Source organism: Spea bombifrons, chromosome 2 (genome assembly GCF_027358695.1).
Source record: "Spea bombifrons isolate aSpeBom1 chromosome 2, aSpeBom1.2.pri, whole genome shotgun sequence".
NCBI lineage: Eukaryota > Metazoa > Chordata > Amphibia > Anura > Pelobatidae > Spea > Spea bombifrons.
Genome location: NC_071088.1, coordinates 9,923,467 through 10,203,527, shown reverse-complemented (window position 1 = coordinate 10,203,527; position 280,061 = coordinate 9,923,467). Strand labels below are relative to the sequence as shown.

The window sequence follows — 280,061 nt, the reverse complement described above, 5'->3', positions numbered from 1 at the left end:
GGTTCTTTGCTCAGACCTGGAGAGATCAAAAGCATGAGGACTCTCCTAAGTGTTGGAATTGAGGTGGAAGCCTTGCTTGCCCCTTCCTAAGGGTCGCCCTGCCCACTTGCATTCCAAGCAACCTGTAGGGTCTCCAAGTGGGCCATCCTATTTCAAGGAAGGGTTGGCTCCATTAAGCTTGGAGGACAAATCCAGCCTCGTGGCCCATGTGTCAGAACACAACTGGCAGATAAATCACTCAATATGTTCAGTACAATTCTGTCCAAAAAAAATTACATAAATTGAACCTGACTGAACAAATAGAACCTCCCCAAAAAGGATCTGATCAGGTTATAAAGTACTCGTTACTGTAGACACCCTGGTGGCTATTTGTAGAATTGCAGGTAAAATGCACACAAAAAATCTTTAGTAGTGGGCCAATATCTTTAAATCACAGCAACCCGGGGGGCACTTCTCTATCTTCCTTCAAGCCCTCCCCTGTCCTGTTTTAAATATGTGCCAATGTTTGTGGAAGGTGTTGAAGGTGTTAGTTCTTGAAAAAAACCATTCATCTCTTCCTCAGCAACATCGGGAGAAAGCGCAGTTCCATATATTTTTCAGAATGTTTAAATACATTCCTGTGGAACATTTTTCTGTTATCATGTGTGGAGAAATTGGTACCGTCATCTGGTCTGCATTTTGAAAACGATATTGTTACTTTCACCACAAATTTCCTGTAGATGTTCGGACTACTAAAATGATGATGAATCAATATTTGTATAATTTGGCCTAAATCGGATATGTTTGTGTATAATACCAAGGTATCAAAATTCAAGCGAGTCTAAACTTCCAACGTGTCATATGAGCTGACGTTTCACCGATATAAAGTATCTCAAAGGCTCACCATCAGCGTGTCGTAATGTGGGGAGTAGGCGGGGGAGTTTATACGTACGCTCGATAAACCTTCTCGCAAGAAAATACCTCGATATTCCAACTCCAATAATCAATGCTCACCTATAATAATAATTTCAGGGAAAGGAAGGAAAGGTCATTTTAGTCAGGGGGAATTGGAACCTGAGATGTCTCACCTGGAGTGCCCTACAAGCTGTCTTAATTGTGACATTTTGTCTCTCTGTCTTGACTTAACTCACATAAACACAATCTTTTGTTCTGTGGCACCCCCACCACTAATGCAAGTCCGCCATGGCCCTGTAACTGGTTGCCTATGTCAACTTGGACGGCATCTTCTCTGGCACATAGAAAGTTGAGATTCTACAATACGTCCATTATTAGAAGTTCTGTTCTCCTTCAGTAGAGTCATGGTTATTGCGTAAGAACAAAAGAGAAAAATTAAATTTATTCTAAATAATTTCTAACAAGAAACATTTAATTGAACTCATGTAGAAGTAACCAGATGTAAGGAAAATGAAATAATTAACTATGACCATTACATACAGTGTTATATACAGCACTGTATAACAATAAGGATAAGTAGGTTACATTTATCTTTATTTAAGTAAAACATGTAGGCCGCCATTGTTGTCAGGCATGTGATAGTTGGGTGACATTTGCAGTTTAAGCACCACCCCGGGATCATAAATTATGGCAATGCTAAAAAAATTCTGTTTATCTAATTAATAGACTTTCATCAATTACAGAGTCCCTCTGCGTGATTAAGACTGAGCTATTCTATTGTTTACCAGAAGGCAGTGTGTTTGTCTAAGTAGATTGGGCTACCATTAGAGATCTAGAACACACACATTACAGAGATACATCTGTCAAAAAAAACCCATTACATTATATGTTAACAAGAACTATTTTAGAACCCAAAGCTCTTAAGAAATCTTTTCAATGTGGTACTTTTCAGTATACAATTTACGCAGGGGCCTGAAATGCCAGTCTGAGCTCTTTGTTGGATAATAGTGAGGTCTGATAACCTTGCCTGTCCAAATTGGCTATGTCAACCCTCGCTGATTGGAGCTACAGACATTTCTGCTGACTGAAGTCAGTCTATCTTTGCCAGCTAGCTGGAATAGACACAGACACTGATTGGGCCACGCTGTAAACATTCCTGCCCCGTGAAGTAAGACTGTTTGTATTTTAGGTTTGCCAGGACTAATGAATTAAAAGCCTTGAACTCTGACAGTTTGTCACTTTTTTTAAACCCTTTCGACGAGAGGGTGTTTTTTTTTTTACTCCCCTTGAGGCATGACAACACACTGAACGTCCAGTCCAAAGGAATGAAAAGTGCAATCGAGAAGCGAGGAAGCCAGCTCTTCTGAAAAGGCGAAAGCCATTGACCAATTCAGGTAGCCCCATGCTACAATAACAGCTGCCCGAGTCTTTCAATGCCTGTCAGTGTGTTAGTATGCAGCAGGTGCACACTTCACTCCAACGTTTTACTCCATAAAGGCAAAGACCGGCCAAGACAGTGACTGACCCAGGATTACTCAAGTGCAGACACACTTAACCGAGTGAGGTAAGACAACAGGTGTGAAACTACAACTTGTCCGATGAAGTTGTAGCATCACTTCATCTGCGTTCTGATTTTGCAGATAAACAACTGTTAGCACCGGGAACAGTTGTTTTAGTAATGGAACTGCATGCTAAGGTCCTGCCAGACTATTACCCCAGATGTCCCCCCCCCCCCGCTCTTCCTCGCCATATGGGATAGAGGGATAAGATTTTTTTGGCAGCCGTTGCTTGAGTTTTGGTAGACGGGAGATAAAGCCAATTTGTTGTAATGAGCATATGTATTTTCTATTCCGTTCCCCCGGCCGGCGCATACAAATAAGGGTCAATTTCATTCAGGATGAAAACCTTGCAGAGAGTGAAATTGCATCCACAGACTGCTAAGTGGACAGCAGAATGAATTGGATATCTCTATTGGAATAATGAATTAGAATGCCTGGGATAATATTCTTTATTGGCTTTAAACAATGAGCGAGAAAGTATTTCTGAACATATATGAGATACATTACACATCTGTCATGTAGTTTGATTGATTTTATTGAAAGGATACTGAGAAGATGTGAATGATGGCTCAGGTGGGGGGATAAAACCGTGCATCCTTAATTACTATATCACGATATTGTCAGTGTAATCGTGAAATGAATCAATGATTGCTGACACGGCAGTTAACTATCATCCTGGGTATTCACTAAAGTGACATGGCTACTACATCTCACCTGGTTTTGGCAGCTGATCTTACCAGGTTCTTGTGGGATGCTGGACCCTGTTGAGCACAGTACATAGTAACATAATAATAATAATAATAATAATAATATAAGCTGGACACGAGTCCATCAAGGAGGGAAATTATTTCCTTTATTCATCCCTCCTGTTTTCTAACTGTCCTGATCTGAAACAGAGAAGCCCTGCTTTTACAGATGAATGTGAAGGCTTTCTTTGTGGAAACAATGGTCAGTCTGGGAGCAATCAGCAGTTTTCCTTAGGATAAAAAAAGTAAACGTAAGATCAGTCCATGGAACAGGAAGCCTAATGTGGCTTCTTGTTACCATGATAACCTATGTAACCTGGTGGATCTATTGTCAAAGATAAACTAGTTGTACTTAGCACTTTACTGTTCTAATAAAAGGGAGGTAGAATAAATGCAGTAATGCTATAAGCAAGAGCATAGGTTCCGCAGGGCAAGAAGGACATCTGCCCCAGACAGAACAAGGTGAGGCACGTGGCAGCAATGACCCCGCACCTCCTTGTGTTTCCCTTCACTTTTGGAAGTGGATGTGACATCAGCGCGGGGCATGACCTCAGACCATAATGGCTTTGATCATAAGTACAGTAGCCGTACAGACGTTATGATCGTGTTACAATACCTATTAATGCATTCGGAATGGAAGTCTGTTATAGTAAACTTTTTTATTCACTCGTCCTTGACAGTCATTGTGAGTTATTGTGGCAATTATCTACTTATAGTATATCATATATATATGTAAAGAACATTGATGGTTAAACAGCTGTGCTAAAGCATCTTCTCTTTAGGCTTTACATTACGTGGGATTAGGTGTAACCATCCAGATACGATGATCCCCCTTATGCCAGGTACCATCAGATGAGCCAGTGGGGGGGGGTGTGTGGGTACAAGCAAGCTTTGTGCATTAAAATACCATGAAATGGATCAGAAATCCAGCGCAGACGGGGTTAATATTGTAAATGACTATTGTAGCTGGAGTTTTAATGGAATATCTTCATAGGCGTACAGAGGCCCTTTATCACTCCCATCACTCTTTTGTTCCACGTTTGTTCAATCCAAGTGTAAGTTTAAAAAGCTAATTGATGGTTAGAAACCCCTTTGCAATTATGTCACAGTCAGAAATGTCCATGTTTTCCATGAAAACAGCCAAGTGACCCCAAACCTTTGAATGGTAGCATCTATTAAAGTGCTTTAATATGCATTCCTTCAAAACAAAAGCTTGCACGGAAAGCTCTCCTCCTTGTCCAAAAATCAATGGGAGAGCTTTCTGTGCATGCGCAGAGGGGTCTCCGTACACGCACGCCTGCAGCATTCACCAAGCCTGCACTGGAGCTGATCAGAGGCAAGTATATCATATGCACTGAAAATAGTGGAAGGGGCGGACAAAGGGGCAAAAATATCTGGGGGGAATCCTACAGAATGCCACCAGCCATTTCCAAGGGAGACACCACAGAATTTGGATGGCTGGAGCGTCCCTTTCGTTGTTATGTTGTGCTGCATGGTAACATCATATAGGTAATGCTAACCTTTTTTTTGTTGATAAGTTAACCTTTTATCTTTTGATCTATGCATTAGCTTTGAATTCAGTACAAACTATACAGATTGTTTTCTATGCTCTGCATTCAGACTATGAGCACTTCAATTGCGTTTTTGTGTTTTTTCATTATTGTTAATCGTGACCTGAGAAGGCAGATGCTTCTTATCATTTGCGCGTTTCTTCCAGATTCTGGTATTTTTTTTTTTAATACTTTATAGGAATATTTGTTGCTGAGAAAATTGCGGTAGAAGAGCTGAAGTCAAAGCATCCTCATGATCACCACAGCCAGGATACCTGCTGACAAACCCGTCCGGATTTCCTTCAGCCTTAAAGACTCTTCAGGTACAAACTAAATTGACCAGTATCGCTCTCTCAGTAGATAGATACAGAGATGGATCCAGCTCGGGAAGGGGAGGCAATAAGTGTGACAAAATCCCTACCATAAATTTATAAAACGTTCAAGCTTGTAGAGAGAAAGGACCGTCCTCCAGAACCCTGTGACAAAGCAACGATAAACACACAACTCCTTGCACACTCATACAACCTTACAACCTTCCAGCGCCCATAATTTGCCACAGAACAAAATAAAGGCCTGTCCCCTCTAATGAGCACTTCAGCCATATTTGTATAGACTCCATTGTATTTTGGATGCCCTCATACTTTAGCTATTGGAGTAAGCTTCCTCAACTGTCTGGAGTCAATGATTTCCTTAGGAGCCCAGCTCCCGTTAACTTGGGAGTGCTACTGAGCATGCGCAGGAAGTGTACATACACACACTTCCTGCTTTCAATAGAGGCAGCTGGGGGAGGAGTTAAATGTCTCATTGTCTGACTACAATAAATAAAGAATGCCTGCTTCAATTTACCTGCAATAAAATATATTGGGGTCAATGCAAAATGTACTCCCACACGCATTAAAACATGAAAATCTCATGAAAATTAAAAAAAAACCCATCCAATTACTTAGTTTAATAAATATTTTTTACTTCAGCTGTGAATATTATAAATGTGGCCACAATGCACTGTGACCCTGACATTTTAGTATGAATGAAAAGTAACAAATCCTTCATAATACAATTTTAAAATATACAGACATTAACCTGCAAATAATAAAACCAGCAAAGATATTAATTTACAACATCAAATACGTAAATAACCACTTGGCTGGCACGGGCGTAAAAGGCTCAATCCCTAGGGCCCTGGCGTTCCATGCCCAGTAGCCCAATGGGTTCACCAAAGGCCTAAGCGCTTAAGCCCTCAGGCTTGGGCACCACAGGCCACCATACCACGAGATGGCTAGCTCATGCACCATACCCACCGGATATATAAAACCATAAACATAACCGTCCAATAAATGACCAGCCATAGAATGAACACAACTAACCCAAAATTACAAAACTGGGGAGGGAGGACTTTCTTTCTCTTTTCTCCTTGTAGAAAAAAGACCCTGATACCTGCGTTAGAAACTCGTTTTATATATATATATATCCAAGTCTATTTTTAGCACTCCGACCCTTATCGCTAAGCTAGGGAGCCAATCAGACACGAACCTGGGAAAAAAAGATAAGGTTCAGGGCCTTTTCACCTCAGTCATGGACGTCCTTCTGTCCGATTTCTCCCCCCCCCCCAGGCCTTTTCTAGACAGTTCCTCTAAGACACTGTATTAGGAATTGCAGATGTTTATTAAATGCTCGGCCATATTCATTATTCCAGTCAGGAATATTTTTGTAGCCATTAACTTCCTTTCTGCCTATAATGTTCTTTTTATGCTTATTCACAAGACTAATTACATAACAAATGGTCTTCATGCAGCTAACATTGAAGCACACAACATATAGAACATATAACCCTGAGCTTTATACATTTCATATACCATAACGTCTAATTATAGATACTTTAGAAAGTAGAAAGATAATAGAACATAGAAAGGTGGAAGCTCTGAAAAAAAGCAGTATTTCTCGGAAAAAAATTATATTGTTAAATTTTAGGTCACTTCTCTTTTCTCCATTTACTGGATTCTCATGTATTTAAAGTAATGGAAAACGCACAGAAGAATATTTGCGTGAATACACAATTTATTTAATTTACATTTTCTGAAATTTTATTCAAATACAATATAGATTAAATATAGAAACATTATATTTTGTTTAATATTCTCATCGGGATAACACATTTTGTTTTTCAATCGCATAATTTCCGCCTAAAACTTTGGTCTAAAAATGTGTTCAGATCAAACATTTTCACTCAACAATTTATACTCGCCTATGCTCTGTCTACAAAGTATTTTGGTCAATCTTATGTTTTTTGAAGGCCCAATCAGTGTTTGGGTGGAAGAAATTTATGTAACGTAAGGAGGGTGGTAGATAAAAGGGAACAACCACCCAACAGAAGTGGTAGAGGCTAATACAGTTTTAAACGTGCATTGGATAGGCCTATGGGTATCTCTGTACCTAAGATGAGACCAACAACTGACTGAGGTCCGAGTCTTTACATCAAGAAAAATGGTATGACTAGAAGGGGCTAATTACTCATTAGCAGTGCTTGGAATATACTGTAGCTCCAGGCTTGGAATCTGATGAGGAACATGAGTTTAAGATCAGCTCCTGGCTCTTCATGAGGAGAGGAACCCAAGCTGGGGCCCAGTCTTGTCTTTAGGTCCTTCTGCATGCAAAAGTCCTGATCAGGTTTGGATCCGATGGTGTGGCTCTGCCCCGGTTCAGCTTGTGCTCGACCCCAATCGGTTCACTAATTTCTATAATATTTATCCCAAGGCAATCTTTTTTATATTGGAACGGAAAACATTTTGGATCCTAGAACTGACAGTGAACTTAATCATATTAAGTCTTGATTGGTGTTCTCGGTGAGCTTTGTATGATCTTGATTGCAAAGTCTGTAAGACAAAAGGACAGAGTAAGGTCTGCGTGTTTACATCAGGATAAATGCACAGACTAGATGGGCTGAATGGTTCTGCTGTCTTAGATTTAGAATATCTCTATGCCTATCGAATGCATGTTATCATTCCCTCACTGTATCAGTCTATATCACTTTTGCTGGGAGGCTGTTCCCGTTATCTACCACACTCTTAGTAAAAGTAAAACTTCCTTAAATTGCATTCATTTCTTGCCCCCAAATACCTTTCCTAATACTATGCATGCTCCTATAGATAGTTAAATATATGAAGACTCATGAAAACGTGATTCATCATTTCCTATTTAAAACAGTTACGCAAAATATGCATTTGTCAGCAATCCAACAACCTAACAACCAAATAACACTGTGCGGGTTTTCACTTATATATTAGTAAAAGGCAGCCTCTGTATTTTTTACTGTTGGCAACTGCAAATCAAACACATATTCTATGTAGATAGGTTAAGGGTGTTGGGAGTTATAGCATGCCACTTGGGCACTAAATTCCTATATTTAGGTGTAGACATCAGCTGCTACCTGGGTTTTTTAGAAGTGGCTGGGGAACTGGTTGCAGAAGAGTTTGGGGTTTTGCCCAATATCCTCATACGTAAACTATCCAGAAGCATAGGAATCCAGAAGCGCAGCTTTCAAATCAGAGGCCAAAAAATAGTTGCTGTTATTACCCAATGAATGGCACTTACTTATCAACCTTGGAAGGATAAAGGGCTGAAGTTGCTCCTACCGGGATTTGAACCTGTGACCCTGCAGCTGTCAGAGGTATTTACCAACTGGGCTATCTCACCAGCTCGTATGTGTCTCTCTTGCACCAGTGACCCATGGTCTAGATGCACCATAGGCATGAATCTCATTACCCTCTTCTAATAGGCCATTGAGGAAATGAAGCCCATCTGCCGAGGTCCTTCTCTTCTTTAGTATTAGAGTCCTGCCATCAGCTGAACCCATTAGTAACTCCTTTACATGTATCAATAACGACTACGTTACAAACCACCTCTTCTGGTTCTGAAACAGTTACACATGGACCTTTTGTGTCAAAGTGATTACTATATGGATAGATGACTCCATCTGAAATGATGCAACATCTACTTTCAAAGGGTCATCAGACACTGGACGGAGAAAGCATCTCAAGCTGCTTCAGAGTTGGCTGACAAAATGTATTGGAAGCAGCTGGAGCAGTGAGATTGAGTCATACTCGGCACTCATTGGCTCTGAAGCATGATTCACCCCTCTGCTTTTAGATCTTTCGCCTATTTTTAAAGGAGGCAATTATCATCCTAAAAGTAAACACTCTGGAAATCTGGATTGACAGCATGCGTTGAAGAGAGTTAAATTTATCATAGCGATAAAATAGCAGGGAGCCATAACTCTCATAACTGATATTTATAGCCAAGAAATTGAAAGCTAATACCCTTTTATCATCTTGTTTAGTCTTGTTCCTTAATGTTGCTGCTAATCCTATCGGAGTTGTGCCGGAGCTGGTCTTTCGCCTGTAAAATAACATTATCACATTTTATTCCAATAACATGAGATGCTGGTGGGAGCCTCGAGCGTGGGTCGTGTTAGCAGCCAATCACTCATTTAAAAATGAGATATTTTTTATTGGCTCTTCGTCTTAAATTAATTGGGGTCCAGACATTTATAGGAAATACTTGCATCCCTTTGAACGCTGGGGGTCGGGGCACATTTTTCCTCTTGGGGCACCTAGCCAAACGTCCTTAGTTTTGCTATACATAGATTTAGGTGACAACCGCATAAATAATTTACACGTTACCTAGAGAAACCTATATATTTTTATATTCAGGACATGTTACGCTGTTCACAGATACCTAGTTTATGGCGACATTATTATTATTATTATCTTTTATTTATATAGCGCCAACAATTCTGCAGCGCTTAATACAATACATATATTCAAGGGGTATGACAAGAAGAAAATTGACAGACTAAGACAAATGATACATTAGGTGGAGAGAGCCCGGCTTGCAAGCTTACAATCTTGAGACATGTGCATTTAATCACATTACAAAGGGTTAAATGTACGCAAAAAATCCCAAAATCTTTTTTTTCCCCTTATTATTCCTCCAATATAATTTTCTTAAAAGCCCCCACCCCTCCCTGGTAAATATATCCAATAAACGTGGTTGTACATACATGTAGGTTGCACACGCGGTACACAATATAATGCAGTTTAGGCGCACGTTGGAAAGGGTTAAATTACATAATCATGCTAAGCACACAAAATAAGTAAAATTTTAAATCCAATCTTTTTTGCACCCCTCATGCACCTTTTTTTGATGACTGGGTATCACGTAATAGTATGGAATACAGTAAAGCTTGCACTTGATACTGAAACACAACATCTCCTAATTTAAAAATCATCTATATTAAGATGAAGTTGAATTTTTGTAACCAAGTTTCGAAATTCTTCACTTTCCTTAGATGAATCATCTGCAGAGAATGTTTTCCCTCTGGCTTTTCCTGATCTAGACCAGCAACTCCAGGTAAGAGACTAATGAGCAAAAACACGGCGATCTATGACCTGGCCAGTGTGCAATCTACGTAAATTCTTAGGGTACCACATTTATGGGGGCATCACAGCTCCAGAGCTCCAAATTATAGAGGTGAAAAATGTGTTTTTCAGTTATATGGGCAGGAATAGTGAAATATAAAAGATATAAATATAAATCTGGAACTGGATAAAATGCTAATGATGACTTAATGGCCAGAAAGGATCATATGCATTCTGATTCAATAGAAGTATTAATACTTTATTCAGATTTTTTTTACACCATCCACCAATTATTTGTATATTTCTTACTAATCTTAAGAAAATAAATAACGGCCACCTAAGAAACTTAATATTGCTTATCAGGACAAAAAAAAAAAAAAAATATATATAGATATATATATATATATATATATGCAAACCAGTACGCTAGATCTCACTGATAAAAAGTATAATGGCTTGTTTCTTTGTCCCAATGTACAACATATACGCACTATATGTACGCGATGTGTGCGTGTTAATATTTCCCTATTCCATGTTCCAGGGCTTTAATTTGTCCTGCTATTTTGTTGCAGCCTGTGCCACCATGTAACACATCCAAAGAATCCATGCAGGTGTTTAAACAGCACTGCAAGATTGCGGAGGAATACCATGAAGTGAAGAAAGAAATCGCTCTTCTGGAAGAGAGAAAGTAAGTGTTTAACCCCTTAAGGGCAAAAGGTTGTCCTTAAACTCATTAAAAACTGCATTGTGAGCCCGTACCTATACAGGCTTTGTCATGAAGGGGTTACAGATAGACAGGTAGGTAGGGCATAGGAATATTCTATTTATATATATATTTTTTTCATTTAATCATGGGTAGAGGGGTTGCCCTAGCGGTCCTCGGGAGTGGGCATCAGAGTACAGTTGTTATATATTCACAAAGCAATGTACGTGGCCTTTGAATGTGTTCTGAAGGAGATTGTTCCTTTTGTATATTTTTATTATTATGTTATTATGTGGGGTTCCTTAATAAATGGGCTTGTGATCCACTTATGTTAATTATATCATATAATTCATACATTCTGATAGCAAAATTGCTAGTTTAGATTCACTTAATTTATACTTGACAGTGAATAATTTGCACACTTCTAAGAGCACCCACAATGCGTTCTACACTCTGTTTTGGTTTCTACTATGCCTTTAGAAGCCACATCTCCTCCCCTGGCTTCCCCTTGTGTGAAAGTAAGCAAACACTTAAACTTGCTATTTCCAACAAGGAAAAAAATGGCAATATCAAAAACTTTAATTTAGTATTTTTTTTAAATTCTCAGTTGATCCTTGCTGTCATAGACGCTCATCGGCCATCATAGTGCTAGTTTTTTTTTCTTATTATTCTCTTTATATATATATATTTTTAGGAGAGAACTCATGGCCAGATTAGATCAAGTCGAAAAAGAAAACTCTGATGCAGCTCACATGGCTCTGGAGTATGAAGACCTCACGAAAGAAAATCAAAGCCTTAACCTGGCACACTCTCGATGTAAAGAACAACTCGAAAAGTTACGGATCCAATATCAAAAAAGACAGGGCTCTTCTTAACTCTGTGGGGAAGACGCCACACAGTGAACCCAACACCAAGGTCTCTGATGGGATGAATAATACATCTGCACTTTCTTTTAAAAAAAATGTTCTTATTACACACATGACTTACTGTACGCTTTCAGTTTGAATGTAATGGAGGTAATCCATGGTGTCCTGAATATGATTCCTGGAAGTTTATGTAGATCAAACAATTCTAGCTGATAAAAGTGGTGCAGTCGTAATAGTCATCTATGGAATGGTCCTACCGATAGCTTTTCCACTTTGCACTACAATTGTTTTCTACACATAACTAGAGGTGGGAGAAAAGTAACATTTTAGTTCCCGGGGTAAATTCACAAATACGTTGTGATGGTACCTGGCCTACCGGACCCTTTTTTGGGTCCATGAATCGTCACTGTTCTCTCCCCCAGCTGGCTGGAGCCCGGGTGCTCTGGAGGTCCTGAAGCAGAGCTGTCAGTTTAGCTCTTTTGCAAAGAGTGACGACCAACTCGAAAACTAACTGAGACTTGGGTATGGGGGGGATTCCACTAGGAGAACTGGCTTATTGTAGGAAAGTGCAGAACAATGTAGTCTACAAAACAAACAAGATAAGCAAAGTTGGTTTCCAAATTCGAGGTAGAAACATTTTTTTCCCCCGAAAACTTTTCCATGGGGGCAGAAAATGGCATTTCTTGCAATCTTTAGTATACCGGCAAACATTTCGTTTTTGCCCACCTCTACCCTTAACCTCAATTAGTTGTTCATTCTTTTTAAGCCCAATAGTCTAGAAGAGTAACACATATCATTTTAAGGATGAAAGACTTATTTCTATATTTCTATATAAAGACGTTACTGTTGAGGGGCCTTGGATAATGCTGAAGAAATACATTTGCTGAATAACTTTTTTCAGCTTAGGCATATATATTTATTAATTACTATATCATAACGGCAGGTCTCCAGAAAAATATATTTATATGAGCAGTTGTTGAGTTGGTTGATGCTTTCGCAAACTGAACAGTGACGAGCGCACTAGATGTATGCAAATTGATTTGACCCATTCATACTAGCAAAGAATGATCCAGAGGGAAGACTTAAAGAAGTTTTATTGTTCCGTGAACCACAAGACGAGATCTTTTGTTATTATGTAATGCAAAGATCCATCTAATATAAGAACGTTAAGTAGATCCACCACAGAACTGAGAGCACTTTGATCTTGAATCTGTATGGAACGCCATTATTTCGTTTAAAGTGCACTGGTGTTTATATCAATACATTCTGCGTGGAAATATATATATATATATATATATATATATATCATATTCCATGTATACTACACGCCTCTTGTATGTAGAGGATAATATACCATGACACACCTGATCTATACTTCCTGACTGGTAATTGTTAATATTTTTATCTAGTGTTGTTACTGGCGCCCATTACATGTCACTAGAGAGCAGATCTGTGCTTATCCCAAAGCCTTTGTGTACAGTTTAGTTAATGCTGATTATAAGAATCGATATACTGTATGTATAAGAAACCTACGTTATATGAATATTACGGGAGCAGCCAGCTGAAATTCCTGTTCTTGGGATCTGCATGATGATTCCTCCCCGTTATTGCATCTCCTCAATGGTTCACTTACCTTTGGTGAAAACCGACCGGTTCTGGCAACCTTTGTAAAGATAGGGTAAGGAAACAGGAGATCTCTGGTTTGCTGTGGTAAAAAAATACCTTATTTTTTATAGCAAATATTTCAAAAACAATTAGAAGGATTGATAAAATGTTTGTTGGAAGACCACTTGGTTAGGTGCTACTTACCAAATGTATTTTCCAGACATCACTTTGTTACAGTTTCATGATTATCCGGTGTACGTCTTTGTGTGTGTCTTTTTTTTTCAAATAAACATTTAAGCACAAAATATTGTATTTTTTTTATATATTACTACTAACATCTCAATCTGTTGATAAATTCGATTTCCAATGCATACAAGTAACATTCCAAATTAAAAACTAATCGTTCTAGCGTTTGGGAAGAATAATGGCTTAATAGTGTCTTTTAAAAATCGGTGAAATTGCTCATGCTGATTTATTTGATCTTTAAAACATGAGTTTTTAGAGTACGGGAAGGCGTTATTAAAGCACAAGCTTTAAGAACAATTTAGGTTAAGTGGTCTTGAGGCGTAAAAATGGCAAATAACACAAATACTTTTTTTACTTGTCCCATTTATAAGGAAAAATAGAATTTGAAAGCTGTTATAAAATTTGATTTAATTGTAGTGTTCCCTCTTATGGAGAATAGGAGATCGTCAAATAGGCCAGCATCCCAACTGGCTTGAAAAATCTACAGACTAATATTATATGATTGTCTTTAATATCATAATTACAACGTACAGCTCTGCGTTCTAACACCCATGACTGTGAAGTCTTTAGTTAAAGAGACCTCTGAGGTGCTGCAACTAAAGGCCCCTTTTACTTCTGGGCTAGTTCGAATAGCTGCCATTTGGATGATCGATCATTGGCGTATTCTAAGCCTAGGCCGACTTGGCCCAGGCATAAGGTGGCAGGTCAAGTGGGGTGGAAGCCCCTATGCTGCATGACAGACTCCCTGTAACCCTAATAGACAATGGACCAGACAATGGAGATCACTGATCTCCCCAGCCAGCCCATTAACACTATGGCACAGCTCTCCATAGTCTCCTTCCAAGCCAATCTTCCTTCAAAATTGGAGTGATGGAATATGAAATCATAGCCATATCCGGGGCCACCTGGAGCCATTCCTTGTGGGATACGGGCTGGAAGTCCCTCTCATGTCAATGGGCATTCCTGGTGACGTCGAGGGACACACAGTTGTTTAACTGGGATATGAGTGGGACGCCGCTCCCGCGACCTGGAGTTTTCTGGTGACGACGCGGAGAGTTCCCAGGTATGGTCACTAGAAAGGACATCAGGTGCTTTATCAGATCATGAATGAGCCCACAGGAATTCAACATGATATTTGAGATTATATATAGTAGGATATCAAAAAGAAGCACATTTCTAGTTGTGGATACATTACAGTAAATGTATTTATATAGGACAACAGAATCTGTAACGATGTTACAGCAGAATCAGCAAAATAATTTAAAATCACACACAATAACAAACTGGTACAAAAGGAGAAGAGAGCCCTGCTCTTACATACAATCTAATCTCTATATGCAAATATTGTGATGGGTTCCCTTCAAATTAGTCATAAACAAATTATTATATGCAAAGTCCCTTCCATGTAGGTCAGAGGGTCCTGGTTCATGACAAACATGACTTTCTCTCTTACAGCGTTTTCCCTAATATTTTCTTGTAATATTATCCTATTATCTAACTCATTAAATGCATTATATTGGCCTATGTTCCTTCCTTGAAAATTGGCCTTGAATCAGGACAACTGTGCATGTTTATGTGGTAAATAGATTATTTATATCATATAGCACATGTAATAATTTAGTTATTAATAATATAATGTAGCTATCGCATTTCATTGCATTGCGTTTATATTGTGAAATAGGAAATGAGCCAACAGAGGTTTACAAGTAGCAGAGAGAACAGATAAAAACTCTGGAAATGGGTTCACAGCCTTGGAATTCAGACTTGATTTAATAGATCATGGAAGGCATCATGTGATGAATGTAAAGCAAGCCAAAGCATTAAAAGTGCTCAAAACAGTAATATAGAGTCCTCCTGATGGAAGACTTAAAGGAACACTCCAGATCTACTTTTAAGTAAGATGTATAGTGAAGCCCATTTTGCATTGACTCCAATGTATTTCACTGCAAGCAAATTAGTGCATGCATTTTCTTTTATGAGATAGAAAATGAGACTTCTGATTTATTTATCTTTCCCAATGAATTTTCAGAAATCAGTGGTCAAGCCCCCCACTGAAATCATCATATTGTATGCCCCAACAATTCAGGCACCTTCAGTGGGGAAGGGGTAGATAGAAACAAAGCTGGAGCATGGCTAGAAGCAGGATCAGGACCGGATGACCCACACAGCTTATCTGTCAGGCCAGTTTTACGTGCCTTATTGCAACGTATTTTCTAGCCACGAGCAACCGTATCTAAAAATGAAGGCAATGTTTAAATTCATTGTCTGTATAACAAAGCTGATATACTGTAACTGTATTGGCAAAAGAGAAGTCTGTAATCAAAGGCGATACTTTGTATAGGCCGAAAAAATAAAAGATGTCGAATCACGTAAGCTTACAGGACTTTGGAGGTATCTGCTTTCAATCAATGCCAGTCCTTTCCCAATTCAGCCTTCGTACAAGAATACTTAAAGATGATCTGCTATAAGGCGTTCCAAGACTGTCTATGCGATAAATGAATAATGTATAACACTGTCCCATTAATATTAATATCGAACAGCTCATGCACAAACATACATTAGGTAAATATAAGCTTCATACCTCTAGAACCATAAGAGTAACGTATTCCTCACATTCGATACTTATTTGTTAAATGTTACATAAGTCTGATGTTTGCTTCTTCCTTATTTAAGTTGATAGGTCTAACATACGAAGAATTCATACCTACATTCATCTACTGAATGTTTAGACGCAAACCATGCTTTGCGAAGGCAACACAAATTACTGGGATGCTAAAACCCATTTATAGAACGGCTTGAGAGACGCTGAGATGGTGAACATACTAGACATACAATACTTTGGTGATGAATTCCAGATATCCACAATTATCCTACGCTAATGCTACGCAACCTCTGTCCCACATGCCATTTGCGGGTTTTAAGTACATTTCTGGCCAAGGATGAAATGGGACGGTTTTCAGTCCAACGAAGCCGGGCTGCCAGAGGTTGTCCATCCCTGCCCTAAGTCAAGTTGCGGACACCATTTTAATTTCAGAGAGACAGCTGACAGATACAAGGGATTGCTTCATTAGGTGAGTGCTATTTGCAGAGAGCTGACTGTTTCTTGATACTTAAAATGGAAAGCGTTCAATTAAGTTGTGTGAGTTTCAGTTTAGCAACACACATGCTCACAGAATTTGAGTCATTTCACAAGGGGTATTTTTGAAGTACGGAAGATATGAAGATATCATTAGCGGAAAGTCTACGAAAAACATTTTGGCAAAAATACAGAGATGAAATAGGATTTATGTACTTTGCACAAAAAAAAAGATATTTGTGATTATTTTGTTTTAGGATTATAAGAAGAACATAAAGTAGGCTATGTTGAACATGGTAAACATGAGAAACTCCCCCTCCTCCAGCATGTGCCACGGGTATATGTTTCCGAGAAGAGAACTGACAAATCCACCTATAGCATAGAGTTATCATTTTTTATCATTACTAATGAGGATGGAATTGGTCGTAGCCGGTGAGTAGTAAATTTTAACTAAATGAATACTCATATTAGCAAGTTAGCACGGGTGTACCTTGTTTGGGTATACTGCATAGTCTTTATGCTTTTGGCTCAGATTACATAAAAAATGGGTAAATTGCTTTGTTACCTTTAATATTTATGAGCTAGAACCCAAGGCTTGAGTGGAATGTCTCAAGAGACATTGCCCACCAGAAGAACTTGAACTGGCTTTGTGCATAAGGAACACTCATAAAAGTTCCCCATTCTGGGCCAGAAGTACATCCAAAGCACCCCTAGGCAGAAAGACCCCTTACCCTTAGCAAAAAGTACATACCTGAAAACTTCCATAACTTCCCTCTTGGCACTTTTTCCTCTGTGCTTCCTTAAAGTAGTAGGTAAGGAGAAATGGTCACATATAGACCACATAAAACATTGGTAATGGGAAGGGATAGCTACATATAGGGATGTGCTATCTCCAAAAAGTAGAGGGTGCAACATGGGTGGGAGCAGTTGTGTGTCCAAAGGTCAACACACTGGCCCAAAGGCCCAGTAATCAGCTTTCATTGTTTGAGTCTCTGGGTGTAGGACTACCCTGAAGCTTCTTGTCTCTTGACACCTGTCCATGATAACACTGGACATATTAACCCCATTTCTTAAATGTATGCCAGATAAACAAGCAGAGATTTTAGCTATATACCACTGATAATTACAGTTAATTTTCCTATAAAATATAATTAAATTATTATACAACTCCTTTGTCAAATGAGAAGTCCAGATATTACTCAAAAAGATTAATATACATTTTTTTCCGATACAGTATGTAAGCAGCATTTAATATGCAATAGTAAAATAAGGGAAGTCCTTGCTTCTCTATTGAAGATAATTCCCTATTTTTAACTACATTAAACTGAAAAGCGGAAATGAAAATGGATAGGACTTTGATACGGCCTAAGATCTTTCAAGACGGCATCTTTCGCTGCATTGCAATGTCAGAGCCTGTAAAGAGAAGTGGAAATAAAGGAAGTGGGACAAGGAATAAAGAAAATAGACTAAAATGACTCACATCCAGACACAATAAGCCACAAAAGACAAAATAACCTTAAAGAGGAGAACGAACATAGCCATATTGGCCCAATAGAGGAGGGAGATGATAGCTTTTATTGGGCTAACACAGAAAACCAAATCAGAGTCATATAAACTTTTTGGACCTCAGCAGTCTCATCTTCAGGTTTGATTGCTGAACTAGCCTAAACTTGGCATATTAGACAAGGTACCCTAGCCCACCACATTACACCCACCAATTAATTTGGCATATTGTTTGGAACTGCATTGTGGCATCATGCTCACAAATGTTACTTTATTAGCTGCATTGTATCCAGTCTGATGACGGAGGGGAGGCTGCCGGTTCCTTGTACTCCTGTGAGCTGTTACATTGTGTCTGATAGTGAGGAGCCAGCTATGCCGGCTTCTACTGTCAGAGGCGAGACCAGACTGTCACGCGTCTCCCCTGCTTTATAGTCAAGATATTTAAATTGAAACTGGCTTGACCTAAAAATTAGTCGATCCAGACAAATACCAGGCATTTCGAAACCCTAGTGACTTCTGTTTTGGCCTAATAGAAGGTCTCACCTTCACATAAAAACTTAAAAATTTATAAAATTAATAAGAAATGGAAAAGCATATATAAAATTAAACATGATGTGCTCAGGATCATCTCTTGAGCACATCAGGGTCAGATCTAGACTAAATAGTAGCTAGGACACAAGGTGCCTTCGCTTGGGCCACTTGGGGGATGCGGGCTAAATAAAGGAATGACAAATACATCCTCCATCACACATACATACATATACGTAGACGTACTTTCCACAGCATATATGGAGAAATGGTTATTATTTTTGGCTGACAGGTCAAAGAACAGCCCTCTTTTGTCCTTTCCAAGCAAACTGTTATCCTCAATCGCACTTATAAAATACGCCCGTTTACTACTGACCAGGATAGGCCTTAACCCACTGGCATCGCTGGGTTACTACATTTCCAAGAGCAGAACAAGTAACATAAATAATCATAATAATAATAATAATAATAATAATAATAAAAGCAGCAATATGCTAGGCACGTATAGATGTTTTAATTCTACCCATTCACACCCCACAAAATACCACATATTATCCATACGTTAAAACCCAAATCAGGTTAAATAAAAATACTTTTCTAATTAAATAAGCAATTTGGGTTTTGGGGGTTAGAAGTCATATGAGAGAAATAAAACAGGAAGTTGGCTGGAGCAGCCATCCTAACTTCCTGTTCTTGGGGTCTACACAATTGATTCTCCCCATTGTGATGGGGAGATGGTTTCTAACAATAAATTCAGTTATGCCCAAAACAGTGAAAGTCGTTTCCTTTTAAAATATATGATATCAAACGTAGGTTATAGGTAACATCATTGGTAAGTTTCAGATATGAATGACTACTCTCCATTATTTTTGTCAGTAGCGACCCCTGCTGGACATCTTAGAATACTGCAATGAGCCAACACACCTCACTACACTTATTATTATTTATTGTTTTATATAGCGCCATCAAATTCTGTAGCGCTGTACAATGGGTAGACAGAACATAAGTAGTATGTAACATAAACTGACTAACAGAGACAACAGGTGAGGAGGGCCCTGCTTATATTTTACTTATATTTTAAAACATATTATTAAACTGATCAGTCTAAATTCAGACTAAGGAAAGGCTATTTTAAGGAGATCAGAGACAGATGGATTTGTGCACAAAGTCCTGAATTTTTCATCAATATATCAACCTAATAATACATAATAAAAAAAAAAAAAAATAGTAATATTGTATTAGATACATGTAAAAAAAATGTCCCGTTGCAGGGACTTTTGATTTTTTTTCCTGGATAAATAAGCCAAACCTGGCTTGACTACTATATGTAGCATTTTTATACTTTATTAAGTGCCAGCAGATTTTATAGCATATCCGGCCATGGGTCACCCTTATGTGATCTGGCGGCCAGTGGCCTTTAAGTGATTTCAAATGACTTGATTTTTTTATTTGAACAAAAATATATATATTTAACAGAAAATATAGGCTTTTGGCAATTTTTTGGATGGCCAGTCCAGCCCTGTGTGAGGCTGATAATATATTTTTTTGGTACTCTAGTTTTAAAACAAATAATCAATCATCATCATGATAACAATAATAAATGGCTAACTTGGGGCAATGTCCTGAACTGGAGTTCTGAGCTGAGCCGACTTTGATATCGATATGAATTCATGCCCAATCAGGAAAACTGAGACATAATGGGATTAGTTAATTTTACCAAAAAAATAGTTCTGCTCCACAAACACTAAATGCACTCTCTAGTATGCTCAGCAAATAAACCTTAGGAGATTCCTTTTTTTATTTTTTAAAGAACACAAACGTTTCAGAAGCTTTTTTATGTTTGTATGACAGTAGTCTATGGGTGCCTGCTCTTGTGTCACATGACAAATAAGTGTTCCCAGGAAAAATCATGAATGAGATAACATTTCCCATGATTAAAGTCGTACAATACTTGGGACAGTGTTTTTTTGTTGTTGTTGTTATAGTTAGTGAAAAAGGAGTTAATTTCAGTAGTGTAGGTGGAGCAGCCCGTTCACCATTATATCCGCCAAATGTTTTGTACTTTACATACAATACAAGGCTTTTCGGCCTTTTGGCTAAATTAAGTGTTTTACCTGTTAGAGGTAACAGGTTTTTCATTATTGCCCTCTTTTGTTCAACGTGCACATGTCCTTATTTTATTTTATTTCAACACAGTTTTTCAACACTGAAAATGATAACAGTGGAGCCAGATCCCCAGAAGATTAGGTTTTTTGGTATAGGAGGTAGGTTACTCTTTTGGGCTCCTGCCCTCCGCTTGCAGCCTACAGTGGTTCTCCTTTTTGGAGACGAACCAAGAAGATCCGGCTTTTGGACGAGGACCGACGGAAGGGGTTACATATCCCTCCAGGGAGTGTAGCCCCAGAAGACGAGGATTTGGGGAGCCGATGATCCACTGTTGAGCTAGTGGGCACTTTTTTGTTTCACCAGTTCACTTCTACACTTCATAATGAATAATATACGAAAAACATGTAATACTGGTAAATGTAAATGAATACATCAGAATGTACATAATGTGCTTCCTGGACATGTTGCACAACACCATTACAGATGTGCAACACAAGTAGGAGTAGGAAATGCAGTGGTTATTATTTCTGGGAACTTTCTCAATACCTTCCTTACAAATGTCTCACATCAGCATAATGTCTACAAAATAAAAACACCATTGAAATGCAAAGGGTAGACGGCAGCTACTGTAACTAAGAGGAAAGGACATTTTACGGAGCAGATAGTTAATGGGATAAAGTCTCATGTTTTCCTTGTATCTGACTTTACTCCCAGTACCTACAATGATTACGCAATAAAGCAAATCCCCAGTGGCACAGTCATATACTCGTTTTAGTTTCCAGGCGCCCGCACCTATTTAAATGAATATATGCATCAATCTATATAGTATGTTGTATTTGTCTATTAATTTCATGTCTTTATACAGTATCATTATATTATGAGAATAGTATAAACTAGTGGATAATACACAAAATCAGCAGGATTCACATGATTCAAGGGGAGAAATAGAACAATAGGTTTACAATGCAGGGACAGCAAGGCAGAAGGTCCTCAATTCTTCCTGGTCTCCCTACAGCCCCAAACAACACACCGAGCAACTCTATATAGGAGCCAACATCGAGACTCCTCAAACTAAGCAATGTATAATTTGTCAGCAGATAAGAACTATCCATCTAGTCTGCCCATGTTTTCCTGCCATGAAGACTTAAACCCTAATCAATCCATGGTCTTGATACAGGATAACCATGCCAAGTAGTCACCCTGTAGGAACTCGGTTATGGTGGCAACGACTGGTCCTAATAACAACCAATACTTGTTAGGAGAAAATACTTTTTTTGTATTGTTGCGTGTATTTCAAGCCGGGATTTCATTGAATAGAGTTAATATGGGGTTAACACTATTTTCAAAGAATGGTGGCACCTGTTGATATTTTAGTGGATTTTGAGATGCATATACTTGGAACGCTGCCTGCTTTTGGCTTCCACAAATCCCAAGTCAACAACTAACTATGTGAATGGGAAGATTTATTTTGTTTTCTGTGATTCATTACTATTACTGTCTTCACAGAGGTTTTGAGTTCAAGCAAAAGCAGCCCTTTCATGGCTTTTGCCCATAATATCATAATTGTGACTCATAAATAAAATGGTCACTTTTCCTTTATACCAATTAAAAGTAATAAAAATTATTAACAGCCCTTGGAGAGGAAATGAAAACAAATGCTGATGGGGATCACATAAATAAAGGAGATTGATCTTTTAAGCACATCATAAATTTGACCTTAATATACTAACAAGTCTACTCCATTATGGCATAACTCATCCTCGGAAGCCTCACACATATATGGTACAATGTATTTATTGACTTTATTAAACATTCTACTGGCTAATTATCACATAATGTTAAATGCAAGCTTTTTCTTAAAAAAGTCTCCTGTATAATTTTATCCATATTGCTGGACCCTCAAGCCAACTACACTAGATGTCTACAATGTGATAGAGAAAGAAATAACCTGATACATAAAATGACTACATATAAAGTGTTGTATATCTTGTGTCAGTGGTGCCATCATGGCAATGGATAGTGAATGTTGCAGGGAACAGTCACAATTTTCAGGAACTGTCACACTATCCCACCGAGCTGCACCCATGTTCCACTTTAGCGGTCATTGGGGGATCAAGGGTCATTAAGGGAAATCAGAGGATCACCCCAGACTAGCCCCCTGAGCTGAGAAATGGATTGTAGCTCCCACCTGACCACTTTCTCTGCTTCAGTGTATCGTAAATTGGTAAGGTAAGTGAATGGTCTTCCCTGGCACCACTAACTCTGCCCACCTCACCTCCAATCCTCTCACCTCTACCAAAGGTGTCACTGCTTTGGACCCCTGAAGTGTTGGGGGGGGGTATGTTTTAACAAATCTATTTTCATATATTACTAAATGTAGATTTTTCAGGCAGGCTGGAGATTTCAGCTTTAAAGGGACAGACAAGTTTTACACCCCACTGATGAATGGCACATGAGGCAGACAACCCCCCACCCAAGTACGGTACTGTCTACCTTTCTATGGCCAGAGTGACAACAGGAGGCTTGGATCTTCCCTGTGGACCTCACTAAAGCGTTGTAACCATAGAGCTTAACTGGTGTTTACAAGGCCCACCGACCTCACCAAGCGTGACCTCTGGGGCTCACACCCACTGTGACATTTCCAATGACAAAAAAAAAAACATAAAAAACAATGACCCACAAAATGTGTCATTGTGCATGTGTCAATGTAAAAAGCCATCTATAATAATGCACTGTGCATGGTTATTGCCCCCCCACGGATGAAGGAAAGCCTGTGGGAGGGGAACACCAGGTTCATGGCCAGCATGGTTATGAAATGTGTTGGAAGGGCCTTTATTTTATTAGAAAACAGTGAAACATCCACAATGTGCGTTTCTCATATGGTAGATTTAGAACAACCTTAAAATGTCTTTGATTATTGTTTCGGTGTTCTATTCATTAAGTACCTTGAGTAGTGTAGACGTTCTGTGTTTAGACCTGCCAGCTTGTGTCATTTTAGTAAATGGCAATCTGATCTGAGTTAATGAATTTATAATCTGAGGATAAGATGACATTTACGCTAAAGATATATTTTTTGATAATGCAACTCATCTGTGTATCCAAGCTAAAAGATTCTGGAACAGTAGAATGCGTCTATGGAACGTTCCGTTAGTTGCTATGATAAGACTTTGATAAGTTTTTCATACTTTGCTTACAGAACATATTTCTCTTAGGTTTAACAACTTAAAGATGTTATTTTTTTGTGTGTGAAAAAACCCATATGTTACATATGCTACCATATGTTTGTTAAACCATGATTCCTCTTTTCCCATATTTGATGTACCCACACAAATGATACATTGTTTTGCAATTGGCTTAGGATTTCTCCTTCATAGTAGGTGGCACTGCAGAACAATGACCCGATTTTTGTTCGGCAAAATTACCTGATTACAGTAATACCCCACATCAGGGGTGTACCTAGAGTATTTGGCACCCAGGGCGGATCCTGTATGTGGCACCCCCACTTTAAAATGTAAAGAAACCCACACAAAAAATTAATGTTGGCAATATATTTTTTTTCCACCAATTTGTAAATCATATGTCAACAGAAAAAAAAAACTTAAATTAAATAAATTTAAATAAATAACATTTACTGAACAGATATGGTATAGCATAACTCCTATCACTATACACTAAGCCAGACATTGACTGTAGTGCAGCATAACCCTCATCACTATATATTAAGCCAGACATGTACGTGGTAGGCCTCTGCCTCTGAAACAGCCTGCCTGTGCCACCTCTGCCCCTAAAGCAGCCTGCGTGTCACATTTCTGCCCCTAAACACTCATTCATTCATTCATTCATTCACTTATTCATTAATTTCTGATTACAATGTGTGCAACAGAGTAGCCATCAGCAATCCCAGGAGCCTCTGTTCTCCTCCTGTGATGCTCCAGTGGGTGTAAGGATTGGCATCTATTATTGCTCCGTTACACACAATCAGTACCATTATCCAAAACTAGCCCGCAGGCTGGAGTTACTGAAACTTTTTTATGGCCCTCAGAATGTTTGAAAAACCCACAGAGTTTCTTCTGCATATTTCCCAATATTTGATGTTATTACACATTACACTCCAGCCATATTATGCACTTTAAAGAATAGCTGAGTTCCCACCCTGCAAATGCATGGAGGGATTCTGTAGAATCTCCTTGACTCGTCTGCTTCTATATCTGCCCCAACCCCTAGGCTTACAGGAGGTGCGTTTAATCAAACACATCTCATGCTTGTCACTTTGCACGTGTGGTGTGCTCATCACCAGCCAGCTTCAGCTCTGGCTCGTAAAAGCCCCTCTTTGTGCATGTGCAGAAAGTGCTCTATTTGAACCTTCTTGGCCGTTATCAGCTGCTTCAATTAGCCAAGACTGACATGGAAATTCAGACTTCGGAGGGGCGGAGCGCTGCAGCTTCTCCTTAAGGTCGTTACTTTTCATCTCTAATAAATGCATATAAAAATACTTAAAAGTACTCCAATATGCATTTTTATTGGTGGAGCTATTAGGGAACCAAGACCGTCCCTTTAAAAATGTAACTAATGATACATACACACCAGAAATGCATGCTTACAGCATATTGCAAAAACAAACTTGTATTTTTGGAAGAAAAAAAAAATATTGGATGGATTCCAGATTATGAGACATCCTGGGAGAGGTGGGTCCGGAGTCAGCTGATGCACACTGCTGCGTCGTGGGAGATTAAAACAGTCAATGTAACTTTTTTCTTGTCACTCTGTTATCTCTGTTTTCCATTTTGACCAAGCCTCGCTTTTAGGCATGAAAAGACACTCTAATATTCAGAAATGCAGTTGTAGGAATGGTGGTACAGAGACAGAGACGGAATAGATATTTTGTTAGGAGGCACAGTCTAAAGGAGACGGAGGAGTTTGGAAGGTAAGCCGGCTGATACTGAATGCACTGACTTGTGTGTGTGGCGGAGGGGATTTGGTGGTCTCTTTGCTGGTGGGTCAGAAGAAGCTCTTTCATTGAAGATATGAGTTGTGTGTTTAAAAAAAAAAAAAAAAAGTGTTATGTCATCTGTCACAGCAGCCTCTATGGAAGGAGATAACGGGAGAGATGAACTAAGTTATTAACGATCGGAAAAAGGGGCATTTTATTAGCCATATAGTATATATATATATATTACTGGACTATCTTAGATTATATAATACCTTTTGTGTGCGATGGACTCACACGAGACCTTCCTAGACTAGGGACCACTAATTATTCACACAGTAGCTGTGTTTTATGCAGTGGTGATCGCACAGCTATGTAATAGAAGTTGGGGGTATATGCAGTTTAAATGCTGTATTATTTTACAGTGTGGAGTCAATGGGAAGAAATTAGAAGCATCCATAAATAAGGTGGATCCTGTTCTAGCAAAGTATACAAGGTTAGAGGGTACAGCTAAGCACACGTGAGGGTGGTCTAGGGAAATTAGGATATTAGTGAGTGGACCTGTAGCCGTGGCTGGATTTAGATGAAAAGCAGCCTTGTGGTCACGTTTCATACTTTCTCACCATGCGGCCATGTGTATACAGTCGGCGGCTGCATACTGCAGGTCCCAATCTGCCACATGAGTTGCAGTAACGGTAAGCATCAGGCTCTATCGGCCACCGGACCACCAGACATATTCCCTGTGCGCAGAGGCCCAGTTTGGTTTGGCCCTGCTTTTCTCCCACAAATGTGTGGACTTTATATATACACACTGTGTGGTGAAGTCTAACGTAAAATAACCAGCTAATGTATATATACTACGAATACGTATTCTATGAAAATACATTTCTGTCACTTAATGAAAGAATAACAAAAATGGTGAGCTTGTGTTCTATTCCTAATGGGAAAAAAAATGGTCAAATTTGACTGTAATTAGCATAAATATAAAAATGCCATACAGATTTAACATTATCTAAGTCAGATTGGCCCTTTGTAAACACATTTGGAATGCTTGGGGAGGCAGGAACACAGCAGGGTCAAGTTATGTGACCCAACGGTCAAAAGTGAGTGCAAACTGAGAGGTAAGGGGTGAGTGAGAGAATAAGAGAGGAAGTTTGTAAGTATGAATGCATGTATGAGCGTGTGTTAGCGTGAATGTGTAAGTTATGTGAGCATGAATGTATATGTGTTTGTGCGTTAGAATGAGTGTGTGTTAGCATGAATGTGTATGTGTAAGAGGACTATGTGAATGAGTGAAGTGTATGTTAGTATGTGTAGGTGTGTGTTAGTGTAAGTATGTGTATGTCAGACTTCAATGGATAGGGAATAGGTGGGAAGTGGGTGGAACCTGGGGGAGTGCACATGACCAAACACCACGCCACACTTGTAACAGCCTGTGTTATTTTCCCCCATCTTCTTTCTAATAGTCCCCTCAGAAACCCAAGAATTCCTAGATTTAATCTAGTTACCTATAATGCCCATCATAGTGCACCACAAAGATTGAACCTTAACAGGTGCATCCTCAAGGTGGAATGATTGGTACCTTTTGCCAAAACCAACCCTGTATTTTTTATAATGTAATTAATATTGTCAAAACTATATAGTCAGTATTAATTTTGCAAAGTATGTGCAGCTGAGAATTAAACAATGAAAAATAGTTTCTTATGCCCTGTGAGCTGCTGCTCTACCCCTGGGGGGGGTCCTACAACTGGATGTTGTGTGACCCCACTTCCTCCTCCTGTCCCAAAGGAAGCGATTTCCCCATTTCCCCCCTCACCGGATCCACCAATGCATGTCACATGCCGGCATTGGCAGAATTGCAAAGGAGAAATGAGGGCCGGTTGCAGGGAGATCCATGAACGCCCCAACCGGCCCTGCTCTTCCAATATATGTGAGTGGGGGGCGCCTCCAATGCATAAGAAACGCCCCTACGTAGATCTGCACCCTAGGCCAGCGCCAACCTTGCCTATAGGTAGCGCCCTGGATCTTAAAACGACTAATACTGTGGCTTCAGCAGCCGATCAGCATACCTGGGAACTCTCAGAGTTTGCCCCTGAGCCTCAGGATTCCCAAATCTCAGGGTGAAGGGGCAGATTCTGAGGGTCACATAGTCTGGAAGACTCTTTCCTATTCTACGCTGCTGTGACCATACCCGAGACAGATACGTGGTTCCATAGTACGTCATAATATTAATAACAGGCATAATATTTAGAGGGTCCCAGGGTCCGCCTAAAGATTCCAGGTATGCCAGGTTTAGCACATATGTCACTAAGTCACTCCCAGTCGGGCCCTGGTGTGAAAGTACAATAAAACCTAACCACTGAATAGCACGTCGTGCTTTCATCACAATATGCGACTGACGTATCTCCTCTACATTCCATATGGAGCTATGAATTAAACCGCTTAACCCACGTGGCTTCCTTCACATGCTGACACGTCAATAAAGGTTATTATTCAACGCCGTTCAGTTGCCAGATATAAAACTGATATTCTGCATCGGTTTTCAATGTATTAAGGGAGCACTGCATTGCTTGACCTCAAACAGCTGGCCTAGTACCCTCCAACCATATCGGTCATTTTTTGTGAGGGGCACTTATACATTTTACTGCCCCCTGCAGTATGTGCGGTGTATAACCTCGCACAAGGGAATCGGTTATTCATTCATACACTCCACACACGGCAGGGCAGTTTACACTCCACACACGGCAGGGCAGTATTTTGTATGTGTCCCTCAAAAATAGCTGATAGGTCAACCCTACTCTTGGATCCAAAATCTGTATAGATCAAATAAACAGAAAAAAACGTTATGACTTGTATTGTGTATTCCTACGACTTCCGTAACATATTAGTATATATTAGAATCAGAAATACAGAAACACAGGGTAAAGAATAAGTAAAAATGTACATATAAAGGTTAGAAACTTATTTATTTTCACATGTAAATAAAGGATCTACCCTTCCCAAAAAATGTTATCAGCAAAAAGCTGTAAGTAAATAATTTTACATTCCACCTGTTGTTTTTCCTAATAATATTTGTACTTATTGATCTATTAGAGTCTGAGCCTAATTTCCTATTTGACAACTTCCAAGGACCGCAAAGATACAGGCCGTGGGTGGAATTTGGGGGTCCAGCTGGTTGGGAATATATGTGACCCCCCAGAACAAACACACTATATACTGATTTAGATGGGAGAGCTTTGTTTCAACTGACTGGCTGCTTTAAGCATTCGGGCACAGGGGCAACGGGAAGCTGCAGCTGTGGAGGTGCAGCTTCTCCCTAAGGTAAATGCATTTTAGGTTTGCTGAATGCCTATGAATGTGCTTACAAAGGAAGCATTCATTATTCAGGGGGCTCCCTCACATACTGGACTGTCCATTTTAAAAAAAAGCAGAGCAAGTAAATCTATTTTTTCTCTATATTTTTACATTTTATAATGTAACTACGTGTCATTTTAGGTTGAAAAACACGCTTTTACTTTAGGTGATTTTTATGTGATGACATGCCGTTTTGCAATATTCTAAATTTGTTTTAAAGACTTGCAGCAGATGCTGAGTCACCCGCTGTCAGCACACGGCAGTGAATCAGCGTTGTGGTGTCTGTTTCACTAAGCGGCTTGGATTGTTCGCATGCCAAAGCTTCCAAATCAAAAGTTTCACCCCCCCTCCCCCCCGAGTCCCACAAATATACCTAAAGACAATGGGGGACACAAAAAACGCTGTCGGAGGCAGTCGGAGGTACAGATATTGCATTTTTTTCTGACTGCTTTTACCTTTAGGGTATTTTATTTACAGGGGCAATTTCATGACCCCGACACCCCCACTTTATAAAAATACACATTACGGAACTCTATGAGTAACAATAAATCACTTATCTGACTCAGAAGATGCATCCCTGCTGCAGCAGCTGCACTGCTCCTCCGTTGGTCCAACCATTCCTGCCACTGACTGGTTGCTTGAAACAGCCTATCAGTGGCAGGACAGCACTCACATGGGAATGCCCCCCTCCGGCGTTCCACGAGCCAGCGCCGGAGCTGACTGTAGGCGAGTATATGACCTGCGGGGCATTTGGCTGGCTGGTTGGAGGGCATTTAGCTGGGTGGTCTGCAGAATCCCTCCATGAATTTGCTAAATGTTGAAATTTAAAGGGACCGTTTTAAAAAATTGGATTTACAGAACCAAAGGCTAAAAAAAGCTTATCATTATTTACGGCTTTCAATGGCGCCATCATATTCCGTAGCGCTGTACAATCTGGAAACAGTAAAATACTTTTTTTGACGTAATTGTCGATACATTGGGTTTTTCCCCAGTTTTTCCTGTCCTGCAGTGTTTCTATATTACCGCGCGCATAAATCCGTGATACGGAATGTTAGCGTGTCAAGCAGGTTGCTGCTGAATGCAATCCCACACCCCACCACTAGGGGACATTGCTTTAGAAGTATGTGAATGCATGTTCTCTATATATTAAATAATTATATCTCTTCGCTAAACCACTTGGGGAAAAAAAAAAATCAGTGAAACTTATTTAAACTCTGTGCTATATATAGAGGCGTATATAATTTTAAAACAGATTTCAGACGTGTACAAAAAATGTCTATTACACATACAGGGAAGGGAATCTGTAGATAAGTTCGCCTGTCTGTAAAGGCTGCCTTAGACTGAAGAGAGTTGCAGCAGAGCTGTTATTACGACTACCTGCCAGGTCTCATAAACCTAACCCAGCAGCAGAACACGGTCAGGCAGCTCGCAGGACGTTTGGCCCCGGCGTGTCCCCGTAGCTGATGACATCACGCGGTAGGAGGTCAGGGACCCTGGAAGCTCAGGAAGCAGTTCGTACACAAGGAAGGAGAAGAGACTTAGTGCCTGACATGAGATTCCCTCCTGAGCTGTAAGTGACCTTCTTCATAATCACTCGATGCAGCCTGTTAAACATTTAAAGGGACGCAAAGCTATGGTGGCCCCGTGCAACCAAATTCCGTATTACCCTAATGCTCCAGCTCGAGCCTTTCCAGTAGTGCAGACAGGGAAGGGGTGCCTGGTGTGGGAGGCTTTATTTTGGTAGTGAAATCTCATTACTAAATGTGCTAACCAAACGCTATTTGCTCCGTGATGTTTGTTTACTTGTTGTTGGCGGGATGTTATTATTGTTTACTGATTATCTTGCTGTCGCGGTAACTTTTTGTAAGATATGCTGTCATGTTTATTACATAGAAGACTCATTAGGGCATTATTATCTTTGGCACATCTAGACTGCCCGATCCTGCTGCAAAGACTCAGACCTTAGTCTCTGGTCTCATCTTGTTTCAGGATACCTTTATGCCTATCCCATGCATGTTTAAATTCCCTCTACCACCTCTGCAGGGAGGCTGTTCCACTTATCATCTACCCTTTCAGTAAAGTAAAACTTCCTTACACTGCACCTAAGTTTCTGACCCTTTAAATTAAGATGCATGGTAAGGGATTGATTCCTGCGCCATCAGCTGTCACGCAGCCGTTGCATTATTTCGCTGCTTTGGGTATATCTGTTTATAGCGCAATGGCTGTGTCTGAGCCTCGAATATAATTCTGATCTCTTCCTCCACAATGACCGTGGAGTGTTGTGATTTGTTTTGTTGCTGATGTAGATTCCTCTCCACCTAATGTATCTGTATTATATTATTAATATGTATTATTATATATATATATATATATATATATATATATATATATGTGTGTGTGTATTGTCGAGAAGGGGTTAATCCTTTCGGTATTTCACATATTCCCATGTTTGCAAAAGAAAAAAAAATATTTATTTATTTTATATAGCGCCATCATATTCCGTAGCGCTGTACAACGGGTGAACAGGACATAATGAGTAGTGTTTGACATAGCAGTTTGACTTACAGAAACAAGGGGTAAAGAGCGCCCTGCTCGCAGGAGCTTACAATCTAGAGTCTTATATTGTGATGTCATGTTTTTTTGCATTGGTTGGTTTACTGCAATATTCTGGCACAGCTGGAAATAAATATTTGCTGAGAAATGAATAATTCTATAAATATAGTTAGAATTTCATTTGTTTCATTGTAACTTTTTTATTTTTTTTCCTCTGCTTTGGTGGTTTGTAATGTTTGTTGTGGAGACGGTTTTAATGGCTGCTGATCACACCTATGACTGGTTAATGACTTTCCTGGAATACATGTTGGGACGTTTCCCGTCGCTTGCTCATCAGATGTGATTGGAATATGGAACTATGATACAATCTTACAAGTATTTATCAGTCGGCTTCCTTGTGTAATAGCTTCAGGACACCCATCCCGCTGTTATAATTTATGTTATAGGTAATCGCCGGGTACACAGCTTTTATTTCTTTCCCAGTGCGAAAATTGCCCCCGCACCCCCCAACTTCACCAAGCAACATGTCCCACATTGCCACCTGTGCCATCTTTGCCCCCAGCATGTCAGTTCCCCCAAGCAGCTTATCTGTGTCATCGTTGCCCCCAAAAAGCACCCCCCTGCTGTGTACACTCTGGTATACATATGCAAACACACAAGCACTTACATTCATGCTCACACATACAGATGCCTGCATATACACCATCATGTTCACACACATACATACATACATACATACATACATACATACATTATTAAACACTCATCTACAGACAACAGACAAGCCAGAAGACTTGTTTTTCCCTCGGAAATCTCATGGTGCTGCCACAACCGCAAGGGATTCTGGGTAGGCACGCAAATAAGGTCAACAATTCACCTTTGCCTCTATATCCACTTTATACATGGATCCCTTGAAAGTAATTGCCAGCTGTACAAGACGGCCTTTAGACAAAACTCGGGAAGAGGTGCAATAGCCAGATCCCCGCTCATGAGGTTGTGATACTGGCTTAATAGTTGACCCCATACCGGTTCAAAAGGGTTCTAAACTGGACTAGCACCGGGAGACGCGACCAATCGGTCGCAGGGGTTGTCTAGGTCCCTTAGTGAGATGGGCGACCGCTGTACATCTGTGATCAGCCTTTCATTATCTGTGTCGTTTGTGGAATTCACAGACGCAGAGACAAACTGCGTGATTTCTTCCAGTACATTTACAGCCTCTTTAAGTAGGGGATGGTTGTAGCTGTAAATGGAGGATGGAGTCTGTAGTCATAGCTGATACATTTTATTGGTCCAACATAGAAAAAAAACCGCTGAGTCACTTAAGGCTTAGGGACCTCAGAGGTCTCTTTTTCAAGGAAACCAAACCACTGGATTTCAAGGAGGTTCTGCTTTGTAGCAACTCCTGCAGAAATCTGAGGAAGACATCTGTATCAGATATCTGTAGGCCGATCTAGCTGAGAACTTGGTCTTGGTAACCCTCTGCCGGCCGCCAGACGTGTAGTCACGTTAGCAGTGGCATTAGATGTCGTGTCCCGGGGCTCCGTGTGTTAAAGGCACAGAGAGCCTTTTAATGCAGAGAAGGCGCCTACCGCGGAGGGGGCGGCTGAGGGCGCTGCTTTAGGTCAGGCATAGGGCAACGCGGAAGGTAAATATATCATCGCCATGCTTTAGACCAGCTGGACAAACTTATGAAGAATTTGGGAGCCAGACGGATATCTGGAGCGTGTTTCATATTCTTTTAGAGGTCAGAAGATCATTATAAAATGGCAAGCCCTGCCTTAGACATGCTCCTCCTTCGCTACTGTGGCAATGTTGTCCCTGCTTGACTGGTTTACCCTAACTTTTGGTATATGGGTGATTTCCAACGTGTGTCCTCCAGGGCCACCGGCGCTGAACACATTGCAACATATCAGTAACAAGTTAATTAGCATACATAGCGGGAAAAACGCGGAAACCTGCGGATCCCGCCTGCCGGTACACACTAAAACACGCAACCGGTGTCCAAAGGAGATATCCCGGCTGACGTTTAATAGGTAAAAAGTGTCCTCCTGCAAACGGCAAGGCTATATCTATGCATCGTTTTGATAACACCATTGGAATTCCTGCTGTCAGCTAGAATTCTGACACAGTGCGGGAAAATACCCTGGAATGTGTAATGTAACGTGATATGACCGTGGCAAAAAAAAATGCCGTTGCAACACAGATATAACATAATAGCCAAAACAGAAATATGACATCATTGAAATGTCTCAGTCAGCACATTTTTCCCCAAAGGCGTGCTAGAATGTGCTGTCCTGTTCTGGCACCGTCTGATGTGAAAATGCATTCATATACCTGATCTCCAGACATTTGTCTTTTTTAGGAACTGTGAGCATGGGCGGGGGGGGGGGGCTGTACGTAGAATTTTCTTTCTGAATACCTAAATATTTTTTTATTTTATTTAAAATGTATTTAAATGGTTTTCTTTATAAACACACCCTGTGCTGCTGTTATAATGCGTTCTGAATATTGTGAAGTCTAAGCTTGTAGATACTGTGATGTATTCGTAACCTGCAAATTATTGAGCTCCTGTAAAAAGGGGGGCAGCGGATTTGGGTCACCCCCCCAAAAAAGGACTGTCCCTCCTAAACAGGGATACTTGTTAGATGTTTTGTGCATAAAGCAGAAATGCACAAGGAGTTAATGATTAGCGTTCAAAATGTAGACAAAATTGGTCTAATCAGTAGAATTGAAGGATAACATGTTTGCACCTTTATTGCTAAGACAGCGGTGTATTGGGGCATTTTTGTATTCAGAACTAGGCATTTTATATACATTTATTTATATATATATATATATATATATATATATATATATATATATAATTTAAATGCACAAAAGCATAAATATAAGATCATGTGTTTGTTCATGGTAAATAATCCTTAGCTTATCTGTATTTATCCATACATCTGTATTTAATATGTATTATAATACATTTGTGTTTTCTATACTGAGTTGAAGAACCAGTAGGACCTTCCAGTACATATTACGTAGTCAGAGCTGTCAGACCCCGGCTGGGGACGTCGAGCGATTTGGCGTGTAAGGGGTTTGTGTGTGAGACTGGGGATCGCCTCGGTTTCATCTGTCGCTTTGTTTTCACATCTAGTGTCAGAATCCGGCATGCGTTACGGATATCGCCTGTAGCGCCCCGGGTGCGGAGGGGGTCCGATTCCTTCATCTAATACCTGTATCCATCAAAACAGAGAGAGAAACGCACATTGCGATAAAAATATTTCTCCTGTAGCTGTTGTGTAATGAGGCTGGAGAGTTTATATGCTCCATTGACCGTGCCGTTATCTGACTATATTGATATTGATTTTGGTTCCTTGTATCGGAGGCACTGGGTGTAAGAGCCAAGTAACAGGACTCCTGGGTGGCCTTTTTAACACGATGAGTTATGAGATTGGGGTACGTTAAAGGAACCCTCCGGTGTAAAATACGTATCGGCGTTCGTATTCCGTTCTGTAGGGGTCGGCTTGCAGGAGGAACGAGCCGCGGTGGCTCCTTCAAGTCTTAAATTGACTTCAGTTGAAATTTTTGCGAACTTATGATTTAGTGGGTAAATCCTGTAGCGGTACCAAAAGTGTTGTCAGCCTCGGGGTAAATGCCTGTCTGTCTAAAAATATAATTAAATCTAATAATAATAATATAAGTCATCGTGAGATGTTGAAGTCCCCTGAAAACGTTCCATTTAGGGAAGACCTTCTTCGGGTTAATGGATCACTACCGGAGCGTATGGAACATCCCTGAGCCATTAGAACAGGCAATATCCGGATATTCGACAACGTCGCGTGTTGTGGACTTATGAATACATCTTGTGGAGTTATTAACCGGCCAAGAATATATGAAAACTTTCATATAACTAAATCACAGGGGGTTTGTCGAGAGTTCGCAGTCATTTTCTTGACTTCACTATACATTATAAAGGACCATCCTAAATAAGCTGGAGAAAGAGCTGGGCTGGCCCTGTATAATGCATAGTAAAATTAGCGAGATCGCCTCATCAGTTAAATGCATTAGACAGGCTCTGCTAAGCCCTTCTATTGGCCAGTGTTGGCCCTTCATAATAAACTGAAAGAGTTGCAGATTCCCCCTTTAGTGAATAGACCCCACGCAGCTGCTGCTGATTTCCCAGAGAACGTCACACACGCGAGGGGAAACGCTTGTGCAAGCTGCAGCACAGAAGCGTGTTGGGAAGTAATAACATTCATCATCCGGATCTGCGGTCAGGAGGACTGACTCAGCTCACCTGCAGCCTGCCAAGTGCTTTATTAAAATCATCTCGCTGACTCCCAACACGGAACAAACCGATCTTTAAGGTAGCCGGGGCTCTTGTTTTGCTTCATTTTGTATAATATTTTTCAGTGTAACCATATGAGAATTTCTAGCAGCAAATATATATCTATAAATACAGTGTGTGTATAATATATATATATATTTACATACATGTGACCTGCAGATATTGCATACATTCTAACTTCTACAGAGCTGAGGAGGTAGAGTCGCTCAAACTGGCAGTGCTACGGCGCATGCGCACAATTCTGCGCAATATGTCCCAAACACCAGAAAATTAAATCGGGAACGATAGATGGCGGTCCTGAATCCCGCTGTCCCGAAAAGCAGATGGGACAGCGAGATAAAGTCCCAGTTGTCATGTGGTGCACTATTTGTTGTGCCCTGTTTGTACAGCGCTGCGGAATATGATGGCGCTATGTAATAATAATTGCCATGATTTGAGTTGAATTGATTTGAATTGGTACACAAATGTTGAATATAAAAGGTCTGCTTAGATGTGCCAGCGATCTCCCTGATTTATTATGTAAGCTTTTTGTTTTAGTTGTACATCACTGATGAACGATAGAGTGACATCATTATACAAAACATTACAAGCAGCAAAACATATTTTAATTTGTCAGGATAAGAGCATTTTAATCGACTGAAATCAAAGCCAATTAGGGTAACTCATAGTAGGGAGAAGATCCGGAGACTTTTGGTTTCGTAGAGACAGAGGATGAAGAAATACAGCTCCTGGGGTACATACGGCGCTCCACCTCGTGCCAGTAATCTAGTAGCTCATAATTGTTAGGTTACGGCGAGGGTTAAATCCCACACTGCCCATATTGTATAATTGTGTTTATGGAATTTTCACAAAGAAACCCAAACTGAACAAACCGTTCTCGCGTTCTCCGGATCTTCAATGTGACTCATTAAGAACATACTCTTCATGCTCCTTATGCCAGCCCCGGGCAGAGAACGTATGGCCCCAGTCCCAATTACCCACTTAGACATTCTGACTAATGAAAGTCTATGGAAGAACAGACTTCATTAGCATTGCCATAAAGTATCAGCCCAGTGTGGTGTCCGACAAGGGAAAGTTACCATATCACATGACTGACAACAATGGCCGCCTCCTGGTCTGCAGATAAAGGGAGTTTAAAGGAGCAAAATGTTTTTTTTTTTTTTCTGTAGGGCTTCTCCTTTACAGCTGTAGTAGACATTCTGGGGGGAAGGAAGCTGACTTCTGTACCATGGGATAGAACTTTTACTAACAAATTTATTTTACAAAATGTGTCAATTACATTAAACGTGCAGGAGTGATAAAAAGGTGTTTAGGGGCAGTTCCTCTACTACCCAATTGACTCATCAGAAGAACCACGAGGGCTACACTTACCATTGGCATTTAAGAAACATCTGCCCCCAAACACCTGGATTATGCGCATAGCTCATGTGACGTATCAAAGACCCCTTAGTACCAGCGAGTGTTAAATTCCATATTTTACAATCTATAAAAAATATTTATAGTTACAAATAGAACTTTACGGGAACTGTTTAAAAAAAAAAAAGCTAAAACTGCAAGATATAATGACCTCCTCCTACTCAACTACGGATCGGTGTGTTTGTTATTCTGCTGATTGTCATTGAATAAGAACCCCCCCCCCAAATATTCCACCGCTTGTGTAGTGAATGTCCAGTGAATAATTTATCTGTAATATTTCACACGTTGTACGTGAACAGCTTGTTAATTTTCCACAACCTGTTTGCGGATAACCGTACAGGTGAGTAAAGTTTGATTGCGTTCTGTTAATTGTCCGAACGGGGAAAATAATCGTTGGAACTCTTATTATTCTTATTATTGTTATTGTTGAGGCGGTGGAGATCGCGGCGCGGTTCCCCAGTGGGGAGGTTTGGTTATGGGCAGGCTAGAGGATCCAGATGGCGATTCTCTGCCATGTAATTCTTATTCTTATTGTGGTTGAACAGCTTGTGGAGTCATAGACGGTAATTATACAATCATACTCTGCCTATTAGAAACAATTGCCATGCCTCTGTAGTACATGAGGGATTCTTCTCAGAGCCAACCTGCTGCGCGTACCATCTCTGCTGGGTTTCTCCTGCGCAAAGGACAGAGCTCATACTGCAAAATGAATGGTTAAATAGGATATATGGCTATATATGATAAATGCATTGCGCAGGGCAGCTCAACCCTTCTTGTGAACCTCTTAATAATGCAGACTGAAATCAGGGAGTTGGAGTGTTTCACCTGCAACTTCTGTTTTAGGTGCTTATTCTCTGGATGCTCTTTATAAATTTGCTATCTTTCGGCAAACCTTTCTCCCATTTAGTAAGACTTGCCCTGATCACACCAATCAGCTCTCTGACTGCATGACGGGGGGTTATAAGGCAGGGGTTGACATATTTTTTTTAAATTTAGTAGCCAGCCCTAAAATGTAGGCAATTTTTTTTTGCAAGCCTACATGCTAACATTACATTAATATACTTACACATACAGTCACGTATGTATATACACACGCACTAACATACAGTAATATACTTACACACACACACACTACCGGACAGTAATATACTTACACACACACACACACTACCGGACAGTAATATACTTACACATACAGTCACGTACGTACATACACACGCACTAACATACAGTAATATACTTACACACACACACACTACCGGACAGTAATATACTTACACATACAGTCACGTACGTACATACACACGCAGTAACATACAGTAATATACTTACACACACACACACACTACCGGACAGTAAAATACTTACACATACAGTCACGTACGTACATACACACGCACTAACATACAGTAATATACTTACACACACACTACCGGACAGTAATATACTTACACATACAGTCACGTACGTACATACACACGCACTAACATACAGTAATATACTTACACACACACACACTACCGGACAGTAATATACTTACACATACAGTCACGTACGTACATACACACGCAGTAACATACAGTAATATACTTACACACACACACACACTACCGGACAGTAAAATACTTACACATACAGTCACGTACGTACATACACACGCACTAACATACAGTAATATACTTACACACACACTACCGGACAGTAATATACTTACACATACAGTCACGTACGTACATACACACGCACTAACATACAGTAATATACTTACACACACACACACTACCGGACAGTAATATACTTACACATACAGTCACGCACGTACATACACACGCACTAACATACAGTAATATACTTACACACACACACACACACTACCGGACAGTAATATACTTACACATATTGTAACACACTGGGTAAAATACTTACACATGCACTACCGGACAGTAATATACTTATATAGACATATTTACACACACACTCGGTTATATATTTAGACACGCGTACTAACACACAACGCCATACATACTTACCCACACATGCACACTTACCTCTTTCTACCTCCATCTTTGTTAAGGAGGATTTGTTGCATCCAAGCTCTGGGGAAAAGACGTCATAATCCCCGCACTCACACTCCGCATGCTGGACATCTGTGCTGGCATCGGGGGCTCCCCTGGCAAAGCCTTGGCGCCAGGACGCAATTTTGTGTTGCTATGGTCACCTGGAATTTGTCGTACCCTGGTATAAAGTATTTATTAACCAGCCAAATTATTAATGTAATCTAATAGAGTGTAGTAAGCTTGCAAGGGCAGGACACGCTTCTCCTTCTGTACCTTAAAGGGACCGTATACTGTCCCTGATGCCCCCACTAAAGAATAATGCTTATAAAAGTACTCTGTGAACTGGGGTCTGTAGGTGAGATGTGGAAAGGGGCAAATGCTTGTGGGGGATTTCAGTGGAAAAGGGAGACACCACTAAAATTTAAAGGGACTACGCAGAAATCATATGCATTAAAGCGCGCATGATGGAGCGGAGTGGGAAATGTGCTGTACAGGTGCAGTCGGCAGCCATTGCCTTCCTCTACAGATGAAATGTTTGCGAGATGTTCACATTGTATACGTTGCCGGTGTTTGGTAATGTGTATAAGATGTATCGATCTGTCACTGTGATGTTGCGAGTTTTAGGCTTGATGCGCGTTTGGATGTTTAATAGGCTGCATGTACTTGCGCTATATTAATACATGTGTCTGATTGCCGGCTGCCCGATGAATGATATTTTAACTTAACATGTCACATTCCGGGTCTGTTAACCATTTATTTCCTGTTTTTGTTTTTTAATCCCAGCTGTAGCGTTAAGTGGAAGCATGCTTTCTGAGTACACCGTGCAGGATGACTTGTAATGAGAAGAAGGACGCGGCGTTTGCTTATGAATCTTCTGTGCACTCCAAGAACCTTCTACTTCGTCTTAACGCCCAGCGAGAGCAAGGCCTCCTCTGCGATGTGACCGTAGTGGTGGAAGACCAGAGGTTCCAGGCTCACCGGGCCGTGCTGGCCGCTTGCAGTGAATACTTCCTATCCCGCGTAGTGCCGCCGTGCGACGGCGATTCCATAGTCACCTTACCTGAAGAGGTGAGAACGACCGTCTGTCAGTCTGTACAGCACTTGGTATAATGCACAGCTGTTCCAAAGGACACGCTTGCCTAATGCCACGCTTGTTCAATGCCACATTGTTCTTCAGGGGTATTCATTTTAAACCCTATCGTATAGAGACAAACGCTGACCCATTCGGCCCCTCTAGTCCCTGTTCTTGTCTTAGATTCAGGATAGCCATTTCACATGCACACTTGCCAGATGCCCTAAGGATAAGGACCGTTGCCCATTGTCCTTTTTTTACTATTAACCACCATAATCAGCCTTTTTTGAGGCAGAATTACCCCTTACACCTTAAAGAGAAGACTGTGTGGACTTTCTATGTAAAATAGGGCTGAAACAACTAATTGATAAAATCGATAATAATCGATAATGAAAATCGTTGTCAACGAATTTCATCATCGATTAATCTGATCGATTTTTATCGATTATAGAAAGAGGTGTTTTTCAGAGCAAATGCTCTGAAAAACTCCTCTCCTTATATAATCCGACCTCAAACAGAGATCGGATTATAACACCGGAATCCAGATCCCCCGCAACGCTGCAGGGGACCTGGATTCCCCTCACTGTCGGCCGGTCTCTCACTTCCGTCTCTCTCCCCCTTCCATCTGACTCCTCTCCCCTCCCATACATCACTCTGCCTCTCTACCCGGCACCGTTACCGACAGGCACTTTCCCTGCAGCTTCATAGAAGCCTCAGTGTAAGTGAAGGTGAGTAACGGAGTCTGTCTGTGCGATGCAGACCCCCACCGGCTGACAGAGAATCATCCTCTATGTCTGCATCGCACAGAAAGACTCCGTTACTGCCCTTCACTTACACTGTGGCTTCTATGAAGCTGCAGTGAAAGTGCCTTCAGTAACGGAGCCGGGTAGAGAGGCAGAGCGGTGTATGGGAGGGGGGAGGAGTCAGAGGGGTGTATGGGAGCCACCCTCCAATACACCACTCTGGCTCCTCCCCCTCTCATACGTCACTCTGCCTCTCTACCCGGCTCCCTGGTGTCTTGTCAGAAACGGAGGTTCACAGGAGGCAGAGTGGAGTATGGGAGGGGGGAGGAGCCAACGTGATGTATGGGAGGAGGCAGAGTGGAGTATGGGAGGGGGAGGAGCCAAAGTGATGTATGGGAGGGGAGGAGGCAGAGTGGTATATGGGAGGGGGGAGGAGGCAGAGTGGTGTTTGGGAGGGGGAGGAGCCAGAGTGGTGTATGGGAGGGGGAGGAGCCAGAGTGGTGTATGGGTGAGTTATAGTGGTGTATGGGGGGTATTATGAATTTTTAGGGCATATAGGGGGTATAAGGCATATGGATATTAGGCATATCAGGGGGGCATAAACATATCTGGGGGTAAAAGGTATATCAGGGGGCTCAGTGGCATATAGGGGGTATAAGACATCGATATTAGGCATATCAGGGGGGCATAAAACAAATCTGGGGGTAAAAGGTATATCAGGGGGCTTAGTTGCATATCCCTGGCATATAAGGAGTATAAGGCATATTGGGGGCACAGTGGCATATCAGGGGGCACAGTGGAATCTGGCATATAAGAGGTATAAGGCATATATGGGGCAGAGTGGCAAGCTGGGGGTCAGATGTGCATAACTGGGGGCAGTTTGGTAAATAAAAAAATTTAAACAAGGCTTTTTTCTCAGTTTTTATTAAATATGAAAAATAGTTAACATATTAATTAATATTTACTAATACCTTTGTATTAAAACCTAGTTTGAGAAGCACTGTGTTTGGGTTCTTGTAGCTTTTATTATGTCAGTAAAATAAGAAGGTGAATAGAGAGAGGCCATTGCAATAAAGAGATGAAAGTGTAAATTGTACGTTTTTTATTGCAATTTTTCTTCAATTTAAAATAATGTATTTTTTTATCCGATTAATCAACAAAATAATCGGCCAACTAATCGATTATTAAAATAATCGTTAGTTGCAGCCCTAATGTAAAACCTTTAAAACAATTTGCTGGGTTATTTATATGACGGGGTGAATTGGGGGTAGAGGGGTACACATGCAACGTATTTGTCAACAGGTATGCTGATCCCGTTACGTGTAAATGTGCTATTAATGTGGCTAGGACAATGTATGGATAACATGATGTACTTCTGCCAATGTCCAATGCCAATCATAAGTATGTAACCTGACCTTGACAAATTGCCCTGACGTTAATAATGAAGGACTTGGCTTTCCTTAAATTCAGTGAAGATTTGCCCCGGGCAAAGAAAAGAGTTCTTTCTTCTCTGTGTTACGGAAAAGATAAAAGGATTAGACCTTAATTAATTTCCAGCTAATGGTCTGTGAATTAGAGAGGTGGCAGCCTGCTGGTGCAGCGAGGGATTATCCCTTCATAATATATCGATTTAACCAAACTGTTAAAACTTTTACCTTTCTTCTAACCTGCTGTTGATTTCTTAGTAGAGTCGCATGATTAATAATATAAATAATTTTTTAACATCAATTTAATCCATGAAATCTCCTTCCTAGATTTTACTCCCAACTGTTTTACATGTCTGTGTTCATAGTAAACCTGAGGATATGATGCCTACAATGAGATAGAGGGTGTGGAGAGCTTGTTGAATTTTGCATTAAATACAGCCCGGTGTTATAGAGGAATAAACTGTTTTATAAAGCCTTTCTTCTCTTTTGCGAAGACATTAATGGCACGGTCCAGCCATCATAGGTACAAAGGCAAAAGAAAAAACACAGTTTGTGACTCTTTCCAATTTTTGCAAGAAACTAGGGAAAAAAACTTCCTTCTTGACCACAGAGTGCCAGTCAGATCTCTCCTTGGATCAAAAAAAAAATATCCCTGAAAAAAAAAAAATTATATTTTTGCAAGTATTCATATGGATGAATCAATCATATGCACTTAAATTATTGTTTTTGCCCCTTAATGATGCACAGAGGGATTCAGCAGAGCCCCCCTATGCATTTGCCCTGTTTCTCCATTAGCTCGTTGGCGTGGAGTTATTTGGCCGAGCGCATCTTCTGCTGGCCAACGCGCGCTAGACACTCTGCGCAGGAGTTCTATGGGATCTAAAAGTAATCCGTCGCATGCACAAGCATTGATTTTTAATGGGATTGCTTTCCTGGCACTTGTTGGCTTCTTCAAGAGGACAAAAGTGGTGTGAAAACTGAATGATGGAGCGGGTGATGCGCTGCAGCTTCTCCTAAAGATAAGTGGATAGGGGCACTGGAATGTCCCTTTAAGTAGCACAAGGGTCGGTATTATAGGAAGGATGGCATAAGCGCTCATGTAAAATTAAAGCTTGTAGCCTATAGTTAGGTGCAGATAATGTCTAAGAAAAAAAAAAATCCACCGATGCGTACATAATTGATGTCTGATTCTGTATAAATGCATAGTAACAATTGTCTCTCTTTCTCTGCCCCTCTCTACAGGTAACCGTGAAAGGCTTCGCCCCGCTCCTTGAGTTTGCATACACGTCTAGACTCCTTGTCAACAAGGATAATTTATCGGAAGTCAGAAAATGTGCTACCATCTTGGAGATTCATGACATAGAGGAAACATGCTTCCATTTTCTCAAACTGAAATACCTGGATAATAAACCGGAGACTCAAGATTGCCCTAGAAAAAAATGCTGCAAGTCATTTTGTCCAAAAGCGAACGTTCAGTGCGAACAGGATTATGTAGTCGGCCTGGAAATCGATGAGGTGGAAGAGCTTTGGAAGGAAGAGTTTCCCCAAAGTCTGAAATGTACAACCGAGATCGAAAATTTATCTCGGGCTACTGAGAGTCCTAAAAGGCCATGCGAAACCTCATGCTTTGCCAAGGATAATTCCCAAGGGTTCTCTTCCCTATGCCCAAAATATAGAAAGTTTCAGAAAGCCTGTAGAGTCGGGCGCGTTCGATCTGTGAGCACATGTTCCGGGAGTCAAGAAGCTCAGAGTCCCTCTTCTAGTGTTTCAACGGAGATATCTGAAAATGTAACTTTGCCGAAACCTCAGGAGAACGCGAGTGATCAGCTAGACAATAAAAACGAGAGTCCGCTTGTAGATATGGAAAGGTACGAGATAAACCCACCAGACAGCAATATAACGTACCATAACCTTACATATGCCGAAGAGAAAACCAGTGCCAAGTTGGTGTTTCCTCCTTGCTTTTCTCTGGAACCTCGCAATTTTAACTCTGTGCCTTTCCAATGTACCTACGAGCCGTTACGCAACTTGAACTACATTGATATGCATAATGACTCCAATACACCGCTTCCTCCGGAGAACGTCGGCACAGAAGAAAGTGCTAATCGGATCGGAGAATTCTCTGGCCCAAAGCAGGTGAGCGAGCCGGATGTGTGTGTCCCTGGGGAGTCTCTCCTGACCAGAGAACGTAGCATCGAGGAGAGAGAAGTTGCAGAGCACCTTGCGAAAGGCTTTTGGCCTGACATTTATGGGACTGAACTAACATGTCCACCGGGGATAGAACTGATGCCTGCCAAAGAACCTGCTGTGCAACCCAACGCGGAGAAAAGGTCGGAATGTCCGTGGCTTGGAATATCCATCAGCGAAAGCCCGGAAAGAACGTTTACAACGCTCAGTTCCGTGGCGTGTCCGTTCATCAGTACGCTTTCCAGCGAAGGGAGTGCCAACAATCTCGAAACAAACAATGAAGAATGCCTCCAAGGGAAGCAGCCAGAAAAATGTCCGTACGCGTGTTCTGTTAGCGTGGAAGGAGATTCTGAAACAGACAGCGAGGGCGATAGCGGGGAATCTCTTTCGGCCAGAGAGCGGGAATGTGAGGTGGGTAGACAATCCCTCCGCCAGCGACCAAGTGATGGTTGGCATGTATAGCCTAGACCTGAACTACAACACAAGTGGTAGCTTTATATTTCACAGGGTGAAACGGTGGGCACGGGGGGCGGTTAATATTGGGCTTAAAAATTGTGATTTTCATGAACGATGTTATGGTGCTTAATCCACTTAATCCACAAAATTGTGAATTCCGTTGCAGAAGAAACTGCCTTTCAGCGCACAAAAGATCATTTCGCTTTCCCGGTATGACTTCCAGTCGCTGGTGAAAATGCACAACCTCACTGCCGAGCAGTTAGACTTCATCCACGACATCCGCAGACGCAGCAAGAATAGGATCGCTGCCCAGCGCTGTCGCAAGAGAAAACTGGACTGCATCCAGAATCTGGAAACCGAGATTCAAAAACTGGTATGTTCTGTTTTGAACAATGCGCGCCACCCAACCTGTTCCTGGTCAATCAGAAAAAGTTTTTGCTTTAATATCAAAGATCGGGAGGACTTTGAAAGTTATGCACCACTTAGGGACTTTAAGGGAGCCCCGTATCAGCGTAATATTGTAGCTTGGGCCAAAACAATGGGGAAACCTCAAACCACACATTTATTCAATGATTTTTTTTAAAAAAAGTTTTTTTCTGGAAAATGCACCAATTCAGCTTCCAAAGAGAAGCTACCAAAAAAAAAAAGATTAATCTTTAAGAAATTTGCTTCAGTTGTGATTCTTTTTCATATATTTTTTGTTAATTAAATTTCATGTACAGTTAGGTTGGAAATATTTGACACACTGACACAAGTTTTGTTATTTCACTTGTTTACCAAATATTCAAGTTTCCGTGGGCTTAAAGTGCAGTCTCTCAGCGTTAATTTGAGGGGTTTGGAATTACAGCTCTTTAATATGTAGCCCACTCTTTTTTTCAAGGGGCCAAAAGTAATTGGACAATGGACTCAAAGGCTGTTTTAATGGACAGGTGTGGGCTATTCCCGCATTATTTCTGTATTATTATTATTTTGTTATTTCTAATTCATCAATTAAGACAAACGTTAAGGCAGAAAGACCCACAAACCAAAACTGAAGACAGGTGCAGTAAAGGCCTGGCACATCTCAAAGGAGCAATCCCAGCTTTTGGTGATGTCCGTGCGTTCCAGACTTCAAGCACTCATTGCCTGCAAATTAACATTTTATTTTCGATTGTGTTGATTTGTCCAAAAACATTTGAGCCCCTGAAATTCCTAAACGTTTCATACAATATATTTGTTCAACCGTTCGATTTAAAGCTGGAAGTCTTCCCCGGTTTTGGTTCTGCCCCCAGGTTGCAGCTACCCAGTATTTTTTCAATAAGGGACTTAATAAATATTTTAGGACCTATAGAAAGTTTTGGGAGTTTTTTGTATTAACTATTTACATTTTTACACAATTTACATTTTTTTGCAGTAGAATGTGTACTTTATCTTGTGTAACGATTCATAGTTACAATATGTTGCAAGTCATGCCGTGTCATTCTAGAGTATTATCTCGCGTGTAAACATTGTCCTTTTGGCCTCATCAATGGCGCTCATCTGGTCGCTTGTAATTGTGATGGAGATCAGCAGTTTGATCGTTATGTTGCTCCGTCTTGTTACATGTCATTGTGAATCAGTGACATATAGAAAATGAGAAAAGCAGGCCAGGGTTCCTTTTGTGTCTCATAACTGGAGGCGGCTTGGAGAAGTCATAATATTAGAAGTCATAATATCTCGTGAGGATGAGCTGGACAGATCAGCGAGGAACAGAGTACCCTCTGGACTTGGTCTTGGTTACCTCCTTAGCGGCCAATCTGACGCCGATTTCATCTACATTGAGGGTGAAGACCGAGTTGGGTGATATAGGTGTGGGTGCTCCTGAGAATACCAGTTTGTGTTTTTGGAATTAAAAACCCAATTGACCCTAAGACATGAAGAATTGTCTGAATGGGGATTAAACTGTACTTCATTCAGGGGGTGCCATTATAGTCTATATATTTACCAAGTCATGTGGTCAGTAAATCTTTTATGTGTTTTAGGGACATCCTCAAGACCAGTTTCTGTGTGTCCCATCAATTCCAACCAACAGTTTCCTATTTTATTTTAAGTACTTGCTGTAACATAGAATCGGATGGCAGAGAAGAACCATTCAGCCCATCTAGTGTACTCGTTATTTATTTTTCTGTTTATTTTTTTTGCAGGAAGATGAAAAAGAACATTTGCTGAAGGAAAGAGACCAACTTTTGTCCACCCTTGGGGAAACCAAGCAGAATCTCAGCGGCCTGTGCCAGCAGGTGTGCCTGGAAGCTGCGCTCAGCCGCGAGCAAATCCAGATCCTGGCAAAGTATTCCAGCTCCGAATGCCCTCTTTCCTTTCTGACGTCGGAGAAAGACAAGCTGCTCCTGCAGTGCCCGTCCATGCTGCAAACATGCCAGCAATTCACCGAAGGTTCACCGGGGGTAGCCAGCCAGCATGATAGAGGTGGAAGTAACAAGATTTTACCGAGCATGGGTCCAATGCAGAACGTAAGCCCCCAAGAAGAATTACTGGAGAAACCAAGGAGTCAAAGTGGGATAACCGATTTCTGTCAGCAGATGACTGATAAATGCACTACTGATGAGCTACATTAGGACCTTTTGCCGTGGCCCCTTATCGGGCTCCATATTGGGAAGAAATTCCTTAATTTTCTACATTTATACGCCTCGGAGAGAAATCCTTAAATGTTTTTTTTAAGGGGGGGGGGAAACATCTGAACGCAAAGTTCAAAACAGAAGCAAGACTTCTGAATACGAAATATAACTTCTCATTTTATCTAATGGTGCAATTTAATACGCAAGCATGCTCTACACAATGGATGCATTTCCAACCACGGGAACAAATGAGTTGTAATGATGTAATCAACCCTTCAGTCCACAGCGCGCTTTGTACATCGCTACACTTTGTGGATCTGAGGCAGCATCTCCCCGAATTCAATGAATGAAATTGCCACTCGTGGGTGTAGGAACCACGTTGACGCGGGAAACCAACCTGTCCAAGGTTACTCCAAACCAAAGCCACACTACCAGCATGAAATTAAGGGTCGGGACAATATTTATTGTAGAATTTCTACTATTTTTTTTTCCCCATTGTACAGTTTCAGAGCCCATTAGGAAAGAACAATACCCCCCCCCCAAAAAAAACAGAGGCTTAAATTAGGACTATATATATATATATATATATATATATATATATATATATATATATATATATATAATGTTATATTATATTGACAGGTCTTCCACACGCTTATACTATACAATAACTAGGGCTCAAAATACCAAGGGTGCTACATATACTCCTTTAAGCCAATCACTCCTTCTAGGCAAATAATATTGTTGGATTTTTTTTTAATTCCATCTATTTGTTATGTAAATCTTAAGCTGATCGTGTGCGAGATCAGAAGGCTAAGCAATAACCCAATACTCCTTGAACGGGAATTGTTTCCACCACAACTTTTAGCAACTAAATGTATTAATTTTAAGTCTAGCAACCGGTGTCATTGCCTTGTATATAAGTAAAATGTAAAAGATTCCCGCATAGAGGCTGAGATCTGTCTGATCAGGGTCAGCATTATCTTATTCCTGACCTCTCCCACCCTTACAAAGACTGCCATAACCAACTATTAGCAATCAGCAACCTAACAAGAGGGGAGATGACCTAATGAGGAGTAATCAATCCTGTCCTAAGAAGATATACCTTTCCCCATAGTAAACATATCACATGGGATTTTAATACATATATGTTGTTTGTTTTTACCTCTAAACACACGTCTATAAAATGTTAGATTTGGGGAAAAGTATCCAATCTTCGCTCCTCTTGAAAGTTGCATAGATTCTGTTCAGCGCTGATGTTGGATCAAACAAGGTTGACATCCCAGGTAGAACCTGGCAAGGGTTGTATTTGAGGGACGTCAATATCTGTCTCTGCAGTCTGGCTAGAGGTAGGTCTCCTTGCTTTAGCATGAGACCTTCGTATGCATGGAACACGGGTGTGCACACGTGGGATCTAAGGCTGTGTGGTGTGGGGTGATGGGCCAATTTCAGATGGCCTGGTGTCTTTTGTTCTGGTAAATTACCTCTGTAAATAATTTCACTGTTTTATTAAATCGCTTCCAGTCTGGGCTTCTTAATGTGGCGCCAGGCTTTGGAAAGTTTAGAAACACTGTAAGACTGATATAAGGTTCACCCTTTCAGCTGTCCAGCTTGGTCCATGCAAATTGCGGACAGTTTAGCCTTGGAGCCATCTGAAAACCCAACATACTATCTGTATCAGGCCTGGAACATGTCAGGAAGGATTACCGTATTTGCTCGATTATAAGACGAGGTTTTTTTCAGAGCAAATGCTCTGAAAAATACCCCTCGTCTTCTAATCGGGGTCATCTTCTAATCAGACCTCAAATAGAGGTCTGATTAGGAGACTAAGATCCAGATCCCCCGCACCGCTGCAGGGGACCTGGATCCTCCTGTCTCACCCGACCCCCCCCATCATACACACTTACCGGTGCTTCCTGATGTGTTGCCGGGGCAGCGGGTTGACGTCTACGCGATCCGCGTAGACAACGTCCGCTGCAGCCGGAAGGAGGTGTGGCTAGCAGCGGGGGTTGTCTGCGTCCGTCGCATACACCTTCCCCGACTGTCAGAGATCAGACTTCCCCGCACCGGTGCGGCACCGGTGCGGGGAAGTCTGATCTCTGACAGCCGGGGAAAGTATACGCGACGGACGCATACAAACCCCCGCTGCTAGCCACACCTCCTTCCGGCTGCAGCAGAAGGCGACGTCAACCCGCTGCCCCGGCTCGAAGCACCGGTAAGAGAGGGGGGAGAGCGGGGGAAGGGGGGTGAGAGAGGGGGGGAGAGAGAGAGAGAGAGTGTGTGTGTGTGTGTGTGTGTGTGTGTTAGTTAGTTAAATGGGGGTATAGGGTGTGTGTGTGTGTGTGTTAAATGGGCATAGGGCATTTCTGGAGTGGCGTTAAGGGGGCATTTAATAGAGCACTCTGCCTCCTGAAATGCCTTATACCTCCCTATATGCCACTCTGCCCCATAATATGCCTTTTAACCCCCTAATTGGCAGAGTGGCATATAGGGGTATAAGGCATTTCTGGAGGCAGAGTGCTCTATACAATGCCTTTTAACTCCCTTAATGCCACTCTGCCTCCTGAAATGCCTTATACCTCCCTATATGCCACTCTGCCCCATAATATGCATTTTAACCCCCTAAATGCCAGAATGGGATATAGGGGTATAAGGCATTTCTGGAGGCAGAGTGGAACATAGGGGGGTCAAAAGGCATACCATGGGGCACAGTGGCATATAGAGGGTTAAAAGGCATATCATGGGCCACAGTGCCATATTGGAGTGGCAAGCCTGGGGGCAGATGTGCGTAACTGGGGGACAGGTTGGAAAATACAAGAAATAAAAACAAAAAAAATCTTTTTCTCAATCATAGCTTTTATTTAAAAAAATAGTTTACATGAATTAACATTTACTGGTAAAACTTTTTTCCTTTGGGGTCGTCTTATATTCAGGCTTTTTCTTTTTTTCCTAAGTTAATATTCAGATTTTGGGGGGTCGTCTTATAATCAGGGTCGTCTTATAATCGAGCAAATACGGTACTAGCCAGCAGCGACCATTACTAGCGTCCAAGGCAGAAAGGGCTAACCATAGGCAGCTATTTATCCCGCCGGTACACTACTTGTGCCTAAACATGGTGATATGGCATTAAAAACAGGCATTAACGTTCACATGCTTTTTGCTCTTGCAGTTGCAGATATTTAGTGCATGAAAGAAAGTTGTTGTTTTTGGTACATTTGCCTCTCAGTCATCCTCCTTTTTAGAGGCTTTTTTAAGAAAAAAAAAAAGATTTAGTACCCTTCGCTCTCTAGTGGTTTTTGTTTAATTTCTGGATATTATCTGCATATTTTAATGGCATATCCAACTTTCTTTCAACACCTTACACAGCCCTTCAGATTATAAGATATAATGTGTATATATATATATACCTATATATATCTACATATATATACCTATATATATATATATCTATCCTAATTCAAATTGTGTATAAGTAACAAATATATCAACTTGCTTATTTTTTGTATACATTTTGCTTAAACTTCTATGTGTATAGTAATGAAATGCTAAGCTACTTGTAAATATAAGGGTTAATCGTTTGCGTAAAACATAATCCTACCTCATAGATGAATATATATGAAGGGGTCCGTACACTGAGTTACACAACTAAATCTCGCGTCTCGCACATCTGAATACAAAAAATACAATTATTGAAATGTTTGATTTTGGATATGGGTTTTAAGCCAAACGGTCGAAAAAACTCTTATTTAACACTATATTTCCTGCGGAGTGTTTTTGGCATCTGAGCTGCCAAGTGAAATCTGATGATTTAAAGCAACAGCTCCAGATTTTTAATTCCTCAAAACGCGTTGGGGGGGTGAGTGGGTGTGGCTTACTCTGCATTTTGTTCATGTTCTGTGGCTCTGCCCACTTGTGCCCCGCCCATTTTTAAAAAATCTTTATTTTTTGCCGATTATTATTAAGGTTGAGGAAATCAGGGTTTGCTCCGTAGAAACCCTCCTGCCAGTATAATGAGGATAAAACCCATCTCAGACGCTGTAAATAATGTATGTCGCCACCTTAAATACCCTATAGCCGGGGGTACTAAACTAATGCAAATTATGGGGGGGGGGAAACACTTTTTACACCCAATTTTTTATATTGTACGATTTTGGAAGTTTGTGCTTTAGCTTTGCCTTTACCAATCATTGTTTAGAAGAGTTTCTTGATTAACAAAATCTAATCTTGTTAGTAAAATGACGCCATAATGGTTCAGTGTAATACAGGCGGATAGAGAGCACATGTAGCATATATATTATATACATTCCTCTCTCATTTTACGTGCTTTGTCAGAGCTTTACTATGGGTTGTCCGACTGTCCGTTCGTCTTTTTCTGTTCATCTCTAATGCCCCTGACTCCCCCTCTAAAGAAGAATGAATATTAATATGCTCTGCAGGTGCTTTAATATGCATTCTTCCAAAATGAGAACATAAAAGCACTTAGTTGATGCAGTTACTGAAGCCTTGCTGCAGCAGCTGCCCTCTCGTCTGATGATTCTTGCCACTGATTGGCTGCTTGAAACCGCTAATCAGTGGCAGGGATATGCTCCCACTGAAATCAATGGGAGAACACTTCACACATGCGCACAGGGGTTCTGAACCCAGGCGTATCGTTCACCCAGCCGCTGCTGGCGAGGAGTATATCCCGTGCTGGGAGATACGCATGTCTGGCACGCGGAATAGCATGTGGACGGGGGGAAGGGGCAAATGGGGGACCACGAAAATGTAAAGGGGCCGCCCGTACATTAAAGTACATTTGATGGCTGCAATGTCCCTTCAACAAACACCTCAGAAGCTTTACCACCTTTTTTGGTAACACAAGCACAATAAAAGCCTTCTCATGCTACTATCTACGTCATTGCAAAAATAATGTACGATGTCACCCTGAGACAGAATTTTTCCAATAATATCCACGGCATGCAATTAACCTTCATTTTCATTTTTTTTTTCTCATTTAAAATTAGAAAATATGTCCCGGGTGAAACTATTTGTCTATTTGTTGGATTAGTCATTTTATTGAACCCTCAATGTTTGAGAAGTCCCTTTTTTTTTTTTTTTTTAAACCTGGAATATTGCAAATAAAATGTAAAAACTAAATTAATTTAAAAAAAAAATTCTAAAAGAGAGTACAGTACGAAACTCACTACCTCATTTCAGACGACTTCAGGGTGCATAACTGGCTTTCATTTTAATGATAAAATAAACTTTATACAAACAGAACTCCTTTCCGCGGCTCTCTGCCTTTCTACCCGACATTATGCAATTCTATATATTAATGTACATTTTTTTTAATAATCTGATGTTAACGTCGTGGGGTCATAACCACAAATAACATGTTTTTGGGAGATTTTATATTGTATTATTATTATTTTTGCATCAAGTATAATGTGTTTGGAATTGTTCTATTTACTTATCTTGCTTTGTCCTGTAAAATACTGCCGTGGTAGTACGACGACCGTTTTATTACGCTGGGCACAAATCAATTTGGGATGCAGAAGTCTTATAAAGGAACACATTTTGTGTTAATTGTTCTCAGTGTGTATTGTGTATATTACGGTATATATATTGACAAGCCATACTTTGTGTGTGCGTGGTACAATACTCCATTTGCTATAAGGGGTTAAAGGATAGTTAACATAGGTACATAAGATATTTACGGGGTGTAATATTAAGTCATTCGGGCCCGCTTCTGTTTTAATTCTAATCCATTTACTTTTAGGAAATATGATTATTACGGCTGGAATTGCCTTCAGTGGAATCCTATTCAAAATATAACTTCTAACGCATTAATTATCACTTTATTGGGGGGAAAATGCCGCAAACAAATGTTTCATTCTGGTGAAGCCAAATCTGTGCTTCATTCTTTCGCTATCTACTAATCACATTTTGTTGATGAATAGCATATGAGGGGATGGGGATATAGCGCTGCTTCAAAGCTGTTTAAGTACGACTTATTAACGTTCCTCGTTTTTAGACAATTTTATGTGTTTTCTGCCCAAAAATCACAAACTGCGAGTATAGGCAGCCTTATGCACTGTGACTGCCGTGGACTACGTATCGGAAGATGCCCTTCGCTGGGCATCATGGAACTCCTGATCAGCATAGAATATATAATTTGATACCAGCTTGTCGGTGATGTTCATTCAAAGTTACTCATTAAAATTGTTAAAGGAATCGGGCCAGATCTTTGTTTTTTAAGAAAATATTAATCGGACAATAAATATCGAAATATTATTCTTTTTAATAATAATAACCCATTTATATCACCCAAATCTATTCGATTATCTGGGCAAATGACATGGGCAATATTTTATTTAAAGATATTAAAAAGGTATATTAAATATAATATAAACATACTAATAAATTATCTCAAAAGTATACGTTTTTGAAAATGAAATTTAGGAGCTTATATCTGTTTTTGTTGCCTTTTTGTTTGCTTTAGCAACAACTTCATTATAGGTCAGATTCAGCTTCAGGGGGTAACTAACGCTACTCCCCATGCCAGGAGCACAGAAGCCAGGTTAATAACAAATTATTACATAGAATAAATCATTAATAAGAAATAAATTGGTGAGGCTCGTTAAAGTGACAGAAGACATTTGCTGGATTTGCCCAAATAATTTGATCCATAACCAGCCGCATTTCTTGAATACGCCGTGGACAATACGATCCTGATGTACCCTAATAAAGCTAATATATTACGTGACATCCGACCGTTCCTCTCCGGGATATTTCATTCTTCTCTTCTAAATTTGTACATTTTATACTTGTGGTTTGAATGAATATTTGATACAGAAATGAATATTGTAAAGCAAAACAAAGCCCGCCGTGTAATTTTAATGCTAATGGGATCGGGACAGATTTTCAGTATTGTTATCGGAAAATGCCAAATTTCTCGTTTTTTGCTGTATACTTTTTATTCTGAATGCACAGATTAATGCAATAAAGGTTGTAAGAGAACGGTTTTCGTGTTGTGATGACCTCTTCTCCATTTTACCCTTTAAGTGCCACCATGCATTGTGCATTTGCAATTAAAGACAAAATATGGATAAAATGCGACGTCTTTTTCAATATAGCAAATACCAATCTTCTCACCCGGTAGGGGACCGGTCCGCTTAATGGCCCTAATAATGGCTTTCGTTACCGTTTTTTTTTTTTTATGGGGAGGGATAAGTGCCTTTATGTGAAGATAAATTATTTTTAATGAAGTGCGTAACTGTATATTCTTTATCGGTTTATCAGTCTCTTCACACGCTGGGTCGACATTGAGTGGTTTCTACAGTGCAATGGCTACCTTTTAATATTGTTAATTTTGCAATTAGCTTCCAAAGGCTATTGTTCATTCCCTGGAATTCTGACATCATCTATAAATTCTGGGGGGAAAAAAACAGAAAAAAAAACACCCATTAACACCTCAGATAAAGAACATAATAGCGCCACTAAGAAGTAGTGAAAATAAGAGGGGGGGCTCGCTCCTCCGATTTATGATCTAGTCGGTGGTTGAGGGGGGGGAGGGGAGTGAGACAGCCGGAGAGAACTGCTTGGACGGGGATGAGTGTATACGTAGAGGCTGTTGATCTTCCAAGCGGCTTGGTTAGGATGCTGGCTGAGTGTTATGAGGAAATGTATGCTTTTCAGATGGTGGATGTATGCAGAGTATTTGTCAGAGAGCAAGGGAGAAAGTCTGGCAGAATAGGGTAGGGGATTTCAGAGAAGGGATGGAGCGCGGGCGAAAAACCTGAATGGGGTACTGGGAAGAGGTAATAATGATAGAAGAGATGCACGCCATGGGAGGGACACAGAAGGTGGATAAGGGGAGCCAGAGGAGCGATTGGCAAAGTGGAGGAGCAGACGAAGAATAGTGACAGAAGATTAATATAGCTGCAATGTTGAGGGCGGAATGGAGCGGTGAAAGGCAGGAGAGTGGGAGACCGGTTAGTAGGGAGTTGCTGTAATCCAGACAGGGATATCATAAGGGAGTGGAAGAGTAGCTTTGGTTGTTTCTTGTGGCAGGAATGGAAGGATTTGGGAGATGGTTTTCAGGTGAATGCGGCAGGGTTTGGTGAATGACTCTAAAACAAGAATTGTGGACAATGGGGATGGCGGAATAACCATGAGCTCGGTCTTGGAGACGTTGAGTTCAGGTGAGGAGACACCATCCAGGATGCAATTACAGACACAGTCAGTGAGGCGAGTCAGAAGAGAGGGTATAAGTGGTACTGGAAGCCAAAGTAAGATAACAGATGCCCAAGAGAAGAGCTATAGCTGGAGAAGGAGAGAGGCCCAATCACTGAGCCCTGAGGACCAGGTTTCAGTGAAGGAGATGCTAAAGATACAGTCGGAGAGGTACATCCTTTTTTGAGTGGCATCAACTTTTTCTCTGGAATATCTTATAAAAATCAATATTCATCTTGCAGTGACATGTACTTCACTACTTAAAGACCAACCAACCTTCTAGAAATTCCATCCAAAACCTATGATTTTAAAGAGGCATGGAGGAATAAAATATACGATTGAGCTCTATCAGGCATGACATTTCTGTCTTGTTTTCTGTCCACTCCATTCATTGCATGCTTAAAGAACCAGAAAGCTTGGGTTCGCTCTCTCCCTCCCTCTCTCTCCATCCATCCATACATACCGTATATAGATATTATATATATATATATATTTGTTAAGGGTGGGGTTGCAGGTACTTACCCACAAAAAAAAGGCAAGGGGTAAAAGTGGTCTATCCCCAAGAAGGTGCCCTGGCTATGAGACCCTAATTGCTGAGCTATTACTTTTATAGTAATATATAATTAAACCACACCGCATTCATCCATATTCACATAAATAATGCTTTATTTGGCTGCTGCCCAGTCACGTAATTATGCTGAAATCCCCAAGGCATTATGCAGCTGCTTTTCCATTTGTTTGGCTGTAGAATGTTTTTTTCGGATTTGGTTTATTTCTGTTGTTTTGTCAGAAATCCTGCAGAGGGCAGCACAGAGCTGTCTGGGTAAAAAAAGCAGATTTTCAAATACAAAAATCACAGCTTTTAAATCTATATCACTAACACTATAGCCATGGATACAGGAGAAAACAACAACAAAAAAGAGCATTATATATCACCATAACCGAAACAAGATTAACCCCTTGCCAGCCATCTTTATTGTGGTTTCTTGTGAACAATATTCCTTACAAGGCAATTACATTTAGATTAATTTATGGCATGGAACATTTATATTATGTATTATGCACCATTTTAGAGCTATCTTAACCCCTTAATGACAAAGTGCATTGTTTTCAATGGGTTTAGGGACCGCCCATTGTCCTTAAGGGGTTAAGTTATGTCGTAGGCAGACTTGGCCTTTGATTGTATAGCTTTTTGATCACCAAGAATACTACCTAAGGTTCATTTCCACTTCAATATCAGATGTGCTAATATAGCTAAGGATCTGTAAAATATATATTATTGTCGCAGGTAGATGATGGAAGCCTCAGAAGATGAATCAGTAGAGATCTCCTGTGTATAGCCACATGTAAAAGTTGAAAATGGGATCCTAAGTCACAAGCGTAACCCATTTATATCCTCTGTTTCTGTGTAAAATCAAGACTTGGCTTCCATATTGTTAAATCAAATGACCTTTTCCTGGAATCTGGCCTGATATTCACAATAACTCCACATCCCGCAAGCTTACCCACAAACGTCAGCGCTCTTAATCGGCCGAGACATGATTTGGAGCCTTGCTATGGTTTTTACATCGGAGAGCGCGTACCTTCCTGAAGATCATTCTGCTTCGTGTAGTTCCTGGAACCAAGGCTGCCGTGCGCCGTGTACTTGTGTGGGATTCATCATCACCGTCGTCATCATCATCCATCATCGTCATCATCATCATCCATCATCGTCATCATCATCATCATCCATCATCGTCGTCATCATCATCCATCATATTTACTAAATATGCTCAACAGTTGAGATTTTGTTCTGTATAGAAAAATACCATCGTACATATGCTGATGATATATTTTTTATAGCATTTGTATTATTATTTTAGTATGACACTATACAATTAGTGAGAAATTTTATCCCAAACCAGTTTAAATAAATGTTCCATGAATAAAAGCCCCCCTGGAAATTTTCTGACTTAAATTTCACTCATCGACCCAAGAGAGACTGGGGCATTTTGGATAATAATTGTCTATCCTACTGAGCAGGGATGTTTTGGACAACTTGACTTTATCTCAAGCACCTCTACCTCCAATGACCACACTGGCAGAATGTCGGCGGAATATGTCACGTGACGTACTGCATCACCACACACGTCCCTCTCCAGGGGCCACCCCTATGGCAGGTCTAGTACCCCCCACAGAAAAATGTCTGTGGATGCCCATGTTTAAAAAGATATGGCAAGAACCGGCTCAGAGTCATGGGGGTTACAGCCAGCAACAGCTGGAGCGCCAGGCACTCTTAATCTCGCATCCTTCCCTTTTCTTTGGCTTCCACCTCTAGCTCCTGATTATGAGATTTGGGACTCTGGGGTATCCGATGGGTGTTCATTAGACCTTGATATTAATTAGTGTACTTATTACTTACATCGTTTACGCCGCGTAACCTCAACCCCTGCCCCGTGTTTCTGCAGTGCTATGCAGCGAGATCGTATCCCTGCTCTGCTTGACAATACAGCGATGGGGCAGCTGTGTCTCGGACTGGGGCGAGAATCCAACGTGCGATTAATCTAGGTAGATAAACAGAATACGGAGAGCATAACGCGATCGCTATCGAATAATGAAAAGGGGGAAAAACGCCCCTAGGAACCAAGTAAGAGCTTATGGTGCAAGAACCGAAAAGAAAGGTGATTAAAAGTAAACACCCAAGAGCAATGTCAAAATGTTAAGTGTGTCTGAGAAATATTAAAAGGCATTAGGAGTGAAAGGAGAGAAAAAGCCTACGAATGAGACGGGCATGGGGGAAAAAAGTGATAAATTAATACATTAAAATGAAGTATTCGTTAGCAGGGGCACTAGGAAAGTGAAAACAAATTCACCTTAATAGTAAGGGTTGGCAGCTTTACGGATCTCTGTTTCCCTGCGTTACGGATAGCGTTTTACACTAATGCTTACTTTAAAACGCTTGAAATAAAACAAATCTTGTGTGACTTGTGTGTATCTTAGCTCCAGATCAAGAGATGGCAGCCCTGTTGGAGTGCTGTGGGGTTATTCCGCCTTCAAGTATCTTCCAGCTGTCACTGCAAGTTTTTCGTTCTATACACGTGTTTCGCCCTGGATTGGCTTTTTTTCAAAATGAAGGGGGAGCACATCACCTGAAGCTCCACCATTTTGAGCTATGATAACCTTGTGTGAACTTCCACCACAATGGTGGAGCTTCTGGTGACGTCCTCTCCCCTCTTCTTCTATACCAGTAGGTCTTATATATCTTTATGTTAATTTTAACATTCTATACTGTTAATTTTAATATGATTGTTAAACTTGTATTATACCCTAACTGTAACAACACAGTCAGCAGCTTGGCAGCAGATCCTCTGAACAGGAAGTTAAGATGGCTGTTGCCAGGACATGCGCGTAAGTGGGGTTTCTAATATATATATTACTTATTTTAACCTATCAATACAGTCACAATTTTTTAATGTATAGAGCAGTAATGAAATGCAGGCTTTAAGTAGAAAGTTCAGAGTACTTTCCTTGATGTTTCAAAATGATATTACAAAGCTATATTCCAAGGCTCACGTGTTTAACCTTTCCTTTGGAATTTCCATGCGAGTGATCACTGCACGCTCAAACAATTGCTCGTCCTTAGAGCAATGTTAATGGATTTGCAATGCATGTTCACATTTCTCTTGGACCAAAAGATATAGGGACTTTAACGATTGAATAGACTCTCTGGTATATTTTGGGTCATTTCCAGTAACAGGTGAGGCCATGTAGTGTGAATGCTTTATACACTCCATTACATGCGCACAGAACCATTATGTTGATCCATTGAGATGTATTGACGTATGATGAACCCTTAGAGTATGTGCGAGCGCTTAAAGCGAGTGCTCAATGTGTGTAAATGTCTATGACCTAAATTCAGTTCCCCATCAGCCTTTTCTTCGGGGTGAACAATATTCCATACTTAAATGACCAATCCATTAATCTTGACGGCCCTGTTGTTTAGGTTTTATATCATGGGGATGTTGAATTAAAGCGCACTGCCAGTTCCTCTGTCCTTGTCTTTGCTGAAGGGATGCATTGTTTTGTTACATATAATCTATAAAATATAATATATAATCCTGTGGATTCATAAATGATCAGACCTTGTAACTGCTCACGGCCCTCTGCGACCGTTTCTGCATTTTTTTCCATACCAGTGCTGTAAACGAATTCTTTTTTTACTGTTTGATTGACCACCCCTGACCTTCCAGTTGCGTTAGAGTATTCACACATACACATCTAATTATCATTCATGTGTCTGTTGGCTTACATATGCCTCTATTCAAACCCACCGATTAAATATTAAAAGTATTTGTTAGTTTGTTGAGATTTTACGTTCATGTATTATTCTCTCACATGTCATTACTTGAAAATTGTTGTTGGGCTATATATATATTTGTGATATATATATATATAGTAGAAGCATCATTAAACACTTATCTACAGACACCAGGCAGCTTGTTTTTCCCTCAGAAATCTCATGGTGCTGCCACAACCACAAGGGATTCTGGGTAGGCGCATGCAAATAAGTTCAACAATTATAACCTTTTGCCTCTATATCTTTATACATGGATCCCTTGAGAATAATTGCCTGCTGTACAGGACAGCCTTTAGACAAAACTCGGGAAGAGGTGCAATAGCCAGATCACCGCTCATGGACAGCTGTTTCATCCTTAATGGGACTGTCTCATCTACAGACACCAGACCAGCCAGAAGGCTTGTTTTTCCCTCAGAAATCCCTTGGTTCTGCCACAACCACTTTATACATGGATCCCTCGAAAGTAATTCAAATTCATGAAAAAAAAGCCCTGTCTCTCGATTGTTTTATATGTATTTATTATAAAAACTATATTACATTATATTGTTTTTATTGCACCAATTTGCCAAAACCGAATTCTATAAATTACAATTAGCCGTGCAACGAATGTAGCACCATTAGCACTTCATACTATTTTCATTGCTTTCTAATGCATACTTTTTTGGATGTTATTCACTCGATGAGCACCAACAAGGGAGTGTTTTAAACTTTATGACTTTTTTAAGTTGTCTTTGTAAACTGCAGTTTTATGATAATTTCTATTACATTTCTAATGAATACCTTTAGTGATTACCTGATGAAAGCACCTAACCTACAGTATACATCAAATCTTACCGTAAACTAGTTTAGAGCGAGATTAAAATGTGATATATAGACATTGCTGGCGAATACATAGCTCAGAAGATATCTTGATCTGCATATTTGTCCCCATAAATGGATGTTTCTAGTGATGCATTGTGGGAACATGCAATGATGACCCATTCACCAGCGCTTTGTGATTTAGGTTGACATTTAAAAGATGGAATATAGATACAAATGTATCTAATACTGATTTAACTAAACATTACACAGGACATGCCAAGCACTGGGCTTGGACCTTCATACCGTATAGTGAAGTCAAGATGTTGGCAACAAAGCTCTCCCGCAAACTCTCCCATCAGCTCTCTCTTTTTAGTGAATAGACTCCAATTGAATGTTTAATCATGTTTATTTGTTCTAAAAAGGGATTTTTTTTTAGCATTTTAGTGGCTTAGCATAACATAATAGTGAAGAAAAGAGAAACTGACCTGGAGACCCAGGGAAGCTGAGCTTCTCACGGAGAGTTCCCAAGTATGCTGCGGAGGAAAAATGCACATGGCGCTAAATACTTGAGACAAAGGGAGATGGAATACATTCTCTTCAGTTTCATCAAAATGTACCCCTTTATTGTCTATCTCTAAATACACACTGAGGCACAAGGGTCTTCCAGGTCCAAGGGGTCCTTAGAGCTGCTTTGGGCCTTGGGCAGCTGCCCCTTTCTTATATCAGGTCATTCTACATACATGTGTGCAATAAGAGGGTATGGGTTCCCTAATTTGGAATAAAACTTAAATTGCATAGAATAATATTGTAATAAGGGAAACCACAAGCAGCTGTGAACTGGAAATACATCAGCAGCTTCTAATCTTGTCTTATGCCTACAAGATTAAAGATCTGCTTTGAAGTCTGATTAAGAATGCAAAGTTAAAAGATAAATACCAGCTAGTGAAATTAAAGAGGTTTTAAATCCAATCTCAGGATTCATCAATGTAGTAAATTTTTAAGCTGTCATTACAACTCAGGATTATTGGGAAGCTTCTCTGATGACCAGTTTTGTGAAATGTCCCATGTTCTGCATTTAAGGACCTTCACGGCTTTCAGCGCAACCAAATCAATTTATTAAAACTACACATAGCTTGTGCTTTTTTTTGCTATCCAAAACCTTACTTTCATTATTACCAAGTAATTAAACTGGTCTGATCAAAGCAATTAGTGATATATTTCCAAGGACAATAGTGGTTCTTCTGAACGTTTGTTTCAGAATACTGCCTGCACAGTTATCATAATATATGATAATTTTTAAAGTGTTTTTATTTCTTTTATAAATAAGGAGACAATACAGCCCTGCCCAGGGCCGGACCAAGTTTTGCCCTACTTCTCTGGGTCACTAAGAGGAAACTCTGGGTCACGGTGCCGCGGCACGCCCCACTTCCCCAATTAAAATAGCGTTTGTCCCGTCACGATGGTGTGACCACCTACTGACTTCGCTAAAGATGATAAGACACAACTTGCTTGCTTAAGATATCATAAAGAAACGTGTCTTTCATTTTGCTGACCAGAGCATCGACTTTAGTGGGTGGGGAAAATAGAGATCTCCTTTCGGTGACGTCCTCTCCCCCGATTGTAGGATCAGACGAGAGGACATCACTAGAAGCTCAAAGTTTGTGCCAGGTTATGTCCAAGGAGATGCGTACAAAGCTAGAACATAAAAGAGAGAAGATGTAAGAGAGAAGATGAAGAACAAGAAGATGTGGAAGCGGAAGTGGTGGAGACAGCATGAGATAGACAATGAACAAGAATGAGAGGTGAGAGAATGAGTGAGAGTGAATGTGGGTACCGGGCAAAGAATTTCAATCCCGAATTAAAAATGCTCCCCCCATTTTCCTTCCATTTGAATGGGCAGGGAATGTAGTTATTATTATTATTATTATTGTTATTTTTGTTCTAGAGTTCATTTGAATTTTTCCAAGGTTCATATGATGAATTTTTCCTTTTTTTTTTGTAAATCCTTTTTAGGGCCAAGAAAAGTGTTGGCATAAATTCATCCCTTCAAAACACTACTCTAGGCAGACATAGAGAGCCACGTTAGTTGTCTGCGGAAAACTGGCCGGTTTTTGAATCTTCATTTGCTATTATGGCACAAATTATAATTTCAGACTTGATTTAATTTTTTTTTTCTCTAAATAATCACATTTAGAAAATGTTTTGCAAGCAAAGTAGATTTAAAAGGTCAATACATTTGAGATATAGTTATGCAATCAATTACATAATGAACATTTAGACAAATGTTGTAATTTTGCATAAAAATGTACTCTTTTTTTACTTTATTATAGCCCATAACTGATTATCAGACATTAATGGTTACAGTTCATTAATTGAATTGACTGAGAAAAATGCTGATTACATCTGGACCAAAGTCTGGAACTGCCTTAATGTCATTATTCTTTTCAGTAAATTATGTATAGTGCTACTTGCAATGTTCAATTTCTTAAATTACGCTCTTTTAACTATTTATTTTTTTTACTGTAACTTTGCGTTAAGTCTTTGTGACAGATAATTACAGTGGTAATTTAAAGGGTAACTTCCACTATTTTTTTTAAAATAAATTAAAAATACTATTTCAACAAAATGTTGCTGTTTTTTATTATTTTTATTTCTTTTTATTATTTTATTTTATATTTTAACTGTTCTATTTTCAGCATTATCTTAGCCCAATCAAACACCCGACTCTTTATCATACTGCCTGTGGTAAACAATAGAATGTCTCAGTCTTACTCACCCAGCTGGACACTCTGACTATGGTATATAGAGGAAGTGACTTCATTTATATCATCGCCATAAAGAATCAGCTCAGTGTGGTGTCTGAGCAGGGGAAGTCACCCAAAATATCACATGACTGACAACAATGGCCGCCTCCAGGTCTGCAGATAAAGGAAGTTTAATGGAACAAAATACGATAAAACCAGGTTTTTGTCATTTCCAACCTATATTACTGTACACAGCACTGGATTTTTTTCCACAGAATTTCTCCTTTAATTTCAAAATAAGTATTTTTTTTTAGTTATTCTAAATTACACATTCTGGCCTAATCCTAAGAACTTCTTAATACTAATAAAAAGAAACATATAATAGTATCTATTGATAAATGATTACACCTAGCTACATCAAACCGAGATAAACCAAATGTTTATTGTGTGATGTCAGCGCCGATACAGCATAGCCAAATCATTTTCCATCGGATAAAGTGGAAATTGTTCGTAAAAACAGATGCGGTTGCTATAGCAACTTCAACTATAAAATCCCTTAGCTTTCTCATAGCTATAGCAGACTATTTTTAAGTGCTAAATAATGGCTGTGCTGGAGCATTCCCAAGACACAGCACAGTCTTAAGAGACCAAGAAGGGCGATAAAGACCACTTAATAATTGCACATCTTTCTTTTTTGACAGCATTTCTCAAGCTTTCATTTACATATATTTATATCTACAGAAATATCCGTTCTTATCCTTCCCCAGCTGGCGTCTCTGCTCTGTCCACCTCTCCCATGGAACTCCTCACCTTGTTTGCTCTATCTCTCTCTCTCTCCCCAAATATATTTGGCAGAAAATACTAGCTAAAATTAACCTTTCATCTTGCATTTTCCACTACCAGGATTCTCTAACCATCTACTTCTCCAGTTTTTCTCTCTGCTACAATCTTATCGTTCTTCTCTGTGACCCCCAACTGTCTAACTAATAACTTGTAAGCATGTGAGGGCAGAGCCTCCTACAGCCTCTGTATTAGTCTTGTCTTTATGTTAATTCACATTTTCCCTTCGTCCTCACAGAGCTACGCAATTCACTGATATTCTGTAAATAAGTAAGAACACTTACAAATTTCAAGGAACTGCCAGCAAGGAGGCCACCACTTGGAAGTGTAGTTGGGTCAAACATTGGATTATGGTTGATTTGGCTTGGCATCTCTATTTAAGAATGATCATTTTAACCAAAAACGCATATTGTCAAATTAGTTCCATATATATTTGAGCCTCATATGAGTTTCTCAGTGGGGAAAAAAAACTTGATTCTGCTAATGAGCTGATATGGTGTGAAACTCCGAGTATGGTGTGATATCATCTAACAAAGTAGCTAGTGTGGAAGCCGGTGAAAAACTATGTTTTTATTTAATGCTAGTGATCATATGAAGCCATGTATTATCTCATAGTTGTTTGACTCCTTTTTAAATCATAATGATATAACAGATATCACCCAAATGGCCCTGATCAAAAGTTTACATACCCTTGAACGTTTGGCCGTGTTACAGAGACACAAGGTGACGCACACAGGTTAAAATGACAATTAAAGGTTCATTTCCCACACCCGCGGCTTTTTAAATGGCAATTAGTGTCTGGGTATAAATAGTCAATGAGTTTGTTGGCTCTCACGTGGATGAACTGAGCTGGCTAGATACTGATGATTTTATTTAGATCTCCAGATACAACTCCCTACGGGCAAAGTGCTCTTTGGTTTATTCCGTACAAAACGGGCACCTTGAGTTCCTTTCCTAATAGAAACATAAATGTTATATTTCACACACAGTTTCCAAAACTGGATACATTCAAACGCAAGGGCCCTCAACACAACTCGCTGGGGGACACAACATTCTGTGCTACCCCACTGCATATAACGTTAGTGTTTTGCGTTAGAGGGCAGATTTGATCCGCTGTTGTAAGATCTAACATTGAGATGAGTTACCTTCAATTATATCATTTTTTCCTCCTATAGTGTGTAATTATTAATGTCCATCTGTACAGCATAGAAAATGCAAGAGCTCTATGAATAAATGATAACATCTGATTGATCTAATGGGCTAGGAGACTTTTACTAACCTATATTTAGCCTCCAGTTTTTTGCTATTACACTCATTACTGAATTTGAAGCCTTTACCAGGAGACCCATAAATAACAAACGCACGCCGGAGCTCTCACCTTTTTTCTAGCACTACTAATTTTCACCTTGAAAGCCGCGAGAAAATTGTTAGTTTGGAATAGTGTGAACACAGAACCGCAAGGATCCGGTCATTAATATTAACGGTAAGTTTAATTTCTCTTTTTATAGAAATATTGAAGTACTGCGTAAGATACATTTTAAAATACTTACATATAAAAATAAAAATAAAACAAGGTTTTTGTATATATATATATATATATATATATATATATATATATATATATATATATATATATAGTTATGTTGATGCTTATGTACATCTTTATGCACAATAGAATATGTATTTTTATTATTCTTATCTTGTTGTTTTTATTATCATTTCTTTATTATCTTTTATCTATATATATTTCTTTATGGTAATTCATGTGTTCACTATTTCTATGTTTGTTATTATTGTTATTAACCCCCGGTGTGGCGAAACACGCAGAGGGCATTAAACGATTTTGCACGTTATTTATTTATTAAATATGTATCTTTATTTATATATTTTTTTTGCTCTAAGTATCCTACTAAAGCATCCTTGACTTTAATGAAGACCTTCATTGAAGGACTTCCGAGTGGATTGTTTACCGCGTTATTTGCACATATTTTCCTTGTGCAACTACTTTTGTAAGTGTTCTGAAAATATATTTATCATTTATTTGCGCTGCGCCATTGGTCTTTTCTTCTCTTATGTTTTTAGTAATTATGGAATTAAAGGCTTTTTACAGAGGAACTCGTTTGTACAGGTCCATGTACATATTCATTTAATGGTTATTTTAATAATTGCAATATTTACTACAGCTTTACCTTCAGCAGAAGGTTCCATCAAACAAAAGATCCTAATTGGGGCGCAATTCACTAAATAGGGAGTGTCCAGGCAGTGACATATTCTGGCCTAGGCCGGCTTGGCCTTGGCATAAACGGCACGCCCAGGGGGAAAGCAGCCCCTCTGTCGCATAACAGAAAGCCTCAGGCAGCACCACTACTGATTGGTCTGGTTAAAACCTAATGTCAGAGACAGGGGAACTGTAGCGAGACAGGGGAACTCCGCAGCCTGAATGAAGCCTGACACCTAATCTCGCCAACCAGCACCTAACACTAGAGGGCTGTGCCAAATCGTCACGGCCCTCTAAAGTTTCCTTCCGCTCTACATTCTCTACAAGTGGGGTGCTGGGATATGGCATAATATCCCTACACCCACAAGTACAGAGAGCGGCACAGAGTTGGCAGCAGACCGTGCTGCCCTCAATAAATACATTACTGGATCTGAGGAGGTCAATGTTTCAGCTCCCTGATATCACTTTGAAGGACAAATTCCAAGGTTGCCCTTCATAAAATATAGTTACATCAAGTAGTTGGAATAAGACAAACTGAAAAATCCTCACTAAAGATGTAACAACTAGAATGTGTACTAGAAAAATATCAACATGCTTTTATTTATAATAAATAAATAATTCCTGCAAATAAACAAGACAACTATTGAAGGTTAAATTAATTACTTAATTAACCTAATGTGAAAAGCCATATGGGTACATCAACCGAAGCCATGACAGATATATGTTAAAAAAAAAATGAAAATGTAGCAAATGTGACCTTGGCAGGACAGTTTATAGACCAGGAATTGCCCAGCTGCGGCCACATATTAAGAAACATATATATAGTTTGTAACTAAAATGTAGCTTTACTAATGTCAAGGGAAAAAAAAAAGATCTAATATGTATTTCATATAATGAATGTACGCAGAAATAATTGGGTCATTCAATCAGTCGTTTCACGGAAAGCAGTTGCGTGGAGAAAAGTATTAAAACTGCAGAACTTATTGATAATTAGAAGGCATTAGTCTCATTTTAAGGATTTAATAATCTGCTCATTAGCCGGGGTCCTTAGATTTGTTTATAATTCATTTACTACGGTATGATGTCATTAATCTCCAATCCACTGCCCAGATGGGGATTTCATTTGGCTTGGGTCAGGAATTAAAAGATTTGGTTCATTAAAGTGCAGTTTCTTAAGCAGAAAATCATCACTAGTTAACAGTACGATTGTAACGGATCTTTGAATCATAAAAATAATTTTTAATTTGCATCAATATAAAGAATAAAAATGTATCAATGGGGTAATTATTATCTCATCACAGATTAATAAACCGAACCTCATTATAGATGCATGGGATAGGCATATGGCTACCTGACTCTATTACGAGACCAACGATTTTTAGTCTTTACATCAGGAAAAACAGGCAGACTAGATGGGCTCTGAATGAATGGTTCTTATCCGTTGCCGAGTTCTATGTCTGTGTGACTTAAATAAATCCCACAAGCATCATTTTTGACTGCCGTAGTCAGCTAGAAAAAGATTATATAATAAAAGCTTTAGGGAAAAGTTATTTTTATTTTTTATTGCATCATAAGGAGTTAGATAGCATCAGGCTTATGTAATGTTTAGGAAAGGGGGGACATTAGTAAGATATTATTTATCTGTTTACTTTGGAGAACGTTCCTCTTGGTGAATTTTAATGCCAGTTTGAAATATGTCAGAAGCAAGTAATAGTGTTTTTTACCTATTGAAGCATTTTGGTCAGGGTGCAGCTATGAAACCTGTCACTCTTACTGAGATCTTGTTTATATCATTACTGGGTTAAACATTAGCAAACAGACAAATACTGAATATAAGTGGGACACAAAATGCACGCTTATTCTAGTTATTCCTGTAATATTCCTTGGAATGAATGAGTCTCATAGATTGGAACCTCTAGGATCAGGTATACCTAATAGGTACATAGACAGGGGCAGGACTGGATGGCTAAGCTGACTCTTTATATGTGAAAGCCGCTTTTTCCAAGAGGATGAGCCCCTGGGTACTCTGCAGCCACAATGATGAACTTTTTTCCAAAAGCAAAAAAGCCCAAGGTACTCCATGGTCTTCGAGTCTCAAAATGGGGAAATATCCAACTCATAAACCTCATAAACCTGAGCAAAGCCAAAAGGTCGGGGGAAGCAAAGTTCACTCTGTGGTCCATACAAGCTAACGATCCAGTACATAGCGGGCAAACTATGAATAGGCATACCCAAGTCCAGAGATCTTGCTTATAGAACGGGTAACAGCAAACCAAAGGTATAGGGACATTAATACACAACCCAAAACACACTTGGAACTAAGGATGTACAAAAGGCACAACCTGCAAGGTTCTTTATTACTTAAAGTTTACACAGGTGCTTCAATAATGGTTTCCAGAAAGTTGCTTGAGAGTGACTTTTGGGTTAAAAACACAAAGCAGTCCTGGTGATTCAGCTACTTGGTAAGCAAGTACTGCCGAAAGCGCCTACAATGGGCATGTGAGCATAAGAACTGGGCCACAGAGCATTGGAAGAAGGTAAACTAGTCTGATTTTGCCGCCAAAACAGCCCTGAGCCGTCGAGGCATGGACTCCACTAGACCTCTGATTCACGTTTACTTTTACATCACGTAGATGGCCGGGTGCGTCGATTACCTGGAGAACACACGGCACCCGAATACATCCATGGAGGTCCCACCTCACAACTTACAGGACTTAAAGGATCTGCTGCTAACATCTTGGTGCCGGAAAACACAGCGCACCTTCAGAGTCAGAGTTTAATGGACTTGATGGGTCAGGGCTGTTTTGGCGGCAAAAGAGGGACCTATACAATATTAGGCAGGTGGTCATAATGTTATGGCTGATATGGACATATAGTGTGCCAGAATCCCCAAATTCCTTACATTGGTGGGTTTTTTATAGTATTCGCTGGGTATGAGCAGAATTCTTGCTTTGTTTTATGCATTTATTGGTCCTTTTTATTCTAGCAGCAACCTGGGAATCTGAATATGCATTAAACTTATGTATTCGTACTATTCATACAAGTCTTTCGAAAACTAGGCCAGAGACCCACGAAACGGACAAAAAATCTGAACTTTTTCAGTATTCACACTGTCCAAAAACGTGGATTATTTTTCTGCAAAAATCTTTTACCAGAAAGGGAGGTTAATTGGAAGTATGTAAATAAGATTTCATTAGGTTTCAATCTAATAGTAAATCGATACATTTGCATAATAAATGCATCTTTAAAATTAGTTTCTGTAATGGGATACTTAGAAGATATTGGCTTTCCATGTTCTTAATTCTTCAATTAAATGATACGTATACAGTTTCCAGCGCATTTCAAACATTAGTTGAAACAATATGTAAGGGAGCAATTAGCTAATTGTTATATCGCATTTTTACAATTGGTTGACCCCTTTTTAAATGGAGGAAACAGAGAAAAATGCTTATGTTGCCAGAGGCAACACTCGTTTAACTATTGCGGCCTTTTTGCTTTTACTCAGGCTTCTCAAGGAAATGTCATCGTTCTTCATTTCTTTCTTGCTTTCAGACATTTTGCAAAGCAGGGGCAAAAAATTATTAAAAACCAATTCAAAGTTATAACTTCATGATAATGTGGCCCAAAGAGCACATTTACAGTGGATATAAAAAGTCTACACACCCCTGTTAAAATGCCAGGTTCTTGTGATGTTAAAGAATGAGACAAAGATAAATCATGTCAGAACATTTTCCACCTTTTATGTGACCTATAACGTGAACAATTCAATTGCAAAACAAACTGAAATCTTTGAGGGGGGAAAGAAATAAAAACAACTCACAATTACCTGGTTGCATAAATGTGCACACCCTCTTATAACTGGGGCTGGGGCTGTGTTCAGAATTAACCAATCACATTCAAACTCATGTTAAATAGAAGTCATTACACACCTGCCGTAATTTAAAGTGACTCTGATTAATCACAAATAAAGTTCAGCTGGTCTATTAGGATTTACTGACATTTGCTTAGTTGCATCTCAGAGCAGAAGCCATGGTCCACAGAGAGCATTAGAGGGATCTCGTTGTTGAGAGATATCAGTCAGGAGAAGGGTACAAAATAATTTCCAAAGCATTAGACTACCATGGAACAGAGTGAAGACAGTCATCATCAAGTGGAGACAATATGGTACAACAGAGACATTACCAAGAACTGGACGTCCCTCCATAATTGATGAAAAGACGAGAAGAAAACTGGTCAGGGAGGCTTACAAGAGGCCTACTGCAACATTAAAGGAACTGCAGGAGATTCTGGCCAGTACTGGCTGTGTGCTACATGTGACAACAATCTCCCGTATTCTTCATATGAATGGTCTATGGGGTAGGGTGGCAAGACGGAAGCCTTTTCTTACAAAGAAAAAAATCCAAGCCCGGCTGAAGTTTGCAAAAACAAACATCAAGTACCCCCCAAAGCACTTTCGAAAATATGTTATGGTCTGATGAAACCAAGGTTGAACTTTTTGGCCATAATTCCAAAAAGTATGTTTGGCGCAAAAACAACACTGCATATCACCCATAGAATGCCATTCAGCAGGACAACGACCCAAAGCACACATCCATATTAACAAAAGCATGGCTTCACCAGAAGAAGATTAACGTTTTGGAATGGCCCAGCCAGAGCCCAGACCTGAATCCAATTGAACATCTGTGGGGTGATCTGAAGAGGGCTGTGCACAGGAGATGTCCTCACAATCTGACAGATTTGGAGCGCTTTTGCAAAGAAGAGTGGGCATATATTGCCACGTCAAGATGAGCCATGCTAATAGACTCCTACCCGAAAAGACTGATTGCTGGAAAAAAATCAAAAGGTGCTTCAACAAAGTATTAGTTTAAGGGTGTGCACACTTATGCAACCAGGTTATTGTGAGTTTTGTTTTTTCTCCCCTCAAAGGTTTCAGTTTGTTTTTCAATTGAATTGTTCATGTTATCGGTCACATTAAAGGTGGAAAAAGTTCTCATATGATTTACCTTTGTCTCATTCTTTAAAATCACAAGAACCTGGCATTTTAATAGGTGTGTGTAGACTTTTTATATCCACCTCACATTTATAGAGGTAAATACGTTATTAACAGGGTGATTCCATTGGGAAAATATACTGATGTATACGGTAACTTAAAAAGGATGGGCTTTATTTAACATTATTTCATTAAAATGTATCTACTGGTGGTCACCATTCAGAGAGCAATGGGTGCCTTTTCCTGATCAAAAAACACTTGAATTTATGTCTAAAGAAGATGCCTTTCTATAAAAACTATGGATGTCTGGGTCTTATCGAGTGATTAAATAGATGAACTACTTTTAAGTATTTTTATGTTTGCTATAAAACCCTTTTCTGTCAGATTTCTCGTTGTAATTTTCTTTTCATTGTTATGTGTACCGTCCAACAGTAACGTGATGCTTGATTGTGCCAAAAAAGATGAAAGGCAAGATCACAGGTACTATAAAAATATCTGTGAAGAACATAATAATCACATAATGTGTGTGTTGTGAGAATATGCATTCTATTCATGTTCCTTTGCTACCAATGGTGAGCTTTTGGCCAGCAGTTCTAGTTCTAGTCTAGTTCTAGACCTAAGGGGGCAGTTTTGGGGGGTGGGCAGCAGCCCCCCCTGCCGCATTAACCAGGGGCAGATCACCTCATTAGGCTGTCCACACAGCTTCAAGGACTGGTTTGGGAGATGCCCATCCTCCATAATGAACTTGTAGAGCAATTATACGGTGAGCTTTTTGTAACTATTTTGAATATTTTTAGTTTAAAGGTTAACCTCATGGAAGTCCTGATCAATGATAGGGCCAGCATTATCTAATCATTTTGTTGTCCTGAAGTTCTTAACCGTAGTGGGGAGGAATAACCAGGCAGATCTTGAGAGGAGGAAGGATGGCTGCTCCTATAGTGTACGCATATATACATGTTGCTTAGGGATGGTGACTGTGATTTAGATGACTCCTTGGAACTTAGTTAAACGAGGAACCTTCATTCCTGTATTTTCGGCATAAACTTCCTGGCAAGATCTGACTATGCAATCTGTGTCCATCATGGAGAGACTTGTTTTTTTGGTGGTGTACTGTTTATTTCTTTATAAATTTTATGAATTTTACTATATACAGCGTAATATTTATCATTATATTTATTTTCTGAGCATCACTCGCTGAGATTTATTATTAGGTTTTTTTAGTCTTTGAATAAGGTATGAATGTGTGTTTCCATTGGTAACCTCTTTCAGAGTACATAGTATTCGTGAAGCATTCACTGTCTTCATTTCCATCATTTTGATATATTTTTGATAAGTGCCCCTTGCAGTTCTTTAATATACATTCCTCAACCTATATAAATAAAAAAAAAAAGTAACCACTTTAGGAGAAGCTGCAGCTCCAGGCTACTGCCTACTACATGGTCCTGTTTTTTGCACCGCTGCCTGCACTGGGTTCTTCGTAGATCCCATGGACCCTTCACAGCCAAATTCATCCCCTGGAAGTTTAGACATGCATTATATAGAATATGATGATTGCGGCGTCCCTTCTTTCCTTTATATCGGATTAAACATGTGCAGTGGCGCACTCATTTTCTCTCTGTTCAATCCGCTAACCCTTTATGTGCCATATTTGAATATATCTAACTTGTGTATTTCTACCAGGTATTCAATTTAGCTCGTGGAAGAACCATTGACTACAACGGATCGTGTTTTCTCTGCTTGTTCCCAGTCCGCGTGTTAATTAGGAAGCTACGGCAGAAAGAATTAGCATATTGAAGCAAAGTTCCCATAATTCAAAGAAATGCTTACCTAACATTTTATACGGGGCTGCTGAGTGGAGTGCACGTACTCACAATGCTCTTTTATTTATCATAGCTACTACTAAACCAGCAACGGCCGGCAGACACGGCAGACGCACTCGGAAACACATATTCTCTCTTTCTTATGCCTTAAAGAGATTTTTTTGAGGATTTTGCAGATTCTTGTGAAGGCTGTCATTAATGCAGTGCATGTCTGCAAGCGCCTACATCTTATACTCAGGATTTCAGTGTGTTATTGTGAGTAGATGTGACACGAGGCACTTTTCTACCCGCTTTTTTCTCCAATAACTAACAAAAAAGTATGTGCTACAGAACTAGCAAGGGCGCCAAAAGCCGATGGGAAGAACCAAAGCTGCCGTTGCTTGGTGCCAGATTAAGACCTTGTGTGGCCCCCAGACATAAGCACACACACACATATATACAGGTGTACATGTGGCTGGCCTACTGCTTCCATGTGGGGGTAGCTATGCTAGTACTGGGGGTCACATTATGTTATGCTGAGCACCTGGTTATAGTAGCCTACGCTGTGGAGGCTACTACCCACTGCTTTTCCACTGGTGGAAACTTCATGGCCAGATTATTCATCAGAACACTAGTGGATCCCCAGACTTAGGGACAAGCCCGGTGTATCTTATGGATAACGCAGCACGTCATGTATCCCTTTAATTATAGAGCTTCAACTAATGCGCCTATTCATAATAACCATACATCAAAATCAGAATGTATATTTCAAGTCTTGTTTCCACCCAAAGTGCACATTGTTGTTTAGATGCATTCTAAGGGTAACAACTAAAATGATCATATTCATGTTTCCCCCGCACAGCTACAAATCAGGATTTAAAATCGCCTTCCTCTTCTCCTGTTCTGCGGAACGGCACAGCCGCACAAATTGTGTCTAAACGCTTCAGCACTGCATACGATTACAGGAGACAGACTTATTCCGCAGCGATGCACATAATTCCTTCTTTGTGATTAGATTTTATCTCGGGGTTTGTAATACACCAAAAGTTCTTTATTCCATCTTTTACTTTCCTTTTTTTAAAATAAAAAAAAAAAACTTGCACACAAGTCCTGCATACATAAAATTCAGGTCATCGAGTCCCAGCTAAGAGCATCCCACAGAGCAAAGGAGATGAGGCTTTTTAGGTGGAAATTGACTTGTTTACTGAATGTCGGACATCTACACCAAGCGTTACAAAGGATCCACAAGGAAGCTGTTGCCTGACTCTATGTTTCTCTCTCTCTCTCTGCTTCTTCCAGTCTCAGTCTAGGTCCACTCTCATGCTGTGAGGGCCCACTGCTGTCCACAGAGGAGGGCTGGTACCTTCTGCACCAGAGGACAAGCAAAGCCAAGTGGTCCCATCAGCACCTTGATCCCCCCCCCACCCCCGATAACTCACATACGCACACAAACCTACACGCTAACACACATACTTACGCTAACACACAGTCATGCTGACACATAGTCCATTTCACACATCCATGTTCACGCACTTACAGATACATATTTTTTCAGCGTATTCATGGGTTCTGTGCTCCGCATTACAGAATATTGATCGCAACTATGGATAGTAGAACTCCAAAGTTCTTATCCCTTATGAGTCCTTTGGACTTTAGTTGAGGAGACACAGTGGGGTTCTACCACCAACTTCACCAAGCAATATATTTTCTCCTTATTATCTTTTATTTGGGACAAAAAATATGTTTGAAATTATTTTTTTTCTTCAAAAACTGTAAGAAGGGCCAAACTTTGGTATACCGGGCAGCTCTGATGGCTGGGTGCTGATGGCTTGGTTCACAACTGAGTCCATTGCAATTGTTTATGTTGAGAATAGGATTGTGATATCATGATTGTGTGCTCGCCAATCTACCGCATAGCCATATGTGTCATTTTTTTGTAGCAAAGGAGGAAAATTACCAACATACAAATGGCTCCTATATGATTAGTTTTTTTAGCTCTATAAAAACTGATTAAACTAAAGCCTAAAACCTATAGTTAGTGTAACATTGTACCCATACTTTTGCTTGTAAATGTGCTTCACACAAAGTATAGATAAAATTGCCCAATCTAGGCCGTTCAATTGATATTTTAGTGAGAATGACAAAATTAAGATATCAACGCACCATTAGAATATAAAGGAGTCACTGAAGGATATGAAAGGGTCAGCAGTCCATTTACCCTCAGACTTGAGACTCACAAGAGTGACCGGTGTTTTAATGTATTTTGTATAAAATGGGTCTAATCTGCACCATTTAAACTCCAGGTTTATCCTATTTGATATATTATATTCCATAAAACCCCCTGAAATATAAACACCCCAAGGTTTATGAGTAAGAGAAACATTACAGTAACACATATAACAATCTCTCTCTCCCTCTCCCTCTCTCCCTCTCTCCCCCTCTCTATGAGTATGCATCCTTTCTCAGATCATTTGCATATAAAACGTGGCTATTCTTTTCAATTGCACAGTCAGGAACAAATTGTATTGCTCCGACAGGGACCTGAAGTCATTGGGGTATGGCTAAATCACCCATCTACATGGAAACATCATTGTTGAACTTGGGAGCAATTAAAAGTAAGAACAACTGGGGAAAAAAATGTTAAAGGTACAGTAACTGCAGAAAGCGACAATGAATGAAAGAACTTTGTAAGTAATTTAAAAAGCGTTTATTAGAACTATAAAAATATATTACTTATGTTTCATGTCACTGATTGACTTGAAGCAGTTAATTAATGGCAAAATAACTTAAAGAGACTTCTCAGCTATTATATTTATTAATGTATATGTGGCCTGTTCCTTTAAAATTCTTAACGGGTTTGGTTGTATAAGCCGGGGAAGAGCACTGCAGGCGATGCACACTGACTCCCATCACACATAGTTGCCAAGTTTAACGGCACTTTTAGAAAGAATCCATAGTATTAAAGGCTCAGTCTGTTAAAATAATGGAGGAAAGCGTGTTACAAATTCCCGCTTGTGTCGACTGTAGGATTTCAGTATTATATTCACTTAAGTGATTGTGGGGAATTAAATAAAGATAATTATAACACATGTTTCAATGTTATTTTATATACCCACTGGCTCCATGTAGTTTTGAGTCTTGTAGAAGTTGGTTACTGATCTTGACATCTGGTAACATCTGGTTGTATTTATTTTTTCCTTTTACTTAAAAAAAATAAATAAATCAAAGTTGACTTCTGATGGACGTTGGACCTAGTACTATGGGAACGTTTCAGAGACGCTTGGGATTGGCCAAATGTATGCATTAAAACTACCCAGTTAAGGTGAGTTTTTTGTCATTTGTATTTATTTGGAGTGATTTAGCTGACAAACTGATCTTTGTTTGTTCCGGAGTGACAGGGCCAGCAAGATATTGCTGTCCTAAAGTTCTCTGTTTCTTCTCCCTTTACCCTGAACTTAACTCAAAGAAGAGAGATACCGGTAATTAAGAAGTTAGGGTGGCTGCTCCCACGGTAGACACAAGTTTAAGCTTCAACAAAGAGGGCAATTAAAACGAGTGACAATAGCAGTACTCAAAGGGTTAAAGGTTAAGCTGGTGGTAAAAACGGAAATGTATCTTTGTAGAGAAACACAAGGAACGCACAGGTGTCACCTGTATCTCTGGCGGTTCTGTAACCGGACCCCGCATTACTTCTTCTTCATGAATTAACTTCTATTGAACCAAAAAATGACAATCCGTCGAGGGATAATTGGCCATCTGATGCGGTTGGGACTCATTTCTCACATACAAACTGATTTTGTTAACTGACCTCATGGCTCCTTCTCAGTTTTAGTGCAGCGTTTGCAGTTTGTGCTGATCTGCTATTCAAGCGATACAGATGTTGATCTGCTATGTTTTTGCAATTTTGGTATTTTTTCTGCAGAACATCTATTTTAAATTTTCATTAGGCTGAGAAAACGAAATTCAGTTCCTGCTTCGCTCGGCTATTATGAATTTCAACTAAACGGCCTTTCTCCCAGGTTAATTAGGAATAAATAGTTACCAGCAGAATTAGGGGTTTGGTTAGAGGTTTATGTGACTTTGTGAGCCATTGTTAGACATTTATGTGAGTAAATAAGACATTTGAAGAAGGATATTAACACAGAAACAAAGTAGTTTACAGTGAAAAAAGACACAAGTCCATAAAGTTCAACCTTGGACCACCTCCTGAAGCCATGATCAAAAAAGCAGCTTCAGGCTTCTGGTCGCCCCTGTATGAGGACAACAGCAGTTACTCCACGTATGGGTCAACACGTGTTTAGCTTCTACAAGTCTTGGTACCTCAGGACCTCTCTCCCAAATAATGTATTTATTTGCATATTTTATTTTATGAAACCTCTTTCTACTCAGGGATCGGCAAAGTGTCCACACAAGAACATCAGTGTGCATGACAAGGTTTATGAAGGTCCATAGAACGTCATTAAATTGTCCACCATTGGCATGAGCAATGATGGTGTCTGTCTCTGTTTCTACTGCTTATGCGCACATTATTGTGACTTTAAGGGCTGTGGAACCAGGTGTCACATTCCCACACCCAACATTCCGAGCTTCTAGAAAAGATGGACATCTGGGGAGGAACCGCGGGCAGAGAGGGGTTTTGGGTCTCAACTAAAAAAGGGGGGACATATAATAACTATTTGTTTCTCTTAAAAGTCTAGATCTTTTGCAACAACAAATAAATATTGTTCTACGTGTCATGCCAGCAAACACTACGCACACAAGCCTTCTAACAAACGGTATTTTATTTTAGAAATCACACAGATAAATTTGTTGGGGAAAGTATGGAATGATACAGAAAATGGGTCATATAAATTCATTTTTGGAGGTGAGTCCTGCAAACCGATCAGCGGCACGTCTCACTTTGTTTCTGCCATATGTGTCTTTATAAAAAAATCATGTAAATAAGTTAAAAAAGCAGATGCCATCCTTTAAAAAATCCCTCTGCTCATTTCTTAAAATCAGTATGGTTCCCAGTCAGTAGGTTTTGTTTTTTTTTGTCTTCCGGAATATCATTAAATTGAAATTCTGGTTCTATGCCATTGTCTCTTTCCTGATTATCCGCCTCTGGTGGCACGTTAACATACTTGTGAATGTTGATCTGCCCTTGGCTTTTGTCTTCTTCTTTAATCTTTTCGGATGCTTGAGAGATATTCCAAGTTCCTCCATTATTGCATTGAAGGAAAGACACTGCGGGATGAGGGACAGAATAAAACACCGCATTAAGAACACTGAAAATGACAGGTCAGGATTTCTTACCTCTGGTCCTCGATTATCCCCTAAAATTCCAGTTTAGTGGGTCTCCTAACGTTAATGAGCAGTGTGAGAAAGAAATACTAAGTGATGCAGCTGTTCTCACCGGAGGCCACCATGGAACTACGTTTCCTTAAACACTTGGAAACCGACATTAAGAAACTTTGTATCCAAGGTAAATCATCAAACCATGTTAGCTGCGGAATAATAAAAAAAACACTTGGTAAAGATGAGTACCTTTACTAGCCAACCGAATTGCATTAGGTTGCACGTTTTCAAGACTACTTAGGTCTCTTCTTCAGACATACTATACCCTACATATTATACCATACAATATACCCAATAAAATACCTGAATGGGATCTCGTAATCTATTTCAGTTAGATTCACTTAGCCAGTAAATGTCTCATCTTTACCAAATCTTGTATTAAGTCATTAAGAAGACACCATGGTCATCATCAACTTGCAACCGGGATTTCCAAAGCTGCATATCTGTCACCATGGATGGATATTGGATGTGGGTGTTGTGTCATAATAACTTAAATCAAATATCACATTGGAATATCAATATCAAATAGTTTTTAGTTATTCTCCAGGAATAACCCTAAAGGTAATTATTTAAATGCATGATAATCTGGCGTTTGTGTGATCTTCTGGATTTCCCTGGGTTGAGATGAAAAGACATATCGTAAGTTTACTGTAGAAAATAAAATCAGTACAAGACTGCTACATGATAAGTTATCTCTGCTATATACGTATTCTGCAGGGCAAATAGCTGAGGGGTGCAGAGAAGGGCAAATGCCCATTGGGGGGTTCCGCAGAATCCCCCCATGCGTTTCCAATGGGGACAACAGACAATTATAAAGGAAAACTCAGCTATTATATGCATTAAAGAGCATTTGATGGCTGGCGCTCCTTTAAGGCAGACTGGGCTACTGTAGGCTTGTACCAGACCTTTAACCTCTACCTTTCCACGCTATGGAAACTCCAGGGGTGATGTTGTGAGTTTTGCTTGTACCCCAGTCTGGCCTGTTTGCGGGGAAAGTTTATAAGTTTTCATTAATGCTCTGACAGCAGTATGGAGGGATTTGTATCCTGATAAAGAAATGAGCGTCCCCGCTCTGCAGTGAGGCGCGCGTATAACGAAGTCTATATGCCATCCATCTAAATATCACAGTGAATTAGAATAAATGGGACTGCTCTTGGAGCAGTTCAGGTGTGGAATAATTAACGACCCCGAGCTGAAAAACACCAGCTCTGGCGGCTGATGAATGGATTATTGTGTGTGTTTTTGCAATTTAAGCTGGCAAGAAGTCAGCAGTTTTATACCTCTTAGAACGCGGGAAGAATGAGCTACACTTCATTCCTTCTCAATGCACTGCACACCGTTCCGGGACAGGTTTAAAGTTCTCTCAGCGGAATGATTAACGAAAGTGTTAAGTCAGATGTCACTAACACAATTACACATCTGATATGCCTACCTGAATTGTCCTGCTGGCTTGACTGCGCATGCATGCACACGTCCGACATCCTCTTCATTCTCATCACCGTACCCAATATGCACACTGGGCTCTGTGACGCGACCGCTCGGGCTGCGCATGCACGTGTACACGCAGACCGCTGGATATTGCTAGCAGTATCACCGTACTGACACATTTATTGTATACCAGATCAAAATAAGAATAAAAGATCTATTATAATGCTTTATCTATAGGCTCCCCAACATTATATGTAATCAGACTCCCCTACCACCGTCATGTTACCTGTCATGGAGAATCACAAAACCTCCTAAGTACTTGCCTAATGTAAACTCTATTCATCTAAACCAGAGATCAAGATGGCACCTCAAATTCCGGGTAATCAGATTCCATACCTGGAGACTCAAGGGTCCAAAGCAGGTATGGACACCACTCTCTCTCTCACATTTCAGGATATATGAATTAGAAATTGCTAACTTGAATGCAGCAGGAAGGCCAAGAGACTCCGGATAATCTCTCCGAAACAATTGGCTTTAATAAATCTCTAACTATAATCACCCTGCAAGACCCGCTTTGCAAATGTATTATTCAGTGTTAATTGCTCCTGTAGTTTTCTGAAAGTAATCACTTTGTCGTCGTATAAATTGCCGCTTGCAAACTCTCTGCGATGTACCTTTATTATGCAGAAAATGTTCCTCGCAGTCAATCGTTCGACCTTTGGATCCAACATTTTCGCAGACGTTAACCTAACTTTTATTTTTAATAGCAACGCATTTATTAAAACAGTAACACCAAGCTGTTTTTTCTCATTGCGTGCTAAATGTGTTATTTCATATGCTAATCGTGATTATAATTGCTTGAAACAGAGTTGATGGATAAAACTGGGCACACAAAAAAAAACATTAAATATTCAGGGAAATAAAAAATATATATTTTAAAATCATCCAGGACAACGGTAGAGAAGGAAGTATAATATAGGGGATGGAATTGGTGAGGGGGGGGATCAAAAGTCAAAAGTAAAGCTTTTACTAGTTACAATTAATATTTGCTGATTCCCTAGCGGCTGGAAAGTTCCTAAATATATCACCAACAAAATAAAATTGGTTTACCATAGGTCAGCCGGAGGAAATGATTTAATTTCTAGATATTGATCACCGCACATATTATTAATTGTGGTCTCTGGATCTATAAGATTTATGTAAAAGTTTATTCTCCGCTGTGCATGCTGGCATCGCCCTGGAGTGAACGAGCCCGCTAATTTTCTACGGTTAGCAAACAGTTTGAGGTCTGGCACATTCTGCTAGAGTAGTGTCGTCCAGCGACTGAGCCCGTCTTGGCAGCTTCACTGTTAAAACACGCTTTTGGATGAGAAATTAGATGACGGTTCCCTGTTAGTTCTAGAATTCCTGGATGTCTTGTGCTTATACCTGCCTAAAAATATCTAAATGCACAGAAAACGCTGTACCTGGTACAGTCAACAACCCCGAGCCACGGTTCTCTATAAAGAATTGTTGGCGGAGTATTGATTCTGTTGCCTTTCATTGATTAGCTGGTTCATGGTGCGTTGGGAACTTCTTCGAAGTAATAAAATCCAATTTTAATATTTACCTCATAACCACGTCTTTACCCCATACTCTTTCCAGTCGTCTAGAAAGAAGGATCGGAGAAATTCTTACCCAAACGATAGTTAATTTGTCTGCTCCTTTTCCAATCCCTAGCACAATGACCGCAAGCATCGGAAATATTATTGACATTGTTACAAGAATGTCTCTTTGGCTTCATGACCATACCCCGGAGCGTTCTAAATAACCTGACCCTAAGCCCCCAATACTAACCCATTAATGGTCCATATGTCTCAATTAAGCCATCTGAATTCAAGCAGATTTCTGATGTTACTTAACAATGAGAAACTGGCACAGAGTAGAATAATCAGCCCGGATTGCGTTACTCTAAGAAGCGGCTCGATCACCCTGAGATCAGAGTAAATACCCCGAGGGTCCCAGATACGCTTTTGGTAGATGAACAGAGGGGTTGCTTCTTAGTACATGTATAAAATATTTTTCCTTGTGTTAAAATGCATTGATGCTTCCCTGTAATTGATTTTGAATTTAATAGCTCCAAGCTAATAGGCTTCAAAGGGCTAGTAATTGCTTTCTAAAAATGGTTCCCTTGTCTTAAAACAAGACATCAGTGAAGCTTCTATGAGGCTCGTCGTGTGTTCCTGTGATCGCAGTCGGGGAGCAGTTGGGGGTTGTGTTAATGTCATCTCCAATTAACTGGTTTAAGGAAGAGTTGAGATATAAACAATTAAAAGTAAGGCAATTATATATTACACATGCCTTTAGAAATGATGGGCAAAAACTATCATTATTAATAGGGTCTGACGTATTTCAAACGCACCTGTTTAATTTATACATTTACATTTATAAAAAGCAACATAAAGTGATACTCTATGGGTGTTATGTAGACGAAAAATAATTGGGGTGCAACATGGTCTTATCACCATAGCAACTAATGCTGATTGGAGCATTCCCTTGGTTGCTACATTGATAAGAAGAAGACAATTTTGCATACATAACCCCATATGTGTTTCCTGCGGTATGGTTTGTCTTAATTCAATAAATCCCATTATAACCACATGTATTAGAGCCAACCATGGATTGGAGAAAATGGACATAATACCATACTCCCAACATATCAGGTGCCCAGACTGGACACAGTCTGTCGGAGGACATGGTTACAGTGCAGCAGGTTTATGGCTAAAGGTAGGGCAAGACCCATACCTAGGGCAAGACCCATACCTAGGGCAAGACTCATACCTGCTCCCCCGGTTCTCCAGGTCAAGACACGCCCCACGCCAGCGGGAACGCCCATTAACGTCAGTGGGACCGCCCACCAACGTCAGCGGGACTGCCCGCTGAAGCCAGCATGCAGTTCTGGCTGTGTCCCGCAAGGGAAGGCTCCGGGTACTTAACTTACCACCTCACAACACATTGCAGGAAATCGCTGGAATATGATGTCATAGCCCAACGCACAGCGTTGTGGACCAGCCTGGATATCTGCCCACAAGCTCCCCATCTGGCCTATGATGCCCACTTCCTGCAAAACGGTGACCAAGAATGGGAAAATTGGGAGCGGCAGCTGATTTGTAGGCCTTTGCTCAGTTTTCTGGGACTATTACCAGTAGGGCTGGAATTAAGCTATAACATTATATAAAAAAATAAACATTAATATAAAATTTGCACAAAAACTACAGTCTATATAGATGGGTTTGATAGACAGGTAGATGTTATATTTTTGGAACTCACAGAGGCTGCAGAGCTTCTCTTTCTTTGACACCAAAGCTTGAAAAAGTCTACAGAGCCTTAAAACTGTCAGGCTGTTTTGACAACCTCTCCAAAGAAGTGACACAAAGATAAGAACTGAGATCTGCTGCAGCTCCGTAGAAGGAGGTCTTCACGCGGTTCTTCCTTAGCCTTTAAGCCTGAAGCAAAGTTTGGCGCAGAAACCCTAGACTAAAATAGGAACCAAATAAAACAGACTAAGTTTTTTATTTCTTCTGAACGCTCATACCCACAGAACGGTATGGGGTGATCAAAGCTTTGCAAAACAGAGAGTGTCCTAATTGGGGCAAATTATATGTTTTCTAATTTTACACTTAGACCATTAGTATTACATACAGAGAATCCAATAACACATGCAGAAGCAGAGAACGAGCGAGAGGAGAGAAATAAGGCAAAAAAGCTTATTTTTTGGTCTTTGTGGTGTCTGTCTTAAGGTCTTGTCTAATGATTATTTTTATTATTTTTTTATCTAAAAAAAATACTGTGCTTTTTGAAAAGTGGACCTTGAAGCCAGGAATGGCCAAGTCTGCGGGGAAATTGCATTTGTTGCTGTATTTTTTTTCTTTAAACTAGATTTTTTTGCTATTTACCTATTTTTTTGAAGAAAGCACATGGTTAGGGATAAAAAGAGCTTGCTGGCTCGCGGATTCATGTAAGAATAAGTATTACAAGATAACACCACGGTGACTATTTTTTGGCCCGCACAGATACTAATTAGCTCGATAGGCCTTCAGGGTTCACCAAAAAAAGTTAAAATCTTTTTAAAAAAAAAAATAAAAGCTAATGCAATGTATAGCCAGCTTCCAGTGGGTCTGTTGTTGTGACACTGATCTAACGTACCTCCGAAATGCGAGAGATCAAAGCATGCCCTGGGCTTTACTTTGAGAGATCATTATGCGCATAACTGTACATCCGACTATAAAGGAACATTGGAGTAAAAAAATATTTTCTTCCACTAATGGAACGAAGGTGTCTTAGGGTTCCGCTTTTTGTCCTGGCTTTTTATGCTTTACGTCTCTCTCTCTCAAGGAGTTTGCTTACTAATCATATGATCTGCTGCGCCAGCTAAAACCTATGTATTTATTTAATATTAACCTTATGTTGGCATTTAAGCCAAGCATTCTTGTATATTTCTCACCGAGCAAAGACCACCTAGGTGTTGTGTTCCCTAGTTAATAGAGTATATATAGTTTCTTAGCAGAGATGAATTATCTAGGGGCAAACCAATAACACTAACAATATTTTGGAGCCCATGTTCTAGGAATCCAGGACCAGGTCCTCCTAAATGTAGTTATATACAAACATATGGTCTTTATGGTATAGGTATGAATTATACAATTTGCAGGAATAGTTTGATATTAAATGACAATTTCATTTATTTGGGCTTGGCATAATATGGCCTGGCATGTAAACAGATCTGTATATGTGAAAGTATATGCAGGGCATCATTCTTATGCCGCTAGGGTTGAACCAGGGATCTGAGCACCTGGCGCAAGGTCCAGAGTGGGCATCACATCCACCTCCAGAAGTGGGGGGCACAAGGAGGCGCAGGGGCATTGCCCAGGGCAGCTCAGATGCACCCTTCACCTTGTGGTACCTGGAGCAGCTGCCCCTCTTCTTCAATAAGTGGAACAATAAATATTCCAGGGGCTATTCCGCATATTTAAATATTATATATTATATTATCGGTTTAAAGATTATGGAGATTTATATGGAGTGTGAACAATGTATCTCCATCTTTACTTTACTTAACCAATAGATCTTCATATGTAGAAGCAAAACAATACGTTTATTAATAAATATGAAAATGATTTATCTATAAGAATAAGTTAGTTATTACTTCATTAGGACCGCCATACACTTTCACCCCTATTATTACGCTGACCCAGGTGTAGGATTAGGATCTTCCGATTAAATTGTCCATTTGTGTAGATCTGCTAAAAATACAAATCTTCTACATGGAACATACAATTTGTCAGACCACTATTATTGGTGAATGCTGTAATTTGCCAGAGAACGGGGACAGAATTAATGTGGGTCATTTTACCATTAATACATCTTGATAAATAAAAGACATTAGTGGCGGAGAGGAGAGCAAATTTAAACATTTAATTCAGGAAATAATCACACGCTTTATTCTCATTTAGGTCGCTGAATTTTTAAATTACAGCTCTGGTAGTAAATTCGTTATTGGGAATATTTTTTTTTTTTTTTTTTTTTTTTAATGGAACCAAATAAACAGCCTGAATGATTTAGTGGCCTATTTTGGAAAGACATTTCCCTCATTAAATGACATATCCTTTACCTTTAATTAATACTATTGTAAAAAAGAAAAGAAAAACCAGTGCATGTAAATGTTGGGTAGCATGGAGAGCAGTGGTGTCGCAACCTGGGTGCGGGGGGTGCGGACCGCTGCCGTCACTGGAAACACCCCCGACCTCAGCGGGAACTCCCCCGATGTCAGCGGGAACTCCCCCGTCAGTGGGACCGCCCACCGTCAGTGACACCATGTGTCATCGCACCGGGTGACACCAACCCTAGTGACGCCACTTATGGAGAGTATGTAAATTATTGATAAATATTCTCTTTTTCTAGCATAAAAATATTATTTTTCTGAACTTTAAAATCTTTGCTTCCCCTCATAAAAATTCTGTAAGTTTGGGTCACTTAGAATGTAACTCATCAGACACAAGTCAAGAAATTCCTTTTTTTATGCTGCTGAACTAACCCTAACATTAATGTGACCCTTACAGCTCATCACATACATACAAGTCAAGCTTGCTGGACCTACATATAGACTGAATGGGGAGCAGCACCAAAATACGCTTGTAAGACCCTCAATTTATAGATACCCTTTAATAAAATTTGAATATTCCATGCACTAGATCGTCTTTTTTTCTGCTAGCTCATGTTTCGGTTAGAAGAGACCCTGCGAGTCTTTATAAAATGCATTTTCTGTTTGCTCTTTGAGTCGTTCACAGCGATGGTGGTGGCCAATTTTCCCAACGGGGACATTTTATCCTTTAATACCACTATAAATTGAGCTCGGGTCATGGCGGATGGCGCATGGTCAGACTGGGAACAAATACCATAAAGAATGGAGTGAAAGGTCATTGGGGAACAGGATCATCTTTGATGTTTGATAAAGGTAATAAGATGGAATCTTTATCTTTGACAAATCTCCTACTTACAAAATTACACTATAGGAGTTCAGACATAACTTTAACAATTAACCCCTTAAGGACAATGGGCCGTCCCTAAACCCATTGAAAACAATGCATTTTGAGCCCGTACATGTACGGGCTTTGTCATTAAGGGGTTAATTCTGTAAAACACCAAATATTCTTTATTTTAGCCTGAAATATATCATGCAAGGCCAGTAATGGGTTTATGCGGATATGATACAAACTCTTCTCTATACAGAAGAAGATACAGAAAATGATTAATGTGTTGGACTTTCTTACAACGTTATTACCTTAATATATCCAGACCTTTACACTCAGTACAGTAATTACATGTGACCTTTAACAAATCAATGAAAACTGTTCAGCTGGTTTCAAAAAAATATCCCACAACAAAAAATAATATAAGCCTACCCTGAACCTCCATGACCTTTAGTTGGTAAAAAAAAATGTATGAGTATGAGTCCTGCAGGAAAAGCAGGCTAAGAAGAAACATATTTATAAAAATAAGAATTTTAGTAAAAAAATGAGAGCAACAGAGAGAGAGAGATAAAAAATAAATGACCTACTAAAATTATTAGAAACCACAGAAATATTAAAGATCAGAGGTTACATCTTTTTTTCCAGAATTGTGAAGAGAAAGTTTAATTTAACTCTTTAGTTATCTCTATGATTAAGAAAGTGGGACTGAGGAATACGCCCATGTAAATAAAAGAAGCTGAGCCGAATGCCGTGGCTCATAAACCAGTACTCGTTGATGACCAGTCCTGTTGAATTGAAGGTTGACTTAATCTTGCTCGACCAGCAATGAATATAGTTTTTGGCCGTTAAGGGTTCTTGACAAATGTCTCAGAGCAGACGGGCCAGGACACCGCTCTGTTTGACTGCCATGATTTATTGCGTCTCTGAACAAGAGGACAGAATCACACGCAGCGGACCCTGTCCAGGTGCAAACTGCTTCGTCTGCCGTCACTAAAATATTAAGGGAAAATATGTGGTTTGCGGTATATTTTGTTGAAACCTAACTTTTATACTTATCATTGAACCTGTTTGAGATTTTATATATATATATATATATATATATATATATTTACACATGTATATATATATATATATATAAAACACAACCTATTTTATGTTTATTTTAACTAGTCAATTTAGTTATTTTATATCTTTCACACAAAAAAAAATCAAATATGAAGGCTATTTTTTACTGCAGGAAAAACAAGCAGACTAGATAACTCTCCTTATTCTCATCTGCTGTCATTTTGTCCCCCCCCCCCCATGTTCTGGTCACAGGCATCGTTTTGGCTATTTTGCTTTGTGGATAAGAATGCGGTTTTATTAAAGAACAACCCATTTACAAGGAGGCACGGCAGTGAGAGCTTCATAATTCAGGTGAGAAATGCGCTAACGGTGCAGACGGCAGTTACAATTTTGTCATAGATATCGAAAACAACCCTTGCCTCATCCTTGAGTGTGGGAAGAGTAACTGCTAATGACACATTTTCTTATCTCTCTCTTTTAGACAATAACAACGGTAATAAAAGATTATCATGCCACGCTCATGTCCATGCTAAAGCTATACAACCTTTGGTAGGTGTCTAAAAATCTAAAATCTGATCTAAAAGTCAAGTGCTTCATCACCAGCTCCATGCGGGTTAAAGTCTATCATGACGTCTTATTACCTTCTATGGTAGACTGAGAAGTAGATCATTATTATGGAATGCTCAGCAGAAAGAAACAAATGTAGACACAAGTAAAATTATGTTCTTAGCCCACATCTGTCTGAGAATAGTCAGCCGTATTGCATTTAAGTGTTAAGACATTTAGTTCCCGATCTAGAAAAGAAGCCATTCGACGTGTCATCATGTTTTCAGTTACTCTGTTACATTGTGTCAGTATAATGAGGAGCAGGCAACTGGGCTAGTAGAGGTTTCACTCACTCAGCAGTGCAGTCATGTAGTTTTCGTCGGTGACAGAAAAAGGTATAATTGTCTACTTTTAAAAACACACCTCTTAGAACCCTTTAACACTTCAGTATTGGTTAATCATTAACTAATTGACTAATTAATATGTGATTATTAAGGTGTAAGCTTAAATGGTAGTCTAGTACATGTCCACTGAGGACTCAAAAAGCATTTACACAAAATATGACTAACTTTGAATAACTTATCTATATTTGTTGTTTAGGGGACTGGATTGCATAAAATAGTTACAGAATGCTTAGTTTTCTCACAAGACCAAATACTTATTTTCTGTAGATCTGAAGACAGGAACACATAGCCTTTAAGAGCTCAAAAGTACCGGCAGAAAGGCTTCAAATATTCTAATAATCTTTCTTGGTGGGCAAAAAGACATCTCTGAAGGCACAACTAGACCTTGAATCTGATGGGCTCTGGAAGAGGAAGACCCTGGGACTAGATGACCTAACAAAATAGCCTGTTAGTTAACCTATACTCTAGCCATTATTTTATTGGGGTTTTACATTTTATTTTCACGCCCCTTCATACATGTTGGAAACATTACCTTGGAACTCTCAGGGTTTGACCCGGAGTCTCTGTGTGAAGGCCTGCTTACCAGGGTCTCTGGGTCAGTGGAGCTAACCCTACCCTACCTCCATGTGTGGTTCTGTCTCTTCTGTACCACCTAATAGTTTGCTTCTTTAACACCCAGTGTAAGGTAATGAGTATAAGGAAGTAGCTAATTAGATACAAAATGTAATAAATACTGAAAATGCTTTTTTTATTCTGTTTTTATTTTATTTTCCCTCTGAAGTGACGGCCCACAGACATTTCCGCTTGAATGCTGCATAAATTGTTACATTGCAAACGTGTGTCTGCCCAGCTAATGCACACATACTGTTACACAGAACATATTTCAAGAGGTGAGACACATTACACATAACAGGGTTTAAATGATGTCCTCCTAATACGAAAGGTTATTGTTCCATCTCTTTCTACCATTATCGTGTGACAATTTAAGTCTGTCACGTGCCCCACTTTCCTCTCTTTCTTTGTGTGTGAAATCCCCTGGTCTATTCTTAGTCTCAGTGTGAGTCTCTGTCTTTCATTTGCAATACTGAGTAACCTTTGCGAGTTCCAGTTCCAGAATGTGTCTTTCCAGCTCTTGGGCGAGTGTCTTCCTTTTAATCTTCAGTGTCTCCAATCTTCATATCGGACTAGTCTAGTGTACAATACTATTCTCCAACTCAAAAAACCTATCATTTTTCCATCCTCACCATTCACTTCACCTCTCATCCATCTGTCCTCTTTCTTCTTTTCCGACCTACCTTTCCTTCAGCTCCGTAACCATGATCCTGATTACCAAACCCAACAATCATACATGTTCGGTGAAAACTAAACTTGGACTTGAAACCTTCACCAACCATATATTCATATTAATCTGTGGGACTGAGTTTTTGCCTACGCTTGAGAACAATCATGATTGTTAAGGTTCTGACAATATGAATCCTCTATATTTTTAAACCGTTAACTACAACAAACTAAACTCTTTTATGGCATCTTCTCAGTCCAATCAGTTTCCCAATGTTTCATACTTAACACTTGTACTTATGCAGAGGTAGGATATGTTTGTATAGCTCTTGACACGTACATACAGAGCAATACCAATGATTCCAATAATCTGAACGGATCCCAATTTGTTTGAACACACCTTTTATTCAGTGACTATACAGTGTGGATAGAGGGCTGTGCTCGGATCCCTCTTTCCTCTCGCATTAATTTGCCACAGTCTAATTCCGTAGATAATGTGGTTCCCGAGGTGGAGTTGGAGGGATGCGTTTGCTTACACTGCAGTCCATAAAAGAAACAAAAGGCCTTGCATGCAAAAAAGAAATAAAAAACAAAAACATGCATGATTAAATATAAAATAAAAATGCTTTCATGAACACAAGCTTAGTGAACCAAGTGAAATGTAAAAAGCAAATAATGCAGAATTCATACATATGGAGAGGAGAGAACATAAGTGATTTTATGTGGGTTTAAAAGCAAATAATAACATGCACATTTAGTAGAGATAATTTGACTTAGACGGCACTCCCAATTCATTCCATGCCAAATGCAGATTCTTCCTAATGAGAATTCCTTCCAGGTAATTTTTCAAAGTGCCAGAGAACTCGTATGCACTTTAGATAATGCTAATGCAATGCGCTCCTTCACTTTCATGGCTTGAGATTATAACTGATTAAACACTTATAAAAAAATACATATAAAAGAGCTGTTTAAACGGCTGCAATGAAATGTGCTTTAATACCTCCAGTTCGGTTTTTAGGGACAAGATACATAAAACCTGCATATGATTCCAGATAGGATTTTCTGGATAGGATTTGTTGTTTTGAATCACCCACTTGCAAAGAGATATGCACTGGAATGGCTAAAGTATTATTATTATCTTTTATTTATATCGTGCCAACAAAAGTATGGTTTAAATATATCTTTATTGATAAATTAATCTGGTAATTTGATCTCTGCTTTCAGTATTTCATCAGGTTTCTGAAAGTTTTTCCTCCTGGGGATATTCTATCCTAATAAAAGCATGGTGGATAAAGGGGTTTATTCACTTTGGAAAAGTGGACAGGAGAGTTGTTGCTTCAACCAACTATTTATAATGAAGGTCAAGTATTAGCAAGTTTCTCCAACTAGCCCTGTATTGTCCATACCTATGGATCTCATTGAGCTAACTATACATCATACAGGGCCAGCCAAGCTCTTCCACAGCAGAAGCTCACTGGGATTGGTCCTTCATAATGTGAAGTCAAGAAACTGAAATCGCAACTCTCCGTTTAGCGAACAGACCCTTATGTCATAGCAGTCATATAGAAAACTAAACTAGAATGAATGATATGCCATCTCCCTACCAGGCTGTGAAGAACTTTCTTATTGTAGAAATACCTGGATTAATGTCATAGAAAGAGTGCAGCCCAATTAGCAGAGCTTGGTTCTTCTCTATGCAAGCAAACCACATACTTTTCCAGATATACCATCTGCTGTCTTACAATCATTGCACCGACAAAGCTAAAGCGTCCAGCAGCCATTCTTGGCAGGTAAACGCATGCTTCATACAACGCAGCTCTGTGGTGTTTAGTTAAAAAAAGTCAACGCACTTTTGAGTGGCAGAAGAATAAAAATCTTGTGTAGCTAAAGTTTCATTTAACACGAGTTTGGTGGGGGACAGAAAGCTAAACACATACATGTAAACATGCACTAATCATGTGTCTATAATCGAGTTTATAAAATAGAATTAATACAGCTTGTGAGATTTTATCACAACTCTCCTATTTCGAGAAGCCTGTTACATAGTTACACAAGCATCAGATACCAAAAAAATAAGAACACCCAGTTGACCTATTGCTATTATCCGATTAACGTTAAACAGATAATGTTAACAAACTGTTAACAAAAAATTATTAGAAAAAAACTATCAAAAAACGAATCATAAACCAATGAATTGTGTATAAATAGATTAACAACAGTTCCTGGTGTACCGGGGATTACAAGTACCCTTTTTTCATTGCAAATATTTTAAGGTTTTTTGGTATAAAGACAAACCAAAATAAAATGACCTCACTGCATTACCAGCCAGTGCCTCACCTCTCCATGGATTTAGTGTTGTTTTTTCTTAGTGAAGTGTGCTAAATTACTCCCCGTCCTCTACGATTATTGGAATCATAGCTGGATTGAGGTTCTATTTTATGTTGGATACATTAAAGGCAATGTTACCAATTTCTCACCTCAGAGGCGACAGTGTGAGAAACGCCATCTCAAATGTATCAAGCAAAGTAGGGCGGCTCATTACGTAATTATGCCCCTCCATCCCTTGCTGATAACGCATCACTGAAGTAAATTACACCACAACAAGCCTAAATAGCAGTAAGCCGGGTGCTGCTGGGGATAAATTAAAAGACATTGCCCTAAAGGGATAGCGAAGCTTAGTTACCCCAAAATAGTTTTAAATGTATTTTGAAACAAGAGGAAATATTTATTCTCTGATTAAGTGAATTTTAAGGTAAATGCTCTTTCAATGGTTGACGCAACTTGATGATGACTATTTTGATTGGAAATGTTTTCTGTGCAGTGATGGGGCCTTATGTAACCATCCTGAATATCCCATAAATGAAAGATTTTGGTTAAATGCTTGGATTTGTACAAATCAGGAAAGTTTAATTAATTTGTAGCAAAGTCAACACGGTCCATCCTCATCGTAATACACTGTGTTCCCCAATGAACAAATCATGAGTGCACGAACGGCATCTGTTTGCCAGGCTAAAGACGTTCGCGGTATAGATATTTGGAAAGACCGATGTACTCACCTGTTCTATATCACTGTTTTTTCTGGATTTATAGATGAATTCTCCTATTGCTACAAACACGGATAGGACAAGCCCCGCAGCAAGTACTATGAAGATGCCGCCTATGTTTTCCACCCCTAGAGCACTGGCTTCTTTACTGTCCTCTTCTGGACAGCCATTCCCTCTCCACCACTTCTCCTTCATCATATGTAGCTTCCCTTCTTCTTGCAGCTGCAGTATCGCAATGGTAATTTTGTCTCGGTATGGAGATCCTGCAAAAGAAATGGCAAGAACAAACCGATAGCAAATGGTAGCAAAACCAGATAGTGTTACAGTAACAGACATGTAGGCAGGGCTTTAAACTCAATGCAGATTGTAAAAATCATTAAAAAGACAATCGTCTCGATGTTCTTTTTCATGTAATGATATGATGTAGGTGAAATGACTAAAACATGATAACTGAAGACGTCCATTTTGTTTCTTCCATTTTGTGTTTGTAATTGTATTGCTTACACACATGGGGGGTTATGGTTCTTGTAGTTAAATGGGGGAAGGGGTATTATAATTTTTCTCCAATACATGTCCTAGTTAACTGCCTAGTGCAAGGTATAGGTGAAAAGTTATGGTCTACCTAGTGACACTGTCGTTTTTCAATGACAGTCCACGTTAAGATAAGATATGTAGAAAACAGGAGACAGATGCATAAAAATTATGCACAGAGCTACATTCATGCCAATTATTCTTAATGTAGAGTACATAACATGTTGCACAAAGCATATTTTTCAGTTTCGAGAAGCATATCGTTCATAAATTACCAGAACCCTTAGAAATCATTTGGTTTGCTATAATTTCAATAAACTGCGAGTGCATGCGAGTTGGCAGAAAACATGAGTTTGTAACCGTAAACTAAGCAGAATTTGACTTAAGTCCAACTTACTTCTTCACTACTGTCTACCTGCATTTGCTCTACATTAACACTTATACTTTCTGAACATAAGCAAGCAACTTGCAGATTCATTAACCCTTAAGCTGTGTCTGACTCGTAAATGAGAGTTTATCTGCAGAAATGTTATATAAAGGTATGCACCATGCGTACATGCACAACGCATTCAACGAACGGGAGGAAGAGCAAAAAGTGGTAGATTCTTCCAAAATACATCAGGGATAGACTGTATTCAGAAGCAAAAAAAACATTAAGAATCAGGTTTTTTGGGGAAGATAACGTACCGATTGGGGTCCCAACTCCGTAACCTTTGGAGTCGATAAGTCCTCCAATCTGAGTCAGGTTGCAGTTTCTTTGAGTGACGTACTCAATACTGGTTGACTCCATTAGAAGAGCATAGTCAGTGGTGAGTACTCTCTGAATTCCTTCATCGTTGTTCTTAACGAGTGCTGTCTGCTGTCTACTGCTCATAAAGGCCCACATCTTCTCATACGTGGATATTTTAGATTTCTGTAGAAAGAGAAACAGGAGATCAGAAAACAAAACCCTACAGACCTTTTGCTAATTGAGAATTAGCCTCCCCATCACTAAATGTTCAGTACATGAAACAGATGTGACATTTGAATAGGAGTTAGAAAAGGATTTACAAAGTGTGTGTGTTTTTTATGACCTGTATAGTTTAAACAGCAGGCGTACAGGCTTATCTGGACATTATTTAGCCAGAGTTGCCCTCTAGGACTTGTACAAACATATAAAGAACTTGGAACAGGATAACGTGCGCTCAGTGGGGAGGGAAACCACATTGACAAGCTGCAGCTGGTGTTGGGTGCAGGCGATGGGATTATAAGATTTAGTGATTTTGACAGCTTTGGTATAATTCTAGGTGTTCGCATGGGCTCTATATTTTAAACGCAACTCAGTACTGGTAAACTTTTTATGTTTTATGCATATTGCATCTTCATCGTGCTTGTGGAAGGTTTTTACACATTTTGGCTCGTGTTGTTCTACTAGCTATGTTGAAGACCAAATTGTGTGCAAATAAGACTTAACTAAGAGGGACCTCCAGTTAGATTACGACAAAGAGGAGAGACAAACGGCGACCAGGGATCTATATAATGTCTAGCAAGTGTTTGTAATCTCAGAGCCAGGTGAGGGAGATCATAGGATCTACTTTCACTGCTCCACTGGCACAACAGGGGGCTCTTGTATTATGGGGGGGCTAGGACGAGAACCAGGAGAACCAACAGAGGTAGGGGTGTGTGTAAAGAATGTTAGTGTCTCTGTGTGGAAGTATGTTAATATGTGTGTGCGTGAGAGAAAGTATGTTGGTGTGTGTATGATTGTGTAAATATGTCAGTGTGGGGAAGTATGTGTGTGAGAAAGTATGTTGGTGTGTTTGTGTATGTGTGTGTAAATATGTTAGTATGTGTGGGGAAGTATGTTGGTGTATAAAATAAGATAAGTGTATAAAAATAGTTATCGCATGTATATAAATAAATTGAAACTTCCATGTGAACTGGACTAAAGATGTGTTTCTTATACATGTGTACATGTATGTAAATGTGAATATTACATAGGCGCGATGTAATGGGGGGTGTAAAACATGGGCGAGGAGTAATGATGAGGTGTAAAATATTGGGGAGATGTGAAGGTGAGGGTTAAACCAAGATAAGAGAGAGGTAGTTTAATTAAAAAATGATGGGTGGGGAGACAAACTGAAGTAGAAAAAAATGAGTTAAATAAAAAAAAAAGAAAAGAGGGAAAAGAGTTAATACAAAAAAATACATCGGGAAACATCAAGCAGAGTTCATAAACACATTTGGGGGAAAGAGTATTAGAAGGGGAACGATGCTATTTTAGCCTCAATTTTGCACATTCCTTGAAATTCTCACCAATTCTTTGCTTAGTGAATAGACCCCACAATGTTTTATGTTTTTCAAGTTTATGACTGTAAAAATATAATTAAAAATCCTTTTATTTACTTAAATGACATTATATATTTTTAAGCCCAGCACTGACACAAAATGCGCACACGCTAAAGGCCTCTACCATTCTTTTAAAGTTTGTTTCCTTCGAGACACCCTGAAGACGGGAGATGTTTTGTAGAATTTCCGAAATTAAAGAAAATCAGAAGATCAAAAAAAAAATCACGGTTTTTCCATGTGTATATCCTCTTAATTATCTAGCCGAGGATTCTTTAATTAAGCGTAATTCATCACCCATTGAAATACCCACTCATATGCGGCGGTTTCCTAGAAACCACACTTTAAGAACAATGACATTTTGCAACCTGAATTTCTGTAGCTGCAACATCATTAAAAGCGATTTCCAGGAGGGGAAAAAAAATAAAAGAAATTAGAAGCGTGACGATAAAACAAAGTATATCCGGTATTAAAGAGACGGCCAACCTGTTTTTTTTCTCCAGGTAAAAAAAAGAAAGCAAATGCTGATTTTGTATTATGTAAAATCCCTCAAAAGTAACCCAATCATAGCACCTTATACCAACAGGTTTATCATTAAAAAAGTAACAAGAAAATCCTAGTTAATTATCCTTACCTTGAAAAAAGTCATCGTTGATCCATCTCTTACGGCTCCATATTCTATCTTTGTCTGTTTCGCCAAATCATCTGCGGAATCTATAGGCGACTCCATCCTCTCCACGGTTAAGAAGGCCGCCAGATTTGCAGTGTAGGAGGATATGATGATCAGGGTGAAAAACCACCATATGCCACCCACTATTCTGGTGGAAAGGGCTTTGGGCATAAGCTCTGATCCTGTCGTGAGACATAGTCATGCGTAAATCAAAGCGGCACACAATGCATTCACGATTGGCACTGGTTTGGGACAGGACGCCACGGACTTAAGTCTACAATTAAGGGATGTTTAGTGACAAAGGTTATGAAAAATATAAGCCTGTGACATGTGTCCCATATTGATAAAAAATTAAATGTTTCCATTTTTTGAGCAAAAAACAGCTTTTTCCCTACTGGCAAAAAAAGTCCATACGATACACGGAACTCTTTTAAACTCCTAGATTCCTATTGGCTGGTTAGTAAGGGATCCAACAGCCAATAGGAATTTAATGCAAAATTATATATAAATTTATATTGTAAAGTTGAAAATTTGTATTCTACACACTTTTGGAATTTTTTTTTAATTTTTTGGGTTTTTGGGCTGGTGAGATAAATGAGGGACCCAGCAGCCGATAGGAATCTACAGCAAAATTATATTTTCCAAAATGTATATTCGTTGGAATATTTATGATGTAAATTTTAGAATCTGTTTTGCAGACATGTCTAGGATTTGATGAAAACGAGAGAAGTAACGTTTTGTTCAAAAATGAAAACCTTTTCCAAACGTTTCAATGTTTATTCATTAACGTTCCTTTATGTTTAATCACATCGGTGCAATGCATCAGTCAGGATAAGTGATTCCATTCCAGATCTTTTAATAAACTAGGTTCTTCAGCTTCTGTAAGTGAAATATAGCTTTCTTTTAGCAGAAGAATATTTGACTGCTCTGCTAACAAGTTACTTTTTTTTTTTCTTGTCGATCAGGTTGCTCTACACCTTGTCAGACACAATGAAGATACTCAACGTCAAGCCTGGCACGAGATGCAAAATGTTTACACGGAATGCACGTTTCAATTAAATGGCAAGCAGCTGAGGTCCCCTGAGTGCCTTAGTATCCCATTAACAATGAAACCATACCGATTTCCAGGTACCAAACATGTGTGTGACTCACAAGAGCACTTGACACCAAGTTCCAACGGCACCTTGCTGTGTTTATCTAACCGTTATTACCTGCCTTATTGTGTTGGCAGTATTTGTTCTACGCTTTTTCTTTTACAATGTGATGTGTTCTTATACACACACACACAACAGAGAGCGCTTAGGTTCTTCTTTTAAGCCAAAAACTGGTGATTATGTGTTTCTGCGCTGATCTCACCACCTTAACGGGAACACTTCTGTAAAATCTTGATTCAATGGAGATATACAATTGGGTTTTTAAGTCATTCATCAACATCGAGTCCCATGAACCTCATCTAACCTGAAACCAGACAATGATAGGAGAGGATTGTGAGAGTTCTAATTCAGCAATCATTGTTGGAACCCTCAGGGTTTTTTGGGTCTGGGGGAAGCAGGTTTAGCGATGGCACCAGATTTGAATGTACTTGATGGATTACTTGCGGTTGAAAGGAGGAGATGGGGCAGTCTGGTAGAGAATGGAGTTTCAAACAGACGGGACAGAATAACTGCGTTAAATGTAGTTTAGGTTTGCAGATTATAACGAAAACTTAAGGAATCTAAACATTTGCATTTCTTTGGCATCATGGAAGCTCATGAACAAGTATATTTTAAGTTTTTACCTATAGACTTGATGGCAGATGCTTGGTGTTCCTGCTATATAAGTGATCCATTAGTCTTTTTTCTTACTGATAATTTAACCCAATTTACGACCCAATGTACTTTATTATGGGTAGATTATGTTTCCCAGAAACCATCAATAAAATAATTAAATCTGATAGATCAGTGAAATGGAATTAGTCGTATCATATTGCTTATTGCAGCACACGTCACTTTTTATGACTACAAATAGTCGAAAGGTTGTTGGTCGAAACTAAAATCTTTTTGGGGAACATTCATATAATGCATTTTTTTCATGTTTGGTTTTTCTGTGAGTTTTAAATAAATGGGATGGCTAAGAACATACCAAGACCAAGAACAATGATTGAAATGTGAACCTAGTACTTCTTGTAGGACTAGAATTCTAGAATTCCAGCTCACATGGACTAGAACTCTTACAGTGGTCCATAGGGTTATTGCTAATTTATTTATTTATTATAGGTAATTTATGGATTGAAACTTACAGGAATCTACTCACTAGCTCAGTATTGGTCAAAATTCAACTTGCCATTGTTGGGTGAATTTCCCTGCTTAATCACCTCACTGGGCTGATGCTTTATGGCAATGCTAATGAAGTCCGATGAAATACTGGACATTAGTTAGATCAACGACAAAAAAAACATGCAACTGTTTCTAGCAGAAATCTGGGTCAGAGACAATACTTGCTGTAGTCTCTTTAGTGCCTTTTTACGGCAGACATGACAGCCAATCCTGATCCAGACTTTGCTCACGCTCTGCAGAAAAGAGAAAGTCTGATCATCACATTTAAGAATTTAAACAAAAATGGCTTCCAGTCAAGCACAGACATCAAGCACTTCGGCAACAAGAAAAAAAAACATAACAGGGGAGAGACTGATTATTTTTTTGTTTAAACTCCATATGTCGAGACCCTTCAGCTCTGGAGGGATATGCCTGTGGGTGCAGTCCAGGCCCTTCCAGTGATGAACGGGTCAGCGAAGGACCGCTGGCGATCACACGTACCACACGTTTTGTGCATGGAAACATTTAGCCTCAAATGACTTTTTTTTTGTTTCTACATCCTGAAAGACAGAAAGCAGAGTCTGGTTGGGGCTGACTGTCATGTACCCAAGGTAGTGGTAACGAACAGACTGCATCCCACAGTTTGCTGTGGATGATGGTAAACTCCAAAGGCAGGATCAGAGACACAACCTCGGGTACCCCGGCCACTGCGGGCTTGGACTCCCATGACGTCCAACCATCAACCGATGGCCAGAGGTTCGGCATCTTTGAAAGTATGCTGGCAGTCGAGCATCATGGAAGTTCTAGAGTCGGCAGTACCCAGGTTGTCCATATCTTAAGAGGACATTACACATGGATAGAGGAAAGGAGGCATTCGAGAGGAGGCAACGACAGCTACAAAACCTGCCTGATACTGTAAAACCTCATACCGCTTACTCAAAATTTATATTATATTATAACATTATTCGCTATATGATCTGATTGAATGGACTAATGTTGCTTGTGCAATTTAAAAACAATCTGGATGAAATCTGAGTTGTGTTTCTAGCTTTATTTGGCACATTCTATTTTATCTTTAGTAATCTACTTGGAGATCAGTGAGCCATCTCCCAAAAATACATGCACATAAAGGCTAATGTTATCGGGATCACCCACAACGTTTTTCTGTCCTGCTATTTCTCCTCTTAAGTAGGCAGACAAAAAAAAAAAACAAATGTTGAGAAGAAAGAGAAAAATGTTTTAAAGTGGGATCTTTGAATTTGCTGATCACTTCTTCCAGAAAAAAAAACAACACATGCTACAAAAATAACTGGTTTAAGTCCTAAAACACAAATTATCACTGAGATGGGAAATACCGCAATCCTTTACATATGCCATTCATTAGTGACCCCTCCTTTGAAATTTGTAGTTTCTATATGGACTCATGTTATAATGTTTGAGTTGAAATCAAGTAATAAGTGCATCAATCGTTTAAATGCTCATTTCTCACAACACGGAGCTATTTTTGAGCATTTGATATGCTGTATGATGTGTTACTAATCCCTCCTTTCCTACTCTTGGAGATTGTTTGCTGGTTTCTGCAATGACCTGAATACAAACAAAAGATCTAGATGTTTCTGCTCGTCTTCTAGTATCTCTACAAGTCAGAAACATGCTGAAGGTGAGTTTATGAAGGTGGCTAATGCACTGATTTGTGACAAATACCCAGAAGAATGAGGCAGACCGGTCAACATTCCAAACGTCTTGCCATATTGACGTTATCCCCAAGGTCTTTTTCAGTGCTCTAAAGCCAATAGGGACCAAAAATCTAAGTGAACACATCGAGATCTCATGACTGCCCATAGAAATGTGCACTTAAAACAAAAAACCTAGATCCGAAGCTTAAAGGACCCCAAAACCAAGCAAATAAATACATTATGCGTCGCTTCACACTTCCCATTGTGCTCTTTGGTCTTTGAGTCCATCAGACTTGCCTCAGGTACCAAGATTGGTTAAAATTTCTTTATCTGGTTTCCTACGTTTTTTCCTGTTACAAATCTTTACATTACGTTATTCATGCCCCCATGAAAAATGTAATTTTCTTTTTTAGGGGAATCTCTTTGTACGTAGTTCAGGTTTATGCCTTTTATTATGAGGAACATATATTTTATTGTATCGACGTCAGCCAGCCATTCCTGTAACCGGCTTTATCACAGACGTCTTTATTTAAACTGCCGATACGGCACAAAAAAAAAGATCAGTTAATGGCGCATTTACAAACTGGACAGCGCCGTAATCCACTCCTACACAAGCGGAATCTGTGTCTGGAATTACGAAGGAATGTGTTGCATTCATTCACACAAATTACAGTGAAGTATAGCAGATTAAAGAAATACAATTATTCATGATTGATGGCTGAGCAGAAAAAAGCCAGAATTTCTATAATGCGAAAATACTCGTATTCTATTTATATGTCTAAGTTTATGCGTACACACCTGTTTGCAATAATTAAGGTGCCTGTTCATTCATTTCAATGAATTACGTGTTTGGTTTTCAGTCGTGATTAATAATCAAGCTAATCATGGTATTAAATGCCAAAGGAGAAAAGACGTTAGGTGTGTTTTTTTTTTTTTTTTCTAATTTAAAAAGTTTATGTAGTTATGTGTTACCTTTAAGTGCCAGGGTTCAATCAACTTCCCTCTGACACTTAAAGGCTTAAACGTTATTCATTATTAGAGTGAAAGCCTTGCGTCTAACTCAAGCTCACTGCGCTATCTTTATAAAGAAAATAACTTCCAGGACAAAGTGATAAATATCAGCGCTATGGAATTTGATGGTGCCATATAAAACAATAACTAATAATAATAATAAATATGGTGCGATGGCAGAGAAACCCAATAGAATCTTGGTGCAACCTCCCTACATCTTGCAAAGTTGTTCTGTTATTATGACCCCGATATTTGTGCTGCTATCTGTCTCTTAAAGGGGTTTTGGGGTCTCTATATTCTATAAAATGTGTGGGGGGTTTTGCCAAGCTAATATCAGGGTTTACAGTATATAAAGAAGGGTCACATGGTGGAGTTTACCAACACAGAAGCCCCGAAGCAGACTGTGGGATGTGTGTGAGAAGGGTTTGTGACCTGTATACCTTGCTGCATGAGAGCTCCAACGCCAAACCAGAAACTATTAAGCAAAGTGAAATTATTTTCCACCACGTCTGAGTCTGGGTTGCACGGGTGTGGGTTATACCACTCGTACGGCGTGAACCTGTGGTTGTTAACAGAAACAGTCTGTAAACATCAGGAAAGCAAAGAGAACGTCAGAGAACCTGCTAATGCAGAAAGAACAGAGAGAGAGAGAGAAAGTGAGATCAACGCAAATGTAAAGCATAGACATAAAAACTGTTTCATTTTACATTCTATCGGTGCAGGCAAACATAAGTTTTATTTACAGTCGTATAAGTAGTAGTGCAAGTTATGTGAGGACATAAGCATTTCATGGCCTAAGGATGACAAATGTATTGGGTATAGGCAAAAAAGAGCAAGTCTGGTTCAAAAATGCTGTAAGAGGATCGCTTAAGAAGAAGTCCATTGGCTGCTATGGTAAGTCCGCCATTATTATGACTTTTGCACCATGATTGCTCTTTATACATAACCCCTAGTGTTTTGCGATGAGCTGCTTGCATCCATCTATTTTTTTGGTTTACGTAGCAACAATACGTATGTAGCACTTGGATATGTGCATGGGGCATCACAAACTTCCCAGATATCTTCTAGGTCCCATTATTTCCCATTTTAGCACTACAAAAACACACTGTTTGTGCCTCCAAGCCACTGTGGGAGTCTAAAATGTAGGATGATGTAAGAAAGTATACAGCATCCTAGGAGCCACTGTTGATCCCCTGTGTCAGGATGGACATGTTATGTGATCCCATGGAAAAAGTGAGGCTAAGTGCAAACAACCAGAAAGAAAATCACTGAGGGGGTGAGTGAGAGGGTAAGTATAATGTATGTGTGAATCTATGTCTGAGTGAGAGTGAATGCATAAGTGTGTGTGTTTGTGTGTGAGCATGAATTTGTATGTGTGTGAGCATGAATGTGTATATGTAAGTGTGAGAGAGGGACTATGCGTTAGCATGAGTGTGTAAGTGCGTATGTGAGTTACTGGGGGAGGAAAAGGGACCTGGCTTTACCCAATTCCCAGTCTGTGACCCAAGGATGGTCCTAGTGCCATGTCCATGACATAGGTCATGTATGCCTCTTAGTAAGATCCTTGTTGTCTAACTGGGACCCATCTTGTGGAAAACCCCCATAGGTTCTATGTTATGCTGAATTATACTATTAAATTAATTGTGGCCCAAACCTTTATTTATTATTATATTATAATGTGGACAACATCAAGTTCAACAAGTATATTGTAGCCCTATTTGAGTAGAGATTAACCATCTATTTTTGAAAATATACTTTTTTACAGTTCTGTTGAGAATATAAATGAATCACTATCAAAACAGAGAATCCAAAATTGTCTCTTTATATTAATATTTATTCATCTTGAAGCCACTGTCTTCTGAAGAAGCTGACTGAACAGGAAGATAAAGGTAATCGGTGTGAGATTTGCTTTCAGGGAAAGTATTTAATCCCAGATTGCTGTGGACATGTATTATGAAGTAGGGAAGACTCTTTGAAATGACTAATATGCTCTAATATGCTCTTTTAGTAAAGTGTGAGTAATTTTCATGTCACACAAACAAAAATATTTATTTGCCAAGGCAAAAGAGGTCTACAGAACTCCGGTGAAGCTCCTACAAACAATCAGGTTTATATTAACAATAAAAGCTGTTAATAGCAAGTTCTTCAATAGTACACAAAAACTGGTTACTGAAGAACAATCTGCCAAATATATAAACTGTCTCAGAAATAATAAATGGTGTCAACTGGCATTTTTAATTTATTCTTATTTTTCTTCTTTCCCTGCTATCCCTCGGTCCATCATTTTTACGATTTTGCAATATCACCTAAAAAAAACCTTCATATGACTCACTAAGCTCGGTTTATTGCAGCCCGATGTTTTCCATTTCTACACTTTTTTTGTCCATTTCCCTCAACTTCTCTCCTACATCTCTCATATAGAATTCATGTAGCCTTTGGGCCTAGGAACAAAACAATGACTAAAACTTATCATTTAATGCTTTCCAGTAAAATTAATACATTTATGGGCATTTTTCAATTTGTTTGTGTATAAAGAAAATACCTTTTTTTCTTTTGACAAGGCAGTCCGCTTTTCTTTTACTTTTAAAAAGACGTAGTTGACCATATGGTGTATATATAGTATATATATATATATATATATATATATATAGTATATATACACTGAATATTCAAATAGCATGTGAACTTAGGTATCTACTCAATATGTAAAACTTCTATGATGATCATGCCCAGTGGGATAAAAGTTTTTAGAGTTTTTTTAGAGTTCCTCACAGAAGCCAGAAGACCCACGGTTCTTCCTGTCCTCAGGGTCCCAGCGGGGCATTTTTAGTACCCCAGCCAACAGGTCAACTTATATAATGTCAACTAGGCCCCGAAGCAGCATTGTCCCACCAAGGATTTGCCTTGTCCTATGGCAAGACCAGGCCGGCCCGTCTTGTTTGAAGGAGGAACTGTTGCCTTCCTTGTTTCCAGGCTCCTGGTACTAACTCTGTATTAACTCCACCGATATAAAAGAAACCCCGCTTAATCTAAAGCTCTAAAAGCATTATCCAGGCAAACCCAGTAACTTAGCCTTTCTCAGTCTAGAGCATTACAGAAACATGCCCTCCAGCTATAGATAAAAGGAGCGTCAAAGGGTATGTTTAAAACTGCATATTCATTTGAATTTCCCAATTAATTAGAGAGGGGGAAAAAAATGATTTCCCTTTAATCGTGCGGCAATAACCTGAGAATAGCGATCTTTGTGTCTCCACGCAGTAACGTCGGACCGTGTCTGTGGGATTTGTAATTACAGAGCTCCTTTAATTGCCGATGTCACACCAAATACATTTTAATTACTGTTTCTACATTATGATTAATCTCTGAATTTATTAACTCTTATAACTCAGGGGGCTTACTTTAGCCGAAGTAATGAAACCAGATTGCAATAAACCCACTAATTAACAAGTAAATATTCGGAGATGACTTTCAACGTGCTTCGGAAAATGGAAACAGATTTTAGCTTTATTTTTCTTTTTATATTAAACATTACACCAGGTTTATACTAATTTGATGGGGAAAAGGCTGAATTTGTAAGAAGGTTCATGTAGGGCTTGAATGCATCAAAAATAATTGTTATATATATCAAAACTTATATCAAATATATCAAAACTTATTGATGAAATTAGGGCTTTATTGGTAAACAGCTAAATTCACCAAAAACATGTTTTTAGTATCTATACCAAAGTGGTTGTATGATATATTACAAACACCACAGACATGATGAGCATTATGGACATAAAAACACTATTTTGTTTATTATTATTAATTTTTTTACACTATGCTCTCTGGCGGTTGTCAATTATAACATCATTATAGTATACCTAATTTCTTAGTACAAATCACTGCGGAAAGCGTCGTATTCATTATGTAATTTAGAATGTTGCTAAACGGCAGCACAGGCATCTAATTAAAATATATTAATATACTGTATTATAAAGGTAGCGGGGCCATCCCTTGATATAAGTGTCAGCTTTCGTTATTTTCATTAAGTATCCCTTGATATAAGTATCAGCTTTCGTTACTTTCATTAACAAATAATATTGCACAAACTAGAATGCAGGCGACTTACCTCGCAATGACAAACAACACACAACTCACTCCCAGACAGGCCAGTAACACATACATCCAGATGTCAGGAGAGAGGGGATTGAGAAAGGAGAATACGCCGGGATTTGTACCATTGGGCTTCCGGTACAAAATGCTGATACCCAGTGTCATAAACGGCTTGGAGAAATCGATCACTTTCTCCCTGACGTAGGTAATGGTAAGAGGCGCAACCGCCAGATCGGCCTTCTGTCAAAAGAAGAGAAATCGGGATAAGACACACAAAATGATAGAGCCTCAAGCTAACATTTCAAATGTTCAAAACAAGAGAGTAATTAATAGACTTGTGCATTCGTCTTCGGGCGAACATGGAAACGAACATGAAGAGTGCGTTTTTGTGTTCGTTCCGAAGACACGCCGAAGAGAAGACGGCGGCGGTAAAACGTAGGCGAAGACGAAGACACACACCACGAAGATCTTCGTGATTGTCTTCGTCTACCATTCCCCCCCCCTTCTAACTTACCTTGTCTTCGCGGCTTCGCGGCAGTTCCCGGAAGTGGAAATCCGCAGGTTCGCCGTCACAGGTTACAGGGCAGTGCGAATGAGCCTATTGGTCGCCTATTGGTCGCCAATAGGCTCACTCGCACGGTCTTTGTAACCCCTGACAGCGAACCTATGGATTTCCGCTCCCGTTAACCCCTTCGATGCTGCGTTATCTTAGGCTCACTTGCACGGCCCCTTAACCCTTTAAAAAAAAGTTAACCCCTAACTAATTGAACAGGGAGGGAGACCAGTGGGATGTGCCGGGTAAGTTGCAGCATTGGGGTTTTAAAAGTCTGCACGAGCGACCAACAGAGTCGCTCGTGCAGACTTTTAAAACCCCAATGCTGCAACTTACCCGGCACATCCCACTGGTCTCCCTGTTCTATCAGTTAAATGTCCGTATGAACGACTTTATTGGTCGCTCGTACGGACATTTACCTGATAGAACAGGGAGACCAGTGGGATGTGCCGGGTAAGTTACAGCACCAGGAGCCTAAAAGTATGTACGAGCGACCAACAGAGTCGCTCGTACAGACTTTTAAAATCCCAATGCTGCAACTTACCCGGCAGATCCCACTGGTCTCCCTCCCTGTTCAATTAGTTAGGGGTTAACAGGGAGACCAGCGGGATCTGCCGGACAATTACGGCACCAGGAGTTTAACAGTCTGTACGAGCGACCCTATTGGTCGCCAGCAGGGGGCTCGTCTGCCATCAACCAATGGCAGACGAGCCCCCTGCTGACGACCAATAGAGTTGCTCATACGGACATTTAAACTCCTGGCGCCAGAGCGGCTTTAACCCCGTATTAACCCCTTAACCGGGGAAAACGAAGAAAACCCGAACACGAAGAATGTCCGCGAATATTCGCCCGAAGAGAAGACAGGAACAGGCGAATATTTTTTTTGCCGAAGACGAACACGAAGAGCCCCCTGGTGCCCAAGTCTAGTAATTAAAAAGAAACCGCTAGTGAATATTTTCTGTATGAAAGATGTTTTTTTTTTATATTTTAAGTAAACATGTAAGCATTGCCATTCTTTAGTTCAGAGATGGTTGTACCTTAAATGCAACTATGGTAGGCATTCTTGGTACTATACTGGGGTGTCCAACACAAAGACTCTACGTATTTTAAATATATGATCTCCAAGAAGAATTATTGGAAGCCCTTAAATACATGTCAAACATTCAACAAAGGGCATGATGCCTGCCAGCTCCCGTCATAAATAAATACGTAATAAATCTTGGCTTCTCTCACATGGTCAATGAGTTCCCTGACCATTCCGTTCCATTCTCCTTTGTCATTCTGAGCCCCGTATTTGCCATCAGCTACCAGCCTGACTTCATAAATGAAACCCAGTATGTTTGAGAGTTCTTTTAGTAAATCCAGACAGTAGCCCTCAAATCTATCATTTCCATAAAGCGGTTTGTCAGACTTCTTATACATGACATACGGGTCCTCCTGTAAAAAAGAAGAAATAAGACATAGAATGTAAATGTGATTCACAGGCAGTAATTTGCTAAACGATTAAAGGGATGGGGTCCCCGACAGCCCCACTAAAGAGAATTGCATATTACAGTACTCTGAGTACCTTATTATGCATTCTAAAAAATTAAATAAAGCCCTTACCTATGGTCTGACAATTCTTGCCACTGATTGACTACTTGAAGCAGCCAATCACTGGCATTAAAAATGTGATTGAAGTACAGACTTTCATGTTACATTTGAAGCTATTTACATCCAAATTGGGAATTACAGTAATTTTCATCCATAGTCCCCCATCCTCAGGAGCTCAGAAGTAATTAGACAAACAAAATTATCATTCCTAATACTTGGTTGAAAATCCTTAGCAGTGAATGTCTGAAGTTTGGAACCCATGGACATCACCAATTCCTCCCCAGTGGTGCTTTGCCAGGACTTGAAGGAGGCTGCCTTAAGATGCTACTTGTTTGTGGGTCTTTCTGCCTTCAGCTTTGTCTTCAGCTTGTGAAATGCATGGTCAGTTGGGTTGGGTGAAGTTAGGCCACTGAAGAAATGTCCACTTCTTTTGCTTTCACAGAATGTTTTGGGTCATTGTCCATCCTGTGCTGTTTGGAAGCATTAGGCTGAATCTGAGCGGATACCCCTATATACTTCAGAATTCATAGCTTCTGTCAGCAGTCATATCTTCAACACTAGTGCCTCCGTTTTTGTTTTCTGGCAAAATCTAATCTGGCCTTCTTACTCTCGCAGTTTACCAGTGGTTTACACCCTGTGGTAAACCCTCCGTATTTGCTTCCATGAAGTCTTCTCTTGATTGTAGACTTCTGCTATCATCCACTAGTTGCCTTCTGTGGTCGCTCAGGCCTGTTGAGGTGGAAGAGCTCACCAGTGCGTTCCTTCTTTTTCAGAATGCAGCATATTGTTGTCTTCTAATGTTTTTTTTTCCTATCTCTCTGATGGGTTTGTTTTGGGTTTTCAACCGAATGATGACCTGCTTTACTCCCCTTAACAACTATTTGGACCCAGCTTCTAAATACAAATTCGACATATGAAATCAACCCCAGACCCTTAACTGCTTAACTGTTAATTAAATAATGAGGGGACAGTCCGCTCCTGGCCATGAAACGGATTCTCACTCAATTCTCCACCTAATTTTGAGTGCCTGAAAAAGGGTGGTGGGGGGGGCATATACGAAAGATGCTGTAATCCATAAAGCATTCACACAATTTGGATGCAAATGCCCTCAAATGAAAGCTGGAAGTCTATACACGGACCTGACTGTTTATGTTATTCTAACGATGTCATAAGTAAGTTATTTAAATACATTGGTGTTAATTAAGGTCCCTATTTTAATGAACGATTTTATTAATATATAGAGGGAATGCCCCATCCCATATAAGTTCGTATGACAATTTACATGTAGAAATCTATTAATTCATAGCTGTTAAAGAAAAAAAAAACTCCTTTTCCTGATTTAGCACCCTTTTAAATCCATACATGGTGCAGATCAGGGGAAACAAGAAGAATATGATGAGAACCCTAAAAACCCGTAACAAGATGGGCTGGTATTTTCATTATCATAAATTATTTTAATTCCTATTTTGATTGATGTTTTAGATGCGTAAGATAGAAATTGGTTTCATAACAACGCTATTGTTTATCCTTTATCAATATTAAATCAAAATGGTCAAAAGACAAAAAATGTGTGAATAATAATCAGCAGGTTTTTAATGCTTCACCGTTCTAATTTGAATTTCTAGGGCATCCACTCTCTGTTTGCATTAATTCAGATTTTATTCAACACATCAACGAGTCTCCTTATTGAAGTAATTTGTTCAATTAAGCCGTAAATGGAGATTTCCAGCTAGGGATGGGAATCTATCTCACATTATGGATAATACTCATTGATCCTCCATTAGCTCGTGGTGCCGAAGTGCTTGATTGATCTACTGCTGAAATATCACGATAAGAATACTCAATGTAAATTGAGGGTCCATCGATTACATTTTTATTATTTTGAACAGCGTTCTCCATTCCGCAGATACCATAAGTAAATAAGTAAGTGCAGCATGAACGGTAACTATTCAGCCGTCCATAAATATGTAATAGCCTTCAGTGCCAGAGCGGACTTTATATAACAACAATGAGACCATTAATCAATATTGCTTTCCCTAATCAAATAATATATGTTCTCTTCACTTTCACCAATCCTAACCGTTATTTTAATGGAAGATAGTTGTTCACTGATACATTGGCCGGTTCTTACTTACCAGAATGGTTGTAACTATTAGAGTTCTGTTGGCCAGTGAATCCGTTATGTTGGTTGACTTGTCTTTAGAACCGTCTGTCATATTAAGACCTATGTTTGAATTCCAGACTCCAATCTACACAATACAAAACACTTACGTTAGGATCTTTGTTGGCTTCAAAACAGAATAAATTTGGAAAATCCGGAACAGTGGACATTAACGATAACGATGAAGGTGTGATTCACAAAATACATATCCCTAGGAGCTATAAGACAAACGGCGGCAAGAAAAGTTAAGGATGATGCCTTCTGTACCAGAAATAAAACTCCCGCAAGATTACATAACAGAACTCTGTTTGTAAGAATTCTGACAAAAGCCAAAGTATTTTTTTTCACCATTGTTGACATTTTCAAAAAACAAGACGTGTCTTCTGAGATAGACCTCATTTTTCACAGTTCATCAAAATAGTCAACAGTTTATTTTTTTCCCCACCACTGTTGGGATTTTCAAAACACAAGATGCATGTTTCCAGATATGAAGAGAAACAAAAAAAATGTTAAAAGATATGAGGAACTTTAATTTGAATTAAACGTTATCACCTAAAGACCATCACCTCCTCACTCTATGACCTAATGACCCCAACTTTGCATGGAAATAGATTTCACAGAAGATTGTATGCATATGTAGTGTGATTCAATATGTCTCAAAGTTTGGCTTCTGAAAGATCCAATCACTCATATCCTCAAAATCTACTGATTTTCTAACAATGTTGTGAAGAAACAACAAAAAAAGATTTTTCGTATCTACTTACACATTCCTTATTTGAATGGCGCACACTGACACCGACCTCATCATGCCAACCTTTTATACAAATTACTTTTTGTGGACATGTTTTAAATTATATATGTTACTTGTAACCCTACATTTACTAAAGTTGCTAACTTTCCCAGAAAAAAAATACACAAAAAACTGCATTAAGCTCTACCACTTTTGCTGGAGGGCTGTCCCACCTATCTACCATCTTCTCAGTGAAGTAAAAAGAAAGAACAGAATCTCCAAGGTGTGCTATTAGAGGGTTAATTTGTTAATTGATATTTAAACAGTCCCAGGGTTAGTCCAATTAGGAAGTTCCTTGGTATGATGGCCTCCACATGTGCCTATGGTCTATTTAGATCCCATTTAGCACTAGAAGGGCTTGATCTGGCGTCCCATGCCGGCACAGACCTCCATGGACTGCATCCATGCCCCTTAAGACACTGAGCGGTGGGATATGACATCATATCCGGGTGTTCCGTCGTGAGGATGGCGGCCACTGAGGGGGTAACTGGGGGTGTAGCCCCGCATCAGCATAGGGCAGCGGCAAATATGTCTCTGAGATTAAGTTTCCTCTAGCCTTATATACAGAGATTCCATTGCGCAATACAGACGTTCATTCTGATTAACTAGTTAAGTGTCAGCAAGGAAAGATTACAACCTAGAGGTCTGAATTCTTTGTATATTGGTGGTGATCACATTTATATTACAAAAACTGAGTGTTTTGGGGTTTTTTTTATATTTCTAGTTGTTGAAGCCCCCGATCCATCAGGTTCTTTATGGTTCTGCCAACGCTCTATATAATCTTAACTTCTACTGTAAAAATACAGCGCTGTCTTTATGCAGTACCCATGTGGTTGGCAAAAGACATCCACTCTTCTTCTTCAACTGCCCCATGAGAGATGACCTTGTCAAGCCATGATAAGTGAACTGGAATAATGCAGTTTTACTGCCTGCAGCTAGAACCAGTTATGAACTTTTATAAGTGATGTGTAAATTGTCCTGACCCTGAGGATTTTATTCCGCCAGCCGAGGCAGTTTTTCATTCCTTTTCGTAATCACAGGAAATTATCTTATTTTTTTTTTTTTTTGCTCATTTCGGCCTCAGTGTAACAGCAAAACAAATTTATGGTGAAGATACCTTACGTACGCGTTATGTGTGAATTTCGGAATCCGTTTAACAGCATGGAGTAAAAAAAAAAATAAAAAAAAATAAAAGAATCTTTGAGCTCGTGATAACAGAAAAATCTAACAAAACCCAATTAAAAAAAAGTCACAATTATATACACCGATCTGTGAAATGGCGTTGCTTTAATTGATTTGATAAAATCCCTTCCATTTTGAATTGTTCCGAATATATATTTATTTATTTATTTTTTAAATAAATATTTTGCGGCTACTCAGATCATTGCGGTGATAGAGTTTGTTTACTCCTGTGAGAAAAAAAAAATAGTTATTTCTCGGTTGAATTGCAATTGTGATTTTCTGATTAAGCCTCCAGGGCAATAGTCTTCTAACCAAAATGCCAACGAACAAGCTGGCTGTTACGACTGGAATGGAGGTGAAGAAGTCAAATTGCAAAAAAAAAAAAAAGTAAAAGGAAGAACGTCCGCTTCTTAACAGGACGGGACATAGAAGCTGACAGCAGATAAGAACCATTCGGCCCATCTGGTCTGCTTGCATTTCCCTGATGTAAAGACTTAAACCTTAATCAGTCCTTGGTTCTGTCTTAGGTTCAGAAGCCATACGCCTATCTAATGCATATTTAAATTCCCTCAGTGTATTACCCTCTACCACTTCCCCAGGGAGGCTGTTCCACTTATATCCCACCATCTCAGCAAAAAAAAATTATTAACATTATTTTCTTTTACTTAAAGCCCCAACAACTTTTGCAACGCATCTTACAATAAATACATTCAAAGGGTTAATGCAACACTACAATTCACAGACTAACACGAACCGTTACATTCCATCTAAGCCTCTGATCCTCTTGTTTTGATTATGGTCTCTTAATTATTTTTATGCACAAACTATAAATATTTATTATAAAGAATACTTTTTGACATAACGCAAAATAAACAATGGGAAACAAGGACATATGATGCAATACACCATTATCAGTCATATATATTGAAATTTATGTTGAAATGCTGTAGAATATAAATTCTGTAATGCTTAGAAATGATACAATTAGATTATTGTAAATTTGGATGTAAATTATATATATATATATATATATCACCATTATATTTATACATGTGACATTCTGGGCAGCAGAAAACTATATATGGTTAACGGCAGAAGCTGACAGTTTTTAGGGGCCATAGGGAAGGATTCATCTCTAGAAATCAGTACAAGAAGTTTTGCAATAGCAGTAAACTTTTTACGAGCCGTGGCTATCGGGCTTCTGGGGTCTAACAAGCCCTGCTGGGATAGATTAAGAGACAGAAGTCAGGGGGTTAAAACATTAGCCGGAAAACCTGGTTCTTGACAATAATAAAGAAGGCGCTACCTGTGCAGAACTTTTATTAGAAATACCTTCTAAACTTTTTTATAGATATTTACACACAACAGGCAGCTGCTTAAGCTTTATGGTTGGTGCTGAGTATGTATGGGGTGACGAGACCACTCTTACCAACAAAGATGCTGAATATAGTGGAATTTGAAAGAAAAAAAGCTTGTAACAACAGATTATACATATTGTAGTCTAATCTTATGACTACTACAAGATATTTTTGGATGGCATTTATATTCTGTGTATATATATATATATATATATATATATATATATATTACACACACATTATATTTATTAATACTTTATTCAACAAGAAGCATGACAAGTAAAATAAAATTGTTTCCAACCAGTGAGTTGGCGAGATGGGGACCGGCCGAGTAGTTATTATTGATTTATAATATATATATATATATTAGTCATGTTTAGTAGAAATTGCTAGTCCATTTAACCTTCTCAACATATCCCTAACTTTTTTAATGTAGATGAAGCAAACCCAGATCCCCTTTTTAGCTCAGGCCAATTTTTTGCATAAAAGAGAAAAAAAACCTATTTTGTAACTCAATGGGCAGTCAGAATAATCTACCAGCTGTATCAAGAAACAGATAAACGATTTAGCTGAAATAAGGTATATCTGTAAGGTAAATTCCATACATTTAAGGTCAATTTAGCATATAAAGGAAAATGCGTCATGCCATTATTCTAAGGAAATTCATCACTATGGACTAAAGCACCTCGATCGTTACAGAGCCATTAGGTATCCGAGAAAGATATTTAGAAGAAAAATAATGTACTTTGTTTTACACAATTAAATATATTGTAACATTAAATAAATAACATTGTGATACCGTCATACCCAGAAAACATTCTAAACTCCTAGAAAAGAGGGACATCAAGGAGGAAACAGGGACAGAGGGGTTTGGTTCTCTAGGAGAGATATTTCGGGGGTATGTGACTGATGGACAAAAATAAATACACATTACATTAATTACACCACCTTTTAGCTTGTTTGTTGTGAGAGCAAGCAGATAACCGTGTTACAGACATTTAATAAAATATTCTCTTACAGAAGTGGGATAAGTGTGAACGCACGAGATAAGGTTTTAATAGGACGACTTGATGCCATAATGAACAACTACTAACAACAAAACACATATAACATGTAATATTACACGGAAACACGGTTTATGGCATCAAAAGTATTTAAAAAAAACCCATCACAAATCAAGAGTCATACTAGCAGGTCAACAATAGACATGGAATGATACATTTTGACAAAGTCTGAGATTATCAGGTTAAATAAAGAAAAGTAAAAAAAAACACTTCCAATCTCAGCGATAAATTTGGAAGCATAAGTTCAGATACAAAACTCCAGCTCTTCAGGGGAGGACTGGCGCCTTCTAGCCTGGGGGCAGGTAAAGCCAAGTCGTCTCGTCGGCCCTTTGCCCCTGCCCGGTAACTAACATACGCACTGACACACACATATTTACACACACTTTCAGGTCACTCTTTAACAGTAACCACAGCAGCATTAACATATTTTCGGCAAAGCCTTAGGCCTGACCCAGGGCAGCGTCCCCAGCTGTGTCCATTGTGGTCGCCATACTTACTGATCAGCGACAGGATATTATGTCATATCCCGGCACGCCACCCCTTCAGGACACAAGGCTCCTCTGAAGAGTATGCCATGAAGAATGCGCTGGCTCAGCACAGTCCTCCATAGTGTATATGGACCAGATGAAGGAGATCAGAGGTCTCCTTTGTAACTAGCCCATTTAGCAATGGTGTCCAAAGAGCCTGATTGCCGAATAGGGCCTCCTGCCCCAGGTTTGGTTGCAGAGGGTCTGCGGTACCCCCAGAGCTACCACCCTAGGACTAGTTGGTCTCGGCTAGAATGCGCCTCTGCTCAGTAGGAGAAATAGGGATTGGTGATCCTGGGCCATCCCTGTGGTGGGAAATTATAGGCTACATAGAAAAAGGCTATGGTTCCAAATGTCATAATGTAGAGACATATGTAGACAGATTTTTCTGCATTTAAACCGGCTACTCGATAGCGCGGTAAATCATCATGATTTGATTTCCCTGCAGCACCCCATTCATTCTGAGGAAAGACAAATTTAACAACGAGGAGCAGGGATTTTAGAACCGATAGGCATCCTGTGATTGGGGCCTCAATGGTAGCTGCATGCAATCCTCCCGCCAACCTTATCCCTCGGGTATATCATGATTTCTGGAAACTATTAAGTTTCCCCATCCCTCTATGAATAAGAGGCAGGAGGGGGTCCGTGAGCAGACAGGGGGGGGTGCTTGGAGTCAAGGACTTCCCCCACTCCCCTGTGACCGACGTCTGCCATGGAGGCCCACCTATCAGGATTCATCTCCGCAGCCTCTTGAGTAATAATTAATAATAATTCCAATTTCAGTATTACTCCCAACGATAAATATCACATCCCATAATTATCATAAAACATATTGCATTTGCTGACAATTATCACTTCTGGATTTTAGTGGATCTTCCCCATTGTGTACATAATTATATTATATTATAATTATATATTATTATACTATTAGTGTGTATAGAAACAGACCAAACAAACACAACATAAGGTTCCATAAGATGATTATTACATGTCTTATAATTGCAGTTTATAGATATATTCCATGCAGAATTTTCTCAACTGGCTCTGAGCTAATTTAATCTACAATGTTCAAACAAGCAGTCAGTCACTTACATGGGGCTTTTAAAAATTAAAAGGGTTAAAAACTAGGAATGGTGATTATTCTACCTATTTTTTTATAAAAAAAAAGTATATGTTTTTTTTTAAAAATTTAATGTCACCCAATATATATTATAGTAATAGTTTATGTTGCAATGTGTTTTGTTTTTTATCACTGGGATACCTCGTTGCTAGCCCCTCTGGCAACAAGAGGATTATAAAATCATTTAAAACAGAGGAAATTAGGGGAAAAAAATCTCTAAAAGGTTAATATAAGTCTTCTGTGGTGTTCCTCGTGTTTTTTCCCCCAGAACAAAGCCAGTTGTGTATAAAATGATCCAATGAACAAGAAATAAAATAATCCTATTCTGGATATTTATTTTGAAATGGAGAATATGGAGTGACGTATTAACCCTTAAGGGGTTAACACATTTATCCTTCTTAATAAATTGAATTCCCGATTAGGCTATATTTATATATTTTTAATTGTATGAACAACCGCATACATTATATAAACACTGTAGGTGTGTATACATTTTTTCCACGTCCAAGCATATAATGTCTATAAACTGCGATTACAGAGAGCGTGGACGAAAAGAAATATACCGACACGACCAAAGGATTCTGTACATCACACGGGTATACAAACCTTCTTCCAAACTTTATTTAAATGATTAGACGTTTCCCCAGCAGCCTTGAGAAAATGAATAAAAACGTTGTTAAAAATAATAGCAAACCACAAGGATACCTACGCAAACTCACTGCGTTATCAGGAAAAAAACAAACAAGATTATTTGGTTAAACCTTTTTTAAAATATCACAAAACAGAAAACACACCGACCCAGAGACGGCAAAAAAACATTTCTTCTTAAAAGCATGCAATTTCTTTCCAAATAGGATTAAAATATTGATCATTACATGAAGGGCAGACCAAATATTTCCCCAATAATTACTTAGTTTGACTCAGCTATACATTGTCGGACTTAACCCCTTTCATTGCCAATCTGCTTTTTTTGCCCCTTCGCTCTAATATGCATACGGGGGAATCTCGCAGGGCTGCCCCCCAGAGGTCTCCATCTCGTGGCTGAGATGAGGGGACACGACTGGCCACACATGAAAGGAGTAGAGATTAGTTGTAACGTGAGCCGGACGTGGGTAGGTCACGGGCAGCGAGTGGGCAAGTACTGAAAACGGGATACTGAAGGTCTTCTGGAGTCTCCAGATGAAGTCTGGAGAGGTCCCAGGTATTCTAATACGTTTAATAAGTTTGTCCCTAAACACCAGTAGGCACTACAGAAACAAATCCCAATATAAATTTGGTTGGTCAAATACAGGTGAAACTGGGTTGCAATATAACGGGACATTTGCCCTCATTTTCTAGCATATACTGATTTTAGTTTGATATACTTTTAAGGTGCAATATTATATCCTATCTTACATCTACATCCCAATGACACTGGAATCAGTATCATGCATCACGATGTAGTTATGGAGCAACAGCCATTAGATTTACCTCCTCCAAGGAAATGCCGCCCCGTATTTATGGGATTTAACTCAATGTTCTTGAGTTGTATGGGGAGAAAAAGTTTAAGGAGAAATGCAATAGATAAAAGAGTGATGAAGGCTCTTTTGAGTGGAACTTTCTGGCCAAGCTTAGACCTCTGTGGACACAGCATAGAGCTTGCTGGGATCTACACCCCAAAGAGGTCACTAAATGTTCAAGTGCTTAACGCTATGACATTTCTCGCATGGTCTTGGGATCTTGAGCACATCTAGAGAGTCAGTTCTGTAGAATATATTACTTACTTTGCTACCTTCTAGGTGGTCGGCCCATCAAACAGTACCATTAGCTACAAAAAAAAGCATGCTGCCCTGATCCCCTTCTACTTAAAGAGGATTTTCTGGCAGTAGATGCCCCATACATCAGTCTCAGAGCTGGCAGTCATCCTATGCCAAACATTTGTCTCAACCCACAGCTCTGAAAATAATTGACAGATAAAACGAAGTAGAAGGACTCTGGGAAGCTTCCAAAAGAAGCAGAAACGATACTACTGCAGCTGTAATTTATACATATGCTGAATACCAGAACATTTATTCTGCAATCAGTTCTACGGAATCTGCCAAGAAAACAAAATACTTTCCTTAACAGTAAATCTCGGCATTGTCGTTCTGTTTTTAAAGTATAATTCTGTAACGAAACGTGTGGGTATTTACGAGATTGCTTCAGATTCTACCGAGGTCTTACCTTTACATAAACGACAGAGTTGCAGTGCTTTCTACCGAAAATTGTATTGTGTTAACGTTAAATACCTCCATCTCCTCCTTTTACTAAATGATGATTACTAAGGAACAACGATACAATTTCTCTGCTTCCTCTGAATTGTGCTTTTTTCCCTCATTTTGTACACTTCGCACTTATTTTGATGTGGCTGAAACACTAAAAGAGTGCGTCAACCACCTACGGTCCAGGTGTTGGGATACCCTAACCAAAGACGGAACAGATTTGAGCCCCTGGGAGCCCCATTAGTTACTGTCAACCATTCCAAGACTTTGTAGGCAGGGCCTTAGGCAGAAAGCTTAACTAAAGCCTAGTCATGGGTAGATGGGGCTTCTATTAAGTCACACTGACCTGCCCTTCTGCACCCTCCCCCCCAACCATGGCAAAAACAATGGGAGATAAACCAACATTGCTTACTAAGCACTATGCCTGCTAATCATGATGACATTCGGAGCAGAGACAAGCAAAGGTCCTTCATCTGCAATAAACTGCGATCATGCAGTCTGTTAAACATGATGGGCTTTGTAGTCCACTGCCGGTAGTAAGCCCCGAATGCCGGTGCGCTCTTCGGTTCTTTGCTGTAAGTCGATGCTAAAGCCATTAGTCTAATGTATTTTTGGTGTTGTCATTGAGCCAACGTGAAATGGGAAAGTATGAGAAACAGATTAATCCACACACGGGACAGAGGACTGGATTTGTCGAGAGAACAAGAGGAAAATTAGACTTTTTGCAGTTCCTGCAAATATCTTCCGTACGGCTGACATCCAGAGAAGGATAAACAAAAAGATTAATGTCCTGTAAGTCATATAGATGGCTAAATGCGCCGAGACAAAAGGCACAAAACAATGCCCTTGGAAAATGCGGATCCATAGGCTACATGGCATACATACTGTATGTACCACGCTTCTGAAAGTCAAACATGGAGCGGTGATCTTAATTCAGTTTATTTCAATAACCTTTATAAAAACGGTATGGAGAATTAGGAGCGTAACATCAAGCATAGTACATGGGGACAAAATAAATAAAAATATATATATTTTTGTAATTTTTGATGAAATCTACTTTTAAGTACCTCCAACCAGCATGATTTATTTATATACGTATATAAAAAAATGTTATTAGGACAAATAAAGAACAAAATGAATAACAGTCTTCTGGAGATAACCTGATTTGCTAGTTTGCAAGGCTGAGACTCTTACTGGTGCGATAGTGGATAACACAGAGGAATGGCTTTAAATGATCTGATATTAATGTCAGCTACACCGCGAGATAGGAAATAAGCGGAAACCTAAATGAAAACATCTGACATTCTACAAATACAACTACAAAAAGCTTGCAAGTTTCCGTAGGAATCCTTTGAATGGAGAAAGCGAAACATCTCAACTCAACACATTCAGTTATATCGTGAGCTGTTTCTTTATGTTCTTCAAACACCAGGAGCCGGCGTACCTCAGCAATGATCTAAAGCTCAGCGCTTTGCCGGAAAGATGACTTACTTCTGAGGCGACGGTTACGCCAGCACAGCACAAAGCTAACGGGGTAACATATTTGGATGACTGTATCACATCAGAACAGCACGTGAGATCACTTCCGATCAATTCCCTAAACCAAACATTGTCCCTTTTAGATAAATATCACACACCGGCTCCAGCCAAACTAGGTTGGATTTGGAACAAAGTTATACCATTAGAGACCCAGAGGAATGTAGATGATTTTGATGCGTCTTTGAAAATCTCATGAAACTCTTCTCCCATCTCACCTTGCGTGATACCTATTTTAGAGATATCATTACATCATAGTTTCTTTTCACATACATCATAACCATTCCTATATATCACCCACTGCATAGCTGCACAATCCTTAAAATAATATGTTCTCAAACCGGTCCAATACCCAATTCCAGAGATCACAGTCATCCCTATCATCACATCACTGGCTATTTCCCAGATCTTCTGCTGGCGAAGCTGGCATATAGACCAACAAAGCGCTGAGTATTATATATTTTTTATGGCCATATCTACCTACTATAACTTCTGTCTGGGGCCATCTTAGATAGTAATGATTGGACACACTGAGTATTCTATAAAATTGAGGAGAATCTTTAATACTATTTCTGTTTTCTTCTGCATTTGGACTTTTTGCAGAGAGTCCTTAAATCAATCAAAATAGAAAATATGTTTTATTTTGAACTGGGAACATTTTATATGTATTTGTGTATTTCCACAATGTAACCATGTACTGGTTTCAATGTAACCGCGAGATGAATAAAAGTCTGTATAATGCTTTAACCAAATGAATGGATAAAACATTGGTGTAAAATCCAAAGCTTAGGTGTGATAACATGTGACTGGCTTTATATTTATCCATTGGAATGATTATGTATAATAAGGTAAGACTCGCAGTAGCTGATGGAAAGAAATATCTTTTCCATACACTAATCTCTCCAAGGCACTGACCTCTGTGATTGAGTTAAAGCTGCAGTTTTAATTGCGTGCTTTTATTTTTATTCCGGGAGGAGCGGTTAGACGGACTTTGTTACAACAGAGTTCAAAATGATTCGGTGTCAACCTGAAGGCATCGCCCATTAATCATGTCCAAAGAAGGTGGATTTTACTATCAAATTCTGGGAACATTGCTCTTCCAGATTTTAGCTGTGACAGTCATTGATTCTGATGAAAGCAGAGTTAGCAACTGGATTCGGTATTAGTTATACATGTTTATGGGGGGGATTTTTGGGTATAATGATAAAAATTTGAATTATTCTTGCTGTGTTTATAATCATTGCAGTAATTAAGGTATTCCCTTGTTATCAGTCGCAATTTTACATTAGAGAGTTTTAGAGTAGAAATGTATACCTCCCAACAGTCCTGGTTCTGATTCTCAGGCCCTGTCCAGGGTCCTGGTTCGCTCCCCAGTTGTCCTGCTTTTGCAGACAGTAGGGATCATGGGCCAGTTGGGGATCCTCTAATTTCCCCTGATCAGCCCAGGAAGCTGTAAAATCAATGGACGTCTGCGCTGTCGCGTCGCAGCTCCCACCCTCTGGAGCTGAATACCACGAGGTGGCTGGTGGGCAGGAAGGTGATCATGACTCCAATCCCACCCACTTCCAGTTCCGCCCTTCTCCTCCGCTTGCCACACCCAGTGACGTATTCTGGGCCAGGCCGACTAGGCCTAGGGGGCAGGTCCAGAGGGGGTGGCAGTCCCCCTGCTCCCAAACCAGGGGGCAGATCAGTCTCTTGGCTGATGAGGCCTCCCACTATCCCGCTGCCCAATGAGCCGTTTACAGGGGAGGCCTTTGACCCCTTTACACTATGGAGGCTCCCTGTGCACCTTTAAGACACGGTGCACAGGGATATGATGTCATATCCAGGCGCTCCACAGTGTGCCTTTTAAGGCAGTATAGACTCCGACGAGGAGGGGCAGATCGGGTGCTGCCTAGGGCATCACAGAATGTGAATGCATCGCTGGCCACAAATTGATTTGGACAATTAATGTAATTCTAGAAAGTCAGAAACAGTTTAAACTATTTTACATTTCATTTTGTTTTCTCAGGATAGTTTATATATTCACATGAAATGATCCAGGCATTTTTTTCTGATGGTGAAGCCATCACTTCCCGTGCAAATATTCTGGGCCAGCCTTGGACCTTACCTGAAAAACTACCTTGCAGAATTTTCCAGAGTGTTGTAAGGAGATCTCCCCAACAGGCCCATGATCCCTACTGCCCGCCAAAGCGTGGGCCGGCTACTAAAGACGGCGGGAAAGTGCCTGAATATTGGGACTGCCCAATGAAAACTCGGACTGTTGGGAGATATGGATTTGTGTGTGACATCATCATTCTTCTGGAATACATTACATAAAAATTCAGTGTGAAGGAGAAGGCCATTCATAGCGACAGTCACTCTGAATGGGTTGTATGTTAATAAAAGCAGGGGCCTTTTCTCCTTCTGTACCAGTACGTCCGCGCACTCCAGTTATTGTTAGTTTTGTATATTGACAATTTTTATATTAATATACCACAAGCTTTACATTATATATTTTATATCGCATGCTGTATCTTTCAAAGCAAAATAGCATAAGGATTTGCCATATAATGCATAAAAGACAGAAATTAAATACCTTTTCCATTCCATCCTCCTTGAGGCTGATAATATCCAAATCAAAATCTCTCCTGAGACCATCCGTTCGATTGAATGTGATGCGACCGGTCAAACCATCCCATCGTGCCTAGGGATAAGAGGAAGAGATAAATATATAAAGGCAAATAAATAAATATGAAAAGGCAAACGTTAACTCAACACAATGCCAGCTACGTGCGCAAACTGCTGGCAATCTGGGCTCAGACTTTTAAACCCGTACACTGTACATGGTGGCATTCTGTGTGATGTGTATCGAGAACGCTATAAGAAACTGTTCTAAAACCCTGTAGTGTACTGGGGGCGCCATCTTTCCTTTCCTCCCTCTGTTCATCTCTCGGGTGTTTGATTGCATGCGCAAGACTTCCATTCACGAGCGGCGTCTTGTATCTCCACTGAAATGCACGTCGATCTGTGACCGATCCACGGCTTCTCAAAGAACAAAAGCACAATAATAATAACCAGGCTTCTTGGCTCCCCATAGAGGTAAGCTCAGTAACCGAGGTTCTTGGATTTCCCATTGAGTTTAACTACAGAGTTAAAAAGTCTGCTGGTAAATGGCAAAAATATAGTGTTATCTATGAAGTTCTTTTTTTACATTTTTACATAGATTCTGGGTTCCAGATGACCATAAATACACACATTCACGTTTTGAATGCTTGATAAATACTAAAGAGTTAAAGTCCAACTCAACTAAGATCGTATCTTGGATGGGAACATGGCTACTTAAACATCTGTGCCAAGCGGATGACATTTTAATGAATAGAAACTTTTCAGGAAGTCTCCTCATCCATTGCTGATAAATCAATTGTTGAAAAAAAATATTTTTAACACAGTTCAAGCCAGAAAAAGTTTGGTTTGAAAAAAAAACACACAGGAAAAAAATAGGAGTCTTGCAATAAAAAAAGAAGATGGGATTTTAGTGCTTTCATATTTTTTTACAGCCAAAACTACTGTATTTTATAATCACTGGCCAGATTTATGGTTGGTATCACATATGTCTCCGCTATGAAAGATGACTGCCTCAGCAATTATGCCAAAGTTTGAATAATTACATCCGAGCTTTTATTGATGGTAATTCTCATAACGATGGGAATTCAATTAAAGCTTTTCTAATTACGCTGTAGCATATTCGAATTAAAATTACTTTGGTCAGGTCTGTCATTGCTACTCATCCTCCGCAAACAAACATATTTTTTTATTGTCAAATTCAAGTGATGAATGAGACAAATGAAAAAAAAAAAAGCAATTTGAGAGAGCCAGTCTTTACAAATGGAAATTAGTAAGGTTACAAACAATATAAAGGAATTAGGAAACCATACTAGAAAATACGATAACATAAAAAAATTCAAGTTACAGATTTTATTCCAAGAGACATTTATAAATTCAGAGGCAGGAAACATGGGATCCAGGATTTTGAGCCATGGACCGAATTTTCCTACAGCACTTGAGATGCGTTTAATTCTTATTTAAAAACATATGTTCTAAACAAAGTCCAGTTTGTGATGTGTTTATACATAATATATATATATATATATATATATATATATATATATATATATATATATATATATATATATATACGGTATATATCTATCTATATCTATATATATATATATATATATTCACCTCCTGGGACCAAGTTACATTAAACCTCAATGGACATTTTATGTATGAAAACACAAATGCTTTTCTTGTTATTTAAATACAATTAGAGAACATCTGTAGAGTTTTATAATTTTTTTTTTTTCTTAGTGGACAATACTGATACGTAGCAGATAAGTCTTTATTACACAGTCTTTCATTGTTCTCTGACCTGGGTCCTAACGGGGACTTTCTAGAAATATTCTACCTGTCAAGCATGTGATGAATGTTGCTTGACAGGGGATTTAAACCTACATGGATTTGGCTATCCTGAATCTAAGACAAGAACCAAAGCCCAATTAAGGTTTGCGTCTTTACAGGAGAAACAAGCAGACTGGTTGGGGTGAATGATTGCGATCTGTCTTCTGATACTGTTTCTATGTTCATTATAAAAATAATAGAAATAACACACAAGTCACAGTTCTAGGCGTGGCAGTTTTTGGACACTGTCCTGCTGTCTCACATTTGTTGGGCAGCGGGGATCATGGCCAGTTAGGAAGATCTTGACCATCGCACCAGGCTGTGTAATTGATCAAGGTCTGTGGAACACCGACCTCAATCACAGGTTCCATGTGGCTACCTTGCAATGTACTGAAGCAGAGCATCGCGATATGACTCCACATTCCAGTGTCCTGCTCTGATACCTCAGGAGGTGGTCAGGTAGGTAGATGGTCCTGCCTTGGTCCCAACTCTGACTATACCCCAATTCTAACAAGTGAAATGTTTGGGGTGTGTTTATAAACACTTCAAAGATGGCCAAGGATCATGGTCTTGGTCATGGTTTCAATTAAGAGCCCAGAAGTTCTCATTGATAAAGGTCTTTTTTATGAGTTTATTGCATGCCTGTGTAATATTTACAGATGTCCACTGGTTAAAGGCTTAGAGCCACATTAACATGGGTCATAGTGTTTAATTATTGTGTAATGAGCAATGGAGAAGACACAGCTAAATGTCAATGAGTTTTGGACGTATTTTGGAAATATTTTACATCAAATATTTAGTAGTTTAATGCTGATACCAGACTAAGTCTACATTTCTTATTATTTAATAGATTTATTTCAACCCTACACATACCCGATGGTGCTCATAGAATATAATGTCCTTAATGCTGCTGTCTGAACTCTCACCCCACAAGGCAAGCAAAATGATTAACAATGCATGCAAGCGTTTTCATGTTGCTCTTATTAGGAATTAGAACACCAGTCTCCCAGGATAAATAGTATAAGCCTATTAATGGTATTTTACGGAGCAAAACAATATAATAAAATTAATTATCTACAAAGCAATTAGAAACTAACTTCCTAGTCCCAAAGTCCTAAAAATGAATGAAGACACATTTAAAAAGTTCTAAATGATATACCAGCGGTAATATGTTCTCTCCCGACAACAGTTAAAGTGACCTTGATGTTTTGTTTCTGCTCAGTTGTCAGTAACACGATCACGCAGCGGCAGCATAGAGTGTTCTCCTTCCTAAAGGGATATTGTAGGCTTCCAAATTCTTTTTTTTTTCATTTTTATGAAAAATTATATATTTATATATTATTATTATTATTAGATTCTAATGCGACGCAGGATATTTTGCAAGAACATTTTATTGGTTCCACTTCGAAAACGGTTACAGCTGTATTGGTCCGAGAGAAAATGCTGTAGTCGAAGGTGGTGCTTTTTTTTGAAGATGTTGGGTCACCTAAGCTTTTGGGGCTTCACAGGTCTCTTCTTAAGATTATCCTTTTATTTGTTGGCCCAATAAAAAGCCTTTTCGTTAAAGACGCCACAAACCACTGTCAAAAAGTTTGAGCTGACAGCCTTCAATAATGTCAAGAAATATTTTTTTGGAAGAAAACTGGGCATAAAACCTGAAAAACTGATATTTTAAAAACATGACTGAAGAAAAAAAAATCTAAATGTCTGACCTAATTTCTAAATAAGATCTAAATCTTTATACCTGCAGTTAAAGTTAATGATTCAGCGTGAAATACAATGCAGGAGGGAAAGGTACGGAATGGTATTGTTGGCAGGAAGGAAACGGGGGAAACGGGGGAAACATATCCTTTACCTCTTTGATGAGGTTCATGAATCGAGGTCCAAATCTCCAGGGTTTGTGTCGGTGACACTGGAGAGAGCTTACAGTCATCTGCGCAGCTCGCTGGGTGGCAACCGCCACCATGTAAACCGCGTCGTACATCAGAGCCGCATCCGTCTGTTAAAAATACATATAGACTGCATTTTATTAGAATACTCATAAACCGTCCGTGCCGTTCACAGCAAACAATCCCCAGCTGATTAGCGGATCTGTAATGTTTCACAATTTACAGTTCTAACGAAGCACTTATTAAATTATTATTACTATTATTATAAATTATTTTTATTATTATTATTATAAATTATTATTATTATTGGGAGTACCGGCAAATGTTGGCTGGTAAATAGCAAAAATACAGTGTTTTCTATAATGTTCTTTTTTTTTTTTTTTTTTTTTTTTACATTCTTACATAGATTCTGGGTTCCAGATGACTATAAATACACACGTTTTGAATGCTTGATAAATAGACCTATATCTCAAGCCTGCCATGTAGACATATTTAATATATAGATATATATATATATGTATATATATATATCTAAATATAAAAGCCATAAAGGAGATAACAAAGAAAAACGCTAAGTTTGTGTTTATCCATCCCAGCCTCTACTGAAAACTAATTGGCTTGACTTTCTTTCTCTCCTACTCTCTGAAGTCATTATGATTCCAGAAGTCAGCGTTTGCTGGCAGTTGAATGCAATCTGAATTTATCAGCAATTCTTAATCAATAGACTGAGGGTTAAAGAGAAGTTAAAGAAGAAATAAATATAGCCGAAGATAAAAGCAAATTGGAAACGGGATTAACTTGGACATTCATGGCTGCGGGAGACATCGGACTTATATTACGGGTCCTTAAGGGTAAAAACAGACACTCTTGGTAAATCTGGATCTACGAGATTTTTTTTTTTTTGCATTAGTTAAAATATTGAATGAATAATTGAATTCAGATTTTCAGATGAGTACACCAGCGCAGCAGAGAATTGGTTCAAGGGACCTTTCTGTTATTTAATGCATATATATATATATATTATAAAAAATATATTGGAGTCCATCTTGCATGAATGCCAATGTACCCTTTTGAATGCTAATGTATGCAAGTGCTTAATTTTATTAAATGAGAATGGAGTGAGTACCTATTCCCGGATGGAATAAGGGTAATTCCGAAACTGTGTTGTATAAGGTCTTGTGGTTAATTACCGAGATATGAGGCTGGACCAGGGAAAAAAAGACCAACTGATCCCAGGTAGAGCTTGGCAAAAACATTTACCCGTGACCAAACATGATGTCCTACTGAGTGCATTAACGTATTTGCATGGCAGATAAATGACTTGATTAAGGGTTTAACTGGCTTATCAAGTAAATTGATAAAGGAGTATATGAGGCTCATTCTGCAACATTGAATTTCAGAAATTAATAATACAGTTATCTTGCTCCCTTCTTTCCCTTGGATCCCCCACCCCATAGAAGGTTATGTTCTGACCGCTCTCCTGTCCTACAGAGCATGGCCAGCCAACACAACATGGCCAGCCGACACAGACCTCATAAGAAATGGGGAAATAGGTTGTTGGGTTCTTGTCCGTTCTGATACCGCATATATGTATTAGTGCTTACTGAAATAGTGCACCCCTTGTTATATTTAGTAATGTAGTGCTTGTTTCGAGCATATGTGTTTGGTTACAGGGGAGAGCTCTTATTTCCCGACCTGCCCCTTTGAGTAAACTCCGCAGGAATTGATGCTGATCGCTCAATTTTCTCATTCAATCAGTTATTTAAAGCATTGGGGTTCTTCATCTATCTGAAACGCGAAGGGTTAACCAAGCAAGCCAACCAAACACTAAAGAGCTATTTTTGTACTAGGGATCTAAAAGTAGCTATTTTGCATTTTAATCTATAACAGTAGCAATAATCGTAAAATATTTGTCTATTTGTATGATAACTCCATAGAATGGTAGTCTAGTACAGGAAGAAAAGCTGCTAAGATAATGTAATGACGCCTCATTAGACGGGAAAGACTTGATTTCCGATGTTATTATCCTGTAAGAATGGGGAAATAACAGAAGACATTTCTTTCTCTGAACCCAGCGCGCTGTAACGGCACCAAACATCTGCCTGACATAAAAATGAAAGGTGGGCGCACGACACAAAAGGGTAGACAGAAGGAGAGAGATACAATAAAGAATGACATCAGGGGAATGTATATCCCTTCACATCCATTCCAACGCCAGATCTCATTATGACAAAGGCGGAAACAAGTAAACTTCCGAGGACGGATAGAACCTGGATGAAACGTCTCTTGATTGATTAAATATCTGCTGTTCCCTTTAGGGGCTGGTCCTAGGCTTTCCGAGAATAGGAGCAGAATAATATGCGGTGCTCTTTTTTTTTATATATATATATAAAAAAAAATTAAATAGAAAATAAAAAACAAAATTAAATAAATAATATATGACATGAGTATTTGGCTACACACACACACACACAACAACAACAACAAAAACTTTACATTTGTGCAAGATAAACCAGACATAGATACGGTATAGCTAATATATATATTATATTTGAAGGCCAAAAAGGTCCTCTACATTTTTTGAAAACATTTTCTTTAAACTTTTTAGACATGTGGTCATACCAAATACGATGCAGATTTGGAAGAAAGCTATAATAATGAAAGGTATTTTATCTAGTTTATTTATTACTAGTTGACCTTGCTTGTCTGTGACCATTTTTTCACGTTTTATTTTATAGCCCTAACAGATGGGTAAGAGGTGTTTTCTAAGTTCATTCATGCATTTTCTTTCAACTCCCCGCAAGCTTCGCCAAACATCAAAATCTCCAGTAATTAGTTTTTTTTTTTACAATAGTTTTTTAGTAAAGCAATAAGTTGGCGCGCTTGGTAGACCCATTTTAAAAGGAAGTTGCAAAATGCTACATTTATCTATTTAAATATGGATCTCTTTACTGGTTATTTCGGCTTATCTGTTCCTTGATATTTTATCACATGTTATGTTGGCGGAAATCATACAGACAAGCAAAGGCATCCTGATTCCTGACATATCCTGACAGATGGCTGTAAATAATTCAGACTGAAGTACTGTAAATATTAATAGGATACTGAATATCAGCTCAAAACCATAAAAAGTCATTTATTTTCCCAAAATGAATGTGTGTAGATAGAAAGACAGATCGACGCTGATACAGTAACATAGCTGTCTGCCCATCGACATACATCTTCTCCGTAAATCCAGAGGGATAGAAAAATAAAAACAATATAAATAATTCTAGCACAACAAAAATCCTCCTTGATTTCAAGACCTGTCAAGGATCCTTGAGTAACGTGACTATAGCCAAGACTTGTAACTGAAGATACGGTATATCGGATACGAGCTACTGGCAACTTTCTACCGAGCTCGGTCTCATAGACCTCCCGTGAACTTAAGTGGACAATATAACGTCCAAGACAGCCTCGCCAAAAAGAATACATATTAAAGTAATTTAAGATAAAACAAGAAGCACTTTTCTGAAGGAGAAGCTGCAGCTCCCTTCATCCTCGGCGGCCTAATGATTATTTCCATCGATTGGCTACTTTTCCAGGAGGTCACACTGAGGGCACCATTGAAGAAGCCCAGCTCATAATGTGACGTGTTAAAGACACTTTGTAGTTTTCCTTGCAGGTTGATCCTCAGCTTGCTTAACGACTACTCCACCATTGACAGTCTCGAGGAGGAAGCCTAACCTCCACACCTTCTCTCATCGGATCCCCTCAACCACAGATGTCATCACATTGTTGGCGCCCCTGGAACTGTTTATGTTTTCTTTATGTTCTGATGCCTATTGCTTCTTTATAATGCGTTAAAGGCTAATATATCATTTTTGGTGCTGTCCTGGAACACAGTAGATACTTATGAATGTTTTGTCTAAGGTGTATTATTTTGAATAAACTCAGTCAAGCCCATTTTCCTAGGGCTGTGTTGGCCGCCGGTACCCTGTGTAAACAAGTGATAGGTAACGGTATCATTAAACTATAAGAGACCCGCTAGTCATTCAGGGAACTTTGTGGAAATATCTCCAGGCAAGTGTAAAACATCTCATTATATTTCTGCCCATGCACATTGATCGCTACTCACTGTCATCATGCCGTCAAGAAGTCCGGTCTCAGGTTTAGGTGGCGCCTGGAGACGCTCCATGGACCATTTGTCAACCACTGATGCAACGTGAGGATTGTCGATGTTAAGCAGCCGGAATCCGGTCATGTTGACTCCGCTGTATCTGTATGGTTCTAGATCCAGGGCAAACAGATCCTACCAGACCGGGTATAAAGAGAGCAGCATGTCAGATACACACATTATTCCCTACTAAACATTTATTTAATTTGGTGCATTATGTTAATTGGACTTAATGGAGACCAGTAAGTGTGGTGATTATGAGAAGCATGTCATTGTAATGTTTGGGTCATGTTTTATAATAATTTTACCTCTTTATACTTCTAAATGCAGAGTTTATGGAGAAGCAGGATGGTGGACACTAGCTTCACACCAAGCTTATAAAATATTTGTTTAGTCAAATGATTACGTTCTATACAGTAAATAAATGTGTAACGGTGTCTACTATGGTGAGTTTGATTCTTCCTACTGATTAAGGTATCTCTCCCCTGTTAAGTTCCTGATTGTTGGTTTAGGCAGCATTTGTAAGCATGGAGGAGACATTTGGGACAGGAAACTGCGTAAATAATGCTGGCTCTGACACAGGCTGCCACCAATTTTAGCTTCTAGAAAGTTAATGCCAATCTGATCACATTTATACCAACTACTGAGTTTTTCCATATTTTTAGCCCCAGCCCCCAGAGGTTTTGATTCAGGCTGACGCTTAGATTAGAATCTTTACTCCATGAGTACCAAAAAATTGGGAAAGTGAGTGTTAGCCTTGGAGAACGGCTACATGTTTTACTCTGACACTTTTATGCACTTAATTCTTGCTTATGTGTGTACAGCAGAATATATTTATGGGTTTGTTATGTTAATACTATTTAATTTATTTTTTAATAATTAAAACTGGAAAAATGACACATATCCCACCAAGTGGCCAAGCATTCTTTTTATATTATTAAACATTACATGTTTATGTTAGTTTTTTTAAGGTCTAGTATTCCCATTGGCCGTAGTTGTGTTTTAGTTAATTTTGGTTTAGCCGTGTCTTTTGCTATAAGAAGACTTTATAGGGAAAATGGCTAGAGGGGAAATTAAATAAATGAAGTCACTTGATTCTAATCACAATGAATCTGCAGTAATTGAATAATGATTAATGCCCGTTATGTATCAGAAATGAGATTTCATGCTTAGTGTAATCAAATGTGAAGTCAAAGTGATGATTGGATGGAGTTTTTTTCAGATATGGTGATAAAAACCGGTACATGAAATTCTCCACACATTTTGTGATACATCATGTCCTCAGGCTTTGTGAGAGAAGCATAAACAGCTTTTCCTACAGAAAGTGGGCCGAGGATTGGATATAGTCTGGAGTGGACATGGCTAGAATTACCCCATGCCCGGGTACTCGCCGAGTCTCACTCAGGATCTCCAGGTAAAGCCCGGTTCTCTTGGGCTCTGGATTACGATCTTAAATCACCGGGTAGGAACGCTGAGTTTCTTCATCCCAACTCCCTGCCTACATTCCACCCAATTCATATCCCTCAAAGGATGATGGGGGAATAGGGGGCTCCAGCCAGCCTATTCTGGGAAGTTACCAGGTATATCCCTACTTTTTCTTTCCCAAAAACATCACTTCCTACATCTGAAGAAGATACCGATGAAGTTTTACAATTAGATGACAACATTCAGCCAGGTCCAGTCACCTGTCTCATGAAGCAGCCCACATCTGGAAGAAAACACACACTCAACACACACTGTCCAGTCCCGTCTATCACACCTTTTGGATCCACAGAGAGAGAGATCTCCATGGATGGAGCATGGAAACGATCCAGTCATTGTGTAACGACTTCCTTGATACTCGAGTCTGGGAACCTTTGTGGCTATATAAAATATTACAAGTGTGGCATACTACAAGGCTTCTGGCACTGGTCCTAAATGTCCGTAAATGTTTGGTACGGATACCATAGAAAGAGGGCATAGGTAATAAGTGTTTTACTGGATTTTACCAGACATTTTTTTTTCTATCTGTTAAACCAGAGAAAAATCCCAAATAGCCTGGAAGTGCTGCATGATTAATAATATGAAATGTATTCTTGTAATGTACATTAACTCTCTTGTAACTCTGTTTAATGTAATGGAAAGAGGAGATAAGCAATCCAGCGAATAAGAACACATTTGACTTCTTTTAAGTACAAATCGCTCTAAATTTGTACTGTAATGTTTTATTCAATATTACATGCATTTTTTTTCCAACTACATATATATATATATATATATATATATATATATATATATATATATATATATATATATATATATATATATTAGGCAAATATAAGACACACACATAGTACAGATACAAGTTTATATGTTCATGTTGATTGAGTGGCTTACCATTGTGGTAAAAAAATAGTGATAGTATTCGGTCATCATTCCCATTGAAAGTATCTGTAAGAACAAAAGATAAATAAAAACAGAATTAATTTTACTTGAAAAGCATAATGAGTTACAAGACAACGGGAAGGACTGGAAGCTAATCCTATAATCCTATATATGTTTCATAGTTGGTTCAAATGTCTTTATGGTATGAATGGCGGTCCTGGGATCAGTCCAGTGACCCAGTAATAAAGCATCTCGGGACAATATGTTCAGCATGTAACATCCAGTCCTGTCCAAAACATATTTAAGAAAGGGAATGCATAGAAAGACAAAGTGAGCACAAAAAGGATCAAGTCAGGATGTCAATGCTGTCTCAAGTCTGTGTTACTGTAGGCCCTCTGGTGGTTAACTTCAAGGAGAACCCAAATATAAAGAGCTCTAAGGGCAATTGCCAGAGCCCTAGCTGCCCCTGAAGAATCTATCCTGGTTTTATAGAACATTATGTATAATGTAGCTCTTTATGCTAATGCATATTGGAAATATGGGTTCTCCACCCCACCCCCGAAAGCCATGGCTGTACTTCAGACCCTACCAGGACCGAGTAGGTTAAATAGGAGTTCAACATGAGAACGATAAAAACAAAGTAATTCGGCTCGGCTAAATGAAAGCAATGGATTTGTTCACTTAATTAAAGCCACAGTTACGCCAAGTTGCTGCCTGTCAAAATAATTCCGTAAAGGAAAAGGAAAGGCTTTGAAATCACCGAGAAGAGTACGCGTCCTGATAAAAGAAGATCTCCACGTCTGCTTCTCTGCCGTACCCATGGGAGCCAAAAATAAGAAATGATTTCCTAATGTGTATTCACATGTAATGATTACTGCTTTAAACGGCCCACGGAACCAACAGAAAAATCCCTTCCCGGGATAAATAGATGAAATTAAGCTTTTGTTTCAGAAAAAAAAACAGATTTGTTACCCAATTAATGTATTTAAAGCCTATTAAAAGTCTATTTTTTATTTTTATTTTTTAGGGAAAGGAAGAAAGATCTTTTGGGTTATCTTCTGCGTAAATTTGTAATAAAATGAATAAATAATAATATATTATATATATAGCAGTTCTTTGTACCATCTCACTGCAAACATTCAAAATGAATGAGGGTTACGTTTAGTCTTAAATCTGTGTTATGCTGACTCAGCATCGCTGGATGTCCTGAGGCCGTTATTATTACCCAAGGACAACAAGACCCTGGCCAGTTATGCCCGTCTTGTGGCAAAGCTGATCAGACATAATTCATTGGAGAATAATAGAAGGATAAAGATGTGAAAGAACAGGCAACGAGAAAAATAAACTTTCTTTTCTCTCTCTTTTATAAATCCATCACCCACTATGTAAAACGATACGCCCATATGGTATAAAGGATTAGAACGCAGGCTTATGGACATTATCAAAGAAGTTGTTAAGTCTACATCCGGCACAGTGATGATCAGAGCTGAACTTGCATTGACACAAACACTCCGACGCTAGACTTGGTCCATTTATAATCTGACCATTTCCACAACCTCTTCGGTCATGAAAGAGTGTTGAGAAGGACAGCCGGACTCCAGACCTCCGTAGCTTCAGGTTTTTAATGCAGCAAATTGTCTCTATTGGATGTTTGTTAAATTAATCGAATAACAGCGTCTAAATCTTCTGCCACGTTAAGTGCCCGTTCTACAGAAGGATGCCGGTTGCAACTAAGAAATAACTCTCAGCCAGCAAGTTTGTAGGCGAGGTCCTTCCAAGCTCATAGAGTCTCCATAAAAGCCGAAACACAGCTTTCTGCCACAAAACATATCTGAGGTCGGACCAGGACTGGCCAAACCTGGAAAAAGCCCAGTGGACCAGCGCCAGATGACACCTCTTATACCTCATATCTCCATATAACAATAACGGCTACTGAGCCCTGCTACATTTAACTAAATAAGCCGTCTGCATTCTAGGTCAAACAGACAGCTTGTAGCTTCCAACTTTTTCAGGTTCTATGGCAATATCCTATCAATGCCGGCCTTGAGAAGTGCACCCCAAAAAATGATGAATGATGCAAAATTTTACATGGTTAAACAATTATTTCTTTGAAAATTTATTCTTTTTTAATATATTATTTTATTATAAAATGAAAAGCACCCTTCATAACTGAACCCCTTGACATTTCGGTAGAAGGCTTCTTGAAGGCACTCAAAACCTTGTTAAAAACATATTTCTCTCTAAGACCTTGACATGAAGAATGGGTTTTCCGATACCTTATATTTGTGCAAATATATTTCCCTTTTTAGATTTATGACTTTCTTATTGCCTCCTTCCATTCCATTTATGGTAGCCTTTTGATAACCCCATCACTTTAAGGTGCGTTAACATTCATTCCTAGAGCGCCTTGTGCCATCAAAACCTTGGTGATATCTCAAAATCTAATGAAAGAAGAAGGTTAGAACAATATATAGACCAAAGATCTGTCCGAGGAAATTAATGGGCAGAGGAGGGGGCGACAGACCCAACTTTTTCCGTGTATCCCTCTATACATCTTCACAGCATGGCCAAGAGAGTTGCAATAAATAGCGCATCCCAAGACATGCTCAATGCTAAAAATATACATTTTTTTGTTAACCTTTTTACAACCCAATTTACTTTACTGATAGATTTTTTTTCTCCCCTCTGCAATACAATTGAAAATAAATTGAATTTTCTTGTTTTAAGGTTACAATGCATTGCCTTCTAGTTTCTAGCTGCATAAAAAAAATGAATTTCTGAAAACTTATATTTCTGTTCTTTTGATTCCATAATAAAATATTGGTATGAGATAAATGCGAAGAACATGCAGAAAAAAGGGGTGGAAATGAACGAACACCCGGGGGTGTCATAGTTCAGGGCTGAGCAACTCCAGTCCTCAAGGGTGGCAAACAGGACATAAATGTTGTAGTTCATTATTATTTGTTTTAATTGTGGTGCCAAAATTTGGGATGTCCAAAGATTTGGCCCATTTGCAGCCTTCAAGGACTCGAACTGTGCAGCCCTGCCATTGCACCACTAAACTGATATGGGAAAAGTCGTGATCAGATGTCCTGGGACATTTTTAAAGTTGGTAAGAATGTATACAGAACATTTTTTATCTCAAAGCTAGGGCTTATTATTATTGATTTATTATTTATTGTATTATATAGCGCCATCAAATTCTGTAGCGCTGTACAATGGGTAGACAGGACATAATGAGTAGTATGTAACATAACAAATTGACTTACAGAGACAACAACTAGATTAATAGCCCAGGGACCAGGGCCGACCCGACAATGGAGCCGAGTGGGGCAACTGCTCCAGGCGGCACTTTTGAAGGGGCGGCGCTTAGCCGCCCCAAGCCCTTTTTTTTTTTTTTAAAGCTGAGAAGAGAGAGAGAGAGGGCGCCGAGTGGTTTTTTCTTACCAAGTTGTCAGTACCCACTCGATGCCCTTCTCTCTCTCCTCTACAAGCCCTCTAGCTCGGTCTCGGTGCCTTCTTGTAATGTTGAGCGCCGGAAGATGACGTCATTTCCGGCGCTCAGGATTACAAGCCGGCACCGAGACCGAACACGGAGACTCACCGCAGGACTGCTGTAAGGTAAGTACGGGGGGGAACAGGAAGGGTAGATAATGGGGGGGCGGCAGGGAGAGGAAGGGTAGATAATGGGGGGGGCGGCAGGGAGAGGAAGGGTAGAAAATGAGGGGGGGGCGGCATTTTAAACTTCGCCCCAGGCGGCATTTTGTTTTGTCTTGGGCCGGCCCTGCCAGGGATTAAAAATTGGTAGACACATAGAGGGAATTATAGTACGATGTGTGATACTGTATATACTGTACATTCACATACAGTATTTAACATACAGGAACAGGCATGTTTGCTGTGCCTGTTCCTTTAACATTACAGTAAAGGGCTTAGGGCCACTAGCCCCGAGATACCTCGCTTTAGAGCATCAGATTAAACTCGAGTCTCTGCAGTAATTCACTGATGGTGACAGCTAAATTATTATATGAACAGTGGCAATAAACGGCAAAGCATGGGCGAGCCTCTAACCTACTCCTACACAAAATTATATCAATTAGGAGTTACAAAGATTTATTTATTACCTGACCTGATCAGCCATTACTTTCAAAGGGATGGATTCTTATTTAATCATATATTTTTACTTTCATCCCTATGCTACTTACACTACTGGCTATCCCACATTGGGCGTAATGAGCTTCTGCCATGGCAATAACTTACCATAATGTTAATTAGAAATTTTAATGAGCACGCTGTGCTATGATTAAAGGATATGCACACCAAATGGATACATGCATTTAAGCAGTGATTATTTTTTGGATTTCCTAGCAGTTAAATGGCTTACTTGTGAGTCCCCTATTGTATCAGCGCCCTGGAATATACTGAAGCTGTATAAATAAATGTAATAAGTATGATTTTAGTGTGTGATCTTTGGTTTATGGAAAATACTTATTTTTTTAACGGGTGATTTAATCAAGACCCTTTGTCTGCTACACATTGTGGCCATACAGCACACTTGGGCTTATCAAGGCTCAACAACTATAATAATTGTAAGTATTTCTATAATTGTATAACTGAGCAGTAAAAGCGGCAATGTGCGTGTACTTTAATTGAAGAACTGTTTTGTGTTATAAAATATCTGCCTTCGTCGCACCATTGTATACGACCCACTGAGAAGAGTCGTTACCGGGTCTGCTCGTTCTCCTGAATGGGGAGCCACATAATAGAAAACGCAGATGGGACCTTGGATCCGTGAACCACAATGGAGATGTATGAATTCAGAGATTAAAAGATCACATTCATTTCCACAAGCAATAACCATTCAAACTCTTTCCACATTCATACGCGCTACACACAACTAGATTTACATTGCCTTGGAGCCATTATTCATATATGCAGTATGTAATATTAGCCTATTTCATACAATAATCATGTGTATCTAATCTCTCTATCTATGTATAGACGGAACTTTGCATCCATTTCTTTTCTATTATTGTATCAATCCTAACCCAGTTTACTTGCAAATACTATTGAGGGATGGCATTCTTCATAGGTTTGCCCAGCGTTGATCGTGTAACATTGTTGGCTTGCAAGACACGTAAGAATTTGTAATCATCTGCAGTTAGATTATGTTAAAAAAGAAACATAAAAAGGTGTGAAATATAAGCAATAATTACAGAAAACCTTAGCAATGTCATGAGTTAAGGGACCCACTGTGGACCCCCACAACCGCTGTAGGCCATATTGCATCAAAGGGGCAGTAGGGTTCTATAGCATTCATTATATTCAGAAACATTAACCAAGGGTTAACAATGAAATCTAGGGGAAGGGTGCTTTTTGGTATTAATTATGACTTAATAGGGAATAGTAGAACACGGAAGAATACGGAAGCAATGCGAATCCACATTCAGCTATGTCTGTAAATAAATCTTCTAACCGTTTATCCCGTATTGTCTCTCTGTTATTTCGTTTCCCATCATTCAGAGAAGACGCATCGGCTTAATGGGGTAATTCACCGAGCTGTGTGATGCGTTCTCATTCCGATTCCAGCTTCGATTTAAGTCAATGGGATTTACGGCTGAAACATCTCGTTATGCCTTCTTCACAAACTGCTAAATCAACACCAGTCACTAGAAGAAATATGACCAGGCACTACCGAGTGTAATAACCCAGACATGTTCCAGACAGGCGTAGAGTCCTTAAAGGGAGATCCTTACTTGAGTCTTATTAAATTTGATTTATGTGCAAGATCTGCCTGCCATAAACTGCTCTGTACTGTGCCACGGCAGCAACACAATCAAAATAATTAGAATAGTTTCCCCAGCGGAACAGTACTGGAACAGGAAAGAAGCTCGTTCCTCACTTAGCTCTGAGAAATCTCCCTGAGTTACCGGCACCCAAGCTGCAGCTAGCCGGTATATACAATATACAGGTATCCGGCCCCCTGGCAAGTGCTTTTGCGATCTACTACTCCGTTCCCAACGTATTTGCCTCTAACTGAGCCTCCACGGTATTAAGAACCCCGAAGTCCCTATTGCAGGGCTCAACCCCTCTGTAGGTTAATCTGGGTGAATAACTTGTGACAGAGAAAGTACAGGGGGAAAAAAAATAGTATTTAGATTTTTGTGGCATTCATTACTTTTTTGGCTTGGTCTCTTGCTCTTAGGACCAAGTCAAACACTGGCAGATAAGAGCAAGTCCCGATGCATTCCCACCATCCCCTAGGTACAATCCATCCGAGATCACCCCAGTAGGCTGATTTGAGCCCTGGGCCAGCGATAGCAATATTAGTATGTGTATATATAAATAATAACGAGCACTCGGTTAAATTAAGAAAGCTAGAAACGTTGAACGTATTGCCACCAGCATGAGAACAATAAAGCTGAGAACAACGAAATGTCCATAGCACCGGGCGCCAGACGCAGTCTCGATGGTATATACTATTTATTTATATAAATTATATATAGCAAGGCTGGCAGCTCTACCAAGCAGCATGGCGTCTATCTAACAGGTAATTTTATGCTTTAAGTGCTATCCTGGTACGTCTCCCTCTTGTGCTTCGTATGGAGTTGGCATACAGCTGCGTTTCGAAGGATCCACACTAGGAGGGGGTATTTTACTAGCGTGGGGAGACTTGGCAAAGCTAAATTTAGATTAAAGGAGTATCCCAGCGGCTCAGAAATCAGCAGTCATGCGCAAGGCTATTCCCAAGCACCGTAAGCCAAGTGCAGGCGGGTCGTACATTTTAATTCTCTGACTTCATAAAGTATTGTTAGCTTATCCTCAGTGAGCTTATCGTGCCAAAAACGCATATGCACCATAAGTGGCACAAATGATCATCAATGCTCCAGTTTGGTCATGCCTACTCCACTCTTTACCTACACCCCGCCCACTTCCCTCCCACTCCGCTACCCACTCTTGCCCTACACCCCGCCCACTTCCCTCTTACTCCGCTACCCACTCTTGACATAAACCCCACCCACTTCCCTCCCACTCCTCTACCCACTCTTGCCCTACACCCGCCCACTTCCCTCCCACTCTCCGCCCATTAAAGGTGTTCTAGGGCAAGCTCCTCTCATACAGGCAGCTTAGAAGAGGGGGAGCACCGGTAAAGTTCCATAGTGTTCAATACGTTCCCGTCCTGTGCTAAATCCGGCAATATTGGATTCATTCCTAGTGCTACTGAATGTCCAAACAAATCCCAGAAATAATGATTTTATCCTATAAACTTTTATCGTTTTCATAACTTAGCAAGGGACATTTAGTTGTCAGGTGGCACAGAAGCAGCCACTTATGGGTCGTTGCCATAGATATGATAAATGAGCCTTGAAAGAAAAGAATAAAATGACGGATCTGCTAACGTTTATGCGTACCCCACTAGAGAGAGCAATTAATGTTTTGTATTAGCGGAGCGGCGCCATACTCAAACGGACCGGCAAAGGATTTCCGTCTGAAGCTGAACATCAATATATTTTTAGTGTAATCAGTATACTTTTTGTTGCTTATTTCAGGGGAAAAAATAACAAAATGAAGAAGAAAAAAATGTGTAAGATGTAAATATATTAAAGTAACTTGACTACCTGTTTTAGGATCTCGGCCGCGGTTTCGTGCGAACAGTCAAATATCACATAAAATTCCTGGGCTTTCTTCATTTCTTTCAACAAGGGGCGGGCGTCCTTATTTCCTGAGGGTAACTGGCGAATTTTTATTTTGATGTTGTATCTTGATGGTGCTTTGATGAGTTCTTGGAGGCGAATTAAACCTAAAATAAAAAAATAAATAAAATAAAAAAAAAAAAAAAATATATATATATATAGAAAAAAATGCTTCCAACATAATAGTAAAAGCCATCAGATAGGTGGTATTGTAAAAATCCAATTAGCAGTTGTCGTTAAAAAGGAAGCTATTCCATTTGCATTGAAAAGCTTTGTGCCAGCAGTTTAATTTTCATACATACGGAAAAGCTAGTTGTGGGTAAAAAGGTTATCATTATTATTTATTATTTAATGTTTTCTATAGCGCCATCATATTCCGTAGCGCTGTATAGGTTATGCACAGCTCTGATTTTATGGAAGATGAGTTAAACAATAAACATCCAGTTCAGCTCAGCATATAGAAGTTTACTTCTTTAGGGAGGACATTTTTGCTTTACCAGGATAAGTGGAACAGCCTCCCAGCGAAAGTGGTAGGGCTAAATACAATGATTGGATATGAACATGCATAGGACAGGCAAATGGACAGATCCTGAATCTAAGAGAAGATCAAAGAGTGATTAAAGTGAGTCCTTAAATCAGGGAAAATGGGCAAACTACATGGGCTGAATGGTTCTTATCACCCCCCCCCCCAATTCTACGTTTCTAATTGAAGTCACTTTTTCCTCCCCTGATGCCCCCTTTTTCTAGGAGCTCAGAAATTGTTCTGGGAGATATCTGCAATATAACTGCGCATCACCTGGTACTTCAATAATCGTGATTGATAATAATAATAAATATTATTGTTATTTTTTATTGTTTTATATAGCGCCATCATATTCTGAAGCGCTGTACAATGGGTAGACAGGACATAACAAGTAGTATGTAATATAACAATTCAACTTCTGTGCAGGAAACCCGATGTATTTACTGAAAGTCAGAAATTCTGATGTGACGAAAAATGAATATTTCCTTTCTGGGGGGGGGGGTCAGTAAATTGTTCCAGATTTTCGGATTTAGAGACCCAGAGCATTAAACTCTGCAGCTGGCTTCATGCAGAACCAAAACGTGATTATAGGGTGACATTTATTCCGATCCGCCATGACGTTCTGCTTGGGGTGGAATGAGATATGAGTCTGAGCCAGAGATTTCAACCTGGTCCTAGCTGAACGGCGCATGTTTTTTATTTTATTGAGTAACTTGCTCACTTCTTTTACTTTGTTTCTAGATTTTTTGGATCTAGACTCTGGCAGATGACTTTAATCTAATCTACTACTAAAGGGATGCTACAGGATTCTCAGGATTCAGTGAGAAATCAGATGCCATTGGGGTCAATAATTGGAAATTGCTTGAAGTGGGGTTTTTTTTTTTTTTTGCAGCAAGGTAAATGTAAAGTAATGTGAAAACTACCAAAAACAGAGATCGGACAATGGCAGACTTTTGCATTTAGAAATTAATTGAAACTACCGCAGTAGACGGAAAATGACTTGCATACATTATCAGAACACCGACACTGACAACGTATAGGATAGTAGTGACTTGTTAATTCAAAATAAACATGCGTGAAGGGTCTTTCTACACAGAATAAGGGAACCAGATCCATTAAATGACACAATTATTCAGTTAAGTAGAACTATGTAATAAGTTGGTTTATTTACCCTCTTTAGAGTATTTGATAGTAAAATGCTTCACTAAGTATAGTATGCTATTCAAGCAAATTACAAATTAAACCGTTTATCATCCTCTTAATGTAGGGTATCTGTTATGCAGTCATATCATATGCATTATTATACAAAAATAGGGGGCGCACAACCTAAAAAGCATAAAAGGCATAAAAATTCTGATTCCCGGGTTAATAATAATGACCAATACGTACACAAAACAAAGCAAGATTTTGGCGCATGCTCAGCGACAAATTCTCACATCTAAGACATGAATATTGGGGATTCCATCACACGATATGGACATATATTGCTCAGCCTGACACTACAGCAAAGTCCCTTCAGCTCCTTGGAAAGCAATATAGCCCTGAAAATTTACATACTTGGGGTACTTTGACGTAGTGGCTGGTTTAGGAATTCGTGTTGGAATCCTCAATATTTATGGCTTTTAATGGTATTTACTAGGCATGCGCTGAATTCTTGCTGTCTTTTCATATGCTTTATGGAAAGATATCCCCAAATGGATGTGGTTGGAAGTGGGGGGGGCGGGACATTTTTCACGTATTAGAGATTCAGAACATTTTGAGGCTAAATAAGTAATAAAGAGTAAAGTTACAGGTTGAAATATACGCCCCATGTAAATTACTACTCATATAATGACTAATGATATTATTACACACCATCATTTTTATAATGCTTTAGAAAACGCTGAGGTCACAAACAAGTAAAAAAAAAAAAAAGGTGACGTCACACTGAGATATAACCGTTCTGCGCCAGAAAAAGGGTACTTTCTAGACGGGGTTAAGGCATCTGTGAGTCGCGAGGATGATAGGAGATTGGTATGTTTCGTAAGATTTTAATAGAACCGTTTCATTTAATTGTGGAGTAAGAAGGTATTACAGGTGGATGCCCGCGCCCAAGGGTACCAGCAAAGCTGTGGTGAATCCATGGCCTTGGTATGGTCACCCAAAGCTCTTCCCATACCCTAGTGGAATCCAGCTAAAGTTGACACTGATTGCCTTTTGTTCCCCAGGGATCAGTAAAGCCAACAGCTTATTTTAGGTAAGAAAGTCCTGTTTTGCTCAGAAACAACTCTCTAACCATGAGGACAGCTTCTGCCCATCTGGCAAGCAGCACATGGTTCTCCAAACGTGCGACAGGCTTCACACGAGAGCCCAGCAACTGCCCCTCTGAGCCAATGCCATACTAGCCTGTCGGAAAAGATGGCGGCAAAACGAAAGGGACAGAGAAAGACTCCGTGGACCAAGTGGAGGCTGGGATGACCTGTAGATTTCTGTTGCATGTAACTAAAAACCATCACCCTTTAACCCCTTAATGACAAAGCCCGTACATATACGGGCTCAAAATGCATTGTTTATGGGTTTAGGGACCGTCCATTGTCCTTAAGGGGTTAATGAACAGCAATTGTGAAGCTACAATGTAAATAATGTTTGAAACGTACTTCTTGACTTCTCCCATTAATTTATAGTTCATTTGCTGTTGCGATGAAATGTGACAACTTGACATCACACCCGGCACATGCTTCCCGCAACCTTTCTAAGGGTTATAAATATCCCATGTTTTATTGTATTTCATATTAATACCAGTCAAGTAGAAAGGTATTATTCTAAGCTTTAAATCGCCCGGTTACATATCACATTAGATGATTCCAATTCAGCCGCGTACGGACGACATATTTTACGGAACATAAATAAAAGGAACTTTATATATATTTAATACTTAGCACGTCCTAGCAAGGTATAGCTCTACTGCACCATAAATAAAGAAAACGTGTCAAGCCTGGCTAATGAATACATTTCCCAAACAGCTTCTGGGGTTTAAAATGAATATCACGCTTTAGCTTATGAGCAGAGACCGCCAGACATGTTAGAATTAATCAATACCGCGAACACATTGCACCGGTGGAGGGAAGAAGAAGATCCTCATTTTGATACGGTTAGGAAGAAAGAGGAAGGCTAAAAGGAAACCAATTCTGGTTTCGGATGGAATTCGGATAGGAATCTGTACATGGAATCAAGACTTCTCTAAATCACGGGTAGGCAGCTGCTTCACCGTTAATAAAATGATATTACCGTGATCCTTGCTGGCTGAGAATGTTCGGAGTTGAGGATCTGGTGTCCACCGAAATCAGTAGCGGCTGAAGTAAACTGGATTAGTTTAAGCAAACAAGACTGGCATTAGGAGATCCCCAGAGAACTCACGGCACGTTATTGGTTTGTGGAGAGAACCACAGTTTTCTTAAACAGAAACCACTATTGCATCATCATCGCACATCTCGTCATCTCATGTCTTCGTTTTGTATAAATCAAAATACCAGCTAACGTGATTAGAGTTTTCAGATTTCTCATATTAATAGCCCAGTGGATTCTCTGAGCTTTGTTGTTGGAGAGGGTCCGCTATGCAGGAGAAACGCAGGGTCCGCTACGTAGGAGAACCGCAGGGTCCGCTACGTAGGAGAAACGCAGGGTCCGCTACACAGGAGAAACGCAGGGTCCGCTACGCAGGAGAAACGCAGGGTCCGCTACGCAGGAGAAACACAGGGTCCGCTACGTAGGAGAAACGCAGGGTCCGCTACACAGGAGAAACGCAGGGTCCGCTACGTAGGAGAAACGCAGGGTCCGCTACGTAGGAGAAACGCAGGGTCCGCTACGTAGGAGCAACGCAGGGTCCGCTACGTAGGAGCAACGCAGGGTCCGCTACGTAGGAGCAACGCAGGGTCCGCTACGTAGGAGCAACGCAGGGTCCGCTACGTAGGAGAAACGCAGGGTCCGCTATGTAGGAGAAACGCAGGGTCCGCTACGTAGGAGAAACGCAGGGTCCGCTACGTAGGAGCAACGCAGGGTCCGCTACGTAGGAGCAACGCAGGTGGTAAAGTGTGCTCCAATGGCCAGCTACAGATATCCTACGTAACGGCATTCTAAGCGATTGCCTAAACAGAATCATAAAAGTTTTCTTTTCTCCTACTTCCCCCCGGAAGTCTAATTTTTATTATATATTGTTCTATATAGCGCCATCATATTCCGCGGAGCTGTACAATGTTTTTAATACTACACTTGAGTCTTCCATTAAAGACAAATGCCTCGAGTTTATGGTTTACTGCTTGTAACAGATCAGCAGCATCTCTCAGCGGTAAGTTACACTTGCCCCGGCCTCCCCCGGGGAAAATGTGCCCCAACAAACATTTGTCACGCTTTCCCGTGTATTCAGACCCAACTTACTTTTATAGCCAACAAGATTTTTAAATGATGTCCTATTAAGATTCATCAATTGTCACTGATTTTAAAGAACACTACACTGTCAATTACAGATGCTAATTCACTACAGATTGATAACAGAATCGGGATGTCTCATACACAGAGATTAAACTCAATCAAGCTAAGGGGAATGAAAACGCATGTAAAATGCTATGAATTACTTCTTGCACTCGACACGACTGATTGAATTCTCCATGGGAAAAGAGACTCCAACAAGGCCATTGAACTAGAGGTTTGTCTTGGAGAAAGGAAGAATAATATCACCATCCTGTTCCATCTTGATAAGGGTTAGAAGTTCTATCCTTGGACTGTATGAAACAAGCTGATCATCAACGTGTGCCTACTTGTTAACATTCTCTTGAAAGAGCTGCCCCCTTTGGCTTGAAGACCCATTGTGGGAAAAAGCATACCCTACGGTGTATGTATGGGGGTTCCTGCTACGGCCAGCACTGCTGGACACACTACTCAAGGCCATAATGGATATTTCATAGACTTGTGCATTTGGATTTTTCTGAATTAAAATGAAAGAAAACAAAGCAGACAACTCAGAATTTTTATTTGCATTTTGCATATTTCATCCGAACCTAAAGGGCTGGAAATTAAATTTGTTGTCCCAAAACAAATGGACCAAAAACAAAAAATAAATCAGAATTATTGGTCCATTTGCACAAGTCTAATATTTAAATCAAAGAGGTTTCTTCCAAGTCTCTTCGCTCATTAAACTATGCATTATACAGGGCCACATTGGTCCTTCGTGCTGGGCAACCTGCTATTGTTGGCCCTTAATAATGGATAGTAAATTGGGGGAGTTGAAACCAAACTCTCATGACAACTTTCTCTGTAGTGAGTATCATTTTCTATGTGCAGGGCAGCCATCTGTGTACGGGGCCCAGGCAAGCAGGGGGCCCGACAACTCTGATCTGTCACAAGGGCCCCCTAATAGACCTTCACAGCCCAGTACCAGGGACTGGCCCCTGTGCCGCTCTACCCAGACTTTGGAGTCCATCTGGCCCTTTTCTGGGGATTGCCTGGGGCCCTATTGCGAAAGTAGAATTTACTCCAAATTTATGTAAAGTGTGCAGCAAACCTGTATACTTTTTTTTTTTAACACACCAACTAACAAAACAAAAATGAAATCTAGTGAGATTGCGCAAAAAGAAAGAAAGGCCATATACTTTTTTCACCCTTGATCTCCAGGATCAGCTTCACAACTCGATGGAGCAATATGGGGATTATCCAGAGAACGATTGGAGAGGAAAGGAGAAAGTACCGAGCATTAAAGTATCAGAAATATATTTAATATAATAACATTTCTGCTAATATACATAAACAAACGATATGAACATGCAACCGGCTACTCAGTTCTTCCATTTAGTTTAATTTATTGGAGGTGGAAATTATTTTTAATAGAATCTCTTCATAGGCGTACAGAGGCCCTTTATCACTCCCATCACTCCTGTGTTCCAATGGCCCTTTATCACTCCCATCACTCCTGTGTTCCAATGGCCCTTTATCACTCCCATCACTCCTGTGTTCCAATGGCCCTTTATCACTCCCATCACTCCTGTGTTCCAATGGCCCTTTATCACTCCCATCACTCCTGTGTTCCAGTGGCATGCGTTTGCTGATCCAAGTTTAAGTTTAAAAGGCTAATTGATCGTTAGAAAACCATCTGAAATTATGTTACAGCTATTGTACAATTGTATTGTTTTCTCTTGAATGAAATGGCAAATAAATGATAACTATATATATAAAGGTGTCTTGTGGAAAATTAACTTCACCAGATTTATTAAGAAGCAAATCGCCATTAACCCTATTTTATCAGTATTCTGGAGAACCAAGATAAAGGGTCTGGCATTTCAGCAGAATAACATTAACGTACAGAGACTGCTTGGCAGGAGAGAAGAGTTTTTTTTTTCTTTTCTGAGAGATATTTTTTCAACTGGAGCCACTGAAAAAAAGCTGTAAAAATTCTATTCAATATCAAAATCCATCCATCACATCATTTTATTGATCTCACATGACCTGTTTACTCTCATTGCTTACCATTCATAACTAATGATTCATTTGCAACTTATTTATATATTTTTTTGCACATTAACCTTTTCATTTTTAAGATGTACAGGAATCTATTCACCCATCCTTTTGGGATAAAAGGCTGTAATGTAGGCTCCTAAATTGTATATACATTGCACTGTGAAATTAGAAACGTATTTGACCACAATCATGTATCTTTGTGGCTATAAATATATATATATATATATATATATATATATATATATATATATATATATATATATATATATATTTACTTTTTACATAATACATAAGAAATGAAAAAAAATGCAATAGTTATATCTTAGATATCTTAGATACTATATTTTTCTTATAGATGCACTTTCATGAGTTTAAATCTCTAAAGCATGTCCAAATAAACATACCATCCTACAAAAAAAAGCTATAAAATCTAAAAAAAAATAGTAAACAATACAATAAAATTCCCAATAAATAAATTCAGACCCCAGGCATGCTACCATGACATTATAAGGAATACCAGCTGGTTACAAGGAAGATCCCTGCTAGTCTATAAAAAACCCTGAAGGTGTCAACATACCTAATGATCTCCCACTAGAACAAAAAAATAAGTTAATTAAATATATAAGAGAGCATCTTCAGCCTTTGAAAACATAAAAAACTATGTATGTGGGGTATAACTTTGGAGATGATGTTTTTTTCATATGTGATATGCTGCCATATCTTGCTGTCGCCTGCTTGTGTTTGTCAGTGTATGTTTAGAGTGTCAGGGATGAGCCTATGGTTAGTTGTGTGAGGGAGAGGAAAAGAGGAAAGGAGAAGTATGTGTATGCATCTATAAATGTATGGTATTAAAGTGACTTTGCATGTTAGTATGTGTATGTCTTAGTTATGGGGGAGCTGAAGCAATACAGCACCCAGGCACCACTAACGGTAGACTCACCCCTGAGGCTCCTCAGAATATTTTTTGTGCCCTGTTCCTCCTAGAAGGAACTAGAACTAATTTTGGATTCTTGTGTTTTTTTGTAAAAACAAATCTTTAAAAATATGTACTGTATCTGTTTGTTGATTTTGTTTGTAAGCTTATACTACAAAATAGGCCAAGAGCTAATAAAATGTTTGTAGGCCGCAGCCATTCCTGGTTACATAACTTTTCAAATATAAGGAATTTTAGCTTTTCATCATACGTAATAAAACAGACGTGTTTAAAATTGTAATGTGAGCAGAAGTTAGAACAAAAATAAATGAGCTTTTAGAAGTACGATACAGCCTGTAAGTAAAAATATATGTAGACATCTGTCTATGCCTATGAAGAAGAAACCTCTGATATCCTAAAAGCTTTGGTAACGTTTCAATGTTTTGTGTGTTGACCCAATAAATGCACTCACTGGCCAGTTTATTATTAGGTACACCATGCTAGTACCAGGTTGGCCCCGCTTTTGCCTTCAGAACTGCCTTCATTCTTCGTGGCGTACTTTCTACAAGGTGCTGAAAACATTCCTCAGAGATTTTGGTCCATATGGACATGACGGCTCCTGAAATACTCAGGCCAGCCCGTCTGACACCAACAACCATGTCACGTTCAAAGTCACTCAAATCCCCTTTCTTCCCCATTCTGATGCTCGGTTTCAGCAAGTTGTCTTGACCACGCCTACATGCCCAAATGCATTGAGTTGCTGCAATGTGATTGGCTGATTAGCTATTTATGTTAACAAGCAATTGAACAGGTGTACCTAATAAAGCGGCCAGTTGGTGTAGTTATCTATCACCTTCGACTAAAGACTCAACGCAGGAATACAGAATTCTAAATGAATGCTTGATTTTGAAGAGTTTTAAATTATGAAGGACAGGGATAATTATTCTGATGGTCCTCACAGCTTCTCGATCTGACCTCTTGCTCTGCTGAGGGAAATCATGGAAGATTTTTTTTGTAATCTCTCATTATAGTAAATGACCGAATTTGTGCAAATACAATTATTGTTACCGTAACGCAGGCACCTTTTTAATATTGCCTTTTTTTGGTGAATATTACATACACATATCCCATTTAACAATAAAAAGAGCAAATACCTTCGAAAATCCCGATTATTGTTTATTTTCACAAAAATGACTTTTAAAATGATATTGCTCCTATTCCGCAATGTAGAACAGTAATTATTTTAGTTGAAATAGCACTTCATCTGCTTGTCCACATTTTGAACATAAGAAACGCAGCAAACGAACCTCTGTTCTCGGAACAGCTAGCATATGCAGCAGTACGGATACGGATATTTATCATTTTTGCTGGGTAATTAGGGAGGATCACGTATACAAGCTATTCTGATTTGATTGCAAACATCTAACATTCTGCTTGATGAATGCATATGTATGCATGCAAATGACTGCTTTAAAATGGATTTACACCAGCAGGCAGAACTACAGCGGATTCCTGCCAGCAGGCAAACCTCATAAACGCACTTCATAAAGTAGAGCCGAACACACAGATATACACATCGGACCCATATAAAGTATTCTGACGGCAAAGAATTTGACGGCAGATAAGAGCCATTCGGCCCACCTAGTCTGCCCGTTTTTCTGGCTATAAAGACTTAAAGGAGCTTAATTAGTCGTTGGTCTTGTCTTATATTCAGGATATGCATGTGCGCTATATTTACCAATTCCCTTACTATCTATACCAAGATAGCCATGCAATGTAAAAGTGAGAGAATGAACAGCAGCACCATGCCGATCACATCTCAACTCTTCTGCCTTGTCAATCATTCTATGGAAGAAGAAAAAAAACCCGAAACATTATTGCAAAACCTCCATGACATATTAGCCACGCTGGGATTACCTGTGCTATCTTCGTACACAACAGTCACTGCCTTCCAGTTGTAATGCAGCACTAAATCCAGGACGGCTCGGCTGATCGCCGCATAGTCTGGATGGAGGTTGATAAAATAGGTGTCTTTGTTGTCCACAGATGGATGTTTCCATCGGGTCTGTATGTGAGGAACCTCCAGAGCGTTGCAGATAGATTGTACGGCACTTACTGAAGAACTGTGAGATGGTCCAAATAACGCGGCCACACCAAGGGCAAGCTGGTCGCAAGCTACGGGAAAAAAAAATAGATCATCTGAATCACAAGGTGGCATCATAAGAGATATATCGTGTTTTCTGAAACCGTAATTTGCTATTTATTGTATCAAAGGCTCACAAATTGCAGGGTACATACAGTGTTGATTGATTAGATCTTCACAGAGTAACATTGAGATTTTTATAGATATTCAGTGTTCTAAAGGAAAGCTTAAGGTGCTTTTTTTTATCATTGTGTATCCAGTGCTGTGAAAAAGTATTTGTCAACACATTTGTTTCAGATCAAAGTAATTTTATATTAGACAAAGATAACCAGAGCAAACACCATATGCGGTTTTAAAAAGGATGATTTCAGGTATATTAGCCCTGCTGAATCTAAACATCATTTAAGTAGAACCTGCCTTGCAAAGTGAAGTAGGATAAAAGGTCACATGATGCCGCGATCTGAAGAACATCATACCAACAGTCAAACACGGTAGTGGAAGTGTGATGGTCTGTGGCTGCTTTGCTGCTTAAGGATCTGGGCAAGTTGCCATAAATGATGGAACCATGAATTCTACTCTCTACCAGAAAATCCTGAAGAAGAATTTCCGCCCATCAGCTGGTGACCTAAAGCTGCAGTTGGGTGATGCAGCAGGACAATGACCCGAAGCACACACGCAAGTGCACCTCTGTATGGCTCAAAAGAAACAAAATGGAGGTTTTGGAGGCTAAGTCAAAGTCCTGTCTTGAATCTGTGATGCTGCGGCACGACCTTAAAAAGCCGGTTCATGTGCGGAAACCGTCCAATGTGGCTAAGTTCAAACAATTCTGTCCAGAAGAGTGGCCAAAATTCCATCCACAGCGGTGTAAAGGCCTCCTTGCCGGTTATCACAGCCAGTTATTAAGGTTTATGGGGGCAATTCGTTTTTGACGTGGGTGATGTAGGTTTTGATTAACTCTTCAACTCCAACAAATGAAATGATCATTTTATCTTTGTCTAACTTAAAATGAGCTTTTTCACAGCACTGTGTATGTATGTATGTATTATTAGCAATCTCCTACAGTTAACAATGTGATGGAATGAACCAGTGGGCACACTTCACCTTGACCCACGCTCACAGCAGCACCCATGTATATACTTAGTGCCCTTATATGACCTTAGGATTCCAACTATCGATGGCTTTGACATCCTTTTCCATTGGTTATTACGAGTTATTACTGGAGGGCTGTGTGAGAGGACGAGGAAACAAAATGGCTTTTCTGTCTGACCTTAGAAATGTATCTACAGGTTAGACAGCGATGCCATGTATCCTTAACTGTTAAAAGGGAAGCTTCATCTTAAATTTCAAAAATGTAAAATAAAGAGTTTAAAATGTACCATAGATGTCAATATGTCAAACCGAAGTACAATACATTGCTTATAAGTCAAGACAATAGCTTTCCTCCAATAACCTGATGACATTGTGGAATTTGACACCCAAAGCTGTACACAGACTGTGCTCTGAGATAAAGTAAGATTTGTTCTTAGGATAGAAAAGGTTCTGCCCAGAGAAATGATGAAAGGGGTAAAGATCTAAGGAGATTCAGAGCAACAAATACAAAGAGGCACAATTTTTGGTAAATGTATCACAGCTATGCTGTCGGAGAAAAAAAAATTTTGAAGTCACAAGGAATCATTTTATGCCATGAAGGCCAAAATAATTTAGATGTTACGGTTGAAGGTCCTGCGCAACATTTCCTCTATAAACCACCATTAAAAGCATTAGCTTTCTAACTGATCCCGTAACTGTCAATAACAAAACACTAAGCTATTTTGCCCATCTAATTCCAGGTCTATGAAAGACAAGTTTTATTTTAATCAGTCAATCCATTATTATATTTTTGTCCCGCTACGGATGGTTTTCTTCCATCTACTAACCAAACCTTAAAACGAGAACCCCATATCACAGTTGAGTATATGCAACATAATTTAGTTACATACAGTTATCTTAATGAGAAATAATGGAATAAAAATCTATCCAGAAAGTTAAGTTTAGATTAAAAAAATAGATTTTCTTTCCTTGGTTCTTACAAGCCAAATTGAAGCCGTGAACTCTACCCGTTGGGTAGTTAAAAGCATAAGTAATAAAATCAGAAACAATTACCTCTTCTAGAAGCTTCAAAACTATCAAAAAGGTTAATTCTCTGGATGTCATAGGTCAGCGTGGTGTTAGGCATCAATGTCCGGTTTCTGTTTATATTGGTGACTGCAAACTTGAAAGCTAATTCTTCAACATTAATTGGCTCATTTTCCAGCATTTCAAAAATTCCTCCTGTAGGCGAGAGATAAACAGGAATAGCTGATATCATTATTTTGTGGGGCATCATCTTAACACCATTCAAAAGTAAATCGGCAGGTGGAAAAGGAGAAATATATACAATTTATTTTAAAAAAAAGCTCCATAAATTACAAACTGTGCTCAATGTCAGTGAGAACATTAGTCTTAGAGAACATTACACAAGCTAAACTATGAGTAAACAAATCTGCACACATGCACTCCCATGCACACACACACACACGTGCACACATGCGAAAAAGGGAAGGAGTAGGGTGCGTGTCAAGTCCCTGATTATGTTATGGAGAAATTACAACAGCCAAAATTAAGAAGTGAACTTTCCAAGGAACCTATTGTCAGGGTCAAAAAGATTTCAAGGAATCGAGCCCGAGCAATTAATTGTGGCCCTAGACATTAAGTCTATTTTACCTTTATATTACAATATAAAGCTGTGACATTTGCCCTGATCAGGGCTCTGTGCAGGCCACTTAAGTTCATCCACACCAAACTCATCAAACCATGTCTTTATGGACCTTGCTTTGTACACAGAGGCTTATACGCTGATGCTTAGCCATGGACACTCATTTCACGAAGCTCCTAATGCACAGTGATTGTGCCGACGTTGCTTCCAAAAGCAGTTTGGAAGTAGTGAGTGATGCTCCAGAGGACAGCTGAGTTTTACGCGCTTCGGCACTTGTCTGCCACACTCTGAGTGTGCGAGGTCTACTGCTTTATGGTTCCAATTCACAATAATAGCATTCGGGGCAGGGTATCCACATACTTTTGGTCATATAGTCTATAGAATTTGAGGACAAAAGATTACATACACCTAGGCTAAAGACATTCAAACTTAAGTTTTAATGTTACCATACATTTCTTTTGACAGCCAATAAAGGCATCTCCTCTGTTCAAATCAGAGGTCATTTTACAACATTTGATTACAGACAAAATTATCTCAACTTTAATGTACTATATCAGAATTCCAGTAGGTCTAAAGTTTAAATACACCAAGCTGACTATGCCTTTAAACAGTCTGGAAGATTCCAGAAATTGATGTAATGACTTTTTAGGATCTACTGGTTGGCCAATTGTCACAATTAAGAGTTAATTGGAACGTATGGCTTTATTTGGAGAGCCAGGGCCTTTATGCCCTTGGTACCATAGGAAACCCCAAGCAACTCAGCCAAGACCTCAGAAGAAAGATCATGGACCTCCACAACTCCAGTTCCTCCTTAGGAGAAATGTAAAAGCAACTGCAGGTGCCATTGTATAATACAAGTATAAAATGCATGGAACCATACAGACACATCATCATTTAGAAAGAGGGGATAATTAAATGCCAAAAAGCAACAACAAAGGATCTGGTGAAGGGTTTTTGAAGTATCTACCAAAAGGAACGCCCAAAAGAAGCCCCTACTCCAAGACCAGCATAAAGAAGCCAGAATGGAGTTTGCAGGTTGTCACCAAGATGAAAACCTTCAGTAATAGATGGCATCATGACAAAAGAGAATTTTCTAGAAATACTGACACAACACCTGACAAAACAGTTAGTACTTTAACACTAAAGTTGCAGCAAAATACATTTGCATACAGCAAAGTAATACATTTATGGAGGGCATCAGGACTTTGCCTTAAACAAAGCATTTATGAACATAATTACAAGGCTCTTACCCAAGTATTACTAGCTTGGAACATTAAGACAGAAGTGTTTATGTCAACACGCGTGCCTAATGATTGTAGAATAAATAGATAAAAACAACCAGCTCAAGACCCCTGTGGTAGATGATTGGTTCCTAAATTTGCAGCAAAATAGGTTTTATGGCACCTTGAACAGTACATAAATCCAACATAATTGTTCCAAAAAAAGAGGTCTCTTTAAATCCAGAAGATTTGGTACCAATGAAACATAAGATTTATCGCTGGAACATGGAATTTAATTGGGATGAAAGCACAGGAATGAAGCAAAGTAAACAAGACAAAGCAAAAATCCTCAAGAGTAAAGCGGCTATGCTTTTAATGATACAAAAAAAGAAGTTAAATTTCGAGATTAGAACAAGACCTTAGGGAGAAAAATAACAAAGTAGCCGTCTTACTGCAGAAAGAGCCCTAAACTGCATCGTTGTGACAGTGTATACAAAAGGAGTATTTTGGGGCCACAAATGTCAGATTTTGCTGCCGGGAAACCATAACGGGCTGAACGGTCAGAATTGGCCAGCAAATCCTACTGTTTCAGAGTTTCTAGATCTCCTTACAAATTTACAGGCTGGATCTGTCTGAAAGCCGCGTCACCAACTGAACTACCTGCATCGACATGAAGAGACTCTAAAAGAATATCAAATGTTTTTTGATACCTAAGAACACATTCATGTAAACTTTACTTATATGAAAAGTAAGGTTAGTACGGATGTGATCTTAAGTTTTTAAGTGAAAAGCAGCTTTACGGACAATAAAGGTGATCGAAAAATACAGACCCCAGCAGGGGGCACAACGCTTTGTTGGCTTCCCACTGTTGGAAGCGAGGATTCCACAGAGCATTCAAAAAGTGTAATTACAGTTCCTAGGGTTCCATTTAAAAATGTATACCTATAAATTCTACATGCTATAGGGCTGAACTCCTGCCTGGCAGTATATAAGATCCTGATCCATACACTAATAACGTATGAATTGTTTAGATCTCAACGGCAGGTCCTTCAACATCTAGAATCCGTTGGTACCCAATTACCAACAGCCTATCTGGCAACCCTTACAGATAATAGAGTCTCATCCCTCTCGCCTGGCACGCTGTATTGTTTATCATCGGTTTCTAGATTGAGAGTATTGTAATAATGAATGCAGAGCAACACACAGAGCCCCGATCCGCAGCGGCGGCGTGAACAGAGGTCTATATTCTTCGAGTGGGGTTTATAAGTTGCTACAGAAGATGGTTGACTCGTACCGTGAGCTTTTAAATGAGCCATCTCTTGAGAGCTGACCCAGTGACCTAAATTTGAGCTGCTTTGTTGCTGCGCATGTAGTAATGAAGAAGAAAAAAAAACCTGCGAGGGACTTTATTATAAACATTCACAATGCTTTAGACAGATATTCATTTACAACAGTCTGCTGTGCATCACAGGTTCATCCAATTATTTCCTGGTGTATATACCTGAATCCAGCGAGGGTAAAGGGCAAGATAATAGATCTTTCCCGCGGATACAACGGAAAACGTCCAGAAAATATTCCACTGGAGCCTTCAGGTTAATGCATATATTACTCCGTGGAAAAGAAAAATATAAGCAAAAATATAAAATATCCCTTTAATTGCTAGAAATCTATTACAAAGAGAACCTTACTTTAATAAACAAGTGCATTTGTGTTTATAGCTAATCCGTTGGTCACTAACTTTGTACTCCTGCTTTCCTATTTGGCATTCTAAGGGTTAATCTGTATAATGATACCTTACGTCTGCTGCAATTTTACATGTACGGGACAGATCGTTTGACATTAGCAATGTCATCTCCTAATCTGATGAAACATATTATTAGAAGTTATGATGTCGTCTTGACAAGTATGAGTGTATGATGTCATCTTTAGATACTTCCCTAGCGAGGGAAACTTCACGCAGGCTATAAATTCTCAGGCAAGTGTTCTGGACAAGGACTTGAAGAGGATAAAAGAGGGATTCATTTTAGGTTTACAGATAACATAAATCTAGGCTAGAGTCTAGTGCTAAGGATAACGGTCTTCATTAAAATAGCTGGCATGTTTTTAAGGCCATCTAAGATAAACTGGGTTTAAATTAAACCCCCATTGTTCACACCAGGTCGACATACTGTCATATTATATCACATTACGTGTGATATGCACCGGCGTAACTACAGGGGTCGCAGCTGCGATGGGACCCTTGTTTCTGTCTCCTCATAGAGATATAAAATAGTTTAGAAAGGGCCCTTCTGACCTGGATCGCACCAACTATATAACTATAAAAAGACCCGGGAAATGGAAATGTTCCTGCCTGATCTGGAAAACACTGGCTTTTACTGTCAAGAAGCCCAGTCCGCAATCAAAATTCGGGGCTATCAGAGATGTCACTGATACCAAATGGTTTTGCTTGGCAGTAAGAGTTCATACTCTATTCACTGGCATATTCTGGCCCAGGGGTGCATATCCACATATTGGGTGATCCGGCTTCTCAGCCCACCATTCATCCATGGGCCAGCTAGGAAAATCAGAGATCCCCTTGCAACTGGACCATTTATACTATGGTGGACTGTGCCATATGCACTATGGAGGACTGTGCCATTTACACTATGGAGGACTGCACCATTTACACTATGGAGGACTGCGCCATTTACACTATGGAGGACTGCGCCATATGCTCTATGGAGGACTGCGCCATATGTACTATGGAGGACTGTGCCATATGCAATATAGACTCGAGTACTGTTCCTAGCACAGACTTCCATAGCACACTTACTAGACGGAGTGTGCCTGGCATTCAGCAGGATGGGATACAGTATCATAGAGGACAGCGGCCATGAAGGAAAGTGTTAGGGCAGCGCTCAGCCACTGACTACATTCATAAAATCTTGGCTGCGACAATTACACAAGTAACCCTGTGTCAGGCTCCGGGGCTAGATCCTAAACACTGCAGGGATCCCTACAGCGGGCTGCATCTTCCAGACCGGCTTCCCTGCACGGTGGGGACATGTGTTTGTTGAGTAGGCCGCATCCCCAGCCTCGAGTAACCTGCACTCTTCAGAGAATAGATATTCGGGTGAATTATAATCAGCGTCGGCCATAAGGTAAAAGTGTTATCTTCACATGTTACACCAAGGTAGTGCTACCCACTACATCCAAGGGCCCCATGTGAGTGCCCAACCGTTCTCCTGGGCAATCTGGTTTTCTGCTTATGGGAAAAGGCTCCGCGAGTGCGAGTGGGCATGATTGTCTAAATGGTGGCGTTGCTGTTTTTGAACAACCTTACAGTAAGCCCAACCAATAAACTGCATTTATTAAGTTGTAGAATAGCATACTTTTTGAAGAGTGTGCAGAGCCATTGCGTGCGTTTATTTACTGCGTACCAATAATTGTGTATTTTGGTTTCAGCACTTCTTTAGAGCAGCTCTCGCTTATTCTCGGTTCTCTGTGTATAACAAACACAATTCTCCCTGCATTATTTTGTTTATAAATGGGCTACTCTCTAAAGCATTGATTTTTCTTTCACAAGGGAGTCTGTTGCTACCACTCTATGCATTCTGATAAGGCAGCCGTTCCAAATACCATACATTTATATTGTCAATGAAAACAAACGTTTACATTTAGAAAAGATTCTCCGAGTTACCTCGATGGTAGCCAGAACAATACGAAGACCCAATGCAAATCCAGCAAAGTTAACAAAAGAATACAAAATACATAGATCTTGGACTGCAATCAAGGATTTAATTGTTGGGTTGGGCAGAAAGAAGCAGTGGGGTGTTTGGAGCTATATATGTGAAAGTAAAAGAAATGAAACATCAGATGAAGATCTTTGCCCACCCAGAGAACTCCAGGACAAGAACTGCTCCTATGGTTTAATACCCAAACCCTCTGGGGTCACGGGGTCTTGACGTGCCCCAATTTCCCCTTTAAATGGGGGTGTTTCCTGCAATGTCAGCGGGAACGCCCTCAACGTCAGCGAGAACACCCCCAACGTTAGTGGGAACGCCTTCTGACATCAGAGGGTAGTCCTGGCCGCGTCCCGCAAGGGTAGGCTCTGGGTAGCCGGAGCCCAGAATTTCCCAGGTATGCCTATAGAGCTTTCCTAAAATATGACTCTGTGAGGGTGGCCCTGAATGTAATATTCTGGCAGGAATCATCTCTCAAAAACTACACCTTTATTTCATTCAATAGTAGAGAAAATCCTATTTTAACCCAGAAGTAACAATGCTTTTCATCACCCCAATGCAAAAAGCGAAATACATCCTAATGATCAGGAAGACTGAAAGACGTATTTTGGAGGCTTGGTGGTGACCTCTGGTTCCTTTCTGGATCTGAGTCTGGATCTTTTCTCCAGGCCAGAGAAAGGCCATCTAATCACGCCAAGGCCAAGAACTTCAAGATTCCGTGAATATAATTTTCTAGTCCAAGTGGGACGTCACAAGAAAGCTTCTTTTTCACAATGACCTTCTTTACAGCTGTTGCTTTTTCTGAATTACTGCCTAAACGCTGTCTACAAAATTCCTGGTTTCTCTCCATTCACTAAACTGCGAGTGATTGTGAGCTGGCAAAAAGTCCATATTTACAGCAATTGGACAAAAGACGCAAATTCACTAAAGTAAACTGTCGCCTCTCTTTCCTGACCGGCAATTTTATTTTTAATATTTATTTGGTGAGAGATGTATTTTTTTGTGAGTTTTTGGTTCTCGATGAACAGAAACGATTCGTCTTAAAAGTTCCCACCCCATTATATAAATAATAAATGTATACGGTAGATGTGGTTGTACACAGGCAGTACACAATATAATGCAGTTAAGGCATACACAAGAAGAACTTAAATTCTACATTGGTGTTAAACAAATAAATCTGAATGAGGGTAATGGGAGTTGTAGTCTACAATGTTGGTAGAGGATTTTTTTCCATCTAAAAATGGTTAGAGTAGAATGGGGTCACTTGTGATATCACGGAGCACTGGATGTACTCTTACTGGTGAGATGACAGCAGATAAGAACCATTCGGCCCATCTAGTCTGCCCATTTTTCCTGATGCAAAGGTTTAAACCCCTATCACTCTTTGGTCAGGTCCTATAGCGAGGAAAGCTTTATGTCTATCCCATGCCCGTCTAAATTTCCTCACTGTATTAGCGTCTACCACTGCTGCTGGGAGACTGTTCCATTTATCTACTACTATCTCAGTAAAATAGAACTTCCTTACGTTACATCTAAGCCTCTGGCCTTTAAGTTTTTGATCATGACCTCTTGTTTTAGCATTGTTCTTCCCTCCTGTACTTTGTTAAATCCCTTTAAGTATTTAAACGTTTCCATCGCATCCCCTGTCTCTCTTCTTAGAGGGGGGGGGGATGCAGAAATCACGCATAGGACAGAAACCATGTGAGCTAGAAGGTAAATGCCATTAGAATGTAGACCCTAGGAGAGGAGAGTGTGGTCGGGGGTATCAAACGCGGCAGATAGATTGAGAAGGATGCAAAGACAGAAATATAATTTGAACCCTACGGCATAGAGATCATTGAATAATGTAATACAGGCACTTTCGGTTAAAAAGATGGGGGCAAAAAAAACAGATTGCATTGGGTCCTGGAGATTATGCAAATAGCTCGCAATAAAGCGATAATGTCCTTTTAAGAAGATTAAGTACTTTGGCACATACCATGAGGCACGGGACTGTCTTCTGCAACACATACTCCACCTCGTATTCATTATTAACCGTATTAAACGCGGAAGCAGTAAACGCACAGCAATCAATACACTCTTCAGAATTCGATAAGTTATTCGATATCCATACCTAAGTAGCTTTTCCAGCAGCCATGAACAGACAGGACCAAACTACCAAGATCTACATTCTTGTTTCAAGAAAAGTTATTTAAATTTTGATTTGGAAAACCTTTAACTCCTAAAGTTTTTGTAATCATTTGGCGAATCAGTCAGATGAACGTAATCCTCGCAAAATGCGGCGCAAATACAGTCACAGTTTTGCCGAGGATGTTAAAAGCGTCTAGGTTCAGACGTGTCAATTTCCAACCTGAGAACGCAGCGTTCATGTCGGTCTCATCCGTTCTAAGGCACTTTGCATAATTGCTCATCAAAGTCTACAACCAGGCAGCAAAAGATGACCTTTCCATTCCATGGATGGATCTCGTACCCACCCAGACTAAACAATCCGACGCGCCAAATGTTCTATCTCAATAACCATTTCCATCCATGGCCTAAGGTACACTTACCGACGGATTCCAACGATTCCAAGACACACATGTGGGTTTATTACAAGAGAGACTTGTTTGGCCCATCTAGTCTGCCTATTTTTCCTGGTGTTAAAGAGTCGAACCTTAATCAGTCTTGTCTTAGGTTCATGAGCCATGTGACTATCTTATACATGTTTAAATTCCCTCACTCTATTAGCCTCTACCCCTTCTGTTGGGTGGTTGTTCCCTTTATGTACCACCATCTCAGTAAGATAAAGCTTCCTGAGTGTTCACGTAACATCTGTTGATAACTTTAAATAGCCACCACCATCTTTAACTGTGGGCATGAGGTACTTCTCCATATGGCGACCTCTCTGTCTGAGCCAAACCCAACCCTGGTGTTTATTGCCAAGAAAGCTATTGTTCCGCCCACATGAAGGGCCAACCCCAGTGAGCTTCTGCCGTGGAAGAGTATGGTTGGTCCTGTATAATTTGTAGTACACCGAGGGACCACTGGCTCTCCTGTTCCTCGTGTTTCTCCTCTCTTGGATGAAAGGGCTTCCTGGAATGTAACTGGACTAAAAAACACAACTTCACTTTCTCTGTAACTTTCTCTAAAACTGTCACCATCCAACTAAAAATAAGATTGGTGAGAAGTGCTTATTGGAGATAATTGCAGATCATCGGGAGTCTATAACGTTGGGGAGATAAGTGCTCATTTGCATGGAAAATGACATCAATCATTATTCGTCTCCATCACGGGGAACTTGTTCGACAATATAACTGCTGAAGAGACAAGAAATATCTTAACTAGATTACAAAAACAAGACTAATAGAGGGTGTCTATAGCCCCCCCAAATATATCTTGTATTTACCCATTAAATGGTTATTCATGATGGGGCTGTACTGTATATGTAGGGTGAAACATTCAATATTCAGAGCTTTCGATCCTCATTGTCTCAATGCAAAGCTCAATAAGAAAATATATAATCGAGCAAAGTTTTCTCAGGGACTGCATATTTCAAGCCTATAGTCATGTGACGTAAGCATCAAGCCTATAGTCATGTGACGTAAGCATCACACCAACTTTATTTCTGCGGGTGTACAAAAAATACACAGCAACGCCGTTGGCACTTCAAGTTTATTTTGCCCCCTTTTTACTTTTTTGTTTTGTTCTGCAGCTGTTTGTAGCTTTATATATTTAATAAAATAAAAATATATAAGAGAGTAAATAATGGGAATTGCGTAATTTCTCTTGAGAGAATGAGATGTGCTTCACCGAGTGCACGCGTCTCACATATTATTCATTTAAATGTACATCGCAAAGGTCAGAGCAAATTAAATTAATAACCGGAGTAGTGGCTCGTAGCAAACAGAAAATAATGTATTCCTCCACTTCCGACTGATCAGTTTTACGCAGAAAGGCATATCGTGTTTGTAAAAAGTTACATTTCTAATCATTCGATTTAATTGACGCAGAGTAAACATTCTAATCCAGCTTAATTCCACCAGTACCATTTATAAACCATAGGATCTAGAAAATATGACTTTTAAACTGGTTACATGTCTAAGGAAAGGTTAACTAGCCTCTAGATATGAATTTAAGTAATACATCCCGATGGTTGGGTTACTATATGGGAATAACTTTTAAAACATGTGGCTTAGAAGGCGCATTAGGCCTTCAGCAGTGTTTACTTGACTGGAACCATTATGTGATCCCATATAGTACTGTTTTTTGTCTTGCATTAGTGAATACATACTTGGTTCAGGTATTTTTTGTGACTAATATATCACTGACTTGGACCATTTGGCTGGCACACATTCACACTGCACAGATAGTGGTCCCATTGATGTCAATGGGAGAGTTTTCCTGCCACTGATTGGCAGGCCAATAGTTGGTATCCTGCAGCTCTGAAGCTGCAGCTTCTTTAGGTAGATGTTTTGTGCCCTACAGGTAAAGAATGCATATTAAAGTAGTCACAAAGTACTTGAATGTGCGTTCTTCATTGATCGGACCGTATGGGCATTAGATGGTCCCTTTAAAGTACCATAAAACCTAAAATAAGAGGCTGATTTTGAAGACTGGTTTTCCAGCCACAAGCAGTTTATATCTTAGAAGTTAAAAGCCTAATTTCTTTTTCGAGGTCATGTGAGATGTTCTCAACTGATCTTGACTGCAACACTAAAAAATGTCACGTCGCAGGCAGTTTCGTTGACTGTTAAAGAACTCGGGGGGAATGGATTGTATTGGTTAGTGTCACACAGAGCAGGCAGATCGGGTGCTGTGAAGGCTGATTTCCTTGCTCCATTCAGAGCAGAAAGCCGAAGAGTAAAGATATCGCGCTGTCTGATTTTAACAGCCGTCATCTTTGGGAATCATGGCTAGCAGCTGCTGAACTCAAGTAGAGTTTCCAATTAGCCCCCCCCCAAGTACCCCCAACGGGGCCGGCTTTCTGCCTCTCGCTTGTGCAAAGACAGCTCTTTATTAACGTGAGCCTGAAAGTCAATGATCGGTCCGTCCGTGTTGGAACACCTACTTTGTCTTTGATGTAACACATTGTTTTCAATTGACTACACCCTAAAACCAGCTTTGTTACATAGTTACATAGTACATAAGGTTGAAAAAAGACCTAAATCCATCAAGTCCAACCCTTCTACCTAAACTTCCTACTCTTGATCCAAAAGAAGGTAAAAAAAAAACCCTAATTAAGCGAATTCTGCCATCAGGGGCTGAAATTCTTTCTTGACTCCAAAAGGCAATCGGATGTCTCCTTGGATCACGAAGCTCTTATACTCGTTCCGATACCGGTGTCCCTGCTCTCCAACATTCTAAATTATTTTAACCAGTAGAAATTTTAGCATTTTTACACCAACACATGCTCGCGACATCAGATAAACCTGCATTTCCCTCTCTGACCTATAACACTATCTATCTCTCTTGATAGATGGACTACGGTAAAAACGAAGACAAATAATGCTCTCAGCAGTCCCTGTAACCTCATGCGCGCCGGAGGGCCATAGAAAATGTTCCGGCGAAAGACAATCACTCCGGGTGATTTTGATTACCAATCGATGTAAGGGGAACAAAACGGCTTGTAGCGCTCTGTATTACGGACATCTTTCTCTTTCTAGAAATAATTGCATTTTTTTTACCGAAAGAGGGTTGTAAAGATCAAGCGTGGATACAGCAACATCAGTTAAAAGAATGGCAACAACAAGATCGCTTTATAATAAATAATTGGACTTCTCATGGAGGTAACCCCACTCTGACCTTCCTTTATGGAACGTGGGACGGAGACAGAGTGTTCTCAGCTGAGGTCTCTATCACAATAAAACTGACTTACGGAGCGAAAGAGGACCGATCAAGAACTGGTCATATAATTTCTAACCCGCTGTTTAGATACATTCACTATATAATGACATTTGATTACACACAATATTCCTAAATTATAAATTATGAAATATATATTTTTTATAATTTTAGTTTCTATTATTTCACTGTAAATGGACGGTTTAAAAGACTCTCTATTTTGTACCTCTTACCCGTTCAAGCGTCTATCATAACAAATATGTATATATTATTTATATATTATTTATTGTTATATATATATATATATATATATATATATATATATATATATATATATATATGCAATCATAATGCATCCAATTATTCTAGATTGCAAGCACCCTCAATTATTCAGAAAAAGTGGTAAAACAAGCCTACGAGACAACTTCTAGCCCCTGTTTATTTACAACAAAAAGTCAAACTTTTGGCTAACCTTTCAATGATTTATTCTACTTGCAAGAATAGAGGTCATAACTGAACTGCAAAGTTAGATGAAGACAGCTCAGGCCAAGCGATTAGTTAGCAGGCAATATTACTTTTATATGTACATGAATGTAAAATTTGGCGGCACTTAATTTGATTTATATAGCGCCATCATATACTGCAGCACTGTACAATGGACAGGCAAGTACAAATAGTGCATCGCATAACGTATTTGGACTTACAGAATGCTGCCGGATCAGGGTTAGACTGAGGTTAAAAAAGCGTCCCTGTCACTTTAAGGCCAACAGCCCCTATATGATGTAAGCCCAGACGCAGGCTGGATGGGTACGGCCATGTGTATCGACTTCATCGGACCTGCCGGTGTTGCGAGCTCCAACAAAGGCAAGTGGCCCAACATCATCTGGCAATTGCCCCGTCTACAAGACGGCCATCCTGCGCCCGAGCTGGATTCTTCAACGAAAGAGAAATCCTCTTTTCTTTAAAACAGATCTTACGTGTGCATCCAAACACAACTTTGTATTTAATAATGCAACAAAAAACTATTAAACCCTTTGTATTACTTAAAGAACACTGATTTTTTCAACATTAAAAACATAAAGTACAAATATTATTACACATAAAAGTATAAACACGGTAATCTAAAGTAAAATAAACTGCCAGAGTTATTATAATGTATAATATAATCCATTACATTTGATATATTTGTAATGGTTATGAAAAGAACATTTTCCAATCGCTATGATTATTAAGATTTCTGATCTTACTGCTCATTGCACTGGAATAACCACAGCTTTATTTAAGGCTGAAAAAACGTACTTTGCATAAAAAGCTGCTTTTTAAAGCTTAACATGTAAAAATATGTATAAAATATAATATCTGGGATAGGCAAGGGTATTGTTCATGGTGGACATTTTTAAAGTTAATAAAAGGCATTTAATTTTAAATATTTATGTAAAAATATCCACACACACACACACATACATTCACCCTTACACCCAAGTAACCTAGCACACAGAAAAATAGTGTATTACTCAAAACGTAATAAACTCTGTAATAAATACATGCTGCTTTTAGTGGGTTCATCCAGAATTTTCGGAAAAATTGCAATCCTTTATGTGATAATCAAAACGTTACCAGACAAGGCAGTTTTCAAAAGTTGGGTCTGGTCAACTATTTGCTTTTTAAAGGTCACCCGGAACACAGGTGAACTATACCCGTAATGCAAGGAAGCTGGACAAGAGGGTGGTAGGTGAGTAGAACAGCCTCCCAGCAGCAGTGGTAGAGGCTAATACAGCGAGGGAAGTTAAACATACACGGGACAGGGATATGGCTCCTGAATCCAACGACGGATTAAGGTCTAAATCTTTACAGCAGGAAAAAACTAGACGGGCCGAATCGGTCTTATCTGACATCAGAAGAAGAAACCTTTAATAAAGTGCATTAGATTGCAGTTTATCTTTCACACAACACTCAGGCAGTGGATGGGGAGGGGGAGAGCAGTGCCCTGCAGCTCTGGGGCTGCAGCTTCCTCATAACGAAAATGCTTTTTTTTTTTTTTAAAGCACTTAAAATGTACTTAATGTGTTTTAATAAATTGAAGTACCTGGACAATAATAATAATGAAATAGGGTTAATTTCGTAAAATAATAATGTAGCATCATTTACGTCTTCCTAGCAAAGCATCAATATAATTAATCACAAAAATAAAACTATTACCTTAGAAAAATCAATGTTCTGGATCACTCAGAGACACAAACATGATACATAAAGCATTAGCTGAAATGAGATATTTTTGACTGCCATTCAGTGCTAAAAACTATTTGACTTAAAGCTTTTGGATCTCTTCTGGAAAGATTCAGTGGTTTATATCTCAGAAATGCTCTCCTCTTAGGATTAAAAGATAAATCAACTTGAATTGCGTTAGTTTTGTCAGGCATGTGGTTTATCTGAAAATCAAATTCTACTAATCTTATATTCCATCTGGCTTAATGTCCAGAAGATCCATTTTTCAGCTCCAGTAAAAATTCAGGCACTTTTCAACTGGAAATATCCATGGCCACGTACAGTAAATATGGGGTTTCCTCGATTAAAACAATAAATAACTATCATTAAACAAATATTGCGAGATTATTCTATAAACTATGCATCATTAATAATGTAATGTCGTTATAGGAAGAGTTTGGAAATTGTATTCCGAGCCAGCCAACCGTCCGACTATAATATTTAGTCAACTGAGTGAATTAATTGATTTCATAAATTACTACAAAAAAATTAAATCGCTTAATGTGGAAATTAATAAAATGGAATGAAACATTAATCTGTTACAGAATACAGAATCTCCTACAGGAGAGTTTCTCAGCCACCAGACCAGCCATGTAGGGCCACCAGCCCCAGCAGCATCATTTCTATATTGAATAGTGCAGGGGTGTCCAACCTGCGGCCCTCCAGCTGCTGCAGGACTACATCTCCCATACTCCTCAGCCAGCCCCCTTAGCTGAAAGAGCATTATGGGAGATGTAGTCCTGCAGTAGCTAGAGGGCCGCAGGTTGGACACCCCTGGAATAGTGGAATCCTGGGCTGAAACATGAATACCCCATTATGGGCTCCACCAATATTTATGAATTGCCTTTGCATATAGGGTTGGGGGTGACCTAGGTGGATAAGAACATGTCTGCGGCTTTATAAAGAAATCTATGATGAGCACTAGAGTAGAACATGACAAGGTCAACTCAGCCCTTCATCCTTCCGAGGTTGATGAATGACTACCATTCATTGGGTCATTCCAAGAGCATGGCCTAAAATGCTGGGAGAAAGGCGCTATATAAATACTAGGTGTTATGTTATGTTAAATAAAAACACCGTTGTGAAGGATCAGGTCCCCCTTAAAGACTAGGTATTTGGGTAGAAACTTTTTAGGAGTGGGTGGCATTTAGTAGGGGTAATTTTTTAGCTCACAGGGCAAGTCCATCCATGGCCTGGTAATAGCATAGTTCAGAGTAGATTTGGTAGTAACTGGGTTGAACCCCATAGAACCCAGAGAACCAAAAGGATCAAGTCATGGTGGAAATTCTGAATACATTTACTGTAGAAGCCATGGTGGATAAATGACATCACAAGGCCCAAAATGCAAAGCTTCTGGCAGTGGCCTAAAATCTTCAATTTAGAGAGGTAAGTCGCCCCAACACAAACGGGTGTTTCAAATAATTTGTATGGAGGGAATGAAGGGCTTCACTAGACTTTGTTCACACGAGCTATTTAGTTTTATATACCATAGTTTTTCCGACTATAAAGTAGACCCAGTGGTTGGATAAAAACAGATATTGAATAAGTCCATATAACATGCAGTTCTCTGAACGTATATTTGCAGCAGATCGCTCACACAGACTGTTATGGCGGGGTAAATGTTTTCAAATGTTTTATCAACAGGTTGAAGTTCCAGCTGGTGAAGCGATCATAGTGGAACTGTCATCAAACTCATACTTCACAATTTTCAGGATGTTACCATGAACTGACACACTGAGTGATGCTCGGATTGGGCACAGAATTTTGCCTTATAGTCTTAAATCCAAGTAATGTTGGCCAATTGACATGTTGAGTCATGATTTAGACAGCCCCATTTTGCCACCATCTTATTGAAATATGCTCTGCTAAGGCAAAAAAAAAAAAAAAGAGAGGGTGGGCAACATTCAGCCTGTGGGGCAACCCCAGCAAGGTTGTCCAGTATTCAAGTAGCCTAAACCACATTTGGAAGCATCATAAACAATGTATACTATACATACAGTGGATATAAAAAGTCTATACACCCCTGTTAAAATGCCAGGTTCTTGTGATGTGAAAGAATGAGACAGGTAAATCATGTCAGGACCTTTTCCACCTTTAACGTGACCTATAACTTGAACAATTCAACTGCAATGGTGCCCTGCCAGCCAAATCACCCGACCGTAGTCCCAATGAACTCCAATAGGGGCCAAGCTCTCTTGACGACCTTACTATGATGGCTTATTCAGTTAAGGTCCTGCCTAAGGTATAATTGAACGGGCGAGGAGACTTTGGAGAACTTTTAGGAACTCCCATTGATTTAACTATACATTAGACAGGGCCAGTCAAGCTTTTCATCCAGAAGCTCACTGGGGGTTGGATTTTCATAGTTTATAGTGATGTCCGGTAATTGAAACCGCAACTCTCTCTTTTAGTGAATAGACCCCAAATTGAGGCATTAATTGGCTATGAGCTCCTACTATGTTAGAAATGAAGGTCCTTGAGATTTTTAATTAAGGTGTATGAATAGATAGAGAGACCATTAAAAGTTTTTAGAGAACTTGAGTAAGGTGACATATCGTATCTCCTTTCTAAAAGTTTTCATATCCCCCCCCCGAGTTAAACATGAAGAACAAAATACACTTCCAATATTTTCTATGTAGATTCTGATGAAAAGACTCCCATCTGCTCTAGAAACCTAGACTAAAAATAAAAAAAATCAGGGAAAAGTAAAACGTTTGTAAACGTTGAACAGCTTAGTGAATACAGTCATTACCGGGTTGCTAATAGACACAGCACAATTTGTAGGCATCCTGGGGCAGATTAATTGCAGCTCCTCTGTTATCTGATCAATGAACGAGTGTGTTGAAAAAAGCTACTTTTATGTTATTTCAAAGTTTGTTTTTTCTTTTAAGTTTTGCAAAATGCAATCTGCTAGACGCATTAATGCACTTCGTTAATTGGAGTCATTGTAATTGTTGGTGACAAAGTTTTTTTTTTTCCAATTAAAATATCAAGTATTAAAATAAAATGTCATCACGCAGGTAAATGTTTTTTGACAATTATTGTTTAATGTTCTTAACAAAATACAATTTTCTCTACAAAGAATGTATTTATGTATGTATGTATGTATATGTATATATATATATATATATATATATATAGATATATATATAGATATATATATATATATATATATATATATATATATCTATATATATATATATATATATAGGTAATAAAGGCGATATTCTGATGAGTTTGTCTTCAGTGTGTTATGATACCATGAAATTAATTTGGGATGTTACAGCAAAAAGTTTTTGCAGTGGAAAGGGGATAAAGATGATATCATCGAAATGAATCAACAGCTTAGTTGCACAAAAGGCATCAATAATTTCAATTTAAAAAGGAGCCTGGAGCTGCAGCGTATACTCGGTAGCAGGTGTAGTAGTCTCTCTACCGTATTACTGTGGACATATCGGTGGTTATCAACTAAAAGGAGAGTTTGTGAGAGAGTTGTGGGAGAGCTACATAAAATACATTATTAAGAGCCGACCTCAGTAAGCTTCTACCGCAAGAGTGAGTAAGAATGAAAAAGCAACTGATGAAAAGGATGTTGGGAGATGGGAGTTATTCTGTACTACGTCAATGTCAGGCTCAGAATATGATTTAGATGTCATGCTGTATCACCATCAGTGCCTGGCTCAGTATATGGTGTATATGGTGATGGCACAAAAAATGGCACCGACAGGCTGTTGAGGCATACAGATGGCACTGGCAAGCTGTTTGAGGGCAAAGCTAGCACTGTGGGAAGTGGGTGTCATGTCACTTGGTGAAGTCGGGGCGGAGGTGGAGTGGTTGCTATAGAAAATGGGTGTGGTTGTAAGTATTATGCTTAACAGGAGGCGATAGTAATGTAGCAACACCTACATGTTGGCGCCAAAAAGATTTCTTGCACCCTGGCATCAGTTACCCTCGGCGGCGGCCCTCCTTAGGCTTACACCCATTCAACGGTAAACGTACATCTTTACAGCACTGAGTATTAGCACCGCTATCGTCGTAAAATGACGTGTGTGATGTTCTACAAATGAATACATGCTGGTTGTATAATTTATACAATACTGAAACCACAGTATTTCTATATTTCTGTCTTGTTGCCGGCAAAATGAAATTTTAATAAATCAGAAGCACGATTCATATCCATGTTTACTACCTTGGAACAAGGTTAGTTTTCTTTTATCCCCCTTGAGACTGTTATTACAGGGGAAAAGTAATAACACTTATTATTAAACTAGAATGTCTTTAATAAAGCCACCTTTTTCATGCTACCCTGACAGGCAATTTCATATGTTTTTATGCTCACAAAGATTTGCTCAAAGGGCATGTTCGATTCAATATATGAGGAAATTCTTTTCTACACTAAAACAAGATGGTCCCTTAAAATCCTGGGGAAATGATGATGGCGCGCAGCCACAAGTACATAAAGGTGACCTTGTATTTATGTATTCTTACAGCTATAATATATATTAAGATAACCTTTAAGAACATAGTTCTTCCAGTTAGACAAAAGGAACATACTATTGTTGGGATGCTTCTGTGTATCCCTTGTAAGTATAAACGTTCTTCACACTTGAGCTCTGGGTTTGACCTGGATCCTCCGGGTGAAGCCCTGCTCCTCTGGGTCAGTTTCTTCTGTCTCTGGGCAGGGGAGGGTCATTTGGCCACGAAAACTTTTCACCTACTCTCTGCTGACTTCCACCCATGTTTAAAGCGGTCCTGTCCTTGAACTAGGATAGGCCACGCTTTTCATGAACCAACCACCCCAGAGCGCTGTGCAGACTACACTGGGGCATATTTATACTATGGTCTCGTGCTTCTTGATTTACCCAGAGACTCCGAGTGAAAGTTACTTTCCTGGGTCTTCGGATAAGTGTCTTCACTTCATCTCTATGGGGGTAAGAAGGGTAGAGTCATGTCCATGCCCCACCCAAGAACTGCAGGCCACTATCCAATCAAGCCCCTTTACTATAATATATATATATATATATATATATATATATATATATATATATATATATATATATATATATATATATATATATATATATACATATATATATATATATATATATATATATATATACACACACACATATATACATAATATTATACACACACATTATATATATATATATATATACATATATACATATATATATACACATATATATATATATATGTATATATATATGTATATATATATGTATATATGTATATATATATATATATATAATGTGTGTGTATAATATTATGTATATATGTGTGTGTGTATATATATATATATATATATATATATATATACACACACACACATATATACATAATATTATACACACACATTATATATATATATATATATACATATATACATATATATATACATATATATATATATATATATATATATATATATATATACATATATATATATATATATATATGATCTTTACAAACTCTCTGTCCAACATATGTTCACATTTTCGCTTCTTCTCCCAGTTACTTTCCTGCCCACTAAAGGCTGTTTTGCAAGTGTATGAAAACCAAGGGAATTTGGCTTTTCTTTTTTATTTTTTATTATTTTTTTTTTAAGACAACAGTACACAAGGTGCATATGAGAAAAATATATGATTGTTTATTTAAATTACATATGCATATGATATCTCTGAACAGTTTTTGGAATTTCTTAGTGTTTTCCTTTCCCTGCTATTTCAGTCCTAATGGCGCACTTACTGCTCTGATTACAGCTTTAGCTGTTCTCACCTAAACATAGTTGTTCGTGTGGATTTCTTGCCTTTGAACATTTCAGATTACATTCTAGAAAGCAACATTTCTACACACGCTCATTCCACAGGAGAAAAAAAAACAAGAAACAAACATTTCTAAAGATTTTATCACTTTGACTGTTGAAAAATATTTCATATTATTTAAATAGGCATGTAGCAGGAAATTTCAGGACACTAATCCCTAGAAGTTGTGTCATACCACCCAAATGTTCCAGTTTTTGTAGGACAGTCTTAATAGCTGGGCACTGTCCTACATAGCTGCTCCAGATATCATACATTTGCAGGCTGTGTGCATCATGGTCCTGTTGGGGAGACGCTCTGATCTTCCCTGACCGGCCGAGGAAGCTATTTTTTGGAAGTTTGTGCTGTTTCAGCACAGATCTCCACTGCGGCTCTCAAGATGGCTCACCCGGTATGATGGAGTGTGGTCCTTGACCTTACTCCTCCCAAGGTCCAGCCATGCACCCTATCATTAGGCTATGTTAAGCAGCCACCCTCCCCATCTACAGTATGCATCCTTTCTTTAATATTAGTAGAATGGTACTTATATAAATGGTCATAACATGGAGTAGATTATCCCAGTGGGCCAGTTTGGGCCAAAAGAAGACTGTGATATGATAACAACAAACACTTACAGAAGGACCTGCAATACCCCACTTGTGGCTCAAGAAGCCGTCTACAACTTGGGGAACCTATTTCCACTGCAGGGACATGGAGGAACTCAACAAAATAACACCATAAAGCAGGGGCGTCCAACGTGCGGCCCTCCAGCTGCTGCAGGACTAAATCTCCCATACTCCTCAGCCAGCCCCTTAGCTGAAAGAGCATTGTGGGAGATGTAGTCCTGCAGCAGCTGGAGGGCCGCACATTGGACGCCCCTGCCATAAAGGGATTTAGCCCATCAGTCAACTAGTGAATTTGTGTACCTTAAATATCAGTTTAAATATATGCCATATGTGATATGATTACATTACATTATTATTATTGCACACTGATGTAAGGTGAGGTTCCATTGGTCTCATTTTTTGGGTCAACTCTTTATAGCATGCTTTATGATCATTCCTTGGATCTCTCCAGGTTTGTCCCGGAGTCTCTGGATAAAGCCTTGCTTCTACGGTGCTTCAGATCAATTTTTACCTTATGAGTGGTGTTTTACCTCACACGCTCCCCACCTACTTAAAAACCCGGGGCTAGCTACCCCATCATTCTGGGCTAGACACGACTTCAATCAAGTTGCCCTGCCCTCCTGCAAAAAGTCACTCCAGAACTATACTTACTATGGGATTATTATTGTCCTGCATTATCAAATGTCACATCTTCGGTAGGGAATTCCTCTGATTCTCTAGCATTGCAGGCTCTTAGCTTTCCATAATCGTCAGCGGTGCCTGTACCCCTCTCTTCGGAAACTCTATAGCATTTAGTGTAAATGACTGATTTGGCCACCCAAGCATGGAAGCAATGAGCCAAGGCAGATGAATGTAGGAAGCCTTTGTGGGCTGACAGTATATGCCTTAGAGTACTGCCTGATATTCTCCAATACAATACATTGCAAGCCATGAATAATTCATTCACTCGTACATCAATTTACCTTTCATTCGGCTTTGCCCGCGCAGATAGGCCTGATTTGCACATCATACACTGTAACGTTAATAATGTGAGAGGGTGGATACACAAGAGGAGAAAAAACTGAACAAGACAATTATTACTAACATCAGCTCTTATGTCCCAAAGGAAAGATAATATCTATTTAATAATAAAATTCCACTAATAGCGCACATTAGTATTGGTGGGAAAAGGCTGTAAATCCGAAGCAGCATAAGTCATATTGAATCTGACAGGGAAATCTGAATTTTCATTATATAATCATGATTTTAAAACTTTTAATAGGAAAAAGGGCACATTGATTTTGTAATTTTAACATATAACTGGGGATATTCCTTTGTTTTGTTGTAGAACCTACATATATTCAGCCTTTCCAATTTCTAAGAGGCATGGAGTCGTGCGGAGCGTTAAAAAAAAAATCTCCTTGAGCATAAAATCAAGTGCTATATTCAGAAATATAGGTCGGCATTGACAAAACCCTGTTTTTATCTTATTCCTTTATGTGCAGACCTGGAGGCTGCCATTGTCAGTCATGTGATATTCCGAGGGGCTATCCCTGCTCAGACACAGCACTGAGCGGATTCTTTATCTAATGAAGTCTGTTCCTCCATAGACATTAGTCACAGTGTTTGGCTGGTTGATTAAGACTGAACTACTCTATTGTTTAGCACAGGCAGTATAAGGAGTCAGAGCATTTGTCTGGTAAAATGGGCGAAAATAACAGAGCGAAACAAAAGAATATTTACATATACACATAATAGTACCTGATCCCACGAACACATTTTTCGGGGGCCACTATATACCACATATAAGCCTTTTACTCCCATATACTCCACACTCCTTCTAGCCCTCGCAGGACAACTGCCTCTTTAGGAAAACGTTACCCTGGAATTTAGGAATAATAAAATTTAGATTGTTATCTAATCAACACAAAATAGAATAGTGGGAAAAAAGGTCTTCAATTCCCATTCCCGACCTACTGATCTGAAATCAGGGGACGACACCAGGCCGCCCGATAACCAAGGAGCCCAGTGCGGTCACGTCTAACGTGAACCCCATGGTAGTAGGGCAGCAACACCTCGCACGGAAAGTGCAAGCTGCAGTGAAAACAGGGCTCCATGTGAGCTAAGAGGGAGGGCGAGAGCTCTGCAAGCTTCACAGAGGATGGGTGAGAGGGAAAGGGTGTGTATATATATGTATGTGCTGCATGTGTAAATTCTTATGCAGGTTTTAGTGTAAGAATATGGTGTCAAAAGAGTTAATATGCGCATGTTTTTTTAGTTACTCGGGGGGGGGTGCTACAACAGGGCGCTACTAACCTAAGCTGACCCTTGACTGAATTACTTGTTTCGTGTAAAAACAATCAAAATATATTTTCTTAAAAAAAAAAACAAAAAAAAAAAAAACCCCTGCGATATTAAAAAGGAGCAGTGCGGTTACTGTTATTAAATAGTATTAAAGCCCAAAGGCAGCAGACTCGGTTGTATTGATTGTTTGCTAAATTACTACTTGTGTATGTTTGACCTCAAACACTGAAAAGTAAAATTATGTGGAGCGTGAGGAAAATCGAAAAGGGGTTTTATTTTAAATACATAAATATTAGCATATTCTCGCATAAAGCTAGGACTAGACTTAGGGTGACCGTTCCAGGGAGATAGGCAGCCCTCTCCACATAAACAGGGGCAGACGGGCCTACTGGGTGATCAGGCTCCTGGCCATGCTACAGAACCATAAGCTGGTTGAGATTTCCCTTGTAACCAACCCATGTACCCTACAAAGGTTTGTGTGGGAGAGATACAAATTGGGGTCTTTTAGCTGAACCCACACTGTCTTTTTTGTCTCCGTTGAGATACAAAGTAATCAAGAGATATTCAAGACTGAATGTATTTAGTTTCCCAGCCAGTATCACGTTCCTTCAATCCCATTCTCCTTGGTGTAAGGAAAATAAATGAGATGAAAGAAGACTTTCGAGAGCTGCTTCATATCCCAGAATCCCCTGGCTTTTAGAAAGTAGTTGTTTACGAAAGGCGATCACAAGATATTTATTGAAGAGTTCTAGAGGAAGTACTGAAAATACAAACCAAAGAAAGGAAGGCATCTACATTGCATCACTATTACATAGCTAAGATGGCACACATGAGCCGTCTCAGCCAAAGCATGGAACGTCCCATTAGATGAGGTGGATTAGCATCGGTATGGGTTGATACATAGTTGCGTACGTACTAACTTTATAAGGTCACTTGGGACACAAACCTAAGTGAAAGCTGCCTGGAGCCCCATCTATACCAAGTAGCATGATGTCATCTACCCCACACACATAGTTTGCTGCCATTATAATGCCCCTGCCTGTGTCTCAATTACCCATTTAATTTAGATGGTAAGCTTATGAATGACCATCTCAGAAGTCGAGCAGACGAAAGCTAGATAGCAAGATCACTGGCAGGTTCATCAAAACCTGTTGTTGTGTTCATACAAAAATGTTAACCACGCCATATTTAAATTGTACAGTGCTGCAGAATATGATAGTGCTTAATAAATAATAATAATAATAATAATAATAATAATAGTGTTTTGACTATGGACACCCTTTATCCCCACCTCTTTTGCACCCTTTCTGTGTCTGAATGGGGACCAAGCTGCAGATAGCCCCAATAAGGAGGACATCTGCTGGGACAGCCAACATCTGAAGATAAGCCTGGTTGCCTAAATTGCCCCAGACAATCCCAAACTCGGGAATGTAGGCCGCTTTCCCATGGTTTCTAGCAGAAAAGAAAATCAACAACTTTGGGAATGGAAAGATTATATGGGGCAAAATGTTTTCATCCCATACGGTTGAGAACAAATGGCCAAAGACACCTAACTATGGATTTATATCGGCTTTTAAAGTTCTATATAGGTGGATACATCTGCCGTTTGTAATGGACACCTTGTGGTCTATTTGGTTGCCTAAAATGACAGGTATTTTTTTTACTTTTGCACAAATTTAGCATGTCTGGTGCCAAGTGCAGCAACCATCAAAACAGTCCAATGGTTACTTTTTCAGCTGAAATACATATAGCTTGTGATAGAAACATTAAATACTTAAAAGGATTTAACTAAATACAAGAAGTTGGGCCATAATCAAACTAGCTCATCAGCGACTTAGATCCAATGCGAGGAGACAAATGGAACAACCTCCCAGCAGAAGTGGTAGATGTTAATACAGTGAGGGCATTTAAACATGTATGGGTTGGTGATAAAGCTATCCTGAATCTAAGGTGAGCCCAAGGACCAATTAAGGTTTTAGTCTTTGCAGCAGGAACGATGGACACACTAGGTGGGTTGAATGGTTCTTATGCTTTAAAAGCTGTGAATCTACATAGTAAGCAAGAAACAACTATTTTATTTATGGTTTTTTTACTTATAATTATATTACTGTGTTTACGGTGTTAACGGGGAAGCTGGAACATTTGCAATGAAGCACATCTACCCTTTATAAGCAGTTATTGCAAAGCGTATGTTAATTCAGTATTAAATTCAGATTTTTACTTCGTTTTTAATGGATACTTTTGTTACAGCAAACTTCCACATATTCACAATAGCTCCCTTGATTCCTTTTTTGTACATTTATGCAAAAGTGCTGCTGGGCAAGTTATTCACAAAAAGGTATTTATTCCTAAGAATATTCAGGGTACAATCACCAGCGATCATCATCCGTACACATTCTTCATATTGCTGTTGGCGATGGTTAGTAATGAACTACCTCCAGCCTGACAAAGGAAATATTTAGCAATTTCCAGTAATCCCCAGCTAGCAACAGACACGGACGCCGGCATAACATCCAAAGCCGCAAATCTACATGCTAATCACAGAAACAGTGCTGAGATAAAATTAATAAATATAAAACAAAATGAAAAAGCCTGTCTACCCCTCATCTTTTAAGTCTCCCAAGTATGGGGGAGATGAGGTCCATCCAAGCAACTTTTGAGTAACATTAGGGCAGTAAAATACTCTGGGGTTGCGAGGCAAATTTTGGTGGAACTTTGTCTTAACTCAAAGTTGTGCACAGCATGGGATGTTTCCCCCATAGGGTAGCTTGTTAAAAAAAATAACCCCCTACAAATTCTACGCACTCTGTACACAGGGTAGGGCAAGTCCCCGGCATGTGACCCCGTTCAATCATAATCGCGTTAACTCAACTGACCAACAGGAACAGGGGTGAGCACAGGTTTAGCGACACGTGGGTGCAATATTCCTTGGGCCCTCTCCCCAAACTAACATACAAACTAATTTTAACACTATATAATTACAAATACACACACACACACATACTTTTTCTCCATCTCTTCCCCTCCCCCAGGCATCACTAATTCCAGGCTCACCTCTGACACTTCATACACTAACACATACACATACATATACACACACTCACCCTAGCCCTCTCTTTCCCTCTCCTAGTGCATCTAGTACAGCTCCCTCTCTCAACTCACATGGAGCCCTCTCTTCAGACCAGAACACACTGTTTGCCGTGTCTTCATGGGATTCCTTTGATCTTTGGACCTCTCAACTGGCTCTGGTTACCCTTCCTTTGTTGACCTTATTGTCAGAAGCTTCCCTTAACCAGGCTCCACCACTCCCATCACATGGAAAGCATGTCTAGGAAGTACCTGGCTGTCAATTATATAGATTCTTATTCTAAATTACCGTACTTAACACAGATTTACTTTCACATGGCATTGGCATCATAAACACAAGAGACAGAAATCACAGCACATAACCCAATACATCCATTTATCAATGTGCTTTTAATGCCATACCAGTCAGTCTACGATAACATGAAATATGCTGAAATATGTTGACAGAACCATATGAGCAAAGCAAGTCAAATTAATATTCCCAGTCTCGATGCATTCCTGTCATTGACTAATAAGGTATGTTATTCCCACAAAGAAACCTGACAGTAGCTAATCCATCAATATAAAACATGAAATGCTTTGTAAACTTGCTAGGTGTTCCGAGGGGACATAACGTCCTTGGCCTTTTCGACACAATGCCACTTTTGAGAGGTTAGATATCTTTGGTGATTCTCTGCAAACAGACGATCGTTGTCCGATAATGGTTGGAAATAAATGGCAGAAATCTAAGTCTTCTGAACTGCAGGCCAGCATCTTCCAGCGATAAAGCTGGAGAAATAGAGAATGATAATAATAAAAAAAGCACACAGAGCAGATACAGCGGAGTGATGTGCGCTATATGAGATAAGAGAAAAAAGGTTCACTGCTCACACACTGGCTTCAGATAAAGCTTAAAAGTATCTCCTGTAGAGAAGGGGTTAAACTCCGTTGATACAGTGCACACTGGCACTGAGACTGCCGCTAGATCTTAGGTTGTATATTAATAAAGTATAAACAAAGAAAATGTTTTGGTTTTTTTAACATTCAAAAAGGTAAAACGTACTCATCAAGAGAATCAACAGCTTTTGAGCGACTTTTCTGTGTTCCTCCTGCTTCCGAAAATAGTTGTTAGCATCAGTTTTTTAAACTATGGAAACCCTTGCAAGAAAAACCTTGTTCCTATGTCTACACTATGTGTGCTATAATGTATACAGGTGCCTGAGAACTTCACAGGGTACCCCTCACTTCTGGGGAATGGCTTTTTGAGAGGTAAGGCTGGTTAAGTGTAGGGTATTTGATAGCCACAGCTCAGTTAGCCAAATTAGCCTTAATTAAGGTGAGAGTAGGAGAGGAAGAAGGCAGGAGCCAAACGCAGCTCCCCTGTCAAGAGAAGGAGAAAAGTGACCTGAGAACCCAGGAAAGTAGCACTTTACCCAAAGACTCCAGATTAAATCGAGACAGTTTCCAAGTATGTGAATATGTCAGGTGACTGTTCATGACTTCACATGACCCATTTGTCAATATTTTGACCAGCTCTACCTGGAGAAGCACTGATTTCTCCTATAGTCTGATTAAAGACTGATTAAAGGCCTCATTATATACAGCAGTATATGAAGGCCATCTCGGAATTACATGAAATATGTAACAGCAATTGCTCCTGACTCCAACCAACAATATGGACCATACCAACTGGCATACTTGATTTATCCCCCCTCTAAATGAATTTAAGTCAACTCAACCTTGATTCCACTTTAACCTTGCTGTTGAAACTATAAGGAGAGTTTTAGACACCACTTTAACACACACACACTTCTTGAACAAATAAAATGGGATTATGACAAACAGAAGAGGAAAACATTTTCATAAGTAAACAAAAATACATCAATTTTTAATATGTAATCCAGCTGGTCCTGTGTGTGTAAAATCGATACAATGACACAATGCCCAGACTGCGCATTAATATTAGCATGCAGCGAAAATCTTTTGGTTAAGAGATTTACAAGATATGCAGAACACAAGAGAGCTCGGCCTTAGGTTGGTTATTTATGACAAGAAGTTAATATTCCAACTGCCAAGACTTTCCATGTAGTTGATCTATTCTATTTAATGTTATTCCGGATAGGGTCTTCTATTGCATCATCAGAAATTGTTTAAATTCTGTGGGCACTATACATATAATGATAAAACAGGCAAAAAACCCAATAGTTGAGACAACAGACACATACGATTTTCGGTAGAAAGGTATTTTATAATTTCATGGTATAACAATTTTCCAAAATGCTAATTTTATTCCAGTCTTTACAAGTCTGGGGTTCTTTAGCAAGGACCAAGGCCAAAAGCTAACGGCAGCACTTTCTTACAAAGTACTTTAATATGAATTCTTCATTGATGAGGCTGCATGGGCCACAGATCAGAACATCTGACAAAGACACAGTGCTATGATGTAACCAAATGTATCAGCACCTTAGACGCCCCAGTAACCTCCCTTGGGCCACCAATATAAGATATGGAGTTCTATATAACACATATATTTGGAGATGGCCCCCCGAAATTAATTTTGCATAGAGCCCTTAAAAATCTACAGATGCCCTTGATCTAATAGGAAGAACATGATGTATGTTTGACTTGTGTCTTTCTTTCGACGAACTAGCTACAATATCTTTTCGCAAGGATTAGAATCTGATAAAAGCAAAGACAATTTATTTCTGTTCCTCAAATCATGATGCACCGCAACGTAACCAAGGCTGTAAAACAAATTAAACAGATAAACACATCGACAAACTTATGCTGGCAGATTCAATACCCAAAGCGCGGAAGGTCTTTAATATTAAATACAGTATTTATGCTTGTAAAGGGTTCTTTATGAATGCGGAATGGTTCAATGTGCAATAATTTATTTCTCCAAGGCTCAGAATTTTCCATTTTGAATGGTTGTATAATTTCTCCAGAGTATTTCGCCCTATTTTAGGTTTTCTAGATTAGCAACGATTACACTCACATACAAGCTTTGTAACATATTCTATGCATTTACAGCCTGAAATTCAAAATCATTCAGAGGAAAGCCATAATTTAGCAATATCCGATATTAAATACCAAAGCATATTTATCTGACTTTTTTTCTGTGTATAAGGCAATATTTTTTTTTAAATTAGTTTGTTTATATCAAAATTGATTTGCTGTTGGGCTATTTGTTTCTCGTTTATCCATGAAGAGCTGTTTCCACTGGCAGTTTTGATAACAATTATAATGTTCACTGTTCCATGCTAGATTACTCCTAACTAGTGCCCATATCCGTTACAATAGTTGAAGTTTAATAATATAGATGTAATGTTATATGCATAACTGGGAACATCACAACTCCCAATTGTTTGGGGGAGCTCAACGACTTTATGTAGGGATGGGACTGTCTGCACATGCAAGGCTAGTTATACATAGAGACAGAGCTACCCCAAAATCATTGGAAGCCCATGGAACTGGAAGTGAAGAATGTAGGGGAGAAAACCCCCGGTCAAACACAGAGATTTCCCACGTATAGTCATTTGTAAAAACTTTGGTGCAGTGCATAGCTCCACATATCAGAATAAAGGCTATGGGTTCCAGAAAGAATATTTTTATCTAATCTTAATAGATCCACTATACTCAGTTTGGAACGGACAGAGCTGAGTAGTAGATTATGACCTAAGTCTGAAATATGTTTCCAGATATTTGTGTGTGTAAAAAAAAAAAAGTAAACAAAAAAACCCCAAAAACCAACAACGTGACATCCCAGATCCTTAAACATTTTCATTATCAATAATGTCACTAACCAATATATCATTCTATCAGACAAAACCATCACAGTTCCCCTTAATTTCTATATGAAACCTGGTTATATTTTTATGATCTCCTCCCGTGTCCTGGGTCATGGCCATACCATGGAACTTCTCTGTGAAGGCTACCTGGAGCATTTAGTCTTCTGGGGATTGAGGGAATGAGGCTAGCCTCACAGGAAAATGGGAGGAAAAGTGGACTGGAAGTGGGTGTGACCAAATGGGACTCCCCCATCCAGAGAAAGAGGAAAGTGACTCGGAGAAGCAAATGCCTCATTCTGAGACACCAGGTCAAACCTGGAAAGTTACCAAGTATGGTCCCTCTCTTGAGAGTTCTGTACTGTGGAGGTTATGTATATACAAAAAAATTCTGGCCAACAGCTTGAAAGGTGCCATAACTACCAATTGAATAGTCCAATTAGCAGAACAATTCCTTTAGTTCCCATTTTGAAAAGCAGACTTTAAACAGAGGCTCCAAACACCAGAGCGTATTACTGGAGTGATGCCTACTATCTGCCCAGGTCCCATTCCTTTCAACTCTATTATGCCAACCCTACCGCCTTAAAGCTCCAAAACTGAGTACCTAAGAGATAGCTCCCGCATTCCACCAGAATCCCTTATTATACAAAACAACCGCTATATTTATCCGTAGATGAGTAAAAATTTGCCACCTATGATCCCAAGGGTAATGCTTGAAGATGACTTGTTCCTACTTTATGGCACTATTTCCCTTTGGAAACCGGAAAGTGTTGTGTATCCTGTCTTGTTAACTGTAACGCATCTCTTGACTGTCGGGGCTTATTTACAGACATTACCAAGCATGTAGTACCCTTAGGATTACAAGAAAACACAAGTGGAGATGATGGGTGGGAAATATGTTTCCTTGTAACCTAAATAAACATAGCTAAGTAGGGCAGAAGTTTTACATTTTCTTCATTACAGTGACAATGTCCAAAATCAACAGTAAATGCTACGAAACGGAGATTAAATATGTACAGACTTTAATTAGATCTATACAGACAGAAATGGCTTTTCTCGGCTCATCTTCTTCTGTGTACCCACAGGAAATTTAGAAATAATCACATCGCTTCTTCAGCTTCCTCATTTGGAATCTGTCCTGTGTGTCAGATCACAAATATGATATGCTGGCTTCCTGCCTCAGAGCTAGTTACAATGTGTGCGATTCCGCCATCTCCAAGGTAGAATCATTTGTGAAAAAAAAATAAAGTACTTGCTATAGTTTAGTATTTTCGTTGAAGGATGGCATTAACCTTTAAAATAGAGAACTACTCGTATTCATAGATTCTGCAAATAGAATTTATAATTTGTACTAAAAAGCGAAACCGCGAAAAGGGTGGTAAGGACAAAATATAGAATAGTAATTTTGTTTTTCTACATAACAATATGAAAAGGGCAATGGGTGTTTTTTTTATTTTAGGGATATTATCAAAAATAATGGTTGCAGAAGTTAGGCTGTACCAATTTTGTGTCTAATACATTTAATAAAAAAAAAAAAACGATTTGTGCGTTGGCCTGGAAAATCACAATAAAGAAATGACGGGGCTCCATAAACAAAGGAAAGTAAATAGGGGTTCACAGGCCTGCTCTTGAGGTTTGCGGGTCCCTTTGATGTTAGGAAGGGTGCAAGTTCCCGCACTTTCATACTTGTGGTCTCTTCCTCTCTGAGTGAAGTGGAGCTCTGGCATGTGACATCATATTTTTGGGCATTACCGGAGACTTGGAGAGAGCGGTAAACATCAGGACATCAGGACTCAGGGAGTCCTACTTGCTCCTGCCTTAAGCTGACCCTGGAGGTTTATACATTAAATGCCAAATTGCATTATATAGGGCTAAGACTAGCGTGTTTCTCCTATAATAATGGAATAATCCTCTCATGCTCCTCTACACGAGAATTTGTTTGCATGGGCATAACTAGAAAACAGAGCTCTGGTGCGAAAATTTCCGTGCCCCCCCCAACAGCTGGTCTGTGCCATCAGTGCCCCCAAACAACTTGTCTGTGCCTTTTGTTGCCCCATGCCATTCCAACATACACTCTGGCAAACATATGTAAACATAGACACATTACACACATGTACATATTCATTCTAACACACACATTCATGCTCGCAGTCACACACAAACACGCAGTTACACATCCATGCTCACACACAATTACACAACCATGCTTACAATCATGCATACGTACATACAAACAAACCTCTCGACCCCGCAGCTCACAGTCCGGCTGCTTGTCTACTGTGCGGGCAGCCTCAGTTTCACCACAGGGTCACGTCACGCAACGTGACCCCATTACGCTCCTCTCTACCCATGCAGATTTAAAATAGTTTAGAAATGCCCCTTCTGACCTGGTACGGTGCAGTCAAGGTCGGAAGGGCCTTTCTAAACTATTTTGATTCGGTACAAGGATGCACCCTAGAGCCACGGGCAGCTGCGACCCCTGTAGTTACGCCAGTGGCTTTGTGGTCATTTATTACAATACCTGGGAACTTTCCACTTCTGGATTCCTGGAGTTCTCCTGCTCTTTATCCCTATCCCCAACTCTGCCCTATGCTCATTTGTCACCCATCAACCATATCCAGCAGGATCTTCCCTTTATCTGCAATAATATAATAATTTCCAAAACGTATTTTCAGGCACAGTGTTCCAAGGTTAAAAAAACATTGCTCATAGCCCATAACTCACAGGAACACAGACGTGTAATGGAAAACGATGCTAATACGGGCTCGATGCAGTTTCAAGTGCATATTAAAATTTACTGTTGGAAAATGGATGCATTATATTTTTTGCCGGTTTCAGAATCAGTGTTTTTTGTTGTAAATACTGAATAGCAGTGAAGAAGCAGAAAATCTCATCACGATCTTCAGTAAAAAAAAAATAAAAAAAAAAATAGGATGAAACGTTTAGCATTTAGAAATGTCAACTGGATGGGTTTGTTGTACAATTATGTAACATAAGACAGAAAACCAGGGCGCTGAAAATGGCTTTAGAAAGTTTATTATTCATAACGCTCCATCTCGATAATGTCTCTTGTTAGGATTGAGGTGAACGTCCCTGGCACAGGTAATTGCCAGGTATAAAGCAGAACAGTACCTGGGGGGGTCCAAAAGCAAAGTCCACGAACAAACCCAACGCCTAGAAAATGAAACCAAAAGGTGGGTAACACTAGACATCTAATCCAAAGGATGCTTAGTTTTATTTGGGAAGGCGGTCATCAACTGTACATAGTGTAAGGCTGAGAGACTCAAAGAACTTGACGGCTGCCTTGTCTTGGCGAACACTCATGATAACCCAACTGACAGGTTTGACAAAAGCTTAACAGTCCCTTCTTGGCACGTGGACCCAGCCAACAGGAGATTAACAGGTCTTAATTCACACAACAAAAAAAACAAGCTATCGGTCGAATTACTGGGATTCCTTGAGTGATGACATTTGACACCGATCACACGCCAATATCAATTAATCAATTTGAATATTCATTGACAATAAAGTTAATGTGACTTAAACAGTTTTCCAAGTCACATTAACTAGTGAATTGCAATTTGACAATAGCCTAGGGGTTCAATGTATGTTGTGGTCGTGTGCAGTTGAGTTGTCACTAATTAATATAAAAGCTACAATATGTACTTTGTCTCTGCAAACTAGAAAATACTCAACCTCTAGCGAACTGGCTGATAATTGGAACCTTAGTGAATCGCAAACAAAACAATGGATAATGTAATGCTTCTGAAACAAAAAGATCAAATTAGGATTTTTTCTGAGCCCAGTGTACCACAATGCAATGTTCAAGGGGATTCATCAGTAAGAATTGGATCTGAGCTTAACGAGTCCTAAGCTATAAAAATAACTTTAGCTCTTCTTGGGGATAAAGATTTTTTTAAGACGCACTGACATTTTGAGAAAGCAGCACTGTAGGTCTACAATGACAAACTGCCTTTTCTTATCTGAATGCTGTCTGCATGTCGATGACATTCAGTCACTGTTCTTGCAGTGAGATACTCTGTTTCACACTAAATTAGTAGCGAGATCTTAACTAGATCCGTTCTCCCCTTCTACCAATCGGAAAATGAGAATTTCTTGTTCCAGGAGAAACGGAGACACGGCTCGCGGTGTTCTTACCCCCTGCTGATCGGCATATGCCATCAGCATACACATCATACCGATCAGCTGAAGGTGGCAGAGAAATAAAATATCCCTTTGTATATTATAAATTCATCTTAAGTGCAACTTTTGGACCACTTATTTTTTAAGGTTCTACATCAGGGGTAGGCACCAACATTGCTTATGGTGGACAATTTAACGAGGTCCTCTGGACCTTCACAAGCCTTGCCATGGACACTGGTGTCCTTGTATGGCCACTCTGTGTGATTTTGAGTGCAGGAAGGGATGGAGTCCTTTATGATGCAGTTAAAAGATTATTCTGTTAATTCTGAATTCCCTGAACAAAGAGTTGATTGAAAAATCAAACACTTACACCTATTTATACCCATGAAAGAGCCATACATTAGCTTATTGACCCATGGCATACTTTAGCTATCAAGTGGTAGCCCACACTCATTTTTCTTCAAAGCTCAATAAAATCTAATCATCCATGCACAGACATTATAAGCTATTAAATGATTATTTTCCTTCATACATGGGTGAAATCATGGCGTAGTCTTGAAAATCTATAGCATGCAGCGGACACAATGCTTCTAGAGAAAAATTCTACTCACTAGAGTCAGTTGTAGCCTGTAGGGTACTTTACTGAGAGTATGGTTCATAAGTGGAACAGTGTCCCAGCAGAAGTGGTAGAGGGTAATGCGTTAAGGGAACTTAAACATGTAAGGGATAGGCAAATGGCTCCTGAAGACAAAACGAAAGACTCAGTTGTTTACATCAGGAAAAAGGGCCAGGATGCTTATCTGTCATCAAATTCTATGTTTTGCCTTCATTCCAATCACAGACAGACAATTACATGTATCTGTTTCATAAATATATATTAATATAACAGAATGGCAGCTCCACCAACTCTGGGGTGGTGCCTTCACCATTTAGAAGGAATCCATATGAATGAATGGGGGCCAATGTAGACTTTCCAGAAATGGCCTTAATGGCACTCAACTGCAACATACATTTTCTAGTCGGCAGGTATGACTGACTTCAATTGGTTCCTTTACCATTCACGAATCTCTCTATCTACAGGTTCATGTGTTCTTGGCATGCACCAAATCTTAATGCAAATGGCAGACCAGTAAGCAAGAGAGGAACTTAAGAATGGAAGCCCCTAAAGCTGGTAGCCCAATGGTCCTCATGGTCGTTGCAACAGCTAAGATAAGTGAGTGGCTCTAGGCTGGGCTTACAACACACACATATATATACTATTTGCACTACTGTTACTTTAAACAAAGAAACCTAACACACTTTGAACGCATAAGAGAATTTGATTCCTATTTTTTCATATAATAGACTGAAAGCTTGCAAGAACAGGGCCTTCTTACCTGCTTGTCTTAATGCTAAGATTTTCACTCATACCAAATGTAATAGCGCTACAGAATCTACAGGAGCTCTATAAATGTAGTATAATGCAATGTGAAAAACAAACTTAAAATAAATATAATAGTCTACATAGTTTATCAATTGAACAATTCTAAAAATATAGCACAGAAAACAAATATATATATATTTTTGACTTCTATTAGAAAGATTAATTAAGTTAATTACTTAATGAATCAGATTTGTTTGGTACTTCAATAATACAATTTAGAAAAGTTTAATAAGTATGTATGCATGGACAATATAATGTGAATATATTATAATGGCCTGAACATTGGTCCCCCAAATACATGCTTATCTTAAAATATGGATACATTTGTAAAGAAAAACTTCTTTTACTTTTATGTTCAAAAAGGTCTCAAAATAAAAAAGTTTTGGAAAAAAAGTAAGACAAATATTTCAAATGTGAGGCTTGTATTTCAAATTATAGACATGCTACTGACAGCGATATATTCTGGCCTAGGTCAACTAGTCCTAGCCCTATGGCAGGAGAGCGAGCGGCAGCCCCTCTGCTGCACTACAAGGAGCTTCAGGTTCCCCGCAATACCACTACTCAATCGGTCGATGACAAGGGATATCACAGATCACCCCAACTGGCTCCTTAGCACTATGGAGGGCTGTGCTGATTTGGCATAATCCTCCATATTTTTACTCTGCCCTACAATTCCTTTTTAAAGGAGAGCAGCGTGGAGGGGTGGCGGGCAGCGCTGTCCCAGGTTAGGCCCAGGTCAGCGCCGAAGGTGAATACATCAGTGATTATCTGATGGTATAGCTACCGGTGCATAAGATTTAGAAAGTAGAAGGAGGAGGGGGAAAAAAGGACATTTCTATGATTATCTTATTTAATAATGTAACATTTTGTACTTAAACATATAAGATCAATAGCTCCCAAAATGTACAAAATAATAAGTGCAATAAATTATCAGCAAATAAAAATACGGGACGTTCATGCTTCTTAATTGAAATGGTTGCGGCAGGAAGGAGCCGCTCCTACAAGTTAACAAATAAATTATTTTCTTATACAGTTGAAGACATGGCTTATCTTGGAATCCTGACAGTCAGATAAATTGTGATTCTCCTTTTTTTCAGCATCTGATCTCTAGCAGAGCACCCAAGCAGTGAATCCAATTTCTTACATTCTTGTAGCAATTTTTTTTTTTTCCTTCATAAAACTCAATGCAGATTTAAGTTCTGATTACAAAATTGTTCATTCTCAAACACACTACTGCGTTTGTGCAGTTGGGGAAAAAACATTTCACCATTCTGTTTATGAACATTATGCAAATCCAGCAGCTTTTGCTGGATTGTGTGAAGCATTTCATAGAAATCTTTTTACCGAGATGTTAAAAGCACCAACGAGATCTGTAGGACCTGGATTTATAAATCAGGACTGTGATATTCTGCACAAAGGAAACGCAGCACTCCGTAACGGCAACTGTCATCAAAACTTAGATTATAGCACAATTATCTATCTATTAAAACAGAATGTTCGTAAGTTTATGTTTGTCCAATCCTCTTTGCACAAGAAAGATTACCTTTAAAATGGAGAAGTAGGCCGAAATATCTACAGAATTGTAGGACATCTCCAAGTGGTCCAATAGTTCTTTAAGAAGGTTAGTACCCAGGAGCTGTACACAAAGCCTATAGAAGGGGAAGATCATTTTTATAGACACATTGGAAATGCAAGCCGGTAGAGTTGGTTCCAACGTCACTTAATGGAATCTCAATAAAATGGTATTGTCACAAGTCCTTAGTATATCCTGTATGGTGGGAAGGGGGGGTCGTTCCCTTCCATATTCTTTTCATGGTCCCTCCTTTTTACTTTGTATAACTTCTACAGAGTAACATAACTAGCGACACATAACATAGAATATTGTTTAAAAAAAGCTCAAATTTAGGTATGCCAAACCCAATAATTAGCATGGGTCTAAATTCAAGTGTCTCTGTTGCCTTCTCCATTGCTACCACCCCAATATATCTTCATATTTCACTCTCAATGAGAGTTCAATTCACGATCTTCATTTTACTGCTCTGGTCGTATGAGGAGCTGTTGGTTTTTCAAAGCTTTAACAGTAGTTCTGCTGACAAAGTTCGATATAAAGAAGTTCGAGATTGACTTGGAAATGGTTGAGCCAGATCTTACAAGGAGCCGGCGTGGGTTGAAACCGACGAGGAACGTGTGGATGATATTTTGATCTCAAAACTGCTAAGGTATCAGTTGTTGAAACATAATCAAACCATTTTTCAGTGTTATTTCGCTGACGTGCAGGAACTGTGGGGAAGCTTGAAAGATTACTGGAGACACCACGTCTCTGTGTCAGACTAATTAGCGAAAGCACACACAAAAGAAAGTCAATATGGTTCTCGAGGAGATGGCAGCTGTTGAAAACACGGGGATATTTATCAAAATTAATGCTGTTTTGAAACAACACACATTAAACCTGGTGTTATTATTGCTGAATGCTTGAGTAAATCGGAGCAGTGGTAAGGCAGAGAGAAAGATAGTCATTCGCGTCGATGTTGATGGTTAATGGTTATGGCTCGTGGACAATAGTATGGCCAGAATTCTCTCTCAACACCTGGGATAACAAGGATGTTATTTAGAGGCCCGTGGCATTAATTATTCACAGCAACACAATATGGTTATGACAAGTTGTGTTACCGGATTGAAATGAGAATATAGTCGTACATAAATCATTAATATTCATAAATCATAAATAATCCAAAATCGTATAATGGAATGCAAATGTTTAGTGGCAACCTCTGATGTCCCTCTTACCTAGAAGCCTAGAATGTTTGGTGGGTATGAACTTACCAGTGTTCTACAGCCTTAAAGTTACAATAATGTTTATAGCAATTACAATGACCTAGGTTTGACCGAAGTTAAGAATTATGAATCACTAGGAAAAGTGGATTTATATGCTGAAGATCGGCTCGATACAACTTTGATGAAGTTTTAGCTGATCCATCTTCTTAAGTATTTTGTAAACTGCAGAATAGGTGAACAATCTTGGGCTGGTTCATCACGTAAGAAACTTAATACTAATATTTGAAATATTTTGACCAAGTATCTGTTTTAGGTGTATTATCGAAGAGCAGATCATTTATATGAGTTTCTTCGACAGTACACATTTTAATACTTTTTTAATGAACTTGAAGTTTCCATAGCGACTTCAGCCATGCATTTTAGAATTCTCATAAAGAAAGAACATTACAAATAACAAAAGAACATTAAAACGAATTACTCTCTCAAGTTATTTCATGTATTTCATATATTTACTCTGCAGTAGTAATATACTAGCCATCCACGGCTGTTAACTTTTTCAGTCCTACAATTTGGCTGCTGATCTCCTTTTTTTTCAATTACCCATATTATTCCTTTAGATTGTAAGCTCACGAGCCGGGCCCTCAAAAGCCCACCATCCCTGACTGGAGCTTTGTATAAAAGTACCGTAAGGCTAGATGGCCGCTTACATGTAGGGTTCTCAGCTCCTGATGTGCCTGTATAATTTTAATATATATTTTTTACGTATGTGAACTACCCCACTTAAACTGTACGGCGCTGAGTAATTTGTTGGTGCTTAATAAAAAGATTATGAATAATAATAATAAAATTCATGTTTTTAGAAAATCCCAAACAAATTAAGCATATGGTAAGGGTATATAAATGTACACAAATTGTAAAAATGGGGAGAGCACTTTAAAAAGTATATAATTCGGTTGATTATCTGACTAATTATATATATATATATACTGTATATATTTTTTTAAATTGTCAACATATTATTGTAGTTGTAACAGCAGCAAAACCAGTCAACAATCGATAGGATAAAAAAACATTAGATCAATGTTAATCAGGCAAACAACAATGAAATCTCATTTAAAGACACTTCACTGTGAATATCTTATACACTCCTATCATGTTGTAACATAATATGTCCTTTTCACGGAACGGTGTATCCATGCAGTGAGTTGGGGGTTGCGTAATACCTGTACCTGGAAAATAAGATATACAGGCCCATAGGTCTCCCTGGCTATATGGGAGATGGAAGGGCCCTGAAAGAAATTGGATCAAAACCCCTACTCCCTGCCTTGAGATCAAAGGACAGCCCCTGAAGCCATTCCGAATTTCAGGGCACTCCCTGATGAGCTAATACTTGGTACATTTCAGGAAGGCACCACATGAATTGTGGGTGTTATCTGCTTCTAAATATGTAATACTGCCGCTCTAGTGGCAGACTATGTTCTGCAGTTTGTGGCCGCCATTTGGATATTGTGTCATCGCACTGCAAGAGTACAAAAATGTAACGTGTGGCCATATGAACATCATTTGGTGCCAGGGCCACTTAGTCATCCCCAGTCTAATAGTGTTACTAACTCCTTCAATCACGTTATTTGTAATGCAGAATATAATTCCAACATAAAAGCATTTCTCCACTTTTTATCCTTAAAGAGAGCCATTAGGGAATATACATTGTTCATTCCACACAAATAATTTTGGTTTTAGACCAGAATTGCCAGCATTTTGTCAAGATCAATAGCAAACGTAAAAAAAAAAAAAAAAAGCATAAACCCATTATTCCATCAACAATATATAACAATCTCTGTCATCTCAGCATTGACTTGAGTAAAGTTCTATTGTCCCTCGACAACTTAAATATTATTAGAAAATATAATTACCTTCTGCATCAACTACAGCGGAATTCTTATTTCTATGAAATCCAACCATTCTCAAAATCAAAACATTTGCTAGGTTTATTATCTCCTGCTCATCAACACTCATACCGCTTTCTGACCTCCTGAACTCCCCCACTACTCTCTTATTAATCTCTGCATAAACTACAAAATCACGCTATTCTTTTCATTAGAGCTCCAAATCCTTTACATTTTTATACATGTCCCTCTTGATTCCTTCTCATACTTTTATTCGTCTCTCGGGTGCAATCCATCATTCACCTCTTACCTCTACAGTATGTTTCGGAAGGAAACCATTTCAATCATCTCTGCCTACTTTCCAATTCAAGCTGAAAATTTACCTCTGGCTGGATGTTCTTTTTTCCCATTACTCATGCTTAAATTGACTCAAATGTGCTGATTATTTCTTAAATTAATACTTTTTCACCCACAATGTCTAGATTTACAGCTCTTTGGGTCGGGCAACGTTCTCCCAATGGTACATGTTCTGCTTTGTATGTGCTACTGTTGTATTTATTGTTCTTATATGACAGAATGAAAGCCCCCTGCTAGGACCCTTCCCAGTGTTGGCTGCCGAGAGCGCCCCCACTCCTGGTGGTGTGGCTGCAAGCAGGGTGGAAGGCTAGCCTTTAAAGAGACAGGAAGTAGGCGGAGAAAGAGGTGGGAAGGGGCGTGACCAAATGCCGCTTCTGTGTCCGGAGACTGAAGATAGTAACCCAAAGACTCGAGGGGGGGGGTGAAACTCAAACTAAATTGAATTTATTATTGGTCTTGGTTCAACCATTTTTTTTCAAAAACATCTTGTTTGGCTTCACGCATGGATGGTATTAAATGTATAAAACATGCAAAGGGATATCTGTGGTACTATCAACTATATGGAAAAACAGTTAACTATTATTGAAGAAAACCTGGTTTTACTTAATTTTGTTCCAATAAACTTCCTTTATCTGCAGACCTGAAGGCGGCCATTGCTGTCGGTCATGTGATATTTTAGGTGACCTTTCCTGCTCAGACACCACACCGAGCTGATTCTTTATGGCAGTGCTAATAAAGTCCGTTCCTCCACAGACTTTCATTACTTTTCATTACAGTGTGAGTGGGGGGATTATTGAGACATTCATGAAAATGCATTGTACAGAATGAAGGACGTGCACACATGCTCAGCATCTTTCCCAACTGACAATTAATTTGATAAGCTTTACATATTATATAGTGGACCTTTCCACTATATAAGTGGAACCGAGCAACATAAGAGATTTTCCTTCTAGCGCTACCAGACTTTTTGTTATCCCTGGTAATAGCTTCTTAGGAATTCTGCGCTTTGCGGTGACCGCTGAACAAACACGGCTTTCTTCATTAATCAGCTCTTCCGATTCTCATTCTTTCGTCTCAGAGACTTTCTATCTGCCCGGAAAGATGACTGTAATCTGCCGAGCGCAATGATAAGCATGAGATTAGGGTCCAAGAATATGTAGAGAGATGGTAAATAACAAGTGTGAGTTTATGAGCAAAACACTGCTGTGAAAAGCAAGATATTAACTGAAAGACACAAAAATGCCTCGACAGATTAGAACCATTCAGCCCGTCTGGTCTGCCCATTTTCTGTGATGTAGAGACTCAGACCTTAATCAGTCCTCCGTCTCATCTTAGATTCAGGATAACGTTATTTCGGTCCCATGCAGGTTTACATTCCCTCACGGTATTAGCCTCTAGCACCTTTGCTGGGAAGCAGTTCCACTTATCTACCACCCTTTCCGTAAAGTATAGCTTCCTTACATTACATCTAAACCTCTGACCCAATAGCTTTAGATTATGACCCCATGCTCTTAAATTCCTTCTCCTTGGAGAGACATCGGAGTTTTGGTAAGGGTAGTGGTTGTAAAGTACTAATTATTATTGCTTCCAGTAAATAATGTTTATAGAATGCAAAGCCTTCCACCTTCACCAAGTGAAAATCTATCCAAAGTACTTAAAATAATAAAAAAAAACCATAGAGGATTTGTTTGTTTAACTCAACATAGGTAAAGCAGATGTTCAATACGGAGATAATCGTCCTCTCCTCTCAAAGACAACCTGCTTGCAATCTGTTGTATTTACAAGAGGAAACTTTTGTAGGTTTTTTTTTTTTCAGATGAGAGAAATTAATTTAAAAAGATCTGGGTGTATTCAGCAATTACATATCCATGTTTATTGGTGTCCATTGCTTATTGTATTAGTGTCACCCTATTTGTATTGTGTCATGCCACATTCTGCGGAGCTATAAATCTGGAAAAAACAGTAACACGAATGAATGATGACATCACACCTCATCCCCTATAACATATGACCTTAAGACAGCCCTAAATATTTATGACACCACTACACCTCTGCACTAATGACCTTCAGTAGACTAATTGGGCACAGTGGGACATACTATTACCTGAGTGAGATCTTCCTGACGTAGTCGCAAAAAAGAAGGGGACACAATAATTCTGCATAGAAAGCAAAGAACTACAGAGCGGGAGTCTCAGTCAGCTGAACTCTAGACGGTAAAGCTTTATAACCTTTAAAGACGTTTTGGGGCATAGGGTTTGTAACCCAGGTTAGAACCTCCACAGACCTCTCTTCACTGCTGGTCTTCTAGTGCAGTACTAGAAATCCGTTAAGATTCTTCATTCTTTTGTTTTCTTTAAAAGCGCTGTGTGCGCATGCACAAATGACTACGGAAATGTTATTTTTGGGGTTTCCACAAGTTGGAAAGTGCTAGTTATCTACGTATGTTGGATATGGGGGGTGGAGGTGGTATTCTTTGCTTCTAGTACCCAACACAGTGACATCTTCTAGACATTAAAGCAAAGCTCATATTATACCTTCCAGAAGGAGAGTATAAAAGATAAAATAGAACGTATTTATATAATTTATGGAATGTGCGCGTTTGGGTTTAGGAGGTTTTTCTTGAGGAGATCAAGGAGTACCTTAGAGCGAGCTGGTAGTGAGTGCCGCTTCCCTTCCTGCACATTGCCCTTATGGTGTCTCTCCGGTCCTTCCTCTCATTCTTCTCCGAGGGACTTGGCTCTGCTTGTTAAAGGCAGGCAGTGGTGTATTTACCTCAGGAGTTACCCTAGGCCTGACCCAGGGCAGCTCTCCGGCAACCTCTCTACAGCCGCTGTCCTCACTGCGGAGTTCCAGGCTATATATCCTGGCTCTCTGTACCTTATAACTAACCCATTGACCAGTGGTACAAATGGGGGTCAGATTTCTCGAGAATGCAAACTGCCTACCCATCCCCTGTGTGAAAAATATTTCCCGATTCTGCAACAGCTTGTCTAATTTTGAATACAGACAATCACACTAACACTCGTGTATCTCAGTAAAGCAATGTGTTTGCACGACTGTTGGCGGGAAGGGTTAATCCCGACCACGGCGGTTAAATAGGGCGGCATAAGCTCGAGGGTCACAGTTCGAAAGCTGAAGAGGGAAAACTAATCACGGGGTCGCACAGGATGTTTCAAGTCGTACAATCTTTTGGTCTGGTTAGTTAAATCAAGCAATTCCGAGAAAAGAAGCTTATTGACAGCAGTCTAAAATACACGCCATCGGGAGAAGATTTAAGCCGTATTACTTACCAGGAGATACACGAACGGCAGTAATGAAAAAAATACAACTGAGATGCTGTACCCACAGAAATAAATGAAAGACGTTAATTGGGGAAAAAGGACATATGGGGTAGTTTAGTATTTACAGAGTTCGCTGATGAGGCGAATGATCTCAAAATCCATTACTTCAGTAGCTGTACATTTTTTTTCCCTGCCTGCAAATTTGGGAACATCTGGTTAGTGCGGAGAGGAACACCAAGGACGTTGTGTCGTTCTTGCCAACTATTCGCCAATATCACTTATTCTTATAAAATGACAATAAAAATAAGACTTCAAATCAATCAAATACTCCAAAAACACTGGATTCAAAAGGAAATCTTATAAATAATTCTGTAACCACCACGTATCTATCTGTATTTAAAGTTGCCAATTGTCCCGGTTTCATCAGGACAGTCCCAGCGGGGGGACTCATGTCTGCTGGCTGTTATGACCACCACCCCAGCGGTTTGCAGCCATGTATACACTATACCCATAGCATGGAAAGTATTTGACATCAACCCGTCACCCTCTAAAGAGAGTGGAGCGTAACTTGTCATCGCGATGATGATTGCTCAACATTCTATCTCAACATATAAGGTTTTTAGCTCCCTAAGGTATGGCTCTGATGTCCGTCTTTCATGCACTCGCTTGAATCTCATGACAATGCATCCTTCTGGCTGAGTTTCTTAGGTAAGTCCTGCCTTGTGTCTCAACAGCACAGTGTTGCCAAGTATGATATATTCTTTTTGTATTTATCTATACAACTATATATATTTTTTAGGCCTGGTTTCCTGGAGCTGCCCCTCTAATGCTCCTTATAAGAGGTGCAGCTAGCCCCAGTTACACTTTGAAGTGAGCAGTGACCGAGCAAAACATGAGCGGCGAATGGGCAAGACCAAACGCCGCTAAACGTTTCCGAGATTAACGTCTCACCTGGAGGTGCTGAGAAACCTGGTATTAATTCATGTATTTATGCTACTTAATTAAAATGGATAGAGCCATTTTAGCCCAAAGAGAAAATGGAGGGTCTGTAGTCAAAGTTGATACATCTTTCAGTAAAAGGTAAAGTTACATAAGCTTTCGGGATCTCAGATATCTCCTTCGCATCGATTCTCTGCCCTACGCTGTATTAGCCCAGCACTATTTGTGCGATGATTCCCCCAACCCTCCTTGTAGCTATTTTGGCACGGTTTTGTCTACGTTGTCATGTCTTGTCCCTTAGGCGTTTGCTCCATTATTCCATTCTGAGTTTGTGTTCCCTATGATAAAACATCAGTGCGTACAAAAGGCATGGCAGAAGGAGGAAAGCATTAATTCATATGAAAGCAGAGACAGAGAGCAGACACACAGCCCCCAACAGGGGAGAAATGCATAAAAGACAAGCAAGGAAACAAAGAAAAGGGAGACACACAAAGCAGATGATTTAAGTAAATGATGCTCTTTAGAAGGTGTAGAATTTTGCACTGTTTAACTCTTTCATTTGAAGGTCTATGTGATTGTGATTAGCTTTGAGAAAAGAAGAACGATCTCACAAAATAGATCATTGTTGGGAAAATGTAGACATGCTACAATCTCAAGACAACTTGTTCTGGCCAGTAGGTCTAGTTCATTGCTCAGGTATCCAAACTTGAGCAAATTTTAAAGATTTAGTCCCATTAATCCATGGGTTATTCTTTCTTTCAGTTACACCGGTGCAAAGTGAAGCACCATCTGTGTCTTTGTCAAACGATACCATTGGAAAGCACTTGATAAACAGCATTAAAAAATGGTCTAGACTAAAGATTTCTGGCCCATGAAACATACAGCTTTGCAAAATACAGTATCTGTTCTTGTGAACAGATTAATCAAACAGAAACAAATCATTTTCGATCGATTTATTGTACTGGGTGGTCCCTGAAGACTGCAAAAGTCCAATTCTGGAACATCTCTGAATCCAAGGACATTTCGAGGGATACTGATAACCCAATTTCTAGGTTACTAAGATTAATTTGTCCCTCTGATTTGTCCCTGCTCTCCCCTTGAAATGATATTGTATGTTGTAACATATAGGAAATCTTTAAGACAGAGATTTCATATGGTTCAAGAAATTTTTGCCAGAGGCTACTACATAGACATTTCCACAATTACCAATGTTATATTCTGTTTTACATCCCCCCTCCCCCCCATAGTTACTCAACTCCTAATATTTAATTAAGACAAAACACATAAAAGTAACCCGACAAAAATTAACACAAGCCAAAGCAAAGTGTTAAAAAGTGTTGGAATGTAAATGTCTTTGGCATGGAAGGAATTAAATCTGGTATTCTTGATGCATTTTTTGGATCGTCTTTTCTGTATTGTCAGCATTTTTTCACCATCTTTGTTGCGGTTTCAAGAATCGATTTTATTTTAAGCAACATAAACAATTACCAAGTGCTGACTGCTAAATATGCATCAATTAAAATATCTACCGCTCCTAAGCGGTGTCTCTCTTAGGAACGTGAATTTTGTGATGTCCCCCACCCCCAAGTAACATGATCTCCTTTCTGTTGGCGAATTGCCCTCCTGATTAAAAAAGAAAATTGTGATATCATGTAGAAAGAATAAAATAATGCTTCGCTGGTATTTATCCATCTATTGATTTCTTGTGGGCCTTAGTTTACAAAACTGTAAAAGGAAGGGATTGCTGATCCATGATAAGAACAGTACTTTAAGCCCCCACTTTAAGTTTAAGTACTTTGGTTTGGAAGAGGCTATCACTAGCAGGCTTCTCCAGCAAGAAGGCTAAGGTGGATTTCTATAATGCATAATTCAATGGACGAAGAAATCTCACTGATTTAACTATACGTTATACAGGGGTAGCCAAACTCTTCCTGCAGCAGAAGCTCACCGGGATCGAACCTTCATATATAGTGAATTCAAGCTGGAACACAGCTCTCCTGTGAGCTTCCCCTCAGTTGAGAAATTGGTTTAGTAAAATTTGGTGGGAGTTTGCAGCCAAAAAAATAATAAAAAAATGCTGTAGAAATATCCGGATGGGAGTATGTATGTATGTATGTATGTATGTTAGAGTGAAAGTGTATCTTTAAGTGTTTGTGTGTGAGCATGAATGTGTATGTGTAAGAGAGTGTATATGTTAGCATGAGAGCGTGTAGTGTTTGTTGCTGTATGCGCAAGCATGAATGTATGTGTATATTTGTGTAAATGTGAGTGTGTAAATGCAAAGCAGGCAGATATGTGCAGACTGCAAGTGGGGGTCTGTAGCACGGTACCAGGGGTTCACACCAAATAGGTCAAAATCCAGATGATCAAAATGGAACACAGGACAAAGGGACAAAGCTACTTCAGAGTCAAAGTCCACACCAAGGGTAAAATCCAAAATAACTAGCAGAAACATCAAAAGCCTCCGGATGCAAGTAACCAAAACAGAAAAAGGGAAAAGTGGATTAAAGTTAGCAGATGACATATTAATAACAACGTAATTTAGCTTGACACAAGTCAATCAAGCCCATCCTGTTGTATTAACCAATTAAAGAGTATTATGTTAAACATCTGCCAGTACACAGGATATTAAAGTCATTGTCTTTTTTCACCATGATATTGTCCATAAAATAGTAACCACCACCAAGAGTCAAGAGAGTGGGGGGTTTATCACTGAACATAACATATAGGAATATAATCCAACATGCATCAAAACAGACAGCGTGTTTTACATATAAATTAAACTTCCAATAAGGGTTCAGGGTATCTATTCATAGCTTTCTATAACCGTATAGATTGCGTATATCAGATTCCCCGGGATAGTCCCGAAACGCACGCACAGACATTCATTTAGTAGAAGCCTCAGCAGGAAAGAGCTGCTTTATAGGCGGCCAGTTGAATAACGTGGACGAGACGGTGCAGCAATCTGTTAAACTGTCCGTCAGTGTGACTGACATGCCCCCTCCATTAAATATATACCCCTATTTACAACACACATTAAAAAAAGTGCTTCGGAATTTTTTAAAAAAATGGAATGTAGTCAGCTTTGAATATCCGTAGACAGCAACACTTATCTCTGAGACAAAATATTTAAACAGCATTAGAACACAACTGCCAAATGCGATACTAATTATTATTATTATTATTAGATATTGCTATACTTTTAAGACTAAAGCTTTATGGACGAATGACCATAGAATACGATATATATGCTTTCAAGACGTCAAAGATCACTTTTCATATTTACTCATTAATACATATTTTTATTCTACACGCCTCGGATGAGATATAAATAAGCGGATAAGCTATAAAATTTATTAGTCAAGATTTAACAATGAATAGCCCACAGGTATCGTTCACAATAACTAGCCAGGGATAAGATTCATTAGCCAAAGTACAGTCATTGAACCATGTAAATCCTTATCTAATACAAACTTTACACCTCATTAACAAGTTTCAGCACATTTAAGGCAAAGATAAGCAGTGTTTATTAGAAACTGAGCCACAAAACTCTCCAGAACTCTTTAATTAGCTAGCTTTAAATACTTTGTATACCCTGATCGATCACCCCAAGGCTCCACACAGTGTCTAATGTTTTTATGGAATAAAATACTGTATAATGTTTATGGTGTTTTCACTAAATGAAAAAATATCTATATAGACTATAACTACCAAAAAATATATGATATGCGATATAATGTTTCCAGTTCTTCACCTCTTTCAAGAAGCATAAGATATTAGGAAGGATTCTATGGAGGAATCACTAGCCTGGCCAAGACATTATTGTCATCGTTGTTTTATAGCGGCGGTAACAGACAACCATCGGCCCATCAGTTACTGAATGAATCGCGGAGAATAGAAGAACTGGGTAAAGATTTCACCCGTATTATAAAAATGGCAGAAAATGCTCCTTTCTGGAAAAGGCAACGGTTTCTGCCCAGAGTTTCCATGGCAAATTGCATCTTGTTGCATCCACTTGAACATGCAACTTTTCAGGACGTAAGCAGTGGCTATGATCAAAAAAGTAGGGCTAATAAGATTTTGGAGGGGCGTTGGGTGGACTGGCCCAAACACTGCTCCCCTGAGAAGCGATCAATATACTAACATAGAGCGGTGTGTGACGTGGAGACTATGGGTGAAGTCTATCAAGGTCCCAGGTACGGTTATCCTTGGCAGAAAACCTGATGATGAAAGTCAGGCTAATAAGTAAACTTAACTAATTTTGTCTATCAAGTGCGAAACAAATGACATTTCTGAGAAACAATAATTCTGATGGATAGAATAAAGTGGTCTTGTTACCATAGTAACCTGTGGAATGTTCCACTTAATTGGGCCACTTGTTTTTTTTTTTTAATGGAAATAAACCTCCAGTTTAAATTTTTTTTTTTTTAATACATAACACCCGGTGTGTGATATTATTAAAAAGAGAATTGGCGCAATCAGTGTGATTGACAGCATACGCATTAACATCTAGCCGGAGACTAAGCGTATAGTTAGTCAACTATACGAAAGGTAACACAGCCACGTGCTTTCTTCTATAAAATTTGATTACATTTACTTGATTTATACATTTAAAAAATGTATTTTAAGATTAATATTTGCTTTCTTAAGTTAAAACCAGTCTCCTCTATGGGAAGAGCTGACTCGCACCGAGCTGTCATTCTGATCTCCAGCCCGACGAGGATCCAAAGCGTTCCCTTCCCCTTTTTTTGTCAGCTTTTACATCCCACCATACTTTGTATTCACCGACTCGCTTGCTTGACTGACACAAGAAGCCCAGTGTGGGAAGACAGCGTTTGTGTAAACGTGAGTCTCGTTACCATGGAGCGTAGAAGATGTGATCCCCGGGGGGATTAGAGCCACCAGATTTCTCATAAAGTTCTATTAGCACAGACCGGGTTAAAGAAATGCACGTTTTCTCACCTCATCCCATTACTTTTATCCATGAACTTTACATCTGGCTATAAACTTCATACTTTTTTTGTAGCAATTTTAAAAAGTAAGGTTCTAAATTATTTATTGCTACAGGATGGACACGATATATATACATACACACAGTATATATATATATACAGATACGTACATGCAACAAATCAAGGAATCAGCAGTCACCAAGCACCCCTATTTAAAAGCACCTGAGGCATAAATATTCGGGACTCCATCACATTATACGGCCATATATTGCTTGGCTCATTCCATGGCTCATTCCATGTCAAAGTACCCAAATTTTTGGCAAGTCTCGTCTAATTTTATACGGTGTATAGGTTAGGTAGGTGCGGACTCAGCAGGACTTATATATATATATATATATATATATATATATATATATATATATATATATATATATGTGCGTGTGTATCGCACATTGAACCTTGTATTTGGAAAGCTCGAACTAGAACGACCATATTTTGCTTACAGATATATTTCAAAATCTTAAGCAAGGTAATCATTTTCAGATATGATTACAAATATTTGCAAATTGTTCTTCCTTCTCCCCATATCACATCTAAGCCTGGTTAATATTTCCCGCAAGAAGGGATAAGCCGGCCATACATTATTCATTGTTAAATGATGGACTCACTTCCATGAAATCCCTGTATTTTAAATACGCATTAAAGGGCCACTCCAGTGTCCCAGGCAGCTTCCGTGACATAAAACTGTATATTTAACAACACTGCACCTTAGACTCAATTAAAGCTACAAATATATATGCATTTAACTTCAAGGAAAGCTGCAGCTCCAGAGTTACAGCACAACTCTTCCATCTAAATGAATCGTCAGAATCCCACTATGTTTTTGCAAGAGAGACTACACAACTTAAAGGGATCAATCATCTATCATATGCATGGAAGTGAACATGATGGCTTGAGTGTTCATTTATGCAGAAACTCACTGGCTTGGTCCAAAATCAAGATGAGAAGTTGAAACGCCAAGGATTGCTCTAGGTCAGGGGCGTCCAACCTGCGGCCATCCAGCTGCTGCAGGACTACATCTCCCATACTCTTCTGCTAGGTCCTTAGCTGAAAGAGCATTATGGGAGATGTAGTCCTGCAGCAGCTGGAGGGCCGCAGGTTGGGCGCCCCTGCTCTAGGCTTTTAGATGACCAATAAAATCATTTGGCATTGTCTAATGTAAGAGGCAGCTATTCACCAGCTATTCATCGGTGCATGGCTTTTCTCTCATATTGAATTGACTTGAAAAAATATTTTAATAATTAATGTTATGATAAAGATGTCCAACAAAATATGAATGACTCAACCTCAGTGATGAGATCTGGGATGTATGTTTGGTATTGCTGGGTTCTCTCATGCAGAAGAGTTGTTGGTGCATTTAGAGTCGGGTCTACTCTAAGGTAGGATTGGTCTATTTGGCCGATGGACATTTTTTCATCTACAATGGCTGAAACTTGAAAGACTACTGGGAACTTTACACAGGGCAAACCTGTTCTCCCCTACGATAGTCTAAGACCCATCGGAAGTTTTTTTTAAAGCCTCACAGTCCATGATATGTCCTTCATTGATGGCTGGCTATGCTCCTCAACATCTGCAAATGGTTGGTTACCTTCTAAATATCGTACTCCGGCTGCATCACACAGTGTTACTCATTATGGGTGAAGAGGACCCTTGGACTTCTTAATCAGCGGTAAATGCATGGTTAAAAAGATTCAGAGATCACCGGCATTACTCGGAGACCTTCTGGGAGGAGATTGTTTTCTGCTAACCTAATTTCAGATCATCTGCACTTCAAAACCCACACGGAAACCATTTAACTACCGTACTTTCCTGAATTCTGTCAAAAGAAAAGAAAAGCAAAATGTAACGCAAGACAAACAGGCATTTGGATTTAAAAATACTTTGGATTAAAAACATGCCTTCCTATATGGTTTACTAGTTTACTAGGAGCCCAGGTTTGATTTTTGTTGTGGAAAGGTTTTTTGGGGGCAAAAATAGTAGAGGCTAATAGAGTGACAAACTTCAAACATGAATGGGGCTGACATAAAGCTATCCTTCATTTAATACAAGACCAAGGAACACATTACTTACTTCTTCTGTAACGATAAATCATGGAACCCAATAAGAAATTGGGTTTTAGAATTGCCCTTTACTTTTGTCCCTGTCCCGCCATGTGCCCCCTAAATATAATTGCCGGGGACAGTACCGATTATCCTCTTAATATCATTTAGAAAAACAGCATGATCAGAAATGTAGCGCTGCGGAGCCCTTCTCCCTAATCGCTGTGCGGTCAGAAGGCAGCGGAGATTAGAGATGTTTGATTAGGGATCAAAGAATCCTAAAACTGGCCCTGTGACAAATGGAGAGTCAAGGTGGAGCCGAGGGAGTAGAAGTACAATATGTTTTTTATCCCAACTTCATAGCCCAGTCATATATAGCCCACATTATATATATATATAGTCATATATAGCCCAGTCATAGATTCCTGAAATGATATAAATTAATTTGACTTGCATTTGTAATTTGTTTCCAGCAACTCTACGCTTGTAGACTGTATTTTGTGTTACATTTTAGATTAGGATCTAGCCCCAGATCATAGTGGTTAACCATTAAAATGATAGATAGATAGATAGATAGATAGATAGATAGATAGATAGATAGATACTGTAGAGATAGATAGATAGATAGATAGATAGATAGATAGATAGATAGATAGATAGATAGATAGATGAATAGATAGATAGATAGATAGATACTGTAGAGATAGATAGATAGATAGATAGATAGATGGATAGATAGATAGATAGATAGATAGATAGATGGATAGATAGATAGATAGATAGATATTTAGTTTGGTTGTTTGTCTCTCTTCTGAATGTAGGAGATTAAACAGGATTATTGTTGACCTAGTTTTGTACATTTTTTCAGACTTTACGATGATAGTATTAATCTCAAACGATTCTTTCAGGAATTTTTCTAGGGTTAATGGTTTTCACATCCGCTCGGGATGTGCAATTATTACGACTTTCTCAGCTTAATGAGACCGAAGACTTTTTATTCACTCAACGGTGGATTCTATTCCCAAAATCATTAATCTGTAGGTGGGTTGGACAGAGTTTAAATATTTGCATCACTATATATCATAAAGGGCCAACCCGAGTAAATGTATTTCAAGAAAGGTTAATATATAATATATTAACCTATATAACTAAATGTGTGTTGCTTCTTATTTTAACTCGGTATTAGCAAGGTTCATCAAGACGGACCCTTACTGTAGAAGAAGATATATATAGATGCATTTTCATAATGTATATTTACACACACATATATATATATATATACACTTATATACAATTATGTTATGTTTTCCTCTTAATGAAACTCCCTGTATAGTGAATAAACCCCAAACATTTTAATACCAATGCAGTCAGATCTTCTCAATAGTAGATGCAAACACACACACATTATATATATATATATATACACACAAACACACACACACACACACACACACATACATATACACACACAAATCTGGAATCTGTTGATACACAATAATAAAATGCATGTATGATCTTTCATATGTGTGTTAATGCATGAAGGGTATATTAGACTTAGTGTATAAGAGGAATGTATAATATAATGTACATGATTGTGTCTGATTTATTCATATTATACAGAGGAACCGATCAGCATAGTTTAAGTTTGCTGACTGCTAAATTATTCCAGTTCAAGACCTTTCAAGACATCCAAACATTCAGCATGACTTCAGCTGCTAAAATGCAATCGACGTTAGCTGCTAATAAGATCAGAGGTTATGCCAAATTAAGCTTACTATTTTTAATACAGGCCCTAATTAGAATCAAAGCCAGAGAAGCGAACATTTTGTCTTTGGAAAAAACTGTTGAAAGTTCTATGATTTTATTTTTTTTTTTTTTTAACAAAACTTAAGAGGAATTTCATTCAATAAAGAAGTACTTGAAGTGTTGCCACCTAGTGTTCAAATGTGGTAATAGTTTGCTGGCCAACATTTTAGGGATTTTTTTTCTTTCTATTGATTATGATGATCATTATCAAAGCAGCCACATCTGTATTAATAACAGATTCTGGTAGCAGCATCAGACCCTCTGACATTTTATTTCTTCATATCTTATAAAAGGGAATGTCAAACGTTGTATTAAAAACACTAGAAAAGAGTAGTAAAAAATAAAAATTGTATTTGCTATTTATTGTTTTATATCATATTTTATAGCTCTGTACAATGGGTAGGCATGACAAAACAAGTATTGTTTAATCTGATTTACAGAACTCACAGGAGCTTACAATCTAGAGGGGGTTAGGGTGTAAAAGTGCCGTTGTTAGGGGATGGAGCAGTCATGCTAGTATAAGTATTGCAGGAGAGGAACTAGAAAAGTGGAGCTAAAGGAAGATAGGAGGAAGAACGTTAATGTGTAAGTTTGTAGGTGTCCTTAAAAAGTGTGTCTTGGGGCTTTTTTTGAAGGACCAAAGGCAGGGGGAAAGACGGATCGGCCGGGGGAGGGGATTCCAGAGGATACGGGCAGCCCTTGAGAAATCTTGTAAGTGTGCAGGAGAGCTAGAAGTCAGAGGAGAGGATAGAAGGAGATCATCGGATGAGTGGAGAGAGCGGTTAGGAGTGTATTTAGAGATGAGTGATGAGATTTGAGTAGGGGAACCGCTTTGAAAGTAAGAGTCAGGATTTTGAAATGAATCCTGAAGCGCACAGGCAGCCGGTGCAGAGACTGACAGAGAGGAGAGACGTTAGTAAAGTCATGAGAGAGGAAGATAAGTCTGCCAGCAGCAATCATGGTGGATTGTAGAAGGGCAAAGACAGATATGAGGGAGACCAAACAAGACATAGTTACAATAGTCAAGTTGGGAGATGACAGCATGGACAGGAAGGGATGAACGTGGACAATATATTTAAGATGGATACGGCAGTTTTTTTGAGACAGACTCCAAGGATTCAGAGATCATAGAACCATTAACATTAATGGAAGCTGATGAGGGAATGTTAGTATTGGAGTGCAGTTTTGGAGAGATTGAGTTTTAAAGTAATTTACTACACAGAACCAAGTTTATAACTAGGCACACAAGTCACAGACAGACGAGGATTTCAGGATGTCGATGTTTAAACCCAGGTGAAAGCGCAGCCTTCCTAATTCAGTGAACACATGCTGCATGCCCAAACGCACATGCTCTCCTCATTTTTATTTCTATGTCAGAACCTGAGTGGCCTTCACAGACCCTCGACCGCAACCTCAGAGACCTACATCACATCAGCGCACACCTTTGCTGCCGTTCTTGTGGCTAAAAAAGGAGCAAAAGCCTGCAGCAAACATTGAGTGGAGAGTTTGAGAGCCTGAAGGGGGTCAACACCATATTGCTCCCCATGGTTTTCAACTGAGATGTTAGATGAGCAGAGACCCACATACTTTGGGAGATGAAGTATAGTTGCCGGACTGGCTAATTTACAGTGAACATCTTTGAATTCTGTATTATAAAGGTCATTAAAACACAGAAAATGCCCTTTTTTTAATTAGGTTCTGTAGACTCCCCTCCAGCGTGAAGAATGCAAACATGTCCAGTTTAAAGGGCTTGACCTCACAACCCTAAAACGGGAATACGTTTGATAAAACTATAGCCCACAGTCATTGAAATGCCTGGGAATTCTTATTAGATAACGTGAAACTTGGAGAGCCACACAGCTTGACAAAAGCAACTACCTTTCCCTTTTTTGGGCTGTTTGTGTATTATATTAGTTACATTTTTTCCTCCAATCTTTATTTTTCTTTTATCTTCTGCTACGTTCTTGTCTCTTTTCATTCTGTGGACGTTTCGCTCCACTGCTGTGATGTATAATTGTTTTTTCACATGGAACAGAGAAGCAAAGGATGGGCCAAGCAACACTCTCTGGAATCGAAGGAAATAAGTGGAATTTTCTTTTCCTTTGGGATTTCCTAAAGTGAACCCAACTTGAAAAGTGAATTCTTCATCATTTCTAAACAGTTGCATTTGTATAACTGATATATATCTATTTGTAACAATGAAAGTAGGAGTATGTCATCAAATTTCTGATTAGTACCCGTCAACACAGGGAAATAAAATAACAGTTATTATCTCTGTATTAAAGTCTTATAGAAGCTGAAAAATTGCAAAATGTTAGCACATAGTGACTGAAAGTAAGGTATTTTACATTAATATAGTCTCTGCTCCCAAGAGCTTTCTCTGTCTGGCCATTAACACTCCCGCTCTACCTGATTCATTTACCCGTAGGGACTATTTAAACATTAGAGAAAAGTTAACATATAGTAATTAGCGCTAGTGCTCAGTTACCATTCCTACGCGGATATCTCCAATATATAGACATATTACCATTTTCATTGTTATTAGGTAAAGACTAGTAAATTCCCCCAAAAATAATTTAGCTGCCTGCACTTACTTACATGCATGGCCAACCTAAAAACATGGAGCAACTGCAAATATTTCGGGAATATTGATCCCTGCATATAATTTAGGGGTAACACATCTGGGTCTTAATCTAGAAATGCCTATTATACATGCATTTTAATAAAAACAATGTTATAAAATCATATCTACAAGAATAAAATACACGAGAGTCACCCCAATGTCTCTTACTTTACTTAACGCTAAACGTCACTAAGTTCCCCATTGGGGTGCTTGGATGGCGTAGAAGTAGAAGTGGGGCAGAAGGACTAAGTGATTAGAAATCATGAGAGAAACCTTAACGCCTTGTAAATTATTCCATAGAAATTCCATATAATTTAGGCTAACTTGTAGCCTATAGATAGCTGTCAGGCTAAGATATATATATGATGCTAAGCCGGTTTATGTTAAAAGTAATAATAAAGGAGGACCATAAATTACCTGTAGGCTCCTCTGTTCTACCAACAGTGGAGACACTTGGTCACAGTGAAAATCCATTTTACTTTTACCTCTCAGCAAATCTTTCATTAATATCAAATAAACACATGTATGCATAATAGGGTATGCTTAACTCTCCAAATGGAGAAAACCCATCTAATTCCTGAGATATAGATTCTGAATTTACCTAGAAAGGTCAGCCCATGCCTCCCAATTCCCTTTATATAGTAAATATAGGCAAATAACCTGTTGTATATCCATTCATGGTTTTCATTTAGAAAAAGCCTTAATTTAGTCTTCTTTCAGCTCTGTATGGGGATAATACATCTGTCTCTTATGTAGAATTGCAAGAATTGGAAATGCAACCTCTTTAACTCTTTATGGTGCTGTGTGTGATATAACTGCTCAGCCTTTATTGTTTGGGTTTGAGCATGGGTAGGTGGAACATCAGCATGGGGCTATGTGTGTAGGGATGTCTTGGGGACTGGAGGGATTGAGTTTAATGTCCTTCACTAACCCATAACTAGTTGTGGAGAAGGGGCTTCATGACTCCGTAGCCACTGGCAGCCCTGGGGTTTGCTTGTCTCTAGTTAACCATAGTTTTCATATGACAGGTTTACTAGTTCTAGATTTGGAGAACCTGAAAGCCCTAACTAGTAAACCATACCCTTGGGGATTGAATTGGTAGAGTCTGCAGTGTGGAAGCCAGCAGTGTCTGGTGTATCCAGACAGTTTCCAGGGGTACTCTTTGTTGGATGTAATGCAGCCATGATGGTGCTGGGACCCAGGAGCTTAGAACAGTCTAGGGGACAATCCATAGGGGCCACAGCAGGTCATCCCTACCCAGAGGCTTCGGGCAAAAGGTGAGTTACTGCTAACGGGGGAATCGCATGACATCGGCTGGAACTAGGACTATAGGACCCAAGTAACCAGTGCGCACGCACATATATATACATTCACACACACATATATATACATTCACACACACATATATATATACATTCACACACACATATATATATACATTCACACACACATATATATACATTCACACACACATATATACATTCACACACACATATGGCATATAGACAAAATGAGTCATCAAAAGGACTATATATATATATATATATATTATAGCATATTATTGCTGAATGTTAAACAAGAGACTTCTTGCTAAATGCACAGCAATCAATGATCAGCTGTGGAGTTTGAGTGAAGTGTGCATTCAGCCGGCTGCCCAGACAACGGGAAAGGTACTCACCGATCCGCAGGACTTGTTGGGACGTCTGGGAGAAGGTGGTAAAAATGCAAAGAAAGGGGAGTAAGAGTGCAGAGCTGGCACAGGGATCCATCCTAAACACGGAGGCGTCACTGCTGCTGAAGCGGCTCTCCTCTCCCTGCATTCACTTCATGCTGCTAAGGAGCTCTTCTGATTCCTTGGGAGTGAGGAGCAGATGCTGGCGGTTTGGGTTAAATTTCCACCTCATTCTCTGTTTCATCCACTTGTCTCCCTTCCCTGCTGGTGCTGCTTCCCAGATCTCTTTAGCCCATCACTACATCACTTAGTCTTCTGTCCAGAACCATCCAAATAATAGCAAAAGTCTGGCTTTGTCTTAATGATGTGCACCACCACCACCACCAGACAAGGTCCAAAGATGCTTTCTCAGAGGACCTTCCAGCCAGTAGTCTTCTCCAGCAGCCAAGTGAGAGACTGAGCCTCCAGTGTCTGTGAGTTCCAGCAGATTAACCTCCCATCTGATCCACATTTACTCCTCTGCAAGTACTTTAGGCTTCTCCCCTCTCCAGAGATGATTGGATCTTCGCTTGGAATCTAATGATAAAAGCAATTCTAATCTTCATGTTTTGTTGGAAGCTCTGTATCTGGATGATTAAGTCTGCAATCAGCATGGAAGTGCCCTCACCTCCCATCCACAATCCAGATCTGCCTCTTGTTCTTATTAAATGAGCATTTTAGGGACCACCCCTCGAACTAATCAGTCTGAACCATCCATGCCAGAGATGGCTTCACACCTCCTCCTCTGTAATGATTGTAATTTATGCTGCTATTAGAACAACGTCTCACCTGCGATCAGCGGAGCGATCAGCACTACAGACAGCGACCTGCTTGTTGAATGCTGGAAACAGGTGATGAGACTGAGCAAAAAGTTTCACCAAATGTATCAACAGCTCCATATGTACGGTAATATATTGATCCTTTCTAAGAGGATGCTGCCTCTTACACCTTATGGGTTAATGTATCCCTATATAAAACTAATGAGCAGCTAGACAGAGGAGGGGGGGTCACACACTACACTTAACCCTTTAAAGGACAGCTGCAGGGTAACACCATGGCACCCAACCTTTACACATGCAAACATTTTCAGTACCAAAAGAGGTAAGGCGTGTATTACAGAGCCAAAGGGGTTTAATGGTTAACAGTAGATTATGGTTTTGTATACAATTATAATGGTAGCACATCTGATGAGATACATACAGTATTCATCTATAGGCATCTCCCCTAAACTTGGGCTATTATTGTTTTGTACTGGTAGCATTTTAGAATATTGTATATGTACAAAAAAAAATAACACATTGCGTATAGTCCATTATTATCTAGATTTTATATACACTCTACTTGTCAAATAATGCAGTGATTACACTCGATTTCAAAAAAATAATAATCTGCAGGATAACTGCATCCATCCTGGTACAGAAAGGGTGGCTGGAGATAATTACCTATAACATAATCTGAGTGTTTTCCATATAAGGTAATGATCTAGAAAAAAAGAATTGATTTATATTAGTATACGGTGTTATATATCATGTAGGGTCTTTAAATATATGTCTTGGCTGCACATTATCAGCAATAGGTTTGGGTTGCATTGATTATGTTAATTGAAGGAACAGCTAGTAATGGTTTAGAAAAAGCCTGGATGTATAGTTTTTAATTTAATGCAAAATTCTTTAGATGTCTCCTAATCATATTTTATTCTTTATTTTAGTAGCAGATACATTCTGTTGTAGATATGTCAGCAAGATCTCCACAGCACCTTCATAAAACTGAAGGTTTTATAGAATAAGGTTTCCAGACACTCATAAAGTGTAACGTTTGAGTGGTGAGGTAGGGTTATTTGTGGTTCACACACATCCAGTAAGGAATACACAATACCCATTAATTCTCTTGAGCATGCGCATGTGCATCTGTCTCTCTTTCCCATAGACACACAATTATTTTATACTTAGCGTTTAATAGTTATAGAGTTTATGTCATAGGTAATACGTACAGCCTTGTTCTGGAACATCTGAGCTTGACCACAAAGCCATTTAAATGTCAAATTTATACTACTTTATTTAATGGTGACATGTTTTATTGGGTCTACATAGAAAAAAAGTGGTTTATTCACTAAAGGAAGAGTTAACAGGAGAGTTGTGGTTCCAACGTCCCCACTTTACTATTCATTATGAAAGTCCAATGCCAGTGAGCTTCTACTGCAGGAACAGCTTAACTGGCTCTGTATAATGTATAGTTTTATCAGTGAGATTTCTTTCCTCCTTGCCCATTGATATATGCATTATACAGGGCCAGCTCAGCCCTTCCTGCTGGTGTTGTCCCTTCATAACGAATTGTGCATTGAGGAAGGTGAAACCACACAACTCTCCTGCAAGCTCTCCTATCAACTAACCATGCTAAAGGCAAAGATCTTGTCAAACCATTGATTTTTTTGACTGGGTAACTAAAATAATAGATCAGGAAGAAGCAGTTGATATAACCCATATAGATTTTAGTACGGCATTTCACAGTGCCCCTCAAAGAAGACTCAAATTAATTGGGGGCTTTGGGTTTTGATGTTAAAATAGTTGAATGGAGAAGGCAATGTTTGAGTGACAGGAGACAGAAGGTTGTAGTTAATGGAAGGTCATGTAACTAGTGGGGTACCTCAGACGATACAATAAAGTGTTGGAAAGGGCAAGCAGGGTGCTGGGTTCCATAGCGAGAGGCATTAGTAGGAAGAAGATGGAGGTGGTTCTGCCACTTTACAGATCTCTGGTCAAACCTCACCTAGAGTATTGTGTACAGGTCTAGAGACCCTAACATCGGAGAGAGTTCAGAGGAGGGCCAATAAAACGGAGATTGGTTCTCAGGATAAAAAATATCAAGGAGGAAAGACAGGAGAGAGGCAATGTAATAGAAAAATGTAATTAACAAAGTACAGGAGAGGGGGGGTAGATAAATTCAAAAGCTGCCCATGGTGGAGGTTAGTACAGTAAGGGACTTATTAACGTCTGCGCCTCCACGTTAGGAAAAATGGGCAGAATAGATTAAATAGGCTGGATCTTTTCTGCCGTCAAATTACATGTTCCTATGTAGCTCTCCCGTTTAGTGAGGATTTCAGATGTCTCTTCTTTAGATGAAATGAATGAAGTCTTGTTAGTTCCATCTGAAGATGAGAACTCTTCTGTGACTCTTCTTCTTCTTGTATGTTGACCTAATAAAAGGCATCGCCTTTCACCAAAGACTCCATCTTCTCCTGGACCAACATGGCTACTAAATTTTCTTAGATAAACAAATGTTCTATTAACTTAGATTTTCGTTATTCTGTTGGTTCTTACATAAACAGTATATTAAATGTGATTTCTTAAACAGAACCATGCAGGTTTAGCTAGACATCTTTAATAAAAAAACTAAAAGCCACGGCAATGCATTATTGGTCCTTTGAAGCAGCCAGATGCTGCTTAGTTCTGCAACTGTGAACAAATCTTTAAATGGCTTTCTTGGTGAGACTCTATAGCGTTGTATCGATTGATTTTCTCTCAGATAAATGAAAAGAGTTTTAGTATTAACCTACAATGTACATGTTTCTTTTAACTTAGTAGCAGGCATAATAATGATAAGAATCCGTTTTCAGAACAAGAACCTCTGGCCATGTTATGCCAAGGAAACCCCATGATGCCCAGCCAACCGAATTATTTTTTTAAATAAATATAATATTTATATTGTCACTTTCTGATTTTTAGCATTATTCAATTAATTCAATAAAATTGTACTTTTGCTATTCAAAGTATAACTTAAAGGGACGCTCCAGCCATCATATGTTGAGAGCTAAGAGGTCCCTTTTAATTTCTGTTGTGTCTCTTTTGCAGATGCATGGGGGGATTCTGTAAAATTAAATGTAATTATTGTTTAAGTTATATATATTTCTATATTTAATAAACATACAGGTTTTATAAACAGTTCTCAATTCTTTATTTTATTATTCAATACGAATAAACAAAACTTTTTCTTAAGGTACTTATAGGATACGCTCAGGTAAATCCTGCCAAATAAGGTTAAAAATGGGAATAAAATTACGGATCACATTATAATTGAAGAAAAGTAAAAAACGTCGTTTTTCTCCCAACTTTATAAACAAAACCCGCTCTCAGGGGGGGTCTCAGAATGAAGTTGTTTAGGGGCCTGAATCATTAATAATATGCCAGATGCAGCCCATGTTATGAATATCCAGAAATTGCCATAGGAAAAAACCCAAAATCTCTCCAGACATGTCGCCCGCCTCCATAATTATTTACAGCAGTAAACAATTATTACAAGAAACTTGTTTTAATTAGCTCTAATTAACCAGAATGTCAGTTGGGTGATGAATGTATTAATGATATGTTGAACTAACAATAGTGCGTAAAAACAAGACATCGTCTGCTCGGTTAAAGAGTCACATCATGTTCCATTCAACATCTACTCGTAACTTGTAATAAATAAACCAAAGTGCCGGGTATACCCTTGTATTTCCTTGGCAATTTCTAGCGCATTGAAAATATTTCTCTCTTTTAAAATGCGTAAAATCCATGTTTATATTGATTTATTTAGAACATAGAAACATGTAACAGATAAGAACCGTTTGGCCTATTTAATCCGTTCATGATGTAAAGACTCAACCACAATCTCATTGTTTTAGATTAAGGATAACCATGTGTTTATCACATACGCGTTTAAATTCATCTACTATATCTGCTGGGAGTCTGTTCCACTTATCTACTACCTTCGCAATAAAGTAAAACTTCCTTACATTACATCCAAGCCTCTGACCTTAATTTCATAGTCTCCAAAAATTTACATTATTTTCCCCACACCAATAATTTGTTCAATTTAGTTCCTAACAGTAACATTACCTTATATTTTGGCTGAATCAGGCATTTTAGGGTTATTTTAGAATGTTCTCTAAATCCTCATTTTAAATGTGATGCAGACTTTAATAAAACAACGCATAATATTTATCACAGATAATATTGTTCTCTTCCGACTTATCTCAAACATCTTAAAAGTTTCATGAAATCCTGTAAGAATTTCTAACTTTAAAATGAAAACACATTTATCCAATAAAACTGAGAAGAGGGAGACCTTCCTCCACCTCGCAACCGCTCCATCAGCAGCCAGTACGGAGAAGAGGGAGACCCTCCATCTCTCAGCCGCCTCCCCCGGGAGGCCTCCCTCCTTGCCACAGTCAGGGGCGTCAGGGGATAATGTCAGTTCCCGCCATCTAGTGGTCCCCTCCGGAACTACCTGACTTTATAATGGGAGATTACGCCACACACAAGATGGCAGCAGATCCTGATACAGGAAGTGATGTTTGACTAATTTTGGCGCCAAACTGAATTCCATGCCCCTTTCCTTCCTGTTCCTATTTAAACCCTGCAGTTCCCTATGATTGTTGCCCTATGTGGTGTAGCCTTGGCAGTTTCCTTGTTTATGTTGGTTCTCTGATATCCTGACCACGGCTTGTTATTTCTTGTTCCTGTGTCCTGACCTCGGCTTGTTTGACACTGTTACTGCTACCCTTGGGTTCTACCTGACTCTGGTGTTTTTAACCTCGCTGTGTGTGCGCCAAAAACTGGATTATAATCTATTTTCCTTTTTCTTTTTTTATGTCTGTTTCTAGTATTACTGCTTGATTTTAATTTTGTTTAATATCTTTAATAACTGCGAAATGTGTGCCTAATTGTGGAATGCATCTGTCAGTCAATTTTAGTGTTTTTAAGAATACATTAAAATAATACCTACAGTAGAATAATACTATTATGCGGGAAATGAGGAATGCAATGAGATTTTGAAATCTCTCTCCTACATCTGGAGACATAAATATCCGTTTCTTAAAATATATGTAGATTTTTACGCAGCTGCAAAGAATTAAATTTCCATTTTTGCAACTTTAAACTCTGAATAATTTCTGCTTTCTCTGATAATGGTCAACTATAAAAATGATAAACGCAGACTTATATTGATGCATTTTACATGGAAACATCCTCTTTTATGTTCTCTAGGAGCTTTGTGTCCAAGGAGATTTCATTCAATTTTTTTCTTTACACAATGTGCTTTTCTCCAGTCGGACTCTTTACATTTTTATGCGGTGGGACGTAGAATCTGTAGGAACATGAGAACCGTTTAGCCCGTCTAGTCTGTTATGCCTATTCCATTCATATTTTCATTCATCTCGTTGTATTATCCTTTACTACTTCTCGTTTACTACCAACCTTTCAGTAAAGTACCTAACATTACTTGTAAAGCTTTGACGCTCTTGTTCTAGATTATGGCCTCTTGCTCTAACATTTCCTCTCCTTTGAAATAAACTTTCCTCCTGTACTTTGTTGAATTCCTTTATGTACCATGTTGCCCCAGTTATTAGCTGCACTCTTTTCCCCTAATTAGAATCTAATTAGGAATACGGCCTATAATCGGGGTTTAGATGTTTTCAATGCCCCCTACCTTTCCCGCCTACTGCTTCCATGCCTCTGTCTCCTTTCACATGGCTCTTCTCTTGGATCTTCTTGTTCTTCTGTCTTCCACTTGTCCCCGTGGCTTCAGTCTGGACTCTTGGTGCACTCCCGCAACATGGTGGAGCTTCCAGACACATTCACTCTAATTGGAGCAAAATGGGGGAGGCTGTCCCCGTGAAATACCTTAAAACTCTCCAATATTGCAGACGGGTTCGTCGTGAAAGAGACATGTTTCTGCACCTCTCATTCTCTACAAATCTGTCTGTAATATACAGGGTTCTTAGGTAGATGTGTATGCCCGGAGCATAATGAGAGTCAAGACTGAACACATGGGGACGAGCAGAAGACAGCGGATAAGATGGGGAAACATTGTGTGAGTGAGAGTGAGAGTGTGAGTGAGATGGAAAATACTGTTTTAGTTTTCTAGTAATGTTCTTTAAATTAATATCAAACTTTAGTACCTATTCAATTTCTTATATAATACAGGATATTAAGTACTTTCTTTATCATGGCATGGAAATAATACCTTTTAAGACTTCAAATACAGTACGTGGAGTACATATTCTGTATATATTAACTCATCTCTCTGAGCATACTCACCGTCAGCCCGCACCAGCTCTGGCTTGGTGAAGCATGCTGTGATGGAGTCCGGTATGCAGGAAAAGGCAGACTGACCTAGAATACGGAGATGCAGCCATGCCCAAAAAGTAGTTGCCAAGCCTGTGTCAAGACGGTAATAAAAGCTGTAGTGCCTAAACTATGTTGATAGTATTACGTTGCCGGAACCCGCTGCCAGCAGACAGGCTGCTGCAAGGCCCCACGGAGCTCCTGAGCAGCTTGTACTTACCAGGCTGCGGCCGGTGGGGCGATTCCCATAGTCCACGCCTTCCTTCCGACAGGGGAAAACAGTTGTTTACCTATACAGGTATCTGGATCCATCCGTGGTTTGCCTATTACGCTACCAAAACGTACCTGCCTATACCTGAGCCTCTTCACTGTTGGGACCATCCATGTCTGCTTAGCTTGGTGCTCACCTCCTTGTTAGGGTACTCAGGGCTGAAGAACGTCCACGGTCAGGGCTCATTCGGTGACGGCGGGCGTGACAGACAGTACTTAGTTAAGTTGCTGGCCAGGATATATATTGATGGAGATAGATTATTAATGGTTGACAATATAGGTTTATGCATGATGATGTGCGGATGCATTTAAATTATTAAATAAAATGTTAAAGCATCTAGTAAATAAATTCTGCTGGCCATTTCAGTATCCAATCTGCCTTCCTGTTTTAATTGAACGTTTTTAATGTTGGTGACATGTGCAACTGGAGGCCCAAATGGGGAGGGTGGGTCAAGCAAAACACCAAAATGTGTTACATTAATATAAAAACCTGGACTGGCTATAGGACACACCGGGCAAATGCCTCGTGGGCCAGGGCACAATAGCAGCTTTCTATAGCCACTTGCACCACGTGTCTCCAGTAGGCTTCCATACGCAAGTTTGGCCAGGTCCAGTTTTCATCCCCAGTCCAATCCTGTTCATATTTAACACAAGGTACCAACACCATACCGGCCCTTCATAAAGTCATTCTAAGAAGATAAACTATTGAGATATTTAGGATGGACTACAAAAGCCTGTAAAGCTAATAGACTATTTTTATCTTTATAATAAAGGTACAGACTCTGGCTGATTGACATAACATGTTTATTAATCATTGCTAAATAGCAGCGATAATTTATAGCTGTTCACTGCACATATAATAAAACACTCTACATAATATTCATTTTGTAAATTAGAACATTAAATACGCGTTATTACATAATTTTCTATAATTTGCTGCCTTATTGCTTCCATAAATGCATTTTTTTCCAATATAAAAAATTGACCTTGTCTAGTTAATTACATGTATACTCAAGTACCGTCTTTATCATGGCATAGAAATATTATCATTCTGTATATATTAAGCATTTCTAAACATGTTCATTATTCCTATTTATACTACTGGGTGAAATTTGCAAATTGGTTATCGCTTTTTAAGATGTATTATGTAACTATGTAATAGAAGAACAGTACATTATGTTTATTCATATAGCACCAGCCTATTCCGTAGCGCTGTTTACAAGACAGGACAGTGAAATATTTAACAAACATAATTTAACATGACAATAACATCCCTGGCAAAGAGGCAAAAGAGGGCCCTGTTCTTGTGAGCTTACAATCTGTTGGCTTGTACTTGGTGCTTGGGGTGATTAAAGTATGGTATCTATGCAAGGACTGTGTGGAAATTAGATGAGAACAAGGTAGGGCGATTTCTGCTCCCACTCTTTTGTGGAAAAATAGTCACATTAAGTGAATTAAATTACGAGATGATGATTCTTGGCATTTCAACAGAAGAAGAGAAATGAAACTGCACATTTATAAAGATCAGTAGGAGTACCTTTGGGGTGAAAATTATTTATATATATATATATATATATATATATATATATAATCTTTCCAAATTCTGCAAGGGCAAAATAGGTTTTAAATGAACACAGAATGCCTCTCTCAGTCTCTACGTGATTTATTAACCCCCTTAATGACAAAGCCTGTACATGTACGGGCTCAAAATGCATTGTTTTCAATGGGTTTAGGGACCGATCATTGTCCTTAAGGGGTTAAAAATACAATGTTTCAACCAAGACAGATCTGCATTGTATTTAAACAGGTGATTAGATGAGTATTGTTCAATGTTTCTTAGAAGATCTTGTGAATTGTGCTCATTAAATACCCTGTAAGAGCAATGACGAGTCCTTGGTATTACTTATCAATTCTTTCAAGTGCCACAGTTCACTTAATGGCCACACTAAGGAAACAAAAACACATTATGAGCCAGAAGAGGGGCAAAATTTATGCGGGGTCCAGGGGTCATAACATAATTGATAATATAGTCTTGTAAATAAAGGAATAAACTTAGGAAGCACATGTTGAATACGGATCATACTATTTACTCCAATTAGCAGCTCCACTTCTTGTCTTACATAGTTACATAGTTACATAGGCTGAAAAAAGACCTGCGTCCATCAAGTTCAGCCTTTCCTATATCTGTTCATTTATTGCTGTTTGATCCAAAAGAAGGCAAAAAACCCCGGCTTCACTCTTTCCAATTTTGCACTAACCAGGGAAAAAAATTCGTTCTTGACCCCAAAATCGCAGTCAGATTTCTCCTTGGATCAATAAGCTGTTTCCCCCCATTGTCTTGCCTCTTTGTCCGCTTCTCCCCGATATCCGCCCAGTTAACTTCCGCAAAAAGGCAAAGCCTCCGCACATACACCCTCTCCCCCAGCTGGAGAAATGGATGAGGGGCTATCCCTATGGGGGGCTCTATTGCACCGTCCTTTTGTGAAAATACTCCAAGAGGCCTTTTTCCATCCGAATTTTGTCAGAACGGAAAAGGCAGGAAACTAAATTTGTCTGAAAACAAATGGACCAAAAAAAATAAAAATAATAATAATTCTTCTCCAGGTTTAATCACATAAAAAAACACATGCTATGGCAACGACCCATCAGTGTCTGCATTTGTGTCAATTAAATGGGAACTCCCAATAAGTTTCTTATTACTTATTATATTGTGTTTTCTTTTTTAAAAGTTTGACTCCTCATCATACTGTCTGTGGAATGATTTGATCATAATCACCAGTATGACAGCTGAGTGATTAATGAAAGTCTAAGGAGGAAAGGATTTTATTAGCATTGCCATAAAGAATCAGCTTAGTGTGGTCTTTGAGCTGGGAAAGTAACCAAAAATATCACATGACTGACAACAATGGCCGGCCACAGGTTTTTCGTCAATTCTAACCTACATTTCTATAAATGGCTGTAAAAATTCTATGGGACTTCCCCCTCTAAAACCCCTTAAGGACAACAGGTTGTCCTTAAACCCATTAATGACAACGCATTGTGAGCCCGTACATGTACGGGCTTTGTCGTGAAGGGGTTAAGCCTTCCCAGAAAATTTAGGAATGAAGCAAAATTTTACATCAGTAAGTCATATTCAATTTTCATTTCATTTTTTTTTTTAAATCCATAGAAGTGTTTCTTGTTACTGATTGGCTGCTTGAGGCAGCCAATCAGAAGCAAGAATCATCAGTTTCTGAAGAACGCATATTAAAGTACTCACAAAGGGTTGAGGCTACGCTCAGAGTACTTGAGTGTGCTTTCTTCTATAGTAGAACTGTCAAAGATACTTAACAATATCGATAAACATACAATATACAACCTTCCTGCTTTTAATGATGAGATACATAAGTTCTGGAGGTTTTGCAAAGCATTTAATTAGCTGCATTGTTTTATGAGAGCAGAATGAGTGAACCTCAGGGTTAACCTGACTCTTAGCAGAACAAAAACTCCATAGAAGCCGCGTATTTGTGGCGTTCTTTGTAGACTTTTTTTATTTTATTTTTTTTAATCACTGTTTTATAAATGTTATCCAGTATACATTTTTTTTGTTTGCTTTTAGAGACTTGATTTATATTACATTCTGTATCAAAACAAAATATTATGCATAATCGCAGGATTCACTATTGTGCTGAAATTTATGGATTTTGTTTCTAAGCCTTTAGAAATATAAAATTTTAGCTTTTCAGAATCGTTTGCAGAAGCGCCCAAAGCTTTTCTCCCAGATTGCCGACATCTGCAGCCCTGCGCCATTCACTGTAAATAAACTTGCCAAACAACCTCAAGGTAGGATATTGTGACGTTCATCCATATTTTAAACTTCTGCCCGTCGCAATCTTTTTTCCTGTATATGTTTGTTTCTTTCTAAATGAACGGCCTAAGAGATGGCGTTTTGAGTTTATTAACATGAGGAGAGGGAAAAAAAAGAGAGATTAAGGGATAAAGTTTGTTCTGAAAGGGGAAAGAAGAAAAAGTCATAATCTAAAACTAGAGGGTCAGAGGTTCAGATGTAAAAGAAGGAAATTTTACTTTACTGAGAGGGTGGTAGATAAATGGAACAGCATCCCAGAAGAAGTGGTAGAGGCTAATACAGTGAGGAAATGTAAACAGGAATGAGGCATAACACTATACTGAATCAAAGACAAGAACCGATTAAGGTTTTAGTCTTTACATTAGGAAAAACAGGCAGACAAGGTGGGCCGGATGGTTTTTATCCCCCATCAAATTCTATGTTTTGATTTTTTTTTTAGTTTTTTCATATATTTATATATTTCTACTTATTTTGTGTGTCATACGTTTATAACAGCTGTTTGATTACAAAAGAAAAATACATTCGGAACGGAGAGGAGGTGGACGCAGCCAATACAAGAAACTGCCAACAAAAAAACTTTAATAAAAAAAATAAAAATTTATAGACAAAAACTGGCTAAATAAAAACCACACTATATGTTTGCATGCGCATGTTCCCGCGACATGCTGAATTTCTTGGCAAGCTAAAGTGTTAATTATTAATAAAGGCTATTTTGGTCCGTTGCTAATTAGCTACAATTCCTATGTGTTGGATAAAGACAGCTTTACGAGTATGTAAACAAACTGTCTAAAATGGAAGAAAAGGTAGGAGTTGCACAGAAGGTCAAAAAGCTATTTTAATGCCTTATTAAAAAGGAGAGATTAAAAAGATTAGGACTGTCATGAATAAAAGTGGGTTTTGTTGTTTAGAAGTGTATTTCACGGTGATTTGTGTCCTGGTAAGAAATTAAATCTGTGTCAAAAAAACAGGTATTTTTAGCTACTGGATCTGGTTGTTCGGTTAGCGTTACCCATGTCACTTCCCTAGAGTCTAGATGTTGCAGTTGTATGCTCAATAAACCTATACGATGACTTTTATACATTAAAATATGTATTAGAAGCAACTTTGTGTGTTACATCTAAATATCTTGGGTTCTGCATTTCAGGGTCTTACCTCGAAGTGTGGGACCGTCTCTGTTCTGGAGGGGGGGTTGTCAGGTCCGGTCCCACACTTTGCGTTGCTTCAGCACGATCTTGGTCACACTTTCCGCTAATTTCCCTGCACCAGGGCATTAGCATCAGGCTGCCGTCTGCCCTCAGCCTTTGGCCTCCTATTTGACGTGTAGTAGGATCGCCATTTACATTTCCGCATAGCGTGTTCCCGGACTGGTGGCAACACCAGAGGCTCAGTGGAAAGAGAATGGGATTGAAAACCCATAGTCCAAGGGTCCAATTGTGATGGATTGTTGTTTTCCACTCCATTAATTCATCTCTCTTTGATAATTAAGTTGCTGATTGTAGTTGATTGGTTCAAATAACCTTTGTAATGGTGGGGGGGGGCGGGAAGGGAGACACCGTCAGGAGAGACAATTGGTTAGATTATTTTCTCTTTTAAGCCACATATTTTTGCTTCCTTGAGGTAAATACTGAAAAACATAAAGCACAGATTATAAGTAGTTTTAACTAACGTTAACTAAAGATAGATGCAAACGTTATTTTTCACTGGTTTTTGGAAACATTAACAAACATGCTGAGCTTATGTCTTAAGATACGCCGGTTTTCTGTAGCTATCTGACTAAAAGATAGATAGAGGCTGTAGATACATGTAGATCTAAGCTAACACCAGACGCAAATCAAGTGATCTCCTCTCTTTACCAGGTAGCGCCAAAATTAGATATTTTTTTTTAAGAAAAAAAGAGGATTTTCTGGGAGTGAGCACTCTCTTAAATACTTTATGTGTCTAAATGGTTAAGGAATGTAAGCAGAAGTGTCATTATAATGTATGACTAAAATAAATGAAGTTGCCGGCTGCTATCGTTACATGTGCTCACTAGCGGATGGTTCTATTACAATAGAAGAATTTTAATTCTGTGAAATTAATAATCTCGATGCGCATTAGGTTGATGCTGAAAGGTGATGACTTGCACCAGATTAATCATACAGCAAGTCCAACAGGTTCCAAATTAAATAAGTTTCCTCATGGCAGAGTTTAAAATGCCCTAGATTTCTTTTTGAAACTTTATCCAATACTCAATTGACCCGATTGCTGTAAATGAGTCCGGTATATTCAATATTCCGACAATCAAGGCTGTTCTATGTTCTATTCTTTATATCATTAGACGATAACATTATTGTTATTGTCAAACATCAACCACGTATGAAACTCATCTTTATTACTTACGTGGGGTCTCTTTTTAACAAACCTTTTCTATCTGTAGCGATTTCTGTTTCTAAATACTCATAAAGAACCTTGGCTTGAAACATCCATTGTCTTCATATATTCCCACATAGCTTTCTGGGCCATGCCGTTTCCACCAGTGCTGTGCTCCAGGCATATTCAAATGTAAAAATGGGTTAGCGATCAAAAATAACATACTGTGTGTCCTTATTTACACGTTCCTAGAATATTTAATAAGAAGAAAAAAATTGCAGTATTAGCAGAAATTGTGTCTTTAGTCGACGTTGACACCGGTTTTTGGGCCAACATAGAAAAAAGATGCAAAGTTCCATATGCCTACTGGACCTAGAGGTCTCCTGTTCCGATGGAAGCTTTCCAATGGTTTGATGATTTGTTTTTGGTTATATTATTTGCCAGAAGCTTCTCCCAAATGGCTCATAAGTCCTTTTGAGGGCTGAGTATATTTGAATGGAAATAATGTCCTTTTGCCAGTGTTCTGCTTATCAGCTATTCCTAGTCCCTAACAGAAGGAATGCTGTTAATAAAACACACATTTAATGGCTTTGACCTTCAACACGGTTGGCTGTGACACCCCCCTGTTTCATTTTAATCAAAATTAATTATCCAGTGGGGTATAAAACCAAGCTGTCACCTACTGTACACTAATTTATTTGAGAGTCTGCAATGTTTAATTCAAACGCTCTCGGAAACGGATTCCGATGTGGTGTAATCCAAACAAAATTCTCGGATCTTCGTATGCCGTACTCATTCGGCAATAGCTTTGCAAGCGCATTACGGTAGAATCCTTCCTTGGCCTTTCTAAAGATCCTTTTTTGTAACAAAATAAAAAAAAGGACATACATGGGTTGCAGACTATAACTAATTGATCTTAAATTTAAGGATTGAGTATTGGGAATATAAATGCCGCCCCCCCCAGGAAAAAAAGATTGGGTCAGTAAGAGGACTGTGCAGATGGTAAAATTGTTACCAATCACCTGCGATTTGAGTTTTTCGTATTGAGTTTTGAAGAAAAGCAGGGTTTACTTCATTTTAGCTACAATAAATGTTCTTTATCTGCAGACCTAGACGGGGCTGTTCTTGTCAGTCATGATATTTTGGGTGACTTTCCCAAACCAAACATCACAATGAGCTAAGTATGTATGACAATGGTAATGAAGTCCTGCTTATCCAATCAAATCCTTCCCTCCATAGACTTCCATTAGATTAGATTAGATTAAGACAATTACAAACAATGTAAGATTAGACGAGTTGAAAACATGTTACAATGTTTTTTTTAATTGCCTTTGTAAAATATCCTTAAATGCTCTAATTTCGTTAACAATCATAAGAAGTTCAAGTGGTGCCATGGTGTTGAAAGCAAATCTCCAGTAATCCCAGTTCTTGTTAGTGAATTTAATCTTTTGTAAATCTTATGGGGGGTACTGCTCAGGCACCTCTAGTAATACCAATTTCCTGAAATATTCCATCATAAATCTGTGCAAACCTTCCCACGTGCTTATCTGCCGTGAAATCACTCAGAATTCTTATAATGTGTTGTAACCTGTTCAAACCAACTGCCAGGGCTATGAAAAAAATACCCCCCCCCGGTAAAACTTTTGTTACAAAGTTTAAATGTCCTCATACTCTATTAACATCGGTTTTGTCAACTTTTCAGTTTTGTGATTTAAAGGATCGACAAAACTACATTATGAAAAGCAGTGGAATCTGCAGACACACACGGTGGCAGACAATGAGGCATGCTTTAAAGCCAGAGGGATGAAAGCCTTAAAGCCTTTCCCAATTTATCTTCTAACTGCTGTTTATCTACAAAAAATATTAAAAAAAAGAAATACCATGATCAGATTCATCCAGTGGTTAGCATGATACCTAGGTATATGACCGCTGGCAGAAGTACAGGGGTCGCAGAGTATGAGTGTGTGAGCATGTGTGTGTAATTGTGTATGTATGTGTGAGCATGCATGTGTATGTTTGTATGAGCATGGAATGTGTAATTGTGTGTGTGTGTAAGAGTATGGATGTGTAATTGTGTATGTGTGTACGAGCATGGATGTGTAAATGTGTATGTGTGTGCGTGAGCATGCATGTGTAGTTGTGTAAGTGAGGCAAGATGAAGTGTGTGTTAGTGAGTATGAGTACTCACTAACATTTGCGTGTCATTTATGTAAATTTGTTTACATATGTTGTATGTTGGAAGGGGGGCAAGGGGCAAAGTAGACACAGACCAGTTGTGTGGGGGCAGTGATGACACAGACCTGCTGTTGAAGTTGAGGGCCCGGAGCAATTTTTTGCACCAGGGTCCCGTAGTTTCTAGTTACGCCCCTGTATATGACATGGATCTCAAATTAGAATTTTACGTTATGTTACACGTTTGCTTCCATAAACCTCAAAAAAGATTAAGTAGAACATTACCTCACTCATTACTTTCTATTCTTCCCACTGCTTACAAAATTATTAGGGAGGGACATGAAACATTTGGGCTTAAGTGTTAATAAAGATGAGAAATAGAACTACACACACGAGGTTGATGGCAGGAGATGCCATGGGCCATATTTATGAGCAGCAAATCTGACCTATACAAAAGTGTCCTTAAACTTAACTATATTTGATAAAATTTAATAAAAACGTGAATTAGTATGTATCCGTGTGCTTAGCCATGATTGCTGTTGGTTACATGGACGGCCATGTTAAATGTCTTTCACTGGGAGCTACTAAACCAGATGCCGGTTGACACGCCATTATAGAAGACTCCCATCATATTTCCGTACAGATTTGAAAGTGTTTCTAACAATAAGTAGATCCTGCTGCCACTGTCTCCTCACAATCACATTATAATAGCTAATGCATTCCTCAGTCTGTCGCCTCTTCTGGAAATTACAATTACCGTTAACTTTTAGACTCACTCATAATTACCTTAACTTGTTCTGCTCTGTTGTTAGCAGCATTCTCAATGACAATCATGATTCTTTCACATGCCGGGAGTTCATCCTTCTTTGAAAATGTGAAATCATAAATTAACTCCAAAAAGCAGCATTTCCTGCAGAAAGTGACATTTCCATAACAAAAGCAAAGCGGGGTGTACAATCCATGCATGTTTAAACAGAGGACTCGGATACATAGCCAAGTCCATATTGTTACATTGTAGAAATAAAGTTTTTCGTTTCTCTATCTGGAATTACAAAAATGTCTTTTGTTTCAATAATTATAACAAAATCCTTTCTATGTCATAATCTAGCATGCTGTTTTGATGCTGAAGCCGTTACAGTCTCAGTTAACCATAGTGGTCATGCGAAAGGAGAAACAAAGAGACAAGGAAGTAGAAGAACCTCTACTCTACTCTAACCACCATGCATAAACGTGTTTTCTTGACATCCTTGTAAAAGGAGCACAGATAATGCATCGTACTGCCAAGGTAACACGGCTTGTTGGTTTCTGAGAGGTTTTAAACTTTGGACAGAAACGATTCTCCTTGGGCTAACTAACTTATGGCTTGCTGGCACTTTGGGCCAAATGACTTACCGTGTTCTGCCTCGTTCCATCATCATTAACAGATCTTGAAAATTCAGTTCTTGTGTGAAAAAACACCCAACCATTGTTGGGTAGCCACAGTTACATAGTTACACAGTTCACAAGGTTGAAAAAAGACCTACGTCCATCAAGTTCAACCCTTCTACCTAACCTTCCTATTCTTGATCCAAAAGAAGGCAAAAAAAACCCTAATTAAGCTGCTTCGAGTTCTGCCATCAGGGGAAAGAAAATCCTTCTTGACTCCAAGAGGCAATCGGATTTCTCCTTGGATCAAGACGCTCTAAAATATTAATGTTATTTTAGTTATAGCCCTAATTTCTAGCAGTTGTATGGGATACCTTATTTGACCACACCACATGTTTTGGAATACCATGAGCCAAAGAGTCCCAGCTACAAATTTGTTCCATATCATTAGAATAGGATATGGTACAATCTATTTTCTCATAGTGCACGAGAAGATAGGCAGCCACCGACATACCAAGATTCCCAGTTGGCACTTTTGCTTCCGGTATGTGATAGTCCATATTCCTACTTGAATGCAAGTGACTCAATTAAGCTTATCTTTAATGACGAGTCAAGGTTTCCCTGAGGACCGTCATTAGAGCCATTTGATTAACACATTAGGCAGGTTACTACATAGAATCTTCTCAATGGACTATTAAAGGATTAATATTTCAAGAGTCTTAGGGCCAGGTCATTTAAAAAGTTCCCAGTTATGCCTATTGCCTCCCCATAGTGGTCAGAATTGGAATTTCCAATAACACAAAACAATAAAGATTTCAAAAATATTAGCACCTCATATATTGAGAAATACAATTAACATAACCCAAAATAATCCAAACCTGTTCCTCTACATATTGTGAGATAGACATATTGAGTGATTTTCCAATTCCTGAGCAGATGACCAAGAATCTAAGCCAATATGTTTTGGTTACCGCGACCATGTCTTTATATACATTTATTTCATATCTTATACTTCTTTTCACAGTTAATTATAGAAAAATGAATACTGAATGAATGGTCCCATCATTTATTTATTTAATATTACAGGTTTAAAGGTAATAATGAGCCTTTTAGGAGCGCTGTCAAGGTTGTTATATGGAATATACCGATAAACATTAACCACAAATATACGATATATTCATTCTGAATAGGTATTCAAATCAGTAAAATTCTTTCTAATGGCACATTTTAAAGATAATAAATATAACAATTACATTTCGCATTCCTTTCGTTTCACTTTTTATTTTTATATTAATATTCTGCCCTTACCGAAAATACTGTAGGTTTGATCAGAGTGAACATTTTCCATTCTTTTTATTGCTCTAAAGAGACATCTATTGTTAAAGTAATGTGGGTCAGATTAACTTAAACGTGAGTGTTATGCACAAGTATATTTGTATTGTTATTATGATGTGTGTGTTATTGTTATTAATACACAGAGTATTTATTATTAAAATTATTACAAGGTACCTTTTTTTTCTAAAATAACAGCAAAAAAGGTAAGGCGCCATAAGCACAAGAGAAAGTAAAAAAAAAAAAATCTTTAAAAATGGGTGGTCCCTAAACCCCTTGAGCTTTGTCATTAAGGGGTTAAACTTCATAAGCTGTTTATAAAAATGCATAATACAAACTCTCTAGTTCTTAATGAATGAAACGTTTGTTTAAAATAAATACATTAAATATTTTGAAAGTATTAATTTCAGCCTTTTTCCCCCCAAAACTTTCCATGGTCCTCCAAGAAAATAAATGAATAAAGTTACTCGGTGACATTTTTGGAGAAAACTCTGAAAAGGTCATAAATTAATGGAAATGACATTTTTTTTTTCAGCAAACTTTTTTTTGAAAAGTTCATCCCTGTCTCAATGCTATCATGAAATATAAAAATATTGAAAGCTTTCCAAGTTTGATTGATGGCGCCAGAGAAAAACCAAAAAAAAAGTATGATTTATGTACTTCAATTACTACGGAGTGCTCATGATACATATTATTTAAATCATTATATTACACACAGTTGTGCAGTAAATATCCGTCTATGGCTCTGTAATGCTGTCAGAGGTAGGACCCACAAAGCAAATACTAAGAATTCAAAGTCAGATAAGAGACATCGGAGGTGGATAATGAAAAGCAAGAGGGCAGCTATATAAAAATCCCACGCGATAAATCACTGCAGGCGGTGGTCATGTCAAAAGGTGCCAGATGTGTGAATTAGTATCTAGAAAGATATATATTTTTAAATTGCACAGGGCAGGAAAGAAATATGTTAGTAAAGACTTTATATATGGTTTTTTGAGATATGTTGTACACCTTCTCCAGGGCCCTTGCCGTATTCAGTTGGTGGTAGAACCTCCAAGACATGAGAATGCGTCCTAAAACACATGGGTGACGTTAGAAATAATAACTAAATTATATACATTATAATGAATATTCTTTATCTGAACCAGATGGAGAAGTGGTGAGATAGTTAGCAATCCTCCTAAAAGGAAACTAAGTATATATATAGTCTAAACACGGGCAAAATGTACAGGCAACTGATCACCGGAGTACCTATTAGGTGCACCAGGTGAAGTTTTATAGCTGAACCAAACATGTTCACCAGTGGGACATCTCCATTTCCACCTGAAATGCTACATTGCTGACTTTAGTCGTGGCTTTAAGGCCACTTACCGCATGAACCTGACCTATTCTCTGTGCCCCGCAGTCACTCGCTGTAATCTTCCTGATTCAAGAGAAGATCAATAGCACAAGTTACACCAACCAGCTAGTTGGCAGCTATATGAAAACTCCAGCTCACATGTGTTTAAGCTGAATTGTATTTGTTTTTAGTGGCACAAAGCCCTTCACTCCCTTTTTTTCTGGGAAGGAGGGATTAAATAATTAAATTCACCCCCCCCATGGAAGTTTTAAACTCACACGGCCGAGTTGATATGTGGCGGGTATAGTTTGGCAGAGCGAATATGTAAGTAGGACATCTAAGGTAGGAAGTCCTCTGTGAACCCACCTTCTTACTGCTATTATAAATTTTCATGCCCTTTTACTTTGGAATCTCTCAAATAGTTTTTTTTGTTTCAAAAGTTGTATATAATGGATTAATTTGGCCCCTTTTTATGGAAGCTAGAGGTTCAGACACCAATTTAAAGGGGGGGGGGGTCAAAACTTGCCAAAGACGCCACAGAAGTCAGTTTAGGAGAATCAGTTGTGAATAGCTTCAAGAAAATAGACCAAATCCCAGTCCGAGCTGTTATTATGTGCTGCGTGGCCCTCTGACCCCTCTTACCGTGATGTCATACAAGCCAAGGGCAGGCACAGTGGAGAAAAGAAAGTGAGGTCATCAGCTGATTCTAGCAAATATATCCCTAAAAAGAGTCATCCCTCAGCTTTGCATTAGCCTGATAAATATCCGCACTTTACAGAAGTACAAACATCTCAAATAATAATATATATATATATATATATATATATTACAAAAAATATAATAAAGCAATTGTTACAATTTTAAAATAAAACGGAGATTCTGCAAGTAAAGAAGGTCGATCTTAAAAGAGCTTTAACCCTATCGACATCAGCATATGAACAAATATACTTCTACAGCATGATCGTAGCATTTGGAAGCGAAAGCCTTGCAGAAAACATGGGCGTTCTCTTTTAGTTGTGAAAAGCTTCTAATTTATCATGCTTTAATATAGCTCCCCGTGGGTAATTAACGTGACTTCTATTTTGATGAATCGCATGTGCCCATGTAATTAGCCAGTATTTACACATCTGTACAATCATCTGCAGTGTCATCATTCAATGCATGACATTTGATTATATCATTAGGCAAGGTGGGTTCATTTGCATACATGTCACACTGAAGCAAAATGTATTATAGCAATAAAATATTCATGATCACGCCGCATTATCTAAACAGTCGAGGTTCCGTGAATATGGTGCTACGTTTCATATGAATAATGATGTCACTATTTGGATTCCAGACTACACTGTCCATTGAGTTAGTGGGACACACACCTTCTTTCCATTTATTAAAGGGACAGTTTAATGTTTTTAGCAGTAAGTAAAACAATAATGCAAATGAAAGTACTTTATGAGTACTTGGCCTGGCGATTCTAGGCACTGATTGGCTACTTGGAGCAGCAAATGAGTGTCAGAAAAGCACTTTCCTTTATTATTATTATTATTATTATTATATTTTATTTATATAGCGCCAACAATTTACGTAGCGCTTTACTTACATATGTAGAAACAAATTCAGCACATTGTAGGAAGGTAAAACAAACACATATGTGTAGAGGATCTTAAAGACCGTATAGCCCAGCATTGAAAGAATTAAGTTTTAAAACATATTATATCAACAATTATATTTTGTCCCGTGATATGGTTAACTATTAGCGTTTTAATACATTTCTGCAAGGTAAGTGTCACTGTTCAATTGAAATAACCACATCAATGTTATTTAATTGAACTACTTGCTGCAAATGCATCAATTTTAAGTGTCTTAGTAGAAGTCTATGCTCCCCTTGCGAATTAAGATTTCACTAGTTATTAATATTTACTTGAATGAATGTTATGCCGTAAGAAAGAAATCTCCACCTGAAAAGGAAACGTCCGCTCTGATGAAAGCTTTAGTCCAGCGAAATGCATTATGAAAGTTCCTTTATATGACGGTACCGCGAGGCTTGAGGTTTGGAAGCTGGGGCGCAGAGGTACATTCAAACACGGAAAAGATATATAACAGGATCAGATGATAACCCAGTGCCCTATGCAGTGGCGGTACTTATGCATGTACTAGAATGTGATTTATAAGCTCCTAGAATATAGTAACCAAAGAAGAAAAAAGAACAAAAGAAGAGAACAATAAGATAAATGAAGAAAATCTGGCCTCTGTTTAACATAAAAGTTTAGTAAGTTTTTTTTTTTGTTTTTTTTATTGTTTTGGGCTGCACTTCATTCTTTGATGCTCACGTTGTATTCCATGAGCTGTGATGTGCATGCGCACCTTGTACATCCATGCACCTTTCTCACAAGCACATACTCAGTCACGCAGGAATTGCTTCAATGCATCCTGATGCACCAGAAGCTGTTTGCAGTGTCTTGAATTATTGGCACTAATTCCATAATAAAAACCCGTGGCTTGGACTGGATGGTGCTCAGCTGTTTTCGTGGTTTTGGCTTAGAGGCATGCAGTATTTTTGGATCAGATCTCTAGCATTACCTAACCTTGGCTTGTTTTTCTAAACTGTGCTAACGTTGCTTGTGACCGTGACATCTGGCTTGTTCGTGGATACAGAGTTTTGCCTCTTTGTACCTTGTACCTATCAGGACATCATTGTGTGCTACTTTTCCTTCAGGCTACTTCTCAGATTGTGAGCTGGGATATGACATCACACTCAGGAGCCGATCACAATCAACTGCTCCATTATAATGCAAAAAGTTTTTGAGAGCCCATTTAATGAACACGGACAAGGGATCCAAAAACCATCACATATGAGATACATGGTTGGCATTTTTGGGTCCACTTTGCCAACCACGTACCACATATAAGGATGTCACTGGAAGGGTTAAACCGGATATTTTCGAAACAATTACACTGATTGTCGAATAAACAGCTCAAGCTATAGGGTGGTTTAAAAAATGTATTTTGTTCTGAGCCCTGATGATGACGACGTGTCTCCTTTAATGAGCGATTCTGCACTATCTTTCATCATACTAGCCTTTACATGTTAAATAGATACATGTTAAAATCTGTGCAAGGGTTTTTGGATAAAAATACAAATGGTTCATTTACCCAATTTTGAATAAAAACTGAATTTATAGTGTGTCTTGTCTGATAATGGCACACATGGCAGATTAGCATGTCGCCATTATGTATGTACAAAGTTTTCAGCATAGTGATCATGAAATGAAGGTTGAGAGGAATTTTTCACTAGGTTGGCTTTTCTCTCCCAAAAAAAAAAATTACCAACATAGAACCATGTAAGAATAGAAACTAGTTTATTGCGTGAAATTAACTGAAAGATGACAGTGGATGTTAGTGATACAATATTACTTTTTAACTGACCTTGAGGTGACCTTGAACTTTTTTCTGGTAACTTATGTTCAGTTTAATCGTCCAGGGAAGGTATACATTAAAGCTTATCAATCAAAATGTGTGCAGTTAAAAGGCCTTTCCTTATTAACTGTCCGGTTTCCTTGGGATGAACTCTATCTCAATTTAATGAATGCTCAAAGCTAACTGTCTGTAAGCCAATAATTACTGTGCACCTAGGTTACAACTGGGGTCTATACCCAAGAGTCAGAGAAGACCAGTTGCTTGCTGCTCACGGACTTCGATGATCCACCAGCAATACCAAGTCCAAAGGGTAGCATGCCAAGATGGCATCAGGTAACAAAAGATATAGGAGAGAGAAGAAGGCAGCACACTGTGGTGAGCTAAGGAACTAGACGTGGCGATACACAGGAACAGATCACAAACAGAGGTGTTAGAAATTACCCAAGGCCAAACACAAGAACAGACCAAAAGTCAGAAACTACCAAAAGGTCAACCACTGGAGAAAGTCAGGGTCAGAGGTGCACACATGGAAGAGCTGGAAACATTCGGCTCAGGGTGCAAGTCCAGCCAATTAGACCAGCAAAAAAGCAGCACAAGACTCATTCGGGAAAGAATATGCTCTATGTGCATTATGTAACACTGTCTAAACACTTGTAAAGTAAGAGAATGTATGCCACTTCATGTCGCCCTTACGCTAGACATCCTGGTGGCTATATGTAGAATTGTTATAAGAAGGAAAGCATCCAGGTAGTGGCCTACAACTTTTAGAGAAACCTGCTATTGCAGCAAACCCAAAAGACACCAGCTTTTGGGTTCAAACAAGACATAAGTACCCTATTTCGTACATTGTTTGCTTTTTGGGTTGATGTAGATAAATGCTTTCAGATGAACTGCCAGTACATGTTTTGTCTTTTTTTTTCCATTCTACGCAAAAGTAGCAGAAAATCATTGGATGTTCCAAAAATATGCCCTGGATGGTCTGTATAATGCCAGTTACGATGTCATAAGAGCATTTGACCTCTTTAACACTAGTTTCTATGATGTTTTTAGTTTGATAAGTACCCTTGTGTTCTGTTAAATATAATAGAATAGAAGTTACATTCATACATAATGAAAGTTCTATAAATATAGTTACAGTGTTCTGGTTATGGATCTATTAGAATACGTATATCATGTCAAACCGCTGCATCACGGAAGCTAAATAGAAAATATTGCAGCAGGTGGATTCTGTAATAAACTAAAGCATATGAAGGGTTTCCAATATAATACCAGCTAATCCAACAACTGATAAGCTGATTTCTGATAATTTCTATTATATTTCTATTATGTCTTAAAAATAAACACAAAAAAAACACATTTCGGTTCAAGTTATTTTACACAAATGATTTTACATTTAAAAGGACTTGTTTATCATCCTTGTTCCATACATATACCATATAGATAGTGTTCTTAGCTGACAGGAGCGGCACCCGGTGGGGTCTTCTGCCGCTGTAGCCCATCTGCTGCAGGTTTGACGTGTTGTGCGTTCAGAGATGGTATTCTGCATGCCTTGTAACGGCTGGTTATTTGAGTTACTGTTCCATTTTCGTCATCTCGAACCAGTCTGCCCATTCTCTGCCGCACGCTGGATATTTTTTCATTTTTCGGACTATTCTCTGTGAACCCTAGAGATGGATGTGCGTGAAGATCCCAGTAGATCAGCAGTTTCTGAAATACTCAGACCAGCCTGTCTGGCGCCAGCAACCACCATACCACGTTCATAGTCACTTAAATCCCCTTTCTTCCCCATTCTGATGCTCGGGTTGAACTTGACCACGTCTACATGCCTAAATGCATTGACTATTTGTGTTAACAAGCAATTTAACAGCTGTGCCTAATAAAGTGGCCAGCTAGTGTATATATAATTTGTTACATGTATTTTCTAATGGTATACAAGACAAACAGCATTTACAGTAATGTTATGGCTTTGAAATCATAGATGGATTAAAGTAGGAGGATTAGAGGGTTCTCAGTTTTCCTCTCGGCTTCTCAATATGATCTGGAGCTGGAAATAACAGCTTTTGATGGCCAGAATGACCACATAACCGTAAAGGAGATTTGTTCACAATGTAACAGCTATTGTATATTTCTTTTTTTTCCCTTTTCCCTAAGCCCTATTACCTACATACCCAGCTGCTTTTCCATTTACTTGCGTGCTGGAGGCTTCCTTCCTTGTATCAGAGCAATGTCACTTGTATCACGGGCAGCCTGCGGAAGCAGCCAGGTGTCCCGGTCTCTGCAGTGTCCTGTGCAGCTGGAAGCGAGGCGGTAAAATATACCCACCAGACCCACACACACACACACGCACACACACACGCAGATCCATGTTCTATTATCTAAAATATACCCACCAGACCCACACACACACGCAGATCCATGTTCTATTATCTAAAATATACCCACCAGACCCATACACACACACACACGCACACACACACACACACACACGCAGATCCATGTTCTATTATCTAAAATATACCCACCAGACCCACACACACGCACACACACACACAGATTCATGTTCTATTAACTAAAATATACCCACCAGACCCACACACACACACACGCAGATTCATGTTCTATTATCTAAAATATACCCACCAGACCCATACACACACACACACACGCACACACGCACACACACACGCAGATTCATGTTCTATTATCTAAAATATACCCACCAGACCCACACACACACACACACGCAGATCCATGTTCTATTATCTATGTGTACACTGGTTTAGTTGGACTATTTCATTTCATTTTGTGGTGCACATGAGATACATATGGTTTCTATTTCCCAAGTGTTCCCCTTTAGGAGGACCAGTCCCTCTTTCCTTTCAATGTTCCACTTTTCTAGGAGCTCAGATTGTTTTGTTTAGGTGAGTGTTACAATAAAGTAAAAGTATCAATGTGTAAATAAAATACATTATCCTTCATCTAAATACTTTGTTCAACTATATAATAGTTATCAATAAGTAAAAATGCTCAATGAGGTCGGACCATCCAGGGCTCTGGGCAACCAAAAGTCCACATCTCTTCCTGGTTAAGCTGCTCCCCTGTGGTTACACTCCAGCATATGTAATTTTACAGTATTTGTGGTAATAAAAAAATAGTTTGTGGTTTTCACACAAGCTCACACAAATATAGTTATTAATAAATGTACAGTATATTAAACAATCTAAAGTAATATAAAAGTAAATATATTTACCACTGAACACAAGAACTAAAACTAGGAAGAAGAAAGTATAAGATTTTGACACAGAACAGGTGTTCTCCAATAGAAATGTATTACCAGTTATGAGTTATAAACATGTATGTTTACCCCAAAACTTACAGGAGAAGAACAGTAGATTGGCTCGGCTAATGGTTTGGCCTACAAGAACTACCTCCTTGCACACGTTGCATAAGAATGCACATGCATTGAACTTTTGATTTCCCTAAGTCCCAGAGACTCTGGGAAGACCATTTTAATCAGCCATGGCAGGAGCATTTAAAAAAGGAATTAATGGGAAACCACATTTAAAGGGAAAATAACCCTAAAAAAAACCATTTACTGCACAGATAACACTGCTCTCTATAATGACTAAAGCCCCAAAACACAAGTCCACAGCAACCACTTTGTTTATTCTGCGGGTAAATTTATTTTACATCCTATGCCATTACGCCTATATATTTCTGCAAGTTGATCAGATAATTAATCAGTTATATTAATGTTCACTATATACTGAGCCAAACATTGGGCATTGGGCCATGGGGGTATGTATGTAAGATAAGAGTTGAGCTGGGCTGCTGTGTTGAATATCAGGGAGAGGGCAGGCAGTTCTCAGATTGGTCCATATTCCCTGTAGGATAACATATAGACGGTGGCGACTTCATCATATTCCCATTGTTCTGCGGTTTATTAGGGACCCCGTTCTTTTCCTAATAATGCAGTAGTTACTTGGCTACACTCTACTAGTGTCTATATTATTGGGTGGGAAAGGTTGACATTAAGTCCTGGCAAAGTACTATATTGCTTTCTCTACTACTCTAAGAAGACTGTTCTACTTCTGAAGAATGAGTGCTTCTGCCTGGGTGCTTCATAGGATCCTTCCCAGAGGACCAGAGAAGGACATCAACATGACAGCCAGGGATACCAGCTAATGATCCCTGGTTCTCCTCTCCTTCCTACTTCTCCCTATTAGCATGTAGTGAACTTATGGCAGTCTGACCCCGGTCATGGCTTCTATTCACCCCCAGGTCCTACTTTGCTAAGAATCCTCTACGCAGAGCTCTTTGACATAACATCATATCCCAGAGCTTTGCCTAAAATGGACATGACACCATAAGCTGCTATAGTGGAGCTCGGTCACTTATAAGGAAAACCTTGGATTTAGCTTCCTGCTGCCTTAGACCTGGGATAGAATAGGGCGCCTTTTATGAATTGCAGTTGTTCACATCAGCACCACATCACCTCATTGTTCCACTACATACATTTGTGCACTTCATTACTCCATTAAATTTGCTGTCTCCTTTTTGTGCTTCATTGTGTGCATTGTAATATTATTTTCTACATCATTGGCTTTTGCAGGCTTAATCATGCCTGCTTAATGTTTCAGGTCCTCTTAATGTCTTCCTTATTCTTTACATTGTTTCTTCTATGTTACCCCTTATCAAATAATAATGATTTGCTTGTGTTTCAATATTATGAGTAGGCTTTGTCAGCTGTATATTTTATAATTGTAATTTAGAATGTAAGCTTGCCAGACAGGGCTGTAGGAAGGGTGAGCTGAGAGGGGGCGCACAGCCACTCGATCAGCAGCCTGCAGGGCTGGTTGGGGAGATCACAATCCCCCTCTAACTTTCCCACCATTAGGGAGCGTTAACCCCTTAATGACAAAATGCATTGTTTTCAATGGGTTTAGGGACCGCCCATTGTCCTTAAGGGGTTAATAAACATATTATTCTTAGAATAACAAAACACTTTTTTTGGCATTTAGGAGGTAGAGGCACAGATTGGTCTTTGCTCAGGCAGCTAACCCATCGGCACGGACTGAGGGCTGGCGGGTGTGCCAGTGGTGCATCCGGGGTTAGCAGTCCGCCCTCGGGTGTGTGCCACTCAGGAGGTGGACTATACTGCCCTAAACAATGAGAGCAGTAAGGAGATGATGTTGGATCTGAGTTTGTAGGAAGTGTAGGAGTAAGAGCGAGCGTGCGGCTTCAAGTGGTTATGCAATAAGCGAGCTAGATAGAAAGTGTGCATGGAGTCTGTATGTTAAATAGACGACTCAGTCCACCAACCGTTAAAAAACTTAGCTAATAAAAAGTAATCTGTCACTTAACGAGTGTTTAGAACATAAAGGTAAAAAGCAAAACATAAAATTATTATCTGTATTTTCAATAAGAACAAACAAGCCAATGTGTACCTCAAGCGACAACATGTATGAACTCTGTTGGGCCAGACATCAGAAAAGTGGAAATTAATGATTTCTTTTGGATAAATTCAAATGTATTATTGCAAACAAATAGTAATCTTTGTGTTGATCTTATGCTTTTATTACTGATTTGATTCCAGACACAGATATGCAGACTGCAGGAGTGTTGACCTCCCATCTGATACTGAAAGGATTATTTAACCCCTTAAGGACAATGGGCGGTCCCTAAACCCATTGAAACCAATGCATTTTGAGCCCGTACATGTACGTGCTTTGTCATTAAGGGGTTAAAAAAAGCAATCAAGCCATGTCTAATGAAAGACAGCTCTCATTATCCAAAACAAGTAGCGCGGATATTTCACAAACAAATGTATTAAGAGCATTAATGTTCATTTGCATTTCATAACAACATTTCACTTAATCCCCTGGTGTGCAATGCGTCTACGGAATTCTGTTTTACCGAAATGATCCTTTTATAGCAAAGGTGTGAAAACGAGAAGGAAAGGGATAAAATGTTTCGTAGCGTAGCGTGTTTTATTGGACTGTCAACAAAATGACACCATCGACGCATAGTTTTAAAAATAGGCTGTAACAGAAAATAAAAACCATGTACAAAACTATAATGACATTTTAATTTCCCAACACCCGTGGAATTCTGATGAGTTATAAAGTTGTTCATGTATTGTGATGACTAATTCACTATAAAAACTGTTTCCTCTTGATCCTTTTGAAGCGGGCATTTAATGATACATAGTTGGAGGAAATGTGGTTCTTTGCCTTGAGAGACATTTTGGGTGGTAGAACATGGACATGTTCTAATAAAACATATCCAGACCGTTTTTGGGGGCAGTTATTGTACTCGATAGAACCCCCTCTCTCAGCAGTGAATTTCATACTTTTATTTTCCTTCCTGTAAAGAATCCCTTCCTTTGTTGTGTGTGACATCTTCGGTCTTCCAGTATCAGAGGATGACCTCGTATTCTTCTGACATTTCTGTTACTGAACAGGTCACTGGAGAGCACTTTATATCTGCCTTGTACATATTTATACAGCGTTATAATAACATACTGGTTTTTCTAGATCTTCCTTATTCATTTTGTAGGCCTCCTTTACACTTTTTCTACTTTGATAATGTCCTTATTAAGGACTTAATCCCAGAATTGCCCCATGTATTCAAGTGAGGTCTCACTATTGTCTTTAAAGAGGCAGAATGATATTCTCCTCCGGTGAATCAATACCTCGTTTTATACATGCCGATTTCTTATTGGCCTTTGCAGCTGTTGACTAGCATTGAGCACAGTAGCTAAGTCTCTCGTCTATAATTATTCCTAAATCCTTTTTATTAGTAGTTTTTTCCCCAGGAAGATACTATTTAAAGTAAACTTGCATTGTTCCCATAATGCATAACTTTACATTTATCTGTATTGAACTTCACTTGCCTGCCCAGTCCCCCCAATCTGTCATCAATGTATTATCCTACCTAACACCGAGACATAGCTCTCAATCCAACACAGAAGGTCACCAATAAACATATTAAAAAGAAGAGGACCCAGGACAGACCCCTGAGGTGTATTTAGGTATCTCATACTATTTGACATATCAATATTAGAAGGCATAGAGATTACAGAATATACTCCTGATTAGAATGTACAAACACATTCAATTTAATAATATAATGGCTTCCATTAGGGATTGGAATTACACTTCACGGGCTTGGAGTTAATATCCATTTTATAATAGATATTAAACCTGCAGCCAAAAATATACTATTATAAAACCTCCAATTTAATTGCCTGACAACCACTGAATCCTAATTAGTCATAAAGTGGTCCATTTATTTTCTGATTGCCGCAGAGCTGCCGGTGTAAATTTTCACACCTCACCCAATCCCCCCCACCTTTCTCTTGCCCCTAAGGACTAATAGTCAGCCCTCGGGTATTGATTTGTGAATGGTTTTCAACAAGAGTTGTTAAGATGTTGCTGTGTCCTGCTTTCTCTCTGTAATGGTTGTCTCTTTATCGTTTATCGTTAATGCCATTTAAAGTAGTAAAACCCATTATTACTTCTGTTATTATTTTTATTGGAAAAAAAAGAAACTTTGAAGAAATAAAAAAATACAGAAATAAAAACAAATTTCCTGATTTTGTTTGTTAAGTGGATCCCATAAAAATGGGAGAATAAAATATCTTATTGATTATTATTTTTTTTTTACCGCTTCTCTATTAATTTTATAAAAACACAAAAAAAAGATTAACATAGATTTTGGTGTTACGGTAACTTCCGATACTTGTTTACAATGATACATTTTAGAATTATTTGGAATCGCTGCACAGAAAAACTAAAACAATACGTAAAAGTGTTTACTGCTTTCAGATGAATGAATTATACCTCCAATTCAGCACACCTCCAAACAAAATATCCACAAGTGATAGAATCCCTGAATGTAGAGGTGGATGCGGCAGTCAGATATCACCAGTAGACTTGGGCACCAGGGGGCTCTTCGTGTTCGTCTTCGTGCTCGTCTTCGGGGGAAAAAAAATCTTCGTATTCCGCGAATATTCGCCCGTTCCTGTCTTCTCTTCGGGCGAATATTCGCGGACATTCTTCGTGCTCGTTTAATCTTCGTTTTCCTCCTGGCTGCCTAGCAGGGGTTAATACGGGGTTAATAACACATCACAGCAGCAGCAGCTGCCGTGAAGGTACGTGTGTGCAGCTCTATTGGTCGTTTCGGCAGGGGGCTGGTCTGGCATCAACGAGTGAATTGCAGAACTGCAGAATGCACTTCATTCGTTGATGGCAGGCGAGCCCCCTGCCGAAACGACCAATAGAGTTGCACACACATACCGAGGTGTACTGTCCATAGATGTTTAATAAAAGAATAGGGAATATTTTACATTTTTAAATTGATTTTGGACCACTTTACATGCCTAACATTTGCTACCTATTTACAATGGCATACTTTGCAACAACCCAACTTACTTATTGGACAGGACTGGAAAATAGCAGGACTGTCCACCAAAATCTTGGGTGTGTTGGCAGGTATGCTGATGGAAAAATGTTGGACAAGAACTAAAAAATAGCTTAGGGTTAATGTACGGTTATGTTTAAGATTAGTAGCAGTGCACTGGTTTGGTTAAAGATGGATTATGTCTAAATAATAATAATTTAATTTTAATGTTTTTTTTTTAAAAAAAATAGGGGTTTATTTAAATGTATTTTAAAGTTAGATTTATTATTTAGTACTTGATTATATTTATTAAATGTTTATAGTAGCGTTACCTACCGAGCTATACCTACCTATGTGTATTTGCATTTTGCATACCTAGTTTAGCTAAATTAGATGGGACAGGACTGGAAAAAAGCAGGACTGTCCCTGAAAAAGTTGGGTCTGTTGGCAGGTATGTGGATGGAAAAATGTTATAGGGTGAAGTGTGAGTTATAGTGTTAATGTAATGCTATTAGTGAGTGAAGGCCAGGGCAAATAACAAGGAAAAGGTCCTTGTGTTTTGTGCATTGTAAGTGTGTGTGTATGTGTGTTATGTGTGATGTCACTGTGTGTTATATGTGTTATTGTGTGTGTTATGTTTGGTTGGTTGTGTATCAGAAGGAAAATAATGAAATGGAAAAGGAAATGGGAAAGGCAAATGAGTGGGCAATTGGCGACCCGCTCACCTGTTTCACCCCAGGGCAAAGCACCCAAACACTGTCAGTCTTAGACGTTTGGCAGCAGACTTCCAGAGCTCAGACACAAGGCCCTAGCGTAAGCTGGCCACTCCGGCGGAGGTAGCAGGCGTTGCCACACCGCAAACAGAGGCAGCCAGGGGGGAGAAACTGCCCTTACCATTAGGGACATTTTGGGCATGACTCTAGCCAGGAAGCGAACTGGCAGAGAAGAGATGCTGGCACCACCACCAGCAGCAGCATTGAAAAGGCGAATGAGTGGGCAATTGGCGACCCACTCACCTGTTTCACCCCAGGGCAAAGCACCCAAACACTGTCAGTCTTAGACGTTTGGCAGCAGACTTCCAGAGCTCAGACACAAGGCCCTAGCGTAAGCTGGCCACTCCGGCGGAGGTAGCAGGCGTTGCCACACCGCAGACAGAGGCAGCCAGGGGGGAGAAACTGCCCTTACCATTAGGGACATTTGATTCATGACACTAGCCAGGAAGCGAACTGGCATCGAAGAGACACTGGCACCACCACCAGCAGCAGAATTGGGAAAGGCGAATGAGTGGGCAATTGGCGACCCACTCACCTGTTTCACCCCAGGGCAAAGCACCCAAACACTGTCAGTCTTAGACGTTTGGCAGCAGACTTCCAGAGCTCAGACACAAGGCCCTAGCGTAAGCTGGCCACTCCGGCGGAGGTAGCAGGCGTTGCCACACCGCAGACAGAGGCAGCCAGGGGGGAGAAACTGCCCTTACCATTAGGGACATTTGATTCATGACACTAGCCAGGAAGCGAACTGGCATCGAAGAGACACTGGCACCACCAGCAGCAGCAGCAGCAGCAGAATTGGGAAAGGCGAATGAGTGGGCAATTGGCGACCCACTCACCTGTTTCACCCCAGGGCAAAGCACCCAAACACTGTCAGTCTTAAACGTTTGGCAGCAGACTTCCAGAGCTCAGACACAAGGCCCTAGCGTAAGCTGGCCACTCCGGCGGAGGTAGCAGGCGTTGCCACACCGCAGACAGAGGCAGCCAGGGGGGAGAAACTGCCCTTACCATTAGGGACATTTGATTCATGACACTAGCCAGGAAGCGAACTGGCATCGAAGAGACACTGGCACCACCAGCAGCAGCAGCAGCAGCAGAATTGGGAAAGGCGAATGAGTGGGCAATTGGCGACCCACTCACCTGTTTCACCCCAGGGCAAAGCACCCAAACACTGTCAGTCTTAGACGTTTGGCAGCAGACTTCCAGAGCTCAGACACAAGGCCCTAGCGTAAGCTGGCCACTCCGGCGGAGGTAGCAGGCGTTGCCACACCGCAGACAGAGGCAGCCAGGGGGGAGAAACTGCCCTTACCATTAGGGACATTTGATTCATGACACTAGCCAGGAAGCGAACTGGCATCGAAGAGACACTGGCACCACCACCAGCAGCAGAATTGGGAAAGGCGAATGAGTGGGCAATTGGCGACCCACTCACCTGTTTCACCCCAGGGCAAAGCACCCAAACACTGTCAGTCTTAGACGTTTGGCAGCAGACTTCCAGAGCTCAGACACAAGGCCCTAGCGTAAGCTGGCCACTCCGGCGGAGGTAGCAGGCGTTGCCACACCGCAGACAGAGGCAGCCAGGGGGGAGAAACTGCCCTTACAATTAGGGACATTTTGGGCATGACTCTAGCCAGGAAGCGAACTGGCAGAGAAGAGATGCTGGCACCACCACCACCACCACCACCACCACCAGCAGCATTGAAAAATTGGAAAGGCGAATGAGTGGGCAATTGGCGACCCACTCACCTGTTTCACCCCAGGGCAAAGCACCCAAACACTGTCAGTCTTAGACGTTTGGCAGCAGACTTCCAGAGCTCAGACACTAGGCCCTAGCGTAAGCTGGCCACTCCGGCGGAGGTAGCAGGCGTTGCCACACCGCAGACAGAGGCAGCCAGGGGGGAGAAACTGCCCTTACCATTAGGGACATTTGATTCATGACACTAGCCAGGAAGCGAACTGGCATCGAAGAGACACTGGCACCACCAGCAGCAGCAGCAGCAGCAGAATTGGGAAAGGCGAATGAGTGGGCAATTGGCGACCCACTCACCTGTTTCACCCCAGGGCAAAGCACCCAAACACTGTCAGTCTTAAACGTTTGGCAGCAGACTTCCAGAGCTCAGACACAAGGCCCTAGCGTAAGCTGGCCACTCCGGCGGAGGTAGCAGGCGTTGCCACACCGCAAACAGACGCAGCCAGAGGGGAGAAACTGCCCTTACCACTAGGGACATTTTGGGCATGACTCTAGCCAGGAAGCGAACTGGCAGAGAAGAGATGCTGGCACCACCACCACCACCAGCAGCAGCATTGAAAAATGGGAAAGGCGAATGAGTGGGCAATTGGCGACCCACTCACCTGTTTCACCCCAGGGCAAAGCACCCAAACACTGTCAGTCTTAGACGTTTGGCAGCAGACTTCCAGAGCTCAGACACAAGGCCCTAGCGTAAGCTGGCCACTCCGGCGGAGGTAGCAGGCGTTGCCACACCGCAGACAGAGGCAGCCAGGGGGGAGAAACTGCCCTTACAATTAGGGACATTTTGGGCATGACTCTAGCCAGGAAGCGAACTGGCAGAGAAGAGATGCTGGCACCACCACCAGCAGCAGCATTGAAAAGGCGAATGAGTGGGCAATTGGCGACCCACTCACCTGTTTCACCCCAGGGCAAAGCATCCAAACACTGTCAGTCCTTGGCGTTTGGGAGCGGACTTCCAGAGCTCAGACACAAGGCCCTAGCGTAAGCTGGCTACATTGGCGGAGGTAGCAGGCGTTGCCACACCGCAGCAAGTGCAACCAGGGGGGAGAAACTGCCCTTACCATAAGGGACAATTAAGGCATGACACTAGCCAGGAAGCGAACTGGCAGAGAAGAGATGCTGGCACCACCAGCAGCAGCAGCAGCAGCAGCAGCAGCAGCAGCAGCAGCATTGGAAAAGGCAAATGAGTGGGCAATTGACGACCCGCTCACCTGTTTCACCCCAGGGCAAAGCATCCAAACACTGTCAGTCCTTGGCGTTTGGGAGCGGACTTCCAGAGCTCAGACACAAGGCCCTAGCGTAAGCTGGCTACATTGGCGGAGGTAGCAGGCGTTGCCACACCGCAGCAAGTGCAACCAGGGGGGAGAAACTACCCTCACCATCAGGGACATTCGAGGCATGACACTAGCCAGGAAGCGAACTGGCATTGAAGAGAGACACTGGCACCACCACCAGCAGCAGCAGAATTGGGAAAGGCGAATGAGTGGGCAATTGACGACCCGCTCACCTGTTTCACCCCAGGGCAAAGCATCCAAAAACTGTCAGTCCTTGGCGTTTGGGAGCGGACTTCCAGAACTCAGACACAAGGCCCTAGCGTAAGCTGGCTACACCGGCGGAGGTAGCAGGCGTTGCCACACCGCAGCAAGTGCAACCAGGGGGGAGAAACTACCCTCACCATCAGGGACATTCGAGGCATGACACTAGCCAGGAAGCGAACTGGCATTGAAGAGAGACACTGGCACCACCACCAGCAGCAGCAGAATTGGGAAAGGCGAATGAGTGGGCAATTGACGACCCGCTCACCTGTTTCACCCCAGGGCAAAGCATCCAAAAACTGTCAGTCCTTGGCATTTGGGAGCGGACTTCCAGAACTCAGACACAAGGCCCTAGCGTAAGCTGGCTACACCGGCGGAGGTAGCAGGCGTTGCCACACCGCAGCAAGTGCAACCAGGGGGGAGAAACTACCCTCACCATCAGGGACATTCGAGGCATGACACTAGCCAGGAAGCGAACTGGCATTGAAGAGAGACACTGGCACCACCACCAGCAGCAGCAGAATTGGGAAAGGCGAATGAGTGGGCAATTGACGACCCGCTCACCTGTTTCACCCCAGGGCAAAGCATCCAAAAACTGTCAGTCCTTGGCGTTTGGGAGCGGACTTCCAGAACTCAGACACAAGGCCCTAGCGTAAGCTGGCTACACCGGCGGAGGTAGCAGGCGTTGCCACACCGCAGCAAGTGCAACCAGGGGGGAGAAACTACCCTCACCATCAGGGACATTCGAGGCATGACACTAGCCAGGAAGCGAACTGGCATTGAAGAGAGACACTGGCACCACCACCAGCAGCAGCAGAATTGGGAAAGGCGAATGAGTGGGCAATTGACGACCCGCTCACCTGTTTCACCCCAGGGCAAAGCATCCAAAAACTGTCAGTCCTTGGCGTTTGGGAGCGGACTTCCAGAACTCAGACACAAGGCCCTAGCGTAAGCTGGCTACACCGGCGGAGGTAGCAGGCGTTGCCACACCGCAGCAAGTGCAACCAGGGGGGAGAAACTACCCTCACCATCAGGGACATTCGAGGCATGACACTAGCCAGGAAGCGAACTGGCATTGAAGAGAGACACTGGCACCACCACCAGCAGCAGCAGAATTGGGAAAGGCGAATGAGTGGGCAATTGACGACCCGCTCACCTGTTTCACCCCAGGGCAAAGCATCCAAAAACTGTCAGTCCTTGGCGTTTGGGAGCGGACTTCCAGAACTCAGACACAAGGCCCTAGCGTAAGCTGGCTACACCGGCGGAGGTAGCAGGCGTTGCCACACCGCAGCAAGTGCAACCAGGGGGGAGAAACTACCCTCACCATCAGGGACATTCGAGGCATGACACTAGCCAGGAAGCGAACTGGCATTGAAGAGAGACACTGGCACCACCACCAGCAGCAGCAGAATTGGGAAAGGCAAATGAGTGGGCAATTGACGACCCGCTCACCTGTTTCACCCCAGGGCAAAGCATCCAAGCACTGTCAGTCCTTGGCGTTTGGGAGCAGACCTACAGAACTCAGACACAAGGCCCTAGCGTAAGCTGGCTACACCGGCGGAGGTAGCAGGCGTTGCCACACCGCAGCAAGTGCAACCAGGGGGGAGAAACTACCCTTACCATCAGGGACATTCGAGGCATGACACTAGCCAGGAAGCGAACTGGCATTGAAGAGAGACACTGGCACCACCACCAGCAGCAGCAGAATTGGGAAAGGCGAATGAGTGGGCAATTGACGACCCGCTCACCTGTTTCACCCCAGGGCAAAGCATCCAAGCACTGTCAGTCCTTGGCGTTTGGGAGCAGACCTACAGAACTCAGACACAAGGCCCTAGCATAAGCTAGCTACACCGGCGGAGGTAGCAGGCGTTGCCACACCGCAGCAAGTGCAACCAGGGGGGAGAAACTACCCTTTCCATTAGGGACATCTGAGGCATGATTTCAGCCAGGAAGCGAACTGGCAAAAGATACTGGCACCACCACCAGCAGCAGCGTTGGAAACGGAAAAAGGTGAATGAGTGGGCAATTGACGACCCACTCACCTGTTTCACCCCAGGGCAAAGCATCCAAAGACTGTCAGTCCTAGGCGTTTGGGAGCGGACTTACAGAGCTCAGACACTAGGCCCTAGCGTAAATTGGCTACACCAGCGGAGGTAGCAGGCATTGCCACACCGCAGCAAGTGCAACCAGGGGGAGAAACTACCTTAAACATTAGAGAGAAAAAATTTAACTTTCCAAGCTAAGAGCTGGGTAACCCAATTTGGGCAGATTGAATTTAAGAAAGGCAATCTGCTCCATCAGATGAGGTGCCATGCGTGAGCGCTGTGGACTCAGTATGTTTCCAGTCATAGAAAACACGCGCTCACTTTGAACAGTGGTTGGCGGACATGATAGAAGCTGCTGCGCAACCCATGAGAGTGCAGGCCACACACTCTTCTTTTCATCCCAGTAGCTAAGAGGATCAACATTAGGAGCAGAAGGAACTTCACAGAGGTAAAGTTTGACCATTTCAGCAGCACTACTCTCCTTTCTGCTGCTAGCTCTGTCAGATGGTCCAACTATACTGCCAAGTGCCTCTTCCCAAAACGCAGCTGCTCCACTCAGCTGTGTTGTGCTGCTTGTGGCACTGCTGCTGATGCTGCTGCTAGGGGTAGCAGACCACATCATCTCTTCCTCCTCCTGCACCTCACCCTCCTCGGACAGCATTCCCATTTTACGCTGCCAGTCACGCACCTTGTTGACCAATTGCTCCCGGTAGCTACTGAGAACATTGAATTTCAAAGCTAGCTTTCCCTTAATTCTTGGATCACAAAGGCACGCTAGCATCATTTCGGGACTCTCTTCCATTCGCTTGCGAAGGTGTACTTTTAGCAGATCCTTCAGCTTCCTGACTATGGCTGCTACGTCAGGATGTAGAGTGCCACCTTGAACAGCCTCACGGTTTCCAAGGAACACATCCATCTTGCTGCCTAGATGGGAGAACACTGGGATTACCTGGGCCAGACTGGCAGTGTTTGAGCTTAAATTTTCTGTGGCATCCCTGAATGGTTTAAGGACTGCCACTAGCTGGGCGATCACTGTCCAATCCTCCCTATTCAATGGAGAGGTAATCCCAATATTGTGCTCTGAGGCAAGATTATGGATTGCCCTCTGCTGCTCCAAAATCCTCTCTAGCATGTCTAACGTGGAGTTCCACCGTGTACTGACATCCTGACGTAGGCAGTGTACGGGAAGACCTGACCTCTCTTGCTCTTCCCTCAAAAGTTGGCTAGCCTTAACACTATGGTGAAAGTGCCCAGCGATCTTTCTGCAGCGGGACAGAACTACTGCTGCCACATTAGTTCCTTCTGACATTGCTGCCTTCACTACAAGATGGATGATGTGGGCTGCACAGCGCACACCAACAATATGACCATCTCGCAGCGCTTTCACCATATTGGCACCTCCGTCAGTTACCACAAAACCAACTTCAACATTGGTGCCCGCCTCTGCTCCCACCCAAAGGCTAAACATTTTCCTCATCGCATGCAGAATGTTTTGGGAAGTGTGCTTTTCATCCATCACTTCTGCATGGAGAAGGAAAGATCGGTAGCCTGCTGCAGCAGCTTCCTTAGACACACCGGGCTGCCACCAGTGTGCTGTCAAAGAAAGAAAGGCATGCTGGCCGCTAGGTGCACTCCACAAATCTGTAGTGAAATGAACAGACTGACCAGCAGCCTTGGAAAGCTCCTCTTTCACTGCTGCAACACAGGACCGATACAATGAGGGGACAATGTTCCTGCTGAAAGTGGAACGTGACGGAACTGTATATTGTGGAGCCACAGCCGCCATCAATTGTTTGAAAGGCTCCCCTTCGATCATAGAGAAGGATGCCCCTCCAACAGCAATGAACTGACCAATCAGTCGCGTTACTTTATTGGCCTGCTGTTTGGGCATTGACCTTTTGGATTGGAATGCCACAAATTGTTCCAGGGTGGGCTGGACATGCAGTGCTCCAACCTGCCTTGGTCTCTGGCTGCCAGCACTAGTTGCTGCTGCTGCTGCTGCTGCTATTGGCTCAGAAGAAGAAGCTGTTGGGGTTTTTCCACGGCCACCAGCTATGCTGCCTGCACTAAGTTTTACCTCTGCATCTTTCCCCAATAGCACAGCGTTGTGTTGAGTGCTGAGGTGATGCTTCATGCTAGCACTGGTAAAATGGCCAGACACTTTCCCTCTGCTTATTAGCTTCCCACAATGTTTGCACTTTCCATAGCGCCCTTCTTCAACATTTTCAAAGTGCTCCCAAATTGGGGCGCGCATAGCCTTGGAGTGTGCCTTGGGTGCTGCTCTTACTGCTCGGGGTGGATCAACAGAGGCAGAACTAGTGGTGGTGGGACTGGTGGTAACAGTACTGGCCATAGTGGGACTGCTAATTGCTTTAGATTTGCTAGGTTTTGCTGCTGCTGCTGGTGGTGGTGATGGTGATGATCGTAGCGGAGAAGGTGGAGGCTCAGGGGAAAATTGTGCACTAGTCATTTGGACACTGCTCCCTGAGGAATCTGATTCCTGACCACTCATCTCCTCTACTTCCTCTGGCTCATAGTCTAGCTCTTCATTAGCCAGATCGAATGGAATTCCTGCTAGGCTGGAGCTAAGACTGATATCGTCGTGAGACTCGTGACTAGTAGTAGTGCGAGCAGGAAGAATAGACTCTGCACTTGGCCTCTCAGTCTCAGGCTCCTCTGCTACCTCGCTAGGTGGAGTTCCACTATGTGTAGCCCTCTCTCTAACTGTCTTTACAAAAATTTTGTAAGGACTTGGTGGCTTGCTAGAGGTACTAGGAGGACATGGCGTGGCGGTACCAGTGGGAACAGTAGGCGCAGCACTAGTGGTGGTAGAGGCGGGGGTGGTGGTGGTGGTGGTTTTCCCTACAAAGGAATGAGATCGCTTTGGTTTGGGACCCCTCTGAGTCTTGCTGCTAATTTGGCTCTGCTTGGTACCTTGCATGCTGCTGGTGGATGGGGAAGATGCTGCTTGGGGCAAAAGGCACTTCTTTTTAGTCACTGGGCTGGTACTACTTGTGCTACCCTTTAACTTTGAACGTGCTTCTGGTGCTTTAGGCTTTCCGTAAAAAACCATAGAGCTTGTGGGCCTAGCCGCACTACTACTGCCTGCTTTTGGTGCCTTTCCTTTACTTGATGATCCTTCAAGCAATGCTTCCCCAAATGATAAGCGAGAGCTTGGCCTACTTGGCCGACTAGACTGACGCAAAGGCTGCATCTTAGAGCTGGTGGTGGTGCTGGTGGTGGTGCTGGTGGTGGTGGTGGTGGTGGTGGTGGTGGTAGATGGAGCTTGTCCCTCCTTAGTCCCAAAAGGAGGATCCATTTCAAATTTTGTGTTGTGTGTGTAGTGTAGTGTAGTGTAGTGTAGTGTAGTGTTTAAAAAACTATAAAAAAAAAATAAAAAAATAAAAATAAAAAAAAGGAAAAACGAATTAAAGACAAAAAAATTAGAGGAAGTTCTCTTCAGTGCTACTGCTTAAAAAGTAAAACTATGCACTACTGCACTGTGCTGTGTGCAATCTGCCAAAATCCTAAAGTTATTTAAATTATTAACTCAAGATTAACTATTTAATAACTAGCAGTATTTTATTTTTAATTTGAATTTACACGGGCCTAAGAGCTTAGCCTACTACTATGCTAGCCTAAAGCTATATTTCCTTACTATAAGTCTACCTCTAGGCAGACGCTCTCAAACCCACTAAGCTAAAGTGAGGTTAAATCAGATTCAGTATATGATTTATTAATTAATATTAAGTTATATAATATTAATAGATTAGAACTAATTTACTTATATATTATGTATTATAGATAGAAGAATATAGATTATGAATTAGAATTTAGAATTAGAATTACTTATATTATAGATTATGAATTAGAATATTATTATTTATAATATATTATAGATTAAGATTAAAGAAGATTAGAATTATTTTAGTACTACAGCTAGTAGCTTGAAGCTTTGCTTAGTACAGCTCGTCACAGTCAATTTTTCTTGAAAAGAATTAGAAATAAAATAAAATGTCACAGCAAAACAGTTATCTTCACTGCTTGCTGCACTCACTAGCCCAACAAGTTCACTTCACTGATGGACTGAGGTGAGCAAAACACTAAGGGTACTTTTAATAAAATTGAAATAAAATGTAAAATAAATGAGAAAATCTTTGCAAAACAGTTAACGTCACTGCTTGCTGATCAAAAAAAAACACAGCACTTATGCGGCTGCACTCACTAGCCCAACAAGTTCACTTCACTGATGGACTGAGGTGAGCAAAACAAATGAAATAAAATGAAAGATTAATTAAGAAAAATTGACTTGGTCTCTTACTGTTGCTAAAACAAAGCACAAACTATAGAGCTGCAGCACCAGTACTAATAAGATTAGCTGAACTATACGCTAGTAGTAATTAATTAATATTATTACTTTTATTTATAGCTAATTTAATTAACTATTAAGATAAGAAAGAATTAGAGAATTATTGATATTACTGATTTTAGATTAGACACTAGTAGATGTTCTGAATGTCTACAGTACACTCTACACTAGTATACTATTACTAACTATAACTGACAAATATATATATTTTATAATGAATTCAATTATTAATTATATTAATTAATATTACTGATTTTAAATTAGACACTAGTAGATGAATGTCTACAGTACACTCTACACTAGTATACTATAGTATATATATATATATGACTGACAAATATATATATATATATAATATTATAATGAACTATTAAATTATAGATTCTATTAAATTGTAATTTATAAATTCTATTTAATTTATTTAAGCAGGACAGGCAATAGGCACTAGTGCCAGCCCAGGGCAAGGGCACCCCAGTGCCACTGAGGCACTGGGTGCACTGTCAACTCAACAGCACTTACACTAAAGTTGATGACAAATTAATTTTAAAAAAATTAAATTAATCAAATTATTATTATTAAATTAATTATATTAAGTAGCACTGAAGTGAGGATGAAGTACACTGTGAGAAAGGCTTACCAGTCTCACACAGAACAGAACAATCTCTCTCTGTAACGCTCGGATGCAGCACAGCAGTGTTGCCAAAGCAGTCACAGCGAAAAATGAATGGATCTCTCAGGCAAGCTCTGGTCTTATAAAGGCGCCTTCAGAATTCAAAAAACAGCAGCACAGGCATTGGACGAGACCCTTAGCGTTACGTCACAAGAGTGAGCTGATTGGACAGACGAGGATCAGCTCACTCCTGTTTGAAATTTTGGCGGTTGCGCGGCAAAAACGAAGACGATCACGAAGAATCTTCGATTCTTCGTGATTGTGAGTCTTCGTCTTCGCCTACGGTTTGCCGGCACTGTATTCTGTTCTACGTTCCTTCGGAACGAACAAAAAAACGGCCTCTTCGTGCTCGTTTTCATGTTCGCCCGAAGACGAATGCACAAGTCTAATCACCAGGCAAATGTCTGATGGATCAGCGCCCAACAGGTGTCTCCCACCTACCTGTCTCAGTAATCCTTTAGCCTGTGACCTCCTGCCGGATATACGCGGCCACATGCTGTAAAATGGTGGCAGAAAGCCACCTTCATCCAGCCGGTGGCCATACTCTGGCAATTTATGTCTTATTGGCCTTAAAGTGCCAGAAACAATGCAAAAGAACCCAATTTTGGAAGGGAAGAAGCAATTTAAGCTGGCTTGGTCTTAGTTCTTGCTTCATACCATAGATGAGCCAGCTGTTTGTCTTGTGCATGACTTGGGCCCCTAATTTGTGAATCTTTTAGAAAAAATGATATTCTCAGGAACCTTGAACAGAAAAACCTGTATTACCGCTACCATTTCTGCTGGATATTTTAATAATTCAATCAATTTGAGTCATAAAAAGATCAATTCAGGCACAGAGCACAATAACATCATTTTGGTCTAACTACACTTAAATAAGTTAAGGGTTAACCCGACTGACCAGACTAAACTTAAGCTGCATACTGCAACTTGTGAAGCAACAATTAGTTTCACAAATGGCAGACAAGTTCATGCAAGTTGACTGGCAAGTACCACATACCTGCAAACATAAAATGTGGAGGCATCCCCTATAAGAAATGTGCAAGTGGCGATGCTGGGTGCAAGGGTCGGTCAACAGTGTCTCAAGTGGTCGGTGGCATGTCACTGAGAACAGTGGCGTCGGCAGGGGGGGGCAGAGGGGGCCATGGCCCCCCCTACATCATGCTGTGCCCCCCGGTGTGCCCCCCCAATTGAAACGCCGTCTTTTTTTTTTTTTTTTTTTTTATAGATCCGGAGGAGAGAGAGAGGCGCCTAGCGGTCGCTGAGGAATAAGTTCTCAGCGACCGTTCGGCGCCTCTCACTCTTCTCGGCGACCGCGAGGCCTCTGCCTTGGTCACAGTGCCGGCATTTCAAGCCGAGCGCCGGTATATGATGTCATATCCGGCGCTCAGCAATGAAGCCGCGCACACTGCGGCAGAACCAGGAAGACAGAGACCTCGCGATCCCGCCGCTGGACTTCTACAAGCCCAAGGTAAGTGAACTTCAAAGGGGGGGAGGGTAGAAAGTTAGGAGGGGGTTAGAGAGTGAAAAGAGGTAGATAGGAAGTGAGAAGAGGTAGATAGGGATAGATTGGGAGGGAGAGGGGGTAGTTAGGATAGATTGGGAGGGAGAGGGGGTAGTTAGGATAGATTGGGAGGGAGAGGGGATAGATAGGATAGATTGGGAGGGAGAGGGGATAGATAGGATAGATTGGGAGGGAGAGGGGGTAGTTAGGATAGATTGGGAGGGAGAGGGGATAGATAGGATAGATTGGGAGGGAGAGGGGATAGATTGGGAGGGAGAGGGGATAGATAGGATAGATAGGGAGGGAGATGGAGATATTAACATATATTGGCAGCAGGGGCTAATATTAATATTTATTGGCAGCAGGGTCTAGTATTTATATTCATATTGGCAGCAGGGTCTAGTATTTATATTCATATTGGCCGCAGGGTCTAGTATTTATATTCATATTGGCAGCAGGGTCTAGTATTTATATATATATCGGCAGCAGGGGCTAATTTTATATATATTGGCTGCAGGGACTAATAATGTATATTGGCAGTAGGGGCTAATATTAATATATACTGGTAGCAGGGTCAAATATTAATATATATCGGCAGCAGGGTATAATTTTTATGTATATCGGCAGCAGGGTATAATATAAGTATATATCCGCAGCAGGGGCTAATATTAATATATATCAGAAGCAGGGTGTAATATTTCTATATATCAGCAGCAGGGTCCTATATTTATATATATTGTCAGCAGGGGCTAATATTAAAGAATGAGAAATAACTGCCTAACGTGTGTGTGTATATGTGTATATATATATATATATATATATATAGTGTATATGTACCGTTTTATAATTGGCCCCCCTACTTTGGTCCCTGGCCCCCCATGTGCCCCCCCTAAATATGAAAGCTGGAGACGCCACTGACTGAGAAGCTGGGCAAGTAAGGTGGTACGGACGCCAATCACACACCCCTCTGATGCAGGAACGCCCACCGTGTTGATGGCATGAGACACCGTTGACAGTGGCATAACTACAGGGGTCACCTACGACCATTTGTTCCCATCTCCTCATGTGGCTTCGGAATTGTTTAGAAAGGGCCCTTCCGACTTGGACTGGACCGCTCCAGGTAGGATGAGCCCCTTCTAAACAATTTTGAACTAACATACGGCAAAAGGAACGCAGCAGGGTCATGTTGCTTTATGTCACATGACAGCACGGTGAAACCGAAGGTTCCTTGCACAATGTGCAAGCAGAGGACTGAAGTCTGCAGGAGAAATAAGGGGGTGTTGGTGGAGGGGAGGGGATATTTATGTTTGTATGTATGTGAGCATGAATGTCTATGTATAAGTGTATGTGAGCATGAATGTATATGTGTGAATGTGCATGGATATGTATGTGTTTGGGTGTGAGCATGGATGAGTATGTGTTAGCATGTGTGGTGTGAGAAGGAGTGTGTGTGTGTTAGAATGAGTGTACATGTTTCTTAGTGAGTGTGTGTTAGCATGTGTAAATTTATGTAAGTGTGTTTACAAACTGTTTGAGGGGGCAAATATGCCACTGTGGGACATATTGCTTGGTAAAGGGAGGGGCAGGGCTCATTTTTGCACTGGGGCCCCTGACCACTGTTGGTTTGAATCAGGATGCGCTCCTGACAATGAGGTGGAAGAGGTTGTTCTACCAAGAAAGACTTCCAGTCCTTAGCACAGTGCGGCTGTTGGAGTCTGAGTTATTATGAGTTATTATGTAATGGTTCCTCTAAGCTCTGGGAGATTCCATTTCCCTCCTATCAGTGACTGGGAACCTCTGGGGCCTATGGCTCATGACATGGAAGAACACAAGCGTCGGGTGGTGTATGGAAACCTTGAACCCTTCCACATTAAAGCCTTACTAAACTACACCAACACCTTTTTAAAGTAACTTACTGTCTAGTAAGAGTGAAGTAAATCACATTAGTAAACTTTTATACAAACGCATGGCCACTATTTCAAGCGAGCACATAGTTTACAATCCAGTAATTCGGTATCAGTACATAAAATATAAAGCTTTCACCCAGCCACATTTTGTAACATTTTCTGTTTCTTTAGTAATAAAACAAAGTTCTACAAACTTGAATGATTTGCTTGGTGCTAAAGTTAGATCATTCTGTAAAAGTTTGACCTAGAGAAATTAGATTGGCTTTGACGAAAAAAAGGGATTATACACGCATTGCATATGGAAGACATTACAGGAAAATCATTACATGGAAATTAGTATGTGTAAACATACTTTGCATAATGAAATTATGGTTCCCATTGGGGATCTAGATGATACTGTAGCATTTTAAAACAGATATTAAACCTGGAGCCAAAAATGTGTTGTGAAAATATCTGCATTAATTCAGTTGCTCGCGGTGAGTCTTAACGCTCCTGTTGTAATATTGCCATAAAAGTGAAAAAATGATGCCCATTCCAAAGAGAACGTGGAAGGAGGACAGGTGGAGAAGGTAGGGCAACTCAAGACAGCACTAAACCCAAAGAGAGCGACAGATGTGTTCTTCTTTTTCTCAAATTTGTGTTTTAATTAACAGAAGTAATAATTATAGTGTCTTGATTGCTGTAGAAGTTAAGCTAGACTATGCATATCCACAAAAGTAAAAAATGCCTGTGCACGGTCCTATTGAGTTCATGAATTGTGATTGCCTTTGTAGTTTCATTAGCATGTAAGCAGAGAGTTAACATAATACCCTTTTAAATAATAATACTGGCAATAATAACAAATAAAACATAATTATTATATCATTTGGACATATGCCGGCAAAAATATATATATATATATAAAGAAGCAGGAGTGAGCTTAGGGTTGTGGCACCTGGGTAATACTGGCAATAATAACAAATAAAACATAATTATTATATCATTTGGACATATGCCGGCAAAAATATATATATATATATAAAGAAGCAGGAGTGAGCTTAGGGTTGTGGCACCTGGGTGCAGTATTCCTTCAGCATCCCCCAACAGGCACCTGCACCTTCCGCCGAGTAACTAACACATACACACATACACACATACTAACACTCTAATTTACTTTAACACCATACACAAACATGCACTAACTAACGTAAATACACTTTTACTAACACCATACAATGACATACACACACTATACCACTATATGCATTCTACCAAATTCTCTGACATCATGCAATTATACACACACACTCTTACCCACGTACAACCTCTGCTTCTCTCCCTCTCTCCCATTGTCACTGCTGCCATTCTTACTCCCCCTCCCCTTACCTCATGCAGAGCCATGTCTATAGTGCAGCTCGCACCCTGTGAGCTGCCACTCTACTACCAGGGGGTAACCTTTTACTCATTACGTGAACTAACTGGGTGACTCGATGCCATGCACCTGCTACACCTGCCTAAGTTCACACCTGTAAAGAAGATTTAAAGACTTCCAACGTATCCGTTGTAAAATATAAGAAATTAAAAAAATAATAGTTTCAAATAAAAGGTAATAAATACAAATATCATTATAGTTGCCAAAGGAACAAGTTGCAACTTATTTTATATTTTCATTTATCCTTCAACATGAACCTCAATTCATTTCTAAATTACAAAAACAGAAAAGTATATACATATGTCTTTTTTCTTCTTCTTCTTTTTATGAAACCTAAAAACATGTCCCCAACAGCTTTAGAATCAGCCTCCCGGAGAGGTGGAACACTCTACAAATGTACTTGTAGAATTGATCTTAAATTCTCTACTTTGGCTCCCTGCAAACTGCATTAGTGATTTAACTCCTTAGGAAGCACGTCGTATAATGGTTGTGAGCCCCAGGTTCAGAGTTGTTAATATATTTTGCGTTCATTTCTGAAAGGTCCATGTTTGGAATCCAATTAGGGTCAAGGTAATTATAAATCAAAGCTTTAAATAGTATTAATACGATTCTTACGCTCCTGTGTCCATTGCCCCCAATTGCACAATACATAGTAGTACACACACTATGATTATATATATATGTTTATACACTATTTTTGGGTAACTAATAATGTATTTTGGTTATATACTGTATGTACACTTTTTCTCATGGTGTTACCCGGTCATGTTGCAACCTTTTTAGTGACCTTAGTGACCTTAGTGTAGCCCTAATAACCATGACATTGGACCAACACGCTTGGTTGTCTTAATGAAGCGTGCAATCTAATGAACTACCTTTCCTTCCGTGTGTCCAATTAAAATCGCCGTAATGTGTTTGGGTCTTCTGTGCCACATCAGCTGAACGATCTCAAATAATAAACACTTAAATTTTATGTTACCATTCTGGAAGGTGTTATGGAAACAAATGAATAGACAGCGATTTCTACAGTCCTTGAAAAGAAAAACCCTGGCAGAAAAGGTTATTTCTCAACATAAACAAGGTCATTCACACTTTTTTGTTTTCTCTTTAAATATTATGGTGCATTTTAGTCTTATTTTTGTAAATTTACTTATTTCCTAAGAATGCAACAGTGTATCAAAGAGAATGCTACAGTAACAACAATTTTTAGTGTAAATTAACACGTTTTAACAAATAATTTAGGTGTATTCTATTGTTGACTAATCACTAAAGTACATATTTTTAATATATTCACATGAGCGTAGGTTGGGGCTGTCAGAATACATCATCCACTGATTGCTAGCTCTGTCCGCCTGCACATTCGCAGTTTTGGATATTGTATCCTGGAATTTGTATCTATTCTTTAGCATAGAAAGGACCGATAACGTAAGAAATGGAATTTTGTCTTTTGTACAGTTGTAAACAAATACCCTGATCTATTACAGAGAAACTCAAATATGGGCTTTTGGGGGTCTTAAGGAATGTGGCAATACCGGTATATAAGGGTATGTAATAAAGTGATGTAACAATAGGGTAATGTTTCATTTCCTTTATGTCCTTATAATTGAACCCCTGGAATGAGTGGTGAACCAGACTAGAGGACTGCATTGGGAGGCCCAAAAATTTGCGGGCGCGGGCGGTCTTGCTGGGGCTGCGGGCGGGAGCGGGCGGTCAGACACAGTACCTGCGGGTCCCGGTAATCCCGCGCAGTCCCGCAAGGCTGCCTTCTCGCTGCTTCCTTACAGTGTCTCCTCTCTTGCTCCGCCCCGGAACAAAATGGAGTCACGTGATGTGATGTCACTTCCCATGACTCCGCCTTGTTCTTGGGCGGAGCAAGAGAAGAGACGCTGTGAGGGAGCAACTCGAGGGCAGCCTTGAGGGACTGCGCGGGAAATCTGCAGTTCAGGTAAGGAGGTGGGCGTGATTGGCCACAAATGTGGCGGGAGCGGGCGGGATTGGCCACAAATGTGGCGGGAGGGGGCGGGAGTGGAACAACCACATTGCGGGAGCGCACAGGATTGGGCAAAAAATCAGCGAGAGCGGGATTAAAAAAGCCGTCCCGCGCAGGGCTCTTAACCAGACCAATCAATTTCTAAAGGAATTATTATTATCAGATGACCACTGATTCTTTGCCTATATACCATATATTAAAGAAAAAGACATGAACCAGTGGGTAATCATTGCCAGGGCTTTATTTCAGATGTGAAAACTCCAATTTTAGTCTCAAAGACTCCTCTGAGCATTATGTGTGCCATGGAGCCGGACATACTAAGGCTGGTGCGGCAGGTGCCTGATCCTGAAGACCCTGAAGATAGAGTTCGTACGAGATAACTAATAGAAAGGGATATGTACACATAGTGTTAGAGTGAGTGTGTATTGGTTAGTGTGTGTGTACGTTTATAGTGTTTGTATGTTAGTGTATGTTTGTGTGTAAGAGTATGATGTTTCTATATGTTAGTGTACATTGTGAAGGTGTTTCTGCACAACTGTATAGTGTTAGTGTGTGTTACTGTATAGTGACAGCATATGTGTGTGAACATGTTGTGTTAGCAGGCATGTGTTAGTGTAGGTGAGTGCGTGGATGTTACCGTATGGTGTGAAAGTGTATAGTGTGTGTTAATGTATGTATTACAAGGGGACTAAGGTAATACTGCACCTAGGAAGCACAAAACTTCCCCTGCATTTAATTAATCTACAAATGGAAAGAAATACATATATTTATCAAATATTAATACATTAAATTAATCCACTTTTATTCTTTATTGGTTGCATATAATAGCTTTAGTTTGTGATTTCAGATCCCATACGGAAACCAGACGCTTTTTTTATTTTTACTTTTTTCCCAGTTTGAATCATTGCATTCATTATTGGGATGGTGAATAATTCCCTATTTAGGTATTAACAAACCTGCAACCTAACTGCCATTTATTTAGGAATAAATTGTAGACCTTTACGTCTCAGGCCATTACATTAACTTGTGAATAAACGCCATTTCCTCATTATTATTATTTTAAAAAAAACAATAAAGGTGGTAGTGATCAGATGATTGTCATCAGAATCTGAGGAAGAAAGGGATCAGTCAGTTTAGGGTCACTGATCCCTTAGCCTTTAAGACCCTTGAGAGCTTCTGAAGAGCTTCTCTACACACCTTCACTAGCACCTTACTGTGCTCTTAAAAGAAGACTCTTTTGGGGTGCTCCAAATTTTCCATCAGATTAAAAATCTCTAAGAAACAAAGGCTATATCCTAACAACCTATTGATATCTGTTAAGTATCTTCTGTTTAGTCTTCTCCTGAGTTCTACCAGACCTTCAAAGTTCCACTCACTGGCCTCCTGTGTCACCGAAAAAGTATTACAGGTTTACCATACGGGAAATTGATCCTCATACATTAGACATGTAGAGGCCTGGACATTTCAATATTGTTCAATGCATCCCAAATTTAGGTCCATTATTTTCCAATCAGAATGTGCTTCTCAATAAAACAAATAACTAATTTAAAAAAAAAGGCTAAAAAGCAATTTACTAAGAGGAGTTTATTATATGAGACCTCCCCACGGTAGGCTATATGGAGCTATCCCTCTTCTGGGGGAATGGCTTTATGAAGAGGTGGGACTAGATGTGCATGGAGGCGGAGTTAGTGTGGGAAGTGGGTGGGGAGTGGGTTTAGCCACATGCTGACCCAATGACCCAGGGAAGCAGGGCTCCAGCTGGAGACTCCAGGTCAAACCAACGGATTCTCTGGTATGTTTACAAATGTCTGTGTCTTCAACGTTTAGCAGACCTTTCACATAGCAATGTTTTAAAGTATTATTAACTGCTTCAGGTTTTATATGTATCACGTGACATTGAATACGACTCTATTTCCTTCTTGTAGGGGAGGGCTAAGCAATACATGGCTATATAGTGTGACAGAATACCCAATATTTACTGTATGCATCAGAAAAGTGCCTTTAAATAGTATTTGCTGGGTGTGCGCTGATTTTTTGGGGTGTGGGTACATGTTGGGGATTTCAGCTGCACCCCGGAATCTGAATTGATATGTTTTTTTAATGGTGTTTATTTTTGTGCACATTTACATGCATCGGTATGCTTTCTTTCTATCTATCTATTCACTTCCAACTGGATAATTATATATTAGATTTTTTTAGTGCTAATGTTTACTATTACTAGTACTTGTTATAGTTGTGAAGTTAAGGTATTCTAAAATGTATTTGCTTTTTTTCCCCTCAATAGTAGCTACTTTTAAAGTCTGGCTAACGAACCTGAAAAATAATATGGTATTAAGCACATTAGTGCTGTCAGTGCATGTAGACAGCGTACAATATGTTGCCTTTCAAAGCTTTGTCATAAAGCAATAGCGAAATTCACATAAAATATTGTTTTCTAATTTATGTAAGGAACCGAGCGTCTGTATTTTATAACACATGCGGTCGGTTCTAACTAGCACAGCGTGTTCCTATGAATTATAAAAGAACTACATAAAGAGAGAATGAATACCGCTTTCATTGTATTAAATACCGTATATGTCAGGCAGACTCGTATTACTTAATATCGCAGCTCAATTAGCAAAAGGCCACTGTCTGTAATGAACAACCATTGGAAGCTTCTGGGCCGCATACGTCAAGACAATGCAAGTTTTATTACCATTCTTATAACAAAATGTCCATCTTTCTTCGCTATCTCTCCTTCCAGCGATCTATTGGACAGGAGTGCAGACGCTGGTGATTTTACTCACTATTACAGCAGGGTGAAATGTGTGCCAACTACACCACCATGGTTTACAGCTCCATATACATACCCAGAGCCGGCCCTTCCATAGGTGTATATGTGTATATGTATATGTTCTGTATGGCATCCCGTTATGTTACGTACTAATTGTTATGTCCTGTCTACCTTTTGCACAGAGCTGCAGAATCTGATGGTGGTATATAAAATGAGTGCAACATAAGCCTTCATGATGCATTAGGGAGGATTGCAATAGATCCAGGCCCGGACTGGCAAATGCCCGGCGACGGGCTGCTTGCCGACAGCGCCATGCACTCATACTTTCTGCCACTCCATGTGCAGATCCGGGGCGGCAGCATGTGTTGAATATGCCCAGCTGCATGCTTCATAAGCATACAAATGTAACTCTGTCACGAGCTGCGGACACAGATAGATAAGGAGCCCAGGTGCAGGGGATACGAGGGGCTCTGTCTGTACCCCACGATGCATGACGGCCTGGGGTTGTTACAGACAGGCGCAGGAATGAACCACAGACAGAAGATCAGGTTTAAGAGCTGTATTGCATGTGATGGTACAACAATAATTGAACAAGGAATGTCACTTGGCAGGAAGCCCTCTTGCGGGGCACACGGCAGATAAGCCCTCTTGCGGGGCACACGGCAGATAAGCCCTATTGCGGTGCACACGGCAGATAAGCCCTCTTGCGGTGCACACGGCAGATAAGCCCTCTTGCGGTGCACACGGCAGATAAGCCCTCTTGCGGTGCACACGGCAGATAAGCCCTCTTGCGGGGCACACGGCAGATAAGCCCTCTTGCGGGGCACACGGCAGATAAGCCCTCTTGCGGGGCACACGGCAGATAAGCCCTCTTGCGGGGCACACGGCAGATAAGCCCCCTTGCGGGGCACACGGCAGATAAGCTCCCTTGCGGGGCACACGGCAGATAAGCTCCCTTGCGGGGCACACGGCAGATAAGCTCCCTTGCGGGGCACACGGCAGACAAGCCCTCTTGCGGGGCACACGGCAGACAAGCCCTCTTGCGGGGCACACGGCAGACAAGCCCTCTTGCGGGGCACACGGCAGACAAGCCCTCTTGCGGGGCACACGGCAGACAAGCCCTCTTGCGGGGCACACGGCAGACAAGCCCTCTTGCGGGGCACACGGCAGACAAGCCCTCTTGCGGGGCACACGGCAGACAAGCCCTCTTGCGGGGCACATGGCTGGCCGCAACTCAGGAACATGGCAGGTTGCCCACTTGCAGGGCACACGGCAGGTTGCCCACTTACCGGGTACTCGACTTTGGAGTCCACTTACTGGGGCGCTGGCCGCAACTCAGGAACATGGCAGGTTGCCCACTTGCAGGGTACTCTACTTGGGAGTCCACTTAGTGGGGCGCAGGCCGCAACTCAGGAACATGGCAGGTTGCCCACTTGCAGGGCACACGGCAGGTTGCCCACTTACAGGGTACTCGACTTTGGAGTCCACTTACTGGGGCGCTGGCCGCAACTCAGGAGCAAGGCAGGTAGTGGAGCAAGGCAGGTTCTGGAACAAGGCAGGTTCTGGAGCAAGGCAGGTTCTGGAGCAAGGCAGGTTCTGGAGCAAGGCAGGTTCTGGAGCAAGGCAGGTTCTGGAGCAAGGCAGGTTCTGGAGCAAGGCAGGTTCTGGAGCAAGGCAGGTTCTGGAGCAAGGCAGGTTCTGGAGCCACTCAGGAATCAAACAGGTAGTCCTTTGACTTCAATGTCAAGGCCCAGACTGCAGGGCTGGGCAGGCTTATAAAGGCTGTGATAATCAGGTAAGCAACTGCAGCTGGACCTGATAATTGGTTTGAGTGGTTCTGAAATGCAAGGGCGGCCACTAGTGGCTGGAAACATGAAATGAGCAACGTAAAATATAAACAAGTCCGGTCAGCGCATGGGGAAACGTGACATACATGTAGTTGCCCACATCCACCCATCGACTTTAATTGCATCGGGCAGCCACTGGGTCGCCCCATCATCTCCAGTCCAGCCCTGAAGAGATCTATGTCTATATTAGCATCTGTGGGGCAACAAATGGCATTCTTGGTGTGGCACTATTTCATGAAGTACTGGTCCTGAACCGCTAAGTACCAGGATAAAATGAAAGTTTTATCAGTTCATAGATACTAAGTATAATGTACAGTGCAGAGCATTCTCTATCAGTATGCTGATCACTACAGGGTACACAGAGCTCCTTAAACGTGCAAAAGGTTCCTATTATCATTAAAAGTACAGAGTGTTTTTATCAAAGTACTGATACCTAGAGGGTGGAAGGCAGGTTTTTTTAACACAAACACAATGTTTACTGCGGCTAAATTAAACACAGCATTTCCCTCAATAGGCTTTTTATAAAAACAGCAGAGGGTCTTTCACAGAACCCGCCATGCTGTGCAGAGGAAAGGCAGGCTAATGCTTTACAGTAATGGCGGAGCAGACTGCACGCTCAATACACGTGAACGAGAATAAAATGTCTAAACTTTCTAGATATATTGTTTACCCTTTTTGTTTTTGTATATCCAAATTGTCACATGATGCATTACATGTTATATCCAGTTTACTCAATGTGCACCGTCGGGGAAAATGATGACATGCTATAACTAAATCGTAATAATAGTAAGCAATAGACATTCGGATTTGTACAAATTGCAAATTTACCAGATTTTGCCAAATTCTGCTTAACAAAAACTAAGCAAAAAAGCTCTGAATTTTCATCCGAAATTCCTGGGCCTTTTTACTTACTTTCTTTTACACTCTCATTCTCGCTCACTCTCTCTCACGCTGTATAAATGTTTCCCTACCATCTCTGCCGAGCACTTCTGCTTCTGTGTCTTCTTGTTCTTCATCTTCTATCTTCTCTCTTTCATCTTCTCTCTTTAATCTATCATCTTCTCTCTTCCATCTTCATATGTATCCCCACAGACGTTACCAGGTGCAAACCTCCGCCAAAAAGGCGACGCTTCCATTGACATCCTCGGCCCCGTTCCTCCAATCGTGGAAGAGGACGTCACTGAAAGCAGTGCGACTTTGGTAGAAGTTCACATTAGGGCAAAATGGTGGTGCTTTTGGTGACATCTTCTCCCCCAGTCCTAAGATATGGATACATGGCCTGCTCCTGGAATGGGTTCATATTTCAAATTAAAAACACCTCAGCTTAGCCTCCACATTGCCATCGGTCATAGCCTTCCAACTTTTTGACCAGGCCTCATAGGATATCCAGATCAAAATATATAAGCATTAAAGTGTTACAAGATCATAAGTTAACATATATTCCAGTATTTCTAGTGTACAGGCATTTATTTTGCTAACCCCAAAATTTGATCTTTAAAAATTGTAGAGCGCCAACTAAGGACTTTTTTCATAAATTAGTAAAATAACAAAAGGCACAGTATTGGACATCTGGCACACTGGGCAAATGCCTGGTGCAAATCCGATGCTGCAGTCCCACCTAACATAAATAATGTGTATGTCAGGACTTACCCGCATGGCCGTCCCACGCCTCTCTTGTCCGCTTGATTTTTATATGATTAACCCGTTGTGACCCGGCTTGCCCTTGACTTTGTTTCTTGGTTCCTGATATGGCTCCGCTTCTGTTCCTGTTGACCCAGCTTGTTTTGACTCGGCTTTCGGATTCTACTTCGGTTCTGACCCAGCTCGCTTGACCACATCTCCTTCAGTTCTCCTGCCTTGGGTTCACGCTGTATTGTTGGCTGAGAACTGGCCTAGCCTGCTTTACGGGATCCTCTTCTGCAGACATTAAACATTTCTTTCTGTGACTAGTCATTCTTCTTTTGATTTATCAATAGGGCTAAAAGAAAAGGTGATTACTTTTATGGTAATATTGTAAACTTTTGCATACAATGGCTTTTTACTGATATTCAATACCTTAATCTCCACTCCACCGGAAATTAAATGTCATTTTAATAATTGTTTCTTTTTAGCTTGTAATAGAAGCACTCAAGCATTTTCCTCTGTAGCAAATGACTCTTTTCTTGCAACATTTTCCGATTTCAATTATGCTTCTCATAAGGCTTTTTATATTATTTACCCCATCCCCATTAGTACAGGGATAGGGGAGTGTGGGGTATAATGACTGTTTAAGGACTGTTTAATTACTTCCCACCATGTACAGGTTGGGAGAAGAAAGGGAGCAAACGTCACTCACTCTCCTTGGTAAATAAGGGGACTCATTTAGTTAATATTTCTTAAATTATATTTATGTTAATGTAGAAGGAACAGGAAAATTTGCTGGTTACTTTTAAGGCAATATTGAACTAGCATGCCCTCACCTATAACTCACAAAATGTAGTCATACTCGTCGACCGCTTAATGACTATACTGCATATGCAACAAAAGATGTATATAGGCTAGTAATTCTGTTCATACATATCAATTCGCTGCAAGCAAGTCTTTTTTGTTGTATTTGCCATGTGCATGTAATACTTTTATTAATCCCTTCCTCATAATGTAACTTGACTCACTGAATGAAGTAAAGGTCTCTCAGTACATGTAGCTCTGTAGAATTCTATACAATTTGAGCCTTATTTTTCATGTAGCCACTGGGTGTCTCTAAATAACCTATAGCCAGGTTTATGGTGCTGTTTCCTCAAGTCTTTTTAGCTACCTTTTCTAAGGTTTGTTTTAGTTTATTCTAGGGGGTAATTTGGGAAGAGTCACCAGATTGCCTTTTTTGCACCCTGGATGCCAATCATAATATTAAACCTCTATACTACTATTGATTACCATTTACAATTTTCTCATTCGTTTGCAGTTGGGATGACGTTACTGCATTATGTAACTGAAGAAAAAAGTATTTGTATGTGTAAATGGGAATAATATCGACATCACATATTAATATAACCTGTCATTATTTAAACGCAATCTCTAAATTAAAAGTAAAATCATTGGGAATTATGCAATTATTTTAAATGCAGCTTAATAATTGTTTTACTTTTCAGTACGTTTGTATTCCGTTACAAAATAGAATGTCGAACAGATTTAACAGAAAAGTAAAGTAAGCCATTAATGTGAGGTTATATGTACGGTATATAAAAAGTGATATAATAGAAAATATTTAATATTGAAAGCAATGGTACAAAAGAAACAGCGCAAAATCAATTTAATGAAAACTCATTACAAAAAGCAGTAAAATAGAGTAACTTCCTCTTTTTAATTTTTTTAAACTATTATACTTACCTGTTTGTTGCTTAGAGAACACCTTATTTATGTTCTCTATTAGACGTGTGCATTCAGATACCTAGGAAATGCAAATGTACCGAATTTTAGTAAATTCAGACATTCATACAAAGCCCTGAAAATGAGGCAAGAGCCCCCAGGAATCAGATGAAAAGGAAACAAAAAGCTCTGAACTTCGTGGGTCACTCATACTCTCTCACACTTTCAATCTCGTTCACTCTCTCAAGGTCTCTAAATGTTTCCCAACCTTCTTTGCAGACCACTTCCGCATCTTCTTCTGCCTCTCCTTCTTCATTTTCTATCTTCTCCTGTCTCTTTTCTATTCTATCCTCAATCCTTAGTCTGATACCCTCATTCTTCGTCCACATCTCTGCGGACATAACCCAGCAACTTCTGCCAAAATGTCGACGCGCGGTGATGTCATAACCAATTGCCCAATCAGAGAAGAGGATGTCACTGAAAGCGCCAACTGAGGGCAATATGCATACCCGGGAACATCTGGGCTCCGGCTACCCGGTGGTCCCGTTGACGTCGGTGGGCAGTCCCGCTGATGTTAACGGGAGTTCCCACTGATGTAGGGGGAGTTCCCACTGACATAGGGGGCATTCCCGCTGATGTTGGGGGAGTTCCAGCTGAGAAGGTAGGGAAACATTAAGAGTGGGCAAGGAACAAAATTTGTTGTCCCTAAACTAATCGGCCAAAAACGAACGAAAAAATATGTCCAAATTGTTTTTGGCCCATTTGCCCATGCCTACTAGACACTCCAGGGTATTTTACATTCTGGTATTTCCATGCACTTATTTTAAACACCAGTGTTGGTAGTTTTTTGTGCGTGTAGTTTTTTTTTACACACATTGTACTGCATTGCAATGTGAGCCTGTACGTGTATAGGCTTTGTCGTGAAGGGGTTAAATGGGTTGGTAGTAGGAGGAGAATCGGGCAGGGAGTGGGGATAATTTAACACTGTCCTGGAGAAAGAGAAGAGTGACCCTGAGACCTGGAGAAGGAGCGCTTCACCCAGAAGTCAAACCCAAAGATTCCCAGGTATGATTTAAATCTTTGTTAGTGTAGGGTTTGGTGAAGGCAACAGATCTGCTTAAGAGAGAGAGAATTATTATAGACAGGTCACACAACCAGCGGCATATTCTCGCAATTCCAGGAGAACCGCACAATCTCAGGAGCGCCGCTGCTCCATGGGCTGCTGACTTGGTCTCAGTCCCATCCACAAAAAATCAGAAGTTTGCATAAATTCTGCTTCATCGTTTATTACAAACGAGAGAATATAAGACCAAAGACTCGCTGATTTGCCTCTCCCCCTATAAACCTGAGGAAGTCTTGGAAAAGTGTTTGAGCAGAACGCAGATGTGAGAAAGACGAGATTTGTTAACTGTTGCAATCAGATCCATTTTTCTACACACAGTGAGTTGGAACAGTTAAGGAAACCAAAGTGACAGAATTGATATTTTATCGTATATTCTTTGGGAAGAGAATGATCTTTTGATTATAGACACATTTCATTTAATGATAGATAAAAACAGGTCAGCCCGTCTATCCTGCTGTAAACATATTAAAGTGGCAGAACCACCACATTTTGTTCTGCTGCTAATACCTCTGGCTATAAAATCCAGCAGCCTGCTTTCTACCTCTTTCTTGCATTACCCTCCTGTCTGCCTCAATTCCCTCTCCCAAGTCTCTTTCTCCCGTTGTCGCTGACAGCACTACACGCTAATACTATATTTTACCTTTACATCTAAACTGCATTTTTTATCAACAATGAACTCCAGCTGCCCGCACTCTCCACTATTCTTCTAATTCACCTAAATCTTTAGTCATTTGACCTTTTTTTCCCCACTGGGGACGCCTACCCTCTTACAAACCTTTGTATCTTCTGCAAAAAGGCATTACAGATGTTATTGGGGGCTTGTCTCCACCAAACACTTGCTTTTCCTTGGACCAGAGAAATATAAAATGAACAACTCTACAACACTATAGCCTACAATCTATTTATTAACTTATCTATTAACTACTAATACTTAAACTAATACTTATACTAACACTTATACTAACACTAATACTAAAGACCATAAATAGTTCATATGGTTCAATGTCAATGATGGACTCAAGGTCCATATCGTGCCCCGTGACGGGGGGAGCGAAGTTTTGGAAGCTGGAATCCAACGCGAGCCGGGATGGTAAATGGCAGGCGTCCGGTTGCTTCGCTGGGTGCTGACTGTGAGGTTTTGTGATGGAGCTGCACTTTCTTTTTCTTTTGCATGGCGCTAAGCTCCATCTGGGTGTTATTGAGGGCTTCCTGTGACCTCTGAATTTCATGCATGGTCTTCTGAGCCCTGTAGTTTGAGGCCTCTAATTCCCTCTTCAAGTTCATTGTCATCTCTGCTGATTTTGTTTGTGCATCCATCAAATGGTTACACTCTTTAGCTGCAGACACATAGTATACGGCCAATTGTTCCAAGGCATCTGGCGCTGACGCCATTCCTCTTATTGCCGTCTCCATGTCCGGTCTCTGAGTCTGCAGCATCTCCACATTCTCCAAAGTTGTTAACCTCTTTTTTAACGTCCCAGCTTCCTCTATGGCCACTTTGTTCTCCAACAGCTGCTGTTCTAGAATCTTCAGCTGCTCCTCTTGTCTTGAGTACAAAGTTTTCAGCTCCCTAAGATGTTTCTGTAAATCCTCCATCCTGGTGTTCTTCTTCTGCCGCAGGTCATGCGCTGCACATGCCTTGTCATAGGATTGTTTCTGCTTCTCCTCTTTTAAGAGGATAAGAGCGTTCAATCTCTCCACCTCCTTCTTTAGCAGCTCTTCATTAAGAGTGGGACCCTCCTGCTCTCTGATATCAAAGAAAAGTTTTTTAATGACATCTTGGCTGCTGCCCAACTGAGTTCTGCACTGTGGACATGTCGGCCTTGGAGAGGAGCGGAACCACTGCAGCAAGCACTCTTGGTGGAATGTGTGCCCGCAGCATATGGCTGCCACGTTGGAAGTATCATCGAGAGGGCTTATACAAATACCGCAGTATGCCCAGATGGGCATGGCTGCAGGTCAACAAAACAAGCCACTATCACCTCGAATCGATCAAGCAGAATGCGCACACAGCTCATCTATTCCTGCTGTGAGTGTTCATGTGTTTGTGATGTCATAGAACAGCCAGTGTATCTGTCATGGCTGAGGATGCTTAGCTTTGTGACACAAAGAACACCCAGAGTATCTTACATTTACTTTACCTTTTTTTATATATATAAATAAAGCTGCTAGTATTACTGCACTATTATTATTGCTGAAAAGATCCTGTCTGTTTCTTGCCCTAAAAACACTTGTGTGGAAAAAACTGTTCTAAATACATAGATAAAGAAATAAATACATTTATGAAGGGCTATGGTTTTCTCACCACAGAAACCTAAAATTTAAATGCGGATTAAACCCATTTGGCCCCTCTAGTCCTGGGTCTTATCTTAGATTCAGGATAGATGTATGCCTAACCCAAAGATGTTTAAATTTCCTCACTATATTAGCATATACCATTTCTGCTGGGAAACTGTTCCACCTATCTACCTCCCTCTTAGTAAAGCAGAACTTTCAGTTGGGAATTTAACTTTTTTAAAGGGCAGTACTTCACACATTTAACAGTCATCAGTGAGGCAAACACTTTCTTTCTTCCAGTAAAAGAGTCACTAGTCATTCCCTGTGCTAGTGGCTGCTGCGCACCTCTTGGCAGGGTCACTTACCGCAATAGTATGTGACCCCAGAGACGTAGTGCAGCAACTTACTCCACGTGTGGGCAAAAGGGACACTAGACCCTACTTCTGATAGAGGTGATTTTCACCAAAACGACACACTCTTTTGTGCTGTTTCTATATATATATATCTGGCTCTGCATTGTTTCCTGTTTGATCGATATACTTCTATTTTATGTAAGATGGTGAGCATATCCATTCCTTTTGTAGCTATTATCCCATCAACCACCTTGTTATCTCCCTTTATAACCGTGACCTCTCACACCCTGCCTTGCCAGATCACAAGCGCGGACTATCTGGTATATTTGGCTCATACATCCGCACGGTTTAGGGACCGGCCATTGTCCTTAAGGGGTTAACTTGGTTTTACAACTAACATGACAGCTAACATGAGAGAGGATAGCAGGACTTGTTCGGTAATTCCTGTTCACACTGCCTTCCGTATCCTATAGTAAAGATTTAATCGGGACCATTAATAAATTGTCCATAATAACCCGCAAACCCCCCAGGTACGTAACGTCAGAGACCTCTCATTGGCGTTTGTAATAATCCATGAAGCAGACTTTATGCAAACTTCTGATTTTGTTTGTGGATGGGACTGAGACCAAGTCAGCGATAATCAACCCTGAGACCCAGCATGGATATCACATGTAGAATATTATATGTTGTATGTATAGAACATACAACATGGATGTTACTTCTTTATTAGGGCAGGGAGGGTATGAAGTTTAATGAAGCAGCCCTTGAAATCGACGTCTGGGTAACGCGCCAAGGCAAGGAAGGAAACATCAGGACAATCGAAGAATGGTTTGAAGATTTTACAGAAAAGATCAGATTTCCATATATTATTATTTACATTCCTTTATATACAAGTTTAACGCCAACTTCTGTAGGAGGAATATTTTTTCTCTTCATTACCTAACTATACATGTTAATAATGGAAAAAAGATGTACCCCTGGAAATATGTATAAATATTGCTAGAATTTACTGTGTTTTAGGCTCCAGTTTATTTATATTACTGAGTATAACGTGCACCAGCAGTGCTGGGTGATTCGTAAGACAGGACCATGGCCTAGGGCCTTACTCCACAGCTGTGTCTTGTTAGATGGGTCTTTGGCAAGTAATGGTCATACATACCTCAAATGCGGTCTTTCTATTTGTCTTGGGATAATTAAAATCAGGATTACAAACCCCAGATACTTGTTCTTAGGGAATGAACCCTAGAATTGGGAACATATTGAATGTATCTTTTTCTAAATATCTGCTATCCTAATGCTTTTCCATATCCTGTAGAACCAACCGGCAAAGCCCTATTTATCCGTTTCTCCTGATGGGGGGCTGAGTGAATAGATGTCAAAGTGTTCAGGAGGCAGCCCCCCGGTTGAGACATGTCCTTGGTCTCCAGAGATGTCCCCTGAACCCATCTTAAAAGAAACGTCTCCTTGTGATTTAAATGCTATAAAAGTTTCTGCCGTTAACCATGGCAATATAAACTCGTTCAACTTGAAATAGACAGCACAAAGTGCCATTGGAGCACAGGAGTGATGGGAGTGATAAAAAGGCTTCTGTACGCCTATGAACATAGTCCATTAACCCCTTAACGACCAGTGACGTTCCAGGCACATCACTCAAAACAGTCAGTTAAGTACCAATGACCAATGTCATGGCATTAAACAAGCTTTGAAGCGATATAAGATCTCTTTCTTCTCTTAAATGGTGTTGCTGTAATTCCTTGATTCCACTAAAATGTACTGCATGGACCTTGTCTGCCCCCCCCCCAGGCGTCGGCGCCCACCACACTGTATGGCGACCGACGCTTGATTTAAAAGCGAGATATTCAGTGACACCGAAAACGCACCCCAGGATGCACCGTGACTGCTTCAGAGGGCGATATGACTGAACTTAGGAGATGTTGCTGAACACATATTTGGGGCGTTGCTTGGCCGTGACATGGAAAGAGTTATAATACTGGCATGTTAAATTTCCACATGGTGTATAAAAAAAGGACTTTCTTTTTATAGCGTTTATATTCTGTTTGTGAAGACAAAATATAACTTTGTGAATATAGAGTGTAAAGCATATTTCCTTTACAATGAGCGCATTTCACTTCACATGTTTCATGCTTGGCCATAATGTAATAGCGTGACCTAAACACTATAGGTGTGATCATTACTTTATGTTTACTGGTTGGCATACGCCAAGAGCTATCGCCCAATAAATATAAACCTCTAGACTCTTCATAGCGGCTGATTTGTCTCTCCCCCTATAAACCTGAGGAAGTCTTGGAAAAGTGTTTGAGCAGAACGCAGATGTGAGAAAGACGAGATTTGTTAACTGTTGCAATCAGATCCATTTTTCTACACACAGTGAGTTGGAACAGTTAAGGAAACCAAAGTGACAGAATTGATATGTCATCGTATATTCTTTGGGAAGAGAATGATCTTTTGATTATAGACACATTTCATTTAATGGTAGATAAAAACAGGTCGGCCTGTCTATCCTGCTGTAAACATATTAAAGTGGCAGAACCACCACATTTTGTTCTGCTGCTAATACCTCTGGCTATAAAATCCAGCAGCCTGCTTGTCCTTTCTACCTCTTTCTTGCATTACCCTCCTGTCTGCCTCAATTCCCTCTCCCAAGTCTCTTTCTCCCGTTGTCGCTTTCTTATCAACATTGAACTCCAGCTGCCCGCACTCTCCACTATTCTTCTAATTTACCTAAATCTTTAGTCATTTGACCTTTTTTCCCCCACTGGGGACGCCTACCCTCTTACAAACCTTTGTATCTTCTGCAAAAAGGCATTACAGGTGTTATTGGGGGCTTCTCTCCACCAAAAACTTGATTTTCTTTGCACCAGAGAAATATAAAATGAACAACTCTACAACACTATAGCCTACAATCTATTTATTAACTTATCTATTACCTACTAATACTTAAACTAATACTTATACTAACACTTATACTAACACTAATACTAAAGACCATAAATAGTTCATATGGTTCAAAGTCAAAGGTGGACTCAAGGTCCAAATCGTGCCCCATGACGGGGGGAGCGAAGTTTTGGAAGCTGGAATCCAACGCGAGCCGGGATGGTAAATGGCAGGCGTCCGGTTGCTTCGCTGGGTGCTGGCTGTGAGGTTTTGTGATGGAGCTGCACTTTCTTTTTCTTTCGGATAGCGCTAAGCTCCATCTGGGTGTTATTGAGGGCTTCCTGTGACCTCTGAATTTCATGCATGGTCTTCTGAGCCCTGTAGTTTGAGGCCTCTAATTCCCTCTTCAAGTTCATTGTCATCTCTGCTGATTTTGTTTGTGCATCCATCAAATGGTTACACTCTTTAGCTACAGACACATAGTAGATGGCCAATTGTTCCAAGGCATCTGGCGCTGACGCCATTCCTCTTATTGCTGTCTCCATGTCCGGTCTCTGAGTCTGCAGCATCTCCACATTCTCCAAAGTTGTTAACCTCTTTTTTAACGTCCCAGCTTCCTCTATGGCCACTTTGTTCTCCAACAGCTGCTGTTCTAGAAACTTCAGCTGCTCCTCTTGTCTTGAGTACAAAGTTTTCAGCTCCCTAAGATGTTTCTGTAAATCCTCCATCCTGGTGTTCTTCTTCTGCCGCAGGTCATGCGCTGCACATGCCTTGTCATAGGATTGTTTCTGCTTCTCCTCTTTTAAGAGGATAAGAGCGTTCAATCTCTCCACCTCCTTCTTTAGCAGCTCTTCATTAAGAGTGGGACCCTCCTGCTCTCTGATATCAAAGAAAAGTTTTTCAATGACATCTTGGCTGCTGCCCAACTGAGTTCTGCACTGTGGACATGTCGGCCTTGGAGAGGAGCGGAACCACTGCAGCAAGCACTCTTGGTGGAATGTGTGCCCGCAGCATATGGCTGCCACGTTGGAAGTATCATCGAGAGGGCTTATACAAATACCGCAGTATGCCCAGATGGGCATGGCTGCAGGTCAACAAAACAAGCCACTATCACCTCGAATCGATCAAGCAGAATGTGCACACAGCTCATCTATTCCTGCTGTGAGTGTTCATGTGTTTGTGATGTCATAGAGCAACCAGTGTATTTCTCATGGCTGATGATGCTTAGCTTTGTGACACAAAGAACACCCAGAGTATGTTACATGACTTTACTTTTTTTAAATAAATAAAGCTGCTAGTATTACTGCACTAATATTATTGTGAAAAGATCCTGTCTGTTTCTTGCCCTAAAAACACTTGTGTGGAAAAAACTGTTCTAAATACATAGATAAAGAAATAAATAAATGTATGAAGGGCTACTGTTTTCTCACCACAGAAACCTAAAATTTAAATGCAGATTAAACCCATTTGGCCCCTCTAGTCCTGGGTCTTGTCTTAGATTCAGGATAGATGTATGCCTAACCCAGGGATGTTTAAATTTCCTCACTATATTAGCATGTACCATTTCTGCTGGGAAACTGTTCCCCATATCTACCTCCCTCTTAGTAAAGCAGAACTTTCTTACATTTCAGTTGGGGATTTAACTTTTTTAAAGGGCAGTACTTCACACATTTTTCAGTCATCAGTGAGACAAACACTTTCTTTCTTCCAGTAAAAAAATCACGTAGAGACACTGGCCATTCCCTGTGCTAGTGGCTGCTGCGCACCTCTTGGCAGGGTCACGTACCGCAATAGTATGTGACCCCAGAGACGTAGTGCAGCAACTTACTCCACGTGTGGGCAAAAGGGACACTAAACCCTACTCCTGATAAAGGTGATTCTCACCAAAACGACACACTCTTTTGTGCTGTTTCTATATATATATATCTGGCTCTGCATTGTTTCCTGTTTGATCGATATACTTCTATTTTATGTAAGATGGTGAGCATATCCATTCCTTTTGTAGCTATTATCCCATCAACCACCTTGTTATCTCCCTTTATAACCGTGACCTCTCACACCCTGCCTTGCCAGATTACAAGCGCATAATATCTGGTATATTTGGCTCATACATCCGCACGGTTTAGGGACCGCCCATTGTCCTTAAGGGGTTAACTTGGTTTTACAACCAACATGACAGCTAACATGAGAGAGGATAGCAGGACTTGTTCGGTAATTCCTGTTCACACTGCCTTCCGTATCCTATAGTAAAGATTTAATCGGGACCATTAATAAATTGTCCATAATAACCCGCAAACCCCCCAGGTACGTAACGTCAGAGACCTCTCATTGGCGTTTGTAATAATCGATGAAGCAGACTTTATACAAACTTCTGATTTTGTTTGTGGATGGGACTGAGACCAAGTCAGCGATAATCAACCCTGAGACCCAGCATGGATATCACATGTAGAATATTATATGTTGTATATATAGAACATACAACATGGATGTTACCTCTTTATTAGGGCAGGGAGGTTATGAAGTTTAATGAAGCAGCCCTTGAAATCGATGTCTGGGTAACGCGCCAAGGCAAGGAATGAAACATCAGGACAATCGAAGAATGGTTTGAAGATTTTACAGAAAAGATCAGATTTCCATATATTATTATTTACATTCCTTTATATACAAGTTTAAGGCCAACTTCTGTAGGAGGAATATTTTTTTCTCTTCATTACCTAACTATAAATGTTAATAATGGAAAAAAGATGTATCCCTGGAAATATGTATAAATATTGCTAGAATTTACTGTGTTTTAGGCTCCAGTTTATTTATATTACTGAGTATAACGTGCACCAGCAATGCTGGGTGATTCGTAAGACAGGACCATGGCCTAGGGCCTTACTCCACAGCTGTGTCTTGTTAGATGGGTCTTTGGCAAGTAATGGTCATACATACCTCAAATGCGGTCTTTATATTTGTCTTGGGATAATTAAAATCAGGATTACAAACCCCAGATACTTGTTCTTAGGGAATGAACCCTAGAATTGGGAACATATTGAATGTATCTTTTTCTAAATATCTGCTATCCTAATGCTTTTCCATATCCTGTAGAACCAACCGGCAAAGCCCTATTTATCCGTTTCTCCTGATGGGGGGCTGAGTGAATAGATGTCAAAGTGTTCAGGAGGCAGCCCCCCAGTTGAGACATGTCCTTGGTCTCCAGAGATGTCCCCTGAACCCATCTTAAAAGACACGTCTCCTTGTAATTTAAATGCTATAAAAGTTTCTACCATTAACCATGACAATATCAACTTGTTCAACTTGAAATAGACAGCACAAAGGTCCATTGGAACACAGGAGTGATGGAAGTGATAAAGGGCCATTGGAGGACAGGAGTGATGGGAGCGATAAAGGGCCATTGGAACACAGGAGTGATGGGAGTGATAAAGGGCCATTGGAGAACAGGAGTGATGGGAATGATAAAGGGCAATTGGAGGACAGGAGTGATGGGAGTGATAAAGGGCCATTGGAACACAGGAGTGATGGGAATGATAAAGGGCCATTGGAACACAGGAGTGATGGGAATGATAAAGGGCCATTGGAACACAGGAGTGATGGGAGTGCTAAAGGGCCATTGGAACACAGGAGTGATGGGAGTGATAAGGGGCCATTGGAACACAGGAGTGATGGGAGTGCTAAAGGGCCATTGGAACATGGGAGTGATGGGAGTGATAAAAAGGCTTCTGTAGGCCTATGAACATAGTCCATTAAACCCATTAACAACCAGTGACGTTCCAGGCACATCACTCAAAGCAGTCAGTTAAGTACCAATGACCAATGTCATGGCATTAAACAAGCTTAGAAGCGATATAAGATCTTTAGAGCAGTTAGGTAAGGCTGACATGAAATGGATTTATAATTTAAAAAGTCTTATACCGAATGGATTGAATAATGACTTTGAACTTTGTCATTTTCTCTAAATTATTATTTTTTAATTATTTATTATGATATATATACAATTTTACATACTGCTCGGATTTCCTTGAAGCTACATTAAATTGGTATTATTTGCATTATTTATACTCACTTGGTGTGAGGGGCGCGGTCACCTATTTATGTTTTTGCGATATAAGATCGCTTTCTTCTCTTAAATGTTGTTGCTGTAATTCCTCGATTCCACTAAAATGTACTGCAGGGACCTTGTCTGCCCCCCCCCCAGGCGTCGGCGTCCCCCTTACACTGTATGGCGACCGACGCTTGATTTAAATGCGAGATATTCAGTGACGCCGAAAACGCACCCCAGGATGCACCGTGACTGCTTCAGAGGGCGATATGACTGAACTCAGGAGATGTTGCTGAACACATATTGGGGCGTTGCTTGGCCGTGACATGGAAAGAGTTATAATACTGGCATGTTAAATTTCCACATGGTGTATAAAAAAAGGACTTTCTTTTTATAGCGTTTATATTCTGTTTGTGAAGACAAAATATAACTTTGTGAATATAGACTGTAAAGCATATTTCCTTTACAATGAGCACATTTCACTTCACATGTTTCATGCTTGGCCATAATGTAATTTTCTTTGCACCAGAGAAATATAAAATGAACAACTTTACAACACTGTATCCTACAATCTATTTATTAACTTATCTATTAACTACTAACACTTATACTAACACTTATACTAACACTTATACTAACACTTATACTAAAGACCATAAATAGTTCATATGGTTCAATGTCAATGATGGACTCAAGGTCCATATCGTGCCCCGTGACGGGGGGAGCGAAGTTTTGGAAGCTGGAATCCAACGCGAGCCGGGATGGTAAATGGCAGGCGTCCGGTTGCTTCGCTGGGTGCTGGCTGTGAGGTTTTGTGATGGAGCTGCACTTTCTTTTTCTTTCGGATGGCGCTAAGCTCCATCTGGGTGTTATTGAGGGCTTCCTGTGACCTCTGCATTTCAAGCATGGTCTTCTGAGCCCTGTAGTTTGAGGCCTCTAATTCCCTCTTCAAGTTCATTGTCATCTCTGCTGATTTTGTTTGTGCATCCATCAAATGGTTACACTCTTTAGCTACAGACACATAGTAGACGGCCAATTGTTCCAAGGCATCTGGCGCTGACGCCAATCCTCTTATTGCCGTCTCCATGTCCGGTCTCTGAGTCTGCAGCATCTCCACATTCTCCAAAGTTGTTAACCTCTTTTTTAACGTCCCAGCTTCCTCTATGGCCACTTTGTTCTCCAACAGCTGCTGTTCTAGAATCTTCAGCTGCTCCTCTTGTCTTGAGTACAAAGTTTTCAGCTCCCTAAGATGTTTCTGTAAATCCTCCATCCTGGTGTTCTTCTTCTGCCGCAGGTCATGCGCTGCACATGCCTTGTCATAGGATTGTTTCTGCCGTTCCTCTTTTAAGAGGATAAGAGCGTTCAATCTCTCCACCTCCTTCTTTAGCAGCTCTTCATTAAGAGTGGGACCCTCCTGCTCTCTGATATCAAAGAAAAGTTTTTTAATGACATCTTGGCTGCTGCCCAACTGAGTTCTGCACTGTGGACATGTCGGCCTTGGAGAGGAGCGGAACCACTGCAGCAAGCACTCTTGGTGGAATGTGTGCCCGCAGCATATGGCTGCCACGTTGGAAGTATCATCGAGAGGGCTTATACAAATACCGCAGTATGCCCAGATGGGCATGGCTACAGGTTAACAAAACAAGCTACTACCACCTCGAATCGATCAAGCAGAATGTGCACACAGCTCATCTATTCCTGCTGTGAGTGTTCATGTGTTTGTG

The 280,061-nt window shown here is 39.8% G+C and overlaps 5 protein-coding genes and 1 pseudogene across 9 annotated transcripts; 2 read left to right on the top strand and 4 right to left on the bottom strand.

Annotated features, from left to right (window-relative positions):
* The first annotated feature begins 2,141 nt into the window (after nucleotides 1-2,141).
* On the top strand, nucleotides 2,142-12,332 carry MAP3K7CL (MAP3K7 C-terminal like). The gene is made up of 5 exons (XM_053456798.1): nucleotides 2,142-2,458; nucleotides 4,949-5,072; nucleotides 10,094-10,155; nucleotides 10,736-10,851; nucleotides 11,561-12,332. Exons 2-5 carry the CDS (start codon nucleotides 5,003-5,005, stop codon nucleotides 11,739-11,741), a joined length of 429 nt encoding a protein of 142 aa, XP_053312773.1. The 5' UTR covers nucleotides 2,142-2,458; nucleotides 4,949-5,002; the 3' UTR covers nucleotides 11,742-12,332.
* A 13,187-nt stretch (nucleotides 12,333-25,519) lies between these two features.
* Nucleotides 25,520-48,098, top strand: BACH1 (BTB domain and CNC homolog 1). 2 transcript variants are annotated; one of them, XM_053456796.1, is made up of 5 exons: nucleotides 25,520-25,720; nucleotides 40,226-40,510; nucleotides 43,927-45,282; nucleotides 45,494-45,700; nucleotides 47,490-48,098. In XM_053456796.1, exons 2-5 carry the CDS (start codon nucleotides 40,271-40,273, stop codon nucleotides 47,916-47,918), a joined length of 2,232 nt encoding a protein of 743 aa, XP_053312771.1. In that variant the 5' UTR covers nucleotides 25,520-25,720; nucleotides 40,226-40,270; the 3' UTR covers nucleotides 47,919-48,098. The 2 variants fall into 2 exon arrangements, with proteins under 2 accessions (XP_053312771.1, XP_053312772.1); XM_053456797.1 differs by lacking the exon at nucleotides 25,520-25,720 and adding an exon at nucleotides 30,485-30,647.
* Nucleotides 48,099-78,621: 30,523 nt separating this feature from the next.
* On the bottom strand, nucleotides 78,622-210,722 carry GRIK1 (glutamate ionotropic receptor kainate type subunit 1). 4 transcript variants are annotated; one of them, XM_053456787.1, is made up of 17 exons: nucleotides 210,111-210,715; nucleotides 152,948-153,115; nucleotides 150,580-150,837; nucleotides 140,666-140,847; nucleotides 133,059-133,112; nucleotides 130,644-130,817; nucleotides 126,493-126,636; nucleotides 122,776-122,883; nucleotides 117,028-117,072; nucleotides 110,355-110,468; nucleotides 107,860-108,063; nucleotides 106,090-106,313; nucleotides 102,419-102,537; nucleotides 96,962-97,179; nucleotides 94,690-94,915; nucleotides 93,484-93,734; nucleotides 78,622-79,086 (listed from the first exon to the last, which is right to left on the bottom strand). In XM_053456787.1, the coding sequence occupies exons 1-17, from the start codon at nucleotides 210,250-210,252 to the stop codon at nucleotides 78,931-78,933; spliced, it is 2,787 nt and encodes a 928-aa protein (XP_053312762.1). In that variant the 5' UTR covers nucleotides 210,253-210,715; the 3' UTR covers nucleotides 78,622-78,930. The 4 variants fall into 4 exon arrangements, with proteins under 4 accessions (XP_053312762.1, XP_053312764.1, XP_053312763.1 ...); XM_053456788.1 differs by lacking the exon at nucleotides 78,622-79,086 and adding an exon at nucleotides 90,813-90,991 and having other exon boundaries at nucleotides 210,111-210,722; XM_053456789.1 differs by lacking the exon at nucleotides 117,028-117,072 and having other exon boundaries at nucleotides 210,111-210,714.
* Nucleotides 210,723-269,787: 59,065 nt separating this feature from the next.
* On the bottom strand, nucleotides 269,788-270,720 carry LOC128472642 (E3 ubiquitin-protein ligase TRAIP-like). Its single transcript, XM_053454552.1, has one exon. It carries the CDS (start codon nucleotides 270,718-270,720, stop codon nucleotides 269,788-269,790), a length of 933 nt encoding a protein of 310 aa, XP_053310527.1.
* A 3,724-nt stretch (nucleotides 270,721-274,444) lies between these two features.
* On the bottom strand, nucleotides 274,445-275,377 carry LOC128472640 (E3 ubiquitin-protein ligase TRAIP-like). The gene has a single exon (XM_053454550.1). The coding sequence runs from the start codon at nucleotides 275,375-275,377 to the stop codon at nucleotides 274,445-274,447; it is 933 nt and encodes a 310-aa protein (XP_053310525.1).
* A 3,551-nt stretch (nucleotides 275,378-278,928) lies between these two features.
* Nucleotides 278,929-279,961, bottom strand: LOC128472639 (E3 ubiquitin-protein ligase TRAIP-like; annotated as a pseudogene).
* Nucleotides 279,962-280,061: the final 100 nt, after the last annotated feature.

Excerpts from the sequence above, each read along its gene's own strand:
- MAP3K7CL (XM_053456798.1), top strand. The coding sequence starts at position 5,003 with ATGATCACCACAGCCAGGATACCTGCTGACAAACCCGTCCGGATTTCC. Across the intron at positions 5,073-10,093 it reads CAGCCTTAAAGACTCTTCAG|ATGAATCATCTGCAGAGAAT; the intron begins GTACAAACTAAA and ends CACTTTCCTTAG. Across the intron at positions 10,156-10,735 it reads ATCTAGACCAGCAACTCCAG|CCTGTGCCACCATGTAACAC; the intron begins GTAAGAGACTAA and ends ATTTTGTTGCAG.
- BACH1 (XM_053456796.1), top strand. The coding sequence starts at position 40,271 with ATGACTTGTAATGAGAAGAAGGACGCGGCGTTTGCTTATGAATCTTCT. Across the intron at positions 40,511-43,926 it reads TAGTCACCTTACCTGAAGAG|GTAACCGTGAAAGGCTTCGC; the intron begins GTGAGAACGACC and ends CCCTCTCTACAG. Across the intron at positions 45,283-45,493 it reads CCAGAGAGCGGGAATGTGAG|AAGAAACTGCCTTTCAGCGC; the intron begins GTGGGTAGACAA and ends ATTCCGTTGCAG.
- GRIK1 (XM_053456787.1), bottom strand. The coding sequence starts at position 210,252 with ATGCAGGGAGAGGAGAGCCGCTTCAGCAGCAGTGACGCCTCCGTGTTT. Across the intron at positions 130,818-133,058 it reads ACTATTTTTTTACCACAATG|GATCTGTTTGCCCTGGATCT; the intron begins GTAAGCCACTCA and ends CCGGTCTGGTAG. Across the intron at positions 94,916-96,961 it reads CAACGATGACTTTTTTCAAG|AAATCTAAAATATCCACGTA; the intron begins GTAAGGATAATT and ends CTCTTTCTACAG.
- LOC128472642 (XM_053454552.1), bottom strand. The coding sequence starts at position 270,720 with ATGCCCATCTGGGCATACTGCGGTATTTGTATAAGCCCTCTCGATGAT.
- LOC128472640 (XM_053454550.1), bottom strand. The coding sequence starts at position 275,377 with ATGCCCATCTGGGCATACTGCGGTATTTGTATAAGCCCTCTCGATGAT.